General features: G+C 46.5%; 4 protein-coding genes across 9 annotated transcripts; 1 reads left to right on the top strand and 3 right to left on the bottom strand.

Annotated features, from left to right (window-relative positions):
* Positions 1-9,896: 9,896 nt before the first annotated feature.
* SLX4 (SLX4 structure-specific endonuclease subunit) lies at positions 9,897-31,978 on the bottom strand. 5 transcript variants are annotated; one of them, XM_082644706.1, is made up of 16 exons: positions 31,912-31,978; positions 29,833-29,966; positions 29,220-29,616; positions 27,529-27,750; positions 25,284-25,473; positions 23,654-23,866; positions 21,383-21,591; positions 20,953-21,275; positions 20,190-20,430; positions 19,706-19,794; positions 18,643-18,789; positions 17,784-17,953; positions 14,572-16,838; positions 12,462-12,564; positions 11,491-11,907; positions 9,897-11,033 (listed from the first exon to the last, which is right to left on the bottom strand). In XM_082644706.1, exons 3-16 carry the CDS (start codon positions 29,563-29,565, stop codon positions 10,637-10,639), a joined length of 5,334 nt encoding a protein of 1,777 aa, XP_082500832.1. In that variant the 5' UTR covers positions 29,566-29,616; positions 29,833-29,966; positions 31,912-31,978; the 3' UTR covers positions 9,897-10,636. The 5 variants fall into 5 exon arrangements, with proteins under 5 accessions (XP_082500832.1, XP_082500833.1, XP_082500834.1 ...); XM_082644707.1 differs by lacking the exon at positions 31,912-31,978 and adding an exon at positions 31,544-31,842; XM_082644708.1 differs by lacking the exon at positions 31,912-31,978 and having other exon boundaries at positions 29,220-29,724; positions 29,833-31,842.
* Positions 31,979-32,072: 94 nt separating this feature from the next.
* Positions 32,073-59,798, top strand: DNASE1 (deoxyribonuclease 1). The gene is made up of 10 exons (XM_082644713.1): positions 32,073-32,179; positions 46,690-47,131; positions 49,336-57,192; positions 57,566-57,654; positions 57,823-57,906; positions 58,203-58,318; positions 58,461-58,630; positions 58,710-58,864; positions 59,270-59,366; positions 59,573-59,798. Exons 3-10 carry the CDS (start codon positions 57,046-57,048, stop codon positions 59,618-59,620), a joined length of 906 nt encoding a protein of 301 aa, XP_082500839.1. The 5' UTR covers positions 32,073-32,179; positions 46,690-47,131; positions 49,336-57,045; the 3' UTR covers positions 59,621-59,798.
* Positions 59,799-59,952: 154 nt separating this feature from the next.
* Positions 59,953-113,612, bottom strand: TRAP1 (TNF receptor associated protein 1). Of its 2 annotated transcripts, none has more exons than XM_082644711.1 (18): positions 113,473-113,612; positions 83,510-83,674; positions 82,540-82,622; positions 81,229-81,369; positions 76,870-76,941; positions 76,466-76,626; positions 75,542-75,651; positions 74,910-74,983; positions 73,947-74,102; positions 72,671-72,791; positions 72,152-72,221; positions 68,706-68,853; positions 66,004-66,189; positions 65,399-65,537; positions 64,911-64,996; positions 63,456-63,601; positions 60,349-60,421; positions 59,953-60,155 (listed from the first exon to the last, which is right to left on the bottom strand). In XM_082644711.1, the coding sequence occupies exons 1-18, from the start codon at positions 113,546-113,548 to the stop codon at positions 60,054-60,056; spliced, it is 2,109 nt and encodes a 702-aa protein (XP_082500837.1). In that variant the 5' UTR covers positions 113,549-113,612; the 3' UTR covers positions 59,953-60,053. The 2 variants fall into 2 exon arrangements, with proteins under 2 accessions (XP_082500837.1, XP_082500836.1); XM_082644710.1 differs by having other exon boundaries at positions 60,012-60,155; positions 65,368-65,537; positions 113,473-113,611.
* A 9,944-nt stretch (positions 113,613-123,556) lies between these two features.
* Positions 123,557-259,273, bottom strand: CREBBP (CREB binding lysine acetyltransferase). The gene is made up of 31 exons (XM_082643822.1): positions 258,635-259,273; positions 234,555-235,267; positions 199,897-200,073; positions 180,418-180,658; positions 178,963-179,076; positions 169,916-170,158; positions 168,410-168,512; positions 168,056-168,202; positions 167,113-167,230; positions 166,413-166,584; positions 165,745-165,789; positions 163,375-163,499; positions 162,579-162,767; positions 160,519-160,935; positions 158,936-159,115; positions 157,733-157,922; positions 151,328-151,446; positions 150,039-150,278; positions 149,155-149,243; positions 143,636-143,716; positions 141,999-142,055; positions 138,998-139,075; positions 138,603-138,670; positions 133,948-134,098; positions 133,438-133,584; positions 132,706-132,819; positions 131,428-131,593; positions 130,935-131,102; positions 128,685-128,846; positions 128,229-128,510; positions 123,557-126,739 (listed from the first exon to the last, which is right to left on the bottom strand). The coding sequence occupies exons 1-31, from the start codon at positions 258,717-258,719 to the stop codon at positions 124,619-124,621; spliced, it is 7,302 nt and encodes a 2,433-aa protein (XP_082499948.1). The 5' UTR covers positions 258,720-259,273; the 3' UTR covers positions 123,557-124,618.
* Between the last annotated feature and the right edge of the window lie 460 nt (positions 259,274-259,733).

Below are 259,733 nucleotides of genomic sequence, written 5' to 3'. Positions count from 1 at the left end.
TCTTAACCACTACACCACCAGGGAAGCCCTACGATGTATTTTTATGTGGGAAAAACTCAATGTGCAGAGGAGAATTATGATGGGATACCTTTATGTTTTAAAAAGAAAATAGGATACTGCTTTTGTCTGGCTAGAGATTAGCTGGAAATATTTGACAGTGGGATTAAGGAATTGTTTCTTATTTTGTGAATTTTGATTGCTTAGATTTTGCTAACTAATGTGTATTGCTTCCCCTCATTTAAATAGATTGCTTATAGAATTATAAAAGTAAAACATTAAAATCATTTAAATAATACAAAAGTAAGTAAAGTATATACCTCACTTCCACTCCCCAGGGGTGACCTCTTCTAGTTGATGATTTTTTTTTTAAGTAGGTGCTAGTGCAATAGGGCAAATGAAAGAAATAAAAGACATCAATATTGGAAAAGGAAAGAATAAAACTGTCACTATTCACAGTTGACATGACTGTATACTTTGAAAATCCAAAAGAATCTACAAAAGAACTATTAGAACTAATACATGAACTTAACAAGGTTTCTGGATACAAGATCAATACACAAAAAGATCAGTTATATTTCTACTTACTAGCAACACTCAAGTCAAAAGTAAAAATTTTAAATACCATTTTAAAAATCAAATATATAAGAATAAATCTAGGGACTTCCCTGGTGGTCCAGTGGCTAAGACTCCACGCTCCCAATGCAGGGGGCCTGGGTTTGATCCCTGGTCAGGGAACTAGATCCCACATGCTGCAACTAAGAGTTCACATGCCACAAATAAAGATCCCACATGCTGCAACAAAGATCCTGCGTGCTGCACCTAAGACCCAGCATAGCCAAATAAATAAATAAATATTAAAAAAAGAATAAATCTAGCAAAAAAATTTGCATGACCTCCACATTGAAAACTATAAAACAATACTAAGAGAAATTAAAGAAGACCTAAAGTAGGGATTTGCCATATTCATGGATTGAAAGACTCAGTATTATTAAGATGATCTATAGATTGACATACCAATCAAAATCCCAGCAGGCTTTTTGGAGGGGGGTGGAGTGGGTGGAAATTGGTAAGCTGATTCTAAAACATAAACAAAAGACCCTGAAATAGACAAAATAATCTTGAAGAAGAAGAACAAAGCCTGAGGACTTACACTACACAATATCAAGACTTAGTATAGAGCTATAGGTTTTGGTCAAAGGGCAGACAAATAGACCAGTGCACTAGAATAGAGCGTCCAGAAACAGACCCACACATATATGGGCACCTGATTTATAACAAGGCCTCCACTGCAATTCAATGGGCATTAAATTGTGCTGGCTAATGGAATATTCATATGGGAAAAGTGAACCTTGACTTCTACCTCACACCATACACAAAACATTAATTCAAGCTGGGTCATAGATCTAAATGTGAATGCTAACACAGTCAAGCCTTAGAAAAAATACAGGATCAAAATATCTTTTTAGGGCTTCCCTGGTGGCGCAGTGGTTGAGAGTCCGCCTGCCGATACAGGGGACATGGGTTCGTGCCCCAGTCCGGGAAGATCCCACATGCCGCGGAGCTGCTGGGCCCGTGAGCCATGGCCGCTGAGCCTGCGCGTCTGGAGCCTGTGCTCTGCAACGGGAGAGGCCACAACAGTGAGAGGCCCGCATACCGCAAAAAAAAAAAAAAAAAAAAATCTTTTTGAACTTGGTCTAGGTAAAGATTAAACAGTACACAAAAAGCACTAACCATGAAAGAAAAGAACAATATATTGAGATTCATTAAAATTAGGAATATCTGTTCATTAGAAGAGAGCATTAAAAGGTGAAAAAGCAAACCATTGACTAGGAGACAACATCCCCAACACATTAATCAATCAGTAAGAAACAGACACCTGATGATAAACTGAGCCAAAAATTGAAAGAATGTCACTGCAGAGAATATCATTAATAATCAGAAAATGAAAATTAAGATCACTCTGGAAAAATGTTTGGTAATGATAAGACTAAATATGCATATTTCTGTGACCCAGTAATTTCCCTCCTGGGTATATACCCAACAGAAACGAGTGTTAATGTCCACCAAAGCCCAGATCAGAATATTTATAGCAGCTTTATTCATAAACTCCAGAAGAGTGGAAACAACCAGTGTCCATCAACAAAAGATTGAGATTTTTTGGGGAATGTTCATACAATCAAATCCTACATCATAAAGAAACAGAATAAGCTACTAATATCCTCAACACTATGGCTGACTCTCGCAGACATTGTGAGTGAAAGAAGTCTGACGCAAAAGAGACACACTCTTGTGATTCCATTTGTAGGGAGTTTAAAGTCAGGCCAAACCAATCTGAAAAGATAGAAGGCAAAGTAGTGGTTACACTTGGAGGCGGTTCTGACTGGACGGGGCATGAGGGAGCCTTCTAGGGTGCTGTAAACTTCTATCTACTAATCTGGATGGTGTACACACAGGCGTACACATATATAAAAATCCATTGCGCTCACTTTACTGTCTAAGTTACACGTCAATTTAGAGAACGTGATGCTAGCAGCTATCTAAAAGTTCAAATGTGTGTAAACCAAAATGAAGCACTCTTACTGCAGCCTCTTAGTGCATGAGCTGGGACACTCAGGCCTCTGTCCTGCTCTCAGGGCGATGTCAGGGTGTGGCCCAGGGCTGGACACAGCCTCCTGCATTGGATGTCCAGGTACACCCACCAGGTAATAGACTGTGCTTTGGTGGGGGTGGGGTGGTGGCCAGGAGTACACAGGACCATGTTGAAGAAGGGCCAGGCTCAGTGCCTCTCAGCTCTGGCAGGACATTGTCTGGAGCACTATATACTTTTTTAATTTAAAATTTTTATTGTGGTAAAGTATACATAACATAAAATTTACTATTTTAACTATTTTTAAGCATTCAATTCAGTGACATTAAGTACATTTATAGTGTTGTGCAACCATCACCACCATCCACCTCTAGAACTTTTTCATCCTCCCAAATGGAAACTGTGTACTCATTAAGCACTGACTCCCCAGCCCCTGGTAACCACTTTCTGTTTATATGAATCTGACAAGTCTAGGTACCTCATGTAAGTGGGATCACACAGTATTTGTCCCTTTGCATCTGGCCCCTTTGAGCATAATGTTTTCCAGGCTCATCCAAGTTGTAACAGGTATTAGAATTTCATTCCTTTTTAAGGCTAAATCATATTCCAGTTTATGGATGGACCACATTTTGTTTATTCATCCATTCGTCAATAGATATTGTACTTAGGTTGTTTCCACCTTTTGGCTCTAGTGAATAATGCTGCTGTGAACGTGGGAGTACAAATAGCAGTTCAAGGCCCTGCTTTCAATTCTTTTGGGTATATACCCAGAAGTGGAATTGCTGGATTTTATGGTCATTCTATGGAGCACTAATTTTATTTTTTAATTTTTTTAATTTTTAATTTTTTTGCAGTATGTGGGCCTCTCACTCTTGTGGCCTCTCCCGTTGTGGAGCACAGGCTCCGGACGCGCAGGCCCAGCAGCCATGGCTCATGGGCCCAGCCGCTCCGCGGCATGTGGGATCTTCCCGGACCGGGGCACGAACCCATGTCCCCTGCATCGGCAGGCGGACTCTCAACCACTGTGCCACCAGGGAAGCCCTGGAGCACTATTTTTAAAAAGCCACTGCTTAGCCCAACTGTGCAGAGATTTCACTGGTCTGGGGTAGAGCCCCTACATAGTTGCATTTTAAAGCTACCCAGGTGATTCTAATGAGCAGCCAGAGTTGAGAACCACTGGGCCAGAGAGAGGCTAGGAAAGTGACAAAGAAGCGACAGCAGAAGGCAAGAGTGAGCAGGAGGAAGAGGCTGGCCTGCGGGTGCCTGGGAAGGTGGGAGGGCGAGCTCCTTGCCTCTGGGTCCCATCAGCCACTCAGCAGTGGGGCCAACATTCCCTCCTGATCAGACACCCATCTTTCTTGCCCCACTGACCTCGCCTAGGGTTGCCAGATTTAGCAAATTAAGATACAGGACACCCAGTGAAATTTGAATTTCAGACAAACAACAAATAATTCTTTTAGTATATCTTATGTACTACTTGGGACATACTTATACTTAAAAAAAAAACCTCGGGGCTTCCCTGGTGGCGCAGTGGTTGAGAATCTGCCTGCTAATGCAGGGGACACGGGTTCGAGCCCTGTTCTGGGAGGACTCCACATGCCGCGGAGCAACTAGGCCCGTGAGCCACAACTACTGAGCCTGCGTGTCTGGAGCCTGTGCTCTGCAACAAGAGAGGCCACGATAGTGAGAGGCCCGCACACCGCGATGAAGAGTGGCCCCCACTCTAGTTGCCACAACTAGAGAAAGCCCTCGCACACAAACGAAGACCCAACACAGCAAAAATAGATTAATTAATTAACTCCTACCCCCAACATCTTCAAAAAAAAAAAAAAAGAGCTTATAATGTAGCAGGTACAGACATAAACAACTGTAGCGCGTGGTTAGCACCATCATGAAGACTGAAATAAAGAATCACAAAAAAAAAAAAAAAAAAAAAAAACCTCATTCTTTATCTGAGATTCAGTATTAACAGGGTGTTCTGTTATCTGGCACCTCTACTCAGGCCCCACTAGATAAGAGCCCCCCCAGCCTGGCCTTCACCTTTGGACACCTTGTTCTAACAAGAACAGGAGACCCCAGCAGTTGGCCCAGGAGCCACACCATTCCCATGACCTCCCAGGGCCAGCAGCGGCTGAGGGTGGCTACCTGGCCACCTGTGTGGACAGCCCTGCTTACAGCCCCAGATGCCACCCTCACAGGGTGGAACCTACCCCAGACTTCTGAGCAGGGTGACGTCTGGTGGCCACACATGCCACCAGGGACAGCCAGGTAGACTGTGCCCAGTGTAGACAGTCTCTGGTGAGCAGCAGGAGGCCTGAGAGCCCAGCTTAAAGGGAAGAAGACTGAGGGCGGGTGGGCCTTGGATCGCCTTGGGGGCTTTTAGGGCCAGAGGGCGGTCAGTCTGCAAAGGGTCTGTGCTGTAGTGGGCAGGGCAAGGCCAGACGCAGGGCCAGGGGTCCACGGCCACCTCCCTGGAGTAGGGCTTCCCCGCTCCCATGCATCCTCCAGTGCTTCATCCGTGGGGCAGGACACAGCTAAGGGCCTGCGTGCCCTTGTGCTGGAATCACTCAGACCCTGTCCCTCAGGCTCCACAGCTGGGCTTCTGTCTCATCCCTGAGGCCCAGGCCCTGATTTCCTCATTGTCTCTGCCAACGAGGCCTGGCTTGTCCTACGCTTTCCTTCCACGGGCCCCAGTCCCATCTGCCAGGCCTGTGTGAGAGCAGCTGGCCTCTGCTCTGCCCACCTGCACTTGGTGACTGTGGGGCCTGCAGTGCTGCCCTCCCTCCTGGGCTGCCTGTGTCCCAGGCCACAGCTTCTCAGATGTTCCTGTCTCCTGACTCCCGCCCCCACCCCTGCCCCCCAGGGCCCGAGACTTCAGTTCTCAGCCCTCTTAGGTGGCCCCCCTGACCATGACCGCTGACCACCTGAGACCAAACAGCCTTCCCCAGAGGAGGGAGGAAGCAGTGCCTTCACCGCGAGACACGGCTCTCCTAACTTCACTGCCCTGGAACCCTCTTGGGGACCGGAACAGGCTCAACCCTGGGGATCCTGGCACCCCTGGGACAGAGGAGGAGGTGCCCAGCCTGCACCCCCACCTGGGAGCCAGCTGCAGGTTTCCCTGTAATGGCCAAGGGTGAGCCCTAGGGCTCAGGGAAAGCATGTGTGTCCTTTGAGGGGACGGGGAAAAACCCTGGGACCCAGGAGCCTGGCTGCAGGGGAGGGCCCTATGACCAATAGCCACCCTGGACCAGCTCTATGGCGCCTCTTCTGTGATTACCATCCCTCTCAGAATGATGAACCTCACCTCCATCCGAGGGCGCAGCTGGGAGAGCACCCTGGGGACTGCTCACCCAACATGAGGGCGACATTTATGGAGCAGGCACTGGGTGATAGACCCAACCCCACCTGCACCACCTCCCTTGGTCCTCAGGACCCTGAGCAGGTCTGGTATTGTCCCCTCCATCTTAAGGGAGGAAGGGGGATGCTAGGATGGTGCCCAGGTCTGCTGATTCCAAGTTTAACCACTGGTTAACATCACTGCTCAACATCACCTCTGCCTGCCTGCAGCACTTTCCAGCTACTTCCTGCTCCTCCTGTCCCATCATTGGTACCTGGGGTGCTGGGCTTTGTCGCCTTGGCCCATTGTGGGCTGTCCTTAGGCATCTGTTTGCTTATTTCACACCGTTATCTAGTCGTTCCCAGCAGCTCCCGGCACCCATGGGGACACCTTCCTGAAGTTGCCCCAGCCACCACTCCACAGAGTGGCTCAGGCCTTCAGAGTCATGGTCCTTTCTGCCAGCTGTCTCCTCTTCCTCCTCCATCCTGCACTGAGGCAGTCTGGACTCGACTTACCTCCCGGGCCTCATTGCTCCAGGGATGCCAACGCTGGGGGGCCGGGGGGGTCCATCCCAGCGCTCCTGGGCTCAGCCCTGCTCCAGTGGACAGAGGCAGCTGGGTGGGTGTGAGGATGTCCTGGGAATCTCTGTGACTGGTCAGCTGGTCCCCGAGCCGTCAGGATCTGTCCAGGGCAGGAGTGAAGCCCTGTCTGGAGGGATCAGGAGGTGCTTACCGTGCAGGGCAGCAGGGCCGCGGCCTGCCAGCTCCTGCACTCCCCCGAGCCCACCGGCTGTCACGGCAGCCGGGGCTCCTCACCTCTTCCTGTGCCGGGCTCCACCTCAACCCTCCTTCCTGTCTGATTTCAAAAGCCAACAGCCTTACAGACAAATCAGTGAGCTGCAGCTGCCTCGGGCCAGCTCTCTGGCTTTGTCACCACCCTGTAAGTCAGAGGCAGGGGTGATGCCAGAGTCTTGTTTCAAGGACTGAGTGCCCCTGCAGACCTGATGCTCAGGGGAAAGTGGTCCAACCAAGGCCACAAAGGAAAAGAGACTCACCATCAGCAGACCTTTGCTTTTTGGGGGGTGGTAGGGAAACCAGACAAACGTGGGGGCATTCAGTGACTTCCTCAAGGCCACACAGCAGGCAGCTGACCTCGCTGGGGCTGGAACTGCATCCTGCCACTCTAGGCTGGCACGCTGTGATAGTGTGTGGCCCTCCTCACCCCTTCTTCTAACCGCCCTTGCTTTCCTTCTCTCTAGCACCCAACAGGCACCTTTACCCCGGCTGTACCCCACAGTGTCTTCCTGAGTCAAGGGCCCTCAAGGCAGTCAGCTGCACCTGAAACAGCAGAATGTGGCAGTTCGCTCAGGCCTCTGGAGGTGGACCTCAGCACGTGTGCTGCATTGATGGGGAAGGACACAGCCCAGAGTGAACAACATGAGAAAAGTTACAACAGAGGAAAAATACAGGACAGACTCTGGTGACAGGGAGCAAACCACCTCATGTGAAGCCACTGAGAGAAGCAGATGACGAGCTGGGAGCAAAGTGATGGGGCCTCAGATTTTCTCAGTGAGCAGGTGGGAGCCAGCAATGGTTGTAGAGCAGGAGAGTAGTAGGTTCAAGTGCATGTAGCAGCTTGTGTGCGAGGGGAGTTGGGAGGGGGTGGGGCATGTGCTTGTATTAGCCTGTCCTCAAGAGCCGCGTGGGTGATGGAGGGGAGGGTACCAAGGCGGCAGATCAGAAGTGCTTCATAGAATGCCATCCTCCCATTCCCCCCTCACTCCCTCTGTCCTTTCCATCAGTGCTCGCCAGGTGCTGGGGGGACACATGGTGGCTACCCTGGAGAAGCCTGCTGAGGCTTCATGGAGGCAGAGTGAAGACTGGCGGCTGCAGCCCTGGCCAGAGGTGCAGCGAAGGCGTTTGAGAGCAGGCCGCCCACAGGATGTTGGAAACCACCGGGGCTGGGTGGGTATCTGTCACACAACAGGGGCCAGGAGGCCCCTCTGCTCCTCCCTCCACGGCTCAGGGTCGACGGATCCTGAGCACAAAAGGAAACAGCATCCTCTGTGGGGAATCTCGGGGCACCCCTGAGTCAGCACTGCCCCCCACCTTTCCTCCCCACCTAGAAGGGATGTCCCCTGGCTGGGTAGGGCTGGGCCCCAGGCTCCCTCTGTCGGCTCCTCTAAGAAGTTCGGGGCCTTCTCCTGACTCTCCTGGGGGTTTTCGTACATTTGGGGTGAGGTCTCCTGTGCTCGTTCTCACTCTGGGGCTTTCTGTCCACCCAGAGTTGTGGTCACCTGGGCAGGCCCTTCCCAGCTCAGCGAAAACCTGAGGCTTCCTGCCTGCATGGGCCTCTCTGGGGTTGTGCAGGCTGCAAGGCCCCCTTGCTGGGGCCCTGCTCAAGCTGGGCTGTGGCTGTCCTTTGATTGCCTTGAGTGACCATGTCCAGGCCGAGGCCAGGCCACAGGAAGTGGGACCGGCCCAGGAGGTCACATCACAGTGAAGCGTGGGTATCTCATTGTTTTCGCTGATGGGTGAATGTTCTGCTGCCCTGGAGTTCAGTGCATGTTCTTCCTATGCTGAGTCCCTGTGGCCACTGGCAGAGCTTCTGCACAGGAACGCCTGTGCCCGCTGCCCACCACGAGGCCATGGCCACTGGCTCCTCCAGGCTCCCTGTGGGTGCTGGGAGAGGGCAGCTCATCATCGGCTCCTTTTCAACCAGTTAGCTGGACCTAATTCTCTAGTTCCTGAGTCAGGTTTAAATCCTCTGTAAAGGTCATGCTTTCCCGGGTGCCGCCGATTCTCTGGCTGTGGTGGTTTCTTTTCTTAGTGGCTGGTTTAACCCTCTTTCCTTGCTTTTGCACTGGCCGAGCCATGGCCAGACCCACTGCTGACCCCTGCTGGCTCCTGGGGACACGCTGCACAGACCCAATGGGCCAAGGTCTTCAGTCCCCAGGCCCACCTTCCCTCCCTTTACCTGCTGGTGGCTTTTTATCCACTTTAACCCCTCCCCCAAAACCTCCTTTTCCACCTGGAGTTGGTAGCGTTCTTGGAGTCAGGACACTGTCCGAGGAGTGAGGCTCCCAGGCCTCCCGCCAGGGAGTGCACCCGAAGCTGCATGGTCTCCCCCGCGAGCCAGTGAGCAGGGTAAGGACCCTGGGTCGGCTCCCTCCTTCCTAACTCCACTTCATTTCCCTGACACAGCCCATACTCGGGAGGGGGCGTCAAGCCCTTCATAGAAGAAACGCATGGTAGCTTCTAGAACAGGCCAGGCTCCATCTTCAGTCTGATCAAAGCGGTGTGATCTGAGCCGAGGCTTCCCTCTAGCCGTCTGCCCTTGGGCAGCAGACACGGGGAAGGCTGGGTCCCCTCCGCCTGGTCACAAATCAGGAAACACTGTATGTGTTCAAGAAGCCCCATTTCGCCTCCCTGAATGCTGCACGCCGCTGAGGCCCAGTTCACAAACCCCCTCTTCCAGGAAGCTGTCCTTTTGGGCCATCTGAGCACTGCTGGCACAGAGGAGAGGCCAGTTTGTCTCCTCCACTAGATGACCGGAAGTGCCGGCCTATTCCCTTTTCTCCACAGGGCCCAGCACACAGGCCAGAGCAGGCTTCATAAACTCATCCTGTTAAAATGCAGATTCTGACCCAGTGGGTATGGGCGGCCCAAGCCTGCATGTAACAAACCCTGGGCAATGCTGCTGGGCCTTGGCCTCTCCTGGATCATCGAGGGTGGGAGCTCAGCGCCTGCTGAGGGCTCTTAACTGTAGGTGTGCGGGGTTTGGGGTGGGGTCGCAAATGTGTAGATGAATGAGTACCTAAGAACCAGGGGAATGAGCAGCAGCAGGCCTGGGCTCCCCCTTGAGATGGAGAACAGGCACAGGCCTTCGGCAGACATGGGTGTGGGGGCAGCAGGGGCACTGTGGGTGTTTTGGCCTGTTTCCCTCTTTATTTTCCAGAGTACAGCATCCAGGTTTCTATAAAGACTTTTTGTTTTTATTGCACATCATATAAAATGAACTGCACTGTATTTAAAACAGACAAGACGTTCGCAAGGACGCAGAGACCCAAACAACTTTTCTTCTTTTCCAGCCCTCACCTGCACTCCACAGGTGGCTACAACACATACTGGTGGAACCAGTTAACAAAGAACGTGCTTATTTTGGGGGCTTCAGAGCTGTACTGGGCCTTCTGTACTGTCCAATTCAAAGACTGCTGGTGACAATGACAGGTGTCTGGGCAGGACAGCTGGGCCAGCAGAGCACCTGGGGCCTGGCAGTGCAGGGCCTGTGGACAGCTGGTCTGCTGGTGGAGGCTGGGATTACAGCCCAAGTGCTGAGAAGGAAGACATGGGCAGGGGCAGCCTGGACCCAGACATCCACCTCAGGACACGGACACCTGTGACTGGTGGGCAAAGAGAGTGGAAGATGCGGCTGAATCAGGCCTTGCCCTGGCCAGCTGGCAGTGGCCCACCCCCTCCTGAAACACATGGGGTCCAAGGGGGTTAAAGGGAGACCAACTGTGGGCACCAATGGAGGGAGGGGCCAGGGCCCCTAAATCCAGCAGATGACACACTCCAAAGGCCACTCTAGGGTATGAGGTCAAGAGGAAGCTGATCTGGGTTGGTGCTGCCGTTATTCACAGGGGGAGCGGTGTGGTCAGAAAGCTCAGAAACACTGTGGGGGCCTGGCTGGCTGACGGAGGCCACAGACCCTCACAGGCTGCTGATGGCCAGGGGTTGGGGGCGGGGGACAGGCCCACGGGTTCTGACCCCCGTCTTCTTGCCCACGGGCTGCCGTCTCTTCCTCTCAAGCTTCTCCTTGCGGGCGGCAGCTGTGGTGAAGGTGATGCACTGGGTGTCTAGAAAGTCCAACAGCTTCCCCGTGGCCACGTGGATGCCTTGATGCTTCAGCTCGGCCTGTAGCTCTGCCAGCTCCAAGGGCTGGTACAGCAGGACCTTGCGGTAGAGGGCTGGCTTGGAGCAGATGTAACGCCTCACGGCCTCCTCTGTGGCCGCTACCTGGATGGCTGCCTGTGAAGCACTGACACCCTCCTCGTCCTCCTCATCTTCTCCTGCAGACTCCAAGGCCGCTCCAAAGTCACAGGAAGAACTGAAAAGAACCAGACAATAACATCTAGCAACACCCCTTCTTTCCGGCCTCCACCCCGAGACCAGGAGCCTCTTTGAGGGAAGGAGTGTGTTTCTTTGTCCCCTGTGGAGCCCGGCCCATGGACGACCCCCAGGGCAGTAGGAAGCCCCAGGCTGCTGTGTCCCTGGCACTCTAGCTGCCGGCCTGAGTGGGATCGCACCCTCAGCCAGAATCTAATGCCGAGGGCAGCTGTGCTAGGCTGGCCCTGCTTGTGAGCGAGGACGTGGGAGCCCCAGAGGTCTGCCCAGGAGGCCCACAGGGGGCTGACCTTTAACCCCACCTGGGTCTCCGGTCGTTCAGACCCAGAGACAGCTGGGATTTCTGAATGTTGGCCATCAGGCCTCGCTTATGCCAATTCTCAAAACTCACTTGTCAGAGGACCTACAAAGCCACTGGCCCTGTCCTTCCATCTGGTTACCTTTGTGAGCTGCAGGAGCTGTCACTGCTGTCTACAGAGGTGGCCACGGATTCCTGGGAGGCCGGTAGCTGGGTGTCACCATCAGGGCCTGGAGGGCTCTCCTTGGCTGGTGACGTGCTCAGGGCAGGGACGCTTCCACCAGGCTGCGTCTTTTGATGTTGGGGGCCCTTGGTCTTAGCAGGTCCCTTGGACCTTTGGGGAACGGGGCCAGAAGTGGCCTCCAGCTGAGTGCGGCCAGCTGCCCTTGAAGCCTTAGAGTTCTTGGTGGTGTAAGTCTGGCTGCAAGGAGCCTCCAAGGGCACCTGTGAGGACTGGATCTCTTCCTCGGAATCTGACTCCAGTGTCTGGTGAGTGTACTGGAATATCTCCTTCAGTTTCAGGACCATTTGGCGTTTGGGCAGAGGGCGGACCCCAAACCTGAATGGGAAAACAGGTGAACGTCAGCAAAGAGCAAACAGGTATCAACTAATTAAACTAGTAGCTTTATGTAACTGAATCTTAAATGCCTGACTTATGAGCATTCAGAAGTCGGTGTCTATCCTGCATACCCACTGAGCTAACTCAGGAATATTCCAGAAGGGCCATTCCCCCTGAGTTCTGAGTGGTGGTGGTAGCAGTGACCTCCCCAGTGTCCAAGGCAAACAGGAGAATTCATTGGAATGTGAGTTTTGATGTTCTTTTAAAAAATCAGGTCTCCCTCCTCAGACTGTTAAGGCAAGTGTCCCATTCCCATCCACATGGCACATGGAGGCCTGCCACCTGATGGGTGACCTGGAGGAGTGTCATTTCTTGGCCCTGAGTCACCTGGGGAACAGTATGTGGAGAGCTGGGAGTCACGCACGCCCCCCCACCAGCCAGAGGCTCCTGCCACCAGAGCCTAGGGTGCCGTTCTGCTCCCCACTTCACTAAGCCTGGACAGAGGCGCAGGAGGGAGGGTCTGCTCAGAGCAAGCTTTCCAGAACAACACCAACCTGTCCAGTTCTTTCTTCAGCACCGGGGTCTCCATGATGGAATACCTTGGCATTGGGGTTATGGGCACTTCGGGGGGCAAGTTCTTCTTCCGGTTAGCACCTTCTGGGTAGAACAAAAGAAACACATGTTTCAGCACAAGGGCCCTGGATTTGCCTCTTCTGACCCTGATAGTGTCACTTAGAGAAATGCTGCCCTCGCTCCAGGACAGCAGTGATGTCCACCCTTCACTGTTTGACTCTGGAGTCACGTCTTTCCATTGGAAAGCATCACACAGCACACGGTGAGGGCCATGGGCTTACACGGTGCTGATGCTGTGAAGGGCTCGAAAGCAGGTAGGCGGTTGCCAGGGGCTGGGGTGAAGGGGCAGTGGGGCGACTGCTAATGGGATGGGATTTATTTTGGGGTGATGAAAACATCCTGGAATTCGACAGTTGTAGAATACTGTACTAAAAAGCCATTAAATAGTACATTTGAAAGGGTGAATTTTATGATATGTGAATAACATCTCAATAATGCTGTTATTTTAAAAAAATCAGTATTTTAAAGGCAACTTAGGGACAACTTAAGTACATCTGAACTTTGGTTCTTATCCTTTTTATGAGCATGGAGTCCTTTGAGATGCCAATGAAAACAACAGGATCTGTCTTGTGAAAAATGCACAAGATTCTTTATTTCATTTCAGAGTCTGTCACCCTCATGAATCTCCCCTCAGATTCTGACTAAGGTCCCCTGGTCTCAGGTCTCCTGCAGTGGTTCTCACACACCACCTGGGAACCTGTTAGAAATGCAAATTCTTGGTCACACAGCAGACCTCCTGAAGCAGCAGCTCTGGGGTAGAGCCCGGCCACGTGTGTTTTAAGAAGCTCTGCAGGCAATTCTGACGCCCACTCAAGGCTGAAAGCACTGGTTAGTGATGCCCAGCTGGTCTAAGATTTTAGGGGGACATGAAATAGCAGGACACAGGCAGATGCTCCGCCCATAGGCTCTGCTTCCCTGTCACCAGTCACGGCTCAGTGTCGCCTGGTCCCTTCCCAGACTCTCCCTGGATCAGTCCAGCTGGGGGGGGTAGCAGTGGGGCAGCAGCACCTCAAGGGGCCGACACCAACTGGGGGCCTTGATTTTCCCCTGTGACTGAAATGAGGTGGGAAGTGGGGTCCCTCCACCAGTGGGGCCAATAGGGCTCACAGCAGACCTCCCACACTCACCCCATCTGGTCTTTTAATTGAGATGAAATTCACATAACAAAATTTTAAAGTGAACAGTAGCACTTAGCACATTCAGTGTTGTGCAACCACCACATCTTTCTAGTTCTGAAACATTTCATCCCCCAAAGAAAATGCCATGCTCGTCACTCCCTGTTCTCCTCCCCCCCAGCCCCTGGTGATCACTCATCTACTTTCTGTCTCTATGGCTTTGTCCATCTGACAATGTTTCATATAAAAGGAATCATATAATACGTGGTGGCCTTTTGTGTCTGGCTTCTTTCACTGAGCAGCATGTTTTCAAGGTTCATTCTGCTGTATCTGTGTCAGTGCTTTGTTCCTTCATATGGCTGAATAATATTCCACTGTATGTATGGATGGACCACATTTATTTATCCACTTATCAGCTGATGGACACTTGGGTTGTTTCCACCTTTTGGCTGTTGTGAATATTGCTGCTGTGAACATTTGTGTACAGGAGTCCTGATCTCAAATCCTTTGAATGTATATGTAGGAGTGGAATTGCCTGGTGGTAATGGCAATTCTGTGTTTGACTACTTGAGGAACCACATGTTTGCTCTTAAGGTGCACCTGAGGTGCCTGTCACAGCCTCTCAGAGGTGCTGGTCCACTATTCTGGAGCAGAGCCACAGACAGGGATCTTTAACAAGTACCCAGGCGAGCCACAGGATGCAGGCAGGTTTAGGAAGCCCTGACTTACTGGCTAAGGAGTACATGTTTGACAGCAGGCCGATCCTCCCCAACTGCGGAGTGGGGTCAGGCAGGCAAGGGGAGGGCTGGCCACGGGTCAGCAGGCCCTTTAGCATCACTGCCCCGCGCTGTCGTTACAACCCTCCACACCCCTTAGTGTAAAACAGTGTAAAAGGCAACACCCTCCCACTACTCACTTGGCGTCTGTAACTCTTGCAACTTCTGGGCTCCATGCACGCTCGGTGTCTGGGGCAGAGGAAGAGCCTCTGGCGACTTCTGTTCTTCTCCATCCCAATCATCCCACAGAGCTGAGTTCAGAAAGCTCAGCCTGCTGCTCCCAGGGGAGCCAGCCCCAGGGGATTTCTCTTGAGCCTTCCTCTGGCCAGTGCAGCTTACTCGGATGGGGGTGGTGCCCAGCAGTGCTGGGGGGCGGCAGTCACCGCTGTCTGGGGCCCCCTCCACCCTACTGCCAGGGCTACTGGTGCTCAGGGGACCGGTCCACTCGAGGTTCAGGTGGTCGATCGGAATTGGTGAGAGGGGCTCCACGTGCCAACACCAATCGTCGGCTGGAATCAGGGGGTCACTATCCGGCAGGGGGATGCTGCTCGCCTTCCGGGAGGCCACCTCCTGCTCCTCCTCACTGTCCTCAACCTCCACCACTTCACTCGCAGTGGCCTGAACCCCTGGGCTCGGCGCAGGCAGCGGGTGCCTCTGGAACTGCCCAGTGAGATCAGCGAGGCCTCCTGAGCCGGGACGGGGAGCCAGAGGAGAAAAGTACTGGTGGCATCTGGGGTGGGGACTGGATGGGCTTCTGCAGACCTGCCTTCTGCTGTCAGGGCTTCCGGGAGCGACGGGGCTCAGGAGTGAGGATGATGTCTGAGGCACGATGACCGAAAACTTACTCATGGCTTCCGGTTCGTCCCTGGTCTCTAACAGGGCCCTGGGCTTGGGCTGAGCCAGTGGGTCTGCTGAAGGCCTGGACCTGAGGCCTGTGATTTGGGTCTGCGATGAACAGTCGCGGCTTCTGCTAGCCAGTGGGGTGGCAGGCACCAGCCACGAGGTATCTGTCGTGCTGTCCTCGTCGCCACTGATCTTGGGGTTGCAGAACAGCTGGGGGGTCCCTCTGCCCCCGACAGAGCCCCGGTTCCCCAGCGGTCCCTCCACCTCCTGCTGTAGCGTGGGTTCTCTTCCTGGTGGGCTTTGGGAAGGTTCCTGCTCCGCATCGAGGTCGATGATGGAAAACAGCTCAGAGGACTTGGTGCTAACTTCAAGAACTTTCCTTTCTTCCGAGGGACCGTTCAAAACTGACTTTATTTTGATTTGTTCCAGCTCCAGCTCTTCATCTGAATCCAATAAAAGGATAACCTCATCTTCTCTGTTCACGCTGGATGGGGAGTTCTGAGACCTGGCACTTAAGCAGCCAGGTTCTGACTGGGTTAGATCCATGGGTGGCGACTTTTCTGGGGAGATCAGTACCCCTTTACCTCTGTGTTCCAACACAGAACTACATTCCTTGTCTTTCTGGCCTGGATCCTTATGTGACATGGGAAGGCTTCTGGCCCTCTTTGGCTTCAGTGATGAGTTCTGAGAGGCCACCCTGGAAGCCGTGCCCTGCAACTGGGGTGTTGGCAGGGACAGGTCACTGGTGTGACGAGAACGAAGATGTGGCCGGCAGGGACTCCTGCCTTGATGGGGCTGTGATGGGAAGAAGGGTGAGTGTGAGGGAGGTGCCTGCTGGCGAGCAGGGGGATGGGAACTCTCTATCTCCCTTTCCCATACGGTGCAGTTTCCTTCCTTGCGATCACTTGTCATCTGGGAGGGTTCAGGGTATCCGGCTTGAGGCAATGAAAAGGACTGTTCATCATCATCATCAACTGAGCACAAAATGGTACTTTCCTGCTTCTCTGCCCGACCCCGGGCAGGGCTGGAAGAGTAGGGAAGACCCAGTGCTTCCTCTGGGGACTCTGCTTTCTCCTCCCTGTCCAAACCCTGGTCTCCGGGGGGCAGGAGCGTGGACTGTCTCATGTTTTTCCATTTGTCTGGGGCCTCATCTCTTCCTTGCCCAGATGATTCCATCTGCTCTGCATTTTCTGACTGTTCTTTACTGCGAACACTTGTGAGGATTCCCTCAGAAACTGGACCGTCCTCCCTGAGCTGGTCAGCTTCTTCCTCCATCGCTGGAGGTTTCTCCCACTGGAGCAGCTTTCGCTGAGTAGCTGCAAATTCATAAATTTCTTCCATCTCTGCCTCATTCACCTTTTCTCTGTCTTCTTCTCGGCCCTCGGATTTCAGCAGAGCCTCTGCTTCCTCCTCCTCACCCCGCCACACTGACCGCAGGAGTTCTTGGAAAGTCTCCACTCTGCTTTCACAATCCTCGTCTTCCTGCTCCTTCTGCTGTCCACCCTCTGCATCCATCAGGACGGGCACCTGTTCGCACAGGTGAACAAGCTCAGTCACGCCAAACCTGCAATGGGAAAGCCATGCATCACCCCACCCTGCGCAGAGGCGGCAGCTGGGTGTCCAGGTGCGGAAGGCTCAGGGCAGGAGCCCTCAACGGGGAGGACGGCGGTGACTCACCCTGGCCTTTCCCCTGCTGCCCTACGGAGACGGTTCCCGTGCATGCCCAGCTATGCCCCAGGCTGCTCAGTTCTAGAAACAGAGCCTTCAAGGAGGGCCAATAACCCTGCTGTGCAGGCCCAAGTGCAGGCTGAGGGGAGATGGCAGGGATGGGTGGTGCTGTGACCGGGAGAGCATCCAAAATGCTGTGACTGATGCAAACCGGGACACCCAAACCTGTCACAGGTCAGCCAGGGCCACACCAGCCTGCCACCTGCTTGACGGCTCTGTGGTCTAATCGGTACCTTTGAAACTCCAGAGGCTGAGCCCATCCTTCCCAATAATGCACCTGAGAGGTGAACAAGGTTTCATCCCAGAGGCCCTCGAGCCTTATCAGGAAGTAAAACACCTATTTTTGCTGAGCTACCTGCCACCTCTCCTGAGATGCTGGTGTGGACAAACCAGGTAGGTGCAAATTCATGGGAGTTAGATCAAGCATCCTACTCACTTCCATTTTCTGGGACTTGGGAAAGGACAGCTGTTGTTCAGCTTTGGTGGCAGAACCACCAAGGAGTGGCAGTGTTTGGGGGCTGAGGTTGGGACCACCCTCTCATCATGCCCAGGGATCGAAAGCCACGCGGCCCTCCTCAGCCAGCACTTGGCTCTCCTGCAAGTGTTCATTCTGGCCAGACTTCCAGTCAATACACCCTGTTCAAGGTCACCACCGGGTATAAACTGGGGATTAAAAGGTACAGGAAGGACTCAGCCCTGACCTTCCCACGGGCCATCAACCAGATAATCCTTGTCAGTTAATGTCAAAAGCTGTGAAGTAAATGGGAAGAACAATCCGGACCTGTGGGCCAGAGAGCTCAGGTCAGGGGCCAGTTGGGGAGTAAGGGCAGTGTCCGCAGCATAGAGATAACGCAGGAACACCCGGGCGGCCTCAGCGCTGACGTCACTCAGCAGAACGCGCTGGGTCCTCATGTCACCATCTTCTATTGCAAAGAAGCCTTCACTGTTTACCTGAGGGAGAAACGCATGCAGAAGAGTTACCGATCGGACAGTCGCGACTTGGGGCGAAACAGACTTCAGGGAGGTTCTGGGAGCCTCTGAGCTTGTCCCAGGACAGGTATTAGCCAGTGTCGCTCCATTTAGTTGGCCAGGAATTCTGCAGGTTAGGCCACAAAACTTGTCTGCTTCCAAAATCAAGTCAGTGATAGATGCTCAAGAACCCAGTCAGTCCCCTCTTGACAGGCATATCAAAGGCACTAGAACTTTCTGAGGAGACTGACAGCAGTTTCTGGGATTCCTGCAATGTGACGTTCAAGTCAAATGCACAATGGCACAGAAATGTCGCAGTATCTCGACCTTAACAAGGTTGATTATAAGACTTTACAATTATGCAAAAAGAGGAAAAGGAAACAATTCTGGGGAGAAAAGGATTTTTATTCAACAGAACAAGAAATCTGATGTTTCCCAAAGCTTATCTCCTCATAGAGCTTCCTGACCTCAAACCTGTCTTCTCCATAGAAGCATAACCTTGATGGCAACAGAGGAAGAACATTCCAGGACAGTGGGAGGAGAGCCAGGGTTGGGGGAGGAAAGGGGGCAGGAAGACAGAGGGAGAGGCAGGGCACAGAGGGAAGAAGAGGGGAGGAGGGAGAGGAGGGGGGAGGGAAGGGGGTGGGGAGTCAGCTTGACTGCACACTTACGTGCTGCATGAGAAGTGGGCATCGGGCGTAGAGCACAAACTTGTGGGCATAAAGCACCTCCCCGCTGTCCATCTGAAACTGGATGTCGCTGAGGTGTGGGTTGTTGACCATGGCACCGAAGTCGGCCACCAGCAAACCCAGGGCGAGCTGAAATGAGAGGGGGAGAGCGGCCACTGCCACCTGTCGCCCGCCTAACTGTGCAGGCCCTACTGATGGGGTGCAGGTAGCCAGTCAGGGCCTCGTGCTGCTCCCCACAAGGTCCAATGTTGGGCTCCACCTTTAAGTTACCTTTAGGCCCTTAGGGACACGGAACAGCAAAACCCAGTCCTTTCTAAACATCTCCATCACACCCAATTCCCTGGCCTAAATGGGAGCCCCAGCCCATGGAGAGGTGTGCTTGACAGCCTCACCAGGACGCGGCGGCAGCATCAGCACCTGCTGAGGGCTCCGTGGGCCAGGCAGTGTGTGGCCCCACAGGAAGCTACCAGCCCAGCCTGCCGTGACAGATGGGACCTGAGCCCAAGCAGTTACGGGGCCGGCCGAGGAGCTCCGTGTCCCTCTCTGACACGTGCCATGTCTCCAGGGAGACCTTGGAGAGAAGTGCTTGGCTGATACCAATGCACTCACGGGATGACACCCACCCTAAGGAAAACCCAGCTTCTAACCCAATTCGCCAACAACACAGAACACAAACTATTAGCTGGAGGCCTCCAGGACTCACACATGAGGGCACAGCAAGTCCTGAATGAGTGAATGGAACTTTGACAGATGGATGCACAGAGCCGTCGGCTGAAGTGAGCCACCCTCACTGAGCAGGCCCTCACCCCAGGGCCCCAGGACAGAGCAGGCTCCCAGGGCCAGGCTACTGAGGTGCCCCAGGGTTCAGCAACAAAAGGGACAACAGCCTCCTGGCAAAGCCCCGCTCAGTTCAAAGGCTGTCAAGGGGATCAGTGGACTCAAGCAGGGGCCTGGAGGCTGGCAGTGAGCTGGCAGCACTGACCACACAACAAGCCCTTTGGGCCAAGACCATGGATGGAGCCAGGACAGGGCCAGACATTCTTACCGAAGCCTGGCTGCTCCTCTCCAGGCACTTCTCCTTGGCTGGCAGGACAAACCCAGTCAGTGGAAGGCTGCTGGGCGACAAGTCCATTCCTGAGAGGAGGATTCGCAGGTTAAAAGAACAGCACCTCCTGGCAACATCAACCACCAGGGAAAGAGCATCACCTGGGCTGACCCGAGGACATCTTCATGGAAAGCAAACTGCCCACAGACCACCTGCCCCACCACCCCCTCCCAACAGAGAGGGACTTGGGAGATAAAGAGCCCTCATGACCACTCGTTCTGGCAAAAGGCTCTGTCCTTAGTCAAAGTTGAAGGAAGACTGTGACAAACTCACCTAAATCACATTCACCTTTGAGGAAAAATGAAAGCACCTAGTGAGACTACATTCTCCCTGTCAAATGGGGATGAGCCTGGCAACATCGGATCTGAGCAGCTGTCATGGCCCTGGTCCCAGGGAGGAGAAGCCCCGATGGCCAGTGTCTCACCTGTGGCCCCTCCTGAGCCGGCCGGGCCCCCGCTGCAGGGCCACGGGCTGGCGCTCAGCCCCTCTCCTGCCAGGTCCAGGAGGTCCTGCAGGGCCTGATGCTCCCTCTGGCTGGCGGAGGGCGCTGGGCTCAGGGGTCTGTGGCCCACAGGGCGGGTGCCATGGACGGCAAGGGGTGTTTGCATGCCAGGCTCTGGCTTCTCAGGCAGCTCCAGTGGCAGCGTGGGCTCCTGTGTGAGACCCTGAAAGAAGTGGGAGAGCCAGAGTGAGCGTGTGGACTCCACAGCAGGCTCCCCAAGGGTGTGAGCCCCAGCCCAGAGCGACCCTGGGAAGCTTGTCACCATTGCCACCTGTCAGCAGGCTCGTCTGTCACGGCAGAGGCCATGCCTGTGGCCTCCACATCGGCAGAAGGGTTCCCAGGGCCCCCGCCCTCCTAGTATCGTCTGAATTGCTTCAAGCGGGTGAGTACCAATTCCAGACACCTGCACAGACCAGTCTGGTTCCTGCCCCCCATCACAAGCAGGTCATACCCGGCCCGGGAGAAGGCCCTGGGACTCTGCATTTTAAACTCTCCAGGAACATAACACACTTGGGAACCAGTGGTCTCCCTGTTCCTACCAGGGGAACCATCTGGTTGCTGCAAAGAAAACACACTAGACCACACACAACGCTCCTTGGCTTCCCCCCCACTCCCATCTTCCTCCAACTTTCTGCCGCCACCCTCTCTCCTGAGCCCACCCGTGCCAGCTCGGAAGGGAGCACACCTCGGCGGGCCGCTGGGGCACCAGGGGAGGGACCAGGCTGGCCGTGTAGAAGGATTCCAGAGCCCAGGCCCCGGTCAGGGCGCTGCCCTCCCACAGAAATTTCTGCTTTCCTCCAGGTGGTCGAAGACCCCGCCTGCCCTTTTCCAGCTCTTCCTTAAAAATTCTGCTTGCAGGAAGCGGTGGCGTGCCAGACAGCTCCAGCTCCTCTGCCAAGAGCTGGGCCACGCGATCCTCCATCTGTCTCCCTGTGGTCTCCGCGTCCTGGACTAACAACTGCGGGGGCGTAACGGGGGCTTTCTTCTTGCGACTTTTCTTCTCTAGAGCTAAACAGAAGCAACACGGAGTCATCCTCCCCCCGAGGCCCCCAGCTGCTCCTTTAGCGGCTGCTGTGCAGCGAGGCTCCCCCGGCACCACCCTTGACCACACGTACCTGCTCCCGGTCTCGTCCTCTCAGAAAAAGCATTTCCCAGCCTGAGTGCCGCCGGCACAGCCTCCTGCTCCATCTCGGACCGGGACAGAGCCATGGCCACCAGCAGGTCCTCGGACGGCGCCTCGGGCTTGGCGACCTTCCGCCTCTTCTGCGGCTCCTTCTTGGCAGTGGCTCTCTTCCGCTTCAGACCTCCAGTGTGATCCCTGAGGCTTAAAAGGCAGCCACACCGAAAGGTTAGTGAGGCTAGAGGTGCGAGCACTTCCTGTTCTGAGGTGGTCCCCACTGGACCCGAGAGGGGTCACCCTTTCTCCTTGGCGGGGGGGGCAAGAGAAAAGGGATTAATGTGCAGACAGAAGCATCAACGGCTTCTGTACTCAGTCACTGCGCTCACTCTGTGCCTCACGTGAGCTCGTCTGATCCTGGGCCATGAGTTCAGCACAGTCCAGACACGGGAGGGTCTGGGTCCTTCCAGGTGATGCTGCCCAGCAGGGTTCTTGGCAGACACACAAAGCCAACAGCAGCACCCGCATACCCCAGACGTGGCCAAACCCTGCCGGTGGAGTCAGCTCTCCGGATTCCACCCACTTCTGCCCATCCATACCTCAGATGCCCTGAGGCGGACCCAGCCACATTGGCCGTGAAAAGATCCCTTCCCTCCTGCGGGGGCCCTAGGGTGGCACCTCTGCCCAAGGCCTGAAAGGCCTCCCAGGTTAGGCCACCAATATGGTCAGCTGACTCAGAGGTCAACGTGCAGCATGTCATTTGGGTTGGAGGATATTTATTTAAAGGACTTTCTGGCTGGAGAGAACCTACACTGCCTGGTGAATTCTAACAGTCTGGGCGAGAGGTGGGAGGTAAAGGTGAGACAGATGGAGATTGCAGACCCAGGACCACCTGCCCTGCACCTCAGGGCAGTGTGCAGGAAGCACCTCTGGTTTGGGTAAAAGCTCGTGCTCTCCACCGGGCCAGGGATGGCTCCGGAATCTCAGGTATCACCTCAGAGATCTCAGCGAGCCCTAATTCAGTTCCAACCTCCTGGGAACCCTGCACGATAACCATAGCCTCCAAGACGGGAAGGAGCCACCCTAACCTCCAGGCCCTGCTGGCAGCTGCTGCAGACTGTACCTCGGCCCAGTGGGCAGGGCCTGGGCTGAGCTGAAAGCACGCAAGGGGTGCAGGAGCAAGTGGGGTGCTCTCACCAGCATGTGTGCCCTGGCTGGGGAGCTCTGACTACCCCGGAGTCAAAATGCCCTGGGCTTGGCCGTATGGCAGGCAAGGCTCTTCGTTTGCTGTGGTTTTCTACTCTAACAACCTTCCAGAAGGACCCACACACATCTTGTCTCACTTCTTGGATGTATTTAAAAAGCAGATACATTTTATCTGAGTAGGTAGCTTCAGTCTAGTCCTGCCAAAAGGCAAGCAATGGCTTAGATGACATCTGTTCTAAGGACATAAGGCTTCTGAATCTGTGATGCTGGTGTTGATGTGCTAAAATACGGACAGGCTTGCAGCTAAGAATCGACCACCCAGTCTCAGCACTGGCCCCCTTCAGAGGCCCATCACCTGCGTGCAGGCAATGGCTGGAACGAACAGAGCCACTGCCCTTGGCCTTCCCTTTGCCCTCAAGAGCTGCCGAGGGAAAGAAGTCCTGAACCTACAGAAGTCCAGGGCCCGCGCTACTCTGTTCCCTGTAACACTGGGACCTACCCAGGCATCCACAGCGGCAGAGGCGATGTGGAGGGAAGCAACCCTCTGCCACTTGTTTGCCTGTGGTTTGCATGCCAAGCACTTGTTTCTGGGTATCAGCAAGGCCTCCTATTCAAACACTTAAGCATTTGATTCATGCAAAAAAATAGGCCTATGGTCCTGTCTCATCAACTTGTTGAGCTATGCTGAGTAATCTTACATTAATAGTATGAAAATCGGACTACACTGAGCTGGAAGCCATGCTGTACCCCACACGAAATGGATGAGGTGAAGAGAATGATCGAATTCTTAGCTGCTCAGGATGGTGGGGATGGGAAAATCTCAGGAAGGCCCTCGTGGAAACCAGTCCAATCCAACTGGTCCATTTCAAAGCCTCCGACGATAGAGATCTGTCCCCTCCTCAGTCCCTGTGGAGACTATGCCCAATTTCCTCCCAAAATATTTCATCTTCAGAATCAGAGAGGGCTCTGTTTTCCTCCAACACTACAAAAGGCCTTTTTTCTTTTTTTCTTTTTTTAAACAAATCAGAGTACTTTGATTTTTCTTCCTTTTCATCTGACTCACCTCGATGCCAGTGTGCCAGAGGCCCCCTCGGGCTGAGCTGTCTGCAGCCGCACGGCCTGGAGCAGGAGCTGCGGGCCGACCTCCATCTTCACCGCACACTGTTTCAAGTGACTGATTCTGCTCTTTGGGGTGAGAAATGGCTTGCCGCAAATTGGGCATTCAGGGATCTGAGGCACAGAAGGTCTCAGTGCCTTTTCAGCCTCGTCCAGGCACCTGGAGGAAGACAGCAAAGGTAGAAGAACCACCCTCCCTGGTAATATGATCGTAGATAGGGATTCATGTCAGCGTGGACGTGCTGTGGGACAAAGCCTGTTCCCCCTGAGCTGATCTCTCCACACAGCCTACAGTCAGCCTCCAGACATTGAATTCAGGTTTCTGTTAGCAGAGGTGTCTGAAGAAAGCAAGGATACACTAAACATAGAGTCATGGGAGTAACCATATGGCACAGTGATTCTACTCCTAAGTATATGCCCCAAAGAGCTGAAAGCAGATACTCAAAGGACTTCCCTGGTGGTCCCAATGCAGGGGGCCTGGGTTCCATCCCGGGCTGGGGAACTAAGATCCCACATGCTGCAACTAAGCCCGCGTGCCACAACGAAGAGCCCACACGGCCAAAATAAATAAATACATTAAAAAAAACAAAAAAACAACAGATACTTAAGCAAATACATGGAAAGCATGTTCACAGCAGCTCTATTCATAAAACCCAAAAGGTGGAGACAAATGTCCACCAATGGATGAATGAATAAACGAGATGTGGTCCATCCATACAGTGGAATATTATCTAACCTTAAAAAGGAGAAAAGCACTGACACAGCTACAATATGGATGACCCTTGCCAACACTCTGCTGAGTGAAGGAAGCCAGACACAAAAAGCCATGTATTGTGTGAGTCCACTTATGTCCTGAATGGGCAAATCCACAGAGACATAAGGCAGATCAATGGTTACCAGGGGCTGAAGAAAAGAGGGAAATGGGGGTGCCTGCTTAATGGGTCTGGGGTTTATTTTGGGGGTGACGAGATGGTATAAAATTGACCGTGGGGACGTCCCTGGTGGCACAGTGGTTAAGAATCCGCCTGCCAATGCAGGGGACGCGGGTTCGAGCCCTGCTGCGGAGCAACTAAGCCCGTGTGCCGCAACTACTGAGCCTGCGCTCTAGAGCCCGCGAGCCACAACTACTGAGCCCATGTGCCACAACTACTGAAGCCCGCGTGTCTAGAGCTCGTGCTCTGCAACAAGAGAAGCCACCGCAATGAGAAGCCCATGCACCACAACGAAGAGTAGCCCCTGCTCACTGCAACTGGAGAAAGCCCGTGCACAGCAATAACGACCCAACGCAGCCAAAATAAATAAATAAATAAATTTACAGGGAAAAAAATTGTGGTGATGGCTGCACAACTCTGTCAATATATTAAGTAAACACGATTTTATTGTTCACTTTAAATGGGTGAATTGTATGGTATACGAATTATATCTCAATAAAGCTGTTTAAAAAGAAAAGCAAGGATAGATTGACACCGATACTGAGGTACTATCTCAAGATTCCCACCATGGCCACAGGAGCCCTGGAGCTGGTCACACCCACGGGAGAGGTGACCACAGACAGGTGACGGCCGAGCTGCTCCTACCGGTTCACATGCTGCTCCCTCCGTGTCACAGTCATAGCCGAGAGGTTCTTTTGACAGATCTGGCAAAAGAACAACCCCTTCTCCTCCAGGCTGTCGTTGTGTGTGGATGCCCGTTCTGGCCCAAACTCATGCTGGAGGGCCAAGGCCACTGCAGCGTCGCTCTCTGTGGCAGGGAGCCTGGGCCCAGACCCTGTGGAGGCACAAGGACCCATGAGGACCAGCTTATCCTCAGATGTCAAGGAGCACAGACACTGGGCGTATCGTGAGGAATCCAGACCTGGCACCACTTGGCTCATGCGTGGCCCCATCCAGGGAGACTGGACACCTAGTGGGTCCCTGAGAAGGGTACTCCTTAAACTTTAACAGGTACAGGGACCCCCAGAAAGCTGGTTAAAATGCAGGTCTGGAGGCTGGCACTCTGGGGGCCCAGGTGGAGCCTGAGATTCTGCATTTCTGACAACTCCAAGGCGAGGCTGATGCTGCTGGTCCAGGACCATTCTCTGAGCATCAAGGTACTAAAGAACTTGCCTTTCTTTTCCCATCTCTGCTAAAGTCGGCAACTCTGGGCATTCCAGGTTTATAAGGCTTCTATTCCAAAAAATCTAAGTTTTCTCTTCAAAGCTCAACCTTTCCTACTACTCTGACTTTTTCTTGCCCATCCTAGAAGAACCAGGTCAGAGTGAAATGCCATTCTCGGTTTTTCTCAGCATCAGACCAGAGGATGGACTGACTCTAATCTTGAGATGGCTCTCAAGGTGGTCATGCCCACTGCTGCAGCCCTCTGTCACATCTGACGTTGCTGGAGCAGACCCTCGGCACTCATGAGGGATATGCCCTGAGAACAAAGCCAGAAAGCATCATACTTCATTTTGGTCAATGTTTTTCTTAAACAAAGAAATGGTTTATCTCTCCTGAGTATTCCTGGGTATGATGTGATGATTTATGGAAACAACTGAGTCGCATGTACGGTAGGTGCTGGGCTTACGCAGTGGCTGAGTGACTCCTCTGCACCCCTTGGTGCCACGTGGACCAAGGACCAACGCCACAGCAGATGTCACATCACTATGTCACCTGCATGGACCTCTGGGGTAGCCTGAGAATCCTCAGTAATCCTGAGGTGAAATCTGCAGGTACAGTACCAGGAGACTACGTATTTACTAGCCGTCTGTCAATATAGTTTTTTCCTATTTCTTTTCCTTTTGTATATTTTCACCAGGGATGAAAATTCCTATTGTTTAGGGGATAAAGTGCAGTACCACCTGACATTACAGGCCTCAAGAGGTGGTGTAACATGCAGTGCACGGCACTTCCCTGCAGGAAAAGGTTAAATGACAGCAGGAGGAAACAAGCAAATCCAGAAAGGGGGGAATTTTAAAAGACAATTGTCCTGGACTTTTCAAGAAGTTAGTATCGTGAAAAAACAAGGACAAGACAAGGGTACTGGTCTAGAGTCTAGACCAGAGAGACTACTGAGCCACAGCCACACGTGTGTGACAAATCCTCATTCAGAAAGAGAAGGAGTCCAGCTACAGAAGCTATCCTTGGGACAACCAGGGAAATCTGAATGTGAACTGATACCAGGCAGTGTTATGGAATCACTTGTGTTTATGGTATTGTGATTATATAGGAGAATCTAGGAGTGAAGCGTCATGATGTCTATAACTTGCTTTCATATGGTACAGAAGAAACGTATATTTATAGAGACAAAAAAATGTATGGCAAAATGCTGACAATTGTTAAATATAGGTTGAGGGCATAGGGACTTCATTGTAATATATTTTTCTGACTTTTATGAATGGGAAAATTTTGTAACAAAAAGTCAAAATAAAAAAAAGAGGGGGTTTCCCTGGTGGCGCAGTGGTTGAGAGTCTGCCTGCTGATGCAGGGGACACGGGTTCGTGCCCCGGTCCGGGAAGATCCCACATGCCACGGAGCGGCTGGGCCCGTGAGCCATGGCCGCTGAGCCTGCACGTCCAGAGCCTGTGCTCCGCAACAGGAGAGGCCACAGCAGTGAGAGGCCCGTGTACCACAAAAAAAAAAAAAAAAAAAAAAAAAAAAAGAGGAAGCTGTACCTTGTCAAAGAAGCTAAATGAGAAATGACCCAAGGGACCCTCTGTTCTCTGGCCAGACGGAGTAGCAAAGGTAGAGTGCCACCCCCAGCAGAGACGCAATGAACACGGGCTCCTTCCTGACTCCCTTCCCCGAAAGTCAACCCTGTTGGGAAGACAGAGGACTCCCATCATACCGTTCCCCGCCATCATCTCTTGAGGGCCCTCTGGGACGTTTTCTTCAAGTGCAGCCTCTAGGGAGCACCCTTCTGAACCGTGTTTCAAACGCTCGGGGTCTGCTCTCTTGAACTGCTGCATTCGCTGTAGCACCAGCTCTGCCGCCCGGGGTTTGGAGGGACTGGGCACCATCGCAGTCAGACAGGAAAGAGGGGGCTGGGAGCGGCTGTCAGGAGTGGCCTCTGGCAAGGAGGAAAACATTCACATGCATCAGTTCTAGCTGGAGGAACCAAAGACTCTTCCAAAGTTTCAAACACCTCAAGTTTCAAAGGGGTCCTTTACTGACTAGTTTAGGTTTAAGTCTTAAGTGTGAATAGTACTGATTGTTTTTTGGTAACCTCACTGTTTGTGGTGATATAAATACCCCTGTCATAAATATCTATGACAGGAGGGGGCATGGGGAGTGACTGCTATTGAACATGGGGTTTATTTCTGAGGTGGTGAACATGTTCTAAAATTAAGTAGGGGGGATGGTTGCACGACTCTGTGAATATACTAAAATCACTGAGCCATACACTTTAAAAGGGTAAATTTTATAGAACATGAATTGTATCCCTATAAAGCTGTTATTAAAGAAATATTAATGACAAACACTTATATCTTTCTAGGTCAGAAGTTCTCCTTTAACTTGGTGTCTGTAGATGACCTCCAGGGGGGATCCACGAAGCCCCTGAAGTTATATGTCAATTTTGCAGGTGTGTTCGGGGGTGCAGTGTTCTGGGGGAAATCAAGCATAGCTTTCACTAGACTCTCAAAGGGAGCATGAAGACCAGTAATGTTTCAGCAACATTAACGAAGCCTTACAACGGTTTCTTTACCACCACTGCACTGGGAGGTCATGCTGACCACATATTATTTAAGATCAGGAAGTGAAGGTGAGAAAAATTTAGAAACAGAACTCAGGAGCCCAAAGATCTTGTGCTGTATTATATATGCAAGGCTGGTTTTCAGTTCTGCATGAAGAATGTATGCTAACCATATGGTTTAGTACACCAAGGGCAGCAGAATAAGAAGGCTGCTTTAAACGAACAAACCAAAAAAAAAAAAAAAAAAAAAGAAGAAGAAAAAGAAAAGAATAAAAGGTGTTTGGAGGAGAAAGGAAGGACCAGAATATTCTCCTGGGACTCAAACCCACACGGCACCCTTGTTCTACCTTTCAGCAGCCTAACCAAACTGGCTGGCCCACTGCAACTTAACCACTTTGGAATGAACTCAAGAAAGTGAGAGAAAAAAAAAAAAAAAGAAAGTGAGAGAAGCAGCATTATTTTCATGTTCATGTAACTCATGTCAACTGAGTGATGTAAACATTAATAGGAAACTGAAAGAGAAAAGGGTCCCAAATATATCATGTAGAAAATTCACACAGGTTATATTTTTTATGACTATTGTTTAAAACAGGAGTTGGCAAACTACGGTCCTCGGGCTGGCTGCCTGTTTTTGTAAGTGAAGTTTTACTGGAACACAGCCCATTCTATTACATACCGTCATAGGGAGTTGAGTAGTTTGCGACAGAGACTGTACAGCCTGCAAAGCCAAAAAAATTTACTAGCTGGCCCTTTTCAGAAAGTTTTCCGACCCCTGGTTTAAAATAGTACAAATCACCTCTGGTTTCCTCTCTGGAAAAGTTTTGGCAGCTATTTCAGCTGGTTACCTGTCTGGGTGCTCCATGCACTGTCTTGGAGCACAGCAGAAGCATGCACGCTTCCCTCCCCATTTTCAGGGGGAGCAGGTTCACTCTCTGGCCACTTGGGTGCCCCTTGCTTTTGAGTCCGCAGGACCTGGCTGCCAGAGCGAGTTTTCCTCTCAGCGGGGCCTTGAAGGGTTTTGCTCTTGGAAGCAGTTGGTTTGGTCCTTTTCAGTTTGCTTCTTATCTGGGTACTGTTTGAGGCCTTTTGTGTCTTCCTTTCCCCCGACACTTCCTTGGGGCCATTCTTTTTCACCCTTTGGAAAAAGCTGGCACAGAGTTCCTTAAAGTCATCGTCTGACTCATCCATCATCTGACGGGTTTGAAGGCTTTCAGGCTGGTCTTCGGAGGAGTGAGGGTCAATCTGGGGGCATGTGGACAGATGAGAAAGTGAACCCGAGTGTGAGCCTAGCCAGGCCTCGTTCGCACTCGCAGCTTCATTATGGTTCCTCCCTACTTCTCACTGAGGTACCTGGAGAGTTTGCACAATTGAGCAGGAAGTACTGCTCCCCCCTCCATAATGATTTAAAATGTCTTTCTTCAAATTGAACCTGTGTTAAACAGCACGTTTAAAGCTTACCTTTATTAAAGTTCACAGATGAGAACTTCTGAGAGTACATGTGACCTTGGTGCTCAGGTGATTCTCCAAGATCTCCACGGTGATAAAGCACATTTGATTCATTTAATTTTTCACTCGTGGAAAACCAAAAGCATCTAAGTGTAATTAGACAGATATTGTCATTTTATGCCATTTCTTCCAGGAAGGTACAAGAGCATGTGGGGTATGAGAAAAGTCTCCAGAGGAACAATACCCCTGTCAAATAATCAGCTATAGCCTGGTTAGCACAAACTAACTGTCCTACAGGCTACCACAACACAACAGGGGAGAGGGATCTAAAAACCTGTCAAAGCATGTTCTTCCACAGGCAGAAAAATGTGTGCATCTTGGAAGAGTATAGTTTTATTGAAGCCTAGGGAATAAATCCCATGAAGAGCAGTCACCACAGAAACAAGATGGCCCCGGAATCCAGAAAAACTATCTCTTAGGCCTGTGCTGGTTCAAGGCCTCCAGCTCTCAGAGGCTCTATCAGCAAGCAATGTAATGAGAGAGAGAAAGAGAGAATATGTACTTGAACGCTCACGAAGAAACAAAAGATAGGAACATAGCAGGCTCTCTTTCACTGACACAACCAATTTTTCCAAATCAGAAATAGGTCACTTTTCTCCATTCTCTCACCCCAGCAACTCTCCTAACTCAGGTGACTAGAATGCTGCTCATATGCAAAGGTTGGGCCTTATGGGCATGATTATTTATATTGGCACAGTTTAGTGGAATTCAGAAATCAAAACTGAATAACCCAGTGGTAGAAAGTTCATTTCAAATACCATAATTAAATCTCCACTGTCTAAGTAATCCAATTAATCACCTAGTTTTCCAAAGCTGGGCAGACACACATACCTAAAATCTACTTTGCATGGCTGGCTCATTCTCATCTTACATCTCCTTAGAGAAGCTTGCTCTCCGTTTTTATCTAATCGAACCCTCTCCACTCCCATTATTTTCTATCATTACACACTGTTTTCACAATGGCACTTATCACAAGTTATAATCACAAGTAATAGGTTTATTGAATGCTTACTGTATGCAGGCAGTGGTCCCAAGTGCTTTACAAGTCTAACTCGTTTAATACTTACAACAACTCTACTGGGTACAATCTATTGACGCCCTTTCTTTACAGCAAGGAACCAGGCACAAGAATGAGGAACTGACTCAAATTGACACAGCTTTTCAAGTGGCAGGGCTGGGATCAAATCCAGGCAGTGTGATTCCAGGGCATCAGCTCTTATATTTTTATTCATTTACTTGTTATCTGTCGCCTACTAAGCTCAAAACTTCAGGAGGGCACACACTCATCTCTATTTTGTATTCTCGTTGGCTGACAAGGTGCATGACTTGTAATAAGTGCTCGATAGTTATCTGTTGAATTAATTAACTGCAAAGAGTTTGGTACAATAGGGAGCGAAGAGGAAAGTGGTGGGAGAGAAGGCTGCAGGGAGAATCCGTGTCCGAGCGCCTGGGACGTTAGGCCAAGCAAACTGTTGGATGTGGGAGCTAGAGCAAACTCCACCCTCCACATTGCCTTGAGTCGCCACATCTCTGCCCATACTACTTTAAAACGGTGCATCTCCTATACGTGCTCAATCAGTATCTGCTGAAGGAAGTAATGGATCCTACGAGACGGCAAGTTTCCAGAGGGCTGGGGACTGTGCCTACTCAGCTTTGTACCTACCGCGGCCGGGCTCACCGCAGACGCTGAAAAAAAGAATGGGCAGATGCGGGGCTGACCCCCCGCCTCGCCCAACCCGGTGACACACGGGTTGTCACCTGGGGAAGGGCTGCCAAGGACTCTGGCGGCTATAAAGACAGACGGCGAATTCCGATCGCTAGTCATAGACCCGTGGGTATCCGGATCCCCCCAACCCCCCTTCCGTTCAGACAGCCCTGGGCTCCTCCACCCAAGCCCGGGTCCTGCCTCTAACCGCGGCTGGCGGCGGGCGAGAAAGCCTCTTCGCCCTCAGAAGAGCGAGAAAGGCCCGAGGTGGCTGTACCTCCTCTCCCGGGTGCAGACTCCCGGCCCCGAAGCCCGGCCCCTCCTACCTCCGGCACCGCCGCAGCACCTTCTCAATGGAGACCAACGCGCCTGCGCATGCGCCGCTTGGCGCCCCGGCGGCGAATTGCGTCTGCGCAGGCGCAGAGCGTTCCACAAGGCTCGCTTCCCATACTCCTCCGCGGCCCGGGCGGACGGCAGAGAGCCTGCGGACACCGCGCAGGGCGGGACTAGGTGGAGCGCGGCGCACGAGAGCCATGTGGCTGCGTTTCTAGACGGCGCCCGGCAAAGTCTATTAAGTGTTGAGGAAGAGTTGGGGTGAGTTTAGGGCTCCGCCGCAGTTTTAAGTTGAAAGTTGGGTGCACCACGGTTCACACAGGAAATGTATGCGGATTCATTGGCGGCCCCTCAGAGCGTACCTGCCTGAGGAGCCGACGGGTAAACGGAGGCGCCAGAGCTGGGGGTGGGGGGTGAGGGAAGATCTTTCTTCCCGAGACGCTTGCGAGCAGGTTGAGGCCTGGAGGGCGGGTCGCCCAATGCGGGCTGGGGCCGAGGCGATACCCACCCTCTCTAGGCTGCCAGGTGCAGGCTGTCCGGGCGTGAGGGGAACGTGAAGCCGGAGAGGTTCGCCGCGGGCTGAAGTCTGAGAGACTTTATAAATCTCCTAAAGGTTCTAACTTCAACCTGGGGTCATTGGGAACCGGTAAAGATTTTGTTTTTAAAGGAGGTTCTAGTTGCAATGTAAAAATTGATCTGGAGAGGCAAGCCCGGAGGCCAGGAGACCCATTAGGAAGCTGCTGTAATGAAGGCGAGAAATGAGCGCGGCCTGAATTAGGAGTTTGAGTGGGGGAAGGGAGAGATATTAAGACGTTTGAATTGCCGTGACCTAATTAGTTGTTAACATTTGTAGGTTTTTGGGGAAAAAAAACAGGTTTCTGGCCCGAGCATCTGAGTAGAACGTGGTCCTAGTTACTGAAATAATGAACATAGGAGAAAGAGTAGTTTTGGAAGGGAGCTAATACCTTTAGCTTTTTTCCTTAAGATATAATTTACATATTTTAAAATTCACTCTCAAAGTGTTGGTTATTAGTATATTCACAAGGTTTTGCAACCATCATCACAATCTAATTCCAGAACATTTTATAACCCCAAATAGAAATCTCTGTACCCCTGAGCAGTTACTCCTCATTCCTCCTTACTCCCTCTGGCAACCACCAATCTACTTTCTGTTTCTATGGATTTGCCTATTCTGTATATTTTATATAAATGGTATCGTACAATATGTCACCTCCTGTCTGGCTTTTACTTAATGTAATGTTTTTAAGTAATGTAATGTTTTTAAATGTCATCCATGTAGCATGAATCAATTCTTCAGTTCTTTTAATGATGGGATAATATTCCCCTTTCTGGATATACAACATTTTATTTATCCATTTATCAGTTGATGGTCATTTGGACTGTTTCCACGTTTTAGCTATCACAGCTAATGGTCGTGTGAACGTTCATGTATGAGTGTTTGTGTTTTTGTTCTCTTGGGTATATACCTAAGAGTGATTGCTGGGTCATACAGCATTTAGTTCTGAGTGTTGAGTTTCAAACGCTAATAGGACTTCGAAGAACTTTCTGTGTATGAAGGTGCTAGGAGGTGTTACTTGCTCTCTGGTTTTGGAAACCTAAGTTAGTTTGTAATATGGTTTCCAACTGGATTAGCTAAGTAGACAGCACAAGAGTGGTAGGGGTGGAGTGTCTCATCTGTACCAGTGGGATATTAATTTATAAGAGGTGACTGTGTGAGAACACAGAGAAGCCAGTGCCATTGAGAGAAAAATGTATTACATTTCCAGAGAGAAGAGGGCATGCCATGCCACACAGGGAAGGTTTTGGTCAGGAGGCAGAAGCAGGAATGAGGGGAAAACCTAGGTTGGAGTCTTATTCACTGAAAAAGGCAAGGCAGGGCAGGGTAAATAGTTTAGGACTAGCTAGTTTGAGTAATTATGGTGGGCTTTGGGCTACAGGGATGGTCCCTAGTTGCCTGGTACCTGGCCTGGGATGATTCAGGGCAGGGGCAATATTGACTTCATCTGTGGGAGATAAAGGAATTGATGAGTGTGCATATGAGAGGCTGCTCCCAAGTAAATTGATTACTATCTTTGGGAATTAGCTAGTCCTGGGAAGATTAGTCTCTCCCCACCAGCGAGATTTTTTAAGATGTCAAAATATCATACAGTGCAGGGGAAAAAATTGATTAATGCATGGGGACATGGCTGGGATGATGTGAAGGACAGTTGTGAAGGTGATGCATATTTTTCTCTAATTTAGGATTTATATCTCTTAGAAGCCTGGGGAAGAAAACTCTGCTCCCTTTCTCCCCTCTGTCACCTGTTCAATCTGGCCATTTTAAGCAAAATGAATTATTGAAGTGTAGTTTAGAGAGGGGAGTGTTCCTTAAACTTTAGCTTCTTAACTGATTTACCTGTGGAATATTTTAAACTGGAATACTTGGACACCACCCTTAGACCTGCTAAATAAATCTTGGGTAGGGTTCCCAGCCTGTGTCTTTTGAAAGTTTCACAGATGATTCTGATGGTCTCTAAGTTAGAGGCTAATGGTCACTACATTTAGCCATTACCTACTGAGCAAATCCTATAGGCTAAAAGAGATGCCAAAAGCTGAGTGAGGGGTGATTAGAATTTAGAGTTAGACATGATTCCTCCCTTCAAGGAACAAAGTTCTTGGGCAGCTTTCTCTTTGACCCAAGGTGAACCATGGGAGCCCCTTTGACCTGGACCCAATTGTGACTTAGCTCCAGCAGAAGCTCTGAGGTTCACACTCTTCCACTGGAATTACAGGAGTCACCCAGTGTGACTAAGCTGAGGGACAGTATCCAAAACCAATGTTATCGAGTCCATGTTATTTCAGTGGGAACACTGCATGTTTGCTCCCCGCCAGCATTTGTGGCAGAACTTCCCTGCCAAAACACTAAAGCCAGGGACATGAAGGAACATTTAATATATTAAAAGGTCAGAATTGTCCTTATGTTTAATAAACTTTACATGGTTTTTCAGAAAGAGAATAGATGCAGAAGTGTGGAAAAATTGAGACACAATGTAAAGAGTTATTCCAAGTAGAGGCTCTGTTTTCCAAGCCCATATAAGCCCATAGGAGTAGATTTGGGGTCCAGGGGAAACAGGCAAAGGTTGAATATGCTATGATTATCACTTCATTACCCTCCTGGAATATTTCCTTTTTGGAAACTTCTGGCATCTTCCACAGAGTTAATGTTTTAAACAGTTCTGTGGAAGAAGTGAAAGGCCCTTTTCCCAGGTCTGTGGTTTGGTTATAAATCACAAAACCAAAACCTGCCCAGCTGCTTCTCATTTATCTTGGCAGGGGTTGGGGAGAAGGCAGATTGAACAAGGGAAGATTTGTCTGTATTCTCAGTTCTTTGGTCATGTAAGCTTTTATTTACTGTTGTATAATCCTGTTTCCTACACTGCCAAAATTGTTGAAATCCAAAGGGGAAATGACTGTTTCACATGTCAAAGTGTACAAAAGTCATTCTAGGTTATGCTGCATTTCTACCACTGCGGTCTACCACTGCTGCCATTTGTGTGATATGTACTTCTGTTAATTTTGCTAGATGAGTTTGAGGGGAGATTGCATGCAGACGTACTGACCTCAACTGCAGAACAGCATTCTCCTTAATAAAGTTGATGATGCCACTCATAATTTTGATGTTAAAATTAAGTCATTTTCCACTTAATGTTGTTAAGATAGCAATACTCCCCCCAAGCAATCTACAGATCAGTGTAATACCTGTCAAAATCCCAATAGCCTTTTTTGCAGAAATGGAAAAACTTGAAGTTCATATGGAATTGCAGGGGGTCCTAAATAGCCAATCTTGAAAAAGAACAAAGTTGGAGGATGCACACTTCTGATTTCAAAACTTACTTACAGAGCTACAGTAATCTAGACTGTGCTACTGGCATAAGAGACATTCAGATCAGTGGAATAGAATTAAGTGCCCAGAAATAAACCCATACATTCATGGGCAATTGATTTTTCACAAGAATGCCAAGACCATTCGATGGGGAAACAGTAATTTCTTGAACGAATGATGCTGGGACAACAGAATATACACATGCAAAAGAATGAAGTTGGATTCTTAGCTCATACCATATAGAAAAATTAACTCAAAATGGATCAAAGACCTAAATGTAAGAGTAAAACCATAAAACTCATAGAAGAGAGCAGGTAAATCTTCATGACCTTGGATTTGACAGTGGTTTCTAGATAGAGCACCAAAAGCACAAGCAAGCAACAAAAGAATTCAGTAGATAAACTGGACTTCATCAAAATTTAAAGCTTTTGTGCATCAAAGAGGACTATCAAGAGGGGAAAGAAAACCCACAGAATGGGAGGAAACATTTTAAAATCATGTATCTTATAAGGGTCTGGTATCCACAATATACAAAGAGCTCTTACCACTTAACAACAAAAAGGAACAACCCAATTAGAAAATGGGCAAATGGACTTCCCTGGTGGTGCAGTGGTTAAGAATCTGCCTACCAATTCAGGGGACACGGGTTCAATCCCTGGCCCGGGAAGATCCCACATGCCGCAGAGCAACTAAGCCCATGTGCCGCAACTACTGAGCCTGTGCTCTAGAGCCTCTGAGCCCTAGAGCCCGTGCGCCACGACTACTGAGCCCATGCGCTACAACTGCCGAAGCCCGCGCGCCTAGAGCCTGTGCTCTGCAACAAGAGAAGCCACCGCAATGAGAAGCCCACCCACCACAGTGAAATGTAGTCCCCACTCACAGCAACTAGAGAAAGCCCGTGTGCAGCAGTGAAGACCCAACACAGCCAACAAATAAAATTTTAAAAAATAATAATCTTTTAAAAAAATGGGCAAAGGGCTTGAATAGACATTTCTCCAAAGAAGATATATAAATGGCTAACAAGCACCTAAAAAGATGCTTAACATCATTAGTCATTAGAGAAATACAAATCAAAACCACCATGAGATACCATCTCTCACCCATTAGGACAGCCATTAAAAAAAAAGCCAAAACCCCCAAAACAGAAAATAAGTGTTGGTGAGGATGTGGAGAAATTGGAACCCTCATACATTCCTAGAGGTGCAAAATGGTGCAGCTGCTGTGGAAACCAGTTTGGTGGTTCCTTAACAGGGTAAACATAGAATTACCATATGACCCAGTAATTCTCTTCCTAGGTATTTGCTCAGAAGAGTTGAAAAAAAAGGTGTTGAGGACAGAGTGGTGACTTCCAGGCTCCTCACATGTGGAACTAGAAACCAGAAGTCCTCTTGCTGGTAGATAAGAAAGCAACTGACCCTTGTATATTAACCTTTTTAAAAATAAATTTATTTATTTTTGGCTGTGTTGGGTCTTCGTTGCTGCATGCGGGCTTTCTCTGGTTGTGGCGAGTGGGGGCTACTCTGTTGCGGTGCACGGGCATCTCACTGCGTTGGCTTCTCTTGTTGCGGAGCACAGGCTCTAGGCGTGCAGGCTTCAGTAGTTGTGGCTCGTGGGCTCTAGAGCGCAGGCTCAATAGTTGTGGCGCATGGGCTCCAGAGTGCAGGCTTAGTAGTTGCTCCGCAGCATGTGAGATCTTCCCGGATCAGGGCTTGAACCTGTGTCCCCTGCGTTGGCAGGTGGATTCTTAACCACTGTGCCACCAGGGAAGCCCCTTGTATATTAATCTTGTATTGTCCAACTTTGACATAGTCATTTATTAGTTCTAGGAGGTTTTTTTTTTTTTGATTGATTCGTTGGGATTTTCTACATAGAGAATCATGTCGTCTATGTACAAAGACTATTTCATTTCTTCCCTCTCAATCTGTATAATTGTTATCTCCTTTTCTTGTTGTATTACCTAGGACTTCCAGTAATGGGAGTGGTAAAAATAAGGCATTCTCAGTAAGAAAGCATTCTGATCTTAGTAAGAAAGCATCTAATTTCTCACTGTTAAGTATGCTGTTAGCTGAATGGTGTTTCATCGTGATAAAATATATGTAACAAAATTTACAATTTTAACTATTTTTAAGTATACAACTCAGTGGCATTAAATGCTTTCCACACTGTTGTACAACCATCACCACTATCCACACACTATCCATCTCCAGAGCTTTTTCATCATTCCATTCTTTTCGGTACCTAGAAGTGAAGTTGCTAGATCATGGTAATTCTATGTTTAATTTTTTGAGGAATCTCCTACTGTTTTCCACTGTGGCTGCAACATTTTGCCTCCCTATCAGCAGTGCACAAGGATTCCAATTTCTCCATATACTCATAAAAACTTGTAATTTTTTTTTAATGATAGCCATTCTAATGGGTGGATAGTGATAGTTCATCACGGTTTTGATTTGCATTTCCCTGCTAATTAATGATAATGAGCATTTTTTCATGTGCTTATTGGCCATTTTGCATATCTTCTTTGGAGAAATGTCTGTTCAAGTCCTTTGCCCATTTTTTTTTCTTTGCCCATTTTTAAATTTGGTTGTTTGGGTTTTGTTGTTTAGTTGTAGGAGTTCTCTATATATTCTGAATACCAGACTGTAATAAGATAAATGATTTCCAGATATTTTCTCCCACTTCATGGTTGTCTTTTCAGTTTCCTGATAGTGTCCTTTGATGCACAAAAGTTTTTCATTTTAACAAAGTCCAGTTTACCTATATTTTCTTTTGTTGGTGATTTTGGTGTAATATCCAAGAAATCACTGCCAAATCCAATGTTGTGCAGTTTTACCCTATGTTTGCTTCTAGGAGTTTTATAGTTTTAGCTCTTACATTTAGACCTTTGTCCATTTTGATTTATTTTTTGTTATAAAATGAGGCAAGGGGCTAAGTTTGTTCTTTTGCATGTGGACATCCAGTTTTCCCAGTACCATTTGTTGAAAAGACTGTTCTTTCCCTGTTGAATAGTCTTGGCACTGTTGTTGAAAATGACTTGACCTTATGCAAGTGTTTATTTTGGGGCTCTTTATTATATTGGCTTATATGTCTGTCATTATGCTAGTATCACACTGTTTTGATAACTTTAGCTTTGTACTAAGTTTCGAAATCAGGAAGTTTGAGACACACTTCCAACTTTGTCCTACTTTTTCAAGGTAATTTTGGATATTTGGGGGTCCCTTGAGATTCCATATGAATTTTAAGACGGGTTTTTCTATTTCTGTGAAAAGAAAAGTCATTGAAGTTTTGATAGGGATTGCTTAAATAGGTAGATAATTTCAGGTAGTACTAACATCTTATTAACAATATTAAGGACTTCCCTGGTGGTGCAGTGGTTAAGAATCTGCCTGCCAATTCAGGGGACACGGGTTTGAACCCTGGTCCGGGAAGATCCCACAAGCCACAGAGCAACTAAGCCCGTGCGCCACAACTACTGAGCCTGTGCTCTAGAGCCCACAAGCCACAACTACTGAGCCCACGCACCTACAGCCTGTGCTCCACAACAAGAGAAGCCACCATGATGAGAAGCCCGCGCACTACAACGAAGGGTAGTCCCTGCTCGCTGCAACTAGAGAAAGCCTGTGCACAGCAACGAAGACCCAACGCAGCCAAAATAAATAAATAAGTTTATTTTTTTTTAAAATTGTCTTCCAATGCATGAATATGAGATGTCTTTCCACGTATTTATGTCTTTTCTTAATTCCTTTCAGCAATGATTTGTATTTTTCAGTTTATAAGTCTTTCACTTCCTTGATTAAGTTTATTCCCAAGTATTTTTTTTAATTTATTTATTTTATTTACTTGTTTTTGACTGCATTGGGTCTTCATTGCTATGTGTGGGCTTTTTCTAGTTGTGGCGACTGGGGGCTACTCTTCGTTCCGGTGCGTGGGCTTCTCATTGTGGTGGTTTCTCTTGTTGTGGAACACAGGCTCTAGGTGCGTGGGCTTCTCATTGTGGTGGTTTCTCTTGTTGTGGAACACAGGCTCTAGGTGCGTGGGCTTCAGTAGTTGTGGCACATGGGCTCAGTAGTTGTGTCTTGTGGGCTCTAGAGCACGGGCTCAGTAGTTGTGGTGCACGAGCTCAGTTGCTCCGCGGCATGTGGGATCTTCCTGGACCAGGGACCAAACCCATATCTCCTGCATTGGCAGGCAGATTCTTAACCACTGTGCCACCAGGGAAGTCCCCATATTCCCAAGTATTTTAAATCTTTTTGATGCTATTGTAAATGGGATTGTTTTCTTAATTTCATTTTAGGATTGTTCATTGTTAGTGTATAGAAGTGCAACTGGTCTCTGTTGTTTTGTTTTTCTCTATTACCACTGTACTCTTTTTTTTTTTTTTTTTTTTCTTTTTGCGGTATGCGGGCCTCTCACTGTTGTGGCCTCTCCCGTTGTGGAGCACAGGCTCCGGATGCGCAGGCCCAGCGGCCATGGCTCACGGGCCCAGCCGCTTTGCGGCATATGGGATCCTCCCAGACCGGGGCACGAACCCGTATCCCCTGCATCGGCAGGCGGACTCTCAACCACTGCGCCACCAGGGAGGCCCACCACTGTACTCTTTATTTCCTTCCTCCAGCTAGCTTTGGGTTTAGTTTGCTTTTCTTATTTCCTTAAGGTGTAAAGTTAGTCTATTGCTCTGATATCTTTCTCTTTTTTTATGAACTTATTTATTTATTTTTGGCTGCGTTGGGTTTTTGTTGCTGCGCACGGGCTTTCTCTAGTTGTGGCGAGCGAGGGACACTCTTTGTTGCAGTGCATGGGATTCTCATTGCAGTGGCTTCTCTTGTTGCAGAGCACCGGCTCTAGGCGCATGGGCTTCAGTAGTTGCGGCATGAGGGCCCTAGAGTGCGTGGGGCTTCAGTAGTTGCAAGCATGGGCTCAGTAGTTGTGGTGTGCAGGCTCTAGGGTGCTCGGGCTTCAGTAGTTGTGGCTCACAGGCTCTAGAGCGCAGGCTCAGTAGTTGTGGCGCACAGGCTTAGTTGCTCCGCGGCATGTGGGATCTTCCTGGACCAGGGATTTAACCCGTGTCCCCTGCATTGGCAGGCGGATTCTTAACCACTGCGCCACTAGGGAAGTCCATCTGTTTACTTTCCTTCGTTCTTTTTTCTTTCTGATCCGCAAACTCAATAATTTCATGTGTCTTCAATTTCTCTAATTCTTTCGTCAGCCTGCTCAAATCTGCGGTTGAACCTCTCGCTGAATTTTCTCATTCATTTATTACATTTTTCAGCTCCAGAATTTTGTTTGGTTCTTTCTTATAATTTCTCTCTTTGTAGATATTCTCATTTTGTTCATAATATCATTTTCCAGATTTGCTTTCCCTCTTTGTGTTTTCCTTTAGCTCTTTGAGCATATTTAAGACAGCTGTTAGAAAGTCTTTATCTGGTAAATCTGATGTTTGTGCTTCCTCAGGGATAGTTTTTGCCAGTTTATATTGTTCTTTGGATGAACCACGTTATCCTGTTTCTTTGTTTGCCTTTTATTGCTTTTGTTGAAAATTAGATATTTGAAAAAGACAGCCACCTTTCCCTGTGCTTGCAGACTGGCTCTGTTGTGCCTGGGCAGTCCTTCACTGATTGACTGGACTTGCTTTGAGCGTAGGGATCAGCCCAGGTGAAAGCTTAAGGTCGTCTCTGAGGATTTGTTTTGCCTGGGTCTGTGTGTGGCTTTTTTCATTTCCTCTTTATACACAGCTGTTTTTGAATGTCTTAACTTCCCAAGAGTCTCATCTCCAGCTTCTGTTTGTGGCCTTAGGTTATCTACTATATGTCTTCACTCATAAGCTCTTGCTCAAGGCATCTCAGAGTCTGAAATCCTTGTAGCCTTCATGATTAGTGCCTGTTGATTTTCTCTGCCTGAGATTCAAGTTAGGTGGACAGAGATCAGTCCTTCAGACAGTCCCAAGACTGGTTAGAACATTACAGATAAGGTCAGTTCTGCTTCCTCTGATTTGAGGGAGGGAACTGGGAACTGGTCTGCTGCCTCCTCTAGACCAAGACACTGCCATGCCAAGGCGGGTGGGCATTGATTGCACATTCATTTGGCTGCTATAGACGTTTGACTGTTCTCCAGATCTCCTGTAAAGTTAGTTCAGCCAGTTTTGGATTGTTTTTTGTTGTCTCTGTGGGAACAAGGGCTTAGAGCTTCCTAGTCCTCCATTTTGCTGATGTCACTCCTTACCTGTAGGTTTTTTGTTTTTGTTTTTTTAATATTTATTCATTTATTTGGCTGCTCCGGGTCTTCGTTGCGGCGTGCAGGATCTTTAGTTGCGACATGCAAACTCTTAGTTGTGGCATGTGGGATCTAGTTCCCTGACCAGGGATCGAACCCGGGCCCCCTGCGTTGGGAGCACGGAGTCTTAGCCCCTGGACCACCAGGGAAGTCCCAACCTGTAGGTTTTTTTGTGCATAATCTTTATCATATTAAGGAAGTTCCTCTCTATTCTTAGTTTGCTGAGTTTTTATGGTTTTTTAAAAAGTATTGAATTTTGTGAAATGCTTTTTTTTAATGTGTGTTGTTATGATCATGTGATTTTTCTTCTTTGACCTGTCAGTGTGAGAATTTATCTTAATTGATTATTGAATGTTGAGCGAGCCTTTCATACCTGGAGTAAATTCCATTTGGTCATGATGTGTAATTCTTTTTATACACTGTTTGGATTTTATTTTATTTTCCTTTTTAAAATTTATTTTTGGCTGCATTGGGTCTTTGTTGCTGCTCATGGGCTTTTCTCTAGTTGTGGCGAGCGGGGGCTATTCTTTGTTGCGGTGTGCAGGCTTCTCTTGTTGCGGAGCACAGGCTCTAGGTGCACAGGCTTCAGTAGTTGTGGCACGCAGGCTCTAGAGCTTAGGCTTAGGAGTTGTGGTGCACGGGCTTAGTTGCTCTGCGGCATGTGGGATCTTCCCGGACCAGGGATTGAACACGTGTCCCCTGCATTGGCAGGTGGATTTTTAATCACTGCGCCACCAGGGAAGTCCCTGGATTTTAATTGTTTATATTTTGTTGAACGTTTTTGTATCTATGTTCTTGAGAGAGATTAATTTGTACTTTCTCTTCTTGTAATGTGTTTTGGTATTAGAGTGATGCTGATGTCACAGCATAAGTTAGCAAGTATTCCCTCTGCTTCTACCTTCTGAAAGAGACTGTGGAAAATTGGTATAATTTCTTGTTAAATATTTGGTAGAATTTACCAGTGAACCCATCTGGGCCTGATGCTTTCTGTTTTGGAAGGTTATTTGTTCATTTCTTTGGTAGATCTAGGCCTACTCAGATTGTCTCTTTCTGTTTGTGTGAGTTTTGGCAGATTGTGCTTTCAAGGATTGGTTCATTTCCTGTTAAGTCAGCAGTCCCCAACCTTTTTGGCACCAGGGACCAGTTTTGTGGAAGACAGTTTTTCCACGGGACAGGGTGGGGAGGGAGGGTTGGTTCAGGTGGTAATGCAAGCGATGGGGAGCGATGGGGAGCGATGCAGAGCAGCAGATGAAGCTTCGCTTGCTCGCTAGCCCACCTGCCTGCCTGCCCACCTGCCCGCCCGCCGCTCACCTCCTACTGTGCAGCCCGGTTCCTAACAGGCCGCAGACCAGTACCGGCCCGTGGCCTGGGGGTTGGGGACCCCTGCTCTAAGTTATTACATTTGTGGGCATAGAGTTGTTCATAGTATTCCTTTATTATCTTTTTAATGCCCATGGGATCTGCAGTCATGTCCCCTTTTCATTTTGGGTATTAGTAATATGTGTCCTCTCTTTTTTTCTTAGCTCAGCTAGTGGTTTACTGATGATCTTTTCAAAGAACTGTCTTTTGGTTTCTTGATTTTCTCTATTTCTTGTTTTCAACTTCATTGATTTCTCCTCTGATTTTCATTATTTCTTTTCTTCTGCTTTCTTTGGAACTAATATGCTCTTCTTTTTTTAGTTTCCTGAAGTGGATGCTTAGATTATTGAGTTCAGATATTTTTTCTTTTCTAATACATGCATTCAATGCCATTGATTTCCTTCTAAACACTGTTTTCACTGCATCTCACAAATTTTGATAAGTTGTATTTTCATTTTCATTTAGTTCAAAACATTTCTTAATTTCTCCTTTGATCTATGTGTTATTTGGGAATGTTTTATGTAATCTCCAGGTGTTTGGAGATTTTCCAGCTCCTTTTCTGTTACTGATTTCTGATTTAATTCTGTTGTGGACTGAGATCATACATTGTATAATGTCTGTTCTTTTAAATGTGTTAACATATATTTTATGGCCCAGAATGTTGTCTATCTTGGTGAATATTCCATGTGAACTTGAGAAGAATGAATATTCTTCTGCATGGAATAGTCTATAGATGTCTATTATATCCAGTTGATTGATGGTTTTGTTGAGTTCAGCTATGTCGTTTTCTGCCTTTTGGATGTGTCCATTTCTGTCATGGGGTGTTGAAGTCTGCAGCTATAATAGTGGATTCATCTGTCTCTTTTTGCAGTTCTGTCAGTTTTTCCTTCATATATTTTGAAGCTCTGTTATTAGGTACATACACATTAAGGATTATTATGTCTTCTTGAAGAGTTGGCCCATTTATTATTATGTAATGCCCCTCTTTTTTAAAAAAATAAATTTATTTATTTATTTTTGGCTGCATTAGGTCTTCTTTGTTGCTGTGTGCAGGCTTTCTCTAGTTGTGGCGAGCGGGGGCTACTCTTCGTTGCGGTGCACGGGCTTCTCACTGCGGTGGCTTCTCTTGTTGCGGAGCATGGGCTCTAGGCACATGGGCTTCAGTAGTTGTGGCGCGTGGGCTTAGTTGCTCCATGGCATGTGGCATCTTCCCGGACCTGGGCTCGAACCTGTGTTCCCTGCATTGGTAGGCGGATTCTTAACCACTGCACCACCATGGAAGTCCTGAGTTGTGTGATCTTTTTCAGTGTTGATCTGATGTTCATCCCATACTGTGTGTTTTTGCATTTCAGATATCTATACCATCTCTAGAAGTTCCATTTCAGTCTTTTTATAGCTTCCATTTCTCTCATTATGCTCATGTTTCCCTCTACTTTCCTGAATTTACGAAGCATGTTTATAATATCTGTTTTATTGTCCTTGTTTGATAATTCCTTTATATCTGTCACTTCTAAGTCAGTTGCTATTGATTGCTTTTTCTTATGGTCATAAGTCATATTTTCTTCTTTTTCACATGCCTAGTATAGCAGTTGTCAATCCACCCTTCATCGCTGGCTTGTGACACTGGAACATTCCTCCCTTGCCAGCTAGCCTGATACTAACCTTTGTCAGTGGAGGGCGCTGGAGGAGAAAGGGCCTGTCATCCGGGTTCTTTGTGCTTTGCTCATTCCTGTTTTGTGACATTAGCTCACCCCCAGTGAATTTCTGTGGCACCTTCTCAGGCAGCTTCCTAGCTGCAAATTCAGCAACACTTGCCTGGGTGCTGACGATGAGGCGCTTTATATATTTGGAAGTGGGTAGGCACTTGCATGGAACCCAGGCAAGTTCCATGGGTACCCCAGCTGGCCTCTTGGCAGCTCTCTAGTGAGTTCATCAGCACCTCCACCCTGGTGACTTCCCAGCACTCTCTGCAGACAGCTTCCCAGCTAATTCTGTTGGCACCCTCTCAGGTGGCTTTCAGCCCCCAGCCTTGGCCTGGGACAGCCCAGTAAACTTCACCATCCAGTGAGCTGTGATCTCGCAGCTCTGAGTCGTTCTCTTGTATTCTTCCCTTCCCCCTAGGGTATTCTATAGAGTTCTCTTTTGGTTCCTTTTAGTTAATTCCCTATAAATAGTTAATTCTTTATACTAAACTTCCCTTGTTTAAAATACCATGTGATATCTGTCCCCTGGCTGTACCCTGATCAACAGACCTGGCAATTTCCTTATTGGCTACTAGACATTGTAAATTTATGTTGTCGGTTGCTGGGTTTTGTTGTATTCCTTCAAATAGTATTAATCTTGGTATGGCACCCAGTTAAGTTCCTTGGCATCAGTTGATCCTTTAGAGGATTGCTCCCGAGCTGAGTTAGGGTGGTCCAGAGCTGCCTTTGGTCTATAGCTAATTTAGCCTCATTACTAAGGGTGATGCCCTTCTGAGGATTCTACCCAATACCCTGTGAATGAGGAAGTCTTTCCACGGTGGCTTGTGGGAACACAGTTTATTCCCTTCCTGTGTGAGCTCTGGGGATTGTTCTGTCTGCTCCTTTCCAGGGGTTCTTGCCCCAGCCTCCTCACATAGTTTTTCTTACACAGGTACAGACTTGTCCTTAGCTGAAGACACGAGGGAATCCTCTTTGGATCCTGGAGCTCTGCTTTCTGTACAGCCCCCTGCTCCCCAACATTTTGCTGTACACATTCTAACCACCTGGGCCTCCCTGACCTCCTCAGTGTGTCGTCCACTCAGGAGACAGCCAGGTCTGAGTTTCCCTTCCCTGCACTGTAGCCTAGAAACTGCCTCAGCTATGGCTGGTCAGTCATAGGGCCCAGAGTTCCCTGGCGGTCCAGTGGTTAGGACTTGGCGCTTTCATTGCTGTGGGCCCAGGTTCAATCCTGGTCAGGGAACTAAGATCCCACAAGCCACACGGTGCAACACCACCACCACCCCGCCCCCTCCACAAACACGCAGAAATCATAGGGCCCAGTGTGTTGGTGTCCCTTGTCCCTGGGATCACTGTCCTGTATTTATCCAGTGACTGAAAACCATCACATCATCTCTTGTCCAGCTTTCTTGTTGTTTAGGGCCCCTGTTACTCCATCTTGAATGAGTGAATAAACACACAAACAAATGAAACAGCCTGATGAAATTTCAGGACAAGTTAGTACCCTGTAGCTAAGTTGACTGACATTATTAACGCTCCCTTTTTTCTTCTTTTTAAACCAGTCACGTGTGAATGGGAGCAGCAAGATGGCACAGGATGCGAGGGAGTGACATGGTGGCAGTCTGGTGTTGGCTCCCCAGCAAATTTGCATTTTACCAGCTTTCCCCACTGTGTCATTTGTGGACTGAGGCACCTGCGAAGATCAGTGCCTCCTCACAGGAGCCCAAGTGAGGAAACAGCCAATTACCAATGCATTTGCGTAGGCCTCCTCTATGGCCTCCTACGACTTCAGCAGTCTTTGGACGATGGGGAGCCAGACCAACAAGGCACCCGCCTCAGGCCACTCTGGCCTTGGCCAGAGGACCAGGTGGGAGGGCGCTGGACTGGGCTCATTCCTGGCATCCTGAGGTCATTGCTGCTCCTGCCTGAGGCCCTGTCCCTTGACTGGCAGCTGTGCTTTTATGCAGGCCCTGGGGAAGAGAGTCTGGAAAGCCAGCCTCACAGGTAAGTGGACATGTTTTCTAAACTGGTATAGAAGTGGGGTGACATCCAGTGCCATTCCCCAGAGCCCAGAGCCCTACGATTCCTGAGGAGGCAGAGGTCTCTGCGGCTGCCTTTCCTGTTCTCCTGTTCTCTTCTAGTAGCCGGGAATCTACATGCCTCAGGCCCCCTCACTGGGGCAGTGTCTGGACCTTTGGGTAGAGAATTGGGGGCAGGGCCCTATGTCTGCCCACATTTGGCAGGCCCTTTGGGGAGCCCTCACTTTTGTGGGGGGCCTGGGCAGGACAAGCGCAGCACCCTTCCCTCACAGCAGGCCTGATGAGGTGACTGCCCTGGAGGCTAGGTAGGGGGAAGCTGAGGTGCGGGGGAAGAATGGTTCAGTGGGAGCCTTTCTCCTCACATGACTGAGCCCCCCACAGGCTCTCACTGCACGTGTCCCCAGCCCCAAGAGAAGCTGAGTTATAGGAACATTACAGCTCACAGCTTCCTGTGGTAGTGGTGGGCAGGGAGAAGTACCCAGGAGAGCTCAGGGACTGTGGTCTTCTCCTCACTGGTGGGGCCACATTGCTCAATGTCGTATACTCTGAGGTCTAGAGATGCTTAGATAATGGAGGGTGAGCAGAGGCTGATGACTAGTAGGCACGGTGACCAGGGATGGTGGGAAAGACATGGTACCAGCCTTCCCTAGCTGCTCATCCAGGAAGGAGTAGGCAGAGTTGGAAAGACACACTGCACTTGGGACTCAGGTCTGAGGGTCTGTGGTGAGAGCTGCGGTGGCTACTACATTGTGGGGCTGTACTGTACACGGGCATCGGCCCCTGGGGCCATAGATCCTCGTGAGTCCTGCTGGGCTCCGGCTCAGGCATGGGCAGCCCCCTCCTCTCCATGGAGATGGGCCCGTACCACCTCCTCTCTAGAGTCAGTCCTCAGCCTTTGCCTGGGACTTCCATGACAGGGCGGAGTTGTTCTGAGCTCTCTGCTGTCTGGCTGCGCTTTACCTGAGTATCGTTCTGACAGCCACTTACCCCACGGGAAGCCTCCCTCCCCTCTGCTCCCCCCCTGTTAGGAGCTGTAACTTTGGTGCTCCCTTATCACTCTTGGTTACGTGTCTCCATCCCACCAGGATTTGGGATGTGGAGGCTGAGGAGCCTGGGCCAGTGGCAGAAGCCTGTTCCTTTACTTAGTCATCAGGGAGGACCAAGTCGGGCTCCTCTTGTGTTAGATGCTCACCCTTAAATGGGCACAACCAGAGCAGCTGAAGAGGTTGGAGCATCTAAAGACATTGTTCTGTCAAGGAAGTCCCTGCCCGACATTCATTTTTTCATTCAGCAAGTAGTTGGTGAGCACCTGCTATGGGTCAGGCCTTGTTTAGGTGCTGCTACATAAGCCCCAGCTCTTGTGGGACTTATGTCCAGTGGGATGAGACTGACCATACATTGTATGTTAGATGTGATTGTTGGGCAAGAAAAAATAAGCAGGGTAAAGGAGATAGAACAGTGGGACAAAACTTGCTACTAAGTAGGATGCTATGGTAGGGTGACATCTGGGCAGAGGCTCAAGTCAAGGGAGGGACAAACCATGTAGCTATCTGGAGGCAGAGTGCTCAGGTAGAACAGTGCAAAGGCCCCGAGGCAGGATCCCCTTTGGGAAACATTGTTGAAACTGTCAATGTGAGATAAACTATAGTGTCTATAGATAAGCCCCGTGGCTGGTCCTGGGCAGGAAGCACAGCAGGTACTTCCAGTTCTCAGAAACCAGCATTGCCCATCTGGCTAAGGGTGCAGAGTCCCCAGAAAGGAAACAGACCTGGAGCTGGCAGTCTGCAGGCCCCAAGCCTTCTTCTCTAGGAGTGAGGTAGTTAACCTGAGCTGAGGACAGATGCTCCATTCTCTGAGGAGCTGTAGAACAAGCTTATGGAATATAGAATTGCTGTGTCCTGGCACTACGCCATCTTCACTTTTAGGAGTGAGCTGATGAGAATAAATGCTGTGGGTTTCAGACAGGATATGGAGATCTTCAGTCCCAGAGACTCTTGGTCGGGCAGGAAGGGATGTTCGGTTTCCCTTCTGGCTGCCTCTTATTGGGTGGCATACCTCTGCACAGGACATTTATAGCTCAGAGATGTCCACGCGGCCTGCTAGTTGGACCAGCTTGCCTAGTTATCAACCATATCCTCTCCAGCTCTCTACTTCAGTGACTCATTCCAGGTAATGAAAACAGACTGCTTCTGGCAATGGAGTAGCTTACTGTGCAGACCAGTGCCTGATGAGGACTCAAGGAACTGGCCATAATTCAGAAAGCATCTGCTTATAGGACTGGAGCACTACCCCAGCACCCGCAACTCAGAGGGGAGCTTGAAGAGGTGAGTCCTATTTCCTGCACTGGCTTCTCCCTTTGGGGCTGGGCAAGGGCAGCTGCTCAGAGGCAGAGAAGCCAGAGGAGCTCCGCGTAATCTTGCGGGACTGGGGAGACTGAGCTGGGGGTTTGGGCCTGCTGAGGCAGTGGGACCTGAGGGCCAAGATCCCTGAGAGGAAGGAGGCCAGAGAAGCAGAAAGTGGCTAAAAAAGCAGAGCTGGCTTTTTGGCAGTTTCATGATGCTAGGGAAGAGTTCAGAGCCTGCCAAGGAGGAATGGCCCTAAGAAATACCAGGCTCTCAGCTTGGACCTTTGGGGACCACAGGTAGATTGGACTTTACAAGGACTGTGGAATGAGTTTAGCGTTAGCTGAGCCCTGGAGTGGCTTGAGGTGGCCTTCCCCTCTGCTGCCCACCCTGGAGGGAGACACCATCCTAATCCTCAACCATCTGTCACACACAGTGCCTGACACTCTGTCAAGTTACTAGGTACACTGAGAAACAGGATGGGGGAGTCAGGGGGGAAGAGTGACAGACCCACAGGAGATAAGATATTGGAGTTAGCAGACATGGACTTTAAAATAACTGACTAACAGGGCTTCCCTGGTGGCTCAGTGGTTGAGAGTCCGCCTGCTGATGCAGGGGACACAGGTTCGTGCCCCAGTCCGGGAAGATCCCACATGCTGCGGAGCAGCTGGGCCCGTGGGCCATGGCTGCTGAGCCTGCATGTCCAGAGCCTGTGCTCCGCAACGGGAGAGGCCACAACAGTGAGAGGCCTGCGTTCCGCAGGAAAAAAAAAACAAAAAACAAGGCTTTCTAAAATAACTGACTAACACATTGAAATAGGTAAGGTGGAGAGTTTCACAGAGAATTAGAATTCATAAAAGATTAAATGAAAATTCAAAGTGCAATAACTGAAATTTAAAATTCAGTAGGTGGATTTAAAAGTAGATGAGAGACAGCTGAAGAAAGGACTAGTGAACTGGAAGATAGATCAATAGAAAATATCTCTGCAAACCCCACCATGACCAGCTCACACTATCCTGTGAGCTTCCTTGTCCTGGGCCCTCTGAGCCCTTCTGTAGACCCGTTGGGCAGTGGCAGGGGGGCCTGCTGAGGAGCCTGTTTGTGCTTGGGAGAGACTGAGGGGGCTTGGGAATTTGGAGATCGCTCTCCATTGCAGCCTTGTTGGAAACATTACCAGCACACTGGGAGTCTAGTCATTGAGCTCCATGACTCTAGTGAAATCTTTAAGGGTCTCAGGCAACAGGAACTTTGTGCTCATGGGCTCAGGCTAAAGGTATGCTAATCTCTCCAACATACACCTTAGAAAATGCCTTTGGTGGGACGGGGAACCAAGGGAGGCTTGTCTGTGATTTGCAAGGGGCGTGCACATTGCTACTCAGGCTCGTGGACCATGGAACCTGAGTGCTGCCTGTTCCACTGACATGATGGGCACTGGTATAGCTGGGGGTGAGGGAGCAGGGTCGGGGCTGTGCTGAGCTTGACCTTGAAACTGTTGTGGATTGTAGCAATTCACATGCATGTTCTGAGAAATTTCCCATCCTGGGTTAATGATTTCCTTATAATGAACAGAAATAAATTCAAGAGGGATGGTGAGCTAAGGTGGGGTCATGGGCCCAAGGCCAGTGGCTGTGCTGAGAGATGACTGCTGACCTGCACGGGCTGTCTAACATGGATTAAAGCAATGTCACAGCAAAGACATCGGCCTTTTATCTCAAGTAAAAGATGAAAGCCCCTTTGTCCTCTAAAATGCTCTGTCTTGGGGCCAGCAAACACCCCTTTTGAGGGGAAAGGAGGAATCCAGGTCAAATCTGGGTGAGGGAGGACACAACAGCCACTGGCTCCTGGGAGCTTCTGGACAGCTCAGGCCAAGTGCCCAGAAGACACTTGGACACCCTGCAGTGTCTCCTGTGCTTCAGGAGAGGAAACCATGCTGGGTTCTCTCTGGAGGGTCCACGAGGAAGGGACGTTCCTCTCACATGGGAGGTTGCAGGACAGGAGGTGAGGAACAGGTGAGCACAGAGCCTTCTACCTTCCAGGCATTGTTTTAGGCCTGGTCAGTTTCATGGACGAGATAGACAAGGTCCCTGCTCCTGTGCAGATTGTGTTCTAGTCCAGAGGCCGCCTTCAACCGGTGTCAGCAAGTAAGAGCAAACACTAAAACAAGGAAAACAAGTGATAAGGGTCATGGAAAAGATGACATTGGGACCACGCTGGTGGCAGGGTTGGGTTGGGGAGAGTGCAACCTCCCTGAAGAGGTGATGGTGAGCTGAACTGTAATGATAGGGTGGGTAGCTCTGCGTGCAGAACGGCGCCCTGAGCTGGCAGCGCACAAGTCCTGGTAGGCCCTGGCTTTCCTCGTAAGGACAATGAGAAACCGATGACAGATTTTTTTTTAAATTATTTATTTGTTTGTTTGTTTGGCTGCATTGGGTCTTAGCTGCAGCACACAGGAACTTCATTGCGGCATGTGGGATCTAGCTCCCTGACCAGGGATCGAACCCAGGCCCCTTGCATTGGGAGCATGGAGTCTTAGCCACTGGACCACCAGGGAAGTCCCCTGATGACAGATTTTTAAGCAGGAGAAAAAGGTGATCCGATTGCACATTTACAAGATGTGCTGCGTGCTGTGTGGATACTGGGATTGTGGGGAGAGTTTCTGGGAGCAGGGAGACCAATGGGCAGATTTGCTTGTGTTCAGCAAAGGACAGGTGTCGCAGCTGCAGAGCCAGAGGGGATTGTAGACTCAGGATGCATTTGGGGTGGGGCTGAGAGAAAGCAGGGACCCAAATGAGCCTCAGGTATCTGAGCATCTGGGTGGAGGCAGGGCCATAGTGGGAGGGGGGCATACCCACTGTGTATGTCAGATCTAGAGGTCCCCAGACTTGCAGTTCAGAGCACCTCTAGTTAAGGTTCAGTAATTATTTTAAGGGACTTATAGGCCAAAAGAAGTACCTAACAGTTCCATTTTTAAATACATAAGTCCAAGCAAGTATTGACATCCTAGCGACTTACAGTAGATATTTGGAAAATAATGTAAACTTAAAATTTTTTTCATTTCATTTTTAAGTAACTAATTATTTATGGGTGGAACGTGTGCCTGTCGGCTCTTCTTGAATCTTGGAATCAGATTGGACACTGCCACCCTTGTTGCTTTTTCCACATTTATTCTTACACCGTAATTGCTTTTTCAATAACTGCCAGAAACCTAGCTTTGCAGACATGAAATAGTGGAAAGGAGTGTAGCAAGATAGATGTTGAAACCATGAAGTGTTCAGAGATGTTTAGTATCACCATTTTCCTCAAAAGTAAAAGGCATCCTGCTGTGCCTGCAACTTCACTGTGGGCTGGGGGTTCTTCAGTGCATTGTTTAGAAACTGCAGCTCTGTGCCCTTCCCTTTTCCCTCTGGGTCTGTGGGCATCCTCTCTCCTGGGCCACATGTTGGTGTGCAAGTCACCCCCCACCCCCCCAGCAATTCTTTGGGATGACTCACTGGGTCTTGTGGCACTCACTGTTGCCCTCACAGCCCAATAGCCTGCACATGGCAAATGTCCCTTTGAAGCTACTGTGTTCCCAGCTTCAGTGCTTAGAGGATTTTTTCTTTATCCTTTGATTTTTATTTATTTATTTATTATTTATTTATTTATTTATTTATTTATGGCTGAGTTGGGTCTTTGTTGCTGTGCGTGGGCTTTCTCTAGTTGCAGCTAGTGGGGGCTACTCTTTGTTGTGGTGTGTGGACTTCTCATTGCGGTGGCTTCTCGTTGCGGAGCATGGGCTCTAGGCGTGTGGGCTTCAGTAGTTGTGGCTCGTGGGGTCTAGAGCACAGGCTCAGTAGTTGTGGCGCACGGGCTTAGTTGCTCCGTGGCACGTGGAATCTTCCTGAACCAGGGCTCAAACCCCTGTCGTCTGCATTGGCAGGCGGGTTCTTAACCACTGTGCCACCAGGGAAGCCCTATCCTTTGATTTAAAACGCAGAACTCAAGACCTGACTCCAACTTAATTACTTCAGTGTGATGCATCATTTCCCCTTCCTGTATCTGAACAGGTTTAGTTTAACTAAAGAGGGTGGCAGACTCTCAGGGTTGATGTAGAAATAGCTCACCCTGATCAGAGAAAGTGGTCTGCTGTCTGCACCCATTTCCCTGCTGATGTGACATTGAAAAATGCCAGCAGCACTGGGCTTCCTCCCTTCCCTGGCACCCATTCTGTCTCCACTGTGGAGCCTGGCGTGGGAGGAGTGTACCCCTGATTCTGCCACTGGTGTTGGGTTTGGCCCTGTCACTTGCTAAGACCAAAAGAATGTGGGCAGAAGTGGCAACATGCAGATTTTGAGCCTAGGCTTCTGGAGGCATCATGTATTTCTGTTCACCTCTCTGGAAGTTTCCACCATCCACCATGTTAGAAGAGCATATATGCTAGCTGCAGCCCCTTCAGCCCAGTGCCTCCCTGCCCCAGAGGGAGGCCCAGGGAGCAGAGCCCTCCCAGCTCACCTACAGACCTGTGAGCATGAGAAAAAAAATGCATACTGCCATACATGTTGAATTCTGGGGTTGCTTGTTACACAGCAACAGCTGACTTAGACAAATGGAAAAGAGGTCCATGAGGGAAAGTTAAAAGGGTGATGGAAATATAACAGCTGAGAAGGTTACTGGTCTTAGGGATAAGATGAATTTTTAAGATGTGAAATGATTCTTCTGTAGAATAATGTTATGTCTGTTGATCCTTAAGACAAACCTAAGAGGAAAGCAGTGACAGTTTTATCCCCATTTTATAGATGAAGATATTGAGGTTCAAAGTGGTTGAAGGTGCACTGGGTGAGCCTGGTCTGGGCCCCAAATCCCTGACTCCTGGGCCAGGCTCTTCCCGGCTGTGCTGCCTGCCTCTCTTGTGGGCCTGACTTAGAGCAGCCAATATGGCAGCAGAGCTTGGCACTTCGTGCAGATGAGGCCACCGTTGGGACCTTTCTTCTGACAGGTTGGGGAGGGAGGACACCTCCCAGAGAAGGGGCAGCATTTGGTTGAGAGGGGGACAGGGGTGCCAATAGACAGGTGCCTGTGTCCCACATGCTGAAAACTGGGGGCTCTGGGTGTCTTCTTGGTGAGCCATGGCTCTGCCGCCTACTGGTTTGCTCTCATGCTCCCCTCAAAAGGTCTGGCAACTGTGTGTCCAGGAAAGATACCTATGGAAGAAAAGTGTCAAGGCACCTACACTGAGTACATTGATGGCCTTGCCTGGTGGTTGGGGTCTGGATTTTCACACACTTGAAGCCTCGGGGGTTTTAAACAGGAGAGTCAGCAATCAAACCTTTGCAAAAGGCTGCAGTGGGGCTTCTGGCAGCTTGAGGGCCAGGCCACGTGACCCCATGTTGTAGATGCCATATCAGGGTACACACGAGCTGACTGGCATTCCTACTGACTGCTGGAGCTATCTGTCAGCACGTTCTCATTACTTCAGGGGGTTCTGGTCTTGTTGAAGTTGGTTTACTTTCTGAGTTGTTTTTAATCCCTCTGTGTCCTCCTACTTCATGACCAGCTGACCACATCCATGGCACTTTGATTTTGACCTTGGCTCCTGCTGACTGCTCCCCTCAGGCCCCTCCTGCTCCCTGACCCCCAGTCCCCCGTAGCCCTACACTCCCCTTTATACTGCAAGACCCTTCCTTTCCAGGGAGCGACCCAGCCTTCCCAGTTGCAAGGCTGTCCTTGGAGACCACAACCCCCAACCCCGAAATGGGGCAGAGCCCCCATGGATGGGGTGATGGGCTGAATAATACTCCCCAAAATATATCCATGTCTTAATCCCTGCAAACTATTAACTTCACACGGCAAAAAAGGATCTCAAGATGGAGAGACAGTCCTGGATTATCCGGGACCCTAAACTCAATAACCTGTATCTTTGAGGGAGGAGAATCGACACAGAAGAGAAGGCAATGTAATGATGGAGGCAGAGACTGAAGTGATGCAGCCATAAGCCAAGGAACACCAGGAGCCTCCAGAAGCTGAAGAGGCAGGAAGGGTCTCCCCCAGCGCCTCCAGAGCATGTGCAGCCCTGCCACACTTTGTTTCAGCTCAGTGAAATGGATTTTGGACTCTGAGCTCTAAGATTATTAGAGAATAAGTTTCTGTAGTTTCAAGCCACCAAGTTTGTGCTGACTTGTTACAGCAGCCACAGGTAATGAATACAAATGGGAAAGCCAGGGATTCCAAATGAAATGACTGGACCCAAGGCCTGGCATGGACCCTCAGCTGCTGCCTGACAGTGTCCTTATGACCCGGCCACTCCTGTCACCTGTGCGTGAAATGCACAGGCTCTCCACAGGAAGGTTTCCTGCTGCCTTGCTGGCAAGTGAGGTGGACTCTGCGGCCCCTGCCCCTCCCTGGTGCCCACAGCCCTGCAGCCCCCGATACTGCATCTCAATGTGTGCCCAGTTGAGAGCCCCAACTCCTGGCCAGGGTGCTTGCAGCCGTCACGACTGAAGGATTAGGAAGCAGGGGTTGGAGTTGGTGAGAGATGGGGTCCTGGGAGAGCAGCCACCATGGGCTCTATTTGCAACATGGAATGTCTGGCTTTGGCTGCTGGCTCCAAGGTCACCTCAAGTCCTGCAGCCAGGAGTAGCCAGGGCCCTGCCCTCCAGTGCATCTGCTCCCCACCCCTGGGAGAGCAACTTGGGCAAAGGACACAGAGCCTTTGGCTGTTTTTTTTGTTTTTTTTTGTTTTTTTTTTTTTGACTTTTTAAAACCAAGTGCAAATATCAGGTGCTCTTTACAGCAACAAGGACCTGTATGTACCTTTTGAAATAAACACATGCCAGCTACCCACCTGCTGGGAAAGCCACATAGGCAGCGCTATTGTTCTGTGTCCTCCAGGTGGTGCCCTGGGGAAGGTCACAGCTGCCTAAACCTTTAAAACCCCAGGTGGGACGAACATTCCCTGTGAGGATTTGGAGCTGCAGCAGCTCACAGCTGTGTTTCTTAACACTTTGTGAATTTTTTTCTTAAAGCAGCGAAAGGAGAAAATTGGTACCGAAGAGTATCAATTCTTGATTCTTGGCAGAATTCCTGTCTTTGTGAAAGTCAAGTTTCAGGTGAGTGTGCCTGGTGCCCCAAGGGCTGTGTGACCCGTGGCCTATGGAAGGTGGGTACCAGCCCAGAAGCCCCGTGGAGTCCCTCTTGGTGACCGTGGCCACCCTGGGAAGAGCCCTGGCCAATCCCAGAGGGGAGGGTGGCTGGAGGGGGGAGGGCGGTGAGCTGGTGCCCCACCCACAGTGCCAGGGGCTTCCTAGGCTGGCGACCCTCTCAGGCTCATCTGCTGGCAGGTGAGGCGTGAGAAGATCCAGCGCCTGTTACTTGGCACTTGGGGTCTGGCTCTCTGCACGCTGGTGAGAGGGCTCAGAGGCTCACCCTGGCCTGCTCGGCATAGCCCACAAAGAGGGTTTACTCAGCCTTGGGCTCTACTAGCTCTGCCCAGCTGGACTCAGGCCAGAGTGCCGAGTCTGCCACCCTCAGGCCCACATGTGAACATTTCTCCTGATCCAGAATGAGGGGTGTCAGGCTGATGGGGGTGCTGCTCACCCTGGGTGGCCTGCTGCAGCAGGCCCTGTCCCTGAGAATAGCAGCCTTCAACATCCGGACTTTTGGGGAGACCAAGATGTCCAATGCTACCCTCTCCAACTACATTGTGCAGGTAAATCCAGGCTGGCCTGTCCCCAGGGGACTCAGGGTTGGGGAAGGGGAGGGCCCTCTAACAGGCCCTGGGAACCCTGGGCCAGTGGTCAGTCCTGAGGGTGATCAGCAGTGGTGGTGATCGGGGGAGAGGATTGAAAGCCTCTGGTCTCAGCCCACCTGCCAAGGGGACAGGTCCTTGTCACTGCTGTGCCGTCCACCACGGCTGGAGGTGGTGGGATGTCTGGCACGTCCCAGACAAGTCACAAGCCAAGCTGTGACGGGAAGGTGTCTGGGAGGAACAGGTCAGCCTTGTGACTCACAGCAGGCAGGCTCAGATGCCTCAGTCTCCACCCAGCCTGCCCCACTTAGCAGTACTGTGGCCTTGTCCCCAGATCCTGAGTCGCTATGATATCGCCCTCGTCCAGGAGGTCAGAGACAACCACCTGATGGCCGTAGGGAGGCTGCTGGACAAACTCAACCAGTGGGTGACAGTGGGGTCTTGGGGGCGTGGATGGGAGAGGGTATGCCACTTCAGCCAGGCCCCAGAGATAGGGGTGTGGGCAGGAGCCCTGCTATAGATATATAGGTGGCAGGAGGGTCCCCACGGACTGCCCCCCCCCCAACTGGGACATTTGTTTCCTCAATCCAGGGATGACCCAAACACCTATCACTATGTGGTCAGTGAGCCGCTGGGACGCAACAGCTATAAGGAGCGCTACCTCTTCCTGTTCAGGTAGATTGGGTCACCTCCTCAGAGGGTGCTGACAGGAGGCTGGGGTGTGGTCTAGAGAGCCTGTGAGCCCCTCCCCCCTGGGTGTGGGGGCGAGAACTGGGGCCACAGAACAGGGTCCTGAGCTGGCCTCACAGCCTGTGCAGAGGCAGTGGGACATGGCGGGAGCTCCGGGCCAGTGGGTCTGCGGTGCTAAGGCCGGCCCCCCTGCCCACCTGGACATGGCAGAAAGTGACTTTACCAAGACAAGGTGGCGCCCTGGCCCAAGGCCAACTGCCCTCTGGCCTGGCCTTCTGCAGACCCGACCAGGTTTCCGTGCTGGACAGCTACCAGTACGATGATGGCTGTGAGCCCTGTGGGAATGACAGCTTCAGCCGAGAGCCAGCTGTGGTCAAGTTCTCCTCCCCCTTCACACGTGAGTGCCCTGCCCAGCCCTTCCCAAGACACCTGGAACGCTGTCTCGTGCTGCAGCCCACACTCCGTGCTTTGGTCTTACATTGGAGTTACTCAGGAAAACATCCACCCTCGAAGACTGGCTCATGTGTCCTCCACCCCAGCCCGACTCCTGACTGAGCCCAGCCCACACCAGCTCAGTATGACTCCTGTTTCCACAGAGATCAAGGAGTTTGCCATTGTTCCCCTGCACGCGGCCCCATTGGATGCAGTGGCTGAGATCGACTCTCTCTATGATGTCTACCTGGATGTCTGGCAGAAGTGGGACTTGGAGGTGAGGCAACCACCCCCCCACCCCTAGGCTCTGGGGCCCCCACTCTGCCCCGGGCCAATCAGTGTGTGTCTCCTGGTAGGACATCATGTTGATGGGTGATTTCAATGCTGGCTGCAGCTACGTGACCCCCTCGCAATGGTCATCCATCCGCCTGCACAGGAGCCCCCCCTTCCAGTGGCTAATTCCTGACACTGCCGACACCACCGTTACGTCCACGCACTGTGCCTACGACAGGTGAGCGGGGCCCACACTGAACCCCCAGGCAGGGGTGAGGGAGCCTCCATGACCAGCTTCAGAAGTGTCCCCGAGCCCTGTGACATGCACCCTCCTGAGCTTCACTTAGTCCACTTAGGAAATGGAATGAAAGGAGCAGCATTTCTTAGTTTGGGGGTGAAGCACATTTAGGGATAACACTACACTTGCGGGTATGTACGTTGGTCAGTGGTGTGCATTTTGGGGCGACAGTGAGCCAGGACCCGACTGGCTCTATGGGAGCATTTGAGAGCAGTTGGGGAACAGTGGAACTGTGTGACATTTACCATACCAAGAGGAGCTGGGGGCGCATGCTGGGATCCGAGGTGTAAGTGCACAGAGCTAGACAGTGGGCTGAAGGGGACCTTTTCGTGTCTGATGCTGCAGGATCGTGGTTGCAGGACCTCTGCTCCAAGGTGCTGTGGTTCCCAACTCGGCTGCTCCCTTTGACTTCCAAGCTGCATACGGATTGAGTGACCAGATGGTAAGTTTCTAATAGGGGCCTGGGACACAGGAACATAGGCCTGGACCCACTGCTTTTCTTCATGGACTTGAAAGAGCCACTTGCCTGTGGCCCTGGGCGCCTCTTGGTCTCCTTTTCCCAGGCCCAAATCCCGACTGGCCTCAGGAGCATGAGTGCAGAGTACTAGATGTCTGGGCGTCCCTGTACTCGTGGCTGTCTCCCCACAGGCCCTAGCCATCAGCGACCATTACCCGGTGGAGGTGACGCTGATGTGAGTGGGGCCTGGCCGGCGACCCCCGCTCTGCAGCCTGTCACCAAGAACTGAGACGACACAGCCAAAGGCTGGGACAGAGTTTAGGAAACCAGTGCCTGGTCCTGAGTGCCCCTGCCCGTCACCACCACCATGGCAGCTGGAATTAGAGGAAGGTAGGCTTTTCCTCACTGTACCTGCTTCCATTGTAAGCCTGGAGGTAGTGTCACCAGAGCACCCCACCTTCTCAGTCTGGACAAAAAGTCTAAGAAATACATTTTAAGTAAATAAAAAGCAGGTGCTCTTATCGGCAGCATCCAGTCCTTCCTGTGTCATCGTCCCCATCCCCCCCTTCCCTCCCGGCCATGACTGGTCTCAGGCTGCCTTGTCCCACGGTTCCATCTGTCCCCTCTCCTGCAGCCCTAACACTGCAGGAGGACCTGGGGCTTTCACAGCTGTCAGTGTCGGTCCAGGGCCTTGATGAGTAGGTGGTTCAGGCGGCTGACCATGGGTCGGAGGTCGTCGACAAGCCCCGCTGTGACCATGGCATTCTCGTAGATCTGAAAGGCAAGGCAGCATCTCGTTAGTGGGAGGGTGAGCAAGGCCTGATCCCAACCCAGGGACCTCAAAGAGAGAAGAAAGGAAGAGCGCTGTTCTGTTTAAAACAGGGTTTTAGAGAAAACCTCAAAGGAAGAGGCAGCCTCCTGAAGCTGACAGCCCAGTTTACTCTTCGCATTCCTCCAGGAGACTCACCTGATCCACCAGCAGCTGGGCCAGGTCAGGCTCGCTCTCTCTCAGCTGACTGAGCTTCTTGATGAGTGTGTGCCTGAACACAGAAACCACCAGAAGTTACTAGCTCAGGGCTGGGGGTGCACACACAGCCTGACAGCCTCTAACTTTGTGTTCAGTGACTTTTCTGAAATGTTGGGGTTATCAGGACATGCAAAAAAGGGTAATAGAAAGGTCCAGTATAAAAAATAAAGCACATAAAAAATTTAAGAATGATCAATTATAGATTATATACCCAGAAAACCCAGCAAAAATTTTGATACTAAATTGATATAAATGAAACACTCCTAAGGTAAAGAAAGATGAGTTTAATATATGAAAAGACATGTTCTTGGATAAGTGGACCATAAATAGAAGTGAAACTTTCCTTAATTTAATCCATGTTTAATAGGATTCCTTTAATCTAAAACTAGTATAAAATGTATAAAGAAAAGTAAACATGGAAGAGCAGTTAGAGGAGGAAGTCCCAGTTAAAACATAAAGCTCCAGTAATTAAACAGTTCTGGAAAATGAAATTAAACAGTTCTGGAAAATGAAAAGGTAACAACAGCTCAGTGCAACAAAGTGGACAATATATAAATGGCCCAATTCATATAGGAATTCCGTTAGTACCTCATAAAGACAGGATAACTGGGCCGCACCCAGGAAACAAGTTGGATTCCTACGTGATTCCTTGGACCAAAATAATTTCCAAAGGGATCAAAGATTAAATATAAAAATTAAAAGCAAAAAAGTATAATACTAGGAGAAAACAGGGAAGAAGTATTTTATAATCTCGGAAGGGGAAAGCCTTTTAAACAAAATACGAAGTCAGAAAGAAAAGAATAACTGACTACAAAAAAACCTTTTCTGCACAGGAAAAAATACAATGGGAAACACATCAAAATTATAAGGTATAATTTTAAGAGAATGGCAAAAATTGGTAAGTTTGATAAAACTGAAGGCACTGGGGAAAGGTTCAGAGGACTGCAGGAGGGTCTTTGGTCCCTGTCTGAGACGAGATGATTCCCTCCCCTCACAGCGCTGTTAAGAGTATCAAACACTTTACAAAGCAAGGTGAGTACACTGCACAGCAAGTGTACCAGAGGAGGCCCCGCACAGCGTCTCCGAAGATACGTGAGGAAACTGGGGATGGGCTGGGGGGGGTTTCACCATGAACTCCCTTAGTTCTTTCGAATTCTCAACCGTATGAACTTATTAACAAATTTTAAAGCAAATCTGTAAAATAAAGAGTCTTTTGGCAACAGAAACGAGCACTCTGCACAGCTATCTTACAAAACTGCTTTTGTGTCAGAAATAGTTAAGGCAACGGGGTGTCCAGTCAGCGTTCATCTCTGTTGGGGACTCACAGCTGGGAACTGTGTGCCCATTACATAGGCCTGCACCCATTATGCCAACCTGCCAACCAGGACAGCTCCTTTGAGAGGCGTCCAACGCTCTTTGTGGCCAGCCATGAGCCAATTCAGATCTTTCACCCGGTAATTGTGTCACTAGTATTTTGGCTCAGAAACTGGAAAAGGCACTTCCCCCTACTCCCCAGTAGTTTTAGGTAAATTAATGGTTCTAAAGCAACATGGAAAAATATTTATAGATGATGAATAAAAAAATTGGACACGTACTATATAAAAAAACCAAAACCCACAATAAGACAAAAGTCCAAAAGAAAACATACCAAATAGGGTACAGTGACTGTGGTGGGGGTGAGACTATGGACTTTTCTAGCGTTTTTGGTAACTTGTTTAGGTAACTTCATGTAAAAAATTACTGCTATATACAAAGTCAATTTCCAAAAAAGAAACTGTCTCCATATACAACAGTTAGAAAATGAAATTTCAAAATATCCAATAAAAAAGACACATCAAATAACTATAAAAAATGTACAAACTCTAAAGAAAACATAAGTTTCCAAGAGATACTTATCTGAGAAGGCAGCAGTTAATGGTGTGGGCAACAGGGTGTTCACGTGGAATAAGATGAAACTAGAACCCCCCTTAGCCCCCAATCCCAGACAGGCCAGTTAGAGATGGGCTCAACCAACATGAAAGGCCAGAACTATACAGCTTTTAGAAGGACATGCAGGAGAAGAAACTCATGTCTAGAACAGATGCTTTTTGGGGTCTTAAGAAATCTCTAACAATGTATATACATTTGATTACATTAAAATTAAGAACCTCTCTTCAAAAGACACCTTTAGACAGGTGAAAAGACAGAGTGAGAAAAGATATTTGCAACTGATAAAGTATATAAAGAACTACCAATCGATTTTTTTTTTAAAGCCCAACGGAAAAAAGAACAGTAGCCTTCTACCTTGCAGGGACCGGGGTTCCCATGCTCTGCCCTCTGGAAGCAGTGGGCCTTACTCAGCCCAGCTCCTCAGGATAAGGTGCTTTCATGCCTGGGCACACATCCCGGAGAAACACATGTGCAGCACCAGACGGGGGACAAGAATGTTCAGAGCAATGTGTTCCCAACAGCCTCCAAATGGAAACTACCCAAATGTCTATCAAAATAGAATAAATAATTGTGCTGAGTAGATTCATACCCTGTGATTCAGCTGCGAACAAGAACAAACTATAGTCACCCCCACAGATGAATGCATCTGATCACACGCCGAGGGAAGAAAGTAAGGCTTCAAAGGGAACCCGTGCACAGGGGTCCATTCACGTGAAGTTCAGAAACAAGCAGAACTGAGCTTGTGTGTAATGACGCACAAGTAGCCGAAAAACCATAAAGCACAGTGAGGAAGTGACTGACGCAGAAGTCAGGACTGTGGTTCTCCCTGGAGAGCAGGACAGAATTCACGTGGGAGGAAAATAGGAGCGTCTGGGCACCGGCAAGGTTCAGTTTTTTTAAACGTCACATAGGTATAGTTTAATACAGTTCAATTACACGGGTGTTTATAAACATTTATCAAACTGTCCAAAAGCTTTATGCACTTTTTATGTGTTAAATAAAAGAACACCCACTCACATACAATTTTAAAAGATTACCTGGCAGGTCAGAAATGAGCATGCCCATCCCCTGGGCATCAAGGGCCCTGGGCCCAAGAGGCCTGGAGCCGGCAGCCTTACCTGGGGTTGATCTCCAGCGTGGGCTGCAGCAGCTGAGCACGCTCCTCCTGGGTCTTGGCCAGCTGCTGCATGCGTAGGAAGTGCCGGGCGGCCCCCATCTCCAGCACCGTGATCATAGCAGGGTGGGTGTCCAGCCGAAGAGTCACCTGCAAGCAAAGCCGGGGGTGACGGGGGCCCTGGCAGGGTCTTGACCAGGTATAAAGCTTCCCCAAATGACAAGACAGGAGAACGCAGGTCTCCAGGGACGTACCCTCAACCAGCAGTGCTCCTCCCTCCTTACCTCCCAATCACCTGCTAATGAATCGTACCCTGCTTGGGAACTCCCTCCTCTTCTACACCCCAAAGCTACCAATTTCTAACCTATCAGTTACCATCCAAGGTCCATCTTGCCTGGTGTTATCTGCACTTCTCTGCTTCACAGGGTCCACTTCCAAGTCCTACAGCAAACTGTCTTAAGATCCACCAGGACTGGCCACCCCATTTCCCCTGGCCCAGCATCTCTTCCTCAATCTTGTGTCCATCTTTCCTGCAGACGGTGCTCTCACCCACCCCCTCCCTGTGGCTCCCTCTGGCCTTTATTTCATCAAACACACCTTTTCTCACCGAGCCCCACAGGCTTTAGGCCTCCTGACTTAGGCCAGAGACTCTCCTGGGCCCATGGCCGCCCCCTTCCAGGCAGCACAGTAAGGATCCAGCTCCACGACTTACTGACCTGCGGAAGCGCTCTGCCTGTTTCCCTCATGGGATACAGATGAGAATTCTACCTACCTCCTAAGCCATCTTAAAAGAGTCGCCGCTGTAAAGCATGGACACAGTATGTGTGTTACATAAAGAAACCCCAGCCACACGCCTTGCTCCCTGCCAGGAAGCCCTCGCCTCCCTCAGAGACCCACTGCTACCTCCCGTGGAGCCCTCAGGTCTGCCCTCGGCTCTCAGCCTTCCCTACCCTGCACACCTGCCTGTCCCTTTGGGGCCCCTCCTGAACATGTCCCTCAGCCAGTGACACCTGTTCCCTGGTGACTGTCTTTTCTCTTGCAGCTAGCTCAGAGCTGGATCAGTGGGTTCCTAGCTCATTAAAGCCTACCCAGAACCCCCACTGAGAACCCAAGCTGGACCGTATGCCCTTGTGTCCTCAGCCACTGCAGCTCCTCTAGGCCTGGACGAGGATGGCCCTGGGGAGGCCAACTGGGGACACCTCTTCTCTGCTTCTGCCTGCCCACCAGGCCCTCAGCTGCTCACCTTCCACTTTCTTGGTTCCAACTGCTCTACAAAGTGGAGGCGAAGCCAAGCTTGCCCGCCCCGCCTCAGCAACTCCCCAGGCACATGTGGCTACATGTGCTGCTCACGAGCGCACACATGCAGGAGCGGCAGCAACCAGAGCCAGCAGGCTGGCCAGCTGTGCAGTCACCAAGGGCCATGGTAGCTGGGTGGTGGCCCGACTTTGGGAGGCCTCACCTTCACATTGGTGACACGGGACCCTAGCGCGTTTCTCATCCAGGCCATCAGGTCCTCTGTCTCCTTCTCTGACAGACGGTCGCCAGCTACAGGAGAGCAGAAGGGTGAACTCAGAGGCCATCTCCACAACTCCCTCCCCATAGGCTCCCATCAGCAGGCTCCCACCACCCTGCCAGCCACTGGCACAATGACAGAAGCTACCAAAACACTCATCTAAAATTAAGCAGATAAATTTGGACCCCATAAAGGATACTTTTGATTGCCTGAGGCCCACATAATTTTGTTAGGGCTTTAAAATGTCTGATTCTCTTAAGCTTTATCAATTTTAGGGCGGCAAGCTGTGAAAAGAAAACCCCATATAGGCCCACTGTTGCAGAACGGAAGAGGCCGTGTAGCAAACAGTGCCAGCTCCCTGGGCCTGCCTGGCCTCACCTGCACCCCAGGCCACCATCCACACCTGTGCCCAGAGAGAAGGGAAGCAAGCCGACCTGGGGAGCCATCCTCAAACTTCTCCTCCTTGTAGTGGTCAACAACGATGTCCGTTTCCACAGACATCAGCTTCTTCTTGTCAAACTCACGAAGGTGGAGCAAGGTCAGCTCATCGAACTGCTCGTAGCAGAAGAGAACCTGTGAGGACCCGAAATGGCTTCCATCAGGCCCAGGGAACCCTCTGCCAGTGACAGGAGAGGGACACGGAGCAGGGGCTGGGGCTGCGGGCTGGGCCCAGCATCTGAGGGCCATGCAGGGGGTGCTGGGGTTCCTGGGCCTTGCGGACGCAGTGGTTTACAGACGGCTCTCAGGGAGGCTCTGGCTATTATCTTAGAAGCAGTGATGCTATTTATAGAGAAATCCCTGTGTCACCTCCTATAAAGACCCAAACTAGAAGGCAGGCTTGGGCCCGGCCTCTGTGACCCTGGATGCTGACTCTCACTGCTCAGCTCTCCCAAATCGTGGGCACATTCAGCCATTCCCCAGTGAGCATGGGGACCCTCCTTCAGTGCTCAGACCCCCTCGCCCTCTGACCTGGCCCCCAGGGAAGGACAAGTGCAGGGAGGCCCGGTCGGGGCCAAGGCCTGCCCCTCAGCTCACCCACCTCGGTGTTTTTCCACTTCATGGCCTCATAGTAGGGTGAGTGCTCCGCCAGGTGCCGGTTGGGGGCACACAGGTAGTAGATGCTGCGGGTGCCGGCCTGCATGCGGCTGGCGTAGTCTGGGAGGCTGGTCAGCTGCCCGGCGGGCAGTGCCGACGACTCGTACCGCAGCAGCTTTGCGATATCCTCCTGTAGACAGACAGAGGCCAGGTCACTGCTCATTCCAGGTCCTGGCTCTGAAAGCCTCCCGACAGCGGGGCACAGACTTCGGGAGCCTTCAGCTAAGGGAGGTAAGGCTCTGGCTGGCCTCACACCCGCCTGGTGACCATGTCCTGCAGCCAAGGCAGCTCCATTGGGAGCCTGGCCCAGGGATGGCGCCCTGGGCTTGCTCGGGCCCTGGGGAGCTCTGGGGGACCCCAGTGCTGTCCATTGGGCCCCATGTCAGAAGTTCAGGGGACCTCGGAGAGCACATTCCACCACAGGTGGCCCAGGGCCTTGCTGAGAGGGCCTTTCCAGGTGAGCTGCACAAACGGTCCCAGGAGTGGCTAGGCCCTGTCCGTGGCAGAGCCCACTCTGGACCCAGCATCCTCCCTCTGTCTCGAGTCACAGACCCTGTCTCTCGCCAAGCAGGGGACACGGGTGTGAAGTCCACACTTCCCAGCCCTCCTCACAGCCAGGGGATGAGTCCTGGCCCAGGGGGGTACAAGCCAAAGTGGGGTGTGTGACTCGGAGACCAGGCCCTGAAAGGAGGGGCTTGTCCATCTGCTCCTGTCGGCTGAGATGTGTGTGTGACTGCTGGTGGCATCTAGACTCCATGAGGGAGTCGCCTGTAAGGACAGAAGCAGCAACAGGCTGGGGCCCAGCTCCCTGACACACCAGCCTGGACGTGACCTGACAGTAAACTGCCTCGTCTATGCCACCAACTCATCTCCAACAACCCACGGTGCCCAGAGGGGAGGTCCAGATGAGAGAGTGATGTGGTGGGGATGAAAGGGGGACGAACAGGCAAAACCAGGGATCTGGGAGCCCATCCAGCGAGCCAGGCTCTAGGTTCATAGGTTAAGCTCATGCTCTTGTGCATGTTATGGATCCTCATTAACTGAGTCAGGGGCTTCCCTGGTGGTGCAGTGGTTAAGAATCCGCCTGCCAATGCAGGGGACACGGGTTCGAGCCCTGGTCTGGGAAGATCCCATGCGCCGCAGAGCAACTAAGCCCGTGTGCCACAACTACTTAAGCCCATGTGCCTAGAGCCCGTGACCTGCAACGAGAAGCCACCACAACGAGAAGCCCATGCACCACAACAAAGAGTAGCTCCCGCTTGCCACAACTAGAGAAAAGCCCGCGTGCAGTAACGAAGACCCAACTCAGCCAAAAATTAAATTTATTTATTTATTTATTTATTAAAAAAAAAAAAACCCCGAGTCAGTCAGTGTTTATAAAGCACTTAGAGGGCTTCCCTGGTGGCGCAGCGGTTGACAGTCTGCCTGCTAATGCAGGGGACACGGGTTCGAGCCCTGGTCTGGGAAGATCCCACATGCCGCAGAGCAACTAGGCCCGTGAGCCACAACTACTGAGCCTGCGCGTCTGGAGCCTGTGCTCTGCAACAAGAGAGGCCACGACAGTGAGAGGCCCGCGCACCGCGATGAAGAGTGGACCCCGCTTGCCACAACTGCAGAAAGCCCTCGCACAGAAACGAAGACCCAACACAGCCAAAAATAAAATAAATAAATAAATAAAAATTAAAAAAGAAGGCTCAACATTTAAAAAAATAATAAAAAATTAAAAAAATAAAGCACTTAGAAAAGCCTCTGGCACCACCTGGGTCCCGCTACCTACAAACATGGAGAGGAATGAGTGGAGAGTCTGAGCAGGCAGCACCTGGAGCCACTGGAGTCCTTGTGCCAACAACCGGGGTTAGGAGGGCCCGGGCCTGGGGGGAGCAGGCTGGTAGCCTCAGCGCCTAGCCCCCATCCCACCCTCCCTCACGGCCTGCAGAACGAACCCTGGGACCCCAGACGGTTGGTCACCCTCCTTCCCTGCTGCTGTTCTGGAGCAAAAGATGAAACACCGGCGCTAGGAGTGACTAATGGGGACAGGTGTCTTTTGGGAGTGATGGAAATGTTCCAGAACCAGGTGGTGGTGGACATACAACCTGTGAAGGTACTAAATGAACTGTTCACTTTAAGAGAGTGAATTTTATTGTACGGAACTGTATCACAACTTAAAAATGGCCAATAAATGTTTATGGAACAATCTCATCATTTTTAAGTAATTGTGCAATTAACTGACTCCTGGCCCCAGTGGTACAGTGTTGATGGATTTCTACGGATCACATGATGAACTGCCCTGACTACACACACCTCACCTGCCCTCCCCACCCAGTGAACCAGGCACACCTCTCCTGTCCTGACTTCTGTGACTTCCCCAAGCCCCCCAGGCACTTGGGGGAAGAGACACTAAATGCCCACTCCCCTCCACTGAGGGGACTGGAGGAGCTGGACATGTGCTCAAGTGCACGCCAGGCCTGCTTGGACCACCCGGGGAGTCCAAAGGCCAAAGGCTGCACTTCCTGACCCCTGGGAGCAGTGACTGGGGTGCCTGGCTATGCCATCATCACGTCCTGGGAAGCTCAGGTTTCTGATCTCCAGCAGCTTCCTCCACAGCCCAAGGCAGCCCAGAGAAAGGCCCAGAAACCCAGACCCTACCTTGACCTCCTGCTCAGCCGTGGTCACAATGCCCTCCCTCATGAACAAGCCGTAATCTTCAAAAAACTTGGCATATTTCTCAGCATCTTTTTTACTCTGGTCAATGAAGAATTTTATCAGCCTCTGCTGTAGAATGCCCTGGAGTTTCCTATGAACAGAAAAGCATTTATTACAAAAGAGCAACTTTCATGAAATACAAACAGCCAGAAGGATATGAAAACATGTTCAATCCCACTAATAATTAGAGAAGTGAAGACAACATACCAGAAAGTTACCCTTGGCCAACACCAGTTAAGGAGACACGCGCCCCCTAGAGTCAGGGATGCTAGCTGACACACACACCACGCCCAACCTTGTGGAGAGTGACAAACTATGGTTCTGAGATTACTCCTTCATGAGTCACCAAGATTTATGGACCAGGAATTTCACTGTAGCACATAAAATAGAAAACAATTATGGGACTTTGCTGGTGGTGCAGTGGTTAAGAATCCGCCTGCCAATGCAGGGGACACGGGTCCGAGCCCTGGTCCGGGAAGATCCCACGTGCTGTGGAGCAAATAAGCCCGTGCGCCACAACTACTGAGCCTGTGCTCTAGAGCCCGCAAGCCACGACTACTGAGCCCACATGCCACAACTACTGAAGCCCACATGCCCAGAGCCTGGGCTCTGCAACAAGAGAAGCCACCGCAACGAGAAGCCCGTGCACCGCAACTAAGAGTAGTCCCCAGTCACCACAACTAGAGAAAGCCCACGCACGGCCAAAAATAAATAAATAACCTCTGAAGCAAGTTTAATTACAGAAAAGAAAAAAAGAAAACAATTATGAACAAGCTCAGTGTTCAACTGCAGAGAACAGGTTGAAATGAATGATGGAAAGCTACACGGCCATTAAAGATCAACATCCTCTAATGATATGATCCTTAATAACATGAGAAAGTGCCTGGGTTGAAAGAAAAACCAGACAAATCCCAGTATGGATAAATTACAGGGTACATATAGTATATAAGTACGCAAAGACTATACATACTGCTTGCTGTGCATGATAGTTTTCATAATTAGGATCAATGCTGTATAAACAATGCATGCACTTTAACTTGGGTTTATACTGGATATACGATATGTGCACTACAGTTTTGTAAAATTGGGATCTTCTGTATCAGGGTGTTTACCAGAGCACTACATAATGGCATAGAATCGTGAGCAACACTATTAGTGGTATTAGGGAGTATTTCTTAGTATTTCCTTAATATCCTGCCTTTCCTTTAAAAAAGGTGAAATTACCATTTGTTTCCTTAATAATCCAGGGTAGGGGAACAATAATGTTTAACGTTCATTTAAACTTATCCTCTTCCACTCCCATCCTGAATAACTCAGTCCTTCAGCCAAAGGGCAGCACCCGCATCTATGGTGGGGCAGCCACAGCAGCTAGGATGAAACGAAGAGGGTGTCCATGCAGGGTGAGGGTTGGAGGAGCCTGGTGTGGAATGTCAGAGCCCAAGGACTCCAGAAGAGGACATCCAGACTGGGGACAGCGAGCAGCTGGCAGAACGGCTGGCAGACACCCCCTTAGCCCACCGTGTGGCATTGGCATCAGGGCCCAAGCAGGTGAAGGAGCAGGGAGCTGGTGGGGCAGGGGGGGCAGCAGCGATGGCAGACTGGTAACATGGAGGGGACTGGTCAGAGGTAAACACATTAGGGATAATCAGAGGCAGATTCCTCACTGTCAAGGGAAGCAAAGGCCAAGACCACGGCAGTGCTGGTTGGTATTGGGTGAACTCAATACAGAAGTGCTCAAAGCACAATGGGAATAGGTCAAAGGGCAAAGGAGTCAGCCTGAGTAGGTTCCTGCTAAATCAGGGACAGCTTGGGCATCAAAATAAACAATGACAGTAACAGATTATAGCCCTTGAATAAAACAGGAAATCAAGTCATGCAAATCAGTTATACAGATATGAAGAAAAGCACATGCATATTGTAAGAAATGAACACATAGCTGCCAAATACCATCCCTTTACATAACATCATTACTAATCACAGAGGGAAAAAGAGTAACTTCACGTGAGCAGGCTGGCAGACACCCCCTTAATCAAGTGTCAACATGAACATCACCAGTAAGGGGACAACTCTAAGTCGTGCACCACCTGACAGGATGCATCACTTTGTGCTACTCCCGCGCCTAAGCATGAAGGAGCATCACAATCCGAGCAGAGGGCCATTCTGTAGAATCACTGGCCTGAAACCTTCAGAAGCATCCAGGTCGTGAAAGTCGGGGAGACCGTGGAATTCGGCCAACCTCCAGGAGACTGGAGAAACATGACAACTAAAGGCTTGTGTGACTCTGGACTGGACCCTCCTACTCTAGAGGACGTGACGGGCACAAGTGTGCAACGTGGATTGGTCTGATGAGACGTGGCAGCTGCGCCACGTCAACTCCAACTGACGGCTGTGCTGGCTGGGAGGAGACCGTCCTTGTTCTCTGGAAACACACCCTGAGATACCTGGGGACGATGGGCATAGAGTGGACAACTTACTCTCCCAGGTTCAGGGGGAAATCGTACTTTGCATCAAGTTTCTACTTCTTCTTTCAGTTTCTTTAAAAAATTTCATTTAAGTCTGACTCTGCTGGTCAAGATGAGTGCTCAGACTGACAACCTAGCCCTAGAAAACCACCAGCAGTGACCAAGTGGCCGGACACACCCCCGCCTTCAGCCTTGCATCCTGCCAGCGTCTGGGTCAGGCCAGTCCCAGCTGCTAGGGCCAGAGCACATGCCTGAGATCAGAAAACGTGGGTTCAAATACAGGTTCACTCACTGGCGGGTGTGACCTCCCTGTAACTCAGTTTCCACAACTATGACATGGAGACCTGGCTCCCACCTGCAAGGATGACACAGGCTGTACAGGAAGGGCTTGGTACAGTCTGGGTGAGAATAAATGCTCAGTAAATAGCAGCTGCTGCCATGATCAGGATGGGGGAGGAGAAATTCGGCCACCCCAGCTCACGAGGATTCCAAGAGCAATGTCTCCAAAAGAGAGTTCAGTGCCCAGCCCTTGTCTCCTTCACACCATTAGTGACCTTCCTGGACCGAGGTCAGACGTTCTCCTGGCTCTGGGGCCGTCCTTTGCCTCGTCCACCCAGAGACAGCCCTGCATGGAACTTCCCCTGCCGCAGCTGCCCCGGGAATGAGTGACAGGGATTGGCCAAGGGAGGGAACATCTCCTGGAACTGGCAGCAATTCTCCTCCGTGTCAGTCTCCAACCCCCTCTTATAAAAGCGTGAAGTAAAACATGGGGCAAAGCACGCGTGACCTGTTCATATTCTCCAGGCCCACAGCTCCCTTGGGCACCTTCAGCTCCACCCTCTGCTCTCAGCAGCTTCAAGCCCGCCTGGGCCTTCCGTGGCAAAGGCGAACCCGGTGAGGTGCCCACTGTGTCCTGCGGCTGCTCACCTGACCAGCGCGCTCTCCTGGAGGAGCTCCCGGCTGAGGTTCAGGGGGATGTCCTCGCTGTCCACCACACCTGTGAGACACAGGCCGAGCGCGGGTAAGAAGGGAGGACGCTCGGGGGCTCCTCCTCCCAAGTCCCTTGTCTTCCTAGAATTCAGGCAGAGCCCAGGTCACAACCATGGGGTCGATAGGAAAGCAAGCAAGGCCGGTGAGCCTTTGCTGGGACAGTTTCTACGATTTCAGCATCAACTGGACCCTCTTTCAAAACTACCTCCTGGGTTTTCTGTTCAAAATCATAGTATATCATGGATAAATCAACCAAGACTAGTGTTTGGAGACAGGAAGCTCCCTGGGAGGCGCCACACTGTGAGGACTCGGCTCACCAGCCAGCAGCTGTGGTGACTCGCCCTGACCCGGCACTCTGATCAAAGATGAGCCCTTTCTGATGGCGTTGGCATCTGGAGCAGGCAGCTGCTCCTGGGCCTCAGCCCACACAGCTGGGCACACACACTGGCACCGAACCTCGAATGAAGCGCAGCCACGTGGGCAGGATGTTGGTGGCCTTGGTCTGGATGAGGACCTTGCGGCTGTACAGCGAGACACTGGAGCCCAACTCCCGGCTCACGTCAAACATGGTTGGTTTCTGGAGGCAAGGAAAGGGCAGCGTCAGGTGGCAAGAGCAGAAATCCGCGGCAGCCCTGCCAGGAGGCAGAGCCTGCAAGGCCACGGGGAACCCCTTCCTAAGGCTGCCTGGGCTGGGAGATCTGAGGCAGATGTGCGGTGTCCTGCCTGTGTCTGTCTGTTCAAAAGCCCAGAGGGGCCCGGGGAGGCCGCTCCCACCATGGCTCCGGGTGGGGTAGGGGGCCCTCTCTGGGCAGCTGCCGCCCTCCCCATAAAAACAATGACTTACATGTCCCTGCGAACAGAGCCAAACCTGCTAAGGGTCAGGGGTCAGCAAACTAGAGCACACAGGCCAAATCACCTGTTTGTATAGCTTAGGATGGCTTTTCCATTTTTAAATGGTTGAGGAAAAAGGCAAAAAATTACATTTCATGATACGTGAAAAATACATGAAATCCAAATTCCCGTGTCTACAGTTTTCGGAACCCAGCCACACGTGCCCATCTCAGTGTGGCCCGTGAGCCTCCGCCACAAGGGCAGAGTCCTTGGTGGTACAAGGCTGCAAAGCCCAAAGTGGCTGCTGTCTGCCAACCCTGCTCTAAACCAGCGCCTCCCAAGCTGCCGTTTGCACACACACCACGTTGGGATCTTGTTAAGGTGGGAACTGACTTGGGGGGTCCTGGGCCCAAGGCTCTGCACTCCTCATGGGCCCAGGGGAGGCTGGGGCTGCTGGTCTGCAGAGCACACTCAGCGGGAGGGTAGAACAGCTCTTTCCAAGATGGGTAACAGGCGTGGGGCTCTAGTCAGTTAAAGCCAGGAAAGCAGGGTTCAACCCAAGCAGGTTTCCCAGCTGCAGGATTTGGTGGGGCCTTCATGGTGCTGCCCTAAGCCATGTAGAAGTAGGGAGAGCACACTGCATGGAGACAGGACACCTGCACCCGCCCACAAAGCCCAGGCCTGCCGGGCCAAACATCTCTCTGTTCAGCACCCCTCACTTCAACTTCTGTTCATCCGTCCAGACGCATAGGATTTTCTTTCGTCCTGATGCTGCTAAGGCAATTTTTGTGATGTCTGTGCTGAGCTGTCACCGTTCAGGGGAAGTGCTGCTGGTGTGTAAACCCAGGGAGCAGCGGACAAGTCCCTGGCAGCCCGCATGGCAGGTCTGCGCCCGGCTCACCGTTTCTGGCACGTAGAAGAGGCTGCGGATGTTGAGAGGTGCGTCCGTCTTGTAGTGCAGGGTGTAGCGGGGCTTGTCATGGGCCTGAGCGATGTAGCGGTAGAATTCCTCGTGCTGACCCTCGCCCACATCCTTGGGGTCCATCATCCAGATGGCCTGGAAATGGAATGAACAGGGACGTTATGTTTCAGACGCATCCTCCCAACAACGCATGGAGCTGACCTGGTGGAGCTCGCGGGGCCCGGGTGCTGGCAAAGGAGCCCTCAGCATGACTGAGGGTCGGCCTCCCGGGTCCTCTGTCTCCAGCCCCACCCTCTCCAGTGCTGGTCAGAGAGACACACAAAAGGCTCTGGGAACAAGCACCCTGTCCCCAGCACAGTGTCAGGAAGAGCAAAGCAGGAGGCAGGGTCTGGACGAGCCTGCATGATGTCATGACGCTAGCCACCAACAGGTGAGCAGCTCGAGAAACACGGTTGAGCCACGCGCCGGACAGTTACTGAGCCGTGAAAAGGAACAGAGCCCTGATACACCCCACAACCAGCATAAAAGCCCTGAACACAGTAAGAAGCTGGACACAAAAGGCCACAGAGTGGTCGACTCCATTTTTATGAAACGCCCAGAATAAGCCAATCCAGTGGACTGGTTGCCAGGGGCCAGGGGCCAGGGGCAGGGAGTGGGAGTGACTGCTGATGGGCATGGGGTCTCTTTCTGGGGGTGAAATGTTCTGGAACCGACCATGGTGATGACAGCATGACTGAATACACTCAGGAGCACGAAGCGTGTGCTGTGAAGGGTGACCCCCTGGTGCACATGGACTTGCCTGCACCCACAGATCTCGCCTCCCCCAGAACACCCAGTCCTGGGGCTCTGACAGCAACGCCCAGTCCCACCTCTGCCCCGCCAGCCTGACGCGGAGCAGCTCATCTCCACAGCCACCTGAGCCTGCAGGCAACCAGGCCTCACCTGCAGGGTATTAAGGCGCCTTCCGTTCAGGTACAAGGGGAAGCTGACAAATTTGCTGTACTTTGTCACCACATCTGGAAGAGACAGAAAAAAGCAATGAACACAGGAAGCTTCTGTAGTTGAAAGCTCTGGAAGGTGCTGCAGGGGTCACACAGCTCTGGGAGGCCTCGGCCCTGCCCTCCCCGCACACAGGGAGCAGAACTCACTCCCAAACCAGATCTCGAGGCCCAGGCCACCATGAGACACGATGCCTTCTTGGCGGCATAAACGGTTTCACGGGCTAACGTGACCCCTTGAAGAGCGCTGGGCACCTTCAGTAGCATCCAGTGAGACCTGGACAGAGAGGAGCGCCTCGCAGCTGCACCCGCTCTGGTTATCCGGAAGCCTGGACTCAGGCTGGGTGGGCGGGCTGGCAACATCTTACAGCACAGGCAGGACGAGCACAGGACCCTGCGCCACCAGCAAGCGCAGTGGAGACAGTGCTGCTCGAAAGGAGGGCAAACCTGACCCTGCCCCAACCCACGGCCAGCCCTGCGCCTGCGACCCCCGCCCCAAAATGTCCTAAAACGCAATGGCAGGAGGTACCGCACTGACCCACGCGCACGTCCCCAGAGGCCCAGGCTCCTGCTCACCTCGAACCCGAGCCTCGCTGGTGAACTCTCTGCTGTCTGCCCTGAGGTGGATGATGATTTTGGTCCCGGTTCTAACTCCTGAGGCTTCGGCGATTTCAAACACCCCAGAGCTAAGACACGCGGGAGAAGGAAGGCAAGTTCCACCTGTCAGTGCTGAGAAGTCCCACGTGGCAGGCAGGACTTGCACAGAAAGGAAGCTGGAGTGTCCCCCAGGCCATCACACCTCCGCCAGGGACAGTGGCCGCTGGGGTTGGGGCACGGGGCTCCCCGCTCCTGAACACAACCTCTCAGTCTCACATTCCCCTGAAGCAGCCAGGTGAGCGCCAGACTCTGGGAAGAGACCCCCGTCCTGTGCTAACTCCAAGCGCTCTGGACCCCTGGCCAGGTGCCTCCTCCCAAGAGTAGAAGCACACGAGGGGCACCTTGTCGATTCCTCGGCCCTGGTGACTGTGGGCCCCACTTTCACTTTTCCTGCGGGAAAGCAGGATTCAGAAATGAAGTTTGGCGGCCTGTGAGATAAACACTTAACCTTGGCTATGGTGGGTGCCATCCTCCACGAACAGTCAAGGTGTTCCTGGACATCGCAGGCCCAGGACACGGTGGAGACGGCGGGAGGTGGGGCAGCCAGGGAGCCAAACCCTGACCCCGACAAGGAGTCAGGGACACGCCCTCAGAACAAAGGCACCCGTCCCGGAGTACAGAGCGGGGACCCACCCGGCAAAAGAGTAACGGCTCCCCGGGTGTGGGGCTCAGGCCTCCCATGAAAAGCCCAGGACAGCGCGCTGGCGCTTTCCAAGGAGCCTGGCTTCCCAGACCAGGCTGCAAGCTCCAGCTGAGTCCCACTCTGCATGGCAGGCGACACTTGCCTCGATGGCCCCAAGGCCTGGGGACACTCCGTGTGTGACGTGGGACCTGCTCACTTACCCGTCTGAAAGCCACTGGTACCCGGGGCTGCCTGCGTCCACCGAGCGAGAATAGACCTCGACTCTGTCAGCCACCATGAAGGCCGAGTAGAAACCCACTCCAAACTGGCCGATGATCTTGCTGCTGGCCCCCGCCTGGCTCTGGAGCGCATCCAGAAAGGCCTGTGGGGCGAGACTGGTCAGAGGGGGGCAGCCCTGCCCCGGAGACCTGCCGACACAGTGAAATCCTGTGATAAAGGGTCCCCAATGCCAACAAGCTCGTGCCTGAGGACATTCCTCTGAAGCTGGTGTCCAGAGCGTCTGGGACCTACCCTCTCTGGTCAGAACTGCCCTTTGAGGGGAGACCCTCGAACCTGAGAGGGGGAACAGCTGCAGCACCTGAGGAAAGGGCAGCGGGTGGCTTACCTTCGACCCCGACCTGGCAATTGTTCCCAGGTTGGACACCAGCTCCTCCTGTGTCATCCCGATGCCAGTGTCCTGAGGAGAGAGACAAGCTAAGCACCCAAGCGAATGCACCAGGGAGCCAGGATGGACGTGTGGGGACACCCAGCACGAGCACATCAGTTACACTTGCCAGGTGGGCCCAGCAAAGTAAGAACACTGTCACCAGAAAAGGCGAATTCCAGCCACGTCAGCCAGGCCTCACTGGAGAAAACCTCACTAGAGGATAGACACATAGATTAAAGGGACAAAACAGAGTCCAGGAAGAGCTGCACAGACATTGTCACGTTATTTTTGACAAAGGTTCCAAGACAAATCACTGGGGAAAGGAAAAACAAATGGTGCAGAAACAATGGGATAGCCACAGGCGAAAAACAACTCTTAGCCCTTCCCTTACATAAACACAAAATGATCACAGATCTAAGTGTAAGAGCCAAGGCTGTAAAACTTGTAGAAGAAAAGATAGGAGAAAATCTTTATCACTTTGGAATAGGAAGACTTTTTCGATAGGTCACTAAAAGCATGAAGCATAAAAGGAAAAGGTGATAAACTGGATTTCATTAAAAACTTCTGCTTTTCAAAAGCCACTACTAAGAAAATAAAAAGGCAAGCCACAGACTAGGGGAAAATATTTGCAAAAGTATATCTGATACAGGACTCGTATCTAGAATATACAAAGAACTCTTACAACGCAATAAAAAGACAAACAACCTGATTAAAAATGAGTAAAAATCTGAAAGACATTTCACAAGGAAGATACACGAATGGGAAACACATGAAAAGATACTCAACACCATTAATCATTAGGGAAATGAAAATCAAAACCACAACGAAATACACTGCTCACGCACCAGAATGGCTAAAATTAAAAAGACTGACAGTGACAAGTGTTGACAAGGATGTGCAGCCACTGGCATCCCAAATGCTGCCAGGAGTTACGCAGAATGGGACACCTGCTGTGGGAACATTTGGCAGTTTCTCATAAAGTTAAACAGACACTTTGCTTACAACCCAGCAATCCTATTCCTAGGTATTTACCCAAGAGAAATGAAAATATATGCCCACTCGAAGACTTAAATGTTCACAGTGGCTTATTCCTAACATCCCCAAGTGCTCACCAACTCGTGAATGGATATGTAAAACTGTGATGCCTCCACACAGCTGAGCACTTCTCAGTGACAGAAAGGAACAAACTACTGATACATGCAACAGCGTAGAAGAATCTCAAAAGCACTGTGACAAGTGAAAGAAGTCAGACTCAAAAGACTACCTCCTGTGTAACTCTGTTTACATGAAATTTTAGAAAACAGAAAACCATAGTGACAGAAAGCATATCAGTGGTTGACAAGGGCTGAGAAGGGCAGGGAATACTGGGGTGATGACATCAGTGGTGTGGGTGGTCCCATGACCGTATATGTTGGTCCAAACACACTGTACACTTGAACTTAGGGAACTCGATTATATGTAAAAATCATATCTCAATAAAGCTTCTCAAAACAACAGCAGCAGCAAGCAAGGCACACACATGCACAGAGCAGAGCAAAGGAGTGAACAAGAGATCACCAGACACCAGCAGCAATTCTGAGAAGCGAAACCAGGCCTGCTGGGAAGAGGCAGAGTCCACGGAGGCAGGCCCTCCACCCCGTAGGATGCACCCACAAGCCCCCCGCCGCCCCATAAGCCCAGCCAGCAGGTCCTAGAGCAGCTGTCTCGGGAATGTGGTGGTCCTCAGGCCCACTGCCTGATGAACCCCACTTCTGCCTTTCTAACTCTTTGACTTTAAACTGCTCAAAGGTTACAACAGCCGCCAAAACTATTGCTGCGTCTAAAGTAAGACTGTTAATCCAAATACTGGGCTGTGATTAAAATATAGTACCACAAGGCTTCCCTGGTGGCGCACTGGTTGAGAGTCCGCCTGCCGATACAGGCGAAACGGGTTCGTGCCCTGGTCCGGGAAGATCCCACATGCCGCGGAGCGGCTGGGCCCGTGAGTCATGGCCGCTGAGCCTGCGCGTCCGGAGCCTGTGCTCCGCAACGGGAGAGGCCACAACAGTGAGAGGCCTGTGTACCACAAAAAATAAATAAATTAATTAATTAATTAAAATAAAATAAAAAATATAGTACCACATAATATTCAATAACATGGGGAAATATGCATCACAAGAGTATAAGTATAGTTAAAAGTGTGGGGCTTCCCTGGTGGCGCAGTGGTTGAGAATCCACCTGCTAATACAGGGGACACGGGTTCGGGCCCTGGTCCGGGAAGATCCCACATGCCACAGAGCAACTAAGCCTGTGTGCCACAACTACTGAAGCATGCCTGCCTAGAGCCCGTGCTCCGCAATGAGAGAAGCCACCGCAATGAGAAGCCCGCGCACCGCATCGAAGAGTAGCCCCTACTCGCCTCAACTAGAAAAAGCCTGTGTGCAGCGACAAAGATCCAACACAGCCAAAAATAAATAAATAAATAAATTTTTTAAAAATGTGAAGAGTTACAGCTGACTCTTGAATAACACGGATTTGAACTGTTCGGGTCCACCTATTTACAGATATTTTTCCAATAGCAAGTACTACCTACAGTACCACATGACCCACAGTCGGTTGAATCCGTGGATGTGGAACAGTGGCTACAGAGGAACTGCATAGGGAGACCTGCAAATGTGGAGAAACCGGGTATACAGAGGGCAGACTAGAAGTTATATGTGGATTTCTGACTGTGGGGAGGGTCTGTCCCCGCCTCCCCAGTGTTATTCAGGGTCACCTGTATATTAAAAAATAATATATCATTTAAAAATCTGTTTAGGGGCTTCCCTGGTGGCGCAGTGGTTGAGAGTCCGCCTGCCGATGCAGGGGACACAGGTTCGTGCCCCGGTCCGGGAAGATTCCACATGCCGCGGAGCTGCTGGGCCCGTGAGCCATGGCCGCTGAGCCTGTGCGTCCGGAGCCTGTGCTCCGCAACGGGAGAGGCCACAACAGTGAGAGGCCCGCGTACCGCAAAAAAAAAAAAAAATTAAAAATCTGTTTAGGGACTTCCCTGGCAGTCCAGTGGTTAGGACTCCGTGCTCTCACTGCCAAGGGCGCGGGTTTGATCCCTGGTCAGGGAACTAAGATCCCACAAGCCTTGTGGCATGGCCAAAAAATTTTTTAAAAATCTGTTTAGATATGTAGACTAATGCATAGGTCAAAACCCTAAATAGACACATACTAAAATGTCAACAGTATTTATTTTTGAATGATGCGGTGATTTTAAATTTTCTCCTCTTCGAAAAGGGAACCCTCTTACACTGTTGGTGGGAATGTAAACTGGTGCAGCCACTATGAAAAAGAGTATGGAGGTCCCTCAGAAAACTAGAGTTGCCATGTGATCCATCAAACCCACTCCCAGGCACATACCCGGACAAAACTATAATTCGAAAAGACACATGCGCCCCTATGTTCACAGCAGCACTATTTACAATAGCCAAGACATGGAGACAACCTAAATGTCCGTCGACAGGTGAATGGATAAAGATGTGGTGTATATATATATATATATATATATATATATATATATATATATATATATATATATATATATATATATATATATACAGAGAGAGAGAGAGAGAGAGAGAGAGTATACAATGGAATATTACTCGGCCATAAAAAAATAATGAAATAAAGCCATCTGTAGCAACATGGATGGACCTAGAGATTATCATACTAAGTGAAGTTAAATCAGAAAGAGAAAGACAAATACTATATGATATCACTTACATGTGGAATGTAAAATACAACACAAATGAACCTATCTATGAAACAGAAACAGAATCACGGACATAGGGAACAGACCTGTGGTTGCGGGGCAGGTTGTGGGGAGGGATGGAGTGGGAGTTTGGGATTAGCAGATGAAAACTATTATACACAGGATGGATAAACAACAAGGTCCTGTCATATAGCACAGGAAATATATTTAATATCCTGTGGTAAACCAAAATGGAAAAGAATATGAAAAAGAATATATATGTATAAGTCACTTCATTGTACAGCAGCAATTAACATAACATTGTAAATCAACTATACTTCAATAAAATTTAACAATAAATAAAACGTCTCCTCTTCTGCTTATCTGTATTTTCTAAATTTCTAAATTTTCTAAATATTGAATGAGTGTTTTTATAGTAAATTAATAGTAAAGGTGGTCAGCAGGTCACCAGGAGCCTAGAGCCATGACAAAAAGGCAGCCCAGCCCGTCCCCCATCCCAGTGGGTGGAGAGGCCCTGGCGGTCGCCAGCATGGGAGGCAAGGTGGCGTGCCCCGCGTCGGGACACTTGGATAAAGTACCTGGATCGTGATGGTGCCTTTCTCGGCATCAGTCTGCAAGTGAATCTCCATTTCCGGTAGCGTCTGGCCTTCAGACACCAGCTTATGATGCAGCTTTTCCAAGGCGTCGCTAGCATTGGAGATCAGCTCCCGTATGAACACCTATGGAAATGGAAAGAAGATGCCAACGCTGCAGGACCTATTTGGTTATAGCAGCATCTGCAGCAACTGGTACAGGCTGAGGGAGAAATGCCACAGAACTGTTTAACCAGAAAGACGTCCTGCTTTCCTCAAAGGCAGTTTCTCCAGGGCAGCTCACAGAATGCTTGAAGTTAGATCACACTGCCGTGACCCAACTTTATGTCGACTCTGACTCTACTGTTCCTTCCTCAACATCAAACCTGGAGTTAGGTGTCAATCTGTTAATTCTAAACAGGACCCTGTGAGACAACTTCTTTCTCAACTCTTGCCCAGGGATGTCAAAATATCCTCAAAACATATTTTTTCTACTCCACAAAGGACTCACTGACTTCATTTAATCTCATCACAAACCAGACCTACCATGTTCAGGAGAAAAAAGGGCCACAGACCCAACTACCAACCCGTGTTTGTAAAGCCCTTTACCTGCGACAGACCTTCCACTTACAGTCAGACGCAGCACATGGGGAGAGGGAAGGAGGTGTGACCTGACCCCAAGAGAATAGAAGCCGGATGTCACAGGGACATTTGAATATAGAATTTAACAGGACGAGACCTGGAAATACTCCCTGGAAAGTCCTTTCATTTTGGAAAGTTGTGCTTTACCCTTCTCAAATTCTTTGCATTTTAGCAAAAATGAGCATGGAAACGATGGTTCACCATGGCTGTCACCCTTGGGCTTCATCATTTCGAGCTTCATCTCCTCAAAAAGGTCTGCTCTGCTCCACACTGGGCCGGGGTCTTCCTCCTCCAGCCCCGACACCCCCACAGACCACAGGTGGCGATGCCAGGTGACGAGGGGCGTGAACCCAGGGCCTCTGCGCACATCAACAACACCACAGAGATGGACCTCAGCAGGACCCCATGGCAACACCTGAGGGACTTCTAAATTATCAGCAAAATTCATTAATAACCAGGTTCAATCTGGCTCAAAGAATCACCTGCATATAGTTATCCATAAAACCCAACAGATTTTGGTAAAAATACTCTCACTGGTAGCCAAGATGAGGACCTGTCCAAATTTAATGCATTTTCACAGCTAATGTACTAGCTGGCACCTCCCCAGAATAGCATAGAAACAGTCTCGCCAAAAGAAACCTTGCGAGCGCCGGGAGTGATTAGCAGGTACCGCACCTCTTTTTCTGAGTACAAGGAACGGGCAACGATGTCCAGAAGCTTCTTTGTCTCAGCCTGGAACTCATGTTTGGAAACAGAACCTAGTAATGAATCGCAGACACAACCAATAAAGTTTAATGTCTTTTTTCGTGGAAGAATATGATACATAAAACATTCAAAAAAATCTTTAAGGTAAGGAGTTTTAAACATGTTTCAAAACAACGAACAAAAAAGAAAGAAAGAAACCAAGTGTCTGGGGCTCAGGCAGGGGGTCTTGGGAGCGGAACAAACCAGTGGTTCCCTCTCCCCGCAGAAAGGGGCATAAGGGCACAAGCCCTCACCTGCCTCCCTCCCCGCAGCCCGCAGGCCTCAGGTCGGGCTACCTCCAGGGGCTGTCGAGGCTGGCACTCTACCCAGTCGTGAGGCGAGCTGGCTCTAACAACCAGACCCTGGATTCTATTCCTGAATACAGTGGTTTCCAAATTGATCATTTAGAGAGCAAAATAACAAGAAAACCTCACTTCTCCCCTTAACCCAAACATCAAATATTCTGTTGTCGTCTCATTTGAAAGCCAGAAATGGACCCACTGCAGGACTGGCTCTGGAGATTGCCTTTCACACTTGCCAGGAATGAAGGACAACCCGGAGTGCAGTCCTTCATCCGCGGGGCCAACACTGAGTTTACGTCCTGCTTCCATGATTATTAGCAGATGTGCCGTGAATCACCACTTTAAAGGGGCCCCGTGCGAACTCACGGGTGACCACCAGAGGGGGCAAGATACGCCAGGATGGAAGTCAGAAGTTCCTGAGAAGCCGGAAACGCAGGAGGCATTGTTTTGGGGAACCCTCCCTCCAACCAAGACCTTCCATCGTCTGAAGCGAGTGGGTGGCTCTATCAATCATTGCTTCTGCCTCAAAATCTTCCCCTCATGAGCCAGCAACGAGCCAACAAAGACTTCCTGGACCCAAACGCAGCTACACACAGTACCCTGCACGGTCTCCGAGCTGCTGATGATGGAGTGCAGGGGCTCCTCCTTCCGGTCCTCAGCAGCATGGGAGCTGAACGGCTGTCCAACGTGGGAGCTTGAAGCCAGGCTTTGCCTGAGACTCCAGGACTGGGCTGGGGGCCTCCAAGGACACAGAACTGGTTTTCCTGAAAAGACAAACGTGAGAAAGAATGAGAGTTAATAAGACTTCAGAAACAGAAAATCCTAATTTGTTCATGTCTGGCAGATGCTAATGTGGAATTCTTTAAGGTAGGCTGTTGCTGGAAAGACCCAGTGAAACCCAGGAGAAATCAGAAGTGACAAATGCTGTGCAGTTAGCTGGTATTTTGGCACGTAGTTCTGGTAACATATCCTCACACGTGGCAAATACCAAGAACATATGAGAACTTGGGGCGGAATCGCAGGAACGAGCAGGGGCCTTTTGACATCACTTAGCACTTACGTCCCCCAGTGAGATCGTGCACAAACCCATCAAACCCACACATGCCTCAGTGCTCACAGCCCCTCCCGGAGCCGGAAATAACAACAGGCTGGCCAGTCTTCTTACGGTGTAACTAACATGGAAAAAGGGAGAAAAAATACCCCTAAGAGGGAGCCAAATTTTAAAATGTTGATGTTCTCAAACAGTCTCATCATCTTCTAAAGAATCTTCACTGATTCTTTTCCTTTCCTTTTTTGTCCAAAACTGTCAAAGAGTTTTTTTAATTAGTGTATTTAAAAACTGCAAACCAGGGAATGATCCCCTCTACTTTGCAATCAGGAAGGGGATTCACAATGTCTCTTGAGTTGCTTTTCTGTAACTTCCTGCTCAGCACAGTGGACCAAGAAACCACTGCAAGGGAAGAAGGAAAACCCTTCCATTTGACACTGCTGGCCCCAGCCTGGTATGGTTGACAGACGCTACAGAAACACATGCAGAGGGACGTCCCTGGTGGCGCAGTGGTTAAGACTCTGCGCTCCCAATGCAGGGGGCCCAGGGTTTGATCCCTGCTCCGGGAACTAGATCCCACATGCATGCTGCAACTAAGAGTTCACATGCTACAACTAAGGAGTTGCCTGCCACAACTAAAACCCGGCGCAACCAAATAAATTTAAATAAATATTAAAAAAAAAAAAAGAAACACGTGCAGATACCTCCACTCTAACCGGCAGGATGGAGCCAGTCCTCACCAGCAGCCCCTGAAGACACTTGCCGGGGACTGGCATTGTTCAGTAGGTACTTAAGGCCCGACCTTTTCAAGGATACAGGTCAGACATGCAAGACACTCCATGTGAAAGTCTAGGCCATAACAAACTGCAGCTGCCTGTTATGTAACTACATACGTGTGACAGTCAGAAAGGAATGATTTAGAATGTCCAGAAATAACTTGTAGGTTTAAAAATCAACATATTGACTTCCACATTCCTACAAGGTATAAAAATCTGCCTTTTCTTTAAGCTTATTCTTGGATTTATAAATAACACGATGTTAGCCTTTACCTCTATGCAGAATACCTTTAAAACTACCCCATTTCAGAAAATATTCAATTTCCAAACAATCTAAATATTGATATTTAATTCTCTGGCCTAACTGTATTGTTCACCTTATCCATACAGCTTTAAAAAAAAAACAAAAACAAAAAACCCACAACTGGGGTATTTCTTCTGGAATTAAATGGTATTTGGTTAGAGGGTTTAACAAGCAGTCTGCACCAGGCCAGGCAGGGGTGCTGGGGTCCCTGTGATCCCAGCTGGTGCCCTGATGCAGGGCGAGCGATGCCAGTGGACTGTGGGCAACCCCACGCTGCCTCCCCTCCCAGGGACAGCGCTCCTGGCCACATTTAGAGACATAAACAGGTTCCCCACAAAAGCTGGGAACCCTCTGCTCTAAAGTACGGTAGAACTTCAGAATGAAATCAGTGAGACTGGGATAAAGGAGAGATGTTTGAGGGATGCAAGACCCGGGTTGGGCCTCAGGACGGATTCTGGATTCTAGTTCTCCATTGAGCACTACTCTGGACGTGAAAGTGTTTGGGCCACCAGAACTCAGCGTGATGGGGGAGGTCCCCCAGAAGAAGAGGGGCAGAAAGCTCGGTAAGCACGGATTGGTGGTGTTCCTGACCATGCCTCCACATAAGCCCGAAGATGCTGAAAGCATTTTAGAAATTCTTACATCTAATACTCCTCTTACCATGTTTCATCGGCAACCACTCCCTATCACGTGGCCTCAGGAAAGGACACAGTGGGGAGGAGGGGATCATACTGAGGCTTCTTCCAACGGTGATATGCACGAAGCACTTATCCTTGTCCCCCCAGACCTCCCCCAGCTCTCCCAGTCCAAGGCCTTTGAGCAGGTCTTCCTGCCTGCAGCACTGTTCCCTGCAACCCATCCCTTAAATTTCAACATGTTATTCTTCTGACACCAATTCCATCTTGTTGTTTCTGATTTCTGAGGACTTATTCCTGAACGCAACCTCATCAATTCCAAATGCTTCAGGCTGGTCTTCCAGGCCCTCCACTAAGCAACACCCCAAACCTCCGGAACCTCACCTCCTTCCTCCCCAGTCCAGCAGGCCTGCTGACGCCCCATGCCCTGGAGGAAGGACTCCTGACCCGCTCCACTTGCATACATTTGTTGAACTGACCCCTATCCCCACTTCCTGTCCTGCCCTTCTGCTCATGGTCCTTTCCTCGCCATCTGCCTTTCAGTCCCATCAGGGAAGAACAGGTTGCGCTTCCTCATGGTTAGCTGTAAACCATCCCTGCCCCAAAGGAAACCAGAAATCACACAAAATAGAACAATTCAGAGGCTAAGGGCTCCTCTCATTTTCAGACTCCTTGAACTAACTGTTCTAAACCTGCTCTCATATTGGGGGAGGGTTTACTGGATTATGGCTGGCACACTTTTTTATTTCCAGTCTTCTGTGTATAAATATTTTAATCAACAACACATCTTAGGGACTTCCCTGGCAGTCCAGTGGTTAAGACTCCACACTCCCAATGCAGGGGGCCTGGGTTCGATCCCTGGTTAGGGAACTATATCCGTCATACCGCAACTAAAAAAGAAGCTGCATGCCACAACTAAGACCCGGCACGGCCAAATAAATAAATAAATAAATAAATAAAAACCACATCTTAGAGATCACTCTGTTTTAGTACATATAAAGCTGCTTATTCTTTTTTAGTGAACAAATAATATTCCACTGTAATGGATAAGTATTTAACTAGTGCTCAACTGATGGATGTTTAAACTGTTTCCAGTCTTGTGCTGTTAAAAATAATGCTCCAGGGCTTCCCTGGTGGCGCAGTGGTTGAGAGTCCGCCTGCCGATGCAGGGGACACGGGTTCGTGCCCCGATCCCGGAGGATCCCGCATGCCGCGGAGCGGCTGGGCCCGCGAGCCGTGGCCGCGGAGCCTGTGTGTCCGGGGCCTGTGCTCCGCAACGGGAGAGGCCACAGCAGTGAGAGGCCCGCGTACAGCAAAAAAAAAAAAAAAAATAATGCTCCAAAGTGATAAAGAGTTATCTATTGATTGCATGCTTACCCTTCATGGAAGAAAGGAGATACAGGAAAATATCCATGTTTCCACTCTTTTGTGCAAAAGAAACAGGAAGGATAAATGAGAAACTAATGAGATTGTATATTCCTTTGCTAAGGCTGCTGTAACAAAGTACCACAGACAAGGTGGTTTACAACACAGAAACTTAATCTCTCATGGTTCTGGAGGCCAGAAGTGGAAAACTGAGGTGTTGGCAGGGCTGATTCCTTCTGAAGGCTCTGAGGGACAGTCTGTCCACGCCTCTCTCCCGGCTCCTGGTGTTGCCAGCAGCCCTGGGCTTGGGGCTGCCTCACTCCAGTCTCTGCCCCTGTCATCACATGGTCCTCTGTTCCCCATGTGTGTCTCCTCTGTGCCCAAATTTCCCTCTTCTTAAGGTCATCAGTTATACCGGATTTGGGGCTCACTCTAATCCAATATGACCTCATCTTATTATACCTGCAAAGACCCTACTTCCAAATAAGGTCGCATTCACAGGTGAGGGTTTGAACGTATCTTTTGGGGGCACACAATTTAAGCCATGAGAAATTGGTTACAAGGGCTGTTAAGTTCCTGGGACTGCTGTGGCAAAGCACCACAGGCTGGGCAGCTTAAACAACAGAAACTTATCATCTCACAGTTTTGGAGGATAGAAGTGTAAAATCAAAGTGTTGGCAGGGCTGGTTCCTTCTGAGGCTGTGAAGGAGAATCTGTTCTATTCCTCTCTCCCAGCTTTGGGAGCCTCAGGCATTCTTTGGCTTAGAGGTGACCACCTTCTCCCTGTGTCTTCACATCGTCTCCCCTCTGCTCGTGTCTGCCCCTGCGTCCAGATTTCCCCTTTTTATAAGGACACAGTCATATTGGATTAGGGCCCACCCTAACGACCTCATCTTAACTTGATCTTCTGCAAAGACCCTACTTCCAAATAAGATCGCATTCACAGGTCCTGGGGGTTAGAATTTCAGCATCTTTTGGGGGACACATGATTCGACCCGTAACAGATGTGTGGGAAAAGAATGGAGAAAGAAGGCTGGGAATGGCGTAGCAGAGCTGAGGGGAACGTGCATTTCTGAGTATCTCTTTTCCCTCTGACTCTTAGAACCATGGTAATGTTTCACATACCCAAAAAGTAAATAGTTAAGAGCAACCAGGGTGCGTGGAGAACATAAAACTAAATACAAACAGTAACAAATGTGCACTACTATATTATGAGTAACATAACTGCCCTGAAAGAACCTAAGTGACTTTAGAAAAGAGCACTTGGGGAAAAAAAAAAGGGTCACCTTTGCACAGGTGACCCTTGAACAACGGGGGTGTTGGGGCACAGAACCCTCTGCCCCACCCCCCGTGAAGTTGAAAATCCAGGTATAACTCTGCAGTTGGCCCTCCAACACAAGCATATCCACATCTGTGGATTCCAACCAGCTGCAAATTGTGTAGTACTGCAGTACCTACCTAGTGAAAAAAATCCGCGAATAAGTGGACCCTCACAGTTCAGACTGTATTGTTCAAAGGTCAACTGTATATTGTAAAGCTGGGCTCAAAAAGGACAGCATACTATTACTGTAGCAGAAGCAGTAGCAATTCTCAAACTGCTCTGTGTATATACTAAGATCAAGCAAGTGAGTACACTGTGACTCAAGTCAGGAGAAAGGAGTCAGGAAAGGGCAGGGGGAGGCCAGGGTGAACTGTGCTGTGCTGCAAATGGATGCATCAGTGTCAGTGTAGAAATAAACACCGAGGTGCATACACGTGTGTGACAGTGCACACACATGCATACTTCCTGGCTCTGTCCGGGCACACCTGGCACCAGGGAGAGCACCCGTCTCGGACCTGCCACTCCAAAGTCCCACATCCCAGGAAACACCTTCATCCTGGGCAAACTGGGTTGTGTGGTCACCCTCCCTGGCACCCAGATCTTTGGTTTGTAAATACCATTCTCCAATAAAAGGAATCGAGGCCACTGGAGAACACACCAGATGAGCCCAGAATACCTGTGGTGCTAGAAAGTGAAGGACTCACAGATGATGGGACATGCCGAGAGGGCACAGGCTCTGAGCGGAAGGCGCTCCTGGTGGCAAAATCTAGGACAACCTGAGCAACAACATAATGACAGTGGGGGACTGTCAGCTGGTGAACAAAATAAATATAAGTCCACACCTACATAAATAATAAATAAATGGAGGAGAAAGGACCTCTTCCTTGTAGTAGAATTACAATTAGTAAATGTATAAGGAATGATGGAAATAGACAATCACCATCAGGCAAGCACAGTAATAGCTGTGACAGGTACAGATTGTTGACTGGACGTTCACCAGAAACAGAACATCTGCAGAATCTCAAAGAATCCCCTCTCTTGGTTTCAAAGAGAGAAACAGTACTTTACAGTGAAGTAAGTGGCAGATAACCTTTAACTAAGCGACTGCAGTCACCATCATCAGGAATGAGATGTGTCCACATCCTGCAACTCCTGGTGCACATCCTGGTGGGGTGAGAGGGCACAGCCTGTTTTCTGTTGTGTTCTCGCCAAAACCACATCTCGATCTAATCATAAGAAAACACCAGACAAACCCAAATATATATACACAAAAGTGTCAAGGTGCTGAAAGACAAACACAAACTGAAGAGACACAAGTACAGGATGGAGGATCCTGGGCCAGCAAAGGACATGGATGGGAAACCCAGCTAAAGTCAGGTAAGACCGGCATATTACCTAGTACTACTGTGTCACTGTTATTACAGTTTTCAATAATTATACCATGGCCACGAAAGATAGTAATATTAGGGGAAATTAAGGAAAGGGGAAGGGAAGACTGAGTACTATTTTTATAACATCTCTGAAAAGTAAAAAATATTTCAAAACAAAAAAGAGGACCCTAAGGAATATTCCTATACATGTGTCATTTCATTTATGCACAAGTATACATTTGAGTACACATCGAGAAGTGGAATCATCAGGTCCAAGGTTATGTCCAATTTAAACTGTGGTCAACACAGCCAACTCACCCTTCAGAAACTTAATCAGTTTACATTCCCACCATCAATATTATGAGAGTGTGCATCACCCCACACTCTTGCCAAGATGGTAATGTTATAAAACTTTTGGATCTTAGCTTATCAGTCAGGTAAAAATTTTACTGTAGTTTTCATTTATATTTCTCTCATTATAAGCAAGATGGAGCACCTATCCACATTTTAAAATATTTTCTATTTCCTTTTATGTTAATGGCTGTTGATATCCTCTGATCATTTTCTATTTTCTTATTGATTTGTAAGAACTCTTTATATATTAAGGAAATTAGTCTTCTGTTTGTAAAGGACTTCCTTGCTCCAAGATTAAACACAATTTTCCCATGTCTTATTTTTCCTATTCCTTTTGCTTTTTTCCCCACTTAATACTCACAATACTTTTGAAAGGATTTAATATGTTGTTTATTATGGGAATAATATAAGTCCTCAGAGTTGGGAAAAGGGAAAAAATAAGCAATCCATATTTTCAACCACAATTTTAAGACTTTCCATTATATTCCAAGATTATATTAATCAACAGCACTATCAAGAGCAGATTTGATTTCAGGTTAACTGAACTTTCTACAGTAATTTTAAGAATAAACCAATAGTGCAGGAAGTCTGCCTGAACCAGATACAAACACACTATCTGCACAGTATCTGTCCTCATGTTCCCCCTACACCCTAAAGGAAAAACCACAAACCTCAGTGTCAAGCTACAATGTCTTAGTATTAATCTGTTTGGTGGTTTGGGGTCACAGAATGGGAAGCACTGATAGTTTGAATCTGACAACACACACACCTGCCAGTGCTCATGCTGCTTCCTCTACCTGCAACTTCTTTCCATCTGACCTGCTTCAGGATCCAGCGTAAGGTCCGCTCTGCCACCAGGCCTTCCCACCCCCCACCACAGTACACAATAATCTCTCCCTACTATGAATTCAGAGCACTTGTTTTCCATGCTACTAAATTAAAACTGCTGTTACAAGCCAGCTTGTGGCATTTCTTCTACTATTAACTTTTTCTTAATATATAACATCTCACCAAAGTAGGGCAGGAACAAGCTTATATTTCTTAGCATCAAACTCTCTGAAGGCAAGAACAAACATATTTCTCTGTATGCCAAAGCATCTGAGGCAGAAGCAGCCTTTTTTTTTTTTTACAATCATGAAACTTTTTATCAGCATAAATATCACTATACTCAATCAGAAGCCCATTCAATCAGCCAACAGATGGCAGTAGTGATCCACAAGGCCATTTTAACTAGTAAGCATAAATTAAAAATGCAACTGCCAATAGGGGCCTGCTAAGGAAGGCACATGAGTCAAAACACAATGGGTGGGCTTCCCTGGTGGCGCAGTGGTTGAGAGTCCACCTGCCGATGCAGGGGACACAGGTTTGTGCCCCGGTCTGGGAAGATGCCACATACCGTGGAGCAGCTAGGCCCCTGAGCCATGGCTGCTGAGCCTGCACGTCCCGAGACTGTGCTCCCCAACGGGAGAGGCCACAGCAGAGAGAGGCCCGCGTACCACAAAAAACAAAAAACAAAAACAAAAAACAAAACACAATGGGTATGTTCTTTTGCTTTGTTTTCTTAAGAAAAAAAAAATCTTTCTTATATATCAGCCATAGTTCTTACTATGGTTTTGCTTCATAATGGCATCCTAAGTTATGTACCTTAGATACAGACACATTATTTTAAGCTATGAGAAATATGCTGATTGTTTCTCTGGAATTACATATTCCAAATGGGCAATCTCCCATTTTCTCAAGTGTGATATGGATAACAGCAATTTCACTTTTCGTCTTTATTATACACAGTGCCACTTCCTGTATGGCTGAGGTGTATCCTACCAACCAAACCTGATAACAACCATGAACACAGGAACAACAACAAAAAGACTACCTGAAGGCTCTGGAGAATCAACAAAAGCAGGCAGATTCTGGAGAGAAGGTATTTGGAAGAAAGGAACAGCACAGAATGAGGGTGGGTTCAATGAGGGGTGGCTAAAACTCTAAGAGAAAACACACACAATGTGCACTTTTCTGGCCTGAAGAACCAGAGGAGAGATTTGGAAAACCACAGAATATGAAAAGTGAAGGGAGGAAATCCCAGGAACGCGAGTCAGAGATAGGGAGCCCCCAATTTGGGGAATAAATTCTTCTAAGTCTCTGGCTGACCTCCTGAACCATGCATATGTGGGGCCAACTGCAAGCAGCCCAGTTAAGGAAAAAAGTCAAGCTGCTGCCTAAGAGAAAGTGTTTGCAGCTGGGGGCCAACCAGGTCAATACCCACCTTTAAAACAACAACTACTCTTCAGAGGAATATAACAGAATCCAGAGGTTCCACAAGGCAACATCCACAATGTCCAGGATGCAATAAAAAGTTACTCAATATACAGAGAATCAGGAAAATGCAACCCCTGCTAAAGAGAAGTGTCAGTCAATGGAGACTGGTGCCAAGAAGATCCAGATGTTGGTATCAGAAGACAAGAGTTTTAAAACAGCCATTATAACAATACTATATGACATAAAGTAAAATATGCTCAAAATAAAAGATGAGAAATCTCAGAGACTAGCTATAATAGAAGAACCAAGTGGAAATTCTACATACAGAAAATACCATGTCTGTACTGGGCATATACCCTCAGAAAACCATAATTCAAAAAGAGTCATGTACCACAATGTTCATTGCAGCTCTATTTACAATAGCCAGGACATGGAAGCAACCTAAGTGTCCACCGACAGATGAATGGATAAAGAAGATGTGGCATATATATACAATGGAATATTACTCAGCCATAAAAGAAACAAAACTGAGTTATTTGTAGTGAGGTGGATGGACCTAGAGACTGTCATACAGAGTGAAGTAAGTCAGAAAGAGAAAAACAAATATTTTATGCTAACACATATATATGGAATCTAAAAAAAAAAGAAAAAAAAATGGTTCCAAAGATCTACGGGCAGGACAGGAATAAAGATGCAGATGTAGAGAATGGACTTGAGGAAATAGGGAGGGGGAAGGGTAAGCTGGGACGAGCGAGAAAGCGGCATGGACATTATACACTACCAAATGTAAAATAGGTAGCTAGCAGGAAGCAGCCGCATAGCACAGGGAGATCAGCTCGGTTCTCTGTGTCCACCTAGAGGGGTGGGATAGGGAGAGTGGGAGGGAGACGCAAGAGGGAGGAGGTATTGGGGTATATGTACACATACAGCTGATTCACTTTGTTATACAGCAGAAACTAACAGACCACTGTAAAGTAATTATACTCCAATAAAGAAGTTAAAAAAAAAATACCATGTCTGAAACTTACAAATTAACTAGAAGGCTTAAAAACCAAATGGAGACAACAGAGGAGTCTATGGACTTCAAAATAAATTGACGGAAATTATTCAATGCGAAACAGATTAAAAACAAATGAACAGGGTGCCAGATATATGTGGGACAACAGAAATAAGTTTAACATACATGTAATTGGAGTCCCAGAAGGAGTGGAGAAAGAGAATAGGGCAGAAAAAACATTGGAAGAAATAATAACTGGAAAATTCCCCCAAAGCTGGTCAAAGACATATATTTACAGATTCAAAAGTTCAATGAACCACTAGCAAGATAATATCAAAGAAAAACACCTAGGCACATCATAATCAAACTGCTGAAAACCAAATAAAAAGAGAAAATCTTGGAAGCAACCAGAGAAAAACAACACATTACATGCAGGAACAATAACTTGAATGACAGCTAACTTTTCATCAGAAATAATGGAAGCTGAAAGACAATGGTACAACATCTTAAGTATTAAACAGCATATCTGCACTAAAAGAAATGCTAGGGGCTTCCCTGGTGGCGCAGTGGTTGAGAGTCCGCCTGCCGATGCAGGGGACTCGGGTTCGTGCCCCGGTCCGGGAAGATCCCACATGCCGCAGAGCGGCTGGGCCTGTGAGCCATGGCCGCTGAGCCTGCGCTCCAGAGCCTGTGCTCCGCGACGGGAGAGGCCACAACAGTGAGAGGCCCGCATACCGCAAAAAAAAAAAAAAAAAAAAAAAAAAAGAAATGCTACAGTTCTTCAGGCTGAAAGTAAATGATATGAAATGGAAACTTGGATCTTCAAAAAGGAATGCAGAGCATCAGAAATGATAACCTAGGTAAACACAAAAGAATTTTTCTCTAATTTCCTTAAAATATATACAGCAATTTAAACCAAAAATTAAAACATTATCTTGTGGGGTTTACAACATATGTACAGGCAATACATAAGACAAATGTAACATAAAGGATGGTGTGGAGGGAGTAAATGCACCTATATAGTTGCAAGGCTTTTAGTTTATATGGTATATTACAATACTAATTCTAAACAGACTATGAAAAGTTAAAGATGAACATTACACTCTCCAGAGTAACCAATAAAAAATGATGCAAAGAGGTATAGCTAAAAAAGCATTAGTAAACTAAAATGGAATTCTAAAAACTATTTACTTGATCCAAAAGAATACAAGAAAGCTAGAAGACAGGCAAAAATGAGAGGGGACAAATAACATAATGGTAGAGATAAATCTGACTATATCAATAATTACATTTTAGGTCAATGGACTAAACACTTTGATTATAAAGGCAAAGACTGTCAGAATTGATAAAGCAAGACCTAATTATATGCTGTCTATAAAACAATCACTTTAAATATAAAAGCACAGATACACTGAAAGTAAATGAATGGAAAAAGATATGCCACATAAAAAGTAAGCATAAAAAGGCTGACAGGACCAGATTAGATCAGACAAAGTACACTGCAAAATAAAAAGTATTACCAGAGAGGACTCCCCTGGTGGCACAGTGGTTAAGAATCCACCTGCTAATGCAGGGGACACAGGTTCCATTCCTGGCCCGGGAAGATCCCACATGCTGCAGAGCAACTAAGCCCAGGTGCCACAACTATTGAGCCTGCACTTTAGAGCCCACAAGCCACAACTACTGAAGCCTGCGTGTCTACAGCCCGTGCTCTGAAACAAGAGGCCACTACAATGAGAAGCCCATGCACTGCAACGAAGAGTGGCCCCCGCTCACCGCCAACTAGAGAAAGGCTGTGCGCCACAACAAAGAGCGAACACAGCCAAAAATAAATAAATAATAGGGAAACATGAACAAATTTATGCCAATTTGACAACTTATATGAAATAGACAAATTCCTTGAAAAAAATTATCCAAAGTGACAGATGAAACAGAAATTTTGAATTGCTTTATATGTAATAAAGAAATTGAATTTATTTGCAAAAGTATTTCTGTAAATAAAATTCCAGGCCCAGAATTTCTACTGAATTCTATCAATCACATGAGGAAGAAGTAACATCAATCTTACACAGTTTCAGAAAGTAGAAAAAGAAGGAATTATTTCCATTCAAGTTTTATGATGACAGCACAACCCTAACATCAAAAGCTGACAAGGACATCATGCACACACAATAAAAATACTACACCAATATCAATCATGGACACAGACATGGAGGTCCTTAATAAAATATTAGCAAGTAAAATCCATTAATATATAAAAATGATACTACATCACAACCAAGAAGGTTTATCTGAAGGATGTAAGGCTAGTTTAGCACTAGGCAGACCTTGGAGATATTGCAGGTTCAGTTCCAGACCACTACAATAAAGCGAGTACCACAATAATAAAATCACACAAATTTTTTTGGTTTCCCAGTGCATATAAAAGTTATATTTACATGATACTATAGTCTATTAAGTGTACAACAGCATTATGTCTAAAAAAGCAATGTATACACCTTAATTCAAAAATACTTTATTGCTAAAAAATGCTAACCATCATCTGAGACTTCAGCAAGTCATAATCTCTTTGCTGGTGGAGCGTCTTGCCCTGATGTTGGTGGCTGCTGACTGATAAAGGTGGTGGTTTCTGAAAGTTGGAGTACCTGTAGCAATTTCTTAAAATAAGACAATGATGAAGCCTGCCACATCAATCTCTTCCTTTCACAAAGGTTCCTCTGTAGCATGCAATGCTATTTGATAGCACTTTACCCACAGCAGAACTTTCAAAACAAGAGTCAGTTCTCTCAAACCCAGCCACTGCTTTATCAACCGAGTTTATGTAATATTCTAAATTCTTTGTTGTATTTCAGCAATCTGCACCAGGGTAGATTCCATCTGAAAAAAACACTTTCTTTGCTCATCCATAAGAAGCAACTCCTCATTCGTTAAAAGTTTTATCATGAGATTTCGGCAATTCAGTCACAACTTCAGGCTCCAATTCTAATTCTGGTTTTCTTGCTAATTCTACCACATCTGCAATTACTTCCTCCACTGAAGTCCTGAACCCTTCAAAGTCATAGATGAGGGTTGGAATCAACTTTCTCCAAACTTCTGTTAACGGTGATACTCTGACCTCTTTCCATGAATCATCAATGTTCTTAATGGCATCTAGAATGGTGAATCCTTTCCAGAAGGTTTTCAATTTACTTTGCCCATATCCATCAGAGGAATCACTATCTATGGCAGCCACAGCCTTACAAAATGTACTTCTTAAATTAAAAGACTTGAAAGTCAAAATTATTCCTTGATCCATGGGCTGCAAATGGATGATGTGTTAGCAGGCATAAAAACATTAATCTCACTGTACGTCTCCATCAGAGCTCTTGGGTGACCAGGTGCATTATCAATGAACAGTAATATTTTTAATCTTTTTTTTCCCCAAGCAGGTTTCAACAGTGGGCTTAAAATATTCAGTAAACCATGCTTGGGACTTCCCTGGTGATGCAGTGGTTAAGAATCCGCCTGCCAATGCAGGGGACACGGGTTCGATCCCTGGTCTGGGAAGATCCCAAGTGCTGTGGAACAACTAAGCCTGTGTGCCACAACTACTGAGCCTGCGTGCCACAACTACTGAAGCCCATGCACCTAGAGCCCGTGCTCCGCAATGAGAAGCCACTGCAATGAGAGGCCCGCATGCTGCAATGAGGAGTAGCCCCTGCTTGCCGCAACTAGAGAAAGCCCATGTGCAGCAACAAAGACCCAACGCAGCCAAAAATAAATAAATAAAAAATTAACTTATATATTAAAAAAAAACCATGCTGTAAACAGATGTGTTACCATCCAGGCTTTGTTGTTCCATTTATATAGCACAGGCAGAGCAGATTTAGCATAATTCTTAAGGGCCCTAGGATGGTAAATGAGCACTGGCTTCATTTTAAAGTCACCAGCTGCATTAGCCCCTAACAAGAGAATCACCCTGTCCTTTGACATTTTGAAGCCAGGCATTGACTTCTCTCTAGCTATCAAAGTCCCAGATGGCATCTTCCGATAGAAGGCTGTTTCATTTACACTGAAAATCTGTTGTTTAGTATGGCCACCTTCATGAATGATCTTGGCTAGATCTTCTGGGTAACTTGCTGCTTCACCTTGCACTTGTATGTCATGGAGACAGCTTCTTTCCTTCAGCCTCATGAATCAACCTCTGCTAGCTTCAAACTTTTCCTCTGCGGCTTCCCCACTTCTCAGCCTTCATAGAACTGAAGAAAGGTAGGGTCTTCCTCTGGATTAGGCTTTGCCTTACAGGAATGTTGTGGCTGGTTAGATCTTCTCTCCAGACCACTAAAACTGTCTCCATATCAGCAATAAGGCTGTTTTGCTTCCTCTTCACTCATGTGTTCACTGGAAGAGCACTTTAACTTCCCACAAGAACTTTTCCTTTGCATTCACTTGCCCAACTGGCACAAGTGGCCTAGCTTTTGGCCTGTCTCGGCTCTGGACATGCTTTCCTCACTAAGCTTAATCATTTCTAGCTTTTGATTTAAAGTGAGAGACATGCGACTCTTCGTTTCACTTGAACATTTAGAAGTCATTGCAGGTTTATTAATTGGGCTAATTTCGATATTGTTATGTCTCAGGGAATAGGGAGGCCTGAGAAGAGGGAGAGGAATGGGGGAATGGCCGGTCAGTGGAACACACAACACCGATCAAATAAGTCTGCCACCTTATATGGGTGTGGTTTGTGGTGAGCAACATCAAAGATCACTGATCAAAGATCACCATAACAAATATAAGAATAATGAAAAGGTCTGAAATACTGGGAGACACAGAGAGAGGAAGTGACCAGATGCTGCTGGTAAAATGGTGCTGATAGGCTTGCTCAACGCAGGGTGGCCACAAACCTTCAATTTGTAAAGAAAAGCAATATCTGCAAAGTGCAATGAACCAAAGCACTATAAAGTAAAGTAGGCCTGTAGACAGTCAATCAATATAATTAACTATACAGTACAAAAAAATAACAACAGCAAAAGAAATGGTACTAACGGGCTTGGAATGAAGGAGTAGTTGACAGCATGCGTACTACAGCAACCTGCAGAGGGCCAGCCTACCTGCAGGAGGAGGAAGCAGATGCTATAATAATCTAAGAGACTGTCACCACTGTGGAATGAAGGCCAAGATTCTCAGAACTTTTAATTTTTCAAAAGAAATAAGAAACTCAAATATTTATGTCAAATCTGACTTCAAATGCTTGCAATTACTCTTTTTTTTTTTTGGCTGTATCGGGTCTTCATTGCTGCGCACGGGCTTTCTCTAGTTGTGGTGAGCGGGGGCTACTCTTTGTTGCATTGTACAGGCTTCTCATTGCAGTGGCTTCTCTGGTTGCGGAGCATGATCTCTAAGCGCATAGGCTTCAGTAGTTGTGGCACACAGGCTCAGTAGTTGTGGCACACGGGCTTAGGTGCTCCTCAGCATGTGGGATCTTCTCAGACCAGGGTTCAAACCCATGTCTCCTGCATTGGCAGGCAGATTCTTAACCATTGCGCCACCAGGGAAGTCCCCCCTTTTTTTCTTTTTTAATTAATTAATTAATTAATTAACTTTTGGCTGCATTGGGTCTTCATTGCTGTGTGCAGGCTTTCTCTAGTTGCAGCGAGCGGGAGCTACTCTTCATTGTGGTGCACAGGCTTCTCATTGTGCTGGCTTCTCTTGTTGCAGAGCACGGGCTCTAGGGGCACGGGCTCAGTAGTTGTGGCACGCGGGCTCAGTAGTTGCGGCTCGTAGGCTTAGTTGCTCCGCAGCATGTGAGATCTTCCCGGACCAGGGCTCGAACCCGTTTTCCCTGCACTTGCATGGAGATTCTTAACCACTGCACCACCGGGGAAGTCCTGCAATTACTTTTAAATATGTTTGGACCAATCAAAATTTTTTTATAGCCAGAATTAGTCTGTGGTTGCCAGTCTGCAACTCTTTTCTAATCTGAAAAATGAAACCCATAAGAAAGTTCACCAACAAAGAGAGAAATATTAAAGCTTCGAAGAAGAGACTCCCTCTTGGAGCCTCTCTCATTTGGTAGAAATGAGTCAGGGAACAACTCTCATATAAAAAGTAGATGATCTTTATGACCTTGGGGTAAACGGCCAGACAGTAAATATTTTCAGTTTTTTGAGCCATGTTGAGCAACTCTGCTGTTGCAGCAGGAAAGTGATCACAGACAATATGGGCATATCTATGTTCCCATAAAACTTACAAAAACAGGCAGTAAGGGAATTCCCTGGAAGTCCAGTGGTTAGGACTCTGCGCTCTCACTGCCAACGGCCCGGGTTCAATCCCTGGTTGGCGAACTAAAGATCCCATAAGCCGCGTGGTACGGCCAAAAAAAAAAAAGGCAGTAAGTCTGGTTTGACCCATGGGTCTTAGTTTGCAGAACCCTGAGGTAATTCACAAAGGAAAAGATTGGTATGTGACGAAATTAAAATTAAGAACTTCTGTTCATCAAAACAAACAAACAAAACACTTCAGCCCCCCAAACAGACACCAAGCCGAGAGCGAAACAGTGAGCCACAAACACATCTGCAGTAATTAACTGACAAAGGATTAACTGATGAAAGATTAGTACCCGTAAAAAATACATACAAAAGTACATAATAAGGGACTTTCCTGGTGGCACAATAGTTAAGAATCTGCCTGCCAATGCAGGGGACACAGGTTCAAGCCCTGGTCCGGAAAGATCCCACATGCCACGGAGCAACTAAGCCCGTGCGCCACAAATACTGAGCCTGTGCTCTAGAGCCCACGAGCCACAACTACTGAGCCCATGTGCCACAACTACTGAGCCCATACGCCTAGAGCCTGTGCTCCGCAACAAGAGAAGCAACCACAATGGGAAGCCCACACACCACAATGAAGAGTAATCCCTGCTCACCACAACTAGAGAAAGCCCGCGTGCAGCAACAAAGACCCAATGCAGCCAAAAATTAAATAAACAAATAAATAAATTTTTAAAAAAGAAAAAAATACATAATAAGGTCAATGAATCAAGAAGAAAAAATTGGGGCAAAGAAAACAAAAATAGCATTTCACAGAAAAAGAAACATGGCCAATAAACCATGGAAAAAACTATCAGCAATCAATTAAAATCACAATTGAAACATCATTTTGTAACCATCAAATTGACAAACACTTCAAAAGCCTGAAAATCCCAGGTGTCGGTGAGGATACAGCACAGTGGCGACTCTCACGGAGTTGGTGGAATGTAAACCCAGACCCACTCTGAAAAAGTCAATTCTGGAATCAAAGCACATACCCTAAAACCAGCAACTCCACACCAGTTACACACCCCACAGAAATGCATCCATGCCCCTGTGGGCAAGATGCCTGCCCAAAGAGGTGCCCAGCGCATCTATAAAAGCCCCATACTAGAAATAACTCAGATGTCTATGCCTGGGGTGGAGGAATAAGCTGCAGCACATTCCCCCAGTGGAATATTATAGAACAATGACATGGGTAAATCCTAAGATCATACTGCTTCACCTAACTGAACATGTCGCTTAGGTACTCTCTGATGTGTATCTTATAATGAAAGACACACAAGATACCATTTAACACTCACTGGACTTGCAAACATTAAAAAGTCTGAGAACACCAAGCACTGGATGTGAATGTGGAGTTAAGGGGACTTTCGTTGTCTGCTGGTGGGGTACTTACAGAGAAATACAATTCTTCTTGGGAAATAATTTTGCATTACTTAGTAAGTTGGAGCATACCAAATGACCCAACAGGGCTACGTCAGGAATCATCACAAAGAAATGAAAGCATATTAACACAATGGAATAAGCAGGGACAACTAATGAACATTACCACGGATAAAGCTAAGAAAACAATGTTGACCCAAGAAAGCAAAGTCACAGCAGAAAATACACAGTATGATTTCAATAAACTGTGTGTATACATATACATACATGTGTATATACATATACACACACATGCAGCAATAAAAAGAAAAGCAAAGGAATAAAAACCAGAAAATTCAAGTCAGTAGTCACCTCTCAGAGAGACAGAGGGGCACACAGTGCCTTCGCGGGACTGGTCATTTCTATTTCTTAAACTGGGCAATGGGTATTCATTTTATGCTTCTTTTAGAAACTGCACATATGTATTATATGCATTCCTTTCTGGATGGGATGTATTTCACCAAAAGAAGAATGAAGCAAGGAAGGAAGGAGGGAGGGAAGAAGGGAGAAAGGAAAGAAGGAAAGAGGGAGGGAGGGAGGCAAGCTTTGGTGGGGGCGGGGGGAGGTGCAGGGCTAGCCGCCAGCTTCAAACCTTCTGTGTCACTTTGAACTTGCAAACAGAGAGATGTACACAGAGGCTCTAGTAACCAGGCCTGACTAAGCAGAGGAGCTCCCCACAATGTGGCCTGGGGGACGTAACATAGCCAGGGGGCTGGGTCTCCTTGAAGCCCACCTAGGGTCGTATAAGCCTGAGATATAGCCCAGCCTGCAGGTCTGAAGTGAAGGCAGCTGAAGGAAAAGGGACTCAGGCAGGGCCTGGCAGGCCTAGCACAACTCAGTCAATACTCCCTGAGCAAAAGCCCCCACTTTGGCATTTTGCTCCAATTCAAACCACGGTTAATCTTCACCAGCTCAGATGAAGAGAGGGATGTCAGCAGAGCTGCACTGGATTACTTTCAGAAGCAACTTTCATACAGTATTTCTGGTAACCCTGTGGGGAAAGCACTCAGGGCAGCAGAAAATGGCCTAAGTCCAGTGGAAGGTGATTTGGCCACATCGGTCAAGATTACGAATGCATATACCTTCTAATCTGGCAATTCCATTTTGGGATTTTATTCTATGGATACAGCTGAACCTGAACATAAAGACAGAGATGAAAGGCCATACATTATAGCAAATGCCTGGAAACTACCTAAATGTCCATCAACAGAGGGCTAGTTAAATAAACTATGGTGCCTCCTGACATGGGACCACTACTATGATGTGGCTATTTAAAGAAAAAAAGAAAAAAAGAATGAGAAAACTCTCTATGTACTGATACAGAAAGCTCTCCAATATCTATTAATTGAGTAACAGAATACAGAGAAGTGTATATCCCAGCAGAAGAAAGATGTGTATCTATACATACTGTATGCATATAAACAGTGGCAGAATATACAAACAATAACTGTGATGACCTATGAAGGGGGGGAGGGGAACGGTGGAGAAGGGGACAAAGCTGAGAGCAAGACTTCTCAGTGTATACCTTTTTAACCAAATAAATATTTAATTACTCAAAACAGTAAACTCTAAAAAAAAATGTGGCTGTCGCAAAAGGGCTAGCTCCTTCCCACCAAATGTCAGTGTCAGGGTCATGAGAAGGCCTATAAAAGACACACCAGATGAGGTTCCAGTGTAGGCGTCCCCCCAGGAGTCAGGGGCCAGTGACCAGGCAGAGGGTCATCAGTAAAGGATTAGTAAATAAATTACATATAGGGGCTTCCCTGGTGGCGCAGTGGTTGAGAGTCCACCTGCCGATGCAGGGGACACAGGTTCGTGCCCCGATCCAGGAAGATCCCACATGCCGCGGAGCGGCTGGGCCCGTGAGCCATGGCCGCTGAGCCTGCGCGTCTGGAGCCTGTGCTCCGCAACGGGAGAGGCCACAACAGTGAGAGGCCCTCGTACAATCAATCAATAAACAAACAAATAAATAAATAAATATAAATAAATAAACAAATATAAATAAATAAATAAATAAATAAATAAAATATATAGAACGGAATACTCTGAAACAGAAAAATGAGGCAACTGTGGGTGTAAAGTGTCCTTATGCTGAATTATCTCTAGGATACATCAAGAAAAAACCTGGTCCAGAACAGTGGTTTGCATATGTTACCGTGCTGTTTAAATACACATACATATGTGTGCCCTTGTTCTCATAAGCCAAGTGTATCTCTGTGAGGACACCCAAGAAACTGGCTAAGGGGGCTGCCCCCAGGAGGGGAACTGGTGGCTGAGGGTAGCAGTTGAAGAGATGTGCTTTTCACTGCACATTATCTCTGCATCTTTTGAATTGTGCTATGTGTGTATCAATAACTTATTTACAAAACTATTTCTAAAAATTATCCAGGGCTTCCCTGGTGGCACAGTGGTTAAGAATCCGCCTGCTAATGCAGGGGACACGGGTTCGAGCCCTGGTCCGGGAAGATCCCACATGCCGCAGAGCAACTAAGCCTGTGTGCCACAACTACTGAGCCTGTGCTCTAGAGCCCACGAGCCACAACTACTGAAGCCCGTGTGCCACAAGTACTGAGCCTGCGTGCCACAATTACTGAGCCCGCATGCCACAACTACTGAAGCCTGAGTGTCTAGAGCCCATGCTCTGCAACAAGAGAAGCCACCGCAATGAGAAGCCCACACACCTCAACGAAGAGTAGCCCCCGCTCTCAGCAACTAGAGAAAACCCGCGTGCAGCCGCGAAGACCCAATGCTGACAAAAATTAAATAAATGAATAAATAAATTAAAAATAAATAAATAAAAATAAAAATTACCCAATTACAAAAAACATTTTAAAAAATTTACTAGGGACATAAAACACATTTACAAAGGTATATAAAAAGCCTGGGGAAATGTCATTGAATAGTAAGAGTAAATATTTAAAGGTGCCAGTTCTCTAAATTATTCTATATTTTTAACATGATCCCAATGAAAATTCAAACAGGATTTTTTTTTTCACTATTCAAGCTAATTGTAAAATTCATATGGAAAAATAAAAGTGCATATATAGCCAAGACATTTTTGAAAAACATGAGGAAATACTATTATAAAATACTAAAGCACATTAATTTAAAGCTACAGTTTTAAAATTAATTTCTTCCCTCATTTAATCAAAACAAATTCCAGATGGACTAAAAGTGAAAATAAAAGCTAAAAGTACGGGCTTCCCTGGTGGCGCAGTGGTTGAGAGTCCGCCTGCCGATGCAGGGGACACGGGTTCGTGCCCCGATCCCGGAGGATCCCACGTGCCGCGGAGCGGCTGGGCCCGCGAGCCATGGCCGCGGAGCCTGTGTGTCCGGAGCCTGTGCTCCGCAACGGGAGAGGCCGGAGCAGTGAGAGGCCCGCGTACAGAAAAAAAAAAAAAAAAAAAAAAAAGCTAAAAGTACAAAAAAAAAAAAGCCTAAAAGTACTAAAAGAAATTATAAGAGATATTTTAAAAACAGCTTTGAGATATAATTCACCCAGTTAAAATGTACCATTCAATGGTTTTTAGTATATTTACAAAACCAACCTCATTATCTAATTGAGAATATTTTTAACACTCCAGAAAGAAACTCCATACCCATCAGTAGTCACTCCCCATTCCCCCTGCCCGCAGCTCCTGGTAACCACTTTCTGTCTCTATAGATTTGCCTATTCTGGACATTTGCCTATTCTGGACGTACTACACATGGTCTTTTGTCTATGGCTTCTTTCACTTAACGTAATGTTTTCAAGGTTCATCCACATTGTAGCACATAGCATACGTCATTCCTTGTTATGGCTGCATAACATCAATTATATGGATAGGCCACATGATGTTTATCCACTTATCAGTTGATGGACAATTGGGTTGTTTCTGCTTTTTGGCTAATATTACGAATAATGCTGCTATAAACGTTGTACAAGTTTCTGTGTTTTAAATTCTCTTGGACGTAAACCTAGGAGTGGAATTGCTGGGTCAAACGGTAAGTCTATACCATTTGTCTATATCAAAGTCTGTACCATTTAAGAACTGCCAGACTGTTTTCCAAAGTACTGCACCATTTTACATTCCTGCCAGCAGTGGGTGAAGGTTCCAATTTCTCCACATCGTCATAGATGTTTGTTATTGCCTGTGTTTTTTTTATTATAGCCACCCCGGTGGGGGCGAAGTGCTATCTCATCATGGTTTTGATGTGCATTTGGCTGCCTAACGTCTAATGATATTGATCACTTGAGATCTTTTTCCTTAATGACTTAAAAATAAGGGAACTCTGCCCAAACAAGACACGTAACCCAAGAACCATAAATTTATGGACCACATAAAAGTTAAAGTCAATAAAGTAGACCCCTAAACAACAACAAAAAAATTGTAACTATGTGATGTGATGGATGTTAACTAAACTTACTGTGGTGATCATTTTGCAATATATACAAATATTGAATCATTATGTTGTACAGCTAAAACTATTATATGTTATATGCCAATTATATCTCAATAAAAAATTAAAATTAAAAAATTTTAATGAATAAATAAAGACAATGAGGGACTCCCCTGGTGGTCCAGTGGTTAAGACTCCACGCTTCCACTGCAGGGGGCACAAGTTCGATCCCTGGTCGGGGAACTAAGATCCCGCATGTCACAGCGCACAGCCAAAAAACACAAAAAAGGTAAAAAAATAAAAATAAAAACAACAGGACTTCCCTGGTGGCGCAGTGGTTAAGAATCCGCCTGCCAATGCAGGGAACATGGGTTCGATCCCTGGTCCAGGAAGATCCCACATACCACGGAGCAACTAAGCCCATGCGCCACTACTGAGCCTGCGCTCTAGAGCCCGCGAGCCACAGCTACTGAAGCCTGCACGCCTAGAGCCCGTGCTCCGCAACAACAGAAGCCACCGCAATGAGAAGCCTACACACCACAACGAAGAGTAGCCCCCACTTATTGCAACTAGAGAAAGCCCACGCACAGCAACGAAGACTCAATGCAGCCAAAAATAAAATAAAATAAATTTATTTAAAAAAATAAAAACAATGAGCAATAACCACACTTAAAAATATTAAAGTCAATGGGCAAACACACTAGAGGAAAAAAAAAGTCTGAAACATGTGGCAGAGGGCTAGTTTCCTTAATACAGCAAGATCACTCACAGATCTACAAGAAAAAGACCAACAGTGCAAGAAGAAAATGGCAATTCACAGAAAAGAGAAACATCAACGACTGTGAATCACAGAAAAAGATGCATCACCACATTCATAGCTAAAGAACTGCATTTTAAAACAAGATAGCGGGGGCTTCCCTGGTGGCGCAGTGGTTGAGAATCTGCCTGCTAATGCAGGGGACACGGGTTCGAGCCCTGGTATGGGAAGATCCCACATGCCGCAGAGCAACTGGGCCCGTGAGCCACAACTACTGAGCCTGCGCATCTGGAGCCTGTGCTCCGTGACAAGAGAGGCCGCAATAGTGAGAGGCCTGCGCACCGCGATGAAGAGTGGCCCCCACTTGCCACAACTAGAGAAAGCCCTCGCACAGAAATGAAGACCCAACACAGACAAGAATAAATAAATAAATTTAAAAAAAAAATAAATAAACAAAATAAAACAAGATAGCGGGCTTCCCTGGTGGCGCAGTGGTTGAGAGTCCGCCTGCCGATGCAGGGGACACGGGTTCGTGCCCCGGTCCGGGAAGATCCCACATGCCGCAGAGTGGCTGGGCCTGTGAGCCATGGCCACTGGGCCTGCACGTCTGGAGCCTGTGCTCCACAGCGGGAGAGGCGGGAGAGGCCACAACAGTGAGGGGCCCGCGTAGCACAAAAAAAAAAAATAAGAAGATAGCATTTTCACCGTCAGATTAACAAACATTTTTAAAATAGTTATGCGAGCACTGGTGAAGGTGTAAAAAACTGTTGGTGGCACTGCCTGTGATTTTTAAAAAAACGAAGCCTGCTAACAACCTAAAGGTCCCTCAGGAGAGGGTTAAGTGAAGGAAGGGGCACCATACTGTGGCTCCAGGGCTCTGGACGTCTAGATACAGCATGTGCAAAGTGTGAGGGGCAGACTGCGCACAGCCCATGACCAGGGCAGCCCTTCTTCATTCCCAAGGGAAGGATGGTGTGGACACCCGTCGCTGCAGAGGCTTTTTCTGGAGCCACTGGGCAGTGAGCTGAGACAGGGTGGAAGTTTTTTCACTGTACCAGTCTGTTCGGGAAAACACCACTACCTTCTCACTAATAAAAATGTAGAAATAATTTTTCTCAGGAAACTCCTATGAAGTTAACTTTAACTCTAACTCCCCATCTTAACACCAGCTGCCCACATCTCCCCATGAAGTCACACGTAGAGGAAAGCAGCGTGACTCTAACCCGACTCCACTCAAGAGCCCCCCCAGCGCGGCCCCCGCCTCCTTGCTGTCCCTCCAATATGCCAGCCCGTTCCTGCCTCAGGACCCTGGCACCTACCACTCCCTCTGCTTGAAACGTCCTGCCTCGGACACCTTCACCTCCTTCCAGGCTTTGCTTAAATGCCACCCTGCACGTGAGGCCTCCCCTGACCGCCCCACTTCTACTGCGATCCTCTTCCTGCTTTGGTTTCTTCACATGACGTACTTGTCTGCATCGACTCCACTCCACGTCAGAGCCACAGAGGGCCAGGACCCCTGTCCGTCTCATCCCACAGCAGGCACTGCAGATGTTCGTTTAAGGCACTGCTGCTGCCACACTACGGAGCTCCAGTGGCCTTGACCGTCTCATGTCTTTATTTTTCCCACGATCACCCTAGAGTTGGAGCAGGCCCTCGATAAACACATGGTCATTTTCTCAGAAGGTACAGCCACAGGACACAGTGTTTCTCAGAATGCAGGTCAAGACTGTTGGTTATGAAAGCAATTCAGTGAACTAAGCAATTCAGTGAGCTAAGTCAGAATTTTTTTTTTTTTTTAATGAAACGGAAAGTAAAAGAATGCATAGCATGGGACTTCCCTGGTGGCACAGTGGTTAAGACTCCGTGCTCCCAATGCAGAGGGCCAGGGTTCAATCCCTGGTCAGGGAACTAGATCCCACATGCATACTGCAACTAAGAGTTCACATGTCACAACTAAGGAGCCCGTGAGCCGCAACTAAGGAGCCCGCCTGCCACAACTAAGAGCTGGTGCAACCAAATAAATAAATAAATATTAAAAAAACGACAACACATAGCATAATACATGTAAGTATTTACAAAACTCTTTCAGCTAAGTATGTACACATATTTGTACAGTATACGCATACTTGCATAGCAGGTCACAATGTGAATGCATTTCTTAACGGGAGTACATGACAAAAAATGCTTGAAATTCACTCATCTAATATCAACCTAAACATTTCTAAGTTAAAGCTTCAGGTTCTATAAAAAGTAAAATTTTTAATAAGTTTACTTATAAAGTTTAAAATTCTGTAAAGGTACTTTCAGATCAATGAAAAGGAGAATTAAGCCTCTCCCCAAAAGGGAAAATACAATACTGGAAAAACTGTCGTTCTTTGGAATGTAGCCTCTAGCTTTTTTTCCAGAACACCTCCAACTATTTTACCATAGTTTTATGCTTGTAAGCACGAAATTCTCTGCTTTTCAGTATAAGTCAACTCGGATGGTTTCATTATCTCTCAAATTTCACCAGATACCACAGGTTAGCTATTTGCATCTGAAATTTCTCCAAACGTTTTGTTTCTTAAGTTCTGTAATCATTTGAGGTAAGATTTAAGTATATCAATATTCTAGACAGAAAGTTCTTCACTTTCTATTTATATATCAAATAAAGATTTGGGGACTTCCCTGGTGGTCCAGTGGCTAAGACTCTGCACTCCCAATGCAGGGGCCCTGGGTTTGATCCCTGGTCAGGGAACTAGATCCCACAAGCCACAACTAAGAGTTCGCATGCCACAACTAAAGATCCCACATGCCGCAAAGAAGACCAGGCTCAGCCTGTATTCCCTCAAAATTTTCTACGTGCGTTCTTCTGGAATTCTTGAACATTTTCACTATTTCTTAAACCTTACTGTGTTTCACAGCCTGTTTTTTTTTGTTTGTTTGTTTGTTTGTTTTATTTTTGGCTGTTTGGTCTTTGTTGCTGCACAAGGGCTTTCTCTAGTTGTGGCGAGCGGGGGCTACTCTTCGTTGCGGTGCGTGGGCTTCTCACTGCAGTGGCTTCTCTTGTTGCAGAGCAAGGGCTCTAGGCATATGGGCTTCAGTAGTTGCGGCTCACGGGCTCAGTAGTTGTGGCTCACAGGCTCTAGAGCACAGGCTCGGTAGTTGTGGTACATGGGCTTAGTTGCTCCACAGCATGTAGGATCTTCCCAGACCACGGCTCGAACCCGTGTGCCCTGCATTGGCAGGTGGATTCTTAATCAGTGTGCCACCTGGGAAGTGCCTTCACAGCCTGTTTTAATCGTTCTCTACTAAGCAATACTGACATTCTATCAAGAAACATCAACTCCCTGAATACAGAGAAACACAGCAAAACCAAAAGGGAGGGGCATCTCTGAAGAGTCAAAATACAGGACACAAAATCCACATGCCGAGCTTCAGTTAAACAAGAATATTCTGTCCCCATCCAGAATTCTCCTCTCCTTTAAAAAAAGTTGCTAACAAGTTTTATGATCCAGTTTCCCAACCCTCAAATGAAAACAGAAAGGAGGAGGGAACCTGGCGTCAGAGGCCTGGTAAGTTAAAATGAGAGTAACAGAAGCTAAAAACACAGAAATACTCAGGATGCAGTTTCAGTTTGGGACATTTTATAGACAAAGGAGCCGTCACATCCTAGTGGTCCTGCAGAGGCCTGTGTATTACAACAGAAGACCATAAGTTAACATTCATAATGACCCTGAAAAACATCAAAGAAAGGTTCTGTCATGTTTCACCTGATGATTAAGTCTTTTAGAAAGACCGTCTAATCATAATGGTTGAAATGAAATGTTTCACTACTTTGCAAGTAAGTTTCATGGAAAATCCCTCCAGGCACTCCATTTCCTGCAAATGCTGGAATATCGGTATGTGTGAACTTCAGTGCTTTGCTCACTCCTCCTTCACAGCACACATCGGTTCCCTCACTGCCCCGGTCCTTTAGGAAGACTTGTACCCTTCTATTTTGTTCTTAACGGTATTGCTATATAGGTTGTTCTTTTAAAATATGGCATTCATTTTGCCTATCTCAAAATTAATTTCTAATATTCTAATCACATTTCTTGATTATATAGCTGCTAAATAACAGCCATTCTTTCAAAATTAGTTATATCCATGACTCAGCTACACCTGTATTCAATTTACCTATACTTTGGGCATCAAAAAGCAGATGGAAATAATGCCCCCAAGTAGACACTGGTTCTCCAAGCTACAACTTTCATTGTAATTCCTAGTGGCTTTAGCAGAAATAACCAGCCATTCCAGAAATATCCTGGAATCCACCTTTACTAAATGCTACAGAACTATAGGTAAGTCTCCTTGTGGACGAAGCAAACAGCAGCTTCCTAGTAAAAAAGGCTAGTGTTCTGTATCAAGGCTGAGCAGAATGGTATTTAAGAAAAATTCTATTTGCTGCAATGAAGGCACCAAGAACCCAAACCAAGAAAATCCTCTGGCTTTGAACTTAAAAGTATCTCACTTGAGAGTGAAGCGGATACATTTTCATTGATCCTGAGTCAGTACTTTGGTTTGAGACAGACAAGCAAACACCACCAATGGCCTCTGTAATAGTCTCCTTTGTCCTGTTACAACCTGGTATTTGACATCTGGGAGCGAGAACTGTCATTTTCCTTCAGTGTTTACTCATAGCCCGTTTTCCCTCCTCTTCATGCATCTTGAAGCTGCATGCCAGAGGGGAGCAAAACACCTGGGGATCTTTCTTTTGTCTTAGTTCTGATCAATTACTCAGCCAGTAACTGATAAGGTCTTTACTAACCTATTACATTTGGGTTGATCTTTTGCAGACAGCACAGATAACTCAGGCCCCTCATCCTAATCAAGTGTCCCATTGCCTCCTGGACAGCTGGCCACACATCCCTGCTCTGTCCATATGCTTCTCTGGCGCTAGCCCTAAGCCCCAGGACCATGGTTTACATAGCTGGCACTGCCATTCAGGGTCTAAGCAGTTAACCATTGAAACCTTTGTCCTCACGTTAAATTAGCAACACCCACAGCTGCTTTACTGAGAGTGAAATCTGACCAGCAAGTGCTACTCCTTGCATCCCCAAAACAGCCCGGAACACCAGAAATTTGCCTGAATTCTTGTGAAGGTTGCAGCACAAGAGGTGGAAGGGCAGAAATTAAATAGTATGGGCCCCACAGTGAGAGCAGAGGGAGGAAGCAAAATAAATCAACAAAATAATAAGTACTAAATGGGCGTTTGCAGTTGACAGGGTTCAGGTGGGGCTCGTTTTGGAGAATGACACAAACCTGCAATGATTTAGCCCTACAACAGAGAAAGCTCACTCTTGTGAACTTTCTGGTGCTTGGAGCAGACTGCCCACCCCTTACAACTCCCCAAGGCAGAAAATTCCAGCAAAGGCTCCAGCTTATAGAGAACAGAAAAGTCTTAAGATGTTAACTTAAGCACCAACCAGTCCTACTGTGGCTGCCTCATGCTCTCGTTCTTGCAATGCCAACCGTGAAAGTAAGAATGGTACAAAGAATGAATTACAAACACACATGGTCAGAACATCTCAGCACATGGGAAAAGAATCTTAACCTGCAGAGAGCAGGGGAAAAAACAAGTTGGCTACAAAAAAACCCACAAGAATCAAACTGATATGACTGCTCACCTTTAACGAAGTTTTTGGAAGACAATATAGCAATATCACTCTTTGAAGGAAAATTATTTTGACCTGGAATGCAACACCCAGCCCAACTAGTTTACAAGTATGAGGTCAAAATAAGAATCTTTTTAAACACGGTGGGGCTCAGAAAATTTACAACCCATTGACTTTTTCTGCAAAACAAACACAAGGGTATATATATACTCTGCTAAAACAGGAAATAAATCCCAAAAGGAAGATATTGAGTACAAGAAACAGTAATAAAACTTACAGTTGTCTTATTTGCTAATGCATGGTATTTTTAAAAATCATTGTTTAAAAAGAGACTACACCGAAATTTAAAACTCAGGTAACAGAAAAAGCCGTAGAAGACATGAAGAGGAAATTCACAGAAGATATACAAATGGCCATTAAACAAATGAAAACATTCTCACTGGTCTCATTCCCTGCTAATGAGAATGTAAGTTGATAAAACCTTTTTGTACAGCAATTTGGCAATATCAGCTAACATTTCAAATACGCACAGGCTCTGAACCATCAATTATAAAACTCTAATTCTGTAATTCTAAAGAAATGCCACACATGGACACAAAGATTAAACACTCGCCCATTCTACACAGTACTGTAATGACCCTCCCCCCCAAAAAAAACCAAAAAAAAAAAATCTGGAAATAACCTTTATTACGTCCGCTAATAGGGCAATGTTAAGTAAATGATGATTCGTCCTAACACAGAATACTATGCGTCCATTGTAAAGCCGTAAACCCGTGCGTACTGACAGGAAAACATACGTAAGCCATTCTGGAGCTTAAAAAAAAAATCTGTAGCACAATGTATATACGGTTTAGGCTTTTTACGTAAAAAGAGACGTGTGTATTTATATGTGTGTAACTAAGTGTACAGAGCCTGGAAGCAACGCCAAGATGTTCACCCGTGGTTACTTCCGAGTGGGGAGTGAGAGCAGAGACTGCGGTCATTCTTTTTTTTTCAACACTGATTTGAGCACCTACCTACCAATTCTAGGCCCTGGGGATACGGCAGGCAACAACCCAGGGTCCACGGGCTGCACGAGAGCCCAGCGTGCCGGTTCTCTGGTTTGCTGCCGCGCGCCGGACCGAGTGGGCACTCAGGTGTGTGTCGAATGAACGAGTGACCAAGTGGCTTATACGTTATTCGTGTATAAATCAACTTGGGGGAGGGGAAGAATAAAAACACAACTAAGGGACTGAAGTAATCACCCTGGTGAAGCCCCTTCCCAGCGCACACGCGCCCTTCGATTTCAACTCCCCGGAAGTGCCTTCGGCTCCAGGAACGAGGAGCCCGCGACCCCTCCGCCTCAACCCGGCCCGAGGAGCTCGCTGGAGAGAAGCCTCTGCTGCAGTCACGCGGGCCCGGGCTCAACCCCGTCATCTCCGGGGAAACCCGGCAGCCCGGCGCGGGGCCGAGCCAGGTGACACCAGAACGCACCGAGGGCTCAGCGTTCGCCGCTCGCGGCGCATTGGACGCGTAAACCTCACAAAATCTCCCACACCGAGCAAGGAAGAGCCGTCACCGCGCCTCCCACGGAGAAAAGGGGCTCGGGACCCCGAGGGCTCCGCGCGTCCCCGTCCCCGCTCGCTTTCCACCCGTCCTGCCCGGCCGCCCTCACCTCCCCGGGCGACCGCCAGCGCCGGGGCCCGCAGGCGGCAGCCCCACAGCAGCAGCGTCCGCAGCTCGCGAGCCATGTATCTCCTCCTGGGCGCCCAGAGAAGCCAAGCTTGCCGGGAGCGAGGCCGGGGCGGGGCCTTCTTCGGGCGCGGCGTGGTGACGTCACGGCGCGCGCCCGGCTGCCCGGCCCGCTGCCTGCGCCGGCGGGTGGGCGGGGCCCTCTGTGGCTCGGGCTCGGGCGCGGTCTGGCCGCGGTCCGGCCGCGCGGGGGCAGCCGGACCTGGGGGCGGAACCTCCGTGACCTTGTGTCGCGTTGTCAAGGGCGACGGCCGTGCGCGCCGAGCCGCCGGGGCACTCGTTCGCCGCCAGCTGGGCCTCGGTTTGTGCATCCCAGAAATGGGGCAGATGTTAACGTCCACCTAGCAGCGTGTGAAAAGGCGGCGCCGGGGCAGAAGCAGTTAACATCTCCGGGGTCTTTATATAAGTCTCGGACCAACGGTCCAGACCGCTGGAAGTCAGTCTCTCCAAACCAAGACAAGCCAAATAGCTAAAAGTAGTAAAAGGGAGAATTTCAGGCTTGACTTGTCTACACCAAAACTTGGGAGCCAACGCCCACCAGCAAGACTGGGCTTATTCATCATTCCAATTCTCTCGCCCTCCTGGAGTTAAGAGTCTGGTTGGAGATTCGGACTATCAACTTCCTTTCTCACAGAGAGTTCCAAACCACGTAAAATGCAGATTCTCCGGCACCGCCTGAAGTGAGGCTCAGGCAGCCCCCTAGATGATTATGAGGCACACTGAAGACTTGCTGCCACGATCAAATAATTGCACACAAACGGGTTACTCGAGATTGTGACAGGATCTGCTAAGGACAGGAGCCAGGAGAGTGTCCCCCAGTGGGGCCTGGACATAGCTGGTGCCACGGGAGGGGGTGTGACAGGGAACACTTGCAGGTGGAAAGTGGCATGGATGATCCCCAAGTTCCAGGCTTAAGTAACGTAAAAGAGGTGGGCAGATTTGGATGGAAGAGCAGGAGTTCTCTCACCTGGAAGACTCCGTCAGCCTCCTAACTGGCTCCCCATTCTCTGCACAGCAGCTGATCATACACACTCCTCAGTCAGGGTCCTCCAGTGGTTTCCCTGCACATCAACAATTCCAAACCCCTTCTGCCTCGGCCTCCAAACCCTGCATAACCTGACCCTTACATCACTCCCTCCCTCATGACACTCCAGACACATGAGCTAGTCCCAGATATAGTGTTCCCAGGATACCGCTGAATTGAGGGGTCTCAGCCTCACGTTTCATGTGTTGTTCACTCCACTCAGGAAATCATCTCTTTTGTAAGAGCTGACACTTTGGTCTATGGGGCAATAGATCTAGCTTGGGGAGCCCTCTTATTACAGGAAGAGGAAGTGGTATTTGGCAAAGGGAGGAGGGAAACCTAGGCTTCAGTGAAGGACGGCGGTGGGTGGGGGCTACTAGGGCCCTTCTGTCCTCTCTAAGCCTGTGGTCTTCAGAGACATAACCTCAGCCACAGATCTTTGTGATATTGGGTCCTCTGGTAGCCCAAGGAACTGTGGCTTTTTAAAGTGCCCAGGGATCCAAGCCAGTCTTGAGGGGGTCATGAGAAGATTTCAGGCCCTATGCAGACAAGGAAAATGGAAGAAGGGAAAGAATGAATAGAGTACTTGAGTTGAATTAATCGAGAATGGCAGGGAGTTGCTTGGGGAGAGCAGAGAGAGAAACAGAGGAGGGGAAGGGAGGGGGAGACCCCCTGGATCTCCCAACCACCACTGTGGCCACTATGAAGCTGCCCATTCCTTTTGAAGAAGTCACTGCCTTCCCCTGGGGGTAAGCTAACGGCCATGAAAAATGCCCACTGCGTTATCCACAATAGCCAGAAGGTAGAAGCAACCCAAGTGTCCATTGATGGATGAATGGATAAACAAAACATGGGATATACATACAATGGAATATTATTCAGACTTAGAAAGGAAGGAAATTCTGACACATGCTACAACATGGATGAACCTTGAGGACATCATGCTAAGTAAAATAAGCCAATCACAAAAAGACAGATAGTGTATGATTCCACTGACATCAGGTAGTTAGAGTAGTCAAATTCATAGAGACAGAAAGTAGCATGGTGGGTGCCTGGGGCTGAGGGAGGGGGACTGAGAAGTTAGTATTTAATGGGGACAGTTTTGCAAAATGAATAGAGTTCTGGAGAGGATGATGGTGATGGCTGCACAACAATATGAATGTATTTGATATACTTAAAAATGATTGAGGAACTTCCCTGGTGGCATAGTAGTAAAGAATCCACCTGCCAATGCAGGGGACACGGGTTAGATCCCTGGCCCGGGAAGATCCCACATGCCACGGAGCAACTAAGCCTGTGCGCCACAACTACTGAGCCTGCACTCTAGAGCCTGAGAGCCACAACTACTGAGCCCACGCGCCTAGAGCCTGTGCTCCACAACAAGAGAAGCCACCACAATGAGAAGCCCGCGCACCGCAGTGAAGTGTAGCCCCCGCTCACCACAACTAGAGAAAGCCAGAAAACCCATGTACAGCAACAAAGACCTAACGCAGCCCCCCAAAAAAGAAAAGATTGAAATTTTGTGTATATTTTACCACAATTTTTTAAAAAATGCCTACTGCAAAGAAAAATCAAATTTGACTGCCTCCCTTTTTCTTCATTTCTTTGTTCAAAGCACCAACTTCTGGGCAAGCTTCTCCCTTCATCAGGCAACACGCTGGGAGTTCCCAGAGGAGGAAAGGCTCATGGCTGTAGGATACTTCTTGGCCCGGAAAGGTCTCAGCGATGATGAAATTTTTTTCTCAATTTCATGGATCCTTTTATAAGGCAGATTCCTTTTTGAAGGTAGAATATGGGAGTGGGAGGTGAGAAGAGGAACTCCCAGACAGTCCTGCAGACCCTGGGTGTAGTCTGAAAGCTATTCTATAATTGTCTTAGTGTTCGGGCCTTAGGGGCAAGGATTTCCTCCAGCAGACACAGACCTGTACAGCCCCATCTGGGACAAGGGCAGCTGCAGCTTGGAGGCCTCTGACAGAAGCCTCAGACACAGTACCCCTCCCTGGGTTTCTGAGGCATCAAAACGTTCAAATTCAGAGAAGCACTAATGGCCCTGTGGTACCTGCACAGGGATTTGTGCATTCCTTAAAGTCCTTTTCATCATTTGCAGTACTTTCATGCCAACTCAGCATGGGTTGGAACTCAGAAACCTAGTATTTTGCTGATTTGCTTGACAGCTATCTCAGTGTGTTTGACAAAGGTCAGTCCTGCCAACTTGAGAGACCCGCCCAAGGCAGCACGGCTCCATTTGACCCCCACTGGCACACATGCTGATGGTGGGATTCCACCAGAAGCAAGACCTGTGGTCCTTCATGGAGGCAGGTGCAGCCACTTAGCAGGACCTGGCCTAGAACTCACTAGGACATTTCTAATTTCACTGGATGACTCTCAGGCTTTTTCTCCAAAGGGCTCATTCTACTTTGCCAGTGGCCACTTTAAATTTTACCATCAAGGACACTGGGAACGTCACAGGCTGATTCCACAAACCCCCACAACTTTGAGGGGTGAATGGACCCGAGGACTTCTCCTTTTTCTTCCCCTACAGCATCAGCAGTCAGTCCAGCCCCCTCTATGGGGTTCCATGGCCACCCACCTAGTGGGTGGCCCTTGGCAATCCCCTGTCCTATGGGACCCTCCCACCACGAACACTGCCTGTGCCCCTGCAGGAGGGGCCATCCCGGTGGGCTCCCAGTCTCCCTGTCCAGCGTGATGAACCTAAGACAGTTGAATCTGGACAACCACGAAGTATCATTGGTGGGGCCTCCTCTGAGTGACTGGCTCTGGGGAAGACAGCAACCTCCACTCTTGCATTTCTTCCTGGAAACTTCCGCTGGGAGATACCACCGGGCGAACTAGCCCTGAAGGCATGTGTTCAAAGGTGCATTCTGTCCTGGCAAAGAGCTGAGATCACAATTTTTTCCCAGCTTGTGGACGACATCATTTTAGGAATAAAAAATGTCCACCAAACCTCAAGTCTACCGCGTCTATTGCTTACGAGAAAGACAAGTGAGAATGAGTTTGCTCGAGAGACTCCACAGGGTGAAAGGCAGCTCTGTTCTATGCGTTCTGGCATGCACGTGCACGTGTGTGCCTGGGCCAAGCCGATGGCCCTGTACTTCCTAGAGCTGCTATTCTCATGCGACGCTTGGAGGAAACGGAGTGGCTGTGTGGGAGGCTTTGCCTGCTGGGAGGCCTCTTTCTCTGCTTGGCATGGCTTCCTGGTGGCTGCAGGGTCCCCTCCTTCAATGCCTGCTCTGTGCTGACAAGGCCCTGCCTCCCTGAAGGACTGGCCCTTTGCCTGGGCACCCTGGGCCTCTACTCCAGACAGAGCCCTGCCCAGATGGTGTCCTGAGCAACACCTGATATCAGGCCCCACCCGGCAGGTGGGCAGCTTTTGCAAAATTCTCCTCGCAGAGACTGCATCTCCTCAGGTGTGAAGGGGGTTCCCTCAGTCAGGATTTTCTGGTCCAACGGGGGATCAGAGGACAGGTGGAGATGCAGACCTCTGGGCATTTTCCCTGACTCCTAGGGCAGCCTCTCTTGGCCCAGGCACAGGGCGGAGGAGGCTGTTGTCTATCAGCATCACCGGGGCTCGTCTGAGTGGCGAGTGCTGTGCCTGCAGTTCAGGAAACAGGAGGGACAGACTGGCCCTGGCACTCACTCCCCAGGAGCCAAAGAACAGGCCTCAGTGTGTTCATATGGCCTAGAAACTGGCTGGGGGGCAAGGCACCCCTCCTGCTTCTTTGTTCGCTTCACAATCCGCATTTTTTTACAAATGCACTTCACAGCCAGGATGCCTCCCTGCACCAGACAAAATGGTGGGGATGCCCTTTCCAGGTAACTCAGGGCTTTCAGCCCACTGGGGCTGCCCACAGCCTCGGTTCTGCCTGGACTCCTGTCCTATCTAGGGGACCCTAGGCGAGAACCACTCACCCAAACCCCCCTCCCCACACCCATGTTTTATTGTGAACATTAAGACTAAGGCACTTTTCCGGTCAAGATGGTCTGCTCTTGGTCCCATGCAGCCTGGCTACTCAAAGCAGATGAGGGCCGGCAGCAGCAGCCTCGCCTGGGAGCTTGTTAGAAACACGGAATCTCGGCGCATCACCCCTGCCCTCACCCCCGCTGGCCTCAGTTCTACAGAATCAGGATGTTGGCAAGATCCCAGCTAATCAATCCACATGCACGTTAAGCTTGAGAAGGAAGCACTGTCCTGAGGTCACGTGGCGGTGGAGGATCGTGTGCTTCCTGAACCGTGGAGCAGCCTGTGATCCTCGGCCTGACGAAGAGACGCTTCGTTTCCCGCACCAACAGGGCACAGTGCCCGGCTTTGAGCCCCAGCACCTTCCTCCAGGACGTGCCTCTGTCGATGGAGTTCTCCCAGGGCTGCATGTCACCGCCCAGGAGCTGGTCGATAAACACTTGCTGAGGGGACAGGCTCCGTGCTTCTCTGAACATCAGCTGGAAGCAGCAGGTGTGCATCAGGAGACCTGAAGCTGCTCGTTCCAGACAGAAAGGGGCTGCAGCTTGGTGCCACTCACATCTTTCCTGCCACTTCTGACACTCAGTGCCCTCTTCCCACATGAGGACCCCTGATCCTCACCCAGGAAACCACAGCTCAGAACTCAAGCGTCTGGAGGGTGGGGAACCCGAGGGTGCCCTGTGCTCTTGCCTGCGGAGGCCTCGCTCTCACTGGTGACCCCAGTTCTGGCTGCTGAGCTCCTGTCAGCTCTGAGTGACTCCTGCATGGCCCCTGGGACCCCTTGCTTCCCTGGCCCTCTCTACATCTGACTTTGAGAGCACAGCTGCGATGTCAGCATTTGGTCCCCAAGGCTCTCCCTCTGTCAGTAGACACCCCTCCCGGTGCAGCAGCACAGGAAGCAATCGTCCCTCTTCTGTGGGCCTTGGACCCTGTGCCCAGATGTGAGGAGTCCAGGGTGGGCTCAGAGAGGACAAGGAAGGGTCCAGGCACAGGGACCCCGGCACACCCCTTGCCATCCTTTCCAAGGGTGTCCTCTCTGGACATTTTCCTGAGGGACTTGTGGATGCAGGGTACTCACCCTCGCTTGCAACATTCCCTAAACATCACCACCTCCCTTGAGGATCAGTTATTGGATCCGTATCATTGTTAAGCCTATATATCATTTAAAAAAATTTAGTGAATTCCCTGGCAGGCCAGTGGTTAGAAATCTGTGCTCTCACTGCTGAGGGCCCGGGGTTCAATCCCTGGTTAGGGGAACTAAGATCCCACCAGCCATGCGGTGTGGCCAAAAAAAAGAAAACGTTAATAAGAGCATTTCTTGTTGCTGGCCCAGAGCCGTGGGACCCAGGATCAGACGATAAACCCCATTTCCATCACTAAGCACTCTCTAGGAGTTGGGTGGGAGGTGGGTTAGGGTCATCTACACTGGGAGCTGGAAGCTGTGGCCACTACAGTTGACCGACACTGTCAACATTTCTTCTCTGACGCTGAAGTGAGCCAGTGGGCACCAGACACAGGCAAGCTCAGGCCCACACAGTCCTTTGTGAGGACCTGGTTACCACATACCACTGTCTGCCGTGTTCAAGGGGCTACAATGTACTGCAACGCCCCTGCTTTGCCAGGGTACCCCAAAGTGGGCTCAAGGGGAACCTGTGGAATAGGAGGGGAGGCAGGCGTGTGGGAGGGTTTTCAGGGCTGGAGGAAAAGCTCCTCTCGAACGAAAGGGGAGAGTGTGGCTGGGGCCAGCGGCCCATGTCAGCCCTTGGTGCTCCTGAATTCAGGTAAGTCGGTCCCTCTGTTCTCCCACCTCATGGCTGGGCAGAAGGGTGGACACGCGTTTAAACAGCACTTGTTACCTGGTATCACTACCTTTCACGAGGCCAGGAAGGCAGAAGAGCTCGCTCACAGCCAAGGCCAAGGCCCTGATGCCGCCACTGACCCCACCTCACAGGCACCTCCGGCCCACACTTGCTATGACCTGTCTCCCACTCCGAGGTCTCTTCCTGACCCCCTGACTTTTATACCACTTCCTAAGGTGTTGTAAGCTGTCAGCGCCCTTTGAATCTTTCAGTTTAGTGAAGTAACTTCCGTCATATCACAGTCAGTGGATCTGAGTCTATCCCCTATGGAGAGGCGCGAGCTCGTTGGAAGCATCATTTGCATCCTCAGCTCCTCATCAGGGTCCCTCAGCCTTGTCTTTGTCAGCCTGGGTGCTACATTCACTTATGTTAGTATCTCATGACTGACCTGATTCCCTGCTCTTGATTTTGCAGTGAACACGGGATGCCCTGGGAAGGTGCTGTGTGGCTTTATGATCCCAGGTGGACACTGGCCCCAGCCCCACGGGCTCCGGCACCATCCACCTGCTGAGGTGGCACCACCACAGTGTCTACTTCCCAGCACTGGCCTTGTGTCAAGGACTTCCTGGCTTCCCCCCGTCTGCCACCCATATTCAGCTCCTTTCCTTTTTCAGAGTAGCTTATTTTCTCACGCAGTTCTAAAAGCACATTTTGGCTCAAATGAAATCTTTTGGTTCCACTTTACAGCAATCAAAAGTTCCGTGTCTTCAGCCTGAGATCTTAGAAGCCTCTTCACCTCGTGTTACGCAGCCATTGCAGCCGACTCCTGTTTTTAACACACTGAATTTTCAAAAATATAATCAAACACACGCACTAGACAAAATCAGCTGAACCCCTTTATCTTATGACTGGCTGCTAAGCTAATTCTACGGGTTGTTAGCCAACTGGAACCATCTTTGAATCCAAGCAGTTTTACCAGCTTTTATTATAAACACCAGCACATTTCAAGTTTCCTCTTTTTTTTCCCCCGGGATTTCAGGCAACTTTATTCATGACAGACGTTGCTTTTTTTTTTTTTTTTTTAATAAGTTTATTTATTTTTGGCTGCATTGGGTCTTCGTTGCTGCACGTGGGCTTTCTCTAGTTGTGGTGAGCGGGAGCTACTCTTCGTTGTGGTAAGTGGGCTTCTCATTGTGGTGGCTTCTTTTTGTTGCGGAGCATGGGTTCTAGGAATGCGGGCTCAGTAGTTGTGGCTCACGGGCTCTAGAGCGCAGGCTCAGTAGTTGCGGCACCTGGGCTTAGCTGCCCCGCAGCATGTGAGATCTTCCCGGACCAGGGCTTGAAACTGTGTGCCCTGCATTGGCAGGCGGATTATTTTTTTTTTAATTTTTAAAAAAATATTTAAATTTTATTTATTTTTGGCTGCATTGGGTCTTCATTGCTGCGCAAGGGCTTTCTCTAGTTGCGGCAAGTGGGGGCTACTCTTCGTTGTGGTGTGTGGGCTTCTCATTGTGGTGGCTTCTCTTGTTGTGGAGCACAGGCTCTAGGTGTGTGGGCTTCAGTAGTTGTAGCACGTGGGCTCAGTAGTTGTGGCACACGGGCTTAGCTGCTCTGCGGCATGTGGGATCTTCCCAGACCAGGGCTTGAACCCGTGTCCCCTGCATTGGCAGGTGGATTCTTAACCACCGCACCACGAGGGAAGCACCAGAAGTTTCTTTTTGATCACAAATATAGGACTTTTTTCTCCTCCTAAGTAGGCAGCATGTGAGACACCACGTCGGGGCCTTCCAGCTCTCACAGAAACTTCCTTACGTCAAGTGCCAGGTTAACATCCAGCCCACACCCTTGGCCTCATCCTTTGGCAACAAGATTGCGTGGGACTCCAAGAGAATGAGGTCGGCAGTTTTGGATTCTGGGATGACCTGAAAGAGACTCCCCATTGGCAGGTTAAAAGGACTGCACATATGAAGTGTGGGCCTGGAGCTGCTTCTCCAGGGCCCAGACGGCTCACATTTCTTGTCTGAACAGACTCAGTCCAGGGCTTTCCCATCAGTGCAGAAGGCGACCGGGAAGGGGGTCACGGACATGGGACTTGAGCACGTGAAGTGAGGATGGCACGTGGCCGTGGAGGGCCTGGCCCCGCTTCCCTTTGGGGATGGGCGGGGGTGGGGGTTGGTTGGTGGCGAGATGGTGGTCTTAGTCTTACCTGGCTATATCTACAGCATTAGAACAAGATTCAAAGCCCTGTGTTAAAACTAATTTCTTAAGAGTTTCCTCAAATTTAGATTCCCAGTTCAAGTGTTTTGAAAAGATTTCTGTGAACACAGGGCCAAAAGGAAAGCTATTTGGGTTGTGCTTTTTTTTTGGGGGGGGGGTTGTGATTTCTAAGTCTGACATCACAACCCCTCGGTTGAGACCACCCTTGGTTGGGGGACAGGGGAATGAGACAGGACTCCACTGGCCTGTGCCCTGGGAGGGGGTGCACAGACCAAAGAATGAATGTCAGCTCTCCTGGCGGTGGTCTTCCTCATAGATGTCATTTTTACAGCATTCAGGACCTCGAGTGTCACCCCCTCCATTAAGGGCCCCTGGAATTGGACTCAGAGAGGAGGGGTGGACCAGGTGGCCGAGTGCAGGTGTTGCTCGAAGCTGGAGGCCTCTTCTCACCCCAGCAGGGCTGGTGGCCAGTGTTCCACGTCGTTCCCCAAGCGGCCCCCAGGGCAGCACCTCGCTGTTTCTAGAGGAAGTTGGAGAAGGCAGGGCTGGAGCTGCATTTGCGCAGCCCAGCGTCAGAGGCCTTGGCGGCATCCTCCCTCACTGAACCAGGATTTGGGGGCAGGCCAGGAACCCCCTCTAGTCCCCGGAACACCCTTTGCATCAATTCTGAGACTGGCATGTAGGAGTGGGGGTGGGGTGGGGGTGGCTAAGGTGGGGAGTGTGGACAGGCGACGAAGTGCCGTTTCAGGGCCACTTGTGTCCCCGGCTCTGGGTGAGGTTCTTCCATGAGCAGCAAAGGAGGGCCCTCCAGGCCTTGGCTGAGCCCAGCAGCCACCCCCACACCCCGCCACCAGGACCGCGGCCCCCACCTCTCCTCTGTGAGCAAACAATCAGAATCATGTCTTACAAAGAACAGACTCCAAAAATATATATAAATAAATAAAAACCTTAAACATTCTTACAGGGATCTTAAAGAACAGAATACATGTTAAAAACTTCAGTAATTTATATCAATTTTAAGCGGTACTTTATATACAATGGGGAAAAAAACACATGCATAGTCCAAATACAATGTTGAAAACAGCATTTTCATAACAAAAGAGCTGGAACACGAAGTGTTAACACCATGTACATGAATTCAAGGACCACCCTTTTTGTCTGTTGCACACAGTTTATTTAACAATATGATATAAGAAATGAGTTGGTACTTTACCGTTCTATACAGTGATTGAATCTTCTTGAATTTTCTTATTTATAGTAATTATAGCGCTTGCATGATTTACACTAGAATTGCTTTTCCTCATTTCAAGTTTCACATAGAAGAAAGAAAAGAATGCTTCTTCTCTATTAACATTAGCATGGTCTAAGAGAGTGATCATCCCTATTTTTTGTCTAAAACCAGTTTTATCAGAGAAACAAAGCAACAATTTCTACATCTGCAAGACAAGAGTTTGGCTTAAGCCAGTATGTATAGATAGATGTGTGTGTGGGTGTGTACGTGTGTGCGCTCAGGAGCCAATTCCTATCATCCAGGGGTAATACTTGGAGACGCCCACAGAGTTCACTATAGAAAAAATCTTCCCGCAACGTCAGAAAGTTATCGGGATACATTATAAGCTTGCATGATTTCAGGAATCAGTTTCTGAATATTATTTTTCTTCTCACTTTTAAACATAAATGTTTAAAGTCTTGAAAATACAAATAAAAAATATGAATATAATGAACTTGTTTTTCCCGTTAAAAAAAGGCATGAGTCACCAGCAATGACGACAAAAAGAATCCAAACAAAACCCCCCTCCCCCCAAAACAAAAAACAAAAAACAAACAAAAAAAAAAACAAAAAGAGAGAGAGAGACCAGATATTTAAATCAACTGGTTTTTAACAAAAAAATATATTCTTTGTATTGTTTCTTTAAACAGCAATCTACCCTTCCATGGCTTGGAAGTAGCAGTTCCATCTAGGAATAAAAAGAGCCCAGATGCCTGGATTTCAGTACAAAAGGTCCAAGAACATGAAAGGGAAAAAAAAACAAGTGATGCTCTCACAATGCTACAAACCCTCCACAAACTTTTCTAGGGTGTCTCCCGTGGTGTCGCCGACCAGGGACAGCTCATTGGACAATGCACTCCTGTTGGGGGTGTTCAGCTGGGGGAGCATTGCACTCTGTTCGGGGTTCCCCAAGTGTCCCTGATCTATGGAGCTGGCCATGGTGACTGCGAGTCCTGGGTGGGGGGAACCAGTCTGGGGCGAGACGTGGTGTGGTGAAGGCTGGGGCTGTATCCGTGGCGACGGGCTGGAATGTGGAGGCTGGGACTGGGGCCGTGGAGACTGGACAGGGGCCGGAGACCGCACCTGGCTACTGAGGGATGTGGCCATCTGCTGGCCGGGGAGGTGCGAGGCCTGCGGCTGTCCTGAGAGCATGTGCTGCTGGGGGCTCATGGGGTTCGGCTGGCCCGGGGACCCGATCTGCTGCTTCATCTGCTGCTGCTGCAGAATCCGCTGCTGCAGGGCCTGCTGGATGTTGGGGGTGCTGTCTGCGCCCAGCCCAGGCTGCCCCATCTGGCTGAGCTGTCCCATCTGGGCCGCCATCTGGCCCATGGAACTGCCCTGGATGGGGAGGTGCTGCTGCATCCGCTGCTGCTGCATGGCTGCGGGGTAGCCTCCGGGTCCCTGGGGCTGCTGGAACTGGCCGTGCCCCGCCATGCCCCCGGCCATGCCGGCACTGCCCTGCTGCTGCTGCTGCTGCTGCTGCTGCTGCTGCTGCTGCAGGAGCTGCCTTCGCAGCATCTCTCTGTACTGTGGGTTCATACTTGCCATGCTGGGGTTGTGCCCCGGGTTCATGATGTTCAGGGCCTGGCCCTGGGGGTTCAGGCCGCCCATTGCCGGCTGCTGTGGAGGCACGCCGGGTCGCGGCCCGCCGGCTTGCATGGCATTCAGGTTCTGCAGGCTGGGCTGCTGGTGCAGGCCGGGCTGGGGCTGCAGGCCGGGCTGGGGCTGCAGGCCGGGCTGACTGGCCACGTACTTGGCCGTGCGCTGTTTAATGAAAGCTGCCATCAGCTGAGGGTTGGACTTGAGGATGTTGAGCACCTGCTGCTGCTGCTGTGGGGAGCTGGGGGACTTCAGGGTCCGAAGCAGGTCCTGCAGGGCGCCGGGCGAGATGCTCCGGGGCGGTTGCACGCTGGGTATCCGTGGCCCGGCCACGGCCGGCTGGGCCTGCATGGACATCACGGGTCTGGGCATGCCTGGCATCGGCTGCTGCTGGGGGATGGGCGCCTGCTGCCACTGCCCAGGTGGCAGGTTGGGCACGACGGGCCCGCTGACCTGGTTGGGTCGGGGCACGTTCAGGCCCACGGGGGCCATCTGGCTCACCGGGGTCACCATGCCCGTGCGCCCCGGGGGCATGCCGTTGTTGATGTTTACCCGGTACAGGTGCTGCTGCTGCTGGGCCTCCCGCTCAATCTGCCGGGCCGCCTCCACTGCCGCGGGTGGGGGCTGGGCAGGGGGCGGCGGGGCCGGCACCTGGTTGGTGGGCTTCCCGGTGGACACCGTTGTTGGGGGCTGAGTCCGGGCCACACTGGGGAAGCCGGCTGGTGACATGCTCACGGGCGAGGGCTGCGGCTGGGCGGGGGGCTGTGGCGTCTGGGGCGTGCTGGGCTGCTGCGTGGGGGTCCCGGGTGGTGCTGAGGTAGGGGAAGGCAGGCTCTGCTGAGGCACGTTGCGGGTGTTCATGGTGGCCATCCGCCGGCGCATGAGCTGGGCCTGCTGCAGGCGGTGCTGGATCTGCTGCTGGCGGAGCTTGTGTTTGATGTTGAGGCAGAAGGGCACGGGGCACTTGTTTTCTTGGCAGTGTTTGGCGTGGTAGCAGCAGAGGGCGATGAGCTGCTTGCACACTGGGCAGCCGCCGTTGGTCTTGCGCTTGCAGCCCTTGGTGTGCTGCACCACCCGCTTCATCTTCTGGCAGGACGGCAGCGAGCAGTTGGCGTTGCGGCACTGGCAGGCGTGCACCAGGGACTGGATGCAGCGCTGGATGCTCAGGCGCCGCGACTCCTGGGGGCTCTTGGACTGTGGCTCACCCTGGCTGCTGCCCTCGTCGTCCAGGCCCAGCCCCCACTTCACCATCTTGTGGGTGTGGCTCTTCGTGTTGTAGCAGTTGATGCAGAGGTCGTAGTCCTGCAGGTGAGGACAAGGGACAAGCCAGCGTCAGCACGCGGCCCCGACCACCAGCTCCCCCCCATCCCCTCGAGGCTCACATAACCAAATATGGCTGCTCCCCGGAACCTTCACTCCCGGGAACACTCCACAGCCCAGAAATACCAGAGACCACCGGTCCACCTACTCGCCCTCTTCTGGGGGCCCCTCTGCCTTCTCCCAACCTGCTAGCGGCTGGGGTTGGGAGTGTGTGCGGCTTCGTGAGCACCCCGAGGCTGGGGCCCCTACACCCTGGGGCTGCTGCAGGTGCCCTCGGTGCATCCCCAGAGCTCTGCCGGGCAGCCGGTGGGCGGGCACTGGGGCTGAGAGGCCTTTACCAGGAGGAAGGCCCTGGGCTCGCACCATGGCAACATAATGCCCCCTCCCCAGGTTTCTAAAAGCTGCACCTGGAGACGGAGACCACAAAGCACTAGATCTGGAGGATGAGCCCTGTGACCAGGACTGCTAACCTTCTCACAACAAGGACGTGAAAATCCCCACAGTGGGAAATGAGAGAGGACAAAAGGAAGCTGGAGAGAGTGGCAGAGAGACAAGAGCATTATAGAGGCCCCCTCTGCCCCGAGAGAGCACAGAGCTGCTGTTGTGGAGCGCTCGCCTATGGGGACTATCTAGGCGTTGACACCAGCAAGGTGAGGACTGGGCAGGAGGGGGATCTGACTGTCTGCGGGGGGAGGCAGAGCATGTGAGAGCCCGTGCGAGTGACCCATCTGTCTGCGGCAGGGACAGGCCGAGACCCCCGCAGAGGGGGCGCCGGTGTGGTTTGACCACGGGATCCACCAGGACAAGGGAGGAGGGGCTCAAGACCCGACCAAAGGGACCCAGCCTGACAACAGCAGGAAATCCCGACCTCTTGGCAAGCCTAGACTGGGAGCACCAGAAGAGGAACCAGTCAGAATCCCAATGGAACCAAAGCACCACCGTGCTCTTTTCTCTCTGCCCTCCCACCCTGCACCGAGAGGCCTGTGCACGTGCCTGACACAGAGCTGGTGTTAACGAAACACAACAAATAAAATAACAAAGTGCCTTGTGACCATCTCCGCATCCTGAAAAGGTCAGCACAAACGTTGCCTCCCAGGGAAGCTCACTGGCTTCCCTCCATCCCCTGAAGACCAGCTCCCCCCGCACCCCGGACACATGCCGTTGGGACCAGGCTGCCCCGTGAGCAGACACCGGCTGCTCCTTGCCCTGGACGGCTGGCGCTAAGCCCCAGAACAGGCACAGGGCAGGAACCCCACCAACATCGAGAGAAACCCTCTCATTCGTGAACCCCAAAACACAATCTCAAAACCAACAGTGGACTAGTGGACAGATGAGCATTCATCTGGTCATTTTCTCCCTAGAAAATGCCAACTGTCTAACAGTTGCCCTGAAATACACACGCACAGCCCGAGCGCGCCATGGGCTCGCCGGCTCTGCCGGCAGTTCTGCGCAGCAGGAGCCCCGCGCTCACCTCGCACACGGTGCAGTGCCAGCGCGTCTCCACGTGGTGCTTGCACTCGTTGCAGGTGTAGACGAAGCGGTCCTGGCCCTGGGTGTGCAGCTCCACCAGCATGCACAGCGTGGACCACTTGGAGCGCCGCAGGGAGGAGAACTCCCAATGCTTGTCCCGGGCCAGCGTGAGGAAGGCGTCCCGCCCGTCCATGAGGTCACAGCTGAGCAGGGGGTCGGGGTCGACGATGGGGGGCAGTGTGTTGATGACGGGCCCAGCGTGGAGGTGGATCACAAAGAAGACCTGGGGGATGGCAGGGAGGAGCAGCGTCAGCCCCGCAGAGAGAAGGACCAAGCCGACTCCTGCTGTCCCCGGGGCTGAACTGCACTGGTGACAAGCAGTGTAGTGTCGCCAGGCCGGGCCTCCTCCCTCTGCACTTGGTCCGCCCCCACCCCACCCCACCCCACCCACCCCCACCTCTTTGTGCTTCTCCATCGTGGCATAGAGCTTCTGGGACAAGTCGTTGGACACGTTGGGCATGTTGGGCTTTTTCTTGTTGGCTCGGCTGATGCTGCTCTTATTCTTGTTGGTTTTCTTGTTGTTCTTTTTCTTGGCGTTCTTGCTGTCGCCCTGGCTGCCCTGCAATAAGACTCAGAGCTGTCGGCCCTGCCTAGCCTCCTGCTCCAATGTCCAGCAGGGAGGCCACCAGTTCCTGCTGTGGGGGCTCCAGGGAGCTGGGGCTGAGGCAGGAGACCGCCGAGCAGACCCCTACCTGCCTGCGCACAGGCCGTGTGAGTGGCTGTCAACACTGCTGCCTTCAGAGGAAACCGCTGAGGGGAAGCAGACGAGTATGGGAGCAGGGCCCCAGGACCGGATGGGTACAGTGGTGACAGACACAAAGCAAGCACTGCCTGTGCCACAGCAGCCGCACGTCACGTGGAGGCTGCAGGGAAGAACACACCTGGGATGCTAGCTGGGATCTAACCACCGAGCAGGTGGGAGCCGGCTCTCCTGGTCCTGTGTTTTCTACTGGCTGGAGGCAGGCACTCCTCCTCGACGGGCACACAGCTAGGGCTGTGTCCCCCTCAGAGCCCCTCTGTGGCAGCTCGGCCGGCAGCACAGACTCTCCTCCCAGCACCCCCTGAGCCCTGGATGCCAGTGCTGACTCAGGCCACCTCCTGTGCCTGGGTGTCCGTCCGGCAGAGGCAGAGGAACCTGGGTTCACTAATTGGCTGTGGTCTTTCTCCCACAGGCACTCCGAGTTTCCACTGAAATCCAGCCCAACTTTCCAGGTCAGCTTGAGGGAGGGACCTGCCAGCATCTCTCCAGTCCCTGAGGAGCAGCATCTCCAGCCCTAAATCACCCAATGTTCCAGGGGATGATGGGTCCTGCCTCCAGGGAGGTCCAGCAAAAGGCAGGCAGAGAACGATGACCACAGCCCTCGACCTCTCCTCGGGACCCACCTGTGACATGAGTACTTGTCACATCCTCACCCACGCTTTCTCCATTTTGGAAGGGGCTAGGGATGCTGTCTTGCAAAAAGGACACACCCTAAAGCACATGCTGCCTGGCACGAAGCAGCCATGCAGACATTCAATCCTAGACCCCTGGCTCCGGATGCTGGCTCCACATGCAGCCCCAAGCCCTCCTGGGGGCCCCAGGTTTGCACGGCTGGTAACAGGCATCTCGAGATTAACACATCTGCAGCCAATTCTTGACTTCTTCCCCCAAGTGTGCTCTCCCTTCCTTCTCCCCTTCAGGGAGACGCAGCAACACTGACTCAATTCTAAGGCCCCAGACCCAGCAGGCAGCCTCGATCCAGGATCTTCCTCATGTGCCACAAAGATGCGCCCTAAGTTCTGAGGTTGTTACTCTCAAAACACATCATACGCTGCTCACTGCCGACAGCTACGAATCCAACTAAACCACCATCATCTCTTACTTGAACATGTGAAACACGGCACGCTCGCTCCCGACTCGGACTCTGACACCCTCCTCCTCCTGCTGGAGGCTCCTCCGCCTGGATCTTCTGGGTTCCTCTCACCAGTGAGTCTCTGCTCAGATGCCACCTCCCCAGACAGGCCCTCCCAAAGGTGCTGCATCTGCCCTCTTCCCTCGTGTCTGCTCTACACCATCTCAGCACGCACCACACACTAGGACACACATCCCTTGAGGGCAGGGATGGAGATCTCTTTAGTTCCCCCTCAGGATGGTGCCTGCACATGGTGGGGGCTCAGTGACCAGAGTGAGTGCACAGACGCATGAACACCCAGTGAAGAGTGGGGGAAAGTTTACAACAAGGAGAGAGAATGAGGCCTGGCAAACAAGAGTCTCCTCCTCAAGTCCTTTCTAACGTGAACTGACTGGTTCCTGATCATGACACCCGCCTCCATCTCCATCTCCAGCACCTCTTCTGGGCTCCCTGGCAGGGCGCCCTCCTCTCTCATCTTGCCGTGTCTCAGCCCCACTGTCCTGCCCAGAGATGCCAGAGCAAGCCCCTCTGTCCACCTAGTAGGTGAGGTGTCTCCAGTTCGCCCAGCACCCAGTGTGAGCTGTGCCCCCAGGCCCAGGCCTGCCCTGTGGTGGGCAGTAACACAGTGAGGTTATGTATGAAAACACCACCACAGACAAAGGAGGCCATGTCTTGAGAACCGAGCAGCCCCCACTCACTCGCTGACCTGCTGGAGCGCAGCCTTTAGCACACGCGCCGGGGCCCTTGGGCTTTACCTCCGGGGTCTCACTGGCCGCGGTGCTCTCCTCCTTCTTCCTCTCTTCTTCCTCCTGTTCCAGCTCCTTAATGCTCTCCTCCAACACGTTAGGCCAGAAGTCACCCTCGAAATAGGGCAGTTCCTTGGCACTGGTGAGCCTGTCTTCAGTTGCTTGTTTGAAAATGTCCTGGAAAGTGAACAAGCACAGCGGTGAGACAAGGGGGGCTGGGTGACACTCTGGGGAGGGGGCCACGACATGGAGAGGGGACCGCGCACTCCTGAGGCGCATGGTTTCACAGGATCTGCCGCCACTTCTCTTGGACTGCCGACTGCAAATCTTGACAGACAGCAGAGAAGTTGCTTCTTAGTTTATGATTTTAAAATTTTTTAATTTTTGCTTTCCAATACTCATAAGTAGATATAATTCTAACCCATGTGAGCACAGAGGGAGACACGTGAAGATGTGGGAGTCAGTGGTGAGGAGCGCCCCCCACCCCCAGCGGTGTGGGCACCTTATAGTCATGGATGATGCGCTCGGCAAAGGCCTTGTCCAGCATCTTCTTGTACCACTCCTGCAGGCGCTTTGGCTTGGGGATTTTTTGATCCGGGGGGTGGCAATGGAAGATGTAGTCGTCTCCTTCACTTGGGGGACAGGCCCAGATGTGTCCTGTTACATACCTGCAGGACATACACACAATTCAGATGGAAGCAGTGAGCGAAATCATCCCTGCCTTTGAGGAGTAACAGCTGAGGAACACGGACCAAAGCAAGAACAGAAATAACTATGAAGAAAAACAACAAAAAAGAAATTACAAAATGCTTCTGGCAGAACATGTGAGAGGCCTAAGAGAGGTTCCAAACCACTGTGCTGGGGAAGGGGGTTAAGGTAAAGCCAAATCTCTACAGAGTGCAAATGCAGCCTGGAAATTGGCCCAACGGTACCTCCCTCTTGGGTGTGCGTGTCAGGCAGGGGCTAAGGCTGCAAGGGAACCTGTGACACAGGAGAGAGCCTGGGAAAATGGCAACGTGTCAGGCGTATCAGACGGCTTGTCCCCAGGGTGGATGCACTGAATTTCCTATCTACTTTTCTCCTGCACATTGGAAAGGAAGTTGAGTATTTTTTTCTAAGGGGTTAAAGACAAACTAGATCTCATTCATTCTGCTCAAGACACTTCAATCAAACATCTCTTTTCCAAATTTGGGAAAGAAATGTGATCTAGAACGTAAGAAGAGAGACAGGAAAAGAAGTCAGACACAAGAGACCACATCTGGTAGGATTCCGCTTCTATGAACCGTCCAGAAAAGGCACATTTATGGAGACAAAAAAGGAGATTAGTAGTCCCTGGGGGCAGGGGTCCAAAAGGGATGAACAGCAAATGGGTGCAGGGATCTTAACGGGGGTGGGGGGGATGAGAATGTTCTGAAACTGATTTACCGTGACAGTTTCATTACTTGGTAAAGTTACTAAAAATCACTGAATGTACAACGGAAGCAGGTGAATTGTATGATACATAAAATATGCCTCAATAAAGCTTTAAAAAAACAGACTAGAATGTGAGAAAAACACAGAAGGCAGGGAAAGCACATGAGCTATGCTGGGAGCCCCAGACCCAAGTGGCCCAACAGAGCATCTGGCTTGAAGGGTGCTCTGGAGACCCCTGAATCCATTTAAGGACATCAAAATAAAAACACAAAAAACCTTAAGAAATACTTGTGTTATTTCACAAAATACACAGTGAAAATTAAAAACAGAGTTTTTATTAGTTCTGAATAATTTGAATTAAACTCACCCCAATTTCTTCACATACTCTAAATATCCAATAAGGATCTCATGGTAAACAGCTGTTCGGAGGCATCGGGGTCGGAAGAAATGAATACTGTCCAGATAAGATATGTACACACGCCTGGGGGGCAGGGTGAGAAAGAAATTAATTGAAAGTTCAGGTTATCTCCCAAACTTGAAACCAAACACCAGCATCTAAAAACAGCTCCAGAAATAAATTCTGTTTTGATAGCATTTACACTGGCCACAAACAGGACATAAGAAATCTGCCATCACCAAGCTCTGCTACCAATCAATAAAACAGAATTCAATTTCATCACTGAACTACGAGGCAATGCCATCACTCATCATGGGGAACCGTGGAGAGATCAGGGCAAATTAGGAAAAGCCACTTCTAATTCCTTCTCACCCAGATTCTTGACTGAACATGAAATAACTCTCAGGAGAGGTGTGACATTTTCATAGGTGCATCAAAGAGAAGCCCGGCCTGTGCAGCAGTCCCCACCCCCTTCTCCATAGGTTTACCTGCCCCAGGTAAGACAGGGGCAACAGCACGACCAGGATCAAAACCCATGTGTGCTTACAACACAAAGCACTCTACAGTCATCAAAACTCTTCACTTCCCACTGGCTTAGCAGAAAACGAACTAACGAAACTAACTAGTAGTTCTCTAAGATGTTTAGAGCCTCGGTCGCTAGCACAACACGCGACACGCACCCCAAAGGAGCTAGAGGATTACCTTGTGTTTGGAGGGGGGCAATCAGAGCCATACTCTTGAACGTGCATCCCAAAGAAGCACACGTCCACTCCATCAATTTCCTCAAAGGCAAAGAGTGCTTTGGTTCGATACGGGAAAGATTCAGACATTTCCCCAGAATCCACAAACCTGAAATAAAAGAGCCTGATGTTTGCATGCATTACTACCATTTACAAAGTGCTTTACAGACGAGACCTGCTGCCGTAAACCCGCTCACTGCAGAGAAGCTGGAGGCGAGGTCGCCCTTTCTGACCAATGGCCCAGAGCTCCTCCACGGGCCCAGGCAGCTCAGAGCCTTGACCCCATTCTTTGTGACACTGCTTCACTCAGACAGGAATTCCACCTCCCCTGATGAACATGGAATACTGACAGAAGGGTGGCTACATGCTAACTGATGAAAAGCTTTCAAATTATGCAAACTCTAAAGCTTTGCCAGAAAGCAAGGCTCTGGTTAACCACATGGGGTGCCCAGTGGAAAGTCTGCACACAAACCGTGACTTCATCCCGGGCTTGACCTCCACCGTCTTGTCTGAGCTGGCCACTACGCGGACAAACACCTCCCCGGCTTCAGGATGATTCTGTCGCCGCAAAAACTTGTTGACTCGGTCTTCCAAGTGGTTTCCCAACCGTGTGGTCTGCAGTCCTGCAAAGTCCAGCACAAGCAGATGAGAGGGCTTCGGGAGGGTTGAGGTCACAGAATCCACCTCTTTCAGTCTAGTCTGGTATTTTAAGGAGCAACATTCTCCAAATACAGAAGAGATCTAATGTGTCCTATGAGGTAATAAGCATTTTATAAAAGAAAGGTGGAACCTGGAATCTCAGGCATTCCACACATTGAAAACTGCTGTCAAATGCCCAATATTTCCATCTTTTTCTAACTGTAAGGGGGAGAAGAGATACAAAGGTGGACCCAAATCTGAAAGAAGATGGGCTCTGGGGTGAAGCAGGGGAGCAGGCATGACGAGGGAGCCACACTGGGTCCACCCTGCCTCCTGCCCCACATGCCCAGCCCCTAGTGAGACAGAGATCTGGTCCTGGCTGTGCCCACACAGCTGTGCCCCAAGGGTGGAACGCACACTTGAAGAACTCTTAACAGAAATGGGGAGCCTGCCACTGCTTTCCATGGAAGGCAGGGCTGGCACAGCCTCAGAGACAGGATGGCACAAATGCCCCTTCCTGCCCAGCTCCGATGAGAGTCCTGGTGCAGAGTCTGAGACAGCTAAGCTAGCAGGCAGCCAAGGGCTACCTCGCTCTGCGAGCATTCTAATCCTGGGCGGCAAGGGACACTGTCCCAGGATGCAGACCTGCCCAGCACCATTGCTGGTGGGCTCCTCCTCCCCGCCCCTCTGTATCCTCCCTCTCCCAGGGATGGGCCAGGAGTTACACAGCATATAAATACACATACAGTCATAGCATAGAAAAACTCTGTGCATATGGGGATAAAAGACTAGACAGGAAAGCTGCAAAAGGTTAACAGTGACTACAGATGATAGGATTTTAGAAGATTCCTTACTGAGGTTAAGAAAGATCTGCAAAATTTAGGCTTTTTAGTTTCTCTGCAATAAACATACCAATGGTGGAGTTTTTTTGGTATATAAATTATACCTCAATAAAAGTGATAAAAAAACTTACAATGGCAATGAAATAAAGACCCCATTAAAAAATAAAAACTTTAAAAGCTATAAAAATGAGAAGTAGAATTATGTTTCACACTCTGATACACGTGCACACTTTCCACAGCTATTTAGTCATGCTCTGGATCCCCTTATTTCAACCTCCCACAGCTGAGATAACCATCCTGAGAAGAAAGAGGATCAGGCACAAAGGACTTAGGACCACCTCATCTACTCTTTGTGAAGCCCAGAAGAAAATCCTCACGTTCTCGCCCCCCTGTACTCCCGCCCATGCCGCTGCTAAGCAAGTTTTGTCCCCTCATGAGGTGGCTTCCAATCCAGAAAGGGAGGACACAGCTAAGAAGGGCCACCCTGTGCTGGTGCAGGGAGCTCCCCCTTCCCTTGTGAAACTACGATTACACACACTATGATTTTCACATAATGAATAGGAGTAAACCTTCAAAATTAGGTCTTTACATTTTTTCCCCAAATTACCTGAATTACCTGTACTAAAAATAGTTTTGAATTTTATTTTATACAGCAGGTTCTTATTAGTTATCTATTTTATACATATTAGTGTGTATATGTCAACCCCAATCTCCCAATTCATCCCCCCCACCCCCCCGCCTTCTCTCCTTGATGTCCATATGTTTGTTCTCTACATCTGTGTCTCTATTTCTACCCTGCAAACCTGTCATCTGTACCATTTCTCTGGGTTCCACATATATGCATTAATATACGATATTTGTTTTTCTGACTTACTTCACTCTGAAAATACAGTTATTTTATTTTTTAAAATACATTTATTTATTTATTTTTGGCTGAGTTGGGTCTTCACTGCTGCAAGTGGGCTTTCTCTAGTTGTGCCGAGTGGGGGCTACTCTTCATTGCAGTGTGTGGGCTTCTCACTGTCATGGCTTCTCTTGTTGCAGAGCACGGGCTCTAGGTGCACAGGCTTTGGTAGTTGTGGCTCGCAGGCTCTAGAGCGCAGGCTCAGTAGTTGTGGCACACGGGCTTAGCTGCTCCATGGCATGTGGGATCTTCCCGGACCAGGGCTCGATCCCGTGTCCCCTGCATTGGCAGGTGGATGCTTAACCACTGTGCCACCAGGGAAGCCCAAAATAGTTTTTAAATGAGACAATTATGACGGTCTGGTCACAAGCACCAAACTGAACGCCGTGAAGAGGGCTGGAGAGGTGCTCTGCTATGTCCCCTGAGAGAAGAGCCATGGGCTTTACACACGGGACGGCACCGTGAAAAACCTGGAGAGCAGCCAGCATGTGCTCAGAGACTCAGTACTGGGGAAAGAAGGGCTGTTCTCATGCTGCGGTGCCATGCAGAGGTGTCCTCCAGACCAGCAAGTTCAGGCACTGAGGGCAGACATTTCTGCAGCAGCCCCTCCCACTGGACAGCAGGGCCCAGGCCACCCTCACTGTGATGGTGCCTCGGGCTTCCCACAGGGTGGCCATGTGCTTTAGTTTAGGTTCCCGTTTCCACTCCCCATAGCCCATCGTGCTGCAGCGGACGGCCCTGTACATGCCTTTAGGCACATGAGCAAATATCTTTGTAGGAGACATGCGTCAAAGTGGAACTGCTGAGTCTAAAAATGGACATTTTAAATTGTACCCCACCATGTATATTTTTGGCCATGGTGCATGATGGGAGCCTTATATTTCCCTTTATGTGATCAAATCCTTCAGCCTTTTGCTTTCTGACCTCTGGGCTCTATCTTTTTTAGGAAGGTTGTTCATAACTGAACACAGTAAAAACACTCTCCTTTCTGACCTCCAAAGCATTTGTAGTTGTTACTTTTCGCCCCTTTAGCCACCCGAGTTGCGTTGTGCATGTGGCGTTAATGGGGAGGTGGTTTTGGGTGGAGAGTCAGTTGTTTAGTATCACTCTCTAACCAGCAGCTGGAAGATATTTTCAATGCAGTCGTCCCTCTGCACCCACAGGGGACTGGTTCCAGGAACCCCTCAGACACCAAAATCCAAGGATGCTGAAGTTCCTGACATACAATGGTGCAGTACAGAAGGCCCTCTGTACCCACAGGTCCCACATGCGTGGACACGAAGGGCCCACCGCACTAAGTCAGTGCAAATGAGGCAACCTCTCTTTTGTGACCGACAGACACTTGCAAAGATGATGCTAATACACATTCAAATCAAAAACCCGGGGGAGACACACCACCTCTAAGGTCCTTTTCTGTAAGTGAAGGTTCTACATCTTTGAAGCTCATTTGCCAAAGGTCCACATATCCCTCTCCACCATTCTCTGGACACTAGGGGAGGGTGGGGGCTGAGCCAGCTCTCAGGTTCTCCTACCCCGCCCCCCCACCTCTACCCCTCTCTCTTCTGGCTGCAACTGCTCTTCTCTTGAAGCCTAGCTCTCCTGGCAACTTCTGTTTTGGTCACCAAAGCTCTGGCCCAGGAGATTGATTCTAAGTAGCTGACTGCTTTAGTGACATCACTCAGAATGGATCCTTTAAAGTAGGGGTTCTCACCTGCACGCCCCCAACCCAGGACATCTGGTAATGTATGAAGACATTTCTGATGGCCACCATTCATCGGCGGGGGGGGGTGGCGGGGAGTGTTACCAGCATTTAGTGGGCAGCAGCCTGCTGCTAAAATTCTAATTAAGCACAAGAGAGGCCCCATAACAAAGACGTTTCTGGCCCAAATGTCAGTATAGAAACCCTGACCTAAAGAGAAATATTATAATAGCTGGTGAATTCATCAATATTTCAAAAGATTTTATAAGAGTGAGTTTAAGTGATAGGATAACTGTGGATTTTGGTAATGACACAGTTTGAACGTGAACTAACGCTGACTTGGAAGGCTTCAGAGGGGCTTCTTCCTTACCTGCCACCCTTCCCTCCTGCCCACAGACCTCTCCCTCCATCCCATCTCTCTTCTACTCCAGCTCCTCAGGTGGCCCGGCTCTTGCTGGGGAGCCCTAAGTGGTGTGCTAGTTGCCTGTCCTACTGGAGAGAAGTGAGAGCAGCAGCCGAGTTGACAAAGACGACACACTGTACACTTCTGAAAAGTGTCATCTCTAACAAAGTGAAGACTACCTATGAAAAGTTACTCCTGTAGCAAGAGGGCGCTCTCTGCTCCTCGCAGACACGAGCAGCCGCTCCCAATGCGGCAGCGACACACCCAACCAGCCCTCGTGCAGACCAGGCTCCTGCCAGTCCTGGTGATGTTGGCTGATTCCCAGAGGGCCCCAGAGGGTCACTCTTCACAACAGCAGGGCCCACACCTATTGATGGGCAAACAGCCGCCCCCGCAGGTGCCCAGGGCTGAGCATGCCCAGGATGTGTGTGTGTTATTTCTAAGCTACTTGAGAAAGATCTGCTGACAGATTTTCTCTCTCAGAATTCACAAAGTTTACTATATGTGTTTTAGATGAAAGTTTCTAAACTTTCATCTAAAACACAGACTGATCATAAAGCTGACTTTCATATAAAGATCAAGGCAAATGATTCTCTTCAAGGGTAAGACAAAAAAATACAAAAACCCTTCCACAACTTACTCTTAGCACTGAATTTGTTTTCTTTACGAGTTCTGCCCGTTTTCTTCAAGCAGTTGTCGCACACAAAGCTGCAAAAAAAATAATGGGTGTGATCAGATTATATAAAACAGTATATGTTGCCAAACCAGTGAAATGCAGCATTAAAATACTTCGTTGGCAATTAAAATCGCATCATTATACAAAAGTGAAGAGGCAGACTGCTTTGATTCTACAATTCCCAAAGCGGGCAAACACTTAAGACTTAAATTTAGAACAAACTGCCATCCATCTAATTGCCGGATTCTTGCTGACAACAATGAATGAAACGCAGTAGCAGCCAGCATCCTCCCCTCTACTCTGTGCATAACTGCTTTCCCTTTCCCGAGATCACAGGAAATCACCAGGAAATTACTCACCCTGAAGGCCAAATGATATCATAGTGGAGAACACAAATCTGATGCATCTTCCGGCCACACTCCTTGCAATCAACGAAACTAGAAGACAAAGAAAGTGCACTGTGACACACGGAGCCACATACATAATGGAGCTTCTATAGAGCCCGTGTGGTGTGCTCACACCTCGTCCCCTTGATGACTTCAAGAATCTGCAGCATTAATGCATCTCTTGACTAATTGAGTCATTTTTTTTTTTTTTTTTTTTGCTGTACGCGGGCCTCTCACTATTGTGGCCTCCCCCATTGCGGAGCACAGGCTCCGGACGCACAGGCCCAGCGGCCATGGCTCACGGGCCCAGCCTCTCCGCGGCATGTGGGATCTTCCCAGACCGGGGCACAAACCCGTATCCCCTGCATCAGCAGGCGGACTCTCAACCACTGCGCCACCAGGGAAGCCCAGTCATATTTTTTAAAATGCATCAGTATGATATTTTCTATAGGAAAGACTGACTTTCTCCCTTTCTTTGCACAAATGCCTCTTTCCTCTCTTCTCCCAATCTGCTTTGTAACCGGAAGTGAAAATTTATTTCTAAAAATTGTTATGATGAAGGCCTATTTTGCAGGTCAGTATTTCTGATATTACTACAGATTTTCAAGACCAGTGCTTGCTCTAGATGACTGCACATGACTAAATGGACTTAAATAACAGAGAACAATACCGTCAGTGTTACAAACTCTTGTTCTTAAGCCCAGGCGCAGGAAACGTCTGCTGAGTCAGTTACAAGGGTGGGAAATGACGGCCTTTCTTAAAGTAAACACTAGAGAAGTTGGGATGCACCACGCCACCTGCCCTCTGCACAGCTTCCGCCATAGCTCACCTGGGCCCTGTCACCTCACCTAGGAAACTTAATCGCCAACATGCTTGAAGGTCAAAACCTATTTTTTCAGCCATGCCCTCAAAGCCACCACAACTTATACCCTGTGGAAGGCTGAGGGGCTAGAAAGTACCACATTTCTCCAAACGGTCCTGGGTCCTGGCTCTTCCTGTCATGCTAGATGCCGGTCACTGTAACCTGACGCCTGCTCTCATTACTGCTGCTCGAGTCCCCGGCCCCTGACCATCCTACTGCCCTTGCTGAGCAAGCCTTCCACCACAGATCGAGCCCAATCCAGCTTCTCTGTCCCTGCTCTGTCGGAGGAGAAAAGGACACACACAGGCAGACTGTGCAGAATGGCAGCGACCCTCGTCGGCCATCCTCAGTGCTCTCTGCTGTCCTGCCCCAGCTGCTGCCCTTCCCAGCACACACAGGAGGGAATCCAGCACCCTCTGCCCCCTTGTCCTATGGGGCTCCATCCACGCTCCCTACATGCCCTGCACTTGAGCTCACCTGCAGTGCTACTGAACATCCCATGTCCTTTTATGTCTTTGTGTCTAGAATGCTCTGCCCACCACCCCCAACACCTGCTTCCAAATGAGTGTCACCTTCTCCACTGGGCCAGGGTCCCCCACTCTGGACTACCTTACTGCCTCCTGCTGCCTGTGCTATGATCCGTCTGTCCTACTGGAAGACAAACGGCTGGAGGACAGGCCCCCTTTATTCATCTGTGTCTTCCCCACTGCCTGGCAACTACTGCTTCAATGTAACGTATTCTGAAACTGAAAAGTGAGTATAGCAACTAACATAACATTGTAAATACTCCAGTATAAAACAAAAATTTGGGGGGACTTCCCTGGTTGCTCAGTGGTTAAGACTCCACACTCCCAATGCAGGCGGCCCGGGTTCAATCCCTGGTCAGGAAACTAGATCCCACACGCATGCTGCAACTAAGAGTTTGCATGACACAAATAAGGAGCCCACGAGCTGCAACTAAGGAGTCCGCGAGCCACAAACTAAGGTGATCACCTGCCACAACTAAGACCCAGCACGACTAAATAAATAAATAAATAATTTTTAAAAAAATAAATAAAATTTAAAAAATTTAAAAACTGAATATAAATCACAGGGAAACGGGAAAACTGTCGGGGAGCACACAATGTGAACAGGGAGACGGCTAGTCAGGACAAACAATCCACTGACACTAAAGAGACTAAAGAGACAGGGAGCAGCCTCCTCATGCACCAGGCGCTTTGCTAAGTAATCAACGTGCTCCCCCTGCAACCCCACCCGGGCACAGCTGGCAGGAGACACTAAGTCAGCTCTCAATGGGAAGTGGAGTCTGTGTCTTCCGCTGGAAGCTGGGAAGTTGAGCCAAGGGAGGGGAGAATGTGTTTCTCAGCTCTGGATGCACCACAGCCACATTTACCTAACTCCCAACAGTGCTGGAGCCTGTGCTCACCAAGCAACCCTGGACGGGCGTTCACCACAGTGACAGAACAAAATGGGCATCTCCACACACTGGGGTGCCTTCAGGACTCGGCTTTGAGGACCCGGGAGGAGCCACATGGAAGGCGCTCTGAGGCCTCTTTAAGGGGTTATTACAAAGCAAAATTTACATACTGAGTATTCTCACTGATCACTGGAGGAAAGCAAAGTATCTGACAACAACCTTTGAAAATATACCATACCAAAGATGGTGACAAGAACATACAACACTGGGCTTCTCATTATTTATTTTTAAAAAGTGGTTTTTAAGACTTTTTCTTTCTGAAATTTCCCTTTAAATGATACTAGCACCCCTCCACCAAATATTCCTACCTTTAGTCTCTAAAGATTCACACTAAATGGCTTCTTAAAGACAACGATGACGAAGTTATTACAGAGATTCTAATAGAGCCAAAACATCCATCTAATCTTACATTAAAGGGTGTTAAAATTCAGTAGCTGGACAGCATGCTACAGAGACATACATCTTTTGTGTGAGTTAAAACAGAATCCACATCTGAAATAACTTCACACAAAAAATTCCACCCAGGGTAATATATTTATTTCCAGTGTCTTCTCCCACAACCCAGCAATAAGGAGGAACTTTCCTCATCTGAAACTAAAACCTAGAAGTCAGAAAGAAAATAGCTGTATACTCACGGTTCAGGATCTAAGGTATCATTTTTCTTCTTTTCAAACTGATCCTTTGAAATTGTCCTTGTTTTTTTTGGGAGGGGGGGAAAGGAAAAATGTTAATTAACTAAATTTATCTGTTGAGTATAAACTATAGGGTCTCTGGGATATTATTCTGTAACTAGTTCTTCACATAAAAAGTAAAATGATGGTCAGCTGAAATCTCAAGTAGATGTACTAATGGCATGAACATACAACATTTAATTCTATAGAAAGCACTACCTTTTATTTTTCTCTGCCTTCCTTGGAATATTTCCTCCAAACTATCATCAGCACTTATTACAAGATTTAATTTAAGGCTAGTCAAAATACAGTGGCAAAATTATGTTGAGATTAAAACCTGTTAATTTCCAATCAAATCTATACGGTGAATGACTGCTGAATTTGACCAACACTGGTATTATCAATTCTTCTAATTACAATATTCCTTCATTGACACAAGTCAGCATGTACTTGGGGATATTTTATATTTTACTTATTCTTAAAGGGCTGAGTCATTTTTGTGGTACTTTTATATATGTATATGTGAATTACTTGATTCACAGAATTATACAATCCAATTATTAATCACACAATTGGACTAAAGAATTAAATTGACAGGGGATAGAAAAATTGAATATGTAAAATTTCTGTCATTTTGGTTTATGTATCTTACAGGTGGGTATGGCTTGTTGTGCGATTGAATAAAGTAAACTTGAGTTGCAGAGTAAGTGTCCCACAGTGCTGGAAACTGCTTCGGTGGGAAGCCTTTTTGCCTTTGGGGGGACAGTCACACAGTAGACTTCCCAGAGTGGCAGGAATCATGGCAGAGTCAGGAGAAGAGAAAGACCACAAAACGCTGGTAGTCCTAGGCAGCTATGGTGGCTGGCAGGTTTTTAGGTATCTCCAGCATGTAAATGAGTTGACCATCCAATCTGTGGATTTGCTTTTGCTTTTTTTCTCACCACATTCTGGCCATTTGCCTACTCAAAAGTAACTCCATCAGAGGATAAGCATCAGGGAGGAAATGGTGAACTCAGTGAGGGAATGAACGAACTAACTCATGCCTGTCCATGCTGGAGCTGTGAGCAAGAGTCCAACCTCCAGAGAGGAAGGAGATACAGGTACTCGCTGGGGTCTCACCACCTGGGTTCTGTTACCTCTGCAACTTAAAGGACAGAGGTTTCAGTGGAAGATCAACTAAATGCTACAGACGGGGTATACACGCAAGACTCATTTTTGCTACTGCCAGTTAGTTCTGTGACTAGGGTTACCTGGTTTCTTAGGTGTAACTGAAAATTTACAATCTTCCCAAATGGAAGTTGACAGCCACTAGGAAAAAGCAAGTGTTTTAGAAGAAGAGATAGAGCAAGGTCAAGAGAGACCACTGCACTGCAGTGGGGGCTACAGCATCATGGTCTCAAGCAGAGGGAAGAATGTGCAAGTGGCGCTGGGATTCAGCTACAACAGCTACATTGTAAAATATGAATGTGGGTATAAGTAATACGAAAGATACACTACAGAAAAGTCACAGTGGGTGGCAGTGGTGCTTCCCTTTTAATCACGGATGAGAATAAAACAACAATTCAGAGTCACCCCGAGAGAAATGACAGGATGGTACTTACGTCTGGGGTTGTGAAGGGTCGTCACCCAGGGTAACATTCTCCCCCTGGATCTCTGTGAAACACTTCTCACAGAAATGATACCTGTCAGCAAGAAGGCCATACTTGGGTGAACTGGTCCATCATAACACACAGCCACCCAAGCAACGAAGCCACCAATCAGAGCAGGGCAGATCACCACGACGAAGGGGGGGCGTTGTTGGTTGATTGATGGGTCAGTGAGGACAATGAAAGGAACAGGGGCGGGGGGGAAGGGCAGGATTCGAGAACAGGGGAGGGAACAAATAGCACAGACAGAAAGGTAAGACGCAAACACCAAGACAACACAGAGCAGAAAGCCAAGGCAAAGCATTGATTAGCATTCGGTCTCACTGCACACATCCCAGGCCAGCATCACTAACAACGGGTTCGTCCAGCTCCAAGATGTAAATGTTTTCAAGCAGTTGTTAATACTAGAATTGCAAGGAGCCTAATTTTAGGAGTTTGGATTTTGTTATTACTTAGAGAAAACCAGATATAACTACAGGTTTTGAGATGGAAAAAATTTACTTTGGACAAAACAATCTGACAAAAGGCCTTAAAAAAGCAATTTAAACTGAAATAGCTTTTTTTCAAAATGGAAAATTTATGCTTGACGGCAATTCATAGATTTTATTTCCGGTATTAAGCCAGATCTTTAAAGGTATGAAAATATTGAGCACTCAGAACTGGTTTTAATTTTCTCCTGTTATTTTTCACATGTTAATCACTCAGTTAATTGGGTTACAATAGAAATGAAACCAAATCCATATTCTAGACAAACATTTAACAGAAATGCAATCGGGGTCAAAGACTTTCCAGCCATTTATCAGTAAGAATATACAGAGAAAAACTGTGATATATTGTATGAACAATACAATATATGTAAATCTGTGAACAGTCTTAAAATTCAATTCTAAGCTTCAATTTAAACTTTTTGGTATTGGGACCAATCATTCATCAATCTGAGATACTCAGTGATTTCTCTAACTTGGGGACAATCCAAGTTAAGCAAATTTAGAGACTTAATATTTAAAGCACAATCTGCATTTGAGAAATTATCCATCACCCCAATTTCTTATAGTATAGAGCCTGGGCTCAAGCTATCAAATAAGAACAGTTAAAATGTTTGGAAAGGACACAAATGAGAAATCAACAAAAATGCAGGCTGATGCTGCATAAACAAGATGGGCACAAAGGAATACTGTAGAAGTAAACAAGCCGAATGAGGTGAATTACACAAGCAAAAGGGATGAGTATAAGGTACGACGGCAGCACAACAAAATGCGGTTTTAGTGCTCAAAACTACATCTACAAGATGCCAAGAGGATTAGTGTTAAAGACACTGTGACGAGACTTGGAGCGCCACACTGAACCACATGGGCAGAAGGAGATGCGGCAGCTTGCAGCTACACACAGACACAGACACACACGCACACAAACACACATGCACGCACGGCTACAAACAACTGAGATTCAGGCCACTGCCTGGCCAGTTTGTCTTCATTACCACTAAAATAGGTCCCCACAAATTCTAATTCTAATCTTAATTAAACACATTGAGCATTCTGTCTGCTATATTTCACTGACTAAACACACATAGTGAATTAAAAGTATAAAACTTTAGAGCATGCACACATCTCAAGATTATTCAATTTTTCAGATCTGTTGATGAGGAACACGACAGATTCACTGTGTGTAGCAACTGGATTAATAAGAGTTTCTTGCTGGGACCAGTTTATTTAGACTTAATTCAATCAACAAAGTCTGCCAAGATTAAAAACGACCAGGAACAAACAGGTTAACACTGCTGTTTTTAAAAATACTTATCTCTTTCTCTGAATGAACTACAGTAATATTCTGGCTATTCACTATTTTGTAAATATTTTTATGGAGGCTTGAAATCATGTAGTAAAAGGAATTTCCATGTGTAGAAGGGCATGATCATCACTGGCAAGAAAGAATTATACTATACAAACTATAAACCAATTAAGCAGCAATCAGAACAATATGCAAAAAAAAGATACCCCTTCAACGCCAAATTGCTTCCTTTTAAAAAATGAATGAAAGTGTTCCAATTTATTATGATCAAACTCAGCCACTGTGGGCTAGCTCAAAGAGGACTACGGAACACACTGTGAAATGAAATTGCCACGGTAATTACATGTGAGTCTAAACGGTTTTAAAATCCTGGAAAAACTAAACTCTTAGCTTTTATTCAAGCAGGACATCAAGCCTAGCAACATCTGGGGAACAAGAATCATAAACCCATCATTTTCCACTGGAGGAAACTGGCCCAGAGTGAAGCACTGATGGCTGAATGGCAGCCCCTGGGGTGGCTGCGGAAACCTACGCCCTCTGTGTATAACTAACTTCCATTCCCAAGAACCTCAGGGTCAGAAACTGGGAGGGACAGTGTGTCTGTCCCAGAGCAAGGCCAGAGATGTCAGAGAATCGAACCTGTTTAGGTGTAAGGGGAAAGGGAGGGGCCCCGGCCTCCCTTTAGCTCCCTTCTGATATGATGACAGCCCACCCATCTAGTCAAGTAGGCTGAAACCACTCTGGTAATCAATCAGTGGGTGACAGATGTTAATGTGAGACTTGCCCCTATCTTATACCTAGTCCAAACTTTATTCATCTTGGAAATGCACAATGGTTCAGAGATTCACTTTTCAACCATAAGAGCCTAGATGACCTTCTGCCTTACGTGAAGGAAGCAGTTTGATGAATATGGAATTATAAAGGAGAAACACTTCACATAATCTGATGATGATGTACATCTGGGTACCTAAAGTTAGCACAATGTAGCTGCAGAGTTCATCTGTAAGGGTAATTTAATGTATGGAGTAAATTTTCAAATGCAGATTGTTGTAAGTACCATATCAGTATATATAAATAACTCGGATAATAGATAATATCTATTCTTATCTATCGATAATAAACTGTTAAAGTTATAGAACAGTTTTGCCAACATGACTTACTTTCAAAATTTCAAAGTGTGGAAACAAGTGAAAATGTAACCATATACTAGCTTATCTATTAGTTTCACTTGTTTAAACGGTCTGTAGAATTTCCTATTCTAAGTGCCCAGTTTAGGACTATAACTACCAAAACAATTATTCAAAAGAACACCATGGTGTTCATAAACAGTCAAGGTTGAGAATGAAAATGTAAGTTGAAATGTCCACTGCAGAATTAGACCACTGCTTTCACAGACTCACAACGTGGTACCTCTTCCAGTTCTGTATTCCAGGAAGCACACCTTGTGAGATTCGGCTGAGGAGCAGTATATGCTCACACTCTTAAAATGTATTATGCATAAAAGAGAACTCCTTTATTTACGTTTCTACTCTTAAGGAAAATATATTACTTTTGCTCAATAAAAATTAAGTCCTATATATAAGTAATATTGGACATTTCAGAACTTTCAAAACAATCCTTTGTTTGCACCCTATCAACAACCTCCTCTGAGGAGGCAGTAGTGCACACGGATGCCATCCATTCTATCGAACTTGAATTGCTCTCAAGTGCAATACAGCCAAAATCTATGCAAATCAGCCGAGGCAGGGTCCAAAGGACCCAGGAACAGTGAAAAGCAACAATGAAAAGGCCCCCAAACTTAAGAGATGATGGCAAGCAATCTGCTGTCTGCTCTTCCTTCTAGACCCAAACTGTGTTGGGCACTTAGCAGTGGGGGCATTTTTCAGGGTATAGTTAATTTTAACCTGTTCTCTTAAAATTTCATAGCTGTATTTTGCACCTAACAGTTTCCAAAGCATTGTCTTATTGGAGACTGACAACTAAGGGTGTCAGGAAAGGTGTTACTATGCCCATGTCATGGACAAGAAGGTTAAGCTTGATACATTACAGAATGTGCAAAAGATCATGGGGCTAAAACTGTAAATGGAGGGGCCAGAACCTCCAGAACAACACTTGTCACTATAGGAAAGATTCCATTTGGGCCACAGTATCATTTCAAACTTTTAGTTTTAAAATGCTTCTATCAATAGAAGAGCATGCTAAGACAGAAAATGAATTCCAAATGTTAAAATATTTTCAGCAGGACAGTTGTGCCGGCTGCACTTCCAGTAGAGGTGCCTGTCCAGGGACACCCATCTTTCCCCTCAAACCAGCATTTCACTAGGATAAGTGAGCTGGACAAGGCTTAGAAATCTTGTCTTAAGATATTTTTAGGTCAACAGTTCTTTTTTTTTAAAAATAGGATTTTGATGGGAGTCGTTAATTACCTTGAATATGTTTTTTTTTAATTATTTTTTTAATTTTAATTTTTTTGGCCGCACTGCATGGCTTGCAGGATTTTAGTTCCCCAACCAGGGATTGAACCCAGGCCATCGCAGTGAAAGTGCTGAGTCCTAACCACTGGACCTCCAGGGAATTCCCTAGATATTTTTTAAAAATTAAAATAATTTAAAAAAACATAATTGGAAGAAAAGTAACTGCAAAATTCCAAATTATTCAGGCCTCTGCATGTACCTTTGAAAAAATAAAAACCTATCTTCTTCAAAGTATCAGAACATATGTAATTACTATAAGCAAACAAGATAAAAATAATTAAAACATCAAACCCTAAAGCTGACATTTAATACTTGAACCTAGAAACAAAGAACAGGCATGAAGCCTCATCTTGGTCACATAAAGAACTTAGTTGCCAATTCATAGAATGGAGGCAATGTAATTGAATTTGACAAAGAATTACAACCTATGTTTCAAGGTAGGATGCTCTCATGCTATGGCAACATGTAGTCACTTAAAGCAATGGATACAAAATAGCTTAATTTTCAAAACAACCCCCCAAACCAGGAAGTTGTAATTAGGTAAGGGAATCAACAACAAAAATTATTTTCATTCTTCCTCTACTTAAGATAGGAGATCTATTCTTTAGCCATCTCCACATTTCAAGAGAATAGCAAATACTTCAAAAGCATACCTACCACTCACTAACTCCAAAAAGGCCACCTCATGAAGGGAGTCATTCTTAAACTCAATGAAAATACCAATCTCATTCTTACTGTGCTACCGATTAAAAAGAAAAAGTCTATGGTTTAAAATTTTTAAATGAATTAGAGCAAACACAAGTCTTTCCATCAGACTGTCCAGGCCAAATTAGCTAGGCAAATATTTACACACACATTGGTAAAATACAATGTTTCAACTTTATTATCTTAAAAAAGGCAGTCAACCTTTGTTAGAGTTACTCTCCACTTCAGACTCTTTCTCATATGGTTACATTTTGGCTTAACACATGTACCTGATCTAACTAGTGCAGCAAGCAGTTTTGAGCTTAAAATTTTATACTATACAAGCATGCTTTTAAGTTAAGACACCATGGGCCTACCTGAGTGAGAAACAATGAAATTTTAGCCCTTTTAACGGAAACTTCAGGAGAGAAATAATGAAATGTACCCAAGCTACAATCAGATGAGCATGCCTCGTCCTAAGACCTTCTTTTTGTCCCATGATTCAAGAAACTGCTCAAGGCTTACCTATTCTGATAGCTGTAGTAGGCAGCATCGCGAGGAATTGTACACAGCTGCTTCCCGTAGCAGCACAAAGTCTGTGGGGAAAACTCATACTGCAAAAACAAAGGAGAAAATACTAAAAATATATCCCATTTACTGCCATGCAATGTTCTGTCCAATATGGAGTTAGATTTAGCTAGTAAATTATTTGTTAGTATACTGGGTAGTCTTCTAATGATTCTCACATCTATTTAAAGACATTTCTGGATACAATAGGATAGAATTAGTGTCTGAGAGACTTTTTTTAAAAAAATTAATTTATTTATTTATGGCTGCCTTGGGTTTTTCGTTGCTGCGTGTGGGCTTTTTCTCTGGTTGCGGCGAGTGGGGCCTACTCTTCATTGAGTTGCGCGGGCTTCTCACTGCAGTGGCTTCTCTTGTTATGGAGCACGGGTTCTAGGCGCGCAGGCTTCAGTAGTTGTGGCACACGGGCTCAGTAGTTGTGGTTCATGGGCTCTAGAACGCAGGCTCAGTAGTTGTGATGCACGGGCATAATTGCTCTGCGGCATGTGGGATCTTCCCAGACCAGGGCTCGAACCCGTGTCCCCTGCACTGGCAGGCGGATTCTTAACCACTGCGCCACCAGGGAAGTCCCTAGTGTCTGAGAGACATTTATTACAGATAGATGAATGGACACTGGGGCAGCCAGGAATGCTTAATCCAAGGCCTTCCCCCATAAGCACCTCTAGCTTCAGACAATCAACTGTTTTACAAGAGACCAGACTCCATCTGGGTTCTTCTCAGTACACAGGTGTGGCCAAAATATTGAGTTTATCATATCATCATAATACTCTTTTTGGCTGGATTAACAAGGGTAGTTCATTTTCCAGAAAAAGTTTCAACTGTACCTTGCGTCCACAGCAATATCCAAGGGATTGCATAACAGGGTCAATTTCTTGCTCAAAGACCTCTGCGAGCTTACTGCAGAACTTATAGACCCGGGATGTCTTCCGATTGTAGAGCCAGGCATTGTTGAACATGAGCCAGACGTCATCCACATACTGCCAGGGTTCCTGGTACTGCCCTGTATCCAGCTTCCGCTTGATGGTGGAAAGGTCCATGGGATTCTTCACAATGTCAAAATAATCCTGAAAGACAAAATGGTCTCAGTCTAGCATATCCCCCAAATTCCAAATGCCCATCTTATCTGGCAGCTTTATCTTAAAATAAAATTGAAGAAAGTACCAGTATAACTTCCATTTCTAAGAGTGAAAAATGGGACTTGAAAAGAAAACTTCTGATCTTCCTCTGATTTTATTATCTAAAATTATAATTAATATTGTCAAGTGTGATCAAATTACTTCAAAAGCAAAGTTAAAGAAAAAATAATATTAAAAAACTTATTTAATAAAACATGTCTTATAATGTCAGATTTTAAAAATAAGATTTTGATCCACCAAATTAAAATGGTGAACATATTTATCAGACAATATGTTTTTCTAGAGATTCATTCTTGGTCCTAGCAACCAAAATGAAATTCCAAGACAAACACAAACACAAAAGCAAAAATAGTAATACTGCTAAACAGAATCGGTTGGGTCACCATGGCCTTTGCAAGAGCACCCAGGGTTTCAAAGTGAGAGGCCCATGTGTTTTATAAGTGATGTTCACCAATTACTTAAATCCATTCCTGTAGACAAAGTCTTACCCAAATATAAAGCAAGGCTACAGAGGCTGTGCGCCCCAGGGTGTGCTCCCCCCATCTCACTGCACCCCTTCCATAGACCCTGGGGCTTAACGGAACAGGGGGGAAACACATTTCAGTCAGTAAGATAAAGGTGCATTATTGTTTTGACAGAATTTTTTTTTTTTTTTCTTTGCGGTATGCGGGCCTCTCACTGCTGTGGCCTCTCCCGTTGCGGAGCACAGGCTCCGGACGTGCAGGTCCAGAGGCCATGGCCCACAGGTCCAGCCGCTCCGCGGCATGTGGGATCCCCCTGGACCGGGGCACGAACCCGTGTCCCCTGCATCGGCAGGCAGACTCTCAACCACTGCGCCACCAGGGAAGCCCCAGAAAATATTTTTTTATATTAGGGAAAAAAATCTTATTTTACCCAATTTTAAGAGATAAAATGAGTACCATGGATACTCATGAATTACAGTGGTAAAGTTATAATGTTTTATGATATCAACTTACTGGAATTCCTAGGAGCTGGGGATCTACAGGCTGCCGAAAAGGTAGGGACTCTGGATCCTGTCGATACAGCGCTTCTAGGGTTGGCATCAGAGCCTGGCGCAACTCCTCCGGCTTAAAGACTGCAGTTAAAAAGCACAGGAAACGACGCTATTGACAAGGCACCCAGACTCTTCCTCCGTCACTTTTCAAATGGAAGCCTGGCTACTTCTGAGAAGGCCCGTATCATTTCCCTCCCAGCCATGAAGCTTCCAGGAGTCCATGGACATTCTAAAGCTACGATTCAGGGATTCAGAAAACACAGTCACACTAGAGTTTTTAAAAACTGCATTCACATCATGAGGCAAATATACCATATTGAGAAGTTTGCTTGTTCAACAAAAAGATTTCCAATGCCAAAACTTGGTTGGAAGAGAAAAAACGAAGCTAACTTTCTAATCTGCCTCATTGATCAAATGGGTGGGTACAGAGCCATTTTCACAGGAAGGGGCTTTTCCTCGCCTGAGGAAACTTTTGCGTCCTTGGCTGAGGTAAACTCAAATCACCTGAAAGGAATGGTTTTGTATTACAACCTCACAAATAAATGTATACAGTAAGAGAGCCACAAAAATAAGTAGCTCTCTTATTTTCCCCAGAAGTTCTGTACTGTGTACTGTCCCCTTGCACATGTACTAGTGCCCATGTCTCCAACCTCTTGGCCCACCCATTTCCTACAATGCCTTCTGCTGTCACCAATGTAAGAACATGCACTGGCTGCCAAATACATTCTGGACAGTCACTCATACAAACCCCTCCTGAGTTCTAAGGACATTGGAAACATGCCTGTGAAGGTGACACTGAGCGTCACACACCCACTCGCTCACATACGCTCCTGCCCACAGAAAAATGAGCAGAGGCAAACACTGCAAAGAGGTTCTGATGACTTAGGTTCTAAGTGATGTGAGGTTTCCACTTTGTGGTTTTTTGAATTTTGAAAAAATTTTCTACAACAGATACGTAACAAACTGTAATTTTTAAATCAGACTAGAATACCGTAAAAACCTAAAGTTCCCGTTGGGAAGTGGTATGCATTGAGTATATCGAGAGATGAAAACACTGGCTGAGAAGTTTCCAGAAACTTTATTGACATCAGAGCCAGGGAATACCCAGGTATCCTGACCGACCTCCTGAGGAAACGGCCTCCTGCGCTCCAGGACACATGGTGGTCAGCAAGCATGGGAGACACCCAGTGTAGACACTCCCATGCAGGTGCAAAGGCCTGGTCTAAGGAACAGATGTGCCCTGTGGAGCCTTGTGAAACACACACAAATCCTGCCTTCAGCTAACCCCTTTTCTTCCAGTCTGTTTTTACAGAGATGAAGCAGCATTTGGTTTTCTTTGAATAACTCTTTATAAGAAGACAATTCTAATGCACAGAAATCTCTGGCATTCCTATATACTAATGATGAAAAATCTGAAAGTGAAATCAAGGAAACACTCCCATTTACCACTGCAACAAAAAGAATAAAATATCTAGGAATAAACCTACCTAAGGAGACAAAAGACCTGTATGCAGAAAATTATAAGACACTGAGGAAAGAAATTAAAGATGATACAAATAGATGGAGAGATGTACCATGTTCTTGGATTGGAAGAATCAACATTGTGAAAATGACTCTACTACCCAAAGCAATCTACAGATTCAATGCAATCCCTATCAAACTACCACTGGCATTTTTCACAGAACTAGAACAAAAAATTTCAAAATTTGTATGGAAACACAAAAGACCCCGAATAGCCAAAGCAATCTTGAGAACGAAAAATGGAGCTGGAGGAATCAGGCTCCCTGACTTCAGACTATACTACAAAGCTACAGTAATCAAGACAGTGTGGTACTGGCACAAAAACAGAAAGATAGATCAATGGAACAGGATAGAAAGCCCAGAGATAAACCCACGCACATATGGTCACCTTATCTTTGATAAAGGAGGCAGCAATGTACAGTGGAGAAAGGACAGTCTCTTCAATAAGTGGTGCTGGGAAAATTGGACAGGGACATGTAAAAGTATGAGATTAGATCACTCCCTAACACCACACACAAAAATAAGCTCAAAATGGATTAAAGATCTAAATGTAAGGCCAGACACTATCACACTCTTAGAGGAAAACATAGGCAGAACACTCTATGACATAAATCACAGCAAGATCCTTTTTGACCCACCTCCTAGAGGAATGGAAATAAAGACAAAAATAAACACATGGGATCTAATGAAACTTAAAAGCTTTTGCACAGCAAAGGAAACCATAAACAAGACCAAAAGACAACCCTCAGAAAGGGAGAGAATATTTGCAAATGAAGCAACTGACAAAGGATTAATCTCCAAAATTTATAAGCAGCTCATGCAGCTCAATAACAAAAAAACAAACAACCCACTCCAAAAATGGGCAGAAGACCTAAATAGACATTTCTCCACAGAAGATATACAGACTGCCAACAAACACATGAAAGGATGCTCAACATCTTTAATCATTAGAGAAATGCAAATCAAAACTACAATGAGATATCATCTCACACCAGTCAGAATGGCCATCATCAAAAAATCTAGAAACAATAAATGCTGGAGAGGGTGTGGAAAAAAGGGAACACTCTTGCACTGCTGGTGGGAATGTGAATTGGTACAGCCACTATGGAGAACGGTATGGAGGTTCCTTAAAAAACTACAAATAGAACTACCATATGACCCAGCAATCCCACTACTGGGCATATACCCTGAGAAAACCATAATTCAAAAAGAGTCATGTACCAAAATGTTCATAGCAGCCCTATTTACAATAGCCCGGAGATGGAAACAACCTAAGTGTCCATCATCGGATGAATGGATAAAGAAGATGTGGCACATATATACAATGGAATATTACTCAGCCATAAAAAGAAACGAAATTGAGCTATTTGTAATGAGGTGGATGGACCTAGAGTCTGTCATACAGAGTGAAGTAAGTCAGAAAGAGAAAGACAAATACTGTATGCTGACACATATATATGGAATTTAAGAAAAAAAATGTCATGAAGAACATAGGGGTAAGACAGGAATAATGACACAGATCTACTAGAGAATGGACTTGAGGATATGGGGAGGGGGAAGGGTAAGCTGTGACAAAGCGAAAGAGCGGCATGGACATATATACACTACCAAATGTAAGGTAGATAGCTAGTGGGAAGCAGCCGCATAGCACAGGGAGATCAGCTCGGTGCTTTGTGACGGCCTGGAGGGGTGGGATAGGGAGGGCGGGAGGGAGACGCAAAAGGGAGGGGATATGGGAACATATGTATATGTATAACTGATTAAATTTGTTAAATAAAAAAAAAAAAGAAGAAGAAAATTCGTTAGTTAATCAACAGCTTTTTTATTCTTCTAGACCAGGGGTCGCAAACCACGACCCACAGGCCCAATCTGGCCAGCTGCCTGCCTTTGTATGGGCCTGAGAGCTAACAATGGTTTTTAAGGTTTTTAATGGTTAGGGGAAAAAAAGAATGCTATTTCATGATACGTGAATTATACAAAATCACTTTTTAGTCTGACAAAATAAAGCTTTATTAGAACACAACCGTCCTTGTTGTGCAGGTGTCCATGGCTGCTTTTGCACCACAAGGCAGGGCTCAGCAGCTGCAACAGAAACCTTATGACACACAAAGCCTAAAAGATGCACTACCTGGTGGCCCTAGACAGCCTTCTGATGCCCTGCTCCAGACCATCTTGTCTTCCAGTGCTGATCAAAACTAACATGGCCTTACATGTATCTCACTTTGGATGACCGTTCATTCATTCACTAAACAGTTAATACCTATGCCAAGGAGAAGTCATTTTCAAACTCCTGTCTTTAACAACCACACTGATGTAATAAGACTCCAAATGAGTGGAAGTAGCAGTCAGAAGCTGTATTTGAAACAAGTTCTCTGCCACTGATTAGTGTGGTGTGCTATGAGCAAGTCACTCCACTTCTCTGGCTCAAAACCTTCTCAGGACCATCAGGTGGGGACCACATCAGCAGTCCCCAAAGCATGGCCCACAGATACCTTAGGGACCCTCATGCAGTCTAATATGGTAGCCACCAGCCATATGTGGCTACTTGAATCAAAATGAATTAATATTAAATAAAATTTAAAATTCACTTCCTCAGGCACACTTGTCACATGCCAAGTACTTAGGAGCCACATGTGGCTGGTGACTGCCATAACAAGAGAGTGCAGATATACAACATTTCCATCGCTGCAGAAAGTGCAGATATACAACATTTCCATCTAGCACTGCCCTAGGCCTTTTCTAGGGGTCTGTGAAATCTATTTCCATGATATAAAACAATTTTCATGATACACTAAATTGTCATTTACCTTCTGCACTGTGTGCTGACATTCACACAGATGGGGCAAAGACAAACAGTGAATAAAATCACTAGCACTGCAGCATGACCAGGCAACAGCTCCAAACTCGACTTCATGGTCACCCTGTTCTTTGCTGCTGCTGTGCATACACAGGAAAAAACGTCACCTGCACTTACAAGTGTCCTTGATGAACGAGTCAAAATTCTTACTTTTATTAAATCTCAGCCCTTGGCTACACGTCTTTTATTCTGTACGACAAATTGGGAAGCTGTCATAAAGCACTTCTGCTGCATGCAGTGGTTGTCTTGAGAGAAAGCACTTGTGTGAGTGTTGAGTTGAGAGCTGAAGTAACTGCTTTTCTTCATGAAACACACAAAACTAGAAAGAATGGCTGATAGACAAGCTACCGTTACTCAGATCTGGGTATGAGACAGACATTTGCTCAAAAATGAACGAAGTATGCCAGTTATAGTTACTTCCAGGACAACTGACGCTATTTGTTATCAACGATAAAATTTTGACTTGCATCAAAAATTAGAATTTTGAAAAAAAAATTAGAATTTTGAAAAACCTGTATCATGACACATGAGCTTGACAGCTTGTCAGAGTTTACACGACTTTCTGAAGAGACTCATAGTAATGTTAATAAATGTGATTTTTAAAAATATCACATAATGAAGCATGTCAACATTTGGAAGATGAGCATTAACTCAGTGAGCCAAATTCCCAGATGACCAAAGGATAGTGTTACAAAAAAACCACGCAATGGCAAAAGATCCACTCAAAGTACAAGACGGACGATGGATTCTAACGCCACAGAGTATGAGAAATTCAGGGCTATGGATTCACATTTCCCACTGCAACTAGCCTTTAAGAAACTTCTACTTGTTGAGTTTTGGTGTAGTATCAAAAAAGAATATTTCCACAATGACCTGAAAAGACTACTAAAATACTCTTCTCTTTATTAACTACTAATCTGAGTGGGTCTGGATTCTCTTCATGTACTTCAACCAAACAGAATACAACAGCAAAGGCAGAGGCAGATATGAGAATCCAGCTGTGTTCACTTAACTCTCCGAGTAACAAAATTGTAAAACACAATGTGATCACTCCAACTATTTCTGTTTGGGAAATTATTTTTCATTAAAATGTGTTATTTATGGGTGCCATGTAACAGATTTATTTTTAAATAAATATTTAAAAAGACATCTAATAGAGTAAATAGTGATAGATGATCCATACAAACAAAAACTTCTCTGGGATCCTCGACTTTTAGGAGTATAAAGAGGTCTGAGACCAAAACCTTAAGGCCTGCTGTCCTCTATGATCTCCAGGGTCTCTTCCAGCAGCAAAACTATACGGTATCAGCCTTTCTAACACTTTTCTGCCGTCTTTCCTAACTGGATCACCTGCAGCCCTGAACTACCTGAGCCCCATCTCACATTCCTAATGGTCACCTGACAATTTGCTGACACCCTTACCTCCGTACTTTGGACACATCTCAAATAGATTCTATCCAACCTCCACCGTGAGCCTGACTCATCCTGCTTATTTCAGAACCCAAAGTATCTTCACTTACCTGCCGCCCTCCCTCTTCCTGCTGCACTAGTCACTGGGTTCTACTCTCCCACCCCCTGACTTTGGGTACTTAGTTTCCTATCTGTATCAGCAGAAACCTACAAACTTCAGCGCATAGGGTTGCCATAGTGATAATTTCCCTAACATCAAGCTTCCGGTCATCTTCCTGCTGGAGCCCATCAGTGGTTGTCCACGGCATGCCGAGTAAAGCCAGCACCACCCCAGACAGGCGGCTCATGGGCTGCCCCTCAGAGCCCTGGTCGCTTTTTGTTCCTACCACAGACTCCTGTGGGCTCACACCATGGAGTTCAGCTCACTGTCACCATTTCTAAAACTTGCGGAATGGCAGGCAAGAAGGATAAAAGAAGGGATGGAATTCTTTTTCTGCTTTAGCTTTTAATCCACAGAATGCAATCCCAACACAATGGAAAAGCAGCACCATCCGGTAAGTTTATGAGAACATGACCTACTTTTTTTGCGAGGCTGAGAAGGAGAAGTGGACTGCGAGGCTGTCCCGTTGGTGCTATTCTCTTCTTCCTCTTTAGCTTCGATTTTCACTTCAGGTTTCTTTTCATCCACTTCCATTGGCTCCGACTTCTGCTCTGTTGTGTCTGTTTCTTCTTTAACTTGAGAAGATCCTTGTAAGTCCTCCTCCATCATCTTGAGAAAAACAAAATTACAGACAATGATAATATGAATATGAAAGACCTTTATTCTAACTCAGCCTTATTGGAAGGCTCTTAAAAATCTCTATGGGCTTGTTAAAACCTTTCCCAAGTCAGAGCTGCATTGATCATTCCTTTTCTCTCCCACAAGAAGGGGTGGAGTGCCTGTTCAGTCACTTCAGTACAGCACCAGTGCATTACAGTCCTAAAAATTTTTAAATTTTTACATGCTAGAGTGCTTAAAAAACTTGTATACACATTGTATACACCATTAACTGCTCAATAGTTTTACATATATTTCTACTTTGGAACAAGAAGTGCCTCGAAAATTGTGGGAAGGATCAGAAATTCAACTGCTCAGAGGGCGAGGCAGGTGAAGCTAATGACAACAGCAGGAGCTGTGGTGTGAGGCCGCGGGGAGCAGTGGACACTCTTGGCAAACTAGAGAGCTCACGACCCATCTAAGAGCCACAGCTGGTGCTTCCACCTAGACTGCTGCCCCACAGGAACGGAAGCACAGTGCTGGCAGAGCTTCTCATTTTTCAAGAAAAGCCAGAAATCTAGAGTTTTATTTGTAATTTCCCATTTTAAAAATAATTGTGTGGGCCAAACAAAACACATTTATAGGCTGGATTCAGCCCACGGTCTGTCAGTTTCCAACTTCTGCTACAGGTTAATTAGTAAAAGAACACACCTCTTGTGCAGTCTAACTCTGCAGAAATATAAATGAATGAAGGATGGCAATGAAAAAGCTGCTGGATGATTTAAACATTTAAAATACAAGCCAGTGCTCTTCACTTCTGGCAAAATAAAATAAACCCATACCTCGTATCTAAAAATAAATAACCAATCTGTTTTTAATCTCTTTCCAACTTGAACCACAATCGAACAGGATACTGAAACGGAAAGCAGGGGCATCCACGGTGGACGCCTGGTGCCTCCCCCGAGGACACCTCAGTGATGCTCCTGTGCGCAGTACATCTATTCACTCCCAGGAATGGCACCTACCGCAGCCCCAGGCTCTGCCTTGGGTTCACCGGCATCGGGCTCGGTGTCCTCGGTCTTGACCTCAGCCTTCATTTCCAGCATTGGTACATCGGGTCCTGGCTGCTGGGAGTTGGTTTCGGCGCTGGCCACTGAGGATGGAGTGGGGACCCTGTTATCAATGCTGGCTGCTGCCTGGGAAAGCTGTGGAGAAACCAAAATCATTTATCTCTGTAAACAACATAAATGATCTTAAACCCTGATGGTCACCCAACACACAGTTTCGCGTTAATCTTTCTCAATACTAATCTAATAGGCACCCCTATTTGAGAGAACTGAAGAATAAGCATTAAAATAGGAGTTCCAGAGAAGTCAAAATCAGGCAGAAACACAACTGACTTCTTGCCAACAATGCAGAGATGGAAGAGCAGAGCTTCCTACCTTTTGACAGAAAATTCTTTTCTGGGAATTTTCTACCTAAGTCACAGAACCTCCTATTTTAAATTTAATTCCTTCCAACAATGACGTTAATGGTTATGGTAAAGGCTGAATAATAAGTATATAAGTATATATGCTGTAGAAAGGGGAATAAAGTATCTATATGGAATAAGAATGTATAACTAGCCTGTTAATTATAGGAACAGTGGTGGAGGAGTAAACAAACATTAAGAGAAGGAATCCCAGAAAGAATTCTAAATTTTCAAAGATTTACCCAATGGAGTTTTAAGTAAACAAACAAAAGAAAACATAAAATTACAAAGGGATCTTACTTAGAGATAAGAAATATAAAGGATCAATAAGCACAGTCCCTATGGAGAAATACAAACAGTAATGTCATCTTGGGGTTTCTGTTGGGGTTAATTTTGACATTTTATAAATAAATATCCTCAGTTCCCACAAATAAAAGATAATGTATTTTAGGGGGAAGAAGGTTTTTAAGTTAGACTGATAAGAAAATAGACACTAAGATTCTGGTGAGAACTGGGAGAAGAATGTGGAGGTGAGCAGAAGCAGCCTCAGGCCCCTGTGTCAGTGGGGACAGCCCAGTCTAGGAGAGCACTGGACTGGGTGCTGCCAGCAGAGCATGAGACATGGGACACAGGACGTGGTGTGACCCTGCCACCTTCACCTCCCAGGAAGAATGGGTAAATCTAAGCCACAGAAGTGTTAACCTGAGCATGCCATTTTGTCATGAAAAAGAAAGGGCTTCCAGCTGGAAAACAAGGCTGATGGGCAAGGTCAAAGTACATACAACTAGGAACTTGACTTGTTTACCAAATCCTCATCACTACTAAGACTCAGAAGACGTCAATCTAGGACAGATAATGGGGGACAATACTGCTCCTATGGACAGACAGCTTAAAAATTCTACGGAGGACCCATGTATGAGTTCTTTTAGTTGTTGATTTCTACAAACTGATTTAATTGGGGAAGATAATCATAAGTCATGTCCTGCCTAACAGCCTTTGGAGCCAATGCTGGAAACAAAACAGATACTTTTTGCAACTGCACCAAGACCTGCAGTGACTTCATGACAGATTTTTTTTTTTATGGGCAAGTTCTCATCTAAGAGTCTTGGCCAGAAGACGACAGGCCGAGGGGCTCACCGGTGTGCCAGGAGGCTGGGTGTGCACAGGTGTCGGCTGCTGCTGTGACGACTGAGGGGTGGCCACGGACGGAGGCTGGACTGGGGTCTGAGGCTGTGGGGTCACCTGGGCCTGGGCTGCCGCCTGGACTGTAGGGGTGCTCTGGGTTTGGCTGGCACTGGGCACTGAGCCGGGAGTCGGGGTGGGAGTCTGCCCGGAAGACGACACAGGAGTCGATGGCTGGGTGGGAGCTGCTGGCTGGGGAGGAGTCATCCCAGGTGCCGCCGGATGCTGAAGAGACGGCATGCCTGCGGCCGTGGAAGCAGGAGGTGGAGTCTGGTGTAACGGTGACTGTGTCACTGGTGGGCAAGGCAGCTGGCTGGCCTGGGGCCCAAGCATGTTCAGAGGGTTAGGAAGAGCAGCACCAGGCACCTGTCCCTAACAGATGGAACAGAGTACATTAAAATTATTTCCCCCATTTGAAAATGTGGCAATAGACTTCAAAGACTTAAATGTATGAAAATCTAATCACGGTTTCTTGATGAGGTCTGCTGACTGCACAGGAATATTCCATTTGTAAAAAGTCATCGATCTGCACATTTATAGTAATGTGCACTTGTTTCTCATGCTTTGATTTATTAAGTGTGGAAATCTCTGGCTTAAACAAACACATATACACTCCACTTACTAGCTTCGTGCTCCATAATATCCACCCACAGCTTAGACCACTGGAAAAGGTATTTGTCTTTTTTAAAAAAATGAGTTATGGAAACACTGAAATGTTTCAGTACAGTGGTTCTCAACTAGATACATGTTTCAGAATTATTTGTGGACCAATTAAAAATCTATTCTGAATCACTGGTCTAGAGCAGGGATCTGCAAACTATGTAGAGTCCATGGCCAAATCCAGCTAGCTACTGGTTTCTGTCAATAAAGTTTTACTGGCAGGCAGCTTTGCCCATTCACTCATATGTGAATGTGCACGTCTACCATTGCCTTGGCGCCACAACAGTGGAGCGGAGCAGTTCAAACAGAGACCCCATGACCCACCAAGCTGAAACTATTTACAGGACAAACCTGATAACCCCCGTCTGGAGCAACGAAATTTATGGAAATTAATAATTAATTAATAAGTATTTAGTGAGTGAATCTAATGTAGTCACTGCCTTTTATTCAATGTTACTTCATGTTAAAAAATTAAATAATGAATTTTATCTTTTGGGGGAAGACTTGGCCTGTTTTAAACACATGTACATTTGTATACAGCAGCAATCTGGTGTACTCTAGCAATTAAAAAAAGGGGGGAAAAGGCAGTAAAATGAATGGAAAATAGTTCTCACCAGCATTAGACTGAATAATTAAAAACACATTCAATAAGAAGAGAACTACTCAAATGATCCAGTTAGTCGGACTTCACCTGGGCAGTTCAGACAGACAGACAACAAGATACAAAGACCAAATCATTAAGAGTGAACTCATGGGACCTTTCCTCACTCCCTCTTTAAAATCCAGTGTCTCGGGCTTCCCTGGTGGCGCAGTGGTTGAGAGTCCGCCTGCCGATGCAGGGGACACGGGTTCGTGCCCCAGTCCGGGAGGATCCCGCATGCCGCGGAACGGCTGGACCCGTGAGCCATGGCCACTGAGCCTGCGTGTCCGGAGCCTGTGCTCCGCAACGGGAGAGGCCACAACAGTGAGAGGCCCGCGTACCACAAAAAAAAAAAAAAAAAAAAAAAAAAAATCCAGTGTCTCTCAGGATCACACGTGAAACTCAGAATTTACAATGCACAAACAAAAACCAAGAAAATGACAACTAAAAACCCCAAAACCAAAACAAAAGCACACGAACCAAAAAACCATAATCCATTCCATTTTTGTATGAATTTCACCCCAAGATGGTATGACTAATTCCAAACAAGGTAAAAATAACGGAACAGAACAGGGAAAAAACAAAATCAAGAGATGCTAGCATATGAAATGTTTTGTCTAGAATTCTAATTGCTGTGACCTAGGACATGCTGAGGTCAGGGGGACGCTGGGGCTGTATCACTGTAGGTGGCTCACAGCCCCAACGTGAACAGTACCTGTGACACGCTGGCCTGGGCCGCTGGCTGCCCCATGCCCACGCTGTTCACATTCAGCGCCCCGCTGGAGGACGGGAACTGGTTCTGTGGCAGAAACTGGTTCTGGGCAGGCGCCTGGGCCATCATGTTGTTGGCGTGTGTACCCATCATGTTCGGAGGCTGAGGCATTCGGGAAGGAGAAATGGCCATCTAAAAGACAATAAGCGTTACTGAGAGTTCAGAGGGCTTCAAGGGCCTGAGTCTTCAAGGTAAACTAGAAGAGGCAGAAATCTTCAAATCCTCCTCCCTTGCAGGAAGGGACCCACCACTCACTAAGACCTTCTGGCTCCCAGGCACTCTGCATGCTTTTCATGCAAGGTCTCTAATGAGCCAGCTTCACACTGTCCTCTGAACAGAAACCAATAGTATGCTATAGTTTAAAGTTCAAAATATGCCTTTTATGAGTTCTCTGAAGCGTTTAGAAGGCAGCCGCAGGAGAGGAAGTTCTGAGAGTCAACAGACACTGACAAATCCCTCTCAGCCACATATGTGAGGCTGCCAACCCCATCTTCCAACAAGGTCACAGGTGCCTATGATTTGTCATTTCAATAAAAGTAAGTAATGGTCAAATAATTCTTGTGGTAATAAGGACAGAGAGAGAGAAAGAGAAATATGAAGAAAATAAAGCATAATTCAAATCCAAAGGAACAAGTACCACAGGATTCCCAGACGATCTACAAGTTTCCTGCTGAGAGAATTTTCCTTATTCGAGCAAGGCCTTATCAGCACAGCTGAGGCAAACAGAAAAAGCACTTACCCCTGGAACGGAGCCCATGCTGTTCATCGGGACAGAGTGGTTCATGGGGGACGATGCGCGAGGTCCCATGGGAGCTTGTGGCAACTGTACATTCCCCAAGGATATTGGGTTAAATGAATTCATCCCTGTAAATGTACCCACAACGGTTCATTAGGAAAATCACTCACAGGAAAACAGAATGACAACTCACCAAATAAAACTCTAAGCCAAATAAGATGGAACACACACACAACATATACAACTGAAAGGAAATCACTCAGTTAATCAGAAAAGATGGTTAAATAACAGACTCTTCATATCCAGAAAAGATGGCACCAATGCAGTGGTGGTGAGGGTGACAGGATGGGGTGGGTGGCAGGGCAGCATGAGCACAGGAAGGCAGAAAGTCAGGTAAGCCATGAGCACACAAGGCTGGGGCAGTGCTCGGCACTGAAGCATCCAAGCGACAAAGTAGATGGGGGGAGCGTGGGAAGGCGCTCCCACCATCTACAGAGGAGGTCAGCTAAGGCCAGGGCACCCGTTTGAGCCAACCCCTCAGAGCCTTCTGGAGCACCTGACTCCCATCTCCTCTCCTGCAGGAAGCCTGTTCCCATCACTCCAGGCCTCCCAGCCCTTTGGCTGGGTTTACATTTATTGTTAGAATCTGGGGTAAGACTCAAAATATGGTTTTAATTTTGCAAGCACATTAAGCATTTAGAAAGTGCCCAAGGGTTGGTAGTTCTCAACCTCAGCCTCCTCTCCATAGACTGGAAAGATCTCACTTTCACAGCTACCTTGGCCTTTCCAGAGGTGCCACAGAATGAATGACACCTCACTAGCTGCCACGCGTCTCCAGACCACGAGTCTCTCTCTTTGTAATTTCCCACAATACTCTGTAAACTCTGAGCTCAACATAAATGCTGGTTCAATAAGTCTTAGGCCCGACACTGGCACTTAACAGAATCCTTGAGGCGCTGCCTTAACACTGTGTAGCATGAGAGGCCATCAAACAACATGTGCCTCCCTCAGCACCACTAAAAAATGTCACCCTAAGTAACCAGCACAGGCCCAGGACTTTCCAGGAAGCCTATAATACAAAAATGTTCCACTCTCCTTGAGGGTTTTATTAAAAAGAGAAGATTTTATTAAATAAAAGATGTACAAAGAAATGGCACCATAGAAAGTCCCTCTTTACAGACCCAGACAGGTCGGTAAGCGGGGCATGTGAGCACGTCCCTAGAAAACGCCTTCCACTCTGCTCAACAGCCACCTCCTCAGATCCCAAAGCAGCAGAGTCTTCCAAGTCATCCCCGACACAGCACTCAGCCACTTTCCTAAGGCTCCATTTCTCTGACTTCGTGATTTCTTTCACCCTTCATATCTAGTCCACCTAAACAAGTCCCTGAAAAGTTTCCTCCACATCAGTTTATCTATCAGGTCTTTTTTAGTACGCAGTACGATCACCATGGCTTTTAAAATCACCTCTTCTCCCCTCTTAAACTACTCTACACACAGCAGCAAGGCCTTGCTTTGGAATCTTCTGGATAATGTCACCACCTATTTCACAACCTGTAAAAACATCCTACTGTTCAAGTCTCAATTTGACAAGAGCCGTAAAAGCTTTGAAATGACCCTCACCCCCAAACTCCCAAACTAAAATGACTGCTTCAACAACCACCAATAAAAAGACTGCCAGTAGCACAGCCTGATGAGGGTTCTCTGAGCACAAACCCTCCTCGGCCAGCCGCAAGCCATGGCACCTGTGCTCACAGGGAGAGCAGTCCCCACTTTCCTCACCTCACCACCACCCCCACAGTGCTCCTGCCCCAGGATGGGCTTGATGCTCAGAAATGTTCTGAAATGTTTCTTTCCCCAACCTACAATACAATGCTTTTTTTTTGGAGACTCTTCCTAAGAATAATGTCTTCTCTTGCCCATCAAAAAAAAAAAAAAAAAAGGGCTTCCCTGGTGGCGCAGTGGTTGAGAGTCCGCCTGCTGATGCAGGGGACACGGGTTCGTGCCCCGGTCCAGGAAGATCCCACATGCCACGGAGCGGCTAGGCCCGTGAGCCATGGCTGCTGAGCCTGCATGTCCGGAGCCTGTGCTCCGCAACGGGAGAGGCCACAACAGTGAGAGGCCCGTGTACCGCCAAAAAAAAAAAGTTAACTCCTACTTCTGATCTCCTTGGAGAGCTTTCCTATGATCTTCAAACTTTCAAATGCAACAGATATTCATACTACCTGTGGACATGAACTCTGCTCATCAGCAAAAATGAATGGAAGGAATAAGAGGAGGAGCTACAAAGAAATACAGAGGGAAGAGGACAAACCAATAAACTTTGTGGATGTAGAATATTAAACCAAAATATGATTCACAACAATAGTTAAATACCTTGAGAAACCTGCATGCGATTCACTGGCAGAGGCATGGGCCCATCTATAATGGCAGGAAAAAAAATGGGTTATTTAAAATAATCCTTGGGACTTCCCTGGTGGTCCAGTGGTTAAGAATCCACCTTCCAACGCAGGGGACGGGACGCGGGTTTGATCCTCGGTTGGAGAACTAAATTCCCACATGCCGCAGGGCAACTAAGCCCGCACACTTTAACTACTGAACACGCGGGCCACAACTAGAGAGCCCACGCACCACAACTAGAGAGACGCTCGCGCGCTGCAACAAGGAGCCCACACGCCGCAGCAGAGGATCCCGCATGCTACAATGAAGATCCCAACGAAGATTCCGTGTGCCGCAACTACGCAGCCAAAAATAAATAAATAAATAAATAATAATAAAAAGTTTAACTTAATAAAATAATCTTTCAAACTTAAAGAGAAAACCAGGTCCAAAAGTGCTGTGCATTCTGATGCCAGCACACCCGCCTTTCCATGAGAAAGACTCATTGTCTGAACACAGGCCACTGCAGAAGGTCACAGCCACTACCACACAGTTTTTCACAGCATAGGCTTCTGGAGAATATAATTCTATATGCTTAGAAATACACACCAAATGCAGAAGGAAAAACAAGGAAACAGACTAAGGGCTGGAAATAAAGTCCTTACTTGGAGGTCTCACAGGCTGTGCCTGTGGTATCCCAGGAGGCTGTGTCCCGGGGGCTGGTAAGGCTGGCTGGTTACCCAAGATGCCTTGTTTGTGTAAACGCGATCTCCGTTTTTCTTCTAGTTCTTTTTGTATCTTGTAGATTTTCTCTGCTAGTAAGTGATAGTACTCATCCTAAAAAGCAGTAACATTCAACACTAGTTATTTGTAAATAAAAAAATGATCTGGTTTTGTATGTTCTAACAAACTAATGAACTTTAAATTAAGTACACTGGCACAGGTAAACATTCAGCACTTCTGATAAACCAGTGCCCAGTGATGTTACAGGAGTTATCAGATAGGAGGTACTGAGTGCTCATTACATTCATTCCACAGCTGAACCTCTTCTTGGACACTCACTGACACTGGCAATAACACAGACAAGCGCTGTGAACACTGCCACTATAAAGAACACCCACGGATTAAAAAAATTTTATATACCTCATTTACCGCTGTAGCAGAGACATCTGTACTGTGTAGTTACAGAACAAGAGAGTTGTACAGGGACCTCATGTCTTGACTGGGAAGTCTCCCTGGTCAGTGCCCTCAAGTGATGAGTCTACCACACTAACAGATGTCCCCATTTCCAGACAATAAGGCAGACAGATGCAGTTACAGCTCCCATAGGTGCTGTGCATGGCTAGAACACAAATGGCAACCTACCCTGCTGTTGGCAGACTCATACATGTCCCCTTCCACTTTCTTAGCGTAGGCCACCAGGTTCTCCATGCGGCGATCCTTCAGGGCTGCAGGGTCAGGTGTTGGGAAGATGGCTTGGACACTGAAAAGACAACACACACTCTCAATCTACTTTCAATACAATGTCTGTCCTGCCACTTTATAGGTGACACGGAAAGAGAAGAAACAATCGTCTACCTATGGGCGCAATACACTGCTGATAGAAACCCCCAATCTCTCTCGCCTAGTTCATGAATACACAAATGAAGTCGCTCTCTGGAGACAATACTCACCTGTCAATTTATCTACAAGTCAAACACACCCATATTTTGCTATTAACAATAAGTGCTGGACCATTCAAAATTCTCATTTTGAATTCCTAATTTTTAAACTACTTATTATAAAAACTTTTGATTAAAATAATGAAGGAGAAAACAAATCTCCAAGGGAATCAAGTTAACCTCACCTTCAATTTAACCTAAATAGCTGGAGAAAGTTAACTATTAATTTCCTGTATGTTAAACTGTATGATGGTAGTGTCATGCCATCTGTATTTACTAGGCCCAAATTCCTCCAATTCTCAGGGGTCTCCACAAGTATAACCTTGAGCCACAAAATAAGGCTAAGCTTCTGAGCTAATCCCAGGTCCTGGTGCATCCCAGAGCTTAGAAAGCAGGTCTGGCCCCCTGCAACATGGGTCACAGTTCATGTCCCTCTGTAGGACCCACTGGGGATGCAGTGTCTGGGATTCTCTGGCCTCCCTAAACAAGCATGTGACCCCCTTCAGCTGCTAGGGTACAATCACCTGGGGCCCAAGAGAACACTTAGGAATTAAATCAGACATCGATGAAACTGCAAAACTGTCACATCGCCATCAGTCACAAAATGTTTCCATCACATGTGAATAATGAGCGAGGTGGCCACGTACAGTTTATGCACTAGATGGCTCCGCAGGTCCTGAGTGACATGTTCGTGCCAGCCTTTCCGAACGCCAGTGCTGGAAGGAGGTGCTGCTGTGGGTATAGTGCTGAGGGTTCCAATGTTTCCAGAGTTTGAGCCGTCATTGATCAGTGGGCTAAGAAAAGAGTGAGATTTATCCAACTAAGGTTCATCAACCATATGGAACTTTAAACTGTATTGGAAGGAAGGAAGGAAGGAAGGAGGGAGGGAGGGAGGGCGAGCATCACACATTTAGAAAGAATCAAGAGCTTCCCGTGGTTACCAGCCCACTTTCACGTGCAACTGTCCCTCAGATAGGAGCCAAATGAAACACGGGTCTTACTTTGCGGCCCCAAGGGAAGTTGGAAGAGCTGATTCTGAAATCAAGTTTGGTGGCTGCTGATCTGTTGTTATTCCTCCTGCTGGAATGTTCATTGGGTTATTTCCTTGAAAGGCAGAAAGAAAAGAAATCAACCAACTCCTGAACTATAATACACACTTTAAAGTCCTGATAACAGATAAATAAAAAGTCACATATAAATAAATGATTCTTAGAAGTTATAATAATAAACGCTATGGCAGGAACTCTGGGAGTTATATTTTCAACAACGGTGATCAAATTATATAAATTCAGTTGCAGTCTCCTTCCCACTGCACTTTATAACCAAAGAAAGGCATTTCTATGGAGGCTGGCTGGCATCATGAGTGTTCTGTGGCTGCAGAAAAAAACCAGAAATGATCCATCTGCAGATTCAGATTTTGATTCTGGCTTCATTAATATCATGACCTAAATAAGTAAGCTAACCTGTCACATACATGTTCATCATCCTTTTCTTTTTGCATATCAGAAGGTAAAAATCATAGAAATTTAAGTGCAGGTGAAGAAGATAAAAGGTCAACTTATCTACAGTATTCATTCTAAAGTAAGAAAAAGGTGAGATACAGAGAAGTTAATAGTTTTGTTCCAGATTATATCACCAACAGGAGTAGAGTTAGATTATAATGCAGGTTTCAGGGCTCCAACCCAGGCTCCTAGCCAGTAGGAGTTAGAGATGCATTAGGGTGATTATTTCCCAAAACGCAACAGATGAGATGTCTTTAACTGGACATTTTTAAGGTTAAAATATTTTATTAGGAAAAGAACAAAACTAGCACAACAACCTTGATTTAATTTGCTGACCTAACTGTTTGGCATAAGTCTGAGTTTAAAAGGACTATGCCAGTTTGAAGAGAAGCATTAAGGAGACACTATGCAGAGATGGCAAAAACTGTGGAGAGATGTGACTGAATGATGAAACACTGGCAATTAATGGGTTGAGATGACACTAGGAAACACTAATCCATGGAGAAGTCTGAGACAGAAGAGATTTTCTGAGATTCCTGTTAACCTCCCCATGTCCAGGCTGGTCACCTCCACCCATGAGGTAGCCCATAACCAAGACGTGCTAAGAGCTGTACCCACCTTCAGGTTCTTTGTCAAATAAATGGTCTACTCAGAGTCAGTGACAGTGGTACAACCCTAATTCTAACTTGTGAGATTCTGTATTCTGAGCCATATGAAATGCCCTTATGAAAACTGTCCAGACAGAAGCAACAAAAATATTGGTTCATCTGTAAATGCTATTCATTTTACAAGCCTGTAACATCCTCTGTGCACCCTACACTTTAGCCTTTTCCTGGAAGTTTTTTATTTCAGTCATTTAAAAGATACCATCACCATAATATATACATATATTAACTTGAATTTAAAGTAAAAACAGTAATTGAAAACAGCCTTGGGTTCCAGGAAGACTTGTCATTCCCAACGCTGCATGTGGACAAAGAAATTCTTGAGAGTTCTTTCACCTACCCAGGGGGTTGAGAGTCCTCATCTGCTGGTGAGTTTGAGGCTGTGCTGGTTGCTGGCCAGGAACCTGAGGCTGCAGCTGCGTCTGGGGCTGGTTCAGGTAGGGGAGTCCAAGAGCAGCATACGCTCGTTGCATGGAGCTGGGGTCTATGGGATTTGGGTTACTTAAAGAAGTGGCATTCTGTTGGCCTGTGCCAACAGAACCAATTGTGTTTTGAATTCCACTAGCTGGAGACCCCAGGATGGCTATAACAACAAACAGACAAACAAAAAAGATAAGTAAAAGGGAGAAGTCCACAAATGATTTAAAAACTACTGAAAAGCAAGTAAAATTTTATCAGAAGACCACCTATGTATGTCATGAAGCACTGGAAAAAGGCTACCAAGAAAGGAACTGTGCAGAGAGAAGGATCCCATTCTATTCATCTATTCTGCACAGCAGTAGTTGAAGAGCAAAAAGCTGAAGAAAAATTCAAGCTTCTATGTTAGAAAACAACAGACCACAAAATCAGTGATTACCTAATCAAAGTCCTCATGTATTAAATCTAGAGACTCATAAGAAGTCGGTTCTGGGGAAATAGCAAACGTGTAACAACAGAAAGTTTCTGATTCTTTGGGGGTCATCAGCCACCACTGAGATGAGCTAAGGAGCCCCCTCCTGCTGCCGCTCCCCCAAGTCCTTTACTTCTCACCTGCATAGGTACAGAAGGATTAACAGAAGGAGCAGAGGTGATACCTAGTTGGTCAGTTTTGTTACTTATTAACAACTTGAGATCTATGATATGACCTTCCAAAAAACAAAAGTGCACTTCCTTGAAACTGTGGCATACAGTGACCAGGTAACACCACACCTTTCTCTCCTACGAGTTTCCTATGCAGGAGGGCACCATGCTGAGCCCTCTGCTATGTGAAGCTGTTCGAGAAATGCTGTACTTGACAGAGTGACTATCTAGCTGAAATGAGTGATGGGCCGAGGCTTGGTGTCCCCTCAGCACCGCTGATACTCAGAACTGAGTATCAAGATGCTCGGCCTTGGGCTTCCCTGGTGGCGCAGTGGTTGAGAGTCCGCCTGCCGATGCAGGGGACACAGGTTCGTGCCCCGGTACGGGAGGATCCCACATGCCTCCCACATGCCACGGAGCAGCTGGGCCCGTGAGCCATGGCCGCTGAGCCTGCGCATCACCCCCCCCGACAAAAATAAATAAATAAATAAATAAAATAAAAGGGAATGTACTTAAAAAAAAAAAAAAAAAAAAGATGCTCGGCCTCGGCAGCCAACCTCGGCTCCCATGGCCTGGCCTGCGGCTGGCTCACAGGGTGTTCTCTCCAGCTACCCTTCTTCCTGCCTGATCCCCGGAGACTAAAGGAAAAATCTGTGGCAACATAAAGAGCCCCATTCCCAAGAGCTTCAAAGTTAACAGAGATGGCCCCAAACATCCATCCGTCTGTCCATCCATCCATCCATCCAAATGTCCCCATTTGCTGAGCACTCAACATATGTCAGAAGTTTTATGTCATACCATTTATTCTTATTCTTAAGAGCTCCTTTCTTTCCAACTTCCCAAAACTTTACAGTCATGTCATAAACAGCAGCTTATAAAACTGATACTATAACATATGATCTCTGATACATAAAAAAACACTATCGGGCTTCCCTGGTGGTGCAGTGGTTGAGAGTCCGCCTGCCGATGCAGGGGACACGGGTTCGTGCCCCGGTCTGGGAAGATCCCGCATGCCGCGGAGCGGCTGGGCCCGTGAGCCATGGAGCCTGTGCTCCGCAATGGGAGAGGCCACAGCGGTGAGAGGCCCGCGTACCGCAAAAACAAAAACAAAAAACAAACAAACAAAAAAACCCCCCAAAAAACAAAAAACACTATCACAAAGCCTTTCTTTAAAATTCAATTGCCTTATGTGTAATAACAATATTCTCACATTACCATCAGTGCAACTATAACATAAACAACTCAAATACTTATCAGAGTAACTTAATTAAACCGAAATGTGTTAAAAAAATAAAACTTGATAATTATACATTCCATACTATTAATTTTTCTAATAAGGATATTCAGATCTCAAACTCATTAATGCTCATTAGACACAATTACACACACCAAGCACCTTGTTATTATAAATGAAAATCAATTCCCAAGGTACACTTTATGACAAGCATGTAGCTGAAATAAGTCATGTATAATACCTTATAAAAGTGTTTTTTTCCTAATAGCTAATACTCCACAAAACTTTAAACACATGACACTGTACTCCTGAAACTGACATGCTAAATTTTCTAAAAGAACTATGATGTAAAAAGGAAAGTGATAATGGTAGGATGACTTATTTTTCTATCACCTTGTGGTATAAGAAAGAACAGACACAGACTACGTTGATACACATATTGATCAACTGTGGAGGCAGAGGAATTTAAAGAAACAAGGTGTACGTGGCCTTCCGTTTCTGGGTGAAGATGCACTAGCGACCACTTCTTCCTACTATTATCCATTCGAGTCCACACTTCCCCAAATGCCATCCTTTTAGCCAAAATTCCCCATCCTAGGACAAATGCCATTCGCAAGCCCAAGGCCACTTATGGGGCAGCCAGCACGTCTCACGGAAGCTGCTGACATGGTCAATGCACTTTTTGTTTGTGTTAAAAGCACTTATGTCCTAAATGTAAACATTACTATATTTTTTATTTTAAAAGAAAACACATCTATCTGAAGGCAAGCAAGCATTTGGTAATTGACATTTCTAACAATTTAGAGACAAAGGAAAACAAAATACAAACAAATAAAAAGCGTCTCTAACATATACGCATGGCCCAATTTGCTATGAGATAACACAAATTATCTCATAAGGGCAAGGGAACACAGGCATTTCCTATGGGGGTGACAGCTGATTGAAAGGGGTAAAAGCGCTAGATGCTCTAGCTCTCCGTGAACATCCTGCTGGTGTCTTGGGCAGCAGTTAGTCTTCCCTGAATTCCCCCAGCGCCTCCTGGGCCTCTGCTTCTCTTTGGGCATCTGAGCTTCCTGCACTCTCTCGCTCACTCATTCACTCAACTTGCTGCACAGACTGCGTGCAGACTGGATGTTGGGGACTCTGCGAGGCTCCAGGATATGCACTCACCGAGCAGAGGGTCTGATGGGAGAGCAACACATTTATCTGATAATACTGACAAATGTAAGGCTGCAGCTCTGGACCCCATATCAAATTCAATGGTGCTCATCTCCTCTTCCCTGCACGTTCCCTAAAGGGTGGACCAGTGTGCGACGCATCTGGATTCCTCCCATGTTGTGGTGCCCAGCACAGGGAAACGAGGTGCAGGTGAGCTGCGGCAGTGTAGCAGGCACCCTCCCAGCAGTGAGGGCTTTAGGGCTGAACAAAAATGAAAGGAGTGCTAAAACAGCAAGGCTTCATTTATCTGGTATCATTGAGAATACAGCCTGCTGTACTGATGTTTACCCTTTTTTTTTTGGCCGTGCTGCAAGGCTTGTGCAATATCAGTTCCCTGACCAGGGTGGGATCGAACCTGGGCCCCCACAGTGAAAGTGCAGACTCCTAACCACTGGACCACCAGGGAATTCCCATTTACCTCTTTAAATGTCAAAACCTCTTGTTCTTTTTACCATCTTTACATCGTTTTCTTTCTCAAGAGCTCAATGCTATGTTTCATACACAACCAATCCTTAGAATATCACATCACACAGTGTCTCAATACATCTCAGTACAGTGTGGGTTCCTCTCCCTTGAGTATCAGTCGGCATTCCTGCTACGTCAAAACACCCCCAACCCCTCCACTGACCCACCGTTCCCCTTCTGTTGCAGCTATACCAGGAGCCCATGACTTAGGAAATAAAAGGCCAAGTTTCATAGTTGGCTCTGCCCAGGACTCACCCACCACTTTTCAAGGCAGTCCTTCCCCAGTGAGCACAAAGCCTCACGGATAGGGTCCATGTACGCTATACACTGCTGCTTTGCAACATTCAATCCACCAGAAGTTCCAGTCCCCCCAGTCATTCTCAATAAAACTGTGCTCAATTTGGAAATCCAATGAAAACGGACACACTGAACTCTAAAGCTTTGTGAGGTTGGTGGGGAACATGCCACGGAGCAGGCAAAGCATCTACTACCTGGTCATCACTTAGATTTCCACTGAAAAAGCCAAGCTGAAATTTACTCAGACCCACAGACGTCTCTGCAGAGCTGCTCCCACAGCACGGGGCTTCACACGCACTGTGCACCAGGACCCCCCTTCCTCTCCAGCATCTTCATGTGCACAGCACAGGGCACAATGACAAAGGGGAACACCTGAGCCCCAGGGCCAGGCCTCCCATCACAGCCACCAACAAGCAAGAATGCACGCCCTGCAGCAGGTTTTCCTCAGAAGCCAAAGACTCAGAAGTGGCAACCCTGTGTCTCCCAGAAGAGCAAGGACAAAGCTATTCTGATGAAGTCTATCACCAGCGAACGTTTGGTACTTAAATCAGGGAAAACAAGCCCAATGCTCTGTCCCTACAGTCAGAGGCTGCCCTGCCCCCTCCGCTCCCCACCCCTACCCGAGTGAGGGCTGTCAGAGGTGGCTGAGGGTCTCTGGGGAGCCCTCAGGTGGAACAGGCGGCCATCCCACAAGTGCTTGCTGACCACCAGGCAGGCGTCTTGAGGGCACGTTTTAAGGAAGACTCAACACCCTGAAGGAATGCATTTCAAACAATCAGAGGGGTCTAAAGTTGGAACACACAGCAGGGCCAGGTAGTGAGCATCAAGCCAGTAGAGGCATTCAAGTCACAGGTCTGGGGACTGCCGACTGAGACCCTGTGGAGGCTCACGTGAGGTGCAGCCCAGGGCCCAGGCAGTCCTGGGCAGTGAAGTGGGCTTGTGTGGCTCTGGGGCTGACCTTGGGGCACCCATTCTGACAGTCCTTCTGGTCTGAGTTGGGAAACCCGTGGTTTCCCCCAGAGAACCACTCACACCTTCTCAAAGGTTCCAGAACAGACACTCTGCCCTTCAAGGCATTCAGAGCAGCATGTCCCTATCACCTGGGAATTTGTTAAAATGTAGTCTAGTAACACAGGAGGTCTGGGATGAGGTCCAATTTTCTGCATTTCTAACACACAACCTGGGGGTGCCCGTGCAGTTGGTCTGAGGACCGCATGCTGAGTAGCAATAACCCCACTGATGAGGCAACATGAATTCAAATAGGGAACTCGGTCATGTGTTCCCACAGCCCCTTGTCCCCATTGCCACCCTGTACAGTACTGGAATTTACTGGGAGTCAGATGCCAGGACTGACATTAGGTATATACCTTGCAAAGTCCTAATTATTCAATAAAATCTGATTATCTCTATAAGGGATGGATAACTCAAGATCAGTGATTGCAGAATCTCTTGAAAACAACTCAAGGGAAAATTAAACAAAATCTCAACACAGGCCAAAGAGGTCTGAGTTTCCTTTCAATGACCACTGTGTAGGCTCCACAGGTGATTCTGGCAGGTTCTCTCAATAGAGACATCAGTGAGAGAAGTTAGATAAGTAGGATGTGTGCACCAGGTAGGGTGAGCATCTGTGGGAAAACCTGCCTGGAAAGCACAGCCTCGGTGGACACAGGTGTGTCTCAGTCCCCAGGGGTCCTTACCACCCACTACAAACCTTACTATAGCACAGGAACCTCTGAATCCAGTCAGATCTGTGCCCTTGCAGGCATATCAGCTGTGCTGTCTAAAATGCTCTTCCATTGTTGTTTTATTGAAATTGGGCTTTGCCCAGCCCCACCCTCCAGCACACTCTGAGCCTCCCTGACAGGACTGCTGATAATACTGACTTGCCTCTACCTCACTCCTCTGACTGATGCCATCGTCACATCATTTTTTTTTTTTTTTTTTTTTTTTTTTTTGCTGTATGTGGGCCTCTCACTGTTGTGGCCTCTCCCGTTGCAGAGCACAGGCTCCGGACGCACAGGCTCAACGGCCATGGCTCACGGGCCCAGCCGCTCCGCGGCATGTGGGATCTTCCCAGACCGGGGCACGAACCCGTGTCCCCTGCATCGGCAGGCGGACTCTCAACCACTGCGCCACCAGGGAAGCCCTTCACATCATTTTTAAAGTACAGCTGACCCTTAAACAATACGGGTTTGAAGAGCACAGGTCCACGTACACACAGATGTTCTTCAACAGCAAATATGACACCCACACATTGTCATCTGCAGATGCAGAACCAAAGACAGGGAAGAACCAAACTGCCAATGCAGTGGGAAGGCCGTGGTTTGATTGACTGATTTATGCTGCGCTGGGTATTACCTGTGACGCGTGGGATCTTTTAGTTGCGGCATGCGGACTTCTTTGTCTCGGCATGTGAACTCTTAGTCGCTGCATGCATGTGGGATCTAGTTCCCTGACCAGGAATCGAACCCAGGCCCCCTTCACTGAGAGCGCAGAGTCTTACCCACTAGACCACCAGGGAAGTCCCGGGCCATGGATTTTTGACTGTGCAGAGGTTTGGTGCCCCTAACCCCTGAGCTGTTCAAGGGTCAACTGGATGTATTCTAACAGTGGAGCTGACTCTCAGCTGCTAGAGCGTCAGATCCACAGTTCCTCTCTATTGCCTAAACCCCATTTCACACATGATAAGCACAACTTGCTTCAGGAGAGGAGTAACAGCAACAAACATTTACAGAAAAGATATTGCTGCAACTTTCTCGCTCAGTCTATCAAAGTCCTTTGTACCCACAAAACTATAGTGCTAGAGCCAAAGGAACAGACTCAGAGCAGAAACGTAATTTGAGAAGCATGTAAAAAAACAAAAACAAACAAACAAAAAGAAACCACTTTCATTTCTTTCATGAAAATTTGCCAAAACCTTGCACAAAGTTAGTCTACACCTTCTCCGTGACTTTATATTATAAAATCACCCTGGTAACACCTTACATTATGACTAGGAGAAACACTGTGGTTTACCACTTCTGAGAGCACGCACTGGATCAATTGTCACAATAGGCAGTTATAAGGAGTTAAAAAAAAAAAAAAACCCACATTCATTTTTCTTTTTTTTTTAAACAAAAACCACACAAAGTGTTTCTTAAAAAGAGAAATCTTTACAATTGTCATGGCAATACATATTAAAAACCAAAAGAGCTCAGAAAATCCACAGCCCCAAATTAAACGTTAAGAACAATGTCTTAATTCATTACTCACGGAATTAATACTGTACAACCACAAACTCGACAAATGAATATTTTGGCACTTAAAACGCCTATTGGGCTTCCCTGGTGGCGCAGTGGTTGAGAGTCTGCTTGCCAATGCAGGGGACACGGGTTCGAGCCCTGGTCTGGGAGGATCCCACATGCTGCAGAGCAACTGGGCCCGTGAGCCACAACTACTGAGCCTGCGCTCCGCAACGAGAGGCCGCAACAGTGAGAGGCCCGTGCACTGCGATGAAGAGCGGCCCCTGCTCGCCACAACTGGAGAAAGCCCTCGCACAGGAACGAAGACCCAACACAGCCAAAAATAAAAAAACAAAAACAAAAAAAACCCCACGTCTATTACTGAAATACATCCTAAAACACAAGAAACTAGCCATCACAACATACTACTTAAAAAAAATGTTTTACACTAACTTGAAGGAAAACCAGACTGCATTCCACTAGAACTACTGTCCCAAATACCTGGTTCTAGAAGACCCAGACTCCTAGATCTTCACTTTATATAAGAGATGTCCTGGAAAGTTGTGTATTAATTCAATTTTTGGTTAATCAAAGTATAATTTAACTGATTTAGGAACATGACTTTTAAAGGAAGCTTAGTATGACTGCTTCTGCAGGGAGGGAGGGAGGATGACAGGCCTGTGGCCCTGGACCATCTCTCCTGTGCCATGGACACCCAGCCATATGGGGCAGGCTCGTGAGGGACCCTCTTGGAAGGGAGGAGCTGGGCTTGTTGAGAGGAAAGCCTGTGGCCTGCACAGTGCTCTGAGGAATGGTGTGCTTGTCCATCTTTCCTTGTGCCACATGGAAACAACCAGAAAGAAAAGCAGCACATGTTCTGCAGGCAGTAGTGGGGTCTGAGGCAGGTGATCAAGAAGAATGAGAGTAATGAACACATAACGACAAACAGGGGAGGGTGGCAAGACGGCACAGATGAGGTGGAGGAAGACGAAGACGACGGTGCTGTAGTCATGGGGAGCAGCTCCAGCCCAAGGGGTGACACAAGATTCAAGGGCACGGCCTATCTGCCCAAACTGAGGGATACACCCGAAGACCACAGTTTCACCTCGGAAATGACAGGAAGGGACTGAAAATTTGGGAGAGATGCTCATCCTTTCCCTGCTCTGATGCCTACAGGGAGCCCCTGGGAGCCACACGCAGGCCTCCTAAGCAGGGCGCTGATTAGCCGATCAGCTAAAGGCTACAAAGATCGACTGGAAAGATGACAAAACGACGGGAATGATCAGGATGCTGCCAGTCCTGGTGCAGAGACTCTCAATTTGTGCTGAATAAACTGTTAGTTATGCAACTAGGTCTGGGAACTGCATCTCCAAGGAGGAAAATCTCCTAAACGTCTGCACGTGGGATTTTACCCTGACCCCCTGACTCTTCTAGAACACGGAGTCCTCAAAACTTACTTTAGAGTAATTCCAAGAGAAGTGTCCAGTCTACTCCACCCCTCACCCCAAAGTCGCCGCCATTACAGTGACATGACACTCAAATCCTCAGATACTGAGTATCTGTCAAGAAACATGAAGAGTCATCATGTTGGCTCTCGGCTCTCTGAACAAAGTGACGCCTCTCTTTTGCACTCACTGCTCTGCTGTGACCAATTCTAGTGCTAGGGGTGGAGGGTGGGGGGGATTCCAAAGCGACCATGTCACTGAGCACATGGAGGACCTGTCTACTCGCTAAGCTGAGCTTCGCCCTCAGGTCTCCACCTTGGTACCTCTGCTCCCACTATACTTTGCGGTTAGTAGTTTCTGCCCTGCTTCCTACCTACTCCTCTGTATTCTCTTTAGAAAGAGCTTATCATCTCATCGCCAAGCTTCTCTACCCCCAATGCTCACTTACTTTGTTGGTTTCGCTTGTCACTGGCATTTTTCAAAGGGAGGCAAACAGGACAGTCATGTCGTGTGCAGTTCTTCCAATGAGAGATGATTTGTCGTGAAGATGCACAATGGGCAACTATGACCAGAAAAACAACGAGATGTTATTTTTCTATCCAAATCGTCACGCTTTCAATTACACCTAAATTATAATGCCAGCTTCCATAAAAAAATGGTAACAAGTGTAACCACAGCACAGTGCAGGCAGTCCTCAACTTACAAACAGGCTATTTTCCAAAAAGTTTGTAAGTCAACTACTGAGAGTTCCAAACAAAAACTTCCCATAGAAGCAATGTTATGAATGATGGTGAATAAGGTTCAGCCCACAAATCAAAAACAAAACAAAAACTACTCGACCTGAAATACTGCACAACTGGAATGAAAGGCAGAACAAATAATAATTCTGCAATGTCACTATTTACAATTACAAATTTTACATTATGTTTAAGGATGAAACCATCTAAATACTATAGCTGAAGAAATATAGACAGAAGCAAATGAGAGGTCTGTGGAGACTCTGAAGGGGACGCTGGGCACTTCTCAAAGTACTTGAGAGGGCAGCTGTGCCTGGTCCCTCTGTCTTTATTTTTGCTTCCATGTGAAGGTGTTGTCACTTCTTTCTAAAGGTCTAGCATGACCCTCCTCTGCTTTTCCATCAGGATCAGGGTTACACCTGGGACTCACAAATGACACAAGGGAAAGAGGGAGATCAGGGAGAGACTCTCCCCAAGGTTTAGGAGCACAAGTTTGAAGAGAAGGAAAGAGAATAAAGATTAAAGGGAAGTAGAGTTGTTAGTAAGAAACAGTCTCTTCGGGAGAACTGGGGTGTCTGCTATAGAAGAGCAGGCGGGGGGGAGGGGCACGTGACTCGCCTGAGTCCCCCCCTCCTGGATGGGAAGGAAGGAGTGGCAGGGATGATACGGTGCACAGTTTCCCACGTCACAGACAGTCACCCAGGACAACTTCACCAGTATCCCAATGAGCCTCAAGACGAAAGGGCAGAGGAGCAAGGCAGTGGGCCCCTGGAAGTGTGGGCACACAAAACGACTGCAAGACAGATGCTCCAGGTTCTGGGAAGGGTGTGTGCATGTGTGTATGTGTGTGAGCTACACTGTCCAAAAGAAAACCATGATCTAGACAGTTATGACGAAGACAGTGTCAAGAAGGGACAAAGGTCTTCCGTGACACAGGAAGGCAGAAAAGAACAAACGCAGGGCACAGCCCCAGCCAGCAGAAGTTCACAGAATATTATAAAACCAAGTCGCCTTTCTCCTCAGCAGGTCAGTGTCCAGAGGCATCTGACTGGTCGGCGTGTGGGGACGTAGGTGGTGGGAACCTTATTAACAAGAGAGGTGCCTGAGAATAATAGACAAATTTCGTCCTAAGCTCTGCCCCCAGGACTTCAGAAAATGGCACTTACCTTGACAGGCTTTCCCAGCCTGACAATGTGTCATGTGATTCAAAACATTTTTCATGGTTCGACAATGTGGGAGAGAGCAGGCCCGAACCTCTCCATTTGCTTGTTCTCGCCTCTGACATTTATGAGCGTGAAGCAGTAGAACCAGCTGCTGCTGTATCAGTTTGCGTTTTTCAGGATCTGCAGTAGGGCCCGTTGCAATTGCCTGTGAGGGTCCAATTCCCACTGATGTTTGCATCTGAGACTAAAATAAAACAAATAAAAATATTTTAATAAGCTTTCAGAGTTCCAATTCACGTTCATTAATTATTTTTCAAACTAATGTTAAAGCTGATGGATAGTATCAGCCACAGAGAGAAGGCAGCTGGTGAGGTTCTCTTTAGCTCATTGGCAACTTTAAGGAAGATCCAGAGGCACAGAAATAAACCAACTCAGAAGCAAGGCTGGTTAAAGTTCACTTTTGTATGATCATCTGAGAGCAAGAAAGCGATGCTTATTCTAAACTGTAGTAATAAAAACCCAATTCACTCTACAATACATACAAGTGCACGAAAAGCTGTTACTATATTAGGTTCAACCATATGAAACTGTTGTTTCTCTAGGCCCAAATGACCAAACATTGGCAATTTCATATGATTCAACCTAATTAAAAAGATTGCCAAGGCCTGACCAATCACAACCCACTGAGAATATCTGATGGAGCATAAGAATCAGAGCCACCCTTTGGATTTCATAATCTTGTGACCAGAGGGACAATACTTGCAGCATTCATTACCTCTCCTAAAAGAATAAGACAGGACTTCCCGGGTGGCACAGTGGTTGAGAATCTGCCTGCTAGTGCAGGGGACACAGGTTCGATCCCTGGTCCGGGAAGATTCCATGTGCCATGGAGCAACTAAGCCTGTACGCCACAACTACTGAGCCTGCACTCTAGAGCCCGCGAGCCACAACTACTGAGCCTGTACCCCACAACTACTGAAGCCCACGCGCCCTAGAGCCTGTGCACTGCAACTACTGAGCCCATGTGCCACAACTACTGAAGCCCGAGCACTTAGAGCCCGTGCTCCGCAACAGGAGAAGCCACCACAATGAGAAGCCTGCACACCGCAATGAAGAGTAGCCCCCGCTCGCCACAACTAGAGAAAGCCCACGTGCAGCAATGAAGACCCAACGCAGCCAAAAAATAAATAAATAAAATAAAGTTAAAAAAGAAAAAAAAAGAATAAGACAACACTTATCTTGAATACAACCACCCAGTACAATGGTTAATGCTTATGAAATGCTTTGCCTTCCATTAAAGTTTCTATGCAGACATCTGACAATATTTTTTCTAAAAGTATTCAATGATCTGCTAAAGATTCAAAAATAGAGTTTAGCTGTTCTCAGCCTTTCAAATAGGCCAGACCGACCGTATCTCTTAACTGAAAAGAAAATGGAAAAGGTGACCTGTGGAGACCACCTTCTTACTCTTTACCAACTACCAACATTCTTCACACAAATTTACTAAAGAAACTTGTGAAATCAGCGAGATTTAATGTTCCTAATATGTAACAATATAATCCACAGTTCAGGGATTTCTAATCTTCTGCTCTGACAGTCACACTCCTGGCCTGATTTCACAACACTCATGGTGCCTCCCATGAAGTACACCACCACTCTGATTTTCCAAATTAAGAATCAAAATTATACACCTGCAATTAGGGGAAAACCAAGTATAAAAATATTTCTTAATGAACCAAATCTCATTTTTTAAAAGTTACAGGGTTTTGTGCTTTGGTTTTATCTTGATGAGAACTCAGAAAATAAGTGTGTAGAAAAACCGCCTGGCTTTGCTCAGGAGCACAACCCCTGGAAGCCTAACCAGGATCCAAAGCAAAAACAAAGTTCAAGCTGAGAGGTCGAGCTTCCTCACTGGTAGAGAAAACAGCCTCTTTTCCTTATGTCTATTTTTTCCCTGATTATAAAAGCAATATATGCACCCGGTAGAAAATGTGGAAAGCAAAAGAACTAAGGAAATAATTAACATGTGAAATCCTGACAGTCAGGAGTCCACTACTGAAGCGTAGACAGGTTTTTCTTCTTCCAGTCTTTTTTCCTATGCACATGTGTACGTATGAACCATCTGGCTTCACATTTACTCCAGGTTCTGTCCCATACCATTAAGTTGCAGTATGACGTGTAGTGAACATGTGGCTATACACTTGTTTATCCAATCTCCCATGATTAGGCATAAACTGTACCCTCTCCTTTTTTTCTGGTACTTTAAAATAAAGCTCCAACAGCCTGTGACTATGCCCCCAGCAGCATTCAGTATCAATGTTAAATGTTTCAGAACTGATCAACTTATTCCCATGGACTAGAAAGTCCAAGCGGAAATCAATAGGAATAGAAGAATATGGGAAATGTAAGATGATCCTTGTTTAGGTCTCTTCTGCATTTATAAAAATTTCAAACATATGGATAAACAGAGAGGAAATGATACTATTATTACATCTAACAAAAGGATTCTTTTTTAAAAAAATAAATTTATTTATTTATTTGTTTTTATTTTTGGCTGTGTTGGGTCTTCGTTGCTGTGCCTGGGCTTTCTCTAGTTGCAGCGAGCGGGGTCTACTCTTCATTGCGGTGCACGGGCTTCTCATTGCTGTGGCTTCTCTAGTTGCGGAGCATGGGCTCTAGGCACGTGGGCTTCAGTAGTTGTGGCACTCGGGCTCAGCAGTTGTGGGTCACGGGCTCTAGAGCACAGGCTCAGTAGTTGTGGCACATGGGCTTAGTTGCTCTGCGTCATGTGGGATCTTCCCGGACCAGGGCTCGAACCCGTGTCCCCTGCATTGGCAGGCAGATTCTTAACCACTGTGCCAGCAGGGAAGCCCGAAATGAAGGATTCTTTAATATCTGCTAATATCTAGTCCCTATATAAATTTCTCTACTTGCCCCCAAAATGTCTTTTAGAGCTGGTCTGCACAAATCAAGACCCAATTCAGACCCAAACCCTACCTCTGGTTATTGTCTTTAAGGTTCTTCATCTCCTGCCGCCCTCCCCCATTTTCTCATGGCACTGACTTGAAGAATCCAGCCAGTCGTCCTCCTCCCATTTCTTAAAATACAGAAATGCTACATACAAAACAAACATACCATACAAAAATCTGGTAAAAATCTCAACCTTATGATTAAATTGTAAAAGACTTTTTAAAGTTATTAAAAATTAACACATTGCTTCTCATCTGGGATGTTCTTAATATAGCATATTTTGAGCTATACGTGACAGTATATTGAAACCTCAACATGTAGAAATAGCATGGCTGGAAACTATACAGCACATTCAAACCCTGGTCTTTACTTCTATCTGTAGATGCTTAATAAGCTCTACACACTGCTTACATGTGTCTCAAAAAACATAATGGATGGTGAAGCTGAGTCTGCAGCAAAATGGAAGAGAAGACATGTCTCGTGTCCCTGTGTTTGGCCTTCCCCATATAACTCCACGTACTTGCTCAAGGCTATTCCAGTTTGCAAAGTGCTTACAAACTTAGGGCGCATTTAAGTTCCTCCTCTCTCAGACTGGTGTTCAACAAGACAGAAGAGGTGTATGAACTCCTGCAGAAATCTGTCAGAAGCAGCCTTCAGACTACCAACTTCCCTGCTCAGTCCCCACTGTCCAGGCGGGCATGGAGAATGGAAAAAAAGCGCTTAGACAAGAACCTCCCTTTAAACATATAGAACAAAACCTGCATATTCCCCCCAAAGTAATTTATAATTTTATGCAACTTTATTTTTGCAATAGTCAAGAAAATTTTGAAAAACAGTAAGAATGAAGGAGGAATCTATCCTGCCAGATACCAAAACTATAAAGCTATAGATTTCTTTACATAAGTCTAGAAAAGGATACATGTACATATAAAATTAGTGTATTATACAGGTGGTATTTTAAACTGGAGGGCTGTGTCGGCAATCTTTGATCCTTGTACCACCTTAAAATATAAAATAAATTCCAGGTGAATTAAAGTAGATTAAAATGGACAAAAATACTGGAAACAATATTTTTAGTATGACAATAAGAAAAACTTAACATAAAGAAAATCAGAGCAAAATTTAAAAAGTGAAAAACAGGGAAAATGGTTGTTTCGGGGAAGTGGAAACAGTGAGTCAAAAGATAGGGCCATAATTAAAGCTCCTTATATATGTTGCTAAATTGTTTTCCAGAAAGGTTGTGGCACTTTTTATTATATAAAGAACTCAGGGGAAAAAAAAAAAAAAAGATACTACTCCATTAAAAAGTTGGGAAAAAAAAAAAGTACAGATACCTCACAAAATAAATAAACAGCAAACATAAAAAACGTTCTACACCTCGGTGCCAAGACAACTCAATGGAGAGAAGAATAGTCTTTCCAACCAACAGTAATAAAAAGGATAGGACAACCGGATATCCACATGCTAAAGAATGAAGGTGGACCCCTTCTTCACATCATACTCAAAAATTAACTCAAAATGGGGCTTCCCTGGTGGCACGGTGGTTGAGAGTCCGCCTGCCGATGCAGAGGACACGGGTTTGTGCCCCAGTCCGGGAAGATCCCACATGCTGAGGAGCGGCTGGGCCCGTGAGCCATGGCCGCTGGGCCTGCGCGTCCAGAGCCTGTGCTCCGCAACGGGAGAGGCCACAACAGTGAGAGGCCCACGTACCGCAAAAAAAACCCCCCACAAAACTCAAAACTAATCGAAGGCCTAAATATGAGAGCTAAAACTATAAAACTTTTAGAAAAAAATCATAGGAGTAAACCTTCATGACCTTGGATTAGGTAATGGATTCTTAGATATGTCACCAAAAGCACAAGCCACATCAATGAAAAAAATAAACTGGACCTCATTAAAATTAAAAGTTGTTATGCTTTGAAAGATACCATCAAGAAAGTGAAAGACAACCCAAAGAATGGGAGAAAACATCTGCAAATCATAGATCTGATAAGGAACTTGTATTAAAAAAAACCCTTAAAACTAATGATTAAAAAAAAAAAAGAACCCAATTTTTTAAATGGACAAAGGATACGAACAGACATTTTCCCAAAGAAGATATACAAATGGTCAATAAGCACATGAAAAGACGCTCAGCACTATTAGCCATCATCAGAACCACACTGAGGTACCATTTTACACCCACTAGGGTAGCTACAATTTAAAAAACAAGACAGTAACAAGTGTTGGTGAGCATGTGGAAAAACTGGACTCTCACACACTCAACTGGTGAGAACATCAAATGGAACAGCAACTTTGGAAAACACTCTGGCAGTTCCTCAAAAGGTTAAACCTGGAGTTACCATATGACCCAGCAATTCCCCTCCTAAGCATATACACCCAAGAGAATTGAAAACATATGTTCACATAAAAACATGTACACAAATGTTTGTAGCAGCACTATTCCTAACAGCCAAAAAAGTGGAATGAACTTAAACGCCCATCAACTGATGAATGGAAAAAAGTGATATATCCAAAATGGAATATAATCCAACCACAAAAAGGGAAGTACCAATACATGCTACAACATGAATGAACTTCGAAAACATCGTGCTAAGTGAAAAGAGCCAGTCACAAATGACCACGTATTGTATAATTCCATTTCTATGAAATGTCCAGAATAGGTAAATCCATAGAGGCAGAAAATAGATTAGCGGTTGCATCTGGCTGAAGGTCTGGGGGAAATGGAAGGAACTTGCTAAAAGTACAGAGTTTTTTTCTGGGATATGAAAATGTTCTCAAATTGTGGTTGGTGGACTTCCCCGGTAGCACAGTGGTTAAGAATCTGCCTGCCAATGCAGGGGACACGGGTTCGAGCCCTGGTCTGGGAAGATCCCACATACTGCAGAACAACTAAGCCCATGTGCCACAACTACTGAGCCTGCGCTCTACAGCCTGAGAGCCACAACTACTGAGCCCATGCGCCTCAACTACTGAAGCCCGGGCATCTAGAGCCCGTGCTCCACAACGAGAAACCACTGCAATGAGAAGCCCACGCACTGCAACGAAGAGTAGCGTCCACTGATTGCAACTAGAGAAAGCTCGTGTGCAGCAATGAAGACCCAACGCAGCCAAAAAATAAATTAATCAAAAAAGAAAAAATTTTAAAAATAAAATTGTGGTTTGTGATGGTCACACAATACACTGAATGCCATTGAACTGTGCACTTTAAAAGGGGGAAGGAACACTGTATGGGACATGAATTATATCTCAGTAAAGCTGTTTTAAAATGAGTTCTATCTCACTAATCATCAAAGAAATGAAATTAGAACAAAGAGGCATCTTTCACCTATCAATATGACCACGATAAAAAAAAATGGTATCAATGAGGGTATAGAGACAGCAATTTTCAGAGATTTTGGTGATAATGCAATTTAGTATGACTCTGGAAAGCAACATGTATCAAAAAGAAAAATGTGCATTTCTTTTGATCCAGTAGTTGTACTTCTTATAATTTATTATTAGGGAAGTAACTGGACTAGTGTGCTAAAATGTATGTACAAAGACAGCCACCACGCCTTGATTACTTGATTACTGGAAAACTCCTAAATGCCTATCAAAGGTGGACTAATTAAAAAATTATGGCTACAGACCTCATGAAATCATATGCAGTCATGAAAAGTAAGGTGGACCTCAAGTGACCCCAGTCAAAGCCACATGGAACATAAGGGCCCAAAGCCAAGCCCTATCCAAATCCTTGACCCACCAAAAATTGTGAGATATAGCAAAATGATTATTTGAGGCAAACAAAATTAGTAACAATAATGTAGACCTTCATGCTTTCATGAAAAGCTGTCTATAACATATTAAGCTACAAAGGAAAGTTATAAAATAGTACCATAAGGTCATTTGGTTTTTCTTTATTAACTTTATATTTTGTACCTGTTCTTAGAAAAACTTTGTTCTTCTAAGATTATTTGGTGGTTATCTCTGGGCAGGGGTGCGATCGTGTTTATAATTATGTATTGTTTGAACGTTTTACAAGTGTCCACTATTTTTATAAACAAAAAACATTCCACTTTGGGGGGGGATCAGAAGAATCAGTAGAAAACAATGAACAATTAAATATAAAAAATAAAATTGTAAAGGTACTAGAAAGTATTAAATGAATATTTTGTAATGCAAAAGTGGTAAAGGCCTTCATAAAAATATGTAAAGCAGTGGTTCCTAACCAATCCCCAGTAAAACCTCTTCAAATACAGATTCCCCATTTGTCCCTCCCAGAGACTATGATTCACAAATCTGGGGCGGAGCCAGAGGCATTTCTATTTGTTAAAGTTCCACAGGGGGTGCTTTATTATATTTAGCTTTCTACTTTTTAAAGATTTTCCAAAATGAACATGTATGTACCTTTACAGTTAGAATAAAACAAAACATTTAAGAGCAAAAGGGCCACAGGTGATTCTGATGTAGCGGCAGCCATGCATAATGGAAAAGCACCAGGGCCAGGCCACTGTAATGGCAACCAACAAACTAGGAAAAATATCTGAAACACACAAGACAAAGCAAATAACACTGCAGGTACTATTCTTTTTCCTCTCCTTGGCCAGTCTTTATTTCTCAAGGACTTTGTGCCAGGTTCTGTATTCAGTGCCCAACAGCATCAGCTCATTTAATACCCCCCCGCCAAGGGAGGACTAACTCAGGGCCCAAAGTGGCACTGGGCAGTGGTGGAGAGGGGGATCTAGCAGTAGAGTGCCCACCTTTTAACCCTCCTGCTGCCCACCTTGTCAGAGGGTTGCCCACCTTGCTTTATAAAGCATTCTAAGAGAAACTAACAAAAAAACTGGCCAAGGGGCCTCCCTGGTGGCGCAGTGGTTGAGAGTCCGCCTGCCGATGCAGGGGATACGGGTTCGTGCCCCGGTCTGGGAGGATCCCATATGCCGCGGAGCGGCTGGGCCCGTGAGCCATGGCCGCTGGGCCTGCGCATCCGGAGCCTGTGCTCCGCAACGGGAGAGGCCACAACAGTGAGAGGCCCGCATACAGCAAAAAGAAAAAAAAAAAAAAAAAAAAAAAAAAACTGGCCAAGGACAGGAACTAAGCAACTCAAAAAATAAAAGCATACTAAACATAAGTACTTTAATTCTTACCAGTAATCAAGAAATGCAAATCAAAATAATAAGACACCGTTTCCTCCTATCAAAGGACAGAGTGATAATCCCCAGCCTTGGGAGCATTGTGCGATATTAGTGACCTGGTTTGTGGCTTTTGTTGGAAGGCAATATAAAAGTATCCATTAAAGGCCTTAAAATATATGAAATTTGCATTTCAGTCATTCCCATCAGATCACATGCAATTCCTAATCATGGAAGGGGGAGGTTACCACGGCATAGGAGTCACATTGGTGCAATCGTGACCCCCCCCCACCCCTGCCTGTCAACATTTTGAACGATGAGTAACAGCAGGTGAACACAAAGCACATGATCTAAGGGCTGTGGAGGGTACAGCCCACTTACCCCTTTTCAGTCTTTCCTAGATCTTTGCTCTTTGCATGTGTCACTTGTCACCATAACTCAACCATCATTTACACCCCTGTCCATCACACGACCTTGAAACGCAAACATTTTATATTTATTGTGGTGTATTCCTTAATTTTTAAAGGAGTTTGATGTATTTTTATTAGGGTTATGCTATTGTTACACAGGTTTGAGTAATCAGCACCCACCCCATTTTTTAAAATGCCCTTTATTCTATCCTGAGGATAGAATCACAGATATGCACAAGGAGTATGTATAATGAAGTTTATTCTGGCATTCTTTCTAGAAAAGGAAGATATTTTCCATGAAGTGTCGAGGAACAGATTATAATGTCTGCAAAGGACTCTGTAATGCAAACAGTAAGAAGCAGACACTGACCAAGACAGAAGAGGGAATGAAAGTGCTTCCTCCTGCCACACAACCACTGCCCCCAATTCATGTCGGGCTGGGATTCCTAGAGATGGCCCTTCAGGATCAACCTGACCCAGACCTTCTACATTACTGATGGAGTCCAGACCCACACTCCTCTTGACATACTCCCCTGGCCCACCTGGAAACTTTACTTCTTCCCAACCTCCACTTGAAAGTCAGAAAATGACAAGAAAGCAAATACCAGGTGGGACAAAGCGTTGTTCTGCAATATTTACTTGTTCTGATTCCCCCAGAAGGACCCTAGAACAGCTGGGTACACAAAGCTTTGCAGTCATAAAATAAAGAATATGCTCATTAAATGCAGAGCTATCAAACTAGGAAGAAGTGATAATCACCTGAGATGATAAAGATCAATTGGTAAGAAACAGAACATAGTTGTTTAGACAGAAGGAATAATGTTTCTTGTGTTTTCTCCTTTTTGCTTGGTGTTTGTTGATTTTTTAAAAAATAAGATTACCTTACAATTTAAGATTTAAATTCAACAGGGAAATAATTTAAAATGAGCAAGCTGGACCAGAATGATTTCTAAGCAATCTTCCAAATCAGAAACGCTGTGATTTCACAGCAGAAAACAAATGGCTAAGTCAAGAAAAAAAACTCGATGGGTGAGCCAGAGGGCAAAGGCACAGGACTGACAACTGGACAGACTCACTCTCTCCTCTGCCCTAAGGTCACTCCTTCCGACCCAGAGAGTCGGTCTGCCGTGGAGGGCTGAGTGGTCAAATGCACCTGTGCAAAGAAACCCTAAAAGGTAAAAGCTGCTGAATCTATTCCAACAGCCAAGGTGACAGGCCAACCAGACCAGCAGGTCTTAACTGAGGTAAGGGGTCTTCACAGCATCAGGCCCATTCGCCAAATGAGAATTACCAATCTACTAAAAACTTTTAAGGAATAATCTTCTTGACCATCAATATATACGAACATATTCTTCAAGAACATTTATTACAGTAAGTTTTTGATAACTTGGCAAATTAATCATTTGACTGAAAAATTAGTTTTTGGTGACTTGAGCCTTAGGGCCATTTCAGATAATTGTGGAAAAAAGTAAAAAGAAGTTAGGGTAATTAGGGCTGCAAAAAGACTGCTGTGGTTCTTCAGACACAGTATTGCACTTACATCTTTGGTAGCTACGTCTATCTCCTTCCAGATCCATTAAATGTGCTATCTACTGAGTTCTTCTTCCTTTTAAAAAATATATATTTTATTTTTTATTAAAAATTTTTTTTAATTTATTTTTCATTTTTTTAATACAATCTTTTAAGGTGTCTACTGAGGTCATCTTAAAATGGTCACTTCATTTTCCAGAAACACCTGTATTTGCTGCTATCGAGCAGGCAGAAATTCCAACACTAGTATGTGGTGGGCGCAGCTTGTTTAGACATGAAGAACCTTCCTACCGAGTCTCTACTTTACATGAAGTGAGAGGGCTGAATGTCTCTGGAGATAATTTATGTTGTTTTACCCAGAAAGTTTCATTGAAGAAAAGGCTACATTAATTAGACCCTAGAAAAGACACTGTTGGTTAATGGAAACTCATCTTGGAAAGAAGTTAAATGATCTTGATTGAGTACTTGCAATACGTACAGTTGGTTCCTAATATCAAAGAATACTGTTAATTTTTCTCCATTTATAGTTTCCTGATATTCGCAACGCATCATATTTTGTGCTTAGGCTATGTTTCCTAGCTGATATTTATTACCAAAACAAAAGAGGATGAGTTAAAACAGTAGAAAGGATTTATACAGGTACTAATAAGAATTTTAGAACTAAAAGCTATTCTTCTAAGGCCTCACACATTTTCTCAGAGATCTTCAAGTTACAGGTGAAGGCAGTAAGTTGAGAATACGAAAGGTAAACTCCTAAAATTACAAAAACACTTGGGTGGCTAATAATTACAGGCAAGCGCTCACTTCCCAACCTTGTCCCCTGTTTTCCAATTCAATTACTGAGGCATAATTCATAGCCACAGAGTGATTTTATACAGAAACTGCTCTCATGGTGAAGAGCTGACAAGACTCTTCACTCGTCGTTTCCAGAGAAGGACGAAAGTACGGGGAAGCACTCTCCCCAGTCCTAGGGTAGAGGGAAATACTAGACCACCAGTGATTTTAAATTCACGCTTGTGAAGTACAAGGAGCTAGCGGACAATGGTATGCGAACATCAGCATCTCCGCAGGGCAACTAAAACTGTGAGATGAGCCAATCAAAGACAACAACAAAGAGGAGACCCTTGGGTCCACAAAGTTCAATCAGTTCAAGTCTTGCTCCCTCAGTGATCAGAAACTGGACATGGGAGGACAGAAAATCATAAGAGAATAAGACAGAAAAGGTGGAGGGAGACAGGGAAGCCTTCTGAAGTACTGAAGTGGACTCAAGACTAACAAAGTAGCCCACTCCACAGTGGGGCGGCCGGCATCAGGTCACTGACACTGCAGGGAACAGTGGCTCTCAAAGACTAATCTACATCAAAATCACCGGAGGAGCTTATTTAAAGCAGCAGTTCCAGTGCAAAAGAAAGAACAAGTCCATCTATTTGGCAATTATCCTGAACCACCTTACAGGGAAGTAGGTGGCACACCCTGGAAAACTGAGAAAGAAAAAAACTAAAGTTTCACAAATAACAGTGACAGACAAGAACACAGATTCCTCACCCTCTTCTAAGAGATTCTGAACCAGGAGGACAGGGTGGGGCCCAAGAACCAGTCCCACTGATGCAGTGGGTCCACTGACATGCTGAGAAACAGAGAGAACTAACCCCAAAACACACAGCTTGCCCTGGAAGAGCCGTAGCTAATGGCACTACCCCATATCTTTGTTATTCTGGCAGGACACAGAACACAGTTCTACAACCCTCCTCTGCATGGATAGTCAGTACCAGCGACACTTTCCTTCACTTTAGAGACATGAATCAGCAGCTGCCTGGGGGCCTCGTCCAAAGCCTCCAAGTTCAAATTCTCTGACGCATGACCAAAATCCTAACACCATTCTCATGAGCTATTTTATTTTATTCTTCTGTGAGCAATTTTAAATAAGCAGCACTACTGATGATTTTCCTCCATTACAACTTTAAGAATGGCAAAGTCTCCATAATACAGTCCTTAGTTTTTCTCAAAACAACAAAAAACCCCAACACGTATGAACTTTCTATTAGAAATAACCCTTGTAAAATAAACTCAAAATGGATTAAAGACCTAAATGTAAGGCGAGACACTATAAAACTTTTAGAGGAAAACATGGGCAGAACACTCTTTGACATAAATAACAGCAAGATCCTTTTTGACCTATCTCCTAGAGAAATGGAAATAAAAACAAAAATAAACAAATGGGACTTCATGAAACTTAAAAGCTTTCGCACAGCAAAGGAAACCATAAACAAGACGAAAAGACAACACTCAGAATGGGAGAAAATATTTGCAAACGAAGCAACTGACAAAGGATTAATCTCCAAAATTTACAAGCAGCTCATGCAGCTCAACATCAAAAAAACAAACAACCCAATCCAAAAATGGGCAGAAGACCTAAACAGACATTTCTCCAAAGAAGATATACAGATTGCCAACAAACACATGAAAGGATGCTCAACATCACTAATCATTAGCGAAATGCAAATCAAAGCTACAATGAGGTATCACCTCACACCGGTCAGAATGGCCATCATCAAAACATCTACAAACAATAAATGCTGGAGAGGGTGTGGAGAAAAGCGAACCCTCTTGTACTGTTGGTGGGAATGTAAACTGATACAGTCACTGTGGAGAACAGTATGGAGGTTCCTTAAAAAACTAAAAATAGAACTACCATATGACCTAGCAATCCCACTATTGGGCATATATCCTGATAAAACCATAATTCAAAAAGATTCATGTATCACAGTGTTCACTGCAGCTCTATTTACAATAGCCAGGACATGGAAGCAACTTAAGTGTCCATCGACAGATGAATGGATAAAGATGACGTGGCACATATATACAATGGAGTATCAGCCATAAAAAGAAATGAAATTGAGTTATTTGTAGTGAGGTGGATGGACCTAGAGTCTGTCATACAGAGTGAAGTAAGTCAGAAAGAGAAAAACAAATACTGCATGCTAACACATATATATGGAATCTAAAAAACAAAAAAAAAAGGTTTTGAAGAACCTAGGGGCAAGACAGGAATAAGGACACAGACGTAGAGAATGGACTCGGGAACACGGAGAGGGGGAAGGGTAAGCTGGGACGAAGTGAGAGAGTGACATGATATATACACTACCAAATGTAAAATCGATAGCTAGTGGGAAGCAGCCACATAGCACAGGGAGATCAGCTCAGTGCTTTGTGACCACCTAGAGGGATGGAATAGGGAGGGTGGGAGGAAGACGCAAGAGGGAGGAGATCTGAGGATATATGTGTATGTATGGCTGATTCACTTTGTTATAAAGCAGAAACTAACACACCATTGTAGAGCAATTATATTCCAATAAAGATGTTAAAAAAAAAAAGAAAGAAAGAACCCTTGTAGGAGACCGCACTGGGGAGCCCCACAGAAGACTGTGAGAGAAACTAATGATGAGGCCCCTTTGGTCACCAAACTTTCTTAGATTAGATAAACCCAAGATGTGTCCCACTTCGAAACACTGCTCCTTTAAAACAATCTCAGACCCATCATGAAGGTCAGCAATGACCTAATTGACAAATCCAGTGCCAACTGATGTCTGTATTTCCCTCCTTCCTGCAAATGCTCCCTTGCTTTCCGTGTTATGACTTTTTCAGGTGACAATGGCAAGAAGGGTAATGTCACCAAGGAATCAGGTGGCCTCCTCTTCCAGAGGACTGCCCTGGAACAACTCTCCCCCACCCCACGCACTCTCATGCAAATCTCTCCTTCGAGAAGGCCCACATGGACCTTGAAGTCAGGCCACAGAAAGACACCCCAACCTATACCTCTGCCCAAACCTGTTCTTCTTTGTCAGTAAAATTTACATAATTTTGAAATTTTTATATCCATGTGAGCTATCCTAGAAAACTGGATAGTGAATATATATTTAATAGTTGTCACTCTTATTAATTCCAATTATGAACAAGTAACGTAGTTGGTACACATACTGTGTCTTATTAGACCTAAAACTTGTTTCTAAAATACATCCTGATTTCAAAGATGCTACAAATGTGAAAAAAATTTGCATCTCAGAATCATGAAATACAATGTAATAATATGGTAAAAGTTCTAAGAAGCTTCAAAAATCTGTAGAAAGTTAAGAAATTACAAATAAAATGGCCAAAGACAGAGCTGCAATGAAATCCATGTGAAAATTTAGGGAGATGTGGTATTTGCTTTTGAATATTGGCCTGGGGATATATATGCCCTCAAAAGGACCCCATTTGCAATAGGGTCTCTGAACCTTTTGGAGCTCCAGGCAGCACATCCCAGAGGCAGCCCATAGACCGTGGTGATCAACAGGTCTCCATGACTACAGGCCACACTTAAGTATCACAGAAGATGTTCCACACTTCCTGACTGTCCCACAGATCCCCTGCATATTCCAGCGATGCTCTCTGGCCTTCATCTCACTCACCATCTCAGCAGCCACCATCTCTGCCTGTCCAAACAATCTCCTCTCTCGGCTTCAGTGACATCAGTCCCTTGCTGCCCCCTTTGCCAGCTCCTCCTTGGCCTGGTCTCTCTTCCTGTGCTCCCCTCTGAGCCACGGCATCCACTCCACAGCCCTTCTACCACAGCATGCTTATCGCCAGCTCCCAATGGACAGTGGCTGCCCTACTTGTATGTCCACCCATCTGCCTGGCCTCTTCACCTAGACATCTCACAAGCATCTCAAGAGGAGCATGTCTAAAGTGGAATTACGAATGCCCTCCCCTTCATCACCCTTCTCCCAGTCTGTTCCTCTGCTAGCTCTGTAAATGGTCCTGCCTCCCACCAACTCATCTCACACAGTGACCCCACACATCCACTCTAGTGGCAAATCTCATCTGGTCTCCTGTCCCCTCTGTAATCTATGGCCTCCAGGCCCCCATCTCCGCTAGCCTAGAGCACTGCAGTGGCCATTGCCACCCATGGCCCTCCTTGAGACGGCTCCCGCCCAGCCCCCAATATCCACTTCACACCGCTTTCCTCTCACCCTTCCCACTGGACTTCTGCTGGCTCCTACACAAGCCAACGCTCTCCCAGTGCCCTGGGGTCTCCGTGGCTTCTGCTCATCCTTCCAATCTTGCCCTTAAAACCCCCTACTTGGTGCGGCCTTCTCTCTGACGGCTCCACCTAAGGAGGTCCCTGTGTCAACCTCAACCTCTCCGTGCTACTCAGACCTGTTGGGGCAGTTTGCATTGTAATTACTTGTTTTCCATCACCACCTCCCCCAATTTCACAAAAGAGGGGTGAGCTCTACGTTAACTCACACCCGCACTCCAGATGCACCTGGGCTCAGAGAAGGTACTCAACAAATGAGACGAGTTAACGGAACGGTCACATCTCCTCGCGTCCTGAGCACCACCAGTGCTGCGGCAATCCTCTAGGAGAGGAGACAAGCATGAGTCCCTTGGCCCGTGACCAAGTGTCAATCGTCCCACAGAGAGCTCAACCAGGGCACCAGGTGATTCGGTGTCAGAGTCCTGAGCTCAACTGTTTGGCACACTGAACCTAGCTGGGCTTTAAAAGACCACTCCCCAAAGCATGACAAAAAACACAAATATGTTCAAGGCTCCAAATTTTTCTTTTTTTTTAATTAAAGAAATCTAGATCTTTGGTAACGGCTCTCCCTCACTGTACAAAAACCTCTGGGCTCCAAGGGGCCAGAAACAATTTCGAAAACTCAAGGAAGACAACGAAACATGTTTGAGGAACTGCAAATAAGCAATGTAAACACACCCCAAAGGGCTCGGAGACACTAAAACATGACACCAGGACATACTGAAGGAGCTTTGGGCCTTGCAGACAAGAAGTTACATAGCCCTGAACGAACCTAAAGCCCTCAGACCCTCAGCCTCTTCATCTGTAAAATCGGAGGCGCAATGACGTCTTTCAAGAGGCTGTCGAAAGAATAAGGTAAAACACAGGGTGCGAAAGCACTTAGAAAGATATTAGGCAAATTATGTGCACTTGCTGCCCTGCTTCTCTGTCAGTCCCCTCTGGTTCCTGTGCTGCGCCCAATAGCGTGAAGGCTGTGGCTGGGTCACCTGGCCTGGTGAAGCCTGCCCCGAGCCCCGCGGTAAACGTCTGAGGACTTCACTCCAAAGGCACCAGCTGTGGATCTCTCCAAGAGTCCACCCGTGCCCCTGTGGGAAAGTGGTGGCTAGGCTCCCATACACCAAGATACTTCCCCAGTTCACCATGCGGGTAGCCTGATAAGGCCAAGGCCGGGGGAGAGTGGGAGAGAACTGGTTTTATCTGTTAGATGTCACAGACAGAAGGATGAGATGTTATTGCTACTGCCTCCCGCAACCATTCCCCGGAGCAGGGGCTTTCAACTGGGGCCAACTATAGGGGGGTCAGGGTGGAGGGCTGTGAGCATTGAGTGGGTGAAGGCCAGGGATATTGCTAAACATCCCACAATACACAGGATGGTCCCCACAACAGAGAAAGATCCCACCCCAAACGTCAACAGTGCCAAGGGAGAGAGAAGCCTTCCCTAGTCCAAAGGGCTCCAGCTCAGGCACAGGTGGAGGCAACCAGAAGCCTCTTTCCAGTCTGGTCCGAACCTGCCCTTGACAAGCACACCACTCTCAGGAATTCAGTCCCCTGGAGCTGCAGAGGTAGGCAGAGGAACCTGCAGTGAAAGGATTCTGCCACTAAGTTGGGGGTTAAAGGAGAAAGGATAAAAAAGTGGGCCTGGAGAAGATTTAAAAAAAGAAAAGGGAAGAAAATGTTAGGTCAGGGTTTCTCAGACTACAAAACACAGAATGTCTGTGAAAAGCAAACACTCTTACTCTGAAGCCAAAATGTGCTCCAGGTCACTGACCAAACCCAGGTGACAATCAACAGTACTGAAGTCCACGCTACTGCCCTCCCAGTGAGGACTGGAAAAGGAAAGTAGGCGAGAACAGGAAGAGCAGGGCTGGGAATCCTGGCCTGCCGCCCCCAGGGCTGAGAGGAGCCGCGTGAAGGGAGCAGTGGGCTTTGTTGTAAGTTCTGGGTCTGTATGGCCGGGAACAAGGCAATCCTGGCAACAAAAAGTTACTGGAAGGAGAGAAGCAGATCCAGGCAAGTTACAGGGGGATGATCAGAAGAAGAAATAAAGAAGTAAAAACTTGAAGCAGCTTGAAAACAGATCTCATTGCTTGTGCCCTTGAAGGAAGAATGTAGCAAACTGAGACCGAATCTGATTAGGATACCTCGGGAATCTGATTAGGATACCTCAGTATCACTCCCTTTTCTGATTTTTTTTTTGGGGGGGCTGTGTTGGGTCTTCGATGCTGTGCACAGGCCTTCTCTTGTTGTGGTGAGTGGCGGCTACTCTTCGTTGTGGTGCACGGGCTTCTCATTGCAGTGATTTCTCTTGTTGCAGAGCACAGGCTCTAGGTGCATGGGCTTCAGTTGTTTTGGCTCGCAGGCTCTAGAGCGCAGGCTCAGCAGTTGTGGCACACGGGCTTAGTTGCTCCGCGGCATGTGGGATCTTCTTGGACCAGGGCTCGAACCCGTGTCCCCTGCATTGGCAGTCAGATTCTTTTTTTTTTAATTTTTAAAAAATTTTTTAATTAGTTTCTGCTTTATAACAAAGTGAATCAGTTATACATATACATCTGTTCCCATATCCCTTCCCTCTTGGCGTCTCCCTCCCTCCCACCCTCCTTATCCCACCCTCCAGGCGGTCACAAAGCACCGAGCTGATCTCCCTGTGCTATGCGGCTGCTTCCCACTAGCTATCTACCTTACGTTTGGTAGTGTATATATGTCCATGCCTCTCTCTCGCTTTGTCACAGCTTACCCTTCCCCCTCCCCATATCCTCAAGTCCATTCTCAAGTAGGTCTGTGTCATTATTCCTGTTTTACCCCTAGGTTCTTCATGACATTTTTTTTCTTAAATTCCATATATATGTGCTAGCATATGGTGTTTGTCTCTTTCTGACTTACTTCACTCTGTATGACAGACTCTAGGTCTATCCACCTCATTACAAACAGCTCAATTTCGTTTCTTTTTATGGCTGAGTAATATTCCATTGTATATATGTGCCACATCTTCTTTATCCATTCACCCAATGATGGACACTTAGGTTGTTTCCATCTCCGGGCTATTGTAAATAGAGCTGCAATGAACATTTTGGTACATGACTCTCTTTGAATTATGGTTTTCTCAGGGTATATGCCCAGGAGTGGGATTGCTGGGTCATATGGTAGTTTTATTTGTAGTTTTTTAAGGAACCTCCATACCGTTCTCCATAGTGGCTGTACCAATTCACATTCCCACCAGCAGTGCAAGAGTGTTCCCTTTTCTCCACACCCTCTCCAGCATTTATTGTTTCTAGATTTTTTGATGATGGCGGCAGGCAGATTCTTAACCACTGAGCCACCAGGGAAGCCCCTTTTTCTGATTTTTAACGAAAACAAAGAGAAAGAGACCCAACTCTTCCTGCTTCCAGCAGCCTCAAAACTTCTAAGTACTGTAAGCAGTCAATTCCTTAGTTTTGGCAAATGTACCAAGGTTACAGAAGATGTTAACATCAAGGGAAGCAGGTGATGGAGATAACAGGAATTCTTGGCTGTATCTTTACAACAAATACTTCAAATTAAAGTTTTTTAAAAATCAAAAGACAAAAAGCAACTTTTTCTGAACATAATCCCCCAGCTTTCTTCTGAGCCTTCCCAAATCACTCTGCACAACTATGTGGATGGCAGCCCTGGCAGGGCAGGCCCAGGGGAGAGGAGAGTGGCTGCTCCAGGCCCTGACCCATCGCTAAAGGCACATCAGAGACGCAGAAGCCATGTATGCACGGTGAGGTCTGACAAAAGAACACACTTTCCCTTAGCGGCCAGAATCAAAAGAGATGCCATTTTGTGGCACAAAAGGAGCTATTTTCTCATTAATATCTGGGTTAGTTAGGATGAGAGTTCCAAGGGTAGTTTCTATTTTATAGGTAGGAAATCTCAGGGAGAATGAAGACATGTGAAACCATCTGTCAAGTCAGACAGGACACACACATCTCACAGACAAGGTACAGTTCTCTGAAGATAAATGTCCTTCGTAACAGAAATGGATGGACTTCTACTGACAGCTTCAACCACTAACAGACGGGAAGTGTAAAAAAGCCCATCTCTCCAATTCTCTTGACTCTACTGCTGAACCAAGAGGGTGACTGGAGGAAAGTCAAAATGACTAATGGACATGAACCCTCTCCCTCCACACAGGGACCTCGGGAGGACTAGCTGAATCATCTTAACTATTAACTAGCCCCTTACGGGCAGCTCATCACAGAAAATTAAACTCACTGAGAGAGCGTTCGCATAAGAAATACAGGTTATTTTCCTTTCACCCATGACGCACTTTTAGTTGCAGATCTTCACTGTTAGCATGATAAAATCCACACAGCAAAGCACCCACTGGAGACCCACAGCTCTCAGACCAAGGGCAACTTACCATGTTTGGCACATTGGTGACTGAAGCATTCTTGATGTCTGCAGCGAAGGGAGGCAAGCTGTTGACCATGCTCTGCTTGCTGGGCAGCTGAGGGTTCACTCCAGGGGCTCCCATCTGCTGCCCTCCAGTTTGACTAAAGGGTTGTCCAAATGGACTTGTGTTACCAGTCATTCCCATCTGAAACAAAAAGAGCAACGTCAGCCATCCCGACGCGACCACATATGAAAGGAAGAGCCTCAGAAATGCTCACTTTGACCCACTGAAGCAAAAATCATTACTTCCTGTAAAATCTTCATTTCAATTATAAATTAAAGGCTCATTCTCAGGGTTCACAATTAGGATTATGAACAGAGCAACTTGCTCAAACAGCTACAGACTAAAGGCAGGAGACTAGTGAAGCTGCTCCCAACAACCCCATCTGTCCCCTCCTCCTAAATATCATCCCAAGAGCCAGCACTTTTCCACCCTTACCCCTCAGCCATACTCCTCACGCCAAGTCCCCTACCCTGAGAGTGGCACGGACCCATTAAGATCATTTGGAAAACAAAACCTTCCAGAATAACTGACAAAGGGGAGCTCCTTCAGTTTAATCCTTAATTACTCTATAAGTAATTAGTTTCTTTCAGCTACCACCCCCCAATCAGATTTAAGTTTCCATTAGTTTATAATGTCTGGGATCTGCTTTAAAACCTAGTGAGGCAAGGGGTGTAGCGTCGATGAAAAACGACTGGACAAGCGTCGGTGACTCCTCACCAGGGGGCAGGTGTGTGGGGGTGTTATACTAGCCCTCTAATATTATACGTATTTGAAGTTTTCCATAATAAAGTCTTCTTTTAATTACAGTGAAATAAAAGAAACTGTATAGTAGATAAAGCCAAGAATGGAAAGGAGGAACCCCACCTATGCCGCAGGGTGGGGCAGCAACGAACCACAGAAGTCAGAGATCCCCTCCAGTCAAAGAGACCCCGGCGAGGTTCCTGCCAGACCCCTCAGCTCTAACCTCCACATGCATGAATCCGGGAATCCCCACAGTGATACCCTGCTGCTCAGCCTCCCCCTCTGGAGAAGCAGAGTCTCATTACTAAGACAGTGGCTTTTCTAGTCTGCCTGTTTTGCTCTCTCATGAAGTTGCAACAATTCATCTGCTGCCTACTGCCTGCTCTACTTTTCTGGTGTCCTGGTGCATTTGATGTTTAGAAACTGGGAGGAAGGAGTCTCCTGAAGGGAAGACCCCCCTTCCCTAGGGGAGAGAGTTTCCATTCAAGAAATCACAGCTCGGGCTTCCCTGGTGGCGCAGTGGCTGATAGTCTGCCTGCCAATGCAGGGGACACGGGTTCGTGCCCTGGTCTGGGAAGATCCCACATGCCGCGGAGCGGCTGGGCCCGTGAGCCATGGCTGCTGAGCCTGCGCGTCCGGAGCCTGTGCTCCGCAATGGGAGAGGCCACAACAGTGAGAGGCCCACGTACCACGAAAAAAAATCACAGCTCAGTTCTCTCCACCAACCTCACATGGTGGCTGCACCAGCCCGTTCACGATGGTTAACTCACGTTCCTTCTATGGACCTTTATCTCACCTGAAAGATGAGCATCTTGCACAAGACAACTGCATTACTTCTTTCAGCTCTAAAATTCTAGGCTGCAAACAAACAGATGCTCAACACAATCAACCCTTTCCTGCTGAAATGTCCGCATAAAAACACAAATAAAACCAAACTACTGTAACCAAAAAGGTCTTGTTCTGGCATTTTCATATGTACTGGTGGTTTCCACATATAGCCCTCACAGCGGTACTTCTCAATTTTTTGAAAGTGAACACATTCTAGCTGCCACTTTTGCCTTATTTGCTTTACTCAAGTAAACTGAAACAAATTTAAATTCAACTGAAATTCAAAGTCAACTTGAGAAAACGGAAACAAAAACAAATTCTTTACGAAGCCCACCAAGTAGGCTCAACTCTGAATTCAGATGATTTAATCAAGGCGAGACTTAATCAGCAAACTTTTAACATAAAGGACATTTCTGATTCTCAACTAGGTTCCTTCAGTTGTTATCTGAAACTCAGAAGAACTGAAGCAAAAATCTATATTTTCAGGGAGTGTTACACTAAATTAACTCCCCGTAATGATTACTTCTTGTAGAATTCTGCATAAACTCAAACACTGCTCTCAGAGCCCCAAGAATTTGGGGAAAAAACATGGTTATAATTTCCATTTCCTAAATTTCATTTAAAATTTCTCTGCTTAGGACCAAACATGTCAGAAGACACTTGCATCAATTTACCCTCCATGAATCTGTGCTCACAGTCAGCCAGCGTTTACCTAGCGCCTGCTATGAACCAAGCCCGGTTCAGAACACATTCGGATGCAATTTTCCTACTTGTCATAGAGCTCGCTCCATGTAACCACCAATCTGATAAACAAGAAAAATCAATGTTGTCTTGGAAGTTTCTAGTACTGATGAATCAAAGTGATGGCAGCTGGGGGGTGGGAAAGGAGAGGCAACTGTCCTTCCACTGACGCCAGTAGTCCAAGGCAGTCAGCCCTTTGGTGTAGAGAGGGACATAAATACCAAGAGGTCAGCGAGCTTCCAAAGGGGACCTGTGCGGCTCAAAGTTCACCAGCCCTGTTAAAAACGTCTAAGGCTCTGAGAATACTGGGACGGTGTTCACACGATCACCTTGCCAGGGTGAAAACTGGGTGGGTGTGTGGTCTGGTCAGTTCACTACTACTTGCCTGGTGAGCCTCTGGGACAAAGCACCAAAGTGCTGTGGACACTGACAGATTTCATCAGGAAATCTGTTCTCACCTTTTCTTCTTGGCCATTCCATAGTGAAGGAAACCTCTCAACATGGTTTCAATCCTCATGGGGCAAGAACCAAGGTAAAGTCAAAGATCACAGACAGCAGGTAAGGAATGGCCAGCTCACAGGAGGCTATGTTGTCTAAAAAAAAAATTAGGGAAAATCCCACCCTCAGCCTATGACAACACACTCCAAGGATGAACCAAAGCAAGGCACAGCCACCTTCAGGATCAGGCTCCAAGGTCACGGCTCAGCTCCCTGGTCCAGGGCCAGTCCCTCCTTAACATCAGAGCTAACAGAGGCCCAGGTAAGGACAGTCCTCTAACAGGCCACCCAGCCACATCAGCCAACTAGGCCCTGTGGTCCCAACTATCCCCTGGCAGAGCCTGGTAGAACCAGAAGGCTGCTCCAGTCCTAGCCTGCAGTTTTGAGTAAAAGCCCTTCACTTCTAGAGACTTCTAGATTTCTGATTTCCTGTATCTCTTCTCCTTTGATCAGATCGAATATTCCCAAGTCTAACTAACACATGTTTTTTTTAGCACCAACATGTTCTTTAGCTCATGATGAAACAGTATAAATCGAGATGTTTGTCTAACTCCAATTAATAAAATCAACGTATTTCTTTTAATTTCCCAACAGTTACTTGATAGCAATATAGTAAACTTTATTTTCAACCGAAGTTTATCAGATTTTGGTTTAAGGCTGCTACAGAACCAGCACACAATCTTTTCTATAATATTCAAAAGTAGAACAGCAGAAATAGGCAACTGTTCAGTTAATGGTGCAGTTTATATAATATATGAACAAATTAAAGCCTACAGAATAAATATTTATATTCTGCCTCATTCAGCAACAGCCCATACATGTTAAAATATCCTTTCACTCTATTCTTCCAGAGCCCTTTTAAGCATTTAATTCAAGTTCAATCTTAGAAAATAGGAAAAGTTAACTATGGTAAGTACTGAAAAAAAAGCAAGCTCTCCCATAAGGAAATCTAAATTAAATAATGCTTTATAGGTCTACCAAGTATTCCCATGAAAACGCATTCTTGTAACCAAGTGTATCAATCAGTCATTTGAGAATCTACTTACTCTGTTGTTTGTCTATCACTTCAATGAGACAATAAAGACATGTAAACTACAGTCCCTGTGTACCAGGGAAGAACAAACTAGATAAGAAGGTAAAAAACACAACCTCCCCCAAACCCCCCAAAAGTAGCGCCAGATCCTGAGGCCTATCCCCTGCCCCAGGATGGGATTAGGTATTAATTAGCCTTGGCATGACTCTAAAGCATGAGACCAGATAAGGAAACCTGTCTTTAGGGTTTAGTTCAAACAAACCTGAACAATGCCTACACAAGCCTCATTATGAAACAAAGATAGTGTCCGCAGCAAATTCTGTTGACAGCACCTGGCCCATCGTCAAAAACTGCTGAAGTTCTGAGCTGTCAGGCAAGAAGGTGAATGACAGACATCACAGAAGAGGGACAGAGTAGACGATGCTTCTCTACTCTGACAGACACATACTACAGATATGCTATGGAAGGTTCAAAACAGGGCATGACTCTGTAGCAGCATTTGTCATGATAATATTTATGGCAACCCATCCTAAATCTATCGTTGGCACAAAACCAGGATGAAACTTCTTGCCTTCCTGGAACATACGTCTCCTCTGTGTCCTTGGGCGCCAGTACATACTGGGTTATCAATTAGTATTTGGGGAAAGAACCAAATAAATGAACACTCCAAGAGACCCACTGCATCATGCAGCCCACCCCTCGGAACAACAGAAACCCCAACATCAGCCCTGAGGGCAGGGGGGGAATCAAAGAACCGTGCCCCAGTCACAGAAGCCAAGCACAGATAAGGGTCACCACTGGGTGAAGCGGGCACTGGGAGAGGCAGCAGAACAGGCTCCTTTCTGTTTTCTAAACAGTCACCACGAATCTCAGTGACTAGCTGCAATGGACAGGCTGTCAGTCGACTGGCCTGTGCTCAAAGGTTGAGTACAAAGAGCATATGCGCTCGGAGTTGGTTTTACAGGACAAATACGATTTTGTGCCCCAAGACAGCACAGACAGGAGCCCGGCCTGGCTGTACAACAGGCACTCTGTGCTTACGTGCACTAGGCCAGCAAACCTTTGGCTTTGGTGCAAGGCCTCAGCCAGGCTCCAGTCCAGAGCTTCCCACTGGTGCACTGCGATAATGGTCCATCAGCCTCCATGGTCACCTGTGGGTGAAAACGGCCGCCTCTGCTGACCTCAGTGTGGGACAAATATTTCATTTTCTACTTGTGTCATGATATGACAACTATTAACATAATAAGAAAACAAGCCATGGGCTGCAAAAGAGCAGGGAGATTCTCTCCACCACACTGCACTAACCCGGAGAAGATCTCTACTACTTACCTAACTCATCTAATCAAATAAGGTAGTAACTGAAAACCCAAAGAACGAACTCGGGGTGTTAAGCAGAAGTAACAATGATCATGTAAGTTTCTCCCCAGAATAGGTTTCTACAATAGTAGCAAGCCAAGTATTCCTTTTCTTGCTCTTTCGTAGGAAAGTGGGACAGAGAAACACTTTCTTTGCAGTTAGGGCCACCACAGGTTGTAGCTCCTCTACCATCATCAGCAGCCCAAACTCCCTTGGGATGAGACAGGAGGCCTGGGCCTGCCTGGGAAGTCCACGGCAGGCAGGGGTGCCTGGGCAGAAACGTCTGTACACTTTCTGTGTCATGTGCATTTTTGAGAGAAAAGGTCCATTATTAGATTCTCAAAAGGGGTCCTAAGATCCCCTAAAGATTAAGGATGCCTGCCCTCAGGGAAGACAACTCCCTCTTCCTAGACCTCACACACCCCTGCCACATATGGGCCTTTCCCAGTAGCAGACTCCCGTCCAGAGACGTCAACCACTCACGTAACAACCACCCTCACAAATGAACTCTCCCCAATTTCCATCTCCAAACATCCTCTTGAAATGCACACTCACAGGAAGGATCAGATCATAACTATTTTTGAGATAAAAGCTTGATGGGGGACACACTGTGTGACCATTTGAGAATATCAGGAAAGGGAGGTAAGAGGGAAGATGCTCGGGACTGGAGCAGGACAGCCAGAAACACGCTTCCACTTCATGATTTTACTTAGAGTCCACCAGGGCTTCAGAAATGCTTCAAGTGGCAACAAATGATGAGTTTGATGTGGTTTCAATGAGCCCACTAAACACACTTTTTCAAAAGCTGAATTCTTCAGCAGTTTTCCTCACACCTTGATATACACTTAAAACCACACTACACAGCAGAGCAATCAGAGGAAGTACTGCTCTGTGTGTGTGTATGTGTGTGTGTGTGTGTGTGTGTGTGTAACTGGTGTGATGCTGGTCAGGAAACAGACAGAAAGAAAACAAAATACGGCCTTCAGCGATAAGCTTAGTAGGGACAATAAGACAGGTTAGAACTGTCAGCTGGAAGCCCTCAGAGAGTTATCTAGTTAAAATTTACACTCCATTGGGCTTCCCTGGTGGCGCAGTGGTTGAGAGTCCGCCTGCCGATGCAGGGGACACGGGTTCGTGCCCCGGTCCGGGAAGATCCCACGTGCCGTGGAGCGGCTGGGCCCGTGAGCCATGGCCGCTGAGCCTGCGCGTCCGGAGCCTGTGCTCCACACCGGGAGAGGCCACAGCAGTGAGAGGCCCACGTACGGAAAAAAAAAAAAAAAAAAAAAAATTATACTCTGGATGAAGAAAGGGTGGCCCAGAAAACTGAGGAACAAAACAAATCAGCTGGTGAACCTGCCGTGATGCTGGCCCTGCCCTGCCCCTCCTAGAGACGCCACCGCTGCTGCAGGCTCATTGCCCCCTTGCTTAGGCAGAGCCTCAGCTCCTCCAGGCGCACCTGGAATTGCACTGCCCAGACTCGCACTGCCGAAAGGGACAGGCTCAGTCCACCAAGACCAGGCGTCAGCAAACTATGGCCCCAGGGCCAAAGCAACCCAATGCCTGTTTTTGAAAAAACAAAACAAAACAAAGTTTTATTGGAACATAGCCACAAATAAGATTTCATTCTAAGAGACAGTAGGACGTTGTGCGTAAGTACAGAGGACCTGGTCTGCGGGTGGCTCTGCCACTTGCCAGCTGTGTGACCTTTGGCAATTTACTTAACCTCTCTGTGCTTGAGCTTTATCACCTGTGAAGTGGAGATGACAGCACCTCCTCTCCTAGGGTTGTGTTAGAATTAAGTGGATTCACGAACATGAAGCACCAAGGAGAGTGACTGACAGGCAGCAGGTGCTACTGGTGCTGGCTAGTATGTTATTATTTGGCTTTGGGGGGAGTCATGTTACACTAGATGTAGTTTCTTTCCTAAGTACGCTTAGGATACTACTTTAAAAACTGAACATGTTTCAGAGACTGTGTGATGGTGGAGTGGTTCAAACAGGTAGGATCAGAGGGAGAAGCCAGCTGGGATTACTGGCATTTGATTATGAGACATTTGCAGAGAAACATGAAATAAACTTGTGACAAAAACAATCTTGTGCATTCACCAGTTGTAGAAATACTTTTAACAGACAACTATGTTCAAACTGTCCTAGTAAATCACAAAATTTCCAGTTTCACTCTAGATCGTTTTCCAGCTTAAAAAATAATTAATACTCAGAATGTTCACTTGGAACTTAAAATAGGTGATAAGCTGTAACAATATATGATCAAAATATCCTAGCCTAACCTTCCTGGGTTGAAATTTAAATCAAAACCTCGAAGAATTGAACAAGAAAGAACATTTTCACAAAAAAAGAGATTGATGTGACTCCCACTTGCAAGCCGGCCACGACAAAGCAACGAATGTTCCATCTGATGTGGCTTCAACCTAACCTGACAGGTTTATTAACCTGAAGTTTTTAGCATCTTTCTTCACATGTTGGTACACACGTAAAACCACAAATTCATATAAAGTATGTAAAAACAACACAATTTAGGATGCCATGAGCAAAAAGCTGCCAAATAATTTGAGTCACAAGTATTCACTCTTTTCAATGACCAAAAAAACCAAAAAACAAACAAACAAGAAAAACAAAGCCAAAAAAAAAAAACCCCCCAAAAACCAGAACTACCCCAGAGTATGGCCATATCATTTGTAAAGCCAAAAGCATTTTCTCCTGGCAACCTAACATTGTTGGGAGAAAGCCAAGAAAAGCAGTTTTCATGGAAAGACATGGCTGTGTTCAGCTGTCTGCTATCACCCGCTTGCTCTTGGAATCCTTCCAGTACCTCAACTTGGCAGATACAGAGTAAGTAGAAATATGCAACAAATCGCAATGCCAAAGCCATCCCCTGGCTGTCCAGTGTCACCTGGAGTAAGAGAACTGGGAATGAGGACTCTGGGCATGTGAGCAGCCCCCCTCGCTGAACTCAACTCTCAGAAGGATGCGAGCTTTGAAAGCATTCAAGGAAATACACAGCCCCCAAGTCTGAACACTCTCCTTAGACTAATAAATTGCAACTGGAAGATGGGCAGAAGTATTTACTGACTCTCATGGTACTGCCTTTGGATGATATGTGGGCAGAATGTGACTTAGAACGGTGGAAACTCCTAAAAGGAAGGTGACAGGACAGCAGATCACTGCCAAGGTCTCAGGCCTCATATGTAGTTGCCCAATTGTTCTAGAAACTTCTAGCAACAAAGGTGGTGCCCTAACACTGTTGGTATCCCTCACAGGTCACAAAAGTTAGACACACCAGCTCTCCAGGGTACAGTCTGCATTAATTCACAAGCAAAAGCACAAGGCCAAGGTCAGTGGGGTAACTAATTCTGACTCTGTGGCTAATCAGCTGTGTGACTGAGTGAGACAAACCTCTTGTTCCCTCTAAGTTTTAGTTCTCCTCAGCCATGAGACGAAGCATTTAGATGACCACTAGGTGATCTTTAAAGTTCCCTGTGATCCTGGACTTCCCTGGTGGCCCAATGGTTAAGAATTCACCTGCCAATGCAGGGGACATATAGGTTCGAGCCCTGGTCCAGGAAGACTCTACATGCCACAGAGCAACTAAGCCCGCGCACCACAACTATTGAACCTGCGCTCTAGAGCCTACGAGCCACAACTTCTGAGCCCACGTGCCACAACTACTAAAGCCCGTGCATTTAGAGCCCGTGCTCCACAACAAGAGAAGCCACCACAATGAGAAGCCCACTTGCTGCAACTAAAGCCCGTGTGCAGCAACGGAGACCCAACGCAGCCAAAAATAAATAAATATATATATATATATATTTTAAGTTCTTTGTGATCCAAAAAGCTGGTGACTTTCTTGGTTTTAAACAATCAGTCCTTGAATTGTATGATGTCTGTACTCCTGGAAGGCCCAGCTACCCGTAATGAGAGGCAGATGGGGACTCGGATTCTGTGTGGCCAAGTGCCGGCCCCTGGACTGGGAGGACCTCATTAAGTCTAGGCTCCCTGTGGGGTGGCCAGCGGCCTGTCCAGGAGACTGGGATTTTGTAGGGCGCTCCCTGCCACCCGCACTGCACAGGCCCTCACGCTTTCCACAGCTTCACATCCTCCACGCCATTGCCCAGATCGTGTTACAGGAAGTACCGCCAAGCCAAGGTGAGGGTGATAAAACTTAAATTGATTGCCTTCCCTAATTCTTCAAGTCCTAACATTTTTTAGGTGGGAAAGCAGCCTCTTTAGGATTGCATCAAAGCCAAGTCAAGCCAAGCCCACAGTGGCTATGGAGAAAGAGGAGGAAAGAGGAAAAGATGGTAAAAGAGTAGGAGAGAAAAGGGAAAAAGATAAGAAAAAAGCATTTTATTTTATAAGGAATGAATCTGTAGAAAGATGAATTTTAATTTACACTGCAGCTCAGCTACAGCACCATGGAACAGAAAGCCAAGTTGTTTTTTTTTTTTTTTTGCAGTACGCGGGCCTCTCCTGTTGCAGAGCACAGGCTCCAGACGCGCAGGCTCAACGGCCATAGCTCACGGGCCCAGCCGCTCTGCTCCGCGGCATGTGGGATCTTCCCGGACCGGGGTACAAACCCGTGTCCTCTGCATCGGTAGGCAGACTCTCAACCACTGCGCCACCAGGGAAGCCCTGAAAGCCAAGTTTTTAATAAACCTTACCCCAACCCTCTACAGGGCAGCTCTCTCCTGTTAGGCCAAGAAGTACCCTACTCCATGGATTTACAATCTACTTGAAAAATGATGAAACAGAGCAGGCAGAGGAGACATCAGCGGAACAAGGTGACATCCACACAGATAATGCGGGAATTCAGGGAAGGAGAGGTAAAGATGGGACCGAACAGGCAAAGAAGGCTGTAGGGAAGAGAGCCCATGATTATTTCTAGCAAAATTTAAAAGAGAAAGAAAGCTGACATTTAAGAGAATTTTATTCTTCCTCTCCATTGGGGCAGGAAAACTAAACAAGTTCTTGTAACAGACAGGCGATCAGCTTCACTGCTGGGGCAGGAGGTGAGTCCCAGGATGCAGGGTGAGGACACAAACCCAGTGTTTTCTGGGGCCTCCTCGGCTGCAAGAAAAGGAATGGAGAGGATAAAGTAAAGTCCTACCCAGCTTATTAAATGCCATAAATCTCAAACCATAAAACAAACTCAAAGACGTATCACTGTTTCAAATACATGTGGCTCTACTTCTAACCAAAAACTGAGTTGTGTAAAGTCCTAACAAAAATATACTTGGTATAAAGTGTTCTTAGTCATGTCCACTGGTGCAGAGACATGGCTTTGAGGACACACAGAGGTACCTTAACACTCTACAGACACTGCACCTCACTCCTGAAGATAATGTTAAGTGAAAGCACTTGGAAAATGAAAGTGAAAAATCAATGTAAGGCAGTAGCGGTGGCATTAAAAGTAAAACAGTTCTTTTACTATAAAAACTCACCCATTACTGACAAGGGGAAAATGTTCCTTGTACAACACTAACTTCTAAAAAAAGGATTAAAAAAAATATAATCCCCGTAACACACACACACGTGTGCACACACATACACACAGAGCAAGGAAGACAGAATACCAAAATATTTAATAAAGGGTTTAGAAGTGGTTTTTAGTTTTTAAACATTTTCTGTATTATTCAAATTCTCTGCACGAAACATTATTTTATCTAAGGAGGAAAAATTATTATTTTTTTAAATTTTATTTATTTATTTATTCTTGGCTGCGATGGGTCTTTGTTGCTGCACGCAGGCTTTCTCTAGTTGTAGAGAGCAGGGGCTACTCTTCGTTGCAGTGCGTGGGGTTCTCACTGCGGTGGCTTCTCTTGTTGCAGAGCACCGGCTCTAGGTACGCAGGCTTCAGTAGTTGTGGCTTGCAGGCTCTAGAGCACAGGCTCACTAGTTGTGGTGCACGGGCTTAGTTGCTCCGTGGCATGTGGGATCTTCCTGGACCAGGACTCGAACCCGTGTCCCCTGCACTGGCAGGTGGATTCTTAACCACTGTGCCACCAGGGAAGTCCCTATTATTATTTTTTTTAAATAAATTTATTTATTTATTTTTGGCTGCGTTGGGTCTTCGTTGCTGTGCACGGGCTTTCTCTAGTTGCGGCGAGTGGAGGCTACTCTTCGTTGCGGTACGTGTGCTTCTCCTGTTGCAGAGCATGGGCTCCAGGAGCGCAGGCTCAGTAGTTGTGGTGCACGGGTTTAGTTGCTCCGTGGCATGTGGGATCTTCCTGGACCAGGGCTTGAACCCATGCCCCCCTGCATTGGCAGGTGGATTCTTTTTTTTTTTTTTTTTTTTTTTTAGATGTTGGGGGTAGGAGTTTAGTAATTTATTTATTTATTTTTGCTGTGTTGGGTCTTCGTTTCTGTGCGAGGGCTTTCTCTAGTTGTGGCAAGCGGGGGCCACTCTTCATCGCGGTGCGCGGGCCTTTCACTATCGCGGCCTCTCTTGTTGCGGAGCACAGGCTCCAGACGCGCAGGCTCAGTAGCTGTGGCTCACGGGCCTAGTTGCTCCGTGGCATGTGGGATCCTCCCAGACCAGGGCTCGAACCCGTGTCCCCTGCATTAGCAGGCAGATTCTCAACCACTGCGCCACCAGGGAAGCCCCGGCAGGTGGATTCTTAACTGCTTCGCTACCAGGGAAGTCCCGAAAAGTTATTTTTAAAAGCCATTCTCTGCTCAAACATTATGACTGCCCACAATGACAAGATGACACACTGTTGGGCTGCACACCTGTACTTAAAATATTAACTGCCTTTTCTTTTTAAATTAAATTTAATTTATTTATTTATTTTGGGGGCTGCGTTGGGTCTTCGTTGCTGTGCGCGGCTTTCTCTAGTTCCAGTGAGCAGGGGATACTCTTCATTGTGGTACGCAGGCTTCTCATCACAGTGGCTTCTCTTGTTGCAGAGCATGGGCTCTAGGTGCGCGGGCTTCAGTAGTTGCAGCACACAGGCTCAGTAGTTGTGGCACGCAGGTCCTAGAGCATGCAGGCTTCAGCAGTTGCAGCGTGTGGGCTCAGTAGTTGTGGCACGCAGGCTCTAGGGTGCGCGGGCTTCAGTAATGTGGTGCGTAGGCTCAGTAGTTATGGCACAAGGCTCAGCAGTTGTGGCTCGTGGCCTGTAGAGTGAAGGCTCAGTAGTTGTGGCGCACGGGCTTAGTTGCTCCGTGGCATGTGGGATCTTCCTGGACCAGGGCTCCAACCTGTGTCCCCTGCATTGGCAGGCGGATTCTTAACCACTGCACCACCAGGGAAATCCCTAAAATATTAATTTTAACCTGTCATCAGACATTGAATAAAACTAGGTAGATCAAACTGATTATGACTGTCAAGAGATTACTCTTGGGTGGTAATTTAAATCAAATTCACCCTGGTTATAACATGGTTGTAAGTTGTCACACTTTGCTCTAATGTATTATACATGTGACCAGAAAAAAAGCCTGAATGAGGCTCAGCCACTCAGACATCTACCACTACTATTGGCAAAGAAGGCTGGAAGCAGGGAAAAGAGAAGCAAAACATAGTCAACAGCCAATCAGGATATAAAACGCTATATGTTGCTTTAGTAGCTTATGTTCATCAACTTGGAAATTTCGTGAGTGACTCCTGATACAACAAAGGCACAATTATCCTGCTACCTTAATCTTGGTTCATATTTCAGGGAGCAGGGATACCATTTCATCTGAATCTATCTGGTACCTGAGCTTTGGAGAGCAACAGGCAAGAGACTGGATCATGAGGGATTTACCAGAATGTGTTTGGCTCTCGGGTTTCGATAGTGAGGTACTTTTACAGTTGGAAAGTACCTATTTCAGGAGTAGCACCTATTCCAGCAAGGAGATGATCCAGCTGCTATCACATCTGCCCAACTCTCACTAAAGCCCACCTGCCTCCTAGCTCTCAGCTGTTAGCAATGATGCTCTGATCTTTGGCACAGTGGAAGCTGAAAAGGCAGTGGTAATATACACGTTATCAATTATTAGAATGATGTCTATTAAGCATCTTCCAGAAGGGAGGTACTACGGGGTGGTGGAGGTGCATAGCATGCAGGGCTACGTCCTCTCAAGCCCAAGGCAAGAGACACAAGCTACAAGGAAAACACATGTGCGCTGTCAGCAGGTGGCAACAACACTGACTGCTAAATGGAGTCTGAAGCGGGGAGGGGGGGGCCCTGGCCCTATGGACAAACAGCTCAGGTGGTCTAACTTGAGGTGGGTCTTGAGAAGTGGACTAAATAGTAACTGTAATATTCATCAGTGACGGGTGCTGTTCAGCATCATCACCGTGAATGAGAATACGGTAAGACATCTCAAGAAGGGGCCTGGGTATCCACTAGGCCTAGAGAAGTTACTCTTGCAGTTTCAAAGTCTCTCTCTACTCAGATACCCACAAAAATCGGACTAGATGACCAGCCATCTGGCTGGGAGTTGACTGATAGATCGAAGGTATTAATTAAAATGAACATCAATACTGGGAACAGCAGAAGTAAGCTGGTTATTAATTTGATTATTACTTATAAGAGGTAAGTTCTGTCTCTGAAGAGCAACACTTGCAAAATCGACAGACAGGAATGAAAGCTGCTATGATGTCTCCAATCAGATTCTGACAGACTGACCTGAGAGTCACCACCTTCCATCTTCCGGCCACTCCCATCTCCGCACACCTTTCCTTTAATGAATCCACATGCGGCAGTCGCACAGCTAGGTGCAGCCACACCCTGACAACTTTAAAAGTACAACTGCCAAGCAGGCCAGCACCTCCCATTCTACAGCCAATCTCCAAGCAAAATGTGCCAAGTTCTCAGGGGAGAAAACAACGCTCCGAACCTCCCCTTGGTCTGTCCCTTATCTCCATGCCCCAGTGCTTTCCCCCATAGCCCTATCAGCATGGCCGCTCACCAATGAGACCATACACTCCTGTACACCATGCACAAAGGGCTGCTCAGACTTCCTGTTTCCAACTTAAATGTAACAGCACATAGGAAAATGCTCTGAAAACCACAAAGCACTGTGCAATCTTGAGGTGCCTTTAAGATCTCTTTCCAAAAATAGAGCACAGAAAATCTCTAACATCAGACAGGATTCTCTAAAGTGAATAAATTTTCTACAATACTGAAAACAGATGGGCATGCGTTGTAACTTGTAATTTACAAGGTCAGTAATTCCAATACAATGTATGAAGTTGGCATTTCCCGGTATTACCTATCTCTTGCCTTGTTCTAGGACTTAAGATGGCTTGTTTTCCAGTTCATTCTTCAAACACTGGGCAGAAAAACAGATTTAAACGACTCATTATTGAGGGCATGAAGTTTCCACTTGGTAATAACAAAGCAACCACTGCAATCATGCCATTTTTCAAAAGCTACAAACCCAAGTGCCACATTCGTACGCTAAAATATACAATAATATGCACAGATGTAATTATACAGAACTATGGCTTTGGAATTACAATCCACTGATAATTACTTGCATCTCCTGAACAGAAAATGTCATCAACAACCAATTCATAGCTCTGATCTGGTGTTGTTTAGAGCACTCTGGACACTTGTTCATTAGAACATTCAGGAAAGGTGCTCACTCCTCAGCAGATAACAAAAGGGGGAAGAAAAGGAATTTTTGCACAGAATGCATTTTACCAACTGTAGCAAAGATGATCAAAGAAAAATAAAAAATGTTTGGGGGAAACTCCATTTGTGAGTAATTTTTATTTTAACAATTATTAAGACAAAAACCTCGGGCTTCCCTGGTGGCGCAGTGGTTGAGAATCCGCCTGCCGATGCAGGGGACATGGGTTCGTGCCCCGGTCCAGGAAGATCGCACATGCTGCGGAGCGGCTGGGCCCGTGAGCCATGGCTGCTGAGCCTGCACATCCGGAGCCTGGGCTCCGCAACGGGAGAGGCCACAACAGTGAGAGGCCCGCGTACCACAAAAAAAAAAAAAAAAAAAAGACAAAAACCTCTTGTTTCTGAGATTCAGCTACACCCCACTGCTTTAAGTTCTTGTAAAAGGCAAAGTTTTTAGAGTGTTATGTGTATACTCAAAAATCTGCACAAATACAGAAAAATTTTAATACAAAAAAATTAAAGAAGAATTTTAAGTCATATGAACAGATGTTAAAAATAAATGAATCAGGGTTTCCCTGGTGGCGCAGTGGTTGAGAGTCCGCCTGCCAATGCAGGGGACACGGGTTTGTGCCCTGGTCCAGGAAGATCCCACATGCCACGGAGCGGCTAGACCCATGAGCCATGGCCGCTGAGGCTGCGCATCGGGAGCCAGTGCTCCGCAATGGGAGAGGCCACAACAGTGAGAGGCCCACGTACCGCAAAAAAAAAAAAGAATCAAATCTATATGTATCAATTTTAATAATACCAAGTTTTTTTTAATGAGATGAGTATGTATAGCGTACCATGTATATCGTGTATAACACACTTAGATTTTTAATCTGTTAGATTTAATTTCATTTATTTTAAAAAACTATGAAAAAGAGACAAATCTCCCATGCAGAAGCGTTCCAAATAAGTTACACAGACACCCCACCACGAGGGAGATAAAGCCCAACCCCACTCTTTAAGTGTGGGCTGTGCATGGTGACTTCTTTCCAAGAGGACAGGCTAGAAAGGGGAGGGAATGGAACAGTACAGCAGAAACACGAACTCAGCCAGGTAAGCTACACAACCATGTGATCAGCCATGATGACAATATGCACCCTTTGCCATGTGATAAAAATGGCACTTTAGGACTTCCCTGGTGGCGCAGTGGTTAAGAATCCACCTACCAACGCTAGGGACACAGGTTCGATCCCTGGTCCCGAAGATCCCACGTGCCTTGGAGCAACTAAGCCCGTGCACCACAACTACTGATGCCCATGCACCTAGAGCCCGTGCTCTGAAACAAGAGAAGCCACCACAATGAGAAGTGCGCAGCGCAATGAAGAGTAGCCCCTGCTCGCCGCAACTAGAGAGAGCCCGTGCGCAACGAAGACCCAATGCAGCCAAAATAAATTAATTAATTAAAAAATAATGACACTTTATGATCTTCCTTCCATAACCCCGTAAGTCTAAAACCCCAGTCTTACCACAATAAACACATAAGACAAATCCCAATAATGGGGCATCCTAAATACACCTGACCAGTCCTCCTCAAAACTGTCAAAGTCATCAAAAACAAGGAAAGTCTGAGAAAATGTCACAGCCAAGAAGAGCCTAAGAAAACATAACAAATATAATGTGGTATCCTGGATGAAATCTTCAAAAAAGAAGAAGGACATTAGGGGAACATTAAGGAAATCTGTATGGATTTCAGTTAATAATAATGTATCAATATTGGCTCATTAATTGTGACAAATATACAAATATAATAATATGGGAAATAGTAATGGGGGGAGGAAGAAATATAGGAATCCTCAATACTGTCTTCCAATTCTTCTAAAAATCTAAAACTTTCCAAAAAAGTGTCTACTTTAAAAGTGAAAAGGGAATTCCCTTGGTGGTCCAGTGGTTAAGACTTGGCACTTTCACTGCCATGGGCCCAGGTTCGATCCCTGGTCGGGGAACTAAGATCCCACAAGCCATGTGGTGTGGCGAAAATAAAAATAAAAATTAAGAAAAAAAAAACTGTGAAGAAAATCTGAAAAATATCAACATGTGTTAATTCTGACTAACAGAAACATAGATGTTGATTATATCGTTCTTTGGTGTGTTTTGAAAATTTAAAAAACCCAGAAAGTCACAAATGAAACCTTTCTTTGCTACAGTAGTAGTATTGTTTTAAAAAAAAATTTTAAGAGACAAGATCACTTTAAAAAATCACATAAAAAGTAATTATAACTATGCTGGCCTCCCACATGGGAGGTAAACACTTTTTCACTAGCCAGAAAAATCAACTTCTTTATGGGTCTCGCAAAACTTGCTTGGCTGAATTACTATTTCAGATTGAGAGCCACAGCCCAATGAGACCACAGGCAAGGCCCACAGTATACATGTGTGTTTCTAGAAGGGTGTAAGCAGCAAATCCTTCTGTACAACAAAAAATACTCCTGGGAAATTAGACTCACTCTCCAAGTTATCTATTCTATAAATTTTGTAGATGGGGGTAAAACCTGATCCATACACAGAAAATTAGGTATTATGCACTTCTCCATCTTATGTTGAATCCTGGTATATTACAGACAAAATGGTGTAGTAGAAAAAATACAGACCTTGGAGTCAGACATGGATGGGTTGTAAGTCAAGTCTGCCACTTTCTAACATGTGTCATCTTGAATAATTTCCTGGGAGACAGAAAAGTGGCTCAGAATATTTTATTCCATGTGCAAAACAGATATGGCATGTACCTCACAGGATTATTAAACATGAGGTGAATTGAGATTGTGTTGCAAAGCACCCAGCACAGAGCCCAGTACAATCAGCACCCCAGCCCAGAAGTGTCATTCCTTGCCTGCTCTTCTCTTACCATAATTCAGAAAGAGTAAATACAGTAATTGTTATCCGTGTTCATAAAAGGATCATACTGAAATTTTATGTTATAGTCATTATGTAATTCTGAAAAATGCCATAAGTATTATGCGGTAATCAACATAAAAACCCTAAATGTTTTAACTTGGTGACAGATGGACAGCAAATTACTGTCTACAGTAAACGTAACTCTTTCCAAAATATTGCAGAAACATTTTGGAGAAGTCGGTCCTTGAAGTCATGCTTTGGACCCATTTACATAAAGAATGTTAGGTTTAGTACTTCCCAACTTTCTACACTGAACAAGGAAAGAAACAACAGATAACTTTTGAAGTGTGATATATCCAATCACCAATGGGCACCTATTACATACCCTAACTTACGCTCACACCATCAAGATGGGGAGACCTCCCAGTGCCTGGAGGGTACAGCCACAACAACTGCCCCTCCTAGAGCTGGTGAGAAAAGCAGATTCAAAGCACCCCACTCCCAAGACCTCCCAAAGCAGAATTTGCACCTTAACAATATCCCCAGGTGATCTGCAAATCATTAAAGTTTAAGAAGCCCTGCCCAAGTCTGTGTTAAAGTCTGAGAGACATGTTAATGGCTGGGATTGAGAATGGTTCCTAAAATGTTTGCAGTGACGGAAAAACACCCAAGAGGAATACAAAGAGTGGAGTCAAATGTCTCCCAGAACAAATCCAACACTCCCTAAAGGAAGACAACAAAACTTATTCAACAACATATCCACAATATCCACTACATAATCAAAAATCACTAAACATGCAAAGAGGCAGGAAAATGTGACCCGTAACTGGAATTATATATTTAAACAAACGAACAAAAGACTGAAAATGGAACAAACAGAGAGATGACAAAGATGTTGAAATCAGCCTTCAAAAGAAGAGCAGGAAAGGAACAAAGAGAAAAAAAGAGAACAATATGCAGAAGGGACAAATAGAAAACAAATGGCAAGATGTGGACCTAAGTCTAACTGTATCAACATTTCATGATAATAAACTAAACCTTCCATTTAAAGACAAAGATTGTCAGAATAAATTAAAAACAAGTTCCAACTATATGTTCGTTCCAAGAGACACACTTTAAATATAAAGACATAAACAAAAGGGTAAAAAAGATATCCTTTGCAAATATTAATAAGAGTGGGAGCAGCTATGTTAATGAGACAAAGAATATTAATAGAAATAAAGAGAACCATGTAGAATGATAAAAAGTTCATCAGGAAGACATAGTAATCCAAAATGTATATTCACTTAATAAAAGGGCATCAAAATACATGAAATAAGTAATCAAATTTCATTCTAGTTAAAGTAAAAATAGAAAAATCTATAAATTATAGTTGGATTTTTTTTTTTTTTTTTTTTTTTGCGGTACACGGGCCTCTCTCTGTTGTGGCCTCTCCCTTTGCGGAGCACAGGCTCCGGACGCGCAGGCTCAGTGGCCATGGCTCACGTTGCCCAGCCACTCCCGCGGCATGTGGGATCTTCTGGGACCAGGGCACGAACCCATGTCCCCTGCATCGGCAGGCGGATTCTCAACCACTGTGCCACCAGGGAAGCCCAGTTGGATATTTTTAATATTCTCTCAGTAACTGATAGAAGAGACAGAAAAAACATCAGTAAGGACGTTGCCGATTTGAATACAATTAACTTACTCTAATTGACATTTACAAATGCTACACCCTACAACTGTAGGAGGCACATTCTTTTCCAGCATATGCAGAACATTCATCAAGACAGACCATATGCTGGGCCATAAAACAAGTCTCGGTAAATTTCAAAGGACAAAAATCATATAGAGCATGTTCTCTGACCACAATAAAATTAGAAATCAATAACAAAATAATATCTGCAAAAATCCCCAATATTTGAAAATTAAGCAACACACTTCTACATAGAAACATGAGTCAGGGCTTCCCTGGTGGCGCAGTGGTTAAGAATCTGCCTGCCAATACAGGGGACACAGGTTCAAGCCCTGGTCTGGGAAGATTCCACATGCTGCAGAGCAACTAAGCCCATGCGCCACAACTACTGGGCCTGTGCTCTAGAGCCTGCAAGCCACAACTACTGAGCCCACGTGCCACAACTATGGAAGCTCGCGCCTCTAGAGCCTGTGCTCCACAACAAGAGAAGCCACCGCAATGAGAAGCCTGCGCACCACAACTACTGGGCCTGTGCTCTAGAGCCTGCAAGCCACAACTACTGAGCCCACGTGCCACAACTATGGAAGCTCGCGCCTCTAGAGCCTGTGCTCCACAACAAGAGAAGCCACCGCAATGAGAAGCCTGCGCACCACAACAAAGAGTAGACCCGGCTCGCCACAACTAGAGAAAGCCCACGTGCAGCAGTGAAGACCCAACACAGCCAAAAATAAATAAATTTAAAAAAAAGAAACATGAGTCAGAGAAGAAATCACAAGTAAAATATAAAAATATTCTGAACTAAATGATAATAAAAACCTATCAAAATTTATGAAATGCAGTGCAGACCAATATTTATTGCTCAAATGTTAATATTGGAAAAGTCTAAAATCAATGATCTAAGCATTTACCCCAAGAGGTTAGAAAGAGCAAAGAAAACCCAAAGTAGAAAAGAGAAAATAACAAAAAGAGAATCAATGATCTATAAAAATGAGAATATTAACAAGTCAAAAGTTGGTTGTCTGAAAATACCAATAAAGTTGACAAATCCCTACCCAGACTGATCAGGGAAAAAGGAGAGAAACATAAAATTATAAATATGAGATTGAAAGAGGGGGCAATGGACATTATTACAGAGTCTGTAGAAATTAAAAGGAAATTAGGGGAATATTATGAATCCTTTTATGCCAAATAAATTCAAGACCTTAGATGAAATGGATAAATTCCTTGAAAAACACAAATTATCAAAATTAACACAAGAAGAAATGAAAAATATGAATAATTCTGTACCTATTAAACTAATCAAATTATAGTTTAAAACCTTATCACAAGGAAAACTCCAGACCCAGATGGTCTCACTGGTGAATTTTATCAAATATTTTAAGAAAAAATACTGAATTCAAAAAGGAAGGAAGAGGGAACAAACCAGTGTAGTCTTGATACCAAAACCATATCAGGACACTGCAAGAAAATTATAGACCCATATCCCTCATGAATATAGACGCATAAATCCTAAACAATATTCTAATAAATCAGATCTGGGACTTGCCTGGTGGCCCAGTGGTTAAGACTCTTAGCTCCCAACACAGGGGGCCTGGGTTCGATCCCTGGTCAGGGAACTAGATCCCGTGCGCCACAACTAAGACCCAGCACAGCCAAATAAAAATGGGAGGTTGGGAGGGAGGGAGGAAGGAAGGAAAATTCTAACTCGGTTTAAAAAATAAATAAATAAAATAAATCAGATCCAGTAGAACGTAAAAAGGTTAATACATCACGATCGAGGGAGGTTATCCCAGGACTGTAAGGTTGGTTCAACATTCAGAAAGATGTACTTTACCACATTAATAGAATAAAGAAAATCCACCTGATCCTCTAAATAGATACAGAAAAAGTATTTGATGAAATTCAGCAATCATCTATGATAAAATGACTCAGCAGACTACGTAGAGTAGGGGGCTTCTTCATCCTGACAAAGGATACCTTTAAAAGCCTACAACTAACACCATGCTTAATAAATGACTGAATGTCTTCCTCCACAGATCCAGAATAAGACAGGGGATGTATGCTCTCCACACTTTTATTAAACACTGAAGGTCTCAGGCAGAGCAGTAAAGCCAGAAAAATAAAAAGCATACCGATTAGAAAGGAAGAAGTAAAACTGTCTTTATTTTACAAGGACAACATGACCTAGAAAATTCTAAGGCATCTACCAAATAAGTAGAACTAACAAGTGAGTTTAGCAAAGTTACAGGATATAATGTTAATAAAGAAAAACCAATTATATTTCTCCATATTAGCAACAAACAAGTCAAACAATGACACAAAATCTAGAAATTAAACAGAAATGAAAATGAGAAATTAAGCAACCCGATTTTTTTTTTTTTTTTTTGGCGGTACGCAGGCCTCTCACTGTTGTGGCCTCTCCCGTTGCGGAGCACAGGCTCCGGATGCACAGGCTCAGCGGCCATGGCTCACGGGCCCAGCCGCTCCACGGCATGTGGGATCTTCCCTGACCGGGGCACGAACCTGTGTCCCCTGCATCGGCAGGCAGGCCCTCAACCACTGCGCCACCAGGAAAGCCCAAGCAACCCGATTTTAATACTTACCATAAAGCTAAAGAAATAAACAGATCAATGGAATGGACTAGAACAGGGGTGGCAGACTTTTTCTGTAAAGGTCCAGTTAGTAAATACTTTAGTCTTAGCAGGTGACCTATGGTTTCCATCCCTCATTCTTTTATTTACTTGTTTGTTAGTTTGTTTTTTAACCAATCGTTTAAAAACATAAAAACCATTCTTAGGCTGTGGGCCAGATCTGGCCCATGGGCTATAGTTTGCTGACTCCCAGACTAGAGTCCAGAAACAGACCCCTCCTTATCCAGTCAATTCCATTCCTAGTTATTTATCTAAGAGAACTGAAAATTTATATGTCCACACAAAGACTTATACAAGAAGCTTTATTCTTAACAGCTCCAAACCGGAAACTACCACAACGTCCATGAATAGGAGACTAGATAAGCAGATCATGGTATATTAATACAACAGAATACTAATTAGCAATAAAAAGAACTACTAAATTCAGGCAATAACATGGATGAATCTCAAAAACACACTGTGAGCAAAAGAAGCCTCACCAGAAACAAAAAAACCCACATTACCGAATTCCATTTCTATGAAGTTTGAGAACAGGTAAAACTCATCCATGGTGAAAGAAATCAGTAGTGACAGCAGACATGAGGGTGGAGAGAACAGGAAAAGGGAGGAATACAAAGAGACTTTCTGGGGTAATGAATATGCCCTGTATCTTAATAAGGGTACGGGTTACATGGGCATGAGTTTTGACAAATCAAACTGTAACACTTAAGATCTGTCTGTGCATTTCACTCTATGTAAATTATACCTTTAAAAATATTAATAATGAAAGTAAAACAATAAAATATTTTAAAAATTAATACATGTAGGTCTTTAACCCCAGATCCTAACTGTTGACCTTTAGTTAGAAAGTAACAAAGCTGATTGGTTTTTCTTACAAGTATACTCTTCAAAGTAGTCATCCTGGAGACTTATCAAAGTACTCAATGTTGCTATTATGCAAAACATTCATTCAGTTTGTGCTACAGAAAATGATCAGTTACAAAGTTAACTGGAAAAAAAAGAAATATAACTCCAACTTTGACTTTAAAAAGAGATACATAATTTATAGATAAAAGACCGCTAGGGAAAACATCAAAAAGTTAACACCAATTATGAACTGGGTGATAAGATTATGGTTTCTTCTCTAAACTTTCAATTTTTGTACAATCAACTATTTTTATTACTAGAAAATAATTCTCTGAAAACAGTAGAAAAGCAGTCTCATCACTTCAAATGTGATTATCTCAAATCCTTTATGTAAGAAAGCATAACTAACCAGCTAACTAACCCATCTTCTCTGAAGGTTTTACAGTAAACGCAGACACTGTGCTAAGAGCTATACATACACCATCTCATTTAATTAGCACAATTCTATGAGGTAGATATTATTACTATCCCCTCTTAATCTATACAATTCTCAAAGGCAGATACTATTATTATCCTCATTTAAAAGATAAACAGGGGTGGGCCTCCCTGGTGGCGCAGTGGTTGAGAGTCCGCCTGCCGATGCAGGGGATACGGGTTCGTGCCCCGGTCTGGGAGGATCCCATATGCCGCGGAGCGGCTGGGCCCGTGAGCCATGGCCGCTGAGCCTGTGCGTCCGGAGCCTGTGATCCACAACGGGAGAGGCCACAACAGTGAGAGGCCCGCGTACAGCAAAAAAAATAAAAAAAATAAAATAATAATAAAAGATAAACAGGGCTTCCCTGGTGGCGCAGTGGTTGAGAGTCCGCCTGCCGATGCAGGGGACGCGGGTTCGTGCCCCGGTCCGGGAAGATCTCACATGCCGCGGAGCGGCTGGGCCTGTGGGCCATAGTTGCTGAGCCTGCGCGTCCGGAGCCTGTGCTCCGCAACGGGAGAGGCCACAACAGTGAGAGACCCGCATACCGCAAAAAAAAAAAAAAAAAAAAAAAAAAAGACAAACAGCTAAGACCCAGAGTGATTATATTATTTTCCCACAGCTAATAATTAGTGGAGCCTGAACTTGAACTGAGGCAGCTTACTCCAGATCCCAACCTCTGCTCTTAAGCACTTGGCTGTACTGCATCTGGGGAAGGCAGTTTGAGCTGCTGAAGCTGCTGCTGCTGCTACTAACGATGATGATGATGACAACAACGACAGGAGCAGCAGCAGGTCAGTACAATCTGTGGGTAAAGCCATTAAATATACATATACAACCTCATTTAATTAAAAAAATTTAAAAATAAATTCATGGATAATTATCATGGGAAGTTCAGTACATCCTGAATCACATATTCTCCATTAAAGTCATGACACAATTATTGAGCCAGTACAAGACTGCTTAATATTTCTACCAAAAACCTGTGCCTACAGGAGCTATATAATTATCACACAGCACACTGTATTAATTCAAAGCTTTCAACCTTTTCATTCTATAAACTGACCATTTACTTCCATTGTGATCTTTTTCAAAAAGGCCAAATTAGGATTTACTTAATAAAAAACTTCCTTGTTTCCTTCGCATTATTTCAAGGATCAGATGACATTACATGAGAAAGAGAAAAGGATCAGACAAATGTACAGTATTATTTCTCTTGCTATTAAATGTTAGAAATTTCCAATTATCATTCCAAAATAGAGAAGGTGAGTCACTTATTCTGAACAGCCAATTTGGCCCTACTCCTGTCTTACTGACCATATGCAGCTAATCTATCCCTTCAGCATGCCAATTCTCGGAGTGTGGTCGCTGATCAGCACAACCACGGTCACCTGGGAGCTGGCAAGAATAGCAGATTCTCAGGCCCCACCCCAAACCTACTGAATCAGGAACTCTGGGGAGGCCCAGCACTCTGGGTTAACAAGCCTGCAGTGCCTGTGCTGGACACCAAGTCTGAGAACGACCACTTTATCTTATCTGACCAAAATGTTGGTTGACTGGATCTAAAAATCAAAACCTTCACCCCAGAACTTCCCTGGTGGCGCAGTGGTTAAGAATCCGCCTGCCAATGCAGGAGACACGGGTTCGAGCCCTGGGCCGGGAAGATGCCACATGCCGTGGAGCAACTAAGCCCATGTGCCACAACTACTGAGCCTGTGCTCTAGAGCCCATGAGCCACAACTACTGAGCCCTCATGCCACAACTACTGAAGCCCGCACGCCTAGAGCCCATGCTCCGCAACAAGAGAAGCCACCGCAACGAGAAGCCCATGCACCACAACAAAGAGTAGCCCCCGCTCGCCGCAACTAGAAAAAGCCCACACGCAGCAACGAAGACCCAACGCAGCCATAAATAAATAAATAAATTTATTTATTTTTTAAAAAAAACAACAACCCTTCACTCCTCAGGGAGAGCTCTACAGAAAGCTAGCTCCCCGTTTTCTGACCACTTTCTAAAAAAAGAACAATATTCCAAAAATCTTATTAAAAAATAAGCCCTAATCTAACCCCCTGTGAAGAAGCCTTACCACACAAACTATTTTGGTCCCTTATTTCCAATACATTACTTATAAGAAAGGACTGAAAGGATTTCTAAGGCTGTAAAAGCATTTATCAACCTCAGAACTATAAAGAGTATGGACCCCTTGCCCAGATACATCAAAATACCTTCCTCTTTCAACCAGTGTCTGGCTTCCCTCTGCCACCTTCTCTGTGCAGAGCAACAACTCTCAATACCCCTAGCCAGGAGAAGAACTTGAGTGTATAGCTTCCAATTCCCACTTAAATTTATCTTTATTTATTTTTTTTAGAGATTTATTATTTATTTATTTATTTAATTTCTTTTTGGCTGTGCTGGGTCTTAGTTGTGGCACATGGGATTTTTTTTTTTTTTTTTTTTTTTTTGCAGTACGCAGGCCTCTCACCGCTGTGTCCTCTCCCGTTGCGGAGCACAGGCTCTGGACGCAAAGGCTCAGCGGCCGTGGCTCAGGGGCCTAGCCGCTCTGCGGCATGTGGGATCTTCCCGGACCAGGGCACGAACCCGTGTCCCCTGTATCAGCAGGCGGACTCTCAACCACTGCGCCACCAGGGAAGCCCCCTGCACATGGGATCTTCATTGAGGCATGCGGGACCTTTCATTGTGGTGCGCGGCTCCTCTCTAGTTGTGGCATGCAGGTTTTCTCTTCTCTAGTTGTGGCACGTGGGCTCCAATTGAGGCGCACGAGCTCAGTGGTTGTGGCATGTGGGCTCAGTTACCCTGCAGCATGTGGGATCTTAGTTCCTGACCAGGGATTGAACCCGAGTCCCCTGCATTGTAAGGCGGATTCTTTACCACTTGACCACCAGGGAAGTCCCCTTAAATTTATCTTTAAATATCTTTTTTGCTTTCCTCCTAAAAGACAAGTGTTTGGGTTATTTTCTGTAGAAAACTAGAGCATGCTACCGAAAAGATAACATATGAGGTTTCCTACTGTTGAAATGGAGGCACACAGAATGAAGGGAATAGAGGGAAGCTGAGTAACTTTCCACGATCACACAGCACAGCCAGGATCGGATCCCACGAAGTCTGGCTAAGGGTCTCTTAAATCACTAACCTGTGCAGCCTGTTCTTGGATCAGTTTTACAATCTATATTTTAATTAAAATTCTTTTTATCCAGGCTTTACAATTAATTAAGAGTTATACAAAAATTCTTACAATTTTGGACTTTCCTGATGTTTGTGATTATTTCTACTTTCTCATTCCTAATTTTGTGTGACTCTTAAAGAAAACATTTAAAATAGAAAACATAAGCCATTTCAGCAACATGGCAATAATGTTAACATGGCATGATATGTTTTTTTTTTAATGAAATAATTTCTCCTCTCCATTCTGTGTGCCTCCATTTCTAATCTGTAACATGGGAATGGTACCCACTTTATATTTTTTAATGAGTAGAAGTTAAACATTTTGAGGTTTTCTTAAGAATAAAAATATATTTAGACTTTTCTAAAAGAAAAATATATTGACTCAAGAGACCAATAGTCTAATGGAGTATTGTCAAAGATCTTAGGTCACCCTCCAGGAAAAAAGCTTCAAGCCCATACAGTTGTACAGATGGTTTCTCAATTCTTCAAGGAACAGATCATTCAAATTCGAAACTGTTCCAGAAAACAGATGTGAACAGCTTCCAAACTCTTTCTGACCAAATTAACACAACCCTGATATCAAAACCTGACAAAACACAAAAAAGAACTACAGATCAATCTCACTGTTGATTAGTGAGAAGCAAAAATTCTAAATGAATGCTAGCCAATAAAATTCAGCAAAACATTAACTTTCAATTTCACAATTACAGAGATGGTTCAGTTGGATAGTAGGAAACCTACTGAGATAATTTGTCACATAAATAAAACAAAGGAGAAAAAAAATCACAGGGTAACCACTATAGATGTCAAAAGGGAATTGATAAAATCCAGCATCCAATAAATGAGTAATAGATTACACTCCAATTTTAAAAGATTGAAAACCAAAGCTCACATTATACTTAATAAAAAAACACTACGTACATCTCCATTTAAGTCAGATACAAGACAGGGATTCCCAAGAGCATGAACACTGGTAGAAATACTGCCAAGAAGACAAAAGTATCAGTAATGCAAAAGATGACTGCTTACTAGGAAAACCCAAGAGAATCACCTGAAGAAGTACTAGAATAAACAAGAGAACTCCATAACGTGGCCAGATTACCAAATTGACATGTATACATCAACATCTTTCCTATATTAAAACAACAGTCAATTAGGTAATGAAATAGAACAGCTCATCTCTAATAGCAATGATAAACCCATTAATACATCCAGAAACAAACTTAATAAAAAAGATGTATTACCTATATAAAGAAAACTATAGTATGCTTCTGAGCAACATAAGACTCCATAAAAAGACAAACCTTGTATGTACAGGATAAGACAACTTGGAAAGCCACAAAACTGTTAGAATGTCAAAATCCCCCTTAAACAGTTTATAAAATTCAATATAATCCCAATCAAGTCCCAAGACTTTTGTTTGATTTTTAGGAATCTGAAAAACAGTCCTAAAGTTTATCTGAAACAGAGGTTCTCAACCCTGGCTGCCATGAAAATCATCTGATGAACTATAAACTATATCAATGCTCATGCCATGCCCCAGAGATTCTAACTTAATTGGTCTGCAGTAGGGATGAGGCATCACATTAAAAAAAAAAAAAACCCAGGTAATTCTGATGCGCAGACAGGGTTGAGAACCATACATCTAGAAGAGTATCTTATAAGGACAGCAAAGAAAATACTGGATTCTTGAAAAAGAGTGAAAGGCAACTGGCTCCATCATATGTTAAAATTCATTACACAGCTAGGATAATAAGTTTCTGGCACAGAATAAATAAAGATCTGTGAGACAAAAGAAAAAGTCCAGAAATAGACCTAAACTCTGTATATTTGAAAGTTGAATAAAATATACCAAAAATGGGGCTTCCCTGGTGGCGCAGTGGTTGAGAGTCCGCCTGCCGATGCAGGGGACACGGGTTCGTGCCCCGATCCCGGAAGATCCCACATGCCGCGGAGCGGCTGGGCCCGCGAGCCATGGCCGCGGAGCCTGTGTGTCCGGAGCCTGTGCTCCGCAACGGGAGAGGCCACAGCAGTGAGAGGCCCGCGTACAGCAAAAAAAAAAAAAAAAAAAAAAAATATACCAAAAATGATGTCACTGCAGTGGGGGGGGAGGGGAAGCTGGATTAGTAGTATCTAAATAAATGGTACTGGGATGACTATAATTTGGAAAAATGTATATAGCTAGATTTCTGTATCTCACTCAAGTCAAAATAAAGTCTGAGTTAAAGATCCAAGATATAACGGGAAAAAATACAGAATATTTCATAATTTTGGAACAGAAATGCATTTCCAAACATGACATAAAACCCAAAAGCCATAAAGAAAAAAAATGGATAAATCTGTTTCTATAAAAACTGAAAACATCCATTTGGTAAAAATTCAGAACTATCATATTGTAAACCTATGTGGCCATTCTCCTGGTAAAACAGACTTTAGCAAATAAAAAAGGGGGAGAAACTTTCACTCATTAAAAGACTTTAGCTTTTTTTAAAATTATAATATTTTCAGTCAAAAAATTGAACCATTTCATATTTTTAAATTATTATGCTTGATTTTGCTTCTCCCATCCTGCTTTATGCTTTCTGTTTCTATTTTTTTTTTGTCTTTAGACTTTAGCTTTTAATATACAAAGAATATAAAGAATACAAACCAACAAGAATTAATGGGAAACCGTGCAACAGAAAAGTTGACAGAGAATATAAGCAACAGCAAAATACAATGCCCATGAATTTATGAAAAGACATTCTGCCTAAGAGACAATCTGCCTAAGAGAATGGCAGATCAGTAAAAGAATCTCAGTGTTGGTGAGAATTTGGGGCACAGGGACTCATTCACTTTGGTGAGGGTGTAATTTGCATAATGTTTTTGGAGAGAACCTGGCAATATCTATGCTTATTAAAAATGTCAATATCCTTTAATCCAGAAATCTCACCCCCAAGAATTCATCCAGCTGTTACACTCAGCTGTACAAAGATATATATACAAGTCAAAAATTGTGAAAGTAGCAAAACACTGGAAACAATCTAAATGTACAGATATTGGGGCACTAGTCCCATAAATTAAGATATAGCCAAACCAGGGACTTCCCTGGTGGTGCAGTGGTTAAGAATCCGCTTGCCAATGCAGGGATACAGGTTCGAGCCCTGGTCCGGGAAGATCCCACGTCACGGAGCAACTAAGCAACAAGCTGTGCACAACTACTGAGCCTGCGCTCTAGAGCCTGCGAGCTGCAACTACTGAGCCCGCACGCCTGGAGCCCGTGCTCTGCAACAAGAAGCCACCGCAATGAGAAGCCCGTGCACCGCAACGAAGAGTAGCCCCCGCTCACCACAACTAGAGGAAGCCCGTGCGCAGCAACGAAGACCCAATGCAGCCAAAAATAAATAAATAAATAAATTTATTAAAAAGAAAAAAAAAGATATAGCCAAATCAGGGACTACTACTGTACCATAGCTAGTAAGAAGGACTGAGAGCTCTATCTAACATGGAACAACTTCCAACTTACGTTGTTCAGGGGTGGAAAGGAGGTGTATGTCTACATTTATACATGGTGGGGGTTGGGGGTGGAGACAGAGAGAGAGATGTTATACCATACTACTCTTCATATTTAGAAGAGATATCTACACACACACACACACACACACACACACACACACACGCATGCGCACACAAACACACCCCCTTTCTATACCTCTATATATACAGACCATCTCTGGCAGGATAGATAAGAAATAGTAGTTGGCTTTGGTGAGAGAATTTGGGAGAACCAAGGGTCAAAAATTAAGGGAGACTACCTTTTCAGTTCTTATCCTTAGTGCTATTTTTAAAAAATTTGGCTGTTAGTTGTTAAACCATGTGCATGATTACTTCTAAAAACAAAACGTTTAACAAAGTCTTTGACCCAGTAACCTCACTTTTCAGAATTTATCCCATGATGCGTGTGGATATGCCTACACAAGGATATATTCACTGCAGCAGTTTGTACTAATGAAAAGTCAGAAACAATCCAAATGTTCATCATCAGAGGAGTACATAAATTATGGTGCATCACAAAATGCAATACCTTGCTATCAGTAGAAAAAAAAGGAAAAATCTGCACACACTAGCATGGAAAGGCATCCAGGGTATATAGTTATGTAAAACAGCAAGTACTGGGTTGGCCAAAAGGTTTGTTCAGTTTTTTCCTTTTTTTCCCTGTAAGATGGCTCTAGGAGTGCTTAATTGTCTTTAACTTCTTTTTTTTTTTTTTTTTTTTTTTTTGTGGTACGCGGGCCTCTCACTGTTGTGGCCTCTCCCGTTGCGGAGCACAGGCTCCGGACGCGCAGGCTCAGCGGCCATGGCCCACGGGCCCAGCCGCTCCGCGGCATGTGGGATCCTCCCGGACCGGGGCACGAACCCGTGTCCCCTGCATCGGCAGACGGACTCTCAACCACTGCGCCACCAGGGAAGCCCGTCTTTAACTTCATTTGAAACAATTTTGTTAGATTGTATTGTAAAAGCTGTCATGTCAGCGTGCATTTAAAAAAAAACAACATTAAAATTGGTGAATTTTTGTGTAGTCATTTTAATACTGAGGATGAAAAGAAAAAAGCAAAATTTTTGGCATATTATGCTTTATTATTTCAAGAAAGGTAAAAGCGCAACTTAAACGCAAAAATAAGATTTGTGTAGTGTATGGAGAAGGGAAGGTGGTGTGACTTGATAGAATGTGTCAAACGTGGTTTGCAAAGTTTCATGTTGGAGATTTCTTACTGGATGATGCTCCAGAGTTAGGTAGACCAGTTGAAGGTGATAGCGATCAAATCGAGACTGAGAACAATCAACGTTATATACCACACGGGAGACAGCTGACACACTCAAAATATCCAAATCAAGTGCTGCAAATCATTTGCACCAGCTTGGTTATGTTAATCGTTTTGATGTTTGGGTTCCACATAAGTTAAGCAAAAAAACCCTTCTTGATCATATTTCTGCATGTGATTCTCTACTGAGACATAACAAAAACGTTTCATTTTTAGAACAAATTGTGGCGGGCAATGAAAAGTGGATACTGTACAATAATATGGAACGGAAGAGATCACAGGGCAAGCGAAATGAACCACCACCAACCACACCAAAGACTGGTCTTCGTCCAAAGAAGGTGATGTTGTGTATATCTCCCTTGGGGTTGGGAGTCCTCTATTATGAGCTCCTTCTGGAAAACGAAACGATTAATTCCAACAAGTGCTGCTCCCAATTAGACCAACTGAAAGCAGCAGTCAACAAAAAGTGTCCAGAATTAGTCAACAGAAAATGCATAATCTTCCATCGAGATACCACAAGACCACATGTTTCTTTGATGACCAGGCAAAAACTATTACAGCTTGGCCGGGAAGTTCTGATTCATCTGCTGTATTCACCAGACATTGCACCTTTGGATTTCCATTTATTTCGGTCTTTACAAAATTCTCTTAATGGAAAAAATTTCAATTCCCTGGAAGACTGTAAAAGGCACCTGGAACAGTTCTTTGCTCAAAAAAAAGTTTTTGAAGATGGAATTATGAAGTTGCCTGAAAAATGGCAGAAGGTAGTCGAACAAAACGGTGAATACGTTGTTCAATAAAGTTCTTGGTGAAAATGAAAAACGTGCCTTTTATTTTTACTTTAAAACCGAAGGAACTTTTTGGCCAACCCAATAGTTTGGTTCCATTTCATACTAAAAAAGAATCTGTGTTAATATATCTGTATAGATAGAAGTGGTTATCTGTAAGGAGAGAGGGGCTGCTCTTTTTTACTATTTAAATTATTTTATAGGAAATCTGCATTTCCTTTGTAACAATAATTTTGCAAACAAAATTACCTTTTTAAAAAAGTTTCTTTTCCCCTGAGTGCATTTTAAAATCTTATTCCGCTTAAAATGAACTTGTCTCTTACTCCTACTATTTGTCCACCACTATTAGTTCTTTTGTCCCAACCAAAGGCCATGACAACCTTTCAAAAATGCCAGTTCCCACTCCTCCTTTGCCATCAGCCTCTTTAGGTACCTACAGGGGACAGAGATGGCTGCCCCCAAAGCACTAATGTGGCTCACTTTCCACATAGTGAGCACTAGCTAAGTGTCGTTTGAAAGAAAGGTCACTCTGTACAAAGGAATGAAAAAGTTGGCAGAGGAACATGGAGTGAAGCAGACATTATCAGCAAAGCCCAGACTATAGGAAACCCCCAGAGCAAAAAAATAAACAAGCAAAACAACTAGATTCTCCTATAAATACATTGTAAGACTCCTAGAGATTAATAAATTCTTAAGAGCCATATCAACTGAATAAAATATAGGTTATTCAGAGCTGGGGGGAAAAAGTCTGTAATAACAAATCATGACATACGCAACCATTGGAAATTTGAATATTTAGTGGACATTGATGACATGAGGAAATCATTTATTTACATGTGAGAGTGGCACTGTGCTCAGGTATGCCAAGTCTAACTTCTAGGAATATATATATATTCTATCAATGGCTCTCCAAGTGTGGTCGAGGGACTCAGTCCCTTTCAGGGGTCAAAACTATTTTCATATAAACTAAGACATTATTTGCCTTTTTTGCTCTCATTCCCTTACAAGAACACAGAGGAGTTTTCCAGAGGCTCTGTGACATGTGACATCACTATACTTAACGGCTAATGGAATGTGTGCTTGTGTTTTAAAATTCTGTTTTAGTATCTAATGTGGCTAATATGGACAGATATATCCACGTTTTAAAGAAGTCTCCTTGGGACCCTCAATAATTTTTAAGATTACTCAGGAGTCCTATGTCTACTTTTGCATGTGACTTAAATTCTCCGAAATAGTTTTTTGTAACTGGGCAGTGTGGACAAGAGTGATGAGTGAATTAGGAAGGAACAAACATCAATCTATCCATGAACCCAAAGCCCACAGAAATCTTTTCTTAACCCAACTCCGAAAGGCACACTCACACACAGATCCCTCTGCAAATGCCAGGGACAACTAAAAATTAAGTTCATATTCCCCCTTAATAACACTTCAAAAGAGATAAATGCAATTTTAACGTTTGGCATTACTTCACCTTTACTTAAGTGAAAAAAAATTCCTCTTCTTACCTAAGCCAGTCACAGGGTTCACAGCTGTCACCTAATGCTCGCATCAACCTTGTGGGGAAACTGTGCTCTACTATGATTTCTCCCTTTCCCTCATTTGGGACTAATCAAATCCAAAGAACAGCCCAAACTGTTTTACTGTTCTGGAATCTGCTGTACCAAATACTGCCTGAAACAGGTGCACTGGTGGCTGTAGCTGAGAAGACTTTTCTCAGTGCATCTCGGTGTTTGGCGCTCCAGTGGGATCAGCCCGCACTCTTTCCCTTGTCAGCTCTCGCTTTCCCAGTGGTCTCCTATCTACCCTAGCATCTGCCTTCCCTGTTCTCCACATTCAGTTCCTACACTACACACCAGTTGCAAGGCCCTTCCCTGGAGCAGAGCTCTCAACCCTGCACAGGCGTCACACCATCTGGAGTCGGTAGCTTTGCACTTCTAACAAGCTCCCAGGTGATACTGATGCTGCTGGTTCAGGGACCCCACTTTGAAAACCTGAGTTTCTTCTGGGACCCGAGGCCCCATGCTGCCCCCTGGCTCTGCCATGTTATCTCTTCCCGGTTAACCACGGCAGGTAGCTGACCAGCTTGGAACCTAGCTTCTTTGTTGGTAAAACGGAGACTGTGACAAAAGACACTTCACCAGTTGGTTGTAAAAAGGGAAGGGCATGAAGAGTAACAACTTGCTCAGCTGCGTGAAGTGAAGGTAAAGAGCCTTTACTGGATTCACTGATGCAACAAAAAGCTGATTCCCAGCAGAAGCTGCCTCTTTCAACCATGTGGTTCTATTTCCACACATTCTCCTCAGGGGCTGAAAACTGGTTATCAGTCCAAACTCATTCCCTAAGTTTCAACTGTCTGATGTGCAAGCTAGCCTATTGCTGGCTTCTTCAACAATTTCCAATTTAAAGGCATGGGGCAGGGATCTGTATCCTGGAAAGAAGGGCATTAAATACCAAATCTGTCTCTTCCATGGGGAGGGGCAGGAGGAAAGCCTAAAGGAGGACAGGAATGTGCCCCTGGTTAGTAGAAAGAATTCAAAGCACCGAAGCTCACTTACCTTGCTCATGCCTCCAGCTTGCGCTGTGTTCAGTCCTGCATGACCGGCCATTTGCGGTGAAACTTGAGTTAACGTCTCAGCCAGCACGCTGCTCGCGGCCCCCTGCATGGCCGGAGTAGCGTATGGCATTCCAGCTCCCCTTCCTCTGCCAGCAGCCCCAAGAGATCCATTCATGACTTGCGCCTGCCCTTGCTGGGCCGGGTTCATTAAACTATGGCCAGAGTTACTATTGAGGAGGCCTGGGTGGGTCTGGTTAAAATTAGCATTCATGCAGATCCCAGGTCCCGTCTGTGACGTGGCAGGGCTGCTGGTCACCAGCCCCACTTGCTTTTGTGCTTGAGGATTCAGTGCTTGGGAAGCAGGGGGAGTGGGCCCAGAGGTGCTGGCTGCCTGTTTGGGCAGGCTGGGGGCTGTAGAATCTCCCTGGTTCAGAGGGCTTTTGCCCATGGCACCCAGACTGGCCATGTTCGCACTGTTCGGCTGCCCCTGGGACTGGCCTCCGAGGCCTTGTTGCACGGGGCTGCTGGCGCTCACATTTCCTATTCCTGGGTTGATACTAGAGCTGCTGCCTCCTCGCAGAAGCTCTGACAGTTGTTTATGTTTGGAAGCAGCATCTGGAACAAGGTTCCCACTGTTTAAAAGGCCTAATTCTCCTCCATTGGGGATCAGCTCATCGGGAAGATCATTTTCCAAGTCAAACAATGATCCAAAATCTAGAAATTAAACAGAAACGGAAATGAGAAACTAAGCAACCGTAACAGCTCTCCAACTGTCATATGTTACTGTGATCTTAACCTAAAGGGACGTTTAACATGGAACACTAGCACGTCTTAACAGTAACGTCAAAATGATCTGAAAGTTCATTTGGGAAAATAAAACAGGAAGAATATTTTTCAAATTCTGAAGGAGGGAAAGTTAAACAGAGATATGAGGAAGGCTATCTAAAATGATAGATTTTATCATATATTCTAAAACAGTAATTAAATAGTGGAGTACATGGCAAATGCAGATATACAAATTAAAGGAAAACAATGGAAATTTAACTAGTTCACTGAATTATGATGTTAAAATGCTTTATAAGAACGTATGTGTGTAAAATAGTAATTGGGCATCAGGTTAGACAAATAGTAATTTGAGGAAATTAAAGCCTAGTCTTAAGTGATTACATATTTAAAAGGTAAATTATCAAAAAACCCCAACCTTAACAGAAAATGAGGTTTCTCAAAGTGCTGAAGCTACAGGAAATGAAAATAAAGACATATATAGAAACTAAAAATAATTGAAAGTAAAAGAAAATAGGAGCTTAAAAAATACTTGAATTATACAGAAAGGGTTAAGGGTCAATTTTACACAAAGATTCTAAGCACACTGAATCCCAAGAATAAAATGCACAAGGGACATAAGCAGGTAAGTATCACAAAGGAAGATAAAAAACAGTAAACAAAATAGACCATCCTTCCTAGTAATCAAGCATGAAAATGAAAGCAACTCCTTTTTTCCAGTCCCTCTCAAAGTAACACTTCTCTGATGTGGCCTATATACGTCATCTCTAGTTCCTCACTGACCACACACTGTCCAACCCACAACAACCTGGCTATACATGCAAGTACAAAGGACAAGATATGTACAGATACATTCATCATAGAATTACCTGTAACATCAAAACAAATGCAAACAATACCCAGAGGTAGTTTAACTTAGTGGTTATTACAACTCTAGACCCATACTGCCACCATTTGAATGCCAGCTCTGCTTCTTGCTCCCCACTTACTAGCTGTGTGACCTTGGTTAAGTTAGAGTTTCTGTGCCTCAGTTTCCCTATCTAGAAACTGGGAATGATAATGGCTACTACACCTCATAGGGCTGTTGTGAGGACTAAATGAATTAATAAATGTAAAGCACTTAAACAGTGGCTGTGGATGCTAAGTGTTCAGAAAGTATTAGCTATTATTATTACTGTTATCCAATAACAGAGGTTTGATAAATTGCTGTATAATACTGTAAAACACTATACATCTATTAAAATAATTATGAAGACTATACAAATACAGGAAAATGTATGTTATGTAAAAACATGCAAATGGAAATTGTACACAAAATAGCACACAGAGTAAGATTAGAACTAAAGTACGTGCATGTAGGCAGTAGCTGGAAAGTAATATGCCAAAAATAGAGTCGTAATGGTAAAATGGTGAGGTGATGTGTCCATGTGGCTTTTAAAAAAAATTTTTAAAGCCACTCCCCCTCCCACCACCCACTTTAAGAAAACTGAAAATCTTTTTCTCCATGGCACAAACCCTTCTGACTGCTTCCCCCAACAACCTCCTCGGCTGGCTGGCCGGGATGTTCCTTTTAGGAAGGGCAACACCTTCTCAGGCAAGGAGCAAGAACCACCACAATCACCTCCCCTTCCAGGTGACACAATCCCAGCTAAGGGAACTGAAGGCAAGTCAGCCAAGACAGTTCTGGAAAAGGTTTTCCTTCCTAATGGTAAGGGATGCTCAGAAAAAGATCTCTCTTTTCCTCACCGGATTTCATCATGGGACTGTGGCAACCCTCTTCAACCAGGAGAGGAGACACTGTTCAAACACTAAGGATGGCTGCAGAAAAAATACAAGCACCTGGGTTCATGAAGCCATCTCTAGGCTAAATTATCCAACTCTGGAAGCCTCCCCATCTTCAGACTTCTCGTAATGAGAGAAAATACATTTCCTATCATTTAAGCCATTCTAGCTGGAGTTTAAGGTAACTTGCAGCTGAAGGCATCTTATCTCCATCATGTCTGTGAAGTTCAAACTCCTTCACACGGCACATCAGTAGGTGGCCCCTGCCCACTTTCCAGCCCTTCTTTGCCAGGCACCTCCTGATGCACCTCCTACCTTGCTGGCACAATACCGTGAGCCAGCACGTGTATTAGCAATCTTTCTTCTGGGTGTGCTCTCTCTCAGTCTAGAACACCCCACGTCCAGCCCTCCCTCAGATTGAACAGTGACTATGAAGACTTTCTGTAGGTTGCCCCTGTAGAACTGACCAGTTCCTTTTCAGCCTCCTGAGTTCTCTGTACATACATGCCTCATAAACCACCTCGAACACATACCCATTTCTTCCTGCCTGATTGTAAGGGACTAGATACTCCTTGCAAGTGGATATATACATACTCTGTTTTGTAGAACCTGTGAGAGTAGCTGCAGACACCATGAGCCCTTCCTCTCAAGTACTTTACTGTGTGCCTCCTAAGAACACCCTTTACACAGCAGAGTACATTTATAAAATTCAGGAAATTTAACATTGATACAACACTTAATATACTGATTGCCCTTACTCAAATCTGGCCAGTTGTTTCCCAAAATGCCCTTTATCACACTTATTTTTCCTGATCCAAAATCTGATTCTGGATCCCAGCACACTTAGTTGTCATGTCTTTGTCTTCTCCTTTATTCTAGAAAGGTTCCTCACACTTTGTCTTTCATAACTCTGAGATTTCTGAGGAGGGTAGGTCAGTTGTTTTGTAGAATGCCCCTCAATTTGGGGTTGCTTCCTCACGATTACAGGACACTTAACTATGAAGAGACAACAGGACTCGACTCCTGGATACAGCAGACACCTCTGAGAGAACCACTGACCGGGGCACGCTGCTAGCGACAACCCAGCTCCTGTGTTTCCAGGTGGCTTTGTGGGTTCCATTCCACAGCTTTTATGCTATTGTATTGCCCTGAACCTGGAGATTCCCTAAGGTCTCCAGACACAAAGACCACATGAAATAAAGTAAGAACAAATGAAAACAACACTCCAACATAACTAACATTTCTGTTTGTTGCCTTCCAGGTTCTGTCCACATGTACACACATTTTTACTCAGTAATCTCATAAAAAAAAAGAAAAAGAAATCAGTGACCTCCCTGGTGGCGCAGTGGTTAAGAATCCGCCTGCCAATGCAGAGGACGTGCGCTCGGGCCCTGGTCTGGGAAGATCCCACGTGCCATGGAGCAACATGAGCCTGTGCATCACAACTACTGAGCCTGCACTCTAGAGCCCACGTGCCACAACTACTGAAGCCCGTGTGCCTAGAGTCTGTGCTCTGCAACAAGAAAAGCCACCACGAGAAGCCTGCACACCACAACGAAGAGTAGTCCCCGCTCACTGCAACTAGAGAAAAGCCCATGCGCAGCAACAAAGACACAACGCAGCCAAAAATAAATTAATTAAAAAAAAAGAAATCAATGTATGTGTGTGTTTAATGTAATGCTTCTTAATCTATGAACGTGAAAATGAAACTCATTTAAACTAGAAAATGGAAGCCGTTATGATAGAGATCATGTTTCCTCCCTATCTGCCGGGGAGGAAATTAGGTGTCAAGCACTATAAACCAGAAGGGACTGGGCTACTAATATTGCACACGTAAAGCTTGGAACAATCTGCTGACGCTCCCCTGACTGACTCTTCCAAGAGTGCCAAAGCACTTTTCCTAGGAGAGGGCAGGCAGGCCAGGACAAGAGCAGGTAAACGCAGAAGAACATGATCTCTAGTCCAGTGTAGGAATTGGAATCGGAAATGGAAATGCAAAAACAACACTCGCAAGTGGAACACAGGAGTTCAAATCCTGTCTGAATCAATTAGCCCTGTGTCTTTGGTCAAACTGCTTAATCTCTGTGCCTTAATTCCCTCAACTGTAAAACAGGGACAATGGTACCCCAGGGCTACATGACGAAAGCAGGAAAGGAGTGCTCTGTGCCACAGATACTGGTTATTTTCTTCTATCCTGCACAAAAACTTTCTTACCTGCAAAAATTCACCCAGCGTGCTGCCATCCTCAAATTGACTGATTTTCTTTAATGGTTTAGTCTTGTTCTAGTCCAAATGCACATGCACCTTTTACGGCTGTAGCAGGCATTATGTCTGCTTGTGCTCACTGTTGGTTTTGGTTTTTATTGGTCTGCCACAATTTGTCCACCTTAACCACTCTTTCTCATCCTGCTTCAGTCCAAGCACATCTCACAGCTGTTTGGGCTCAGAAAGGGTTGACAAATTCTGCTATGTCCTCACCTGTGCAGTCCAAACACGTATGAACCTGTCTACAACCACATATATGACGTATGGCTTTTTTAACAGACAAAGGGGTTGTGTAGGGCTTGAGGAAGGCACATCCATACCCACACCATCACCCTTTTCTCACCATTACTTTCTCCTGTTCTCTAGTTCAAAACAAAACATTGATAAAAGAGAGCGAAGCAGGAAAGCCAGGCTGTTGCAACATAACACAGCTGTGCTTTCTACACACCAAGTGTCCCAACACACAGCTTGGGTAATACCAATCTGAATCATCGGAAGTTCCTAAAATTCAAGATAGAGCACCACCACTTCCAATCCCAGGTAAATTCCTTTCTTTCCACCAAGTCACCAGGGGACGGGCCAAGGAGAGAGCAAAGCTGAGGCTGAACGAGATTCAAGGACACCCCACTTTCCAGGGGTTCACCCTTAGCAGAAGACGAGCTCTGCCACACAGCGAACAGCAGACAGCCTGTCACACTGCCACCGCTGGGAACAGGAATTCTCTCTCTTCGGGGGCTTCCTGGACGCATCCAGGAACTCGAGATAGAACACACACATTTGGGGGAGTCACCCTCCAGTCACCAGCTCCCTGAGGAACCACAAATGACTCTTCTTGGCTTGAAGGCACTTGGGGGGGGGGCTGAACCTCTTCCCTCCCCTGGTCTCTGTCAGGTCTCACAGAGGCCTGCCCGAGAGCCCCTTTCAATTAAGCTGACCTGAGAAAAGAAGCTACGAGCTCCCCAGCCTCTATCACACTGAGGCAAGGATGCGGTGCCCACAGCAGCAGCTTAGGAAGGAGAAAGTCAACCAAACTTGGCCCGCCTCAGGAACTGAAAGTCTTCATCACGTGCGACCACGAGGGGCCTTTCCCTCCTAGACCACACACAGAGACCTTGGTCCAGGGGACGGTCACACCAAACACTGACAGACATGCTGCAAGACCCATTCTTATGCATCACGATCAGAAGTCAGCATTTCACCTTAAACAAGGAATGAACTGCTATCAAGTAGGCTGAAAAACACTTTTCATTTTACAAAATCAAATACCAGGCAAGTGACTGACTCAATCTGTCCAGCCAATAACATCCGAAAACAGTTTTGTTTGAAAGACTTTTTTCAAATGCAACAGCTAAACAAACCATCTAGAAAACACATCTTCCCTCAGGTTTTCTAAATTCTCCTCTTTCTGTCATAATACCTTATTTTCTCTTTAGAATTGCATTTGGAGCCCCAAATTCTCTGTATTGGCAGAACTGATTTTTCTCTCAAAATGTGTACAAACCAGTTTATCACCCCTCGTATTAGCCAGAAGTATGAACTTTTCCACACTCTACAGACATAATGAATGAGTCTTAAAATCATATGATCAACTTCTTGTTACAACTCATGAGGCTCTAAGTACCTGGAAAGCAGGGATCCTGTCTACCCAGCGCCTGTCATACAATGCTTAGCATATAGAAGGCCCTCAACAAACATCTGCATGCTGAATGAGAGAATGAATTACAGAGAAGAGTGCCAGTTACAGATGATACACAATATCAAGTTTAACAAGTTACTTGTCTAGCCAAAGGTATCAAGTAGTAATCTTAGCATCTATTACTAGTTTCCTAAAATAGAAACAAAGAACAAAATTCAACAATGAATTTTCTTGAAATGTTACATTGTTCTACTCATCCTTCTCTTTACACCTCTTTCCTGCTGCCCCTCTATCTTCCAGAAAACCAGCCAAGTCTATTTCACTCTGGCTACACCTCAGCATCAATGACCCTCTATCCTATGGTTGATGCAAGGATTAAATGGCATGACGGAGAACGAGAAATGGCAGTGTTAGAAATAAACTACGTAAGAGTTTAGATGCTGTTTTGTGTTCATGTTTCTCTACTTCTGAGCATGAAACTCCCCTCCCACAGAGATCTTCTCTTCCCCACTCACACCTATTTCTATCTGCAGTCCTTATTCCCTGTGAAAAACGTCTGCTTTCTTTAAAGTTTTTTCAGAATTTCTCTACATTTTCTTTGGCATTACTTGTACTATAACCATGACTACTTAAATGCTTCTCTTAAATCTTTCAAAAGCTGAGCACTTTTACTTATCAACCCTGGAAAATTTTACAAGAAGAATTTTTAATTCCTGAGTCAAAACTGGATACAAAAAAACTTGACCCAAAAAGGGTAATGCATCCTGAAAAAGCTCACATCTAAAGATGAGGAATCCATAGAATGGTAGAGATTTTCACAGGGTTATAAGTCTTAGATGACCTGGAGACCATTCTAGGTCTCTTCAGTGCATTTATTAATATATTACTAATTAGATACTGACAACACAGGAAGAACAGTCTGGGGTAGTGAGAAAAGTACCCTGCCAGAGCTTAATTCAGGTCCATCTCTGTCACTCACTCCTCCCTCCTATGTGTGCTTCCTCAGATCTAAACTGGAAATGAAAACAGTACCTGCTTCTAGGATCACTGATACAGGAATTAAATCACACAATGTGTATACAGCACTTAGCCTGTCATGCAGTAAGGGCTCAGTAAGTATTAGTCATTATTATCACTATCACTGTCCCATCTTCCAAAGTTGCTATGAGGACTGAATGATACACACACATCAAGGACTGGCACCCTATGCCTGGTACAGGGTTCGTGCCAACAATCATCTTTTCTGTAAGGTAAAGCCCTAATAATCTGACGATTCTACTAGAATTAAAGCTTACTTTGCTTTGAAAATTCTTGGAGATTATGCAAATAAATAATGGAACAACTCTCCAACAATGGAGAATTAAATTTTTTTAAAGGAAAAGAAAAAGAAAAAAAAAAGGCCTGTTTTATTGGCATTTATACCATTACAAATAAACTTTATCTAGGCATTTAATCAAGTTCCTAAAAGACATCTTTTATTTTTTTTACAATTATTAGGAAATAATTAAGAGCAAATTCTTTCTAAAACCTTCTGTGATTAAGGCTTCTTTTATGCAGATACATAAATTAGTACAGAATGGGGTTTTACTTTATTCTGAACAGTGATTTTACACTGAACAAAAAACTATGTCCTTCCTCAAGATCACTATCTGCTTAAGAGTCAAAGTGGGGTTGGCTGGGCAACCCACCTCCTCCCAGGCCTTCCTCAGTGGGAGCAAGTCCCGGCTCTCAGGCCTTCGTTCTGTGCACCACGGCGGACTAGGCTCACTTGAAACTTGAATAAAAGGATTATAAGACAGCCCTGAGTGGAAGTTCTCTGTCACACTGGATCCTAAATCAGGAGAGTCCTGAAATTGCAGCCAGCCTCCTATCCTCATCTGACTCACTTAGAGGTTCCCTGGAGATGCCATTCTCAGACAGCTAGGACAATTTAAAGTTTCCTAAGTGGTTTGTGTGCTGCCTCCCTCAGCCTTGAAGGGAGGAAACAAGCTTTCCTGGGACAAAAGTGGGAAAGAAGGTACTGTCACAGCAGCAACCACCACTAAACCAACCATAAACCACCCAGCAGCCCCGAAACGCAACCAGGTGGTTTGGAGTAGAAAGGGGCTCACTGTTCTCCATCATCATGGCTGAGAAGGGCACTGGGACCCAGGGGAGGCACTGCCTAGCCACCCTGCAACCCAATTAAAAGTCCTAGAGGAGGAGGAATGTGGGGGCTGAGCTAGGATTCAACCTCTGCACCCTAACCCCAGGTGCTGGGCCACCTCAGACTACCTGGCCACAGTGTAAGTACAGGCAAGCAGACAGCCAGAGACCAGGTCCCCTGGCCCAAATGCTGGGAGCTGTAGCTGGCAGGCAGCAACACCAAGTCAGGAAGAAGGGGAAAGACCTTCTTCTGGACACAGAGGTGTCAGTGTACAACATATGGAAGTGTGTGGGCTATCAGAGAGCCCAGAACAGAAAATGAATGCATGAAGTCCAGAAAGTACACCAACATCCAGACAATGGAATATTATTCAGCACTAAAAAGAAATGAGTATCAGGCCATGAAAAGACATGGAGGAACCTGAAATACATGTTACTAAGTGAAAGAAGGCAATCTGAAAAGACTAAATACTACATGATTTCAATTATATGACATTCTGGTAAAGGCAAAACTATGGAGACAGTAAAAATAATCAACGATTGCCAGGAGTCTGCTTTTTTTGGGGGGGGGGTCAGGGAGCTGGGGGAGAAATAGGAGGAATACAGGGGATTTTTAGGGCAGTGAAAATACACTGTGTGATATTATATGATGGATAAATGCCATTGTACATTTGTCCAAACACACAGAATGTAACAAACCAACAGTGAACCCTAAGGTAAACTATGCACTCGGGATAATTACGATGCATCAATGTAGGTTTATCAACCGTATCAAATGTACCACTCTGGTGGGGGATGCTGATAATGGGGAGGCTGTGCATGTGTGGGGGCAAGGAGTATAGATGGGAAATCTCTGTACCTTCCCTTCAGTTTTGCTGTGAACCTGAAAGTGCTCTAAGAAAATTAAGTCTTAAAGGAAAAACAAAAAAAGTATGCCATTAGAATACAGATAAATCACAAGCAACTGAGAGGTACAAAATGACAGAGAATCACAAGCTGAAGAATAACTTGAGTATTTACCAACTATATTAATAACTAACACACAAAATATCCAGTGATGTCGATGCTGGGTTTAAGTGTGCTGCTTCTAAAGCTTTAAGGATCCACCAACACACAAGCTCTTGGAGGACAGTTTGATGATATGATCAAAAGTACAAACGCATATTCCTTTCAATCAGTAATTCCATTTTTAGGAATCTGTTCTATAGATATACACATAACTGTGCAGAGCTATTCATTAAAGCACTGTTTGTGAGGGGTCAAGACTGGAAACAGATTAAATCAATCATGGCACATCTCACATAACAAAACTAGCAACTACAGGGCTTCCCTGGCGGCGCAGTGGTTGAGAGTCCGCCTGCCGGTGCAGGGGACATGGGTTCGGGCCCTGGTCTGGGAGGATCCCACATGCCGCGGAGCGGCTGGGCCCGTGGGCCACAAATGCTGAGCCTGCGTGTCTGGAGCCTGTGCTCCGCAACGGGAGAGGCCACAACAGTGAGAGGCCCACTTGCCGCAACTGGAGAAAGCCCTCGCACAGAAACGAAGACCCAACACAGCCATAAATCAATCAATCAATCAATAAATACTCCCAATTTCTGACATTAAAAAAAAACAAAAAACTAGCAACCACAGAAAGAGATAATAAGGAAGCTCTCCATGTGCTGCTGTGTACAGGTATGTAACCACGTGGACAGTATGCTGCCTCCAGTAAGAGGAAGAAGGCAGGAAGGGGGCAAGGGAGCTAAGAATAGGCTGTCTGCTTGAAGAGATAAACCGTGGAGGAGAGCACAGGGAAGGAGGGGGGCTCTCACTCTACAGCTTTGTGTCCTCTGATTGTTGAACCATGTGAGTGAACTTCCTGTTTAAGTAATTAAAGAAATTGATTTTTAAAAGGCAGCCCCTGGGGTGTCCAGGCCCAGGTGATTAGCTTCAGCCCAGGTGATGATACCTGGTATGTTTCCAGATGCTCCTGGTTCCAGTTGGAGTGTTTACGTTTGAGGATGAAATCTGAAATGGGTTCAATACTAGTTTAAAATATTTTTAGTATTCAATGAGCTTAAAAGGCAGGAAAATAAAAAGCACTTTAAAGAAGGATTTTTCAAAAATACTACTTTTTTCCTAAAGAAATGTGACAATCTACATATCATATTTTGTACCCAACGCAGTAGTAAGGTACACGTTGCTCACGTCAGGAAAGCTGACATTATTTCAATGTACTTGAAGAAACATTAGTTGGCTGTCAGGTCTTATAGCTTCCAGCACATCAATGAAGAAACCTCTAATAAAAGGATTCTGTTACCCACTACTGGGCATATACCCTGAGAAAACCATAATTCAAAAAGAGACATGTAGGGCTTCCCTAGTGGTGCAGTGGTTGAGAGTCCGCCTGCCAATGCAGAGGACACGGGTTCATGCCCCGGTCTGGGAGGATCCCACATGTCGTGGAGCGGCTGGGCCCGTGAGCCATGGCCGCTGAGCCTGCGCGTCCGGAGCCTGTGCTCCGCAAGGGGAGAGACCACAGCGGTGAGAGGCCAGTGTACCGCAAAAAAAAAAAAAAAAAAAAAAGAGACATGTACCACAATGTTCACTGCAGCACTATTTACAATAGCCAGGACATGGAACCAACCTAAATGTCCATCAACAGATGAATGGATACAGAAGATGTGGCACATATATACAATGGAATATTACTCAGCCATAAAAAGAAACGAAATTGAGTTATTTGTAGTGAGGTGGATGGACCTAGAGTCTGTCATACAGAGTGAAGTAAGTCAGAAAGAGAAAACAAATACCATATGCTAACACATATATATGAAATCTAAAACAAAAATGGTTCTGATGAACCTAGGCGCAGGACAGGAATAAAGACGCAGACGTAGAGAATGGACTTGAGGACACAGGGAGGGGAAGGGTAAGCTGGGATGAAGTGAGAGAGTAGCACTGACATATACACTACCAAATGTAAATAGCTAGCTAGTGGGAAGCAGGTGCATAGCACAGGGAGATCAGCTCGGTGCTCTGTGACCACCTAGAGGCGTGGGAGAGCGAGGATGGGAGGGAGGTGCAAGAGGGAGGGGATATGGTGATATATGTATACATATAGCTGATTCACTTTGTTATACAGCAGAAACTAACACAACATTGTAAAGCAATTATACTCCAATAAAGATGTTTCCAAAAAAAAAAAGATTGTTAAAAATCAGAGCTTGTGACAAAGGAAGTGATGATTGGACACCAACTAACACAATCATATTTTCCCGTCTTTGGACGGGATTAACTCTAAGTTAATTTACACTTTGTTCAGATCATTCTTGCTAGAGGTCTAAAGATTTTGCAATAGGAATTAACCAAAACTCCAGTTCTCACCATTTAACAGATTCCTCTAACCACAGATACTAAAGATGTTTTGCTTTGGATCTGATTTACTTTTAAACTAGTTTTTCTTTTATTTTTTAAATTTATTATTTATTTATAAATTTATTTATTTAATTTATCTTTGGCTGCACTGGGTCTTCGTTGCTGCACTTGGGCCTTCCCTAGTTGCGGCGAGCGGGGGACACTCTTCATTGCGGTGTGTGGGCCCCTCACTGTGGTGGCCTCTCTTGTTGCAGAGCATGGGCTCCAGGCGCACGGGCCTCAGCAGTTGTGATGCGCAGGCTCAGTAGTTGTGGCACGTGGACTCAGCAGTTGTGGCACACAGGCCCAGCTGCTCCACGGCATGTGGGATCCTCCCGGACCAGGGCTCGAACCCATGTCCCCTGCATTGGCAGGCAAACTCTCAACCACTGTGCCGTCAGGGAAGCCCAGTTTTTTGTTTTAAAAATAATATATTTATGTCTTTTTAAAAAGCATTTGGAAGACTATAAAGTGAAAGTGGACAGCCACCAGCCCCCCACTCCCAAGGAAAACAATTTTCAGGGATTTCCTTCTGAAAATACCCTATGGACACATTAGTATATATCTTTTTACATCTAAAAAGGATCTAATTATCATTTCTGTTCTCCATCCTGACTTTTTATTTAACGATTCTCAAACTTATCTCCCATCTTAAATACCCACCACTCTCCCTCCCCAGATTTACAATGGCAAAGGACTCAGCTACTCCTCTTCCGAAGGACTTCTGGGTCACCTTTAGTGTTCTGCAATATCTAGATTAATTAACTAAATTAATAAAAAGGTCTGGAATTAACATGAATATTCTTAGAAGTCCTACCGAGCAAGAGATTGATTTTTACCTTATCTATTATACTTGGCGTACAAGTAGGTTGTTAAGCTACAGACATTTGTATGTCAACTAATAACGTGGTTAATAAAAACAACAGGTTTAAAGAATCTTTTCCAGAAGCTGGGAAACCATAAACAGAACTTCGGTGTGAACCATGGTCGCATGATGTGCAACATGATGACAGTAACAAAACCTCTAATACTCTTCAAGATGAAATTACTTTTTAGAACTTCAATTCTTCCTATTTACAAAGTGTAGAAAAGACACAAAAATCATTCTGTTTTATTTAAGTACAGCACCAAAACATTTTACCATTTAAAAAAAAAGGATTTTTAGAATGAAGCCTGCTCTTCAAATATTAATACTTCCTACAGCTCTGAGATATTTATCAGTCTGAAATGCACCTATAGTGGAACAACATATATAACATGTCACTTTGGGAAGGAGTAAAAAGAGATGGCATGTGCTTACATACACAGCATATGTCTAGCATGATATACAAGAAACACTAGTTGCCTGTGGGGAGGGGAACTGGGTGACTCCGTAAACAGGAAAGGAAGGCTTTTCACTAAAGTCTTTTGTACTTTTTGGAACCCTTTGAACACATCACCCAGTCAAAAGAATTTAAAAAAAAAAAAAAAAAACTTTTTAAAGAAGAATCACCTGTTGATACAAAAATTTCCTAATATCTTAAATAAGAACACTACATCTGACCCTTGAACAAGGGTTTGAACTGCACAGGTCCACCTATACACAGATTTTTTTTTTCAATAGTAAATACCATAGTACTACACGATCTGTGGTTGGTTGAATCTGAGGATGCGGAACTGTGGATACAGAGGAACCGCATAGGGAGGTCCCACGAATATGGAGAAACCGGTATACAGAGGGCAAGTTATATGTGGATTTTTGACTGCAGGGAGGGTTGGCGCCCCTAACCCCCACATTGTTCAAGGATCAACTGTAGTTCTGATTCTTAAGCTGCTTTTTGTGGGGTCTTTTTCCTCCCACAAATAGGGTTTGGGGAGAGAGAAGGCAGTTGTCAACTCTCCCTACAGGTATGAACTTAGATGGAAAAATATACCTTGGAAAAAGATGATATAGCCTCTGGAGAACAAATCACAGTCACTTCCTCCAATTACCCTGGATGTGATGGGCTTCTAAAATTTTGTATTGTTTTTTAAGCTCTAAAAGGATGGTCTGGACTCCCTGGTCAGACACTGCAGGCTCTCCATGACTTTACCTTGCCTTCAGACACCCAGCCTGACTCCCCCTGCTAGTATGTCCTGCAATGAGCTCCAGTGCCCTTCCTCTAAGAAGTTTCCCTGACCACCCAGCCTGAAGCATCTGGTTCCTTCCCATCACAACACTGATTTCAGTTCGCAAACAGACAGGCATTGGTGGGGTTGCTGGACTGCCTGCCCACACCACTGCACTCTGAGTTCCAAGAACACAGGGCCCCCACTGATATCACCACAGCCTAGGAGTGTCCCACACATAATAAGCACATATAAATAGTTTGAATTATATAAGCGTTTTAATATTTGTTGAATAAAAGAATAGATAAATAGTAATACAGTTGAGACTAGAGCTCAGGCCCACCCAACTTCTCAGCCCAGGACAACACCAGCAGTGTCCACATCTAAGAGGCAAGACCACACTGCCTCTAAATGGTAGCCTGTTGAATGTAAAACAAAAACAAAACTGACGTTTTGCAAAAAGTTTACACGCTCTGAAGTGTATACCTCCAGACCTCCACACTTGCTGTTTATGCTGTTCCCTATGCCTGGAATAGCACCTCACCCTGACTCCTGTTCATCCTCAGGTCTCAGTCACCTCCCCCAGAAGGCCTTTCAAGACCCTTAAGAAAAGACTCTGTCCTATGCCCCAATCATGGACCTCCTCTCCAAGGTACTCGGTCACAGCTGACTATAGCTGTCTCCCATGAAAGCAGACCCTGGACCTGCTGTGTCCCCACCACTAGATCTCCAGGACTGACATCACAGTGTAACAAATATTTTCTACATGACTGAAAAATCCTGTATCTAAACCAATGAGTATTTTTGAAAATGCTTTCCATCTTTACAAGTTGGTCCCTTTAAAGGGACTTTGCCCTTTAGGTCATAAATATCTTAAAGAACACTCTAGACAAATGAAGTAAGTAAATATACTCAGGGCTGTGCTGTCCGACACAGCAGCCAATAGCCACATGTGGTTATTAACATTTACATTAATTACAATTAAATCAAATTTAAAATGTAGCTCCTGACTCACATTAGTAACAGTTCAAGTACTCACTAGCCACAAGAGCCTAGAGGATGCAGTACTGGGAGTGTGGGTCTAGAACATGGCCATCATCACAGAAAGTTCAGCTGGACTTAGTGTCAGGAGAACACTAGCATTTCAAACAAAGGAAATGTCCAAACTCACTCTTACCATTGAGAAGGAACCCGTTTTTCCTTAACTTTCAAAGATTGAGAAAGTCACCAGTGTGAGCTAAAAATCACTGAATACGATTTTCTCAGAGATCTTTAAAAGAGAAGTTCAACTCTGGGCAGGCTGTGCTCTTCAAACAAAAACCAATCCCAGAGCAGTAAAGGCACAACCAAAATAACACAAAAATCTATCAATACTTTATGCCTTGTTACTTTCAATAAAAATTACTGATTAAATAAAATGTAAATAAGATTTAATGTTGGGGCAAAAATTCTTTGTCCGCCATGGGGCGATTTTTACTAGCAAAATCCATAAATCACCACACCTAAAATATCTAGGAGACTGGAAAAACAGTAAACTCCAACTGAAGCAACTTCCTATTATAGAATCTGTAGAAAGAGAAAATCCCCACAATACAGGGAGGAGCTGAATCCATTCCTTTCAAGGTCAGTGGTAGCTGAATCAAAGAGGAAATTAAATTTCACTGCTCTTTCTTTCAACCAATTAACCTGACTAAACTGGATAGTGATTCAAAGGCCATTTTCTCCCCTAACTCTGTTTGCTAAAAAAGAAAGACCATTTTTATAGCTTCTCCACGTTCACTTTTCCTTTTTCACTAAGTCCTAACCTAAATCAAGTCCCTGTTCTGAAACAATACGGGAAAAAACAGTTCCGTTTACACTTCGATTTTCCAATAAAGAACAGTTTTTAACTTCAAACACAGACTGAGTAAAGTGTGTCAAACTCCTACCCGTTTTGTGGGATTCCTGAATCTCAGCCTCTAATTCATTCCTTTGCAAGCTGGTACTGAGACTGCACCAGCCCTGATGCTCTACGTGGAACAGGAAGGGGAATCATCTTCCTGTGTACTCAGCAAGAAACGTCCATGGATCTGGTTCTGGGTCAGACCCCTCACCTACATCAGCCCCATCCTCACCAGACCAAGGGTAGGTGACGTCTAGTACTTTCCCACACAATGATACAATAATAATAGCCGCTGCAACCGGCTATATGCCAGGAACCACAGGAGCCCAATATGCAAAGCTAACCAAAGTGAGAAGAAATTGAAAATTCTAGGGGGAAAAATCCCTTTTAGAGATGAGACCCACCCTTCCCAATGAAGTTCTAATGTAAAGTCATTGGCCCAAGGCACAGAGCTGATGAGCTGGAAGCTGAGATCCAGTGTCCACTGAGTGGAGGCCAGGCTCCTTCCTCACTACCTGTATCCCAGTATAAAAAGCTCTGACATTTCCTTCAACTCTGAGTCATGGTTAGAAGGTTCTACTTTTAATCAAGTGACAAACACTCAAAATATTTTAATCCAAAGGAACTGGGTCAAACGCATACGGTCCATAACTGTCAAAGAAAACCCCAATTATTTGATATATTTCTATAGTTCCTGAGTGTTATCATTTAGTTTGTTATCAAACACCAAAATCCACTTTATTCAAATATTGTTCAAGCCTCACTCTACAGGCTATCAGAAGAAACAGTAGCTTATTTTCCTTGCTATTTCATTGGTTATTCTAAGTACAAAATTAAAACACATATAGATGGTACAGTTTTTATAAGGAAAATTCAAAATATTTGGGAGCAGTGCAAAGGGAAGCTTTTGAAATATAAAAATATTTTGCGGGACTTCCCTGGTGGCGCAGTGGTTAAGAATCCACCTGCCAATGCAGGGTAGATGGGTTTGAGCCCTGGTCTGGGAAGATCCCACATGCCACAGAGCAACTGAACCCAGGCACCACAACTACTGAGCCTGCGAGCTACAACTACTGAAGCCCACGCGCCTAGAGCCCGTGCTCCACAACAGGAGAAGCTACCGCAATGAGAAGCCTGCACACCACAACAAAGAGTAGCCCCTGCTTACCGCAACTAGAGAAAGTCTGCGCACAGCAACAATGACCCAATGCAGCCAAAAATAAATTAATTAATTAAAATAAATCTAAAAAAAAAGATTTTGCTTTACAACAGAATTGTATAATCCCGTTCAACAGCTACAACTATTAAGAAACACCTACTATATACACAGGTGTATTAGAAAGACTGGCAAATTAAGAGATCTTCAAAGAGCAGCAGACGGGACATCTAGAAATAGGAAAGTCGGGTTTAACCAAGTGAAAATTTCTTCAGCATTAGATTTTACTATTCTTAGTGATGGTTCAACTAAACATTCTTTTGATTAATGGAAATGAAACATGGGGGAAAACGTTACACGGGATGATATCCAAGGTCTTTCTAAGGGTAAGGTTTTAAAAGAAAGGAATTTGACTTCTAGACATAGAGCTCAAAAATAGCCTTACTTCCCAAATTTAGAACAAGAAAACACCCTGAAGGCAGATTTTTCAAAGTCAGCAACATTCTGCATATTGTCTAAGAACTTGGGGGGGGGGAAGCCACTTTTGCTTACTTCCATGCCTTTCCTAAAGATACCCTCCCACCCCAATCTGTGATTCACATCTCTTCAAGTCAAAGATCGAGCTGGGCAACCTTGCACATGGCTCTTTTCCGGCACTACTGTCAGCAAATCACAGCCCCCACAGAAAGGTGAACACGCAAAACCCCCCAAGAGACACTGGTGCAAGCGCTGACTTCCTGCCTCAATGACTTGCTGCAACGTGACAATCCTGAAAGCTAAGCTTAGACTGAATTGGGAAAGTATGGCATCCCTTCCCCCAATTTATGCAAGAGCTGTGGATGCCACAGCAGACCAGGGGAGCCCATCAGGCATTGGACAATCTTCTGATGAGGGACGCGCCACTAAGGAAAGGCCTCAGAGTGGGCTCAGGGAACACTGGGCACACGTGCTGGAAACCAGAGGGCATGGCCAGGAGTCTGAGAGCTTCTGAGACACCATCTTGGACAACCTGAGAGGACTAGATGCAAGCCATGGGCTGAGATCACACCCACGGAGATGAAACTCTCTGAGTGGCCAGAGTGCTTTTCCCAACACACAGAAGGCACAAAAACCCAGCAGACTTCCCCAACTGCCTGGCTCCTTGCTCTGGCTCAGTGAGAGAAGCCCAGGGGGCACCACAGAACCGGAGCACTAAGGCCCTGCCTCAGGTGCCACCCCCACTTGGACACCCAGCCCTGGGCTTATGCACATGGGGCATTCAGTAAACACTGGGTGAATAAATGAAGCCTTCTTCAATTGCCCTTTCTGACTCATGCATTTGGGCACTTGACTGCATTTTATATTCTTTTCTCAAGTTTTGCCTCTATGTCTTATCTTTGTCAACACAGTTCTAAGCTACTTGAAGGCATCACCAGAATCCTTTGTACACTGCTACTGCATAAGGGGTACCTCAGACTGAACTGTAATATACACAGTAAAGAAAGAGTCACATATTTGTTTGCTGCTTAAACAGTCCATGAAATACACTTCAAAATTAGTAAGAATTTTCAGAACATATCATACTGCTTAAGTTTTTGCAATTTTAAAATTTCATAGCCATTGTGTTCCTACAAAAAAAACAATTGAAAATGGAGGCAAAAATCAGTAGTATTGATTAAAGAACTCCTGGCTATATACTGAATGTGCTACACTACAAAAAGATCTGCCTGCTTGTGCGCCTGTGTGGACACGTATACATGGCTACTACTGTTTCTAGAACCATCAGCAAACGTGGCTACCAGGGTGCACCCACTCTCCCCTGTCAGGACGGTGCTGGCACCACGCACTGAGCACTCACTCCAGACCAGGCACTTCTCACCCAGCATCTCATTCCACCTCCACCATCACCCTTGGAGATGGGGATGGTCATCCTCTCTTTTTCACAGATGAGGAAACTGAGGATCCTCAGAGCACCAGTCCCACATTACATCAGGGTCACAAACTGCAGCATGAGGGCCAAACCACCTGGCTGTCAGTTTTCGTAATGAGAGTTTTGCTAGTTTTACTGGCACACAGCTGCACACATCCGTGTACATATTGTCCAGAGCTGCTTTCACGTCAAAATGGCAGCACTGAGTTAGCTGCAGCAGAGACCTTGTGGCCTGCAAATCTGAAATTATGTCCTCTGACCCTTTACAGAAAAAGCTTGCTGACCCATGTATTTGGGAATGGTACAAACTGCAAGACCCTCTCTCCAAGCCTCACAGCCCATCAGCAAACTAAGGCTGGGAGGGCCCGCAAGAAAGTGCCTTGGCTATGCCCAATTTCTTCTGAGCACAAAACCTCTGTTAAGCACCATCTCTTCACGTACCCTTGGAATATACTTGAAATGCTGGTTTGAATGAGATAAAGAGGTAGTGCCCTGACTAATGTTACCCCAAGAACTAAAATGGCTTAAAGCAAGCTTTTCTAATCTTCAAAACTCACAATAAGGAACATTTCATCTTAACCCAGGAAAGCATACTTCGGCAAAATCATTTTAAACTATTTTGTTCTCAAACACATTAAGTAAAAACACAAAGCTGGCACTTATGTAGCCCCAAATAATCACTTTGTCACACAACTATCAATACAATGGCACAAGTTAGAAGTTGTAAAACTACAGGCTAACAATGTAAGCATCAACTTCCAATAGTAGGATTAAGCCTAAGTCCCTTTACAAGCCATTCTCAATATGTTTGAGAATTACAGAATCAAATTCAAGCTTTAAACAGCAGTGATTCTCAATCTTTTGCTCTACTGTGAAGGCTCCCTTGGTGGGATTCATACTTACCTGCCATCCCCAAGGAACTTCAAATGAGGCCACTGTTCTCACTGCTCTCACAGTTATTCAAAAATCCCTACTTTTCTACTAAGTAAAAGCTAAGCAAAGTCATGAAAAGCCCTAGAAGTCTCTACAAAAAACTCACATTTCCTAGTTAGCCAGAACTTAGTAAAGAGATGAAATAACCTAACTGGTCCTCAATTACCCACTGCAATAAACAAGAACGTAAGACCAGTATAGGCCGTGGATAACACCCTGCTGCACCAGAATGAGAGGGAGCGGGGAGCTCCTACCCCAGGCCCCTAATAGGAAGAACACTCTCCTGTTCCATAGCTGCTGACAAACTTTCCCTACAGGGACTTAATTCACTTGCTGGAGTTAAGCTACTGAAACTTGCTAAGTACTATAGTCTCCCAGGTCCATGAATGAAGTAAATTCCATGTTTATGGATGTAGATTTATAAGATGAATTTATCAATTTACTTTAACGATCTAGGTTTGATTCTGGTTTTTACCCTTTATGTTATTTTGGGCAGATCACCTCTCAAGTCTGGTTCCTCACCAGGAATTGGCAGGAACAGTATCTTCCCTTCCTGCCTCACAGGTTGCTGTGAGGACCAAACTGAGGTGATGGGGAGAAAAGCACTCCGATACGTAAACCTAAAAGCTCATCATTTTGCCGTAAAAGGTATTTTGGTTGGTAACGGTATTTACACCAAGTTTCTTTAAATATAGTTTTCTCTTGCACTTAAAGGGATTCACAGTATAAAATGTAACCACAACTGCTTAGGGACATTTATACAGCACAGGATGAAACATACCTGTGTTCAACTTTCAAAAGGCAGTCCTACAAAACTTTTTTATAGTATATCTGTTGAATGTAAATTTGGCTTCAATAAAGCTGACCAAAAAAAGTCTACTGCTTGCCTAGATATTTATTTGTTCCACACTGTTAAATCATGAATCCTTGCTGCTGAAAGACACTAATATGCTGATTTAATTTGGACATATTAAATAAAAGTTTCCAAAACACACAACTAAATACACACTGGTAACACAAAGTCCTACTTCTCATAAAGGGTGCCAAGTAAAGGAAGATGACATTTGTAAAAAAGCGTTTACGCCTTCAATGTAAAACAAGAAAATGCTACTTCAACAACATCTGATACCATCAAATTCTGTGCCACTCCAGAAAAAAGGCTGGGGTTGGGTGAAAAGTACTGCTTTTCCTTCTCCCTCTTGTTACCTTCCTTTGGGGTACATTCCCGATTTCTGCATCAGGTCTGCACTCTCTCCTCAGAAACCTTCCCTGACCTCCCCAGCCTGCACTGATCTCTCCCATCTGTCTCTGGTGGCAATGACATTTATCAGAGATGCCGCCTTACCTCACTGGAGTGCACGCACATACACGCTCCCCCTGCAGGCAGCATCCTGGCTGGTAACTGCCTTACCTTACTGGAGTGTACGCACATACAAGCGCCCTGCAGGCAGCATCCTGGCTGGTAAGCGCCCCAGCATCAGGTGTACTATTCTGCCCCTCCCGCACACCCGCCCCGGGACTCAGCTGACACTGATGGCTCCACAGGCCAGTCCCCAGAGACATGCACTGCATCGTGACAGTCCAAGTCACTCTTATTTCTCAGGCCACCAAGGCCTCCTCCTTCTCCTCCTAACCCTTCAGCTCTTCCCATGCAGAGCTCCCCTCCCTCAAATTTTATCACATAAGCATGGAACATACCTTGCTCTGCCTGGCCCAATTTTATCCTAGAAGCCACAAACACACATCCCCTCACTAAAATGACGCTGTCTCTCTCAAGAATGTTATTCCCAGGTCTCTCCCCACTTTTCCACCTAACCAAATGCTTTCACTCCTTTGACTGGTGTAATGTAATTGCTTTAGTCCTTTATTGGCTTTAATATACATCCTTAAGATCTCTGTTTTAGACTAGTAGTTATAGGAGACAAGGTTTTATCTTTTTTAATATGCTCAATTATGACCCCTTCCGTGGCCCACCACGCTAACAGACCCTCTCACAATAATGTGATGGTGATGATGTGCAACCAAGGACCCAACATAAATATGATGGTGAACTTATTCTTTGGATTATTTAAACAGAACTGTTAAAAACTGACTTTTTTGTTCCACATTTATAAAAGAGCCCCAATGTCTTACAAGGATCAAAGTTGGAAAAGAAGGGGAAAAAAGTGGTCAAGAGTAGAAAATCCTTTCTGATAAACTTTGTTGTGATTAGCAGCACATTAAGTAAATATGTGACCATCCAATAACAGAACTACCCAAAAGCCAATCCTTTGGGCACCATCTTGGAAACAGCTGAAAGTATATAGTGGGACAAGCCTTTTTGTTAAGTGTCATGTTACTAATTTGTCCTTCTTGATAAAACAAAATCTACAATAACCTCATTCAACAACAGAAAAGCTGTAAAGCCATTCAAAAGTTACCAGTTTCAAAGGACAAGCTTCAAAAAAAAAAAGGACAAGCTTCAAGGCTGAACTTGTCTGGTACGATCTACATTTCATATGATTAAAGATTTTTCACTCAAACATGCCAAGATTAATGAAGCAAAGGAGATCTATTCTGCAGTAAAATCATAGTTTTTTTCAGGCAGTAAAATCAGAGCATTTAAATCTTGGTTGTTCCCACATTTCTCACTTCAGATAAGCCAATTTTACAAAATTACATCAAACTCAACTCCTTATCAGTTTTTAGAAAGAGTATTATTAGTGACATATATCGTGAGACTTACTGATTCTTCCCCACTGTTTAACAAATTTATTTCAACCAGACAAGAATCTTCTTATGATTGATTTGTTTTAAAAAAAATTGTTTCCCTCACTTCTACTTTAACAGTCTAGGAATTGTATTAAAACTGAAGCCACAAAATTCAAGTTTTGTTTCAACAGTAGAAATAGATTTTTAGACCACTAGTATAAAAACACTAGTGGTCAGTCCCAGAAATATTTGCACAAGCTGAACAGCTGTGTCTACTGCAAATCTGAAGGCATTGCTGCAGCAATATAATTCAATTTGGACCCATTCATTATAAACTGATTTTCAGATGCTGCTACTGCAAGACCGTAGTGGAGAAACGCAAGCTGCGCTGGGAATCAAATCATTCACAGCGGCGCACAAGTTTTTATTTTACTGCAAAGGAGAGTTCTGAAAGAGGAAATACAACTAGTTCATAATGCTACCGTAAACCAGCCCAGAAGAAGCTAGCATTATTAAATGAACAGAAAACTAAAATACTTCTCTTAGGTAACTGATATGATTACCTAAGGAAGTTTCCAGGGAAGTTGCTTAAAAGAATGATTTATTCAGTACCCTGCTAAAAAATTTTTTGGGAAAAAATGTAATTCCTACATTCCTGAACATAATTTTTAAATATATATCTACACTGTAAAAACAACACAAGCGCCCTTGGAGACTGCAGCCCAGGTGAATCTGCTATTTAACTTTCTTCCGAAGTCATACACGTGAAATTAAACACTCCACAGCAACTTTCATGACATCTTGCTAACGAAGTTTGGGGTTGTGAAAAATGGAATGACTTAGGTGACCAGCAACAGGAGTTTTCAAAATAACTACTAAGCATTTTCCCAAGGAGCACATTCCAAGTAACTAAGTCGTAACTCACAGGCTGGCTGCTGCTATGAGTGTCTTCTGGTCGCAGCCTTGTGAATGTGTTACCAATTCAGAAAACACTTCGGGTCCGCTTTCGGCTGCACTATTTCCTTTTCTCACTAGCAAACCTACCCTCCGCTGACATCCCTCCAGACAGCCACGCGTGTGTCGACACACGGCGGCAGAGAGAGGCGTACGGAATCACCACGCAGAATAGACACACTCCACTTTACTTTTTCTCCCTGGAAGTACCCCTCGGTCTCCACGCGAGGAGGGTTCACCAACTCCGGGCGATCCGAGCGCACCAACATCCGAGCGATCCGAGTGTCGCCCTACTCGGGCCCCATGACAGTCTTCCGACAAACTTCCCCCTCTGCGGCGCGGGTCCCGGGGAAGGGGCTGCGCGGTCCTCCGTGAGTTCGGGTCCCCCGGGGGCACTCACCTCCAGGTGGGGCTGACAGCGACCCCCGGGGCCCCTACCCCCGGCCCGGCCCCCTCCTCACCTGTGCTGTCATTCGCCGAGAAGCCTGGCGAGCTGAGTTTGGCTCGTTTGGGGTTGGGCGGTCCGTCCAGCAAGTTTTCGGCCATTTTCACCTGCTCGCGAAAACAGCCCCGAGCGCGGGCCGCGGGGTCGGAGAGGGCTCCGGGGCGGGGGTAGGCGCCAGCCCCGACGGGCTGCGAGGGGAGAGGAGCGAGCCGCGAGCCGCGCGAGCCGCGAGCCGCGAGCGAGCGCCGAGGGAGAGGGAGGGCGCAGGGCCGGGTGGGGGAGGCGGCGGCCAAATCTCAGCCACAGCAACAGCGCCCCGCAGCGCTCACCGCCCGCCCCCGGCCGCCGCCGCCGCCGCCGCCGCTGCCGCCGCCGCCGCCGCCGCCGGCCGCGGCCCCCTCATCCCCTGCCCGCCTCCCGAGCGCGACACTCCGCGGCGGGGGCGCCCCGGCGGCCCGGCGGTGCCCCCGGGCCCGGCTGGCAGCGACGGCGCCCGGCCGGGCGGCTCAGGCAGTCCCCGGGAACATGGTGCCGCCGCCGCGCCTCCGCCTCGCCCCCCCCCGCGCCCCACTTAATTAATTCGCTCGCGGCCCGACGACCGGGGGGCTCCGGGCTCCGCTCCCCGCCCGCGGCCCGCCGCCGCCGCCGCCGTGAGGAAAAACAATGCGCGAAGCGGGGCCGCCGCCGCCGCCGCCGCCGCGGCCCCCCCACCCCCCGTTCCGCCGCCGCCGCCGCCGCCGCTGCCGCCGCCGCCGCCGCCGCCGCCGCGACTCCGGGAGGCCGAGCCGAGAGGCGAGCGGGGCCGCCGGAGCGGGCGCCGAGGGCCGGGCGGAGCGGGCCGGCCGGGCGGAGCGGGGTACGCGGGCGGTTGTGGGGCCCGGGACCGGCGGGGCCGAGTAGATCGCGCTCGAAGCCCCGGTCGGGTCCGCGACAAGATGGCGGCTGTTGATTCCTCAATTAAAAAAAAAAGAAAGTTTTTTTTCTTCTCTTTCCAGAGCCTGAACGGGGAGGGGGAGGGGGCGGGGCACGCCGGTGCGTCACCCCCCCCGAGGCGTCACCACGCACGGCCCCCGCCCCGCCCCCTCCACCTGCGCCTGCCGCAGCGGAAAGAGCCG

This window comes from Mesoplodon mirus (assembly GCF_964341445.2).
Source record: "Mesoplodon mirus genome assembly, chromosome: 15".
NCBI classification, from domain to species: domain Eukaryota; kingdom Metazoa; phylum Chordata; class Mammalia; order Artiodactyla; family Ziphiidae; genus Mesoplodon; species Mesoplodon mirus.
This window is presented reverse-complemented; position numbering and strand designations above follow the sequence as displayed.

Excerpts from the sequence above, each read along its gene's own strand:
- SLX4 (XM_082644706.1), bottom strand. The coding sequence starts at position 29,565 with ATGATGGATGAGTCAGACGATGACTTTAAGGAACTCTGTGCCAGCTTT. Across the intron at positions 17,954-18,642 it reads GCCCACTTCTCATGCAGCAC|GTAAACAGTGAAGGCTTCTT; the intron begins GTAAGTGTGCAG and ends TTTCTCCCTCAG. Across the intron at positions 11,034-11,490 it reads AGCTCCTGCAGCTCACAAAG|TTCTTCCTGTGACTTTGGAG; the intron begins GTAACCAGATGG and ends GGTTCTTTTCAG.
- CREBBP (XM_082643822.1), bottom strand. The coding sequence starts at position 258,719 with ATGGCCGAAAACTTGCTGGACGGACCGCCCAACCCCAAACGAGCCAAA. Across the intron at positions 143,717-149,154 it reads TACTACAGCTATCAGAATAG|GTATCATTTCTGTGAGAAGT; the intron begins GTAAGCCTTGAG and ends TCTTGCTGACAG. Across the intron at positions 142,056-143,635 it reads GACCCTTCACAACCCCAGAC|GACAATTTCAAAGGATCAGT; the intron begins GTAAGTACCATC and ends AAAAAAAACAAG.
- DNASE1 (XM_082644713.1), top strand. The coding sequence starts at position 57,046 with ATGAGGGGTGTCAGGCTGATGGGGGTGCTGCTCACCCTGGGTGGCCTG. Across the intron at positions 58,631-58,709 it reads GGCAGAAGTGGGACTTGGAG|GACATCATGTTGATGGGTGA; the intron begins GTGAGGCAACCA and ends GTCTCCTGGTAG. Across the intron at positions 58,865-59,269 it reads ACGCACTGTGCCTACGACAG|GATCGTGGTTGCAGGACCTC; the intron begins GTGAGCGGGGCC and ends CTGATGCTGCAG.
- TRAP1 (XM_082644711.1), bottom strand. The coding sequence starts at position 113,548 with ATGGCTCGCGAGCTGCGGACGCTGCTGCTGTGGGGCTGCCGCCTGCGG. Across the intron at positions 64,997-65,398 it reads GTTTGAGGATGGCTCCCCAG|CTGGCGACCGTCTGTCAGAG; the intron begins GTCGGCTTGCTT and ends GCTCTCCTGTAG. Across the intron at positions 63,602-64,910 it reads CCCGTGTCACCAATGTGAAG|GTGACTCTTCGGCTGGACAC; the intron begins GTGAGGCCTCCC and ends CTTTGCTTGCAG.